At 43.8% G+C, this 288358-nt stretch overlaps 2 protein-coding genes across 2 annotated transcripts; one reads left to right on the plus strand and one right to left on the minus strand.

Annotated features, from left to right (window-relative positions):
• Positions 1 to 8341: 8341 nt before the first annotated feature.
• On the minus strand, positions 8342 to 11276 carry med8 (mediator complex subunit 8). Its single transcript, XM_038998771.1, has 7 exons — positions 10942 to 11276; positions 10608 to 10729; positions 10129 to 10273; positions 9811 to 9951; positions 9206 to 9293; positions 8803 to 9039; positions 8342 to 8536 (listed from the first exon to the last, which is right to left on the minus strand). Exons 1-7 carry the CDS (start codon positions 10945 to 10947, stop codon positions 8469 to 8471), a joined length of 807 nt encoding a protein of 268 aa, XP_038854699.1. The 5' UTR covers positions 10948 to 11276; the 3' UTR covers positions 8342 to 8468.
• Positions 11277 to 11455: 179 nt separating this feature from the next.
• On the plus strand, positions 11456 to 122069 carry LOC120052100 (KICSTOR complex protein SZT2-like). The gene is made up of 73 exons (XM_038998952.1): positions 11456 to 11479; positions 12297 to 12422; positions 12716 to 12889; positions 15709 to 15879; positions 16116 to 16274; positions 17462 to 17576; positions 17830 to 17936; positions 22248 to 22458; positions 28701 to 28871; positions 29457 to 29688; positions 30255 to 30384; positions 30667 to 30812; positions 31076 to 31228; positions 31456 to 31570; positions 31907 to 32112; positions 32298 to 32534; positions 32719 to 32797; positions 33067 to 33155; positions 33394 to 33562; positions 40562 to 40784; positions 41005 to 41205; positions 41449 to 41546; positions 41820 to 41958; positions 42437 to 42730; positions 42908 to 43115; positions 45175 to 45302; positions 47783 to 48041; positions 48454 to 48628; positions 48746 to 48844; positions 48985 to 49057; positions 49250 to 49570; positions 50241 to 50379; positions 50711 to 50827; positions 51327 to 51396; positions 55858 to 56043; positions 56257 to 56550; positions 56762 to 57194; positions 67763 to 67837; positions 68082 to 68220; positions 69087 to 69219; positions 69597 to 69717; positions 70656 to 70808; positions 71126 to 71228; positions 71438 to 71555; positions 71962 to 72070; positions 79731 to 79849; positions 80135 to 80299; positions 80928 to 81012; positions 85613 to 85786; positions 86815 to 87012; positions 87483 to 87721; positions 88020 to 88183; positions 89458 to 89555; positions 89895 to 90027; positions 90236 to 90363; positions 91360 to 91407; positions 92961 to 93082; positions 93230 to 93412; positions 96062 to 96326; positions 96936 to 97015; positions 99873 to 99947; positions 100218 to 100480; positions 101064 to 101157; positions 101385 to 101465; positions 101751 to 101825; positions 107749 to 107962; positions 108250 to 108436; positions 108525 to 108647; positions 109362 to 109698; positions 109978 to 110187; positions 116964 to 117074; positions 120001 to 120069; positions 120221 to 122069. Exons 1-73 carry the CDS (start codon positions 11456 to 11458, stop codon positions 120362 to 120364), a joined length of 11406 nt encoding a protein of 3801 aa, XP_038854880.1. The 3' UTR covers positions 120365 to 122069.
• The last annotated feature ends 166289 nt before the right edge of the window (positions 122070 to 288358 follow it).

The following is a 288358-nucleotide window of genomic DNA, read 5'->3' on the forward strand; positions in this document are numbered from 1 at the left end:
CCTCCTACCTCCCACACATAGCAGAGGGGAGGAGGGGGGGGGATAAGGAACTAGGAAGGGTTTCCAAAACGATCAGAGAGCAGCCAAATCACAGAGCGTGACAGAGACTGTGGGAGTGACATATGCAAACATGATCAAATATAATTACATGGGGATGTCTCCTTGTTTCTATCAAAGGGTTTCTTCTAGGCTCTGTTAGGAGGATGAAAGAGAGGAACTGTTGGATGTGTACTGTATGCTTTAATATATTCACCATGGCTTTACAAACCAAAAAGGTATTGTGAGTTTAATTACTGTACGCTGCTCTCTTGAAAAGGCATAAATCCCATACTGAGTAGAAAATCAGTTGCACTTACTATTCAAGTGCTTTAATCATCAGCAAAACAACCTGGTTAATGAGTTTCGCCTGTTCCTTGCTGCCCATTCAAACACTTGTTGTGAATTCACTGTACTGTAAGCTATCCTACTGAATGCACAGAGCAATTGGGGATGCACAGCACTCTACACAGTGTATGTAACAATATTATATATTCTGTGGTAATGGGTTATATTTTTCTTATAAATATGCAATAAGCATAATCCCTTTAACATGCTTTGGTTTTTAGGTGGTATTTAGTATGTCAATATTGATCTACAAGGGGAAGCCGCTTGTTCTATGTCTTGTAGTTGGGCAAATTAAAGGGACATATATTTTAAAAAGCTCTGGCATTTCTCTAGTTCTATCAATACATACTCCCTTTTCCAGCTGCACTTCATGAATAAATGACTTCTCAAACATAAATTGTTTTTGTCATATTGGCTGTTTTAGAAGTGTCTTTTTGAAAGGTCAGCAGCCAGGGACCGGTGTCTGAGAAACAAATTAAGTTAGGAAGAAGAACGATGCCAACCAAAGTGGTGGTGTTTATTGCTGGCCACTATTTGTAGTCCCTCACAATCCATATTTTTCATTTGTGCTTGATTTTGTGTTTGTTTTCTGCTATAGTATCCAATAACAGACATGTGTTGAGCATAAACTGTCTCAGTACTAATACATAGCTTATGTCATATCTATACTTTCAACCTAATGCATGTTGCACACAAATCCCTTGCCAATGCCCACACCGTATCAATGGCAACACAATGCACAATGTACACCCCCCATATCAAGTTTAGTGTTATTCAGTGTTCATAAAGAAAACCAATACCTGCCAGCACAATACACATACACTGTAGGAATACAATAACCATCATACACCATATAAAGGGCTGCAATGCAAGCCTGAGGGAATGGCTATGGAAGCAGAGACATGGCAGGGTCTGAGGGGCTGTGGTCTGATTGCAGGGGCTGAAGGGTTGTGGTCCTGGGGGGCAGGAGATTATGGAGGTCCCTCATTCCCTCATTCCCTCATTCGAAGAGATCGCTAAGGGAAGGACCTCTCTCTGGGTCCTACTGGGCAGGGAATGATGATAGGCAGTTGGAGATGGAGGATCGACACCTCATGGTGAGGGAGATACCGCAGTCTCGACTGAGGGAGGGTTGGGGTCAATGCCACTTCAATTCAGGAAGTAAAGTGAAATTCAAATGTTTACCTCTTGAATAGACTGGACTGAAATGGATGGAACTCTGGTCTAAGTGTGTGTCTATTTGTATTGGTTTTCAGTGTGGCAAAGTCACTTGAGCAAAATGTTGTTGGAAGGAATGCTTGCGTTTCTTCTTACCTTTGCATTGCCACCCACAGATCTGTAATGAATTCTTCTGATCCTCTGGTGCTGGAAGTTTCATAAAGGAGACATGTTCGAAACGATTTTACAAATCAGTGTGTCATCATGGTCTTTCATGTCTTAAACCGTGTAATAATTTTACATTTGGGAGATATGGTCCATTTTCTAGTGTGGGAGTTTGATGTTGTAGGCTAAAATGTTGCTTTATAATGTTAGCCTAAAGCTTTCTTAATGAGCCAGATATGGACCTTATCATCTTCTTCCAAAAAATGTAGCCTATATTTCCCTCGAAAACTGTGCCCAAAGACATTCTTTCAAGAGAATTCAAAGCCAAAGACAACCCATCTTGGAATATAAATCCAAAACAAACTGAGAAATGCTAAACATTATCCTCTCTAGATGATCAGGGACATACACTGCTCAAAAAAATAAAGGGAACACTAAAATAACACATCCTAGATCTGAATGAATGAAATATTCTTATTAAATACTTTTTTCTTTACATAGTTGAATGTGCTGACAACAAAATCACACAAAAATGATCAATGGAAATCAAATTTATCAACCCATGGAGGTCTGGATTTGGAGTCACACTCAAAATTAAAGTGGAAAACCACACTACAGGCTGATCCAACTTTGATGTAATGTCCTTAAAACAAGTCAAAATGAGGCTCAGTAGTGTGTGTGGCCTCCACGTGCCTGTATGACCTCCCTACAACGCCTGGGCATGCTCCTGATGAGGTGGCGGATGGTCTCCTGAGTCATCTCCTCCCAGGCCTGGACTAAAGCATCCGGCAACTCCTGGACAGTCTGTGGTGCAACGAGGCGTTGGTGAATGGAGCGAGACATGATGTCCCAGATGTGTTCAATTGGATTCAGGTCTGGGGAACGGTCTGGCCAGTCCATAGCATCAATGCCTTCCTCTTGCAGGAACTGCTGACACACTCCAGCCACATGAGGTCTAGCATTGTCTTGCATTAGGAGGAACCCAGGGCCAACCGCACCAGCATATGGTCTCACAAGGGGTCTGAGGATCTCATCTCGGTACCTAATGGCAGTCAGGCTACCTCTGGCGAGCACATGGAGGGCTGTGCGGCCCCCCAAAGAAATGCCACCCCACACCATGACTGACCCACCGCCAAACCGGTCATGCTGGAGGATGTTGCAGGCAGCAGAAGGTTCTCCACGGCGTCTCCAGACTCTGTCACGTCTGTCACGTGCTCAGTGTGAACCTGCTTTCATCTGTGAAGAGCACAGGGCACCAGTGGCGAATTTGCCAATCTTGGTGTTCTCTGGCAAATGCCAAACGTCCTGCACGGTGTTGGGCTGTAAGCACAACCCCCAACTGTGGACGTCGGGCCCTCATACCACCCTCATGGAGTCTGTTTCTGACCGTTTGAGCAGACACATGCACATTTGTGGCCTGCTGGAGGTCATTTTGCAGGGCTCTGGCAGTGCTCCTCCTGCTCAAAGGCGGAGGTAGCGGTTCTGCTGCTGGGTTGTTGCCCTCCTACGGCCTCCTCCACGTCTCCTGATGTACTGGCCTGTCTCCTGGTAGCGCCTCCATGCTCTGGACACTACGCTGACAGACACAGCAAACCTTCTTGCCACAGCTCGCATTGATGTGCCATCCTGGATGAGTTGCACTACCTGAGCCACTTGTGTGGGTTGTAGACTCCGTCTCATGCTACCACTAGAGTGAAAGCACCGCCAGCATTCAAAAGTGACCAAAACATCAGCCAGGAAGCATAGGAACTGAGAAGTGGTCTGTGGTCACCACCTGCAGAACCACTCCTGTATTGGGGGTGATTTGCTAATTGCCTATAATTTCCACCTGTTGTCTATTCCATTTGCACAACAGCATGTGAAATTTATTGTCAATCAGTGTTGCTTCCTAAGTGGACAGTTTGATTTCACAGAAGTGTGATTGACTTGGAGTTACATTGTGTTGTTTAAGTGTTCCCTTTATTTTTTTGAGCAGTGTATATATACTGGTATTACAATCACTTTGATTGGCAAAGATTGGCAAAGCCAGAACCAAGACTATCGTGCTGGGCTACACACAGTGCCTTGCAAAAGTATTCACCCCCTGGGCATTTTTCCTATTTTGTTGCATTACAACCTGTAATTTAAATTGATTTTATTTGGATTTCATGCAATGGACACAAAATAGTCCAAATTGGTGAAGTGAAATGAAAAAAATTACTTGTTTAAAAAAATTCTAAAAAATAAAAAACGGAAAAGAGGTGCGTGCATATGTATTCACCCCCTTTGCTATGAATCCCCTAAATAAGACCTGGTGCAACCAATTACCTTCAGAAGTCACATCATTAGTTGAATAAAGTCCACCTGTGTGCAATCTAAGTGTCACATGAACTCAGTATATATACTCCTGTTCTGAAAGGCCCCAGAGTCTGCAACACCACTAAGCAAGGGGCATCACCAAGAATGCGGCACCTTGAACACCAAGGAGCTCTCCGAACAGGTCAGGGACAAAGTTGTGGAGAAGTACTGATCAGGGTTGGGTTATAAAAATATCTGAAACTTTGAACATCCCACGGAGCACCATTAAATCCATTATTAAAAAATGGAAAGAATATGGCACCACAACAAACCTGTCAATAGAGGGCCGCACACCAAAACTCATGGACCAGGCAAGGAGGGCATTAATCAGAGACGCAACAAAGAGACCAAAGATAACCCTGAAGGATCTTCATAGTCCACAGCGGAGATTGGAGTAACTGTCTATGGAACCACTTTAAGCCGTACACTCCACAGAGCTTGGCTTTACGGAAAAGTGGCCAGAAAAAAGCCACTGCTTAAAGAAAAAAATAAGCAAACACGTTTGGTGTTTGCCAAAAGGCATGTGGGAGACTCCCCAAATATATGGAAGATGGTACTCTGGTCAGATGAGACTAAAATTGAGCTTTTTGGCCATGAAGGAAAATGCTATGTCTGGCGTAAACCCAACACCTCTCATCACCCCGAGAACACCATCCCGACAGTGAAGCACGGTGGTGGCAGCATCATGCTGTGGGTATGTTTTTCAACGGCAGGGACTGGGAAACTGGTCAGAATTGAAGGACTGATGGATGGCGCTAAATACAGGGAAATTCTTGAGGGAAACCTGTTTCAGTCTTCCAGAGATTTGAGAATAGGACGGAGGTTCACCTTCCAGCAGGACAATGACCCTAAGTATACTGCTAAAGCAACCCTTGAGTGGTTTAAGGGAAACATTTAAATGTCTTGGAATGGCCTAGTCAAAGCCCAGACCTCAATCCAATTGAGAATCTGTGGTATTACTTAAAGATTGCTGTACACCAGCGGAACCCATCCAACTTGAAGGAGCTGGAGCAGTTTTGCCTTGAAGAATGGGCAAAAATCCCAGTGGCTGGATGTGCCAATCTTATAGAGACATACCCCAAGAGACTTGCAGCTGTAATTGCTGCAAAAGGTGGCACTAAAAAGTATTGACTTTGGGGGGGATGAAAAGTTATGCACTCTCAAGTTTTTTTTTTTTTTTTGGTCTTATTTCTTGTTTGTTTCACAATAAAAAATAGGTAGGCATGTTGTGTAAATCAAATGATACAAACCCCCCAAAATCTATTTTAATTCCAGGTTGTAAGGCAACAAAAATGCCTTCGTATCTACAAAGGTGTTTTCGGGGGAAACTGATTTTTAGAGAGGAACTTGGATGGGTAGGAAGCTGTCACATTGAGTTTCCCTGCCGTCCCAAGTATCATACCACAGAATGTCTCCTACCCCTCATTGAATCTGTAGGAGAGATGCTCTATTTGTGTCTGTATGTATTTATGCACAAAACTCAGTGAGAAAAAATATGTAATTATCACCTAAGTAAAATATGTAAGTGTCATGATAATTGTCAGAGAAAAGGCAACACGAACTCTAAAATATCTCTAACAGAGAGTGTACATCTGGACCATGAACTTGCACCCTAAAGACTGAAGGAGCTACTGTAGGTTGTAGAACTTTGCCCGATTCTGTTGTGAAACACCGCTGACCCCTTATGGTCAGTTAGGGCAGACTAATCCAAAGGGATACGGCCTGACTGATTTACATAAGCTCTACAGTACTAGAGAGAACAGGCTACTGTTAAGTGGCATTCAGTGATGTCCTGAAGCTCATTGTATCCTAGAAAAGGTAAAACACTTAAACAGAAATTCCAGATCTCACCTTATCATTTTAGATAAGCTGTAAAACGTGTTCTGATGATGAACCTGAATCACATGGAGTATGTGAATGAGAGGAAACATAATGGATCCCCAAACAATTAATAGGAGAATGATAAGAACAATGCAGCCTCTCTCTAAATTCACCACAAGACCAGTTCACTGCTTATTTATCAAATGAAGGCACTTCTGGTACACCTTGCAATTCGTCTCGTGACAAATTTTCTGTACACATTATTAATTAAATATTTAGTAGGACAATTAATCTATTCACATAATATTATCTTCCAGTAAGTGCTAATTTAATGTGCATAGAGGTCAGCCCAACCCCCAACCTGCTTCATTATCACCACCCTTCCCAAGGATTAAAAAAGGGGGGGGGAGGGATAAAGAAAATAAGAGAAAGTGCAACATACAGTGCCTTCAGAAAGTATTCATACCTTTGTCAAGTTGGTTGTTGTACAATGCTATAAAGCCATTTTTAAGTCATGCCATAGATTTACAAGCTGATTTAACTCAAAACGGTAACTAGTCCAATCAGGAACATTCAACGTCGCCTTGGTAAGCAACTTTAGTGTATATTTGGCCTTGTGTTTTGGGTTATTGTCCTGTTGAAAAGTGAATTTGTCTCCCAGTGTCTGTTGGAAAGCAGACTGAACCATGTTTTCCTCTAGGATTTTGCCTGTGCTTAGCTTTATTCAGTTACTTTTTTACCCTAAAAAACTCCCTAGTCCTTGCCAATGACAGGCATACCCATAGTCATCATTAGCCTCATGGTGAAATCTCTGAGTGGTTTCCTTCCTCTCCAGCAACTGAGTTAGGAAGGATGCCTGCATATTTGTAGTGACTGGGTGTATTGATACACCACCCAGTGTAATTAATAACTTCACCATGCTCAAAGGGATATTCAATGTCTGTTATTATTAAAATGTTACCCATCTTCCAATAGGTGCCCTTCTTTCCGAGGCTTTGCAAAACCTCACTGTTCTTTGTGGTTGAATCTGTGTTTGAAATTCACTGCTTGACTGAGGGAGCTTAAATATAATTGTATGTGTAGGGCAGAGATGAGGTAGTTATTCAAAAATCATGTTAAACAACTATTGCACACAGAGAGTCCATGCAACATATGTGACTTGTTAATCACATTTTTTTACTCATGAACTTATGTAAGCTTGCCATAACAAAGGTGTTGAATATTTATTGACTCAAGAAATTTCAGCTTTTCATTTTTATTAATTTGTAAACATTTCTAAAAACATAATTCCACTTTGACATTTTGGGATATTGTGTGTAGGCCAGTGACACATTTCAATTTTAAACTCAAGCTGTAACACAAATTCTGGGAAAAAGTCAAGGGGTGTGAATACTTTCTGAAGGCACTGTATGTCATTTTACAAGGGCCTCACGTCAACCGAAAACATTTTCTTTATTGAATCAAGAGTTGCAGCCCTAATTTTTCTTAATATAAAAAGGAAGCTGCAGTAGCAAAATAAGCCTGTTCAGAGGTCTTTCTCAGAGGTAGGTCAATAGGACATAGGCAGATGGACATTCTACTGGCTATGAAGTCTATTGTTTTTTAAGACATCTATAGACAGTCTGAACCTGTGCATCTTCTAGCTGTCTCAGCAGACTCTCCTCTCATAACAGGGCATGAAGGCTGACACAGCGAGACGTCGGCCCGGCAGAGGACAGAAGGCGTGTGTGTGTGTGTGTAGGACAGAGGGTGTATGTGTGTGTATGTCACTGTGTGTTTGTATGTAGGTCACCCAGCGACCTGTGTCGTATCTGGTGACAGCCACAGCGGTCATTGTGCCTGTGCCGTGGTGTCGCCCGCCCAGCGGGAGGTGGGATAGGGATTAGAGTGGACAGACCACGGTGGGGCAGAGGCCTCCCCCACACGTCAGCGTCAACTTTCTCATCTCCTCCCTTAACGACTTTGACGTTATCAGGCCAGGCAGTGCAATGTCCAGCTGCATTACTCTCACCGGTCCTACATTATTCATAGCGTCCACAATGTAGGCAGAGTGTAGGGAGGGATAGGAAGCGGTGTGAGGGTTCAAAAGACTGGACAGACAACATGGTGAAGCAGTTCAAATATAAGGTCTGAAATATAATGCCTGTTCTCTGACTGACTCACTGACACTAAACTCCACACTTGTGTTATATATTTTGAAAGACATAGCTCAACATGTCTGTGATAACACATTTTCTTTGTGTGATAAATTAACATATTGTGGGTTATCTGGATAAAGGTACATCGAAAAATAAAGTGCTAATATTCCCTTTATTCAATATTAATATCAAATCTCATTTAGATTCTCCTGCAGCAATTACCAAGTTCTCAAAATGTCTTGTCCCTCGAATATAAATGGGAAGACCGTGCCATCTAGTGTTCACAAATTGAAGCACATATATCCGTTTCACTACATTCAACGACACTGTATGACACCTCCTTTTCAAATGGATTTATTTAATCAAAAGATAAAAGATAACACAGCATATATGAATATTTTCATTGCTTTACATCACTCTCTCAGCATCCTGAACACTTTCTCAGTATGGGATAGAGAGAGAATCTTATCGGTTGTAAGGATGCATTGAGGAGGCAGCCTTGATGTTTGTCTTGATGTTGCTTGGCATTTTCCCTGAAAATCAAAAAAATGTAATAATAATAAAAAGTTCAGTTACAGAGCAGTCCTTTGATCAATACCTTTAGGGCCGGGTCCCCAGATACACATTAAGCCAAGTTCTCTATTTAGTTATTTTTAGTCCAGAACTAGGTATAATCTGTGTCTGAGCAACCAACTGCCATTATTATACAAGTCTATAGAACCTTGATTTAGGGCCTTCAAATGAATACAAGACTTCAAAGTATAGCAAAGCCAGATGATGATATTCAGGTGCATCATACCTGGCTGTCCTTGTTGCTGAGGAGCACCAGGCCCCATGCCTTGCTGCTGGCCTGAACCCCCACCAATGGTAACTTGCTGTAAGGTGGGACCTCCACTCATCATGGGTCCTTGTCCTGGGTGACCAGGGGCAACTGGCCCAGGGGGCCTGCACTTCGAAAGCCCCTTGCCAAAGCCCACCGCTGCCACCAGTGCATTGGTGTCCGCGGTGTTGAATGATGGTTTGTTCTGCCGTATAGCTGAAACAGAGTAGAGTGCATAAGTATCAACTCCATAACATGGATCTTAGGTTAGACAGTGTGTACATTGAGTAAATAAGCATCAATAGCAAATCCATAACGCAGTTCTTAGGTTAGCTTGTTTAAATGTTCAGGTAAAAAACATTATTGGTTCAAATCAGTGTACCTGCACTTTCTGCATCCCTATCGTCACGAGGATTGTTCAGTTTCTCCAGTAGATTTGAGCAAAGCTTATTCAGTGTCTGGATTTGTTTCTGTTGTGGGAAAAACAAGGGATTATTTTGTTACTCATTGCTTCCAAATATAGTTGTGGGATAAAAAGACTTCAATGTGCGTTACATGACAAGTACCATTTTACTTAGAATTGTGTCTTCCCACCACACACCATGGTCATGTTCATTATGTAATAAAGGTACTAACAGCTTGAAATGTATCCACTCGCTTCGCCAAATTGGTACCTTTTCAGTGGCACAACTGGCTAACGGCGTTGTCAAGCGGGCAGATGACTCTGGTAGGAGCTGTTGTACAGCACTGTACCGAGACCGGGAGGAAGTGAAGCTGCTAAGCAAGCATATTGAGGTCCGTCACACTTGCTTGAAGTGGCCTCAATATTTTCTTGTCGTATTGTCCTTTCCAACAAATGGTGGATGTACAACTTCACTCAGTAGTATGAAAAGGATACAGGTTGCCTTATGTGAACCAGGGACCTACTCTCCTCATACACCTACCATAAAGAACTTGTATGTTGAGATAAAGACCATGTCTGTTTACCTGCGCCACCTCAGGTCCTATCCGGGCAGCTTCTGCACTCAGCTGTTTCTCCTGCTCCTCCACCTCAGGATCAGGCTTGGTGCGCAGGTGATCTGGCACAATCTCATGGCTGAACACAGGCACACGCTGCTCTGTCAGTTTCTGGAGAGTGGGCACAGTATGTATGGATGTAAGCAAAGACTAGGGTAATGGTATCTGTAAATCCATCCTCCTCTAGCCTGGTTAAATCGGAATCAAAGCTATTCTCACCATTGCTTCACTTAGTGAGCACAGTCTGGTTTAACCAGGCTAATCCATATCCACAGAAAATATACTTACAGCTAGTTCCTCATCCCTGTCTGGAGACAGCAGAAGGGGGATGATGACCTGCTGACGGAAAGATGGTGTCTTCTCATTCCTCAACAGTTTATTGATGGTATTCAACTGGCCGGACAGGAGGGCAAAGTTGTCCAACACTGAGGGCCTGTTGTCCAAGTTGTTCAATTACAGAGACACAACAACTTCATTAGCTAGTAGAGTATATTCATTTTCAGACAATCATATGCATTTATCCAAATAGCTCGTTAGCTAGCCAAGTCTTACATATTGGTTTACGTGATGTTTTTCTAAAAGCAACACTAGGACCTTAGTTCGCTTTCTCCAAACTCAGCATTATACACGCCACGCTGTGGTAATTTATTTGAATGAGAACCCAATGGCTGTACGGGCTTGGGTTCTCGAGAGTTGGCTAACTAACCCATCATTTCAAAGTGTTGCATGCGCAATGCTGTCTAAAGTTAGCTCGTCACTTAAGTTACCATGTCAGTCGTTCATACTCGTTTTCCAACTTGTAGATGAAACTGTGAAGAGCGTTTTTGAGATGAGCCACGCGGGAAATAAGGGATTCCACGGAGGCTTCCAGTAGTTTTTCTTCCCGTTGCTTGATATAAACAATTAAAGAGACATTTGATTAGCTAACTAACGTTAGTTTTTTAGCTATCGTTGGTTAGTTAAAGTAGCAGAGTGACATGGGGTAATGTGAGCTGAATCAAACGAAATATTTAACCTGCGATGGTGATTTTTTATTCAATGGATTGAATTTCAAACAACTGACTGCTTAGGAATTTAACATTTGTAGAAAACGCACATTACCTGCATTTTTATCAGCCTCTCTTTATGGTAACTGGCTAGCTAGATAAAAAAAAAAAATTCTTAACCGGAAGTAAACAATGAGCGCAACAGTGCGCATGCCCCGTTGAGAATCATTTTGCTGTATGTTCCACATCTTTATACTGAAGTCGCCACATAATCGTGTCTTTGAGTCATCATGCCGTGAAATATTTAATAATATATGCTATATCGCTTATCTGCACGCATTATTTTTCAGAAAGCTGGTCATATCGGAATCAAAATAAATTAGAACTACAAAACCGTCTAAGCCTAGCTTTTTTTTGTTGTTGTTGCGTTGTCTAAGCCTAGCTGTGTTGTTCCGGCGGAAAGACTAGGACGCGAGCATCCAGATCACGTGCTTCTTAACTAAATAAACAATACAACGATAGCCAGCAATCGTGCATGAAAACGAACTAAACAAATCGTTATATGTCAGCCAGGTCCTGAAAATATCCTCGGAGCTTTCACAGAACCTGCTAGTTATGCCATACAAGGCATGGCAGAGAGACAGGACAACGAGGTAATTTACTGAGGTTCATGTTTTTGTAGCCCAGACCTGTCACTAGCGCTAGCTATAGCTTGTTATGCTAGCTATAGCTAACTTCTCCAAGTAAAACAGCTAGCAGAGCAACGCTAACTTTAGCTGGCGTGTTGCAAAGCGCTCGCGCCTGAACTGAGCATACCAAAGATACTGTAACGTTACACATGCTGTAAAATACAGGGACAATTACAGTAGCTTGACAGGCCATATTTAGCTATAGCCAAGTTGTTTGGCCAGTGTCATGCCGTGCATCCCATGAGTCAAATTGGGATCAGATTGCTGCTCATTAAGCTTTGCAATGATGTCACACAGCGTAATGGCATATGATACTATTTGGAAAACCTTACACCCAGAATATGCTAAATGTTTAATGTTGTCAATGTATTGTGGTAAAGCCTTCATACTGACATAAATAAAGTGTATCTTCTTCCTAAGACAATATTGAACAAAAGGTACAGGTACGTCCCGTGTGGCTCAGTTGGTAGAGCATGGCGCTTGCAACGCCAGGGTTGTGGGTTCGATTCCCACGGGGGGCCAGTACAAAAAAGTATGATTGTATGTACTTGTAAGTCGCTCTGGATAAGAGCGTCTGCTAAATGACTTAAATGTAAATGTAAATGTACAGTGTCAGGATAGTCCTTCCTTTGCAGATGCAGTCTGCGACCTCAGTACCCATTAGAAAAGTTCATCAAGGTGTCAAACTTCACCAAGATATTTGCAGAAACATGCATGGGTGATCAGGCTCTGTCATTCTTTTCAGGAGAATACTATATGTTTAGATATTCTCTTTCTTCAGGTGGAGGAGGCAGACCAGGTGTACCTGCTGATGAAGGAGGAGTACCGTATCTCACGGAATGTACGTCTGGCCTGGTTCCTGGGCAAGCTCAACCAGGTCATCTGGCCGGTCCCAAAGTCTGAACTGGTGGGTTACTTAGCTCTACTGGAGGAGATGTAGCATGCTCCTAGATCTGTTGTGCTGTCTCGTCGATGACAATGACCATAGGGGTTGGAAAAACAGCATAAATAGATCTGGTACCAGCCCAGAGGAGATGGTTCAATCACTATTTTTATGATTATGATGTACTGATGTTCCCGCATGGTCCATATATACTGAATTGATGTGTTGCTTTGAATGAAACTTAGCGTCTGCTAAATGATCATATTTACGTTGGGTTGTTGTTGATGATGATTGTTGTGGTTCCACCTACTGTGCAGCTGAACTCTGAGAATGAGCTGGATCTGCTCAGCATCTTGCCGAAGGGATGGCAGCCAGACTTTTCCCCCTCCACCATACCCTACCTGCTGGTACCTTCCACTCGGGTCACCTTCCTGGCCCGCAGGTACCGCTTCATCATCGAGCTGGACCTCAGCCCCTCCACTGGGATCGTGGTGAGTAAAGAGGCTTCTTCAACAAGTTACAAACTAGGCTACTAAACACAATCTAGGCTACTTGGGTTAAAACAGATACCTAATGGAGCAGGTTTTCCATTAGCCCGCAATTGCCGGCTTTTGCACCCCCCCCCCAAAAAATGAAAAGCAGATTTATAAAACTGTGGTTGGCCAAAATGACCAGGAGAAAAAGCATCCCATTGTAAAATAATACTTTTTATTCATAGATGGAAATACCAGTTGACGGAAATACATCAATACCGTGATGACGGAAATACCGTCATGATTATCTGTCTGGGTTAATTTGCATAATATAGTGGAATTAAATAGCTGTGTGTGTATTTTCGTTAATCATCATGTAGCCTATCTTAATTATCCAACACAACTATCACAAACATACAACATACAGAGCGGGATTTCTCCTGCAGCTCCTCAGCTGGCTTTTGTAAGCCCATTCATTGCACAACAATTCTACATGCAATCGTGTGTTAAAATCTGTTTGTGCACGATTAAAAAAAGTTAGGCCTACTATTTTTAGCCTAATTGAAGGGGGCCTCACATTCAAGTGCAGGCAACAGACTATCAGCGCGTCACCACCACTTTACAATATGAGCTGGAGGCAGTATGCATTTTGAAAACATAGACCTACTTAATTGTTTGAAACCTGAATGTTTTACATCATATTATGAGGCGTGTCTTACCTTGCTTCAAAGTAGCCTATAGACAAATCCAACCATGGAAACGTGGAGGCAATTATTTTATAAAGACTTCATAGGTGCGTGAGTTTCAAGTTTGTGGTAGCTTACAATTTATCCAACCATTTGTACCCATCTGTGTGCCAGTTATGATTTTCAAATGTGCATTTCCATGGAAGAGTTTTTAATTTTAATAAAAACATTTTTGTTTCTTAAAATCGTCACGTGGTTAATCATAAAAATAAAAATTGTATAGATCTAAAAGTTCAAATTCAACTATTGCGAGAGCACCAGCCTCTGCCATATGGACACATTGACACACCGTGATCCATTGGCGGCTAAAGAAATTAGCGCATGGAACTCATAGCCTATAGGCTAATGCAGCCGTAGGCATGTAACTTAATTGTCAATTAAGTCCAAATACATAAAGCTGACAAAAACAGAAAATATGATACATTCAGGTTCTTTCAATTGCATTCCTCTCTACTCAGCCTGTCTGCCTCCCTTTCTGTAGGTGTTGAGCTACTCTATTTATCAATTCCCAATTACATATGTTTACTGCTGGTGACATACAGTACCAGTCAAAAGTTTGGACACAGCTGCTCATTCCAGGGTTTGTCTTTATTTGTTTGTAATATTTTCTACATTTGTAGAATAATAGTTAATACAGTAAAACTATGAAATAACACATATGGAATTATGTAGTACACAAAAAAGTGTTAAACAAATCAAAATATATTTTATATTTTATATTTTTCAAAGTAGCCACTCTTTGCCTTGATGACAGCTTTGCACACTCTTGGCATTCTCTCAACCAGCTTCATCTGGAATGCTTTTCCAATTAACAGGTGTGCCTTGTTAAAAGTTAATATGTGGAATTTCTTTCCTTCTTAATGAGTTTGAGCCAATCAGTCTTGTTGTGACAAGGTAGTGGTGGTATACAGACGAAAGCCCTATTTGGTAAAAGACCGAGTCCATATTATGGCAAGAACAGCTCAAATAAGCAAAGAGAAATGACAGTCCATCATTACTTTAAGACATGAAGGTCAGTCAATCTGAAAAATTTCAAGAACTTTGAAGGTTTCTTCAAGTGCAGTCTCAAAAACCATCAAGCGCTATGATGAAACTGGCTCTCATGAGGACAGCCACAGGAAAGGAAGACCCAGGGTTACCTCTGCTACAGAGGATAAGTTCATTAGAGTTACCTGCACCTCAGATTTCAGACCAAATAAATGCCTCACTGAGTTCAAGTAACAAACACATCTCAACATCAACTTTTCAGAGGAGACTGTGTGAATCAGGCCTACATGGTTAAATTGCTGCAAATAAACCACCCACTACTAAAGGACACCAATAACAAGAAGAGACTTGCTTGGGCCAAGAAATCGGAGCGATGGACATTAGACCGGTGGAAATCTGTCCTTTGGTCTGATGAGTCCAAATTTGAGATTTTTGGTTCCAACCGCTTTGTCTTTGTGAGACGCAGAGTAGGTGAACGGATGATCGCTGCATGTGTGGTTCCCACCGTGAAGCATGGAGGAGGAGGTGTGATACACAATGTGTCACACACATTTGAATTACTTTTCACTGACAGCCGGTGGCCACGCATTCTGCCCAAATTGCGAATTTGAATTACCGGTACCATAATCTAAATGTGATTTCTGAGCGTTGTAGGTGGATGCCCTAATGGGTTATGCAGCCAATGCATATGGTTCCGGTAAATTTCTCAAATGGCCAGTAAATTAAAATATTCCTGGTCATGTTGTCCGGCGCTACAATTTCCTAACGGAAAACCTATAATGGAGTTGGTTCTCTGAACCGCTGAGCTCCATTAGAAAACAAGCACGCCGTTATAAGCAATGGCATGCAGGAGACCTGGATTTGAACCCTGCTGGTCGGACAATGTGTGCAATATGACTATTTTACAAGCATCTATGGGAATCTATGAAGGGATGCTTTTCTTTTTGACGGCAGGAGGAAGTTTACAATCCTTTATGAAAATCGTGCTACATATCACACTTTCATGCTATAGCTATTTTGGTCTACTGCCAAGAGCAGATCCTCCTCATGATGTGTTGTTTGGTGTGTTAGGTACATCATGTTAGTTTTGCCTTCTGTTCACAGGATGACAGCACGGGGGAGATGATATTTGATGAGGTATTCCATGCCTTGTCACGATGCTTAGCTGGACTGGTCCGACCCTTCAATGTTCCAGGCACAGATCTTGTTTTCCAGCCGGAAATCTTTGTCACTATCCTGGCTTATTCCTCCATTATTGGGCTCAATACACACCAGGTGATCATATTATTCATATCAAAATGATATACTACTTGGTGATTGAACGAGAGACAGATGAAATCATTATTTTGCTGGTGCAGGTAGATGTGCTACCCAAGGGGACGGGAACTATAGTAATACATTCTATTCATGTGAGCCAATGTAGCTGATTGTTAAGTGTATCCCTACTGAAAACTAGAAGCACTCTCCATCACACCTATAAGGAAACTGTGTTGTGTCTGCTTTGACTGTAGGTGTTGGTGCAGGGTTGTCAGCTGAATCGTACAGACCTGGTTCAGTTCCTACACCAGGTTTACCAGCAGCTGCGATCAGTGGAGAACAACATTGCAGAGGTCCTACAACAGCAGCACAGCCATCTTCAACAGCAGCACGACCAGGCAAGAGGACACATGGTTATTACAGTACTATATGGTTATTACAATACCTTTTAGGTCATCCGTCAATCTTTTTACTCTAGAACAGAACCATATAATTACATATGTATAATACAGTCAGGTCCAAAATTATTGGCACCCTTGATAAAGATGAGCAAAAAAGATAAATTATTCAAATACAGAGCTATATTGTATGCTCAAAAAGAGGGGGAAATTATATTATTTTATATTATATATATGCTAAGAGAAAGAGATTTGGTTTAAAAAAATAAAAATCTCAAAAAGATAGTGGTCAAAATGATTGCCAACCCTAAAGATTCTTATAAATATAAACAAACAAAATTACATCTACATTAAGATTCTACTTTTTATTTTTATTAGTCGTATTTTAAGGAATTGTATTATGGCCTTCCATGGCTTTCTGTTTCACTGGGGTATAAAAATTAGGTAATACACATGTAAAATCACTTTGATAATCATCACCATGGGAAAAGGCAAAGAACTCACAATTGAAAGAGAAAAATGGTTGTTGACCTTCAGAAAATGACGTCATGCCTACTGTAAAACATAGCACATATCAAAATTCACAAATAAATGGTTTAATTGACCACTAAATCAACATTTTGCAATGGCCATCTCAGTCTCCGGACTAGAACCCCATTGAAAACCTGTGGTTTGAATTTGAAGAGGGCAGTCCTTAAGTGCAGACGAAGGATATCAAGCATCTGGAAAGATTCTGTATGGTGTAAGGTCATTGGCTACAAAACATTTTAGAAAAAGGCTCAGTGTCATTATCATCACAAGGGTTGTTTTGCGGAGTATTGAAAACGGGTCCAATCATTTTTACCTTAGATTTTATATTTTTTAAATTATTACTTGTTAAACAAAATATATTTCTCGGAGGAATTGTATTAGTACAAAATAATATAATTTCAAAATTTTTGGGAGCAAAAATTTACATTAGTTCAGTATTTGCATTATTTATTTTATACAGTTCTTTTGCTAATCTTTATCATGGGTGCCAATAATTTTGTACCTGACTGTACAGTATATGGCTCTGGAGTAGAGTATGACTATGAAAATGTTGTTAGAAGATGTTTGATATAATTTCCAGGTTGATCTCAGTTGATTATTATTCAATTTGTTTCTGATAGTCTGATGGGCCAATCCCGTGCTCTGGGCTTGGCAGTGACATCACCATGGAGGAGGTGCCTGTGAGGAAACATGGCGTTTCCATGGTGACTGCAGACGTCGGGCTGGTCAGCATGGTGCGACAGGGCATCCTAGCTCTACAGCTGCTGCCCCCCAACTCCTCCGCAGGTTGGTTAAGTCTGTCAATACCTTCACTGTTAAAGTTGAGCTTCTCAAGGCTGGTTCCATAGGGAGAAATGACACTTGTTTGAGTCAGACTTATAAGGTCCTCCTTTATTACAGCCTATTGAGTGATCTAGCCAGGTCTGAAACGGCACTATCGGAGTAATTGTCTAAAGGCACCATTCGAAGGGAGATCTGATTTATTTATATATGATTGATTATTTTAGACCTATGACACAGTTCCTGTCACCTCTCCCAGGTATAATCATCATCACAGATGGGGTGACCAGTGTGCCTGATGTGGCTGTGTGTGAGACCCTTCTGAACCAGCTCAGGAGTGGAACCATCGCTTGCTCCTTCGTCCAGGTACTGAAACATGCCACAACATATCCCAGTGGGTCAAACTGCTATTTGTATTCAGTCTACATTACAACATGACACACCATGAGAACTGCTGTCTGTCATCTACTGCATAGATTGTTGTATCTGCTCAACAGAGGCAGGCAACTAGCCCGGAATCCAAACTTAATCCATGCTCTGTTTAACTAAGTGAATCAAAGTGAAACGCAGCATGGATTCAGTTTGGATTCCAGACTAGCAGGCAACTGCCCTTTACAAAAGTCCATTTACTAATTACTGTCTAATATCTATCATTCAATGAAAGTACTTTTGTAATCAAAGTTCGTTCTGAATATATTTTTATGTACAGTGGGTATCGTAAGTATTCACCCCCATTTTGTGTTATAAAGTGGGAATAAAATTGATTTCATTGAATTTTTGGTGTACACAAAATATTCTAATGTCAAAGGGGTTTTCCTTTCTAACATTTCTTAAAAAGTAATAAAAGTGTATGAAAACACGAATATACCTTGATTAGATAAGTATTACCTCAGTCAATACATGTCAGAAAGAACTTTGGCAGTGATTATAGCTGTGAGTCTTCTTGGGTTAGTCTCTAAGAGCTTTGCACACCTGGATTGTGCAATGTTTGCCCATTATTCTTAAAACAAAATGTATGCTCTGTCAAGGAGTTGAGGGTCATGGCTACACAGCAATTTTCAAATCTTGCCATAGATAATCAAGCAGATTTAAGTCAAAACGGTAACTTGAAAATGCTCATCCAGAAGCGGCACACCTAGTGGCTGGGGACTTTAATGCAGGCAAACTGAAATCCGTTTTACCTCATTTTTACCAGCATGTCACGTGCAACCAGAGGAAAAAAACATTTGACCACATTTACTCCACACACAGAGACGCATACAAAGCTTTACCTCGCCTTACATTTGGCAAATCTGGCCATAATTCTATCCTCCTGATTCCTGTTTACAAGCAACAACTAAAGCAGGAAGTACCAGTGACTCGCTCAATACGGAAGTGGTCAGATGACGTGGATGCTATGCTACAGAACTGTTTTACTAGCACAGACTGGAATATGTTCCGGGATTCTTCCGATGGCATTGAGGAGTACACCACATCAGTCATCGGCTTCATCAATAAGTGCATTGACGACGTCGTACCCACAATAACCGCATGTACATTTCCCAACCAGAAGCCGTGGATTACAGGCAACATCCGCACCGAGCTAAAGGCTAAAACTGCCGCTTTCAAGGAGCGGGACACTAAAGCGTACGCTTATAAGAAATCCCGCTATGCCCTCAGACGAACCATCAAACAGCTAAAGCGTCAATACAGGACTACGATTGAATCCTACTACTCCGGCTCTGATGCTCGTCAGATGTGACAGGGCTTGAAAAATATTATAGACTACAAAGGGAAACTGGATCCTGCAACTGGATCCTGGACTTCCTGACGGGCTGGCCCCAGGTGGTAAGGGTAGGCAACAACACATCTGCCTTGCTGATCCTCAACACTGGGGATCCTCAGGAGTGTGTGCTTAGTTCCCTCCTGTACTCACTGTTCACCCACGACTGCGTGGCCAAGCACGACTCCAACACCATCATTAAGTTGGCTGACGACACGGTGGTAGGCCTGATCACTGACAACAATGAGGCAGCCTATAGGGAGGAAGTCAGAGACAAGGCAACAACTTCAACCTCAATGTGAGCAAGACAAAGGATCTGATCATGGACTATAGGAAAAGGAGAGCTGAACTGGCCCCCATTTACATCGACGATGCTGAAGTGGAGCGGGTCGAGAGTTTCAAGTTCCTTGATGTCCACATCACCAACGAACTATCATGATCCAATCACACCAAGACAGTTGTGAAGAGGGCACGACAACATCTTTTTCCCCTCAGGAGACTGAAAATACAATTTGATTTGATTTTGCCACTCACTGTCTTCTTGGAAGCAACGCCAGTGTAGATTTGGCCTTGTGTTGTAAACTCAGCAAAAAAAGAAACGTCCCTTTTTCAGGACCCTGTCTTTCAAAGATAATTTGTAAAAATCCAAATAACTTCACAGATTTTCATTGTAAAGGGTTTAAACACTGTTTCCCATGCTTGTTCAATGAACCATAAACAATTAATGAACACGCACCTGTGGAACGGTCGTTAAGACTAACAGCTTACAGACGGTAGGCAATTACGGTCACAGATATGAAAACTTAGGACACTGAAGAGGCCTTTCTACTGACTCTGAAAATCACCAAAAGAAAGATGCCCAGTGTCCCTGCTCATCTGCGTGAACGTGCCTTAGGCATGCTGCAAGGATTCATGAGGACTACAAATGTGGCCAGGGCAATAAATTGCAATGTCCGTACTGTGAGACAGGATGGACAGCTGATCGTCCTCGCAGTGGCAGACCACGTGTAACAACACCTGCACAGGATCGGTACATCTGAATATCACACCTGCGGGACAGGTACAGGATGGCAACAACAACTGCCCAAGTTACACCAGGAATGCACAATCCCTCCATCAGTGCTCAGACTGTCTGCAATAGGCTGAGAGAGGCTGGACTGCGGGCTTGTAGGCCTGTTGAAAGGCAAATCCTCACCAGACATCACCGGAAACAACGTCGCCTATGGGCACAAACCCACCGTCGTACACAAACCCACCGTCATAATCTGGAGCGGGATCGATTTGGAGGTGGAGTGTCTGTCATGGTCTGTGGCGGTGTGTCACAGCATCATCGGACTGAGCTTGTTGTCCTTGCAGACAATCTCAACGCTGTGCGTTACAGGGAAGACATCCTCATCCCTCATGTGGTACCTTTCCTGCAGGCTCATCCTGACATGACCCTCCAGCATGATAATGCCACCAGCCATACTGCTCGTTCTGTGCGTTATTTCCTGCAAAACAGGAATGTCAGTGTTATGCCATGGCCAGCTATGAGCCCAGATCTCAATCCCATTGAGCACGTCTGGGACCTGTTGGATCGGAGGGCTAGGGCCATTCCCCCCAAAAAATGTCCGGGAACTTGCAGGTGCCTTGGTGGAAGAGTGGGGTAACATCTCACAGCAAGAACTGGCAAATCTGGTGCAGTCCATGAGGAGGAGATGCACTGCAGTATTTAATGCAGCTGGTGGCCACACCAGAGACTGACTGTTACTTTTGATTTTGACCCCCCCCCCCTTTGTTCAGAGACATATTATTCAATTTCTGTTAGTCACATGTCTTTGGAACTTGTTCAGTTTATGTCTCAGTTGTTGAATCTTGTTATGTTCATACAAATATTTACACACGTTAAGTTTGCTGAAAATAAATGCAGTTGACAGTGAGAGGACGTTTCTTTTTTTGACGAGTTTAGTTTAATGTCCTGCTAAAAGGTGAATTCCTCTCCCAGTGTCTGGTTGAAAGCAGACTGAAGCAGGTTTTCCTCTAGGATTTTGCCTGTGCTTATCTCCATCCCGTTTCTTGATGCAGCTACCACTACGCTTGAAAATAAGCAAGCACTTACTCAGTGATGTGTTTTGTTGGACGTATGTGATTTGGTAGCCCTTAACACTCGTAACCTAGCGTGGCTGACACGCGACCCACATGACTACACAGCAGGGATGTAGAGAGGCTAGTGTTAGCAAGACTATAACTCATACCTGTCCTACCCCACATTTTTCAGGAATATTCTTATGTTACTGAATGTATCCAGAGTATTTTCAGATTTCGTTATGAACAAGTACGGGAAATGTAACGTAAAATCAAAAGTGTAATGTTTGGATTCAGTTCTGTCAGGTGAACTGTTGTGTCCTCAACTTTGGTCTAATAATTTTCCCATATTCTCCAAACGGTTCCCTTTCAATTGCTACCATGCGTATGCTTTTCATATTTATTCTGTCACAAATATTTCAATTTAGCCCTATCCATATTGACCAATTCCCATGTGTAAACCCAAGTTTTAGTTTCAAGTTCCTTGATGTCCACATCACCAACGAACTTTCATGGTCCATACACACTCAAGCCTAAATGACTCCTGAACTTGTTCAGGCTTGCGTCAACAAAGGGGGTGAATACTTATGCAACGACTATATTTGAGTTATTTAATTTGTATTCATTTATAAATGTTTGTAGAATTTTCTTTTCGCTTTGACATTATGGAATATCTTCTGTAGATCAATGACAAATGTACAATTAAATGCATTTCAATCCCACTTTGTAACGCAACAACATGAGAAAAAATATCCAAGTGGTGTGAATACACTGTAATTTACATATTGTGGAGAGTCTGTAGTTGTGATTTGTTTCATATTTTGTTGCTATTCTCTGTGTCTGTCTGTTAGGTGGGTGGGGCCTACTCCTACAATTGTAGTTTTGGGTACATCCCTAATGTTGAGTTGATGAAGTTTATCTCCCTGGCGACCTTTGGCTCCTACCTGTCCAGCTGCCCTGAGCCTGATCTGGCCAGTCAGGATATGAACACCTACCACAAGGCCTTTCTCACATACTCCTTCCTCAAGACCAGCGAATCCATGAACCCTGAGTACTACTGTGGTAAGAAAGAGCATGGCATTCGTTAAGGGTTGGGCCGATTTATATGATTAAGTTGAATATTGTGATATTTGACATTGACGATGTTTCAAGTTTGAATGTGTATTCGCCACGAGCCTAGGATACAACAGGTGTAAAACAGTACAGTGAAATTCTTAACTTGAGAGCTCTTTCCAACAGTTCAGTGATGATGATGATAATAATAGAAAATAGAACAGTTTCTATCCCCAAGCCATAAGACTGCTAAATAGCTAACAAAATGGCTACACCCTTGTATTTTATTTATAGTTTCTAAGCACACTCACAGGACTTTACACACTCACGCACACTGACACTCCAACACGCACTCACTCACTCACTCACTCACTCACTCACTCACTCACTCACTCACTCACTCACTCACTCACTCACTCACTCACTCACTCACTCACTCACTCACTCACTCACTCACTCACCGACTCACTTTATTTGCTTACGCACACACAACATGCACACACATTTACACTGACTCCACACGCACGGACACACACTCACATACCATCATCATATACACTGCTGCTAAACGGTTTATAATATATCCTGATGTCTAGTCACCTTACCCCAAAATATACAGTACCAGTCAAAAGTTTGAACACACCTACTCATTCCAGGGTTTTTCTTTATTTGTACTATTTTCTACATTGTAGAATAATAGTGAACACATCAAAACTATGAAATAACACATATGGAATCATGTAGTAACCAAAAAAGTGTTAAACAAATCAAAATATATTTTATATTTGAGTTTCTTCAAATTAGCCACCCTTTGCCTTGATGACAGCTTTGCACACTCTTGGCATTCTCTCAACCAGCTTCATCTGGAATGCTTTTCCAACAGTCTTGAAGGAGTTTGCACATATGCTGGGCATTTGCTGTTTTTCCTCCACTCTGCGGTCCAACTCGTCCCAAACTCAACTCATTGGGTTGAGGTCGGGTGATTGTGGAGGCCAGGTCATCTGATGCAGCACTCCATCACTCTCCTTGGTCAAATAGCCCTTACACAGCCTGGAGGTGTTTTGGGGGTCATTGTCCTGTTGAAAAACAAATGATAGTCCCACTAAGCACAAACGAGAGGGGATTGCGTATTGCTGCAGAATGCTGTGGTAGCCATGCTGATTAAGTGCTCCTTAAATTCTAAATAAATCACACAGTGTCACCAGCAAAGCACCCCCACACCATCACACCTCCTCCATGCTTTACGGTGGGAACCACACATGCGGAGATTATCCGTTCACCTACCGGTACTCTGCGTCTCACAAAGACAGCGGTTGGAACAAAAAATCTCAAATTTGGACTCATCAGACCAAAGGACAGATTTCCACTGGTCTAATGTCCATCGCTCGGGTTTCTTGGCCCAAGCAAGTCTCTTCTTGTTATTGGTGTCCTTTAGTAGTGGGTGGTTTCTTTGCAGCAATTCGACCATGAAGGCTTGATTCACGCAGTCTCCTCTGAACAGTTGATGTTGAGATGTGTCTGTTACTTGAACTCTGTGAAGCATTTATTTGGGCTGCAATCTGAGGTGCTGTTAACTCTAATGAACTTATCCTCTGCAGCAGAGGTAACTCGGGGTCTTCCTTTCCTGTGGCGGTCCTCATGAGAGACAGTTTCATCATAGCGCTTGATGGTTTTTGAGACTGCACCTGAAGAAACCTTCAAAGTTCTTGAAATTTTCCAGATTGACTGACCTTCATGTCTTAAAGTATTGATGGACTGTCGTTTCTCTTTGCTTATTTGAGCTGTTGTTGCCATAATATGGACTTTGTCATTTACCAAATAGGACTTTCTACTGTATTTCACCCCTTCCTTGTCACAACACAACTGATTGACTCAAACTCATTAAGAAGGAAAGAAATTCCACAAATTAACTTTTAGCAAGGCACACCTGTTAATTGAAATACATTCATGAAGCTGGTTGAGAGAATGCCAAGAGTGTGCAAAGCTGTCAAAGGCAAAGGGTGGCTACTTTGTAGAATCTCAAATCTATTTTGATTTGTTTAATAAGTCCTCAACTGGCAGCTTCATTAAATAGTACCCGCAAACACCAGTCTCAATGCCAACAGTGAAGAGGCGACTCCAGTATGCTGTTTAATGAAGCTGCCATTTGAGGACTTGTGAGGCGTCTGTTTCTCAAGTAGACACTCTAATGTACTTGTCCTCTTGCTCAGTTGTGCATCGGGGCCTCCCACTCCTCTTTCTTTTCTGGTTAGAGACAGTTTGTGTTGTTCTGTGAAGGGAGTAGTACACAGCGTTGTATGAGATCTTCAGTTTCTTGGCAATTTCTCGCATGTAATACCCTTCATTTCTCAGAACAAGAATAGACTGACAAGTTTCAGAAAAAGGTTATTTGTTTCTGGCCATTTTGAGCCTGTAATTGAACCCACAAATGCTGATGCTCCAGATACTCAACTAGTCTAAAGAAGGACAGTTTTATTGCTTCTTTAATCAGAACAGCAGTTTTCAGCTGTACTAACAGCGAGTAGCAGCAGTGTACAAAACAAATGGGGGGGGGGGGGGGGGGTCAATGTAATAGTCCAGTGTCCATTTGATTAATTGTTCAGCAGTCTTATGGCTTGGGGGGTAGAAGCTGTTAAGGAGACTTCTTGTCCTAGACTTGGCGCTCTGGTACCGCTTGCCGTGCGGTAGCAGAGAAAACAGTCTATGTCTTGGGTGACTGGAGTCTCTGACAGTTTTATGGGCTTTCCTCTGACACAGCCTATTATATAGGTCCTGGATGGCAGGAAGCTTGGCCCCAGTGATGTACTGGGCCGTACGCACTACCCTCTGTATAGCCTTACGGTCAGATGCCGAGCAGTTGCCATACCAGGCAGTGATGCAACCAGTCAGGATGCTTTCGATGGTGCAGCTGTAGAACTTTTTGAGAATCTGGGGACCCATGCCAATTGTTTTCAGTCTGCTGAGGGGGAAAAGGTGTGGTCGTGCTCTCTTCACGACTGTCTTGGTGTGTTTGGACCATGATAGTTTGTTGGTGAACTTGAAACTTGAAACTCTCCACCCGCTCCACTACAGCCCCGTTTATGTTAATGGGGGCCTATTCGGCTCGCTTTTTCCTGTAGTCCACGATCAGCTCCTTTGTCTTGCTCACATTGAGGGAGAGGTTGTTGTCCTGGCACCACAATGCCAGTTCTCTGACCTTCTCCCTATTCAGACCCTTTACTCAGTACTTTGTTGAACCACCTTTGGCTGCGACTTCAACCTCGAGTCTTCTTGGGTATGACGCTGCAAGCTTTGCACACCTGTATTTGGGAAGTTTCTCCCATTCTTCTCTGCACATCCTCTCAACCTCTGTCGGGTTGGATGGGGAGCGTCAATGCAAAGCTATTTTCAGGTCTCTCCAGAGATGTTTTATCAGGATCCCTGTCGCTGAAAATCATCCTCACAGCATGATGCTGCCACCACCATGCTTCGCCGTAGGGATGTTGCCAGGTTTCCCCCAGACGCGATACTTGGCATTCAGGCCAAAGAGTTCAATCTTGGTTTCATCAGACCATAGAATCTTGTTTCTCATGGTCTGAGAGTCCTTTAGGTGCCTTTTGGCAAACTCCAACAACACTGTCATATGCCTTTTACTGAAGAGTGGCTTCTGTCAGGCCACTCTACCATAAAGGCCTGATTTGGTGGAGTGCTGCAGAGATGGCAATCAATAATCAATCGACAGCATATTAATGGAATAATACATCTAATCTATAATGATTTTAGCAGTAGCACATGTTGTGTCTGAGTGGGTGGATAGTCTGTGGGAGAGGTTGTGAGCCTTTCACAGTCTTATGGCCAGGGGATAGAAGCTGTTTAGGATTCTGTTTGTCAGTGATGCACTGGGCCGTCCTCACCACCCTCTGTAGGGCCTTCCCGTCGCGGGCAGTGCAGTTGCCATACCAGACGGTGATGCATCCAGTCCGGATGCTCTCAATGATGCAGCAGTAAAAGTAGCTTAGGATCTGAGGGGCCATGCCAAATCATTTCATCCTCCTGAGGGAGAAGAGGCATTGCCGTGCCTTCTTCACAACAGCTCTGGTGTGAGAGGACCATGCTAAGTCCTCGGTGATGTGGACACTGAGGAACTTGATCATCTCTACCGCGCTCGTTGATGTGAATGGGGGTTTGGACCCCCCTGTTTCCTGTAGCCCACAATCAGCTCATTGGTCTTGTGGAGGGATAGGTTTTTGTCCTGGTACCACACTGCCAGTTATCTGACCTGCAGGCTGTCTTATCACCGTTGGTGATCAGGCCTTCCACCGTCGTGTCATTAGCAAACTTGATGATGGTGTCGTGCGTGTTGGTAAACAGGGAGTACATGATGGAGCTGAGCACACACCCCTGGGTGTCCCCGTGTTGAGTGTCATTGTGGCAGAGGTGTTGTTGCCTACTCTCACCACCTGGGGTCGGCCCGTCAGGAAGTCCAGGATCCAGTTGTAGAGGGAGGTGTTCAGTTCCAGGATCCCAAGCTTGGTGACGAGTTTGGAGGGCACTATGGTTTTGTATGCTGAGCTGTAGTCGATGAACAGCTTCCTCACATAGGTATTCCTTTTCTCCAGGTGGGAGAAGGCAGTGTGGAGTGCATCGCCTGAGGATCTGTTGGGGTGGTATGCAAATTGGAGTGGGTCTGGGATGATGGAGGTGATGTGTGCCATGACCAGCCTTTCAGAGTACTTCATGATTACAGATGTTAGTGCTGCGGGGCGGCATCCATTGTAGCAGGTAGCCTCCTAAAGCATGAAAGACACAGAGAATCTAACTGCCGATAGTCTTCCTATCGGTGCTTATCACAGTGGGAGGCTGTTCCTTCTCTTGTTAGAACAAAAGCGATACCTGCTGCTTGCTGACCTGGTAGCGACAAACCTACCGTTTCTACTTGTAGAATTGCACTGCTCGTCATTGGCCAACAACTTGGAGCCAATCAGAGAGCACGTTCGTGGGGGAGCCAACAGGAGTGACAACAAAATGCAATGTAGGCAATGGGATGGTAGCTAGCTAAGTGCACAGACACAATGCACACAACACTAAATACTTCTTCCAAGCTAGCTAACCACTGTAGCTAGTATTGACATTATAATTAAAGGTGCAATATGCAGACTTTGTCTACCTTTTGTAATCCGTAATGGACTGTGTCCCCTTCCACATGCGTTGACCATCGGAGTCAGTGCAATAGCATTCCACCTGGTTTCTATATTGTCCTTTTGCCTGTTTGACGGCTCTGCGGCGGTCGTAGCGGGACGTCCTGTACATGTTAGTGTCCCCATCCATAGCCTCGGGGTTGGCTGCGATAGCCCTGTGTGCAGTATTCTCTACTTTAGTGTATAGTGTTAGTGTTAATCTAGGGCTTTTGTTGGGGAAGCAGCGAAACATCACTGTGGGGACAACGTCAGCGATGCATTTCCTGATGAAGCGCCATACAGGTGCAAGATGCCCGAGATGTGAAGTGCAAGACGATATATCATGATGTGAAAGACTATACTCTATTTGAACTTTACAAATCAAAACTGTACAGTTTTAGCACTTAGGCTGTATCAATATGTTGAAAATGAAGTTGTCTTTCTGCTGCTGTGTCCCCGATCCCATCAGAGTGCAATTTTGGCTGAAACAAGTTTGTTTTAAATATAGTGTTCTTGATTGTACTCGTTAGTGCTCTCTGTGACAGCCCAAACACAGTGGCTTTTAAGCAAGGCTCTTGTCATTTCCAAACACCCTGCCATTATCTCTGAATCGTGTTGGAGACACCCACAGTGATGGCTGCTCACTGAATAGAAGTCTGTTTTCATAGTGAGAGGTTTAGCATAAAGAGATGCAGATGAAAGTACAATGTTTAATGGGTGGGTCTGACTTAGACATAATGAAATGGGTTGTCTTTTTTCCCCTGCTGCTTTTTAGAGTACTTCCTTCCCAATATATCTCTTTACGTTAGCTAGTATACCTACCGGTAAATTATTTTACTGGGCGAGAGCTTGTCACAGTGGAGATATCAACAGAGGAAGTGAAAATGCATGATGTTGATAATCGTACTTTCATTTCATATATGCTTTTTTTCTCTCACATCCCTTCACTGCTTCTGAAATAAAGCATTGAGGTAGAGAAATGATCCAGTGCTGCCAGGCAGTTCAGCAGACATTATTTTGGTTAAAAGGCAGACTAATTGCCTAATTATACGCTGTTGAACATCTTGTTGGCATGTTCCAAATTCTGTTTTCCAGTGTCTCAGCACAAGCTGTTCAACGAGCACCTGGTGTCGGCCAGTGGGAACCCTGCGCTAGTGATGAGGAGGAAGAAGCACACAGAGAAGGAAGTGCACGCCCACCTGGTCAGTGTGGTGTCGGTCAGACTGAGAGAGGGATACACCATCAGGGAGATCAACCTCACTAAAGGTACCGGCTCACACCAGCCTCAAGCCTAACCTCGTCCCAGGCTAAATTGCTAACACAGATAGAGCCTGGAAACACTTTGCAACAAAGTGGCAGTGAAAGGGGTGCGGGTTAAAATTGAGATGGGAGAGAAAGAGAGCCTATTACAGCTCTGTTAAATGGGACTTGCAGAAAATCACAACAAAAAAATAAATGTTCCTTCACGACGACCATATTATTCGTTCCGATCCAGTTGAACTGCTCACACTTTGAAAGTCCACAATGTAGAGAGGAGGTTCTAAGGGTTGTGCTAGGTGGTGATTGGCTGAGAGATCAGCCAATTCGTCCGCTCCTGCCATAGACTTCCAGTCAAGTCCGCTCGGAAACCAAACGTCTCGACAGAGAGAGAGCAGGATGGTGGGATTAGCCTCAAGCCTAACATTTTAAAGTGACTTTCTACTGTCCACAGAAGACCCACGATATAGAACATCTGTTTTACTGCAAGTGCATCCACAAGGCCAACTTTCTTCCTCTTTTCCAGACTCTATACAGTGTTAAATAAATCAAACTACAAAAATGTTTCAATTTGTGTTTTGGTCCCTCCCGTAGGTGGCACCCAGCTGGAGGTGAAGCTGGTGTTGCTGTGGAAACACAACATGCGTATAGAGTACCTGGCAGTGGCCCAGTGGCCCCTGGATCCTGCCAAGAGGACCACCTGGGTAGAGGTCACCATGGAGGGAAGCTACGACATCCTCCATGATATCAGCTGTACCATGAGGAAACCCATCACCTCAACCTACCGCACCTCCGTCATCAGGCGATTCTGGAACACACTGCAGAGGTGACCTTTGACTCACCTGTATTTACCTGGCTAGGGAAACTGCTAGGGAAACACCGATACAGCTCATTGTCAAGGATACTATTCTATTTAAAAATATATATACTCCTATAATGGATAATCATAGAACCTACTTTAAAATTGTTTTAAAGCAATTCTACACATTTTGCCATGTCTTATGCCGTGTTCTTATGCTATCTGAGTGACTCAAACATATCAAAATCAATGGGGTCCACATACCATTTTTTTATGTTAGATTCTCTCTGTCTAGTTTTTATTTTGGTGATTGTTAGTTCTCAAAGATGATCTTATTTAAACATATATACTGTAGCTACATTATCGATTGTATATACTTTGTCTCTGGTTTTATTCATTTAAGTTTACACTGAAAACATTTTATTATACCGGAAATTATTAAAACAAATAATTATAATAATAATAATAATTTGGAGTGGCGTCAGTAAATATAGGGGAAACACTGAATTTAATTCGAAGTGCAAGATTTTGAACGTGTATACTGTGAATTTGTCCTGATAAGACACATGTTATTATGCTCTTTGTCTTCACAGTATAAACCAGACAGATCAGATGCTGGTCCACCTGCAATCCTTTAACTCTCTCCCAGAGAACTACACAATCCCTGAGAGTACCAAGAACGGAGTTCCTCTCTTCTACATCCCGCCTGGATCCACCACGCCTGTATGTACTTTGTCTGCTCTGGTGTCTCCTTTACACTTACTAACACTGATTTTTCAAATTCATTATTACATTGACCTATATTCATAAAGCTGATCTAGGATCAGGTCCCCACTTTATGTAGTTTGTATTCATGATGCTCTAGACAAAACTCATCTTATAATCACAAAGGCAAAACTGATCCTATATATCCTACTGTTCTGAGAGACACTTTATGAATATGGGCCATTGGTCCTAGTGACCTAAGGACAGGTAGTCACAGTGTTCCTCTGCTGTTTCCTTCAGGTTCTCTCCCTCCAGCACAGCGGCTCTAAGGACTCCTCCCAGTCCCAGTTTGCCTTCTACTGGAAGCCCATCCTGTCCATGGACGCCAACTTCTGGCAGAGATGGCTTCACATGCACCGCATTGCTATCATCCTGGAGCACGACATGTGAGAGATGGTTTATATATACGACACCAACTTCTGGTGTCAATTTCTTAAATTACAATGTTGTGTCAATTCATATTGATTTCATTTCTCCTTTTAGATGTAATGTAAAGTGATGCATCACTGAGAGCAGTGTTGATAGCCCTCTCCCAGTCATTTAGTATAATTAGTCAAATCTAAGTAGAATCTACAAGTGTGCAGGTTTCATTTTAAAAGTATTTTCCCAGTCATTGTAATGGGGATCTCCTGTCTTCTCTTCTCTGCAGGCCTGTGCCCAAGCACCTCCACACTGCTGGTAGTAACGGGCGTTTCAGCACCATCCAGTGTCGTATCTCCCACTCAGCCCTCACCTCTTTACTGAGGGACTGGAGCAGCTTTGTACTGGTGGAGGGATACTCATATGTCAAGCTCATATACAGGTAGAGGCAGAGAGACTCATGGGAAATGTTGTTCACATTGTGGAGTGAGATAGAACTGTGTTAAAATAATATTTGTTTTTTCTTTCAAATGCTTAAGCTGTTATTCAATGAACCAATGGAATAGTCTCAAAATATACTAAAACACATACTATTTTAACCCAGGTCTGGATTGAGCTACAGTAAATGACTAGAGTAAGGTTTTAATGAATGTCCTGTTCTCTCCCCAGTGCCTCTGACCAGCCCCCCAACTCATTCTACTTGGTGCGTCTGATCTCCAAGGCTCCCTGCATGGTGCTGAGGCTGGGCTTCCCTATCGGCACCCTGGCCCACACCAGGAACAAGGTATTGGACATGGTCCACACCGAAAACACTTAACAATTTTTGAAAAAACTATATATTTTGAATCTCAAGAGCTGTGCCTATTTCTCCTCACTAAATGGATCTAACAAGCAGAAAGATGTCAGTCGCTAGGTGAAACATCACTTTTTTTTTGCAACCCTCTGTTGGTGTGACCTTTTGTTTGCCGTTTATGTAAATGTTGATTCTTAACTCATTGCTGAAGATGCAAAAAAAAAAAAATCCTGAACAAGGCCGAAAAAGGCAAGTGAACTGAACTGTTTGTGAGGGAACCAACACATCCTATTCTTCAGCTTAACCTTTTCTCTGGCCCACTTCCAGATAGTGGATGAGCTGCGGGAGCAGATCCTGAGGCTTCGCTTCCCTCACCGCGTCCAGAACAAGGAGGCTACGCCCAAGACCAAGAGGAAGATTCTGGGGCACGCATCCCCCTCCAAGTCTCCTCCTCTCCCTGCTCCCAAACCTGCGCTGTCTGACCGGCCATGTGTGGTGGTCCTCAACAAACCTCTGGAGAAACTACTCATCAGGTCAGTGGAATGTTGTCAGATTTGTGCCCTGGGCATGGCCGTTTTTTTCAGCTACGTGGCTTATTACTGTAGATTACAATTATTGAGGTCATAACACAAAGTATCAGACCTAAGTTTGGATTATGAAGACATTTTACCCAATTATAAACATGAACACTCTAATGGTGTCCAATATCCTCCTGTAGGTACGAGAAGCTCCCGTCAGACTTCCGGACCCCGTTTATTCTGAACATGGAGAACTTCACCCAGCCCACCAACATGACCGTGCCCCTTAGCATGGCAGCCAATCGGACGGCCTCGTCCACGCTGGCGTCTCTGTCACGCTACTTCCTCCACCAGCGCTGGGTGTGGACGGTGCAGAGCGGCCTGGGTGTTACCGTACCGCTGCAGGCTGTGGTTCATATACTGTCCATGCTGTCTGAGTGAGTCCCACTGGCATGTCTAATGTTACCTGACTCGTGCACTATGTATGTCATGTTTGTGAAGACTCTCCTTACGAATATAAATAAAGTCGTCATTATCATATCAGAGAGTTGTTAGGGAGGTCTTAGGAGTACTAACATCTTCTGACTTGTTGCCTGAAAATATTTTTAAATGTTTCCCAAGGATTCGCCTCTCTGAGGGCTTTCATTTTGCTGCCAGTGGAGAGGGCATAGTCAACATGGTGACTGAACTGCCAATGAAGGTGAGAGTAGCATGCTGGGGCACTTAGGGACAGCAAATATTTACTAAACCCATATGAACTCAATAGAAAAACCCTGTCACTAAACCTTTGAGTACTAATGTAGCATTGTCTACATTAACACTGAAAGGAAGATTAGGCTACACAATACACACATACATATGTTCTAATCTGGACATATTGAGGCCAGACAGTTTATTGCTGTATAGTGTTTGCATTGAATTCCTATAAAAATCCCATTGTAATGATGCCTTGTGATGGTGTGCTCGTAGGGGATGCCAGAGGCGGTGGACAGAGAAAGTCACACCTGTATCGTCCAGTATATCCTGTTTCCACCTCACTCCACCTCTACCAAGGACAGGTGAGACTGAATTCCATTGAATATTTGGCCATTGTTTCTATTGCTTTAGTCCACCAGTTCCACACATTCTCCAACCGTATCTTCAAATATGATCAAACTATTTTATTTAGAGGAACAGTTACATTTCTAAGAACTTTTTATTTTTATTTTTTATTTTTAAACCTTTTGAACACTTTGGTATATGCATCTGCTTGTCTCCTCCTGTCCTGACCCCTTGTCTTCCATCATGGGTCTCCAGTTTCTCCACAGACGATGACAACGACACAGAGGTGGAGGCCATTGATGTGGACACAGAGCTCAACCTGGTGACAGAGTGTTGGGTAGAGCCTCAGAGTGGGACAGTATGGAGCCCTAGAGACCAACACAGACACTTCCAGGAGCTCACCTACCAGGAGATACCACAGGCGGTCAGTATCAATCGCTTCATCGCTTAATCAAATTGATCTTCTTACATTCTCAGCTGTTGTCAAAGGTACTGTCGCTATTCAGTAGTACAATCACCGATAAATGATAAACAATTTGTATAGTATTACAATACTGATAGAGATGAAGTTGAAGCGTGTGTACATATGCAGCCAGAGGATGGACTAAGTCTGGATGGACTAAGTCTGGTTTCTTTAAGTCTGGTTCCTCTCTCTTCATTTGATTGATTGTAATAGTGAGTTTACTTGAATAACTGCTTATGGAAGCACTTCTCTTAGTGAGAAGTGTATTACATGTTTACGTGAGCTACATACGCTACCTTTAGATTCTTGATCCTAATGATATAGGCCTAAGTGTAAAACGGACGAGGTGATAGAGCAACAGCCCTGGAGTAAAAACCAAATGTGTGTGGTTGGAGAGAGGTTTACTCATTCTAGATTGTCAGTACTGCATGTCTTCTTTGCTGTCGTGCCATGGCTGTGTCAGAGTCGATTGTAAGTTAAACTTATGTATCCCTTCATGGGTAGTGTGATGCGTGAGACACATTTTTACAGACAATCATTAGCGGCTGTTAAAATGCAAGTTCCTTTCTCTTTCTTTCTTCTTGTTGGAATATAACAGGATATAATAAGGAGTACATGAAATATGTCTCTCTGCCGATAGGCTCCGTTCATGTACTGGGCATAAAGAACTGGTCTTGTGATATTTCTAGATATTTTTCTTTCTTTTTTCTAACAATTGGATCCAATGAACTGAGCAGGCTGGGCTGACATGCTTATAGCCTTTTCTAGGACTTTCCTAATATGAGCATGAATCTATATTATTGTGCTCTTATTCATTTGGAAAAAGTCAAGGGGTCTGAATACTTTCCGAAGGCACTGTATATGGACCAAATAATGACGATCCACACTTCTTAGAAAATATATATAATAATCTATTGAGCTCACAAGTAACGAATGAATCTGTTATTATGGTGGGAGATTACAATATGATTATAAGTACCTCAATGGATCGTGAAGGAAATCACACTACAAACTATCACCTTCATGCACTTAAAGAGATCACAAATATCATGGATACATTAGAACTAGTTGATATATGGAGGCTGAAAATCTCTGACCTAGTGAGATATACATGGAGGAGGCTTAATCAAGCTAGCCGACTTGACTACTTCCTGGTCTCATTCTCATCAAACGATTAAAACGTATTAATAGGAGACAGAATGCAATTGAACCTTCATCTAATTGGCCTCCACATAACTCTTACAGAATTTCCACGTGGATATTGGAAATGTGATCAAAGCCTACTGGATGACAATTTGTTCTTAACTAAGAGAAGATAATTCATCATTAACTTTTTTTTTGCACAACATAGGTACAGCAGATCCCCTTATTGTATGAGACACCTTTTAAATGTACTTTTAGAGGCCATTCAATACAATACTTGTCATTAAAACTAAAGCAGTTTCGGTCAAAAGAGATTAGACTAATAAAGGAAGTAACAGCGCAGGTAGATAGTAATGGAATCTGTATTATATATGCACAAAATAAGTTAGTGGAAAAACAAAAAGAATTGGAAGAACTTATTCAAGAACAATCAAGTGTAATTTATTACAAAAATAAAGCGAATTGGATGGAAAACTGTGAAAAATGCGCTACGTTTTTCTTGAATCCAAAAATAATTTACAGAAACTTGTTAGAAATGACAGTATTCCATGATTCAGCAAATTATATTTTGAAAGAGGAAGAAAAATATTTGAAGCATGTTTTCTTTTCAGTCTCCTCCATCTCCACTGAATGATTTCAACTGTAAAGATTTATCTCCTAATAATAATACTTTTTTATAAAATGACAAAGGTACAGAAATACCTGTGTAAAGGCCATATTACAGAGGAGGAACTTCTTGAGGCAATTCAATATTTTCAGTCTGGAAAACATCCAAGACTTGATGCTGTATCATACATTTTTTATGTACTCAAAGATCCCTTATGAGTATGTTTTAATTACTCCTTTAAAAATGGTAGACTTTCAGGTACTCAATAAGAAGATATGATTTTCATTACTACTGAAACAGGACCCAGGTGGTAAGTATAAAGATCCAGTCCATTTAAAAAAACTGGAGGCCTCTTACACTTCAATGTTGTGATGCAAAAATCCTGGCGAAATGCATAGCACATAGAATAAAAAAAGGTTTTACCAGATATTGTTCATCCTGATCAGACAGGTTTTTTACATGGACGATATATTGGAGATAATATACAACAATTACTTGAAACAGTGGAACATTATGAAACGTCAAAGATACCAGGCCTGGTCTTCATAGCAGATTTTGAAAATGTCACGTTCCTGACCGGTTTTCTGTTATTTTGTATGTGTTTGACGGTCAGGGCGTGAGTTTGGGTGGGTAGTCTATGTTATGTGTTTCTATGTTTGTATAAGGGTGACCTGATATGGCTCTCAATTAGAGGCAGGTGGTTTTCATTTCCTCTGATTGAGAGTCATATTAAGGTAGGTGTTTTCACACTGTTTGTTTGTGGGTGGTTGTCTCCTGTGTCAGTGTTTGTCGCGCCACACGGGACTGTCTCGGTTTATGTAGTCTGTTCCTGTTCGTGAGTTCTTCGTGTATTTATGTAAGTTCCATGTCCAGGTCTGTCTACTCCGTTTTGTTATTTTGTTAATTATTCAAGTGTATTTCGTTTCGTGTTTTTTCGTCTTGTTCATTAAAATCATGTCATTTCAAAACGCTGCGTTTTGGTCGAATCCCTGCTCCTCTTCTTCGGATGAAGAGGAGGAGTAAAGCCGTTACAGAACCACCCACCTTAATACGACCAAGCGGCGTGGGAGAGCGCAACAAAAGAACCAGGACTCGTGGACATGGGAGGAAATATTGGACGGAAAGGGACCCTGGGCGCAAACTGGAGAATATCGCCGCTCTCGTGAGTGGAAGGAGGCAGCCACAGCCCAGGAGTGGTGGTATGAGGAGGCAGCAATGAGACGTGGCTGGAAGCCGGAGAATCAAGCTCAAGACCGGAGATATGAAGGTACGCGGCTAGCACGGAAGCCCGTGAAGAAACCCCAAAAATTTCTTGGGGGGGGCTAAGAGGTAGTGGGCCAAGGGCAGGTAGGAGACCTGCGCCCACTTCCCAGGCTAACCGTGGAGAGCGGGAGTACGGGCAGACACCGTGTTACGCAGTAGAGCGCACGGTGTCTCCTGTACGTGTGCATAGCCCGGTGCGGGTTATTCCACCTCCCCGCACTGGTAGGGCTAGATTGAGCATTGAGCCGGATGTCATGAAGCCGGCCCTACATATCTGGCCACCAGTAAGTCTCCTCGGGCCGGCATACATGGCACCAGCCTTACGCATGGTGTCCCCGGTTCGCCTACATAGCCCGGTGCGGGTTATTCCACCTCCCCGCACTGGTCGGGCGACGGGGAGCATTCAGCCAGGTAAGGTTGGGCAGGCTCAGTGCTCAAGGGAGCCAATACGCCTGCACGGTCCGGTATTTCCGGCGCCACCTCCCCGCCCCAGCCCAGTACCACCAGTGCCTACACCACGCACCAGGCTTCCAGTGCGTTTCCAGAGCCCTGTTCCTCCTCCACGCACTCTCCCTATGGTGCGTGTCTCCAGCCCAGTGCCTCCAGTTCCGGCACCACGCACTAAGCCACATGTGCGTCTCCAGAGCCCTGTACGCACTGTTCCTTCTCCCCGCACTCGCCATGATGTGCGTGCCCTCAGCCCGGTACCTCCAGTTCCGGTACCACGCACCAGGCCTATAGTGCGCATTGAGAGTCCAGTGTGCCCTGTTGTTGTTCCCCGCACTAGCCTGAAGGTGCGTGTCCTTAGCCCGGTACCTCCAGTTCCGGTACCACGCACCAGGCCTACAGTGCGTCTCATCCGGCCAGAGCCATCCGTCTCACCAGCGCCATGAGCGTCCAGAGCCGTCAGCCAGCCATGAGCGTCCAGAGCCGTCAGCCAGCCATGATCGTCCAGAGCCGTCAGCCAGCCATGAGCGTCCAGAGCCGTCAGCCAGCCATGAGCGTCCAGAGCCGTCAGCCAGCCATGAGCGTCCAGAGCCGTCAGCCAGCCATGAGCGTCCAGAGCCGTCAGCCAGCCATGAGCGTCCAGAGCCGTCAGCCAGCCATGAGCGTCCAGAGCCGTCAGCCAGTCATGAGCTGCCCCTCAGCCCAGAGCGGCTATTTATCCAGAACTGCCCCTCAGTCCAGAGCTGTCTCTCTGTCCGGAGCAGCCCTTCAGTCCGGAGTTGCCCCTCTATCCTGAGCTACCTCTCTATCCTGAGCTACCTCTCTATCCTGAGCTATCCCTCTGTCCTGAGCTATCCCTCTGTCCTGAGCTATTCCTCTATCCTGAGCTACCTCTCTGTCCTGAGCTACCTTGTCCCGGAGCTGTCCTTTATCTTGGTGTTGCTCCTTAAACTAAGTGGGTGTAAAATGAGGGTGGTCATTCTAAGGGGGAGACGTAAGCTGGGATTGACTATGGTGGGGTGGGGACCTCGCCCAGAGCCTGAGCCACCACCGTGGTCAGATGCCCACCCAGACCCTCCCCTAGACTTTTGGTGGTGCGTTCGGAGTACGCACCTTGAGGGGGGGGGTTATGTCACGTTCCTGACCGGTTTTCTGTTATTTTGTATGTGTTTGACGGTCAGGGCGTGAGTTTGGGTGGGTAGTCTATGTTATGTGTTTCTATGTTTGTATAAGGGTGACCTGATATGGTTCTCAATTAGAGGCAGGTGGTTTTCATTTCCTCTGATTGAGAGTCATATTAAGGTAGGTGTTTTCACACTGTTTGTTTGTGGGTGGTTGTCTCCTGTGTCAGTGTTTGTCGCCACACGGGACTGTCTCGGTTTATGTAGTCTGTTCCTGTTCGTGAGTTCTTCGTGTATTTATGTAAGTTCCATGTCCAGGTCTGTCTACTCCGTTTTGTTATTTTGTTAATTATTCAAGTGTATTTCGTTTCGTGTTTTTTCGTCTTGTTCATTAAAATCATGTCATTTCAAAACGCTGCGTTTTGGTCGAATCCCTGCTCCTCCTCTTCGGATGAAGAGGAGGAGGAAAGCCGTTACAGAAAAGGCGTTTGATAAAGTACGAATACAATTTATATATAAATGCCTGGGCTACTTTAATTTTGGTGAATCTTTTATACAATGGGTTATTGTTATGTAAGCAACCCCAGGTGCAAAATAGTAAATAATGGTTACTTCTCAGAAAGTATTGAGCTTTTAAGAGGAGTAAAACAAGACTGTCCGTTGTCTCCGTATCTATTTATTTTGGCCATTGAAATGCTAGCTATTAAAATTATATCCAACAAGAACATCAATGGGTTAGAAATCCAGGGGTTAAAAACAAAAGTGTCAATGTATACCGATGACTCTAGTTTTTTCTTAAGTCCGCAATCTGCATCCTTGCACTGTCACATTGAAGATCTTGATCCCTTTTCTAGCCTACCTGGACTAAAACCTAATTATGACAAGTGTACCATATTACGTATTGGATCGTTAAAAGACACAATGTTAACACTACCTAGTAGTTTACTAATGAAATGGGTGGATGGTGAAGTAGACATACTTGGTATTCACATCTCAAAAAATATAAATGAACTTACCACAAACAATTTCAGTAGGTTTGCAAAAATAGATTAGATTCTGCAACCATTGAGAGGTAAATACTTGTCTTTTATGGAAAAATCACATTGATTTAACTCTGGTCCTATCAAAGTTTACTTACTAATGGTGCTGCCTACTCTAGATGACTAGTTTTTTAAAATCATATGGCAAAAAATGACACTATTTGTAATGCTAAGACAGGCACATTTAATTTTGTCTATCTATATAATGAATATGAGTTTGGTGGGGCTAAATGATTAAATATTAAAGCTTTAAACCTCTTACTAAAAGCTTCACTAATACATAGATTATACTTCAACCCAAAATGGTTCTCCAGTAGATTATTAAGAAAGTTTCATCCTTTGTTCAAAATGGCCTTTTTGCCTTTATACAGATTACAACTTCTCATTTCCGACTAATTGAAAGTATCGCCCTTTCTTAAACAAGCCACACAAAGCTGGTTACAAGTAACATTTTATCCTCCAGAAAAGGAATATTACAACAAATATTATGGTTAAAATCAAAACCATTCTTTATGGATTTTTTGGGTTGAAAAGGATTGGAATAAAAAAAAAAATATATACCAGTTTCATTTGAGGACAAAAATGTTGACAGCTGCGCCATACAGGTTGCAAAATAAATGGGAAGATATTTTCAATGTACCGATTCCATGGCACATGGTACAGTATATGAATGGATACAAAAAACAACACTTGAGTCAACACATTTCAATTTACATTTTTATCCAAAATTATTGCCACCAACAGAATGTTATATTTATGGGGCATACAACAATCTTAGCTCTGTAGATTTTGCCTGCGAAGAGACAGAATCACTAGATCATTTATTCTGGTATTGCCCCTATCTAGCTTGTTTCTGGTCACAGGTTGAGGAATTGTAAAAAAAAAAAATCTCAACATTGACTTAAAATGAACCTTACAAATAGCAGTGTTGGGTGATTTGGAAAGCCATAGTCAATTAATCAGCAATATAATAATACTTGTAGGAAAGATTTTCATCTTTTGCTCACAATCTGTGGATGAAATGCGATTAGAATGGTAAAACATTAATGTAAACATCACAACACATTTGAAAAATATATGGCACATGGAAACCAAATGAGGTTGGTCTATGGTGATAAGTGGGATGGGCTGAGTGGTGGGATTAAAGAGCTTATGTTCAGTAATGTATTACTGTTATGCGATTGCTGTATATAAAAGTACCACCTATCTAAAATGTATATGTAAAATGCAGAAAATATGTAGCAGAAAAGCTGTAAAAACAGTGTGTCCTCCGAAGAGTGGTGCTGGTAGATGGGCTAATATTTTTTTTTTTACGAATGTGAATTTACGTTATCCACAGATCTTCCCCCGGGATCTGACCTGTATGTCCACCATTATGACGTTTGAGTACCTTAGCCAGCTGTGCCAGAACAAGGAGCAGGTGTACCCTCCAATTGGGACCGCTGCAGGAGAACCCCCTGCCTCTGAGGACTGCATCCACACTGTTCCCTTCCAGTTTGACCTCATCGAGCTGCTGCCCAAGTGCCAACAGATAGAAATCTTCTTCCTCACTCTCAGCAGAGGTGAATTTTATCATGTTATTATGTCCTCAAGTATCTTATTGTTATCAAACATGAATTTATACATTTTTGCTAAATCAAGGATTCCCTGCGACTGTTAGTCCAACACCTTAGCCATTACACCAAAAAGTCCAAACCTCTTGACATGGTCACTAGGTGTTGTCGCTGCAATATTATGAAGGTGGTGGATGAATTAATGAATACTTATTTGTGTGTATTGCAGTGGAGAACGAGGAGGTGTCCCAGAGCACCCCCTATATTCCCAACGAGCTCCTGCTGAGCCTGTTCCACAGCAGCTTGCAACAGGAGCTCAGTGACCGGGAGATCCCATTGGCTGACCAGGACAACGTCACCTTCATGCATCACATCCTAGACAGGGAACGAGACGGACATGTTGCACCCTTCTCTCTACCGGTCATCAGAGGTAGGCTTTGTGAATGTGTGCCTCTGCTATGCATCTGCTTGCTCTTTGGGGTCTAGGCTGGGTGAATGTAAAGCACTTTGTGACAACTGTTGATGTAGAAATGGCTTTATGAATACATGTTGACTGACGAAAAGAACAGAATCCTGCTAATGATTGTATTCATTATGTAACAACATCCTATACTCCTGCACACATTCTTTTACATTTTATTTGCCTTGCCATGTGGTTACTCTCCCTTCACAGAAGAGTGCCTGAAACCCCCAGAGAGACAGGACACAGTGATGTCCTTCCACACTACAGGGAGCAGTAAGGAGGTGACAGGATCAACCAGTACCCTTCAGGTAAACCTTTAACCAGTCTGCATTCTCTCTTCAGGAAAATAAATCCAGAATGTTCCTCCTTGGCATTGATATCGGTTTTATGCAGTGTAAAAACAATGTAAAACCACTAGTGGGCCCGAGGTTCTGTTTTGGATGTCCAGACATGGTTTACACGACCCTCTTCTTCGTCTCATTGAAACTCTGTCCACCTTGGGGAAAACATTATGTTTAGTCTATTTTGTCGCACTTGTCCTCTCAGTTATGCCCGGTGAGTTTGTCCCCTCTTTCTCTCAGAGTTTCAGCAATGCAGACCTGGTGGATGAGGAGCCAGTCCCAGTGGAGAGGGATGGGTCTACCCCTCAGTGGAAGTGTTACGCCAAGTACATCAGCCCCCAACAGATCCTACTGACCTTCCTCCCTGCCACCTTCACAGGTAGGTACCCCGCTACTGCTCCCTGTGCTCTGCTGTAGTTGTGTCATGTGCGTGTACGAATAGGACAGAGCTACAGATCTTTTCTACTCATTATTCAAGTGGGGGCTCCACTCTAGTTATAGGAATCCTATGTATTCAGGCTAGCCACCAGCCTGGCATCGTGCTAGTTTTAACTGATTGTAATCGACATGCTTATCATCATAAAGTGGTACAGCAACAGTGCTGTGTGTTCGTAGATGTTGGTAACCCCCCCCCACCCCAAAAAATATCTAATAAATAACCAGCAATTGCACTTGACCTATCCCCCCCCCCCCCACCTTCTTGCTCGGACTCCACTGATAGCTACGTTTATTGAGGAAAAATGTACGTTCTATGCCTGTGACGTGGTTGTAGCACCGAGCTATCTTAAGACGATTGTACTGACTGTAAGTCGCTCTGGAAAATGTTTGAGTTCAACATTGTTGTGTTTTCTCTGCAGATGTCCAGATGTTGATGTTGTCTGGGCTGGAGACCGAGCCCCAGGACAACGGAGATGATGACGACACCCTGACTTCTGGCAACAAATCACAGGTTGATTCTCACTCTGGCTCCACCAATGTGCTGAATGGTGGGTTGAGTAGCGGGTTGAGGTCCCCCATGCTCTCCCCTGGTGGTGGTGGTTCTGTGGGACCCAGGTCACCCCTGCTCTCCCCTGGATCTGGGAGCTCCACGGTGGAGCAGGACAACTGGGAGAGCCGTCTCTCTGAGCCTGAAAATGGCACCAAAGGTGCAGGTAAGTACTGTAGGATTATTGCATCATTAGTCCTTTGCTACTAACATACTGTACCTTCTCGTAACCCAACCCTCTCTCTTTCTATCCCCCTCTCTCTGCAATAACATAATGTTACTGTTGTGAAAGGGAAGGGATGGGGCTCCCTGAGCAAATTGGAAATTACTCTCTCTCTCTCAGGTGTGGAGGAGAGGGACGGGGTGCAGTTCGCTGAGCCCCAGAAGAGAGACTTCCACATCACGTTCAGTCGCCAGGCGTCCCAGCAGAGCTCAGGGGACCTGTCTCGTCCGCGCTGCCCTGTATATGTCTATAACTGTTCCCTGGACTCTCTGAAGGATCAGCTACTCAATCCCCACTCTAACAGGCAGCCAAGGGACATCTTCTTCAGGTACCCAGTAACACACACACACACACACACACACACACACACACACACACACACACACACACACACACACACACACACACACACACACACACACACACACACACACACACACACACACACACACACTGATGGGGAGCACATCTGGGTTCAAATAGGATTTGTTTTCTTTCAAATACTTTAGCTGCACTTGATTGAGGATGGATCGTTCCCCATGCAATGTTATCACTTGAATATTCTCAGAAGTGGAAAATCCAGCCGTCTGGGACTGAGGAGTATTGAGGAGGAAACAATATCAATTTGAACCCAGGTCTTGGGAGGGGAATACAGCAGTTCCAAGGCTCCATGTATTCAGCACTTTACTTTTCATCAGTTTAATCACCTTACCATCCATCATATGTGACTGACTCTTGAAACGCTCTCAGTCAGAAGTCCTACCATGCCATACCCGATTATACCCTTCATAAGTCTACCCTTCACTCAACATTGGCTGCCAGCAAGCTCATTGTTGTTGGTTGAGTACCATGCTAACGTTGTGCACCTCTGATTGTTTTCCTATACTACGGTGATAAATAGACCTCAAGACGCTGACTCCTGGGAGATGCATCAGCAGATGAAGTTCAGGTAGCACAGCACAGCTAGCTTACTGCTGCTTCCATCATCCTGCCGCGCACCTCGCCCCCCCGATCCTCCTCTTCCACCTCCCCCCATCCTCCTCCCCTCCGTCCCTTCCTGGTGTAGAGCTGTGGTGAGATCAATCTCAATGAATCTCTCCTCAATTCCTTGCATCTTATCTCCTTGCGTCCTTCTCAAAAGACATAGGAGAAGGTCTGAAGGGGGGGGACCTTGGACCTTCTCCTCCAATACAGTTGAGCAGGAGGTGAGGAGAAAGGATGCAAGGGCTCATGGAAAGATGAATTGATGGGGTTTGGAGGGTCTTAGGCCTGGCCATATGCTCCTAGCTCCTCCTTTTCCAGGGAGAGGTTTCTCCTCCTCTAAGTGGGTGAGGCTGAGGCCATCACTCTCTCACTCAATCCAGGCCTGTGTTGCTATTGGGAGGTTGGTATCTGCCTCCAGATAAGACTGTTGCCTCTAGATATTTTGACTTTATATTCATTTACATAACTGAAGGCTTGACTTCACAACGCAAGGCACTTATGTTTGCTGGAGCTCAAACTTCTTGTAGGAGGCTGTCTCTCTCTCTGCAGTCAGATACCAATGGGTGGAACTGTCCAAAATCAACATGTCTGCTGTGTAAACTGACAATATCTAACTTATTGCATGTTCCCAGAAAATCTAATTTGGTTCATGCAGTTGCAGTATTTTTTTTTTTCAAGCGTCTCTGGGGGGGTGTGGTGACTTTTTACAGACCCTACTTGATGCCATGGGCGTGGTGCTTTGGAAATCTCTCCTCTAAGCCTGTGATTAAACAATTCATGTTTTTTTTATGAATAAACAAGTTCCTTTGTACTCTTTTTCTTTTTCACCTGCAAGTTCCAAGTCAAATATGGGAATTATACACTTGTGTATCATGGTACAGGACTGGCCATGTGTTGATCTCCAGATTAACGTTAGACACATAGTATTGACATATTGGATACATTTTCGGAGGGGTTTATTTCCCCCCATTAAAAAGCACGCTTCGGAGCTCTGTTGTTCAGTGACCGCTCAAGCTAATAGACTTTTAACAGCATCCTCAATGCATAATGCAACATTACATGGAACTGGAGAGTGTGTTTCTTTTCTAATGGAGATTAAATGTCATCAGAGATTTGTGTTTTTTTTGTGGCGTGAGATTAGAGACTGTGCGTTTGCGAAGGAGACATGCGGCATGTTAATTGGGGGGTGAGATGAGATTTTGTGTTTTCAAAGGGGTGTGTAAAATAACTGTGTTATATCTGATGATGAGGCTATGCTCCCTCCTTTTCTGTGGCTTGTATGTTTCTCCCACAGATCTACTATTGGGCTTCCTGATTCTGAGCTTGCTCCTCTTCTTCTCTAATGGTGTTTGGGGTGTTTGTGTGTGTGTCCCCGGTGTGTGTCTGTCCTCTTCCTCCTGCAGGTCTCTATCTCAGGAACGCAGCAGCACTTCCTCCTGGACAGACCTGATGTCGCAGCCTCATAAACACAAGGAGCTGGCCAACTACTGCAGCCTGCTACAGGAGCACTACCACCAGTGTTACGTCACAGGTAATACACTGCTGACAGACGTGAACATTTACGGGTAACGGCCTGTCATGAGAGACCAGGTCAAAGGTGACTAGTCCAGTCTGACTGCTTAAGCTGTCTGTGTAGCTTGCATTTGACCACTGCGACAGCCAGACGTCATAAAACACCCCTTAAATAAACTGCTCAGGAAATGGGATAGTGCACCTCTACCTGACTCGCAAATGACTGACGCAGAGAGGAGCCCAATGGTAATGTACCCTGCTTTATGGCACTAAAGGGACAAGAGATGGGCTACTGGTGCTGGGGAAAGCAGATGGGAGGAGAAGTTTATTATTGACCACAGTATCGGCTTGTAGCTGATTCTCTTCCTATTCCCTATATAGTACACTACTTTTGATCAGGGCATTGCACCCTATTCCCTATTTAGTGCACTACTGTTGAACAGAATCCTTTAGGCCTGTGACTCGCCACATACACACACACATACCCGAAGATAGCGCCTCCAATACTACAGAAGCAAGCACAGGGTAAAGCCGTCACCTGCGTCATCCTAGTGACGGAGAAATCTATTAGAGGAGTGTTTTAAGCTGTCATCTCAGGATTTGTTTTTATGCTCCTTTGCAGCAGGATCTGTAAACCTCAATCAGGAGGAGAGCGACTAGACAACGCACGCACACTCACACACACTAGACACAACTCTGCTTCGGCGAAATATCCGCTTCTCTCTGAAAAGCCTGATGGAATTAAATTAGTCTGGCATGCCAATTTAAATATAAATATATTCACACCACGGCAGCATCTTTTCTCTCACTGCTCATTGAGTCAAGAGGTTAACACAAAATGTATACCTTGTGGTACTGAAAAAAAAACCCTGTGGTACTAATTTAAAACCTGTTTTCTTAAGATGAATTTGATATTAACAACATCCAGATAAAAGTATTGACTAATTTGTTAGGGTATATTACAGTGCTATAGAAAGTATTACTTTTGTTGATTACAGCGTGAAAATAGATTTTTTTTAAACAAAAACATTTTCACCCATCTACACACAATACCCATAATGACAAAGTGAAAAAAATGCTTTTAGAGTTGTTTGCAAATTTATTGAAAATTAAACGCAGAAATATCTCATTTGCATAAGTATTCACACCCCTGAGTCACTACATGTTAAAATCAGCTTTGGCAGCGATTACAGCTGGGTCTTTCTGGGTGAGTCTCTAAGAGCTTTGCACACCTGGATTGTACAATATTTGCACATTATTATTTTGAACATTTTCAAGCTCGCTCAAGTTGGTTGTTGATCGTTACTAGACAGACATTTTTAAGTCTTGCCATATATTTTCAAGCAAATGTAAGTCCAAACTGTAACTTGGCCACTCAGGAACAATCAAAACTTCCTAGTCCTTGCCGATGACAAGCATACCCATAACATATGAAGAGTGGTACTCAGTGATGTGTTGGATTTTCCTCAAACATAATGTTTTGTATTCAGGACATAAAGTTAATTTCTTTGCCAATTTTTTGCAGTTTTACTTTAGTGCTTTATTGCAAACAGGATGTATGTTTTGGAATATTTTTATTCTGTACAGGCTTCCTTCTTTTCACTTTGTCATTTAGGTTAGTATTGTGGAGTAACTACAATGTTGATCCATCCTATCACAGCAATTAAACTCTTAACTGTTTTAAGTCCCCATTGGCCTCATGGTGAAATCCCTGAGTGGTTTTCTTTCTCTCCGGCAGCTGAGTTAGGAAGGACTGGGTGTATTAATACACCACCCAAAGTGTAATTAATAACTTCACCATGCTCAAAGGGATATTCAATGTCTGCTTCTTTGAGGCATTGTGGTTGAAACTGTTTTTGAAATTCACTGCTCGACTGAGGGAAATTCACTGCTCGACTATGGTGTACAGAGATGAGGTAGTCATTAAACAATCATGTACATTTTTATGTGACTTGTTAAGCTAATTTTTACTCCTGAACTTATTTAGGCTTGCCATAACAAAGGGGTTTTATACTTATTGACTCAAGACATTTCAGCATTGTTTGTAAACATTCCTAAAACCATAATTCCACTTTGACATTATCGGGTATTGTAGGCCAGTGACACAAAATCTCAATGTAATCAATTTTAAATTCAGGCTGTAACACAACACAATTTGGAAAATGCTCATGGGGTGTGAGTGCTTTCTGAAGGCACTGTTTTTTATGTGGATTTATGTGATGATCTTGACTGAACTTAACATGGAATAGTTGGCCAGATTTGTATTTGAGAGTATAGTGTAAGGTTTTTGACGATGTAGCTTAGATATTCCTTGCATCCTCTCTCCTCCCCTCATTTTCAGATTACATTGGAGAAGGTCCACTTTTACGTTCTCCTTTAATGCAGTTGAGAAGGAGGCGAGGAGATAAAGACTTGAGGAATCGTGGAAAGATGAATTAAGACAGAGCAGGCATGGATCTGAAATGTGTGCATGTGCATGATCGTGTTCTCTCCCCCTAGGTGTGTACCGCAGCCTGCAGCAGTCCCACAGCATCAGTTCCCAGGACTTGCTGACAGCCATGGACTACTGTGAGGAGTCTCTCCAGGAGATAGACATCACTTCCTTCCTCCAGACGCTCTGTGGACACATCCGGGTGTTCCGAGAGCGCCATGGAGACGCTGTGACCCCTGATCCCTCCATCACCCCCGCCACCTTCACCATTGGAGAGGCAGAGGAAGACGGGCCGGTCAAGAGAGGACCCATGGCCTCCTCATCCAGGTACTACTGAGACCTAGAGAGCAGTTACCCATTTCTTTTAAATATTTGAAGTACTCAGGGTGTGTTTGACTGGTGTGTTGTCTCTGGCTGGAGCAGCCTTCTACTTTTAATGATCAAATAAATCAAATCTAGCAATCTGGAGTTTGCACTTTAGCGACTATCCCACGTCCCTGACAAACTAAATCAAGGGCACCTGAAGTATATTACATATTTTATATACATATTTGACCCAGGTCGGCTACAGAATGATCCTCAGAATGTTATCTGACCTTGGTTCAGAACTTCATTTGCAAAGAGTGGATACATACAGTACATTTGTTTGGTTTGTTTTGGTACTTGTTTGGTTCAGACTATTGATTGACGGTGCTGAATGGTGCTCTATGAGTAAACATGACGACCTTGTGTCTGCAAGTATTGAGATGGAGGACGTGAGTGAGGCAGAGAACAGGGGGAAGGCCTCGGCCCCTAACTCCCCCCTCGGCCTGGACGAACCCCCCGGGACCATCAGGATACCAGAGTTCCCTCTGTCCCTCCTCCGCCTTCAGCAGAAGTGTGAGGTCTACCCTGACCTGCACAAAATCATACAGGTAAACAACTGAAGGATAGATAATGGTAGAATGGAAAGAAATTAGATGGATTATGTTACAATTTGATGCTCTTGTTAAAGAACAGTTTTATAGCTAGCTAATGCCTGTATTCAACAGGACAAATTCATGGACATTGGTGCTCAGTTCTTCAAGACCGTGCCTTCCAATCCCCACTACTTCTACTACTGCCCACCATCATCTAAGAAAGAGATATGTGTATGTTATTTCCTATCCATTGTTCTCGGTTGGTATCCACCCCAGGACACTGAAGAAGGCACTGGGGGCCGGAACATTGTTTCAGTTTTAACTAATACAGCGTTCTTCTTCTGATTTTAATTTTTTGTTCTCCTCCTAAGGACTCTGATAGGGAAGAGGAGAGACGACTTAGTGAAGAGGTTGTCTCAGAGGCTGAGCCTGCTACAGAGGACGGTGGGGATCCTTGTATTTTAGTTGCTTGGATTGCTTGGTGTAACACCCGCCTAAGATCTTCTAGATAACAGTACATCAGATACTCTATTCTGATCCTGTGCACCACAGAGAACATGTAGTTAAGGATACGTCATAAATCCTGTGTACTATGTCATAATGCTGTGTACTATGTCATCCTAATGTGCACCTCAGAGAACATGTCGGGCTGTTGCATCATGATGGAGAGCGACACAGACCTGGAGGTGGAGTACCAGGAGAGGGCTGGGGTCCGGAGATCCCTAGGGGCAGACGGAGAGGGGGAAGCAGGGGGAGAGGGGGAGGATGAGTCCCTGTCTGACTCCAACACCGTGAACCAGGATGAGGACTCCTTCAGCATCCTAGAGGGAGACAGCCTGTTGGAGCCAGAGGGGCCTCAGCCTGAGATGCCTCCGCTGTTCGTCCACCTCACCTGCTCTGTTAACATAAAGAGCTGCCACGGATCCATGCCCATAACCACGCTACCCACCTGCCTGGGTGAGTACACACTGTACCTGACAACCGTCACAGAAGAGACACAAGCCAATAGACAGTATGTGACTCAGACCTGGTGTTTATCTCAAGGCCATCAGACTGTTAGATAGCCATCACTAACCGGCTACCACCCGGTTACTCAACCTTGCACCTTAGAGGCTGCTGCCCTATGTACATAGACATGGAATCACTGGTCACTTTAATCATGTTTACATACTGCTTTACTCATTTCATATGTGTGTTTACTGTATTCTACAGTATTTTAGTCAATGCCATTCTGACATAGCTCATCCTAATATTTATAAGTTTCTTAATTTCATTATTTTACTTTTAGATTTGTGTGTTATTGTGAATTGTCAGACACTACTGCACTGTTGGCGCTAGGAACACAAGCATTTCGCTACACCTGCAATAACATCTGCTAAATATGTGTTTGTGACCAATAAAATGTTATTTGATAGCTTCACTTTATTGAGTTTGTCCGGCACAATGGAACCAGTGGACTAGTTCCAAAAGTGCTAAACTTTCCCATCTGGCACTCCAAGCAGGCTCACTCCGACAGTCAAAGTATTTGAAACACAACAAATACTATTTGACCCCAGTTCTGCTGTGAATTTTCATAATGCTATTAAATGCCCTGCTGTTTGTGTTGACGTGTACTGTTTTGTTACAGGTGAGGTGATCACATGTCTGGAGAATGCAGAGGCCCTGCAGGCTCTTGATCTGAATGATCTGTCTGTCACACTGGACATCTTTGTCCTCACCTTACCCCTAGAGATCGAGGGTATGCAGTCTGACTTGAGGCACAACAGGTGAGAATTTTAGATCCTACTTGAGAAATATGTGGAACAAAATGAAATAACAAAACAAAAATGCATCTGTTTGTTCTTGGATTCATTAGTGTTCATATGGTAAGGTGCCCTTTGTTACACCAGGTTTGTAAAAACGTTGAAAAAACTTGGAGCTTAAACTAGGATATCAGTCATTAGGATAGCCACTCTTACCAGATACGTTGTCATTGGAATGATAATGTGCAATGTGTAAGAGCATAACCCTGTGCTGTATACTTTCGTCATTTCCACATACAGTAGGATCTTTCACTAAAAGATGATCACGTTAACTAACGGGCTGCACTCTCTCCAGGTACACGTCAGAGAGCAGTGTGTCTCTGAACCGTTCTCCAGGTCAGCCCTCCTCCTACCGCTCTGATGAGGAGCTGATGGGCAACTTGGACAGCCTGAGAGGGGTAGGGGTCGACGGGTGAGTCATTAGGAAGAATGGTGAAAAGAGTAGCCTGGTTCTATATCTGTTTGTGCTGTATAGCTGTTGTCATTTGGCTATACAGCACACACAAGTCTGTTACCAGGCTAGAGGAGTAGTGGTTGACGGGTGAGTGGTCTGAAGGGTAGGGATACATTGGGTTAAGAAAGCATGTTGAGCAGTCCTTGGCTGCCTGCATGATCATTTCACAGAGGCTAAACAGAGATTCTCTTTGGCAGCATAACCTCTTATCCATCCATTCTTCGTAGTGCCGTTATTTGTTTCCCAGATAAATTGTCCTGATACGACCCATACCAGCTCACTGTCTGTCAACTGATTTAACTTGTAATATATGCTGGCTCCTTTCCTGTTCCAAATTTGTTACGTGGAACGTATATATTTCCCAAATTGACCTTCTCCTGTAACATACAGTATATATATGTAACACATGTAAGCCCTTTACTATTGCCTTTGTTACATTACGTCTTTATTTCAACAGGGTTGGAGGAGACCCCTTGGCCAAACTCCCAATTCCCCACAAACTAGCAGTGTTAGCCACCATGGATGAGGTAAGTTCAGTCTTTTTTATTTTATTTTTATTTAACCTTTATTTAACTAGGGAAGTCAGTTAAGAACACATTCTTATTTACAAAGACAGCCTACCAAAAGGCAAAAGGTCTCCTGCGGGAACGGGGGCCTGGGATTAAAAATTAAAAATAAATATAGGACAAACGCTCATCACAACAAGAGAGACAACACTACATAAAGAGAGACTTAAGACAACAACATAGCAAAGCAACAACACATGACAACACAGCATGGTAGCAACGCAACATAACAACAACATGGTAGCAACACAACATGGTAGCAGCACAAAACATGGTACAAACATTATTGGGCACAGACAACAGCACAAAGGGCAAGAAGGTAGAGGCAACAATACATCCACAATTGTCAGTAAGAGTGTTCAAGAGTCTTTGAATGAAGAGATTGCGATAAAACTGTCCAGTTTTAGTGGTTGTTGCAGCTCGTTCCAGTCGCTATCTACAGCGAACTGAAAAGAGGAGCAACCCTGATATGTGTGTGCTTTGGGGACCTTTAACAGAATGTGACTGGCAGAGCGGGTGTTGTATGTGGAGGATGAGGGCTGCAGTAGATATCTCAGACAGGGTGGAGTGAGGCCTAAGAGGGTTTTATAAATACGCACCAACCAGTGGGTCTTGTGACGGGTATACAGAGATGACCAGTTTACAGAGGAGTATAGAGTGCAGTGATGTCCTATAAGGAGCATTGGTGGCAAATCTGATGGCCGAATGGTGAAGAACATCTAGCCCCTCGAGTGCACCCTTACCTGCCGATCTATAAATTATGTCTCCGTAATGTAGCATGGGTAGGATGGTCATCTGAATCAGGGTAAATTTGGCAGCTGGGGTGAAAAAGGAAACCAAGTCTAGATGTAACTTTAGCCTGCAGCTTTGATATGTGCTGAGAGAAGGACAGTGCACCGTCTAGCCATACTCCCAAGTACTTGTATGAGGTGACTACCTCAAGCTCTAAACCCTCAGAGGTAGTAATAACACCTGTGGGAAGAGGGGCATTCTTTTTACCAGACTACATGACCTTTGCTTTGGAGGTGTTCAGAACAAGGTTAAGGGCAGAGAAAGCTTGTTGGACACTAAGAAAGCTTTGTTGTAGAGCGTTTAACACTAAATCCAGGGAGGGGCCAGCTGAGTATAAGACTGTATCATCTGCATATAAATGGATGAGAAAGCTTCCTACTGCCTGAGCTATGTTGTTGATGTAAATTGAGAAGAGTGTAGGGCCTAGGATCAAGCCTTGTGGTATTCCCATGGTGACAGGCAGTGGCTGAGATAGCAGATGTTCTGACTTTATACACTGCACTCTTTGAGAGAGGTAGTTAGCAAACCAGGCCAAAGACCCCTTATAGACACTGTTACTCCTTAGCCGGCCCACAAGAATGGAATGGTCTACCATATCAAAAGCTTTGGCCAAGGCAATAAAAATAGCAGTACAATATTGCTTCGAATCAAGGGCAATGGTGACATCATTGAGGACCTTTTAGGTTGCAGTGACATATCCATAACCTGAGCGGAAACCAGATTGCATGCCAGAGAGAATACTATAGACATCAAGAAAGCCAGTCAGTTTATTATTGACAAGTTTTTCCAACACTTTTGATAAACAGGGCAAAATAGAAATAGGCCTATAACAGTTAGGATCAGCTTGATAAAGGACGAACTGTGGCTGCCTTCCAAGCAATGGGAACCTCCCCAGAAAGGAGAGACAGGCTTGGCGATGATAGGGGCAGCAACCTTAAAGAAGAAAGGGTCTAAACCATCTGACACAGATGTTTTTTTGGGGGGTCAAGTTTAAGGAGCTCCTTTAGCACCTCGGACTCAGTGACTGCCTGCAGGGAGAAACTTTGTAGCGGGGCAGGGGAAAAAGAGGGAGAAGTATCGGGGATAGTCTCATTAGAAGGGGTGGGAGATGAGGACATGTTGGACGGGCAAGCAGGCATGGCTGAGTCATATAGGAATCCTGACGTGGTGATTAAAGAGCTCAGCCATGTGCTTCTTGTCAGTAACAACCACATCATCAACATTAACGGACATGGGCAGCTGTGAGGAGGAGGGTTTATTCTCCAGGTCTTTAACCGTTTTCCAGAACATCTTGGGGTTAGACCCACAGAGAGAGAACTGCTCCTTAAAGTAACTCACTTTGGCCTTCCGGATAGCCTGAGTGCACTTATTTCTCATTTGCCTGAACGATAGCCGTTCAGCCTGAGTATGCGTGTGCCGAGCCTTTTGCCAAATGCAATTCTTGAGGTGGATTAACTCTGCAAGATCACGGTCGAACCAAGGGCTGAACCTGTTTTTAATTCTCATTTTCTTTATGGGGGCGTGTTTGTTAACAATACCACTGAAATATCAAAAAATAAGGTCCAAGCGTCTTTGACAGAGGGGATCAAGCTGATTCTATACCATTTTACAGAGGCCAGTTCATGAAGGAAGGCTTGCTCATTAAAGTTTTTTAGCAAGCGTCTATGACAAGTCAGGACAGGTCTTTTCACTGAGCAGCTGTACAACAGTGATCACTAAGGTCATTACAGAAAACACCAGACTGATACCTATCAGGATTATTTGTGAGGATAACATCAAGGAGAGTAGCCTTTTCTGGGTGTTTGGAGTCATACCTTGTGGGATTGGTAATAATCTGAGAAAGATTTAGGGAGTCCCATTGCGTTTGGACTTGGTCAAGTGGTTTAAGCATGTCCCAGTTTAGGTCACCTATTAGGACAAATTCAGACTTAGTGTAAGGGGCCAGGAGAGAGCTTAGGGCAGGTAGGGTACAGGGCGGTGCTGATGGAGGACGATAGCACCCAACAACAGTCAACAAAGAGCTATTTGAAAGTTTAATGCTTAAAACCAGCAAATCAAATTGTTTGGGGACAGACTTGGCGGAGAGAACCGACCACTGAAGGTGATTCTTGGTAAAGATTGCCACTCCCCCACCTTTGGAAGATCTGTCTTGCCGAAAAAGCTTATAACCAGAAAGGTTAACATCAGTATTCAAAACACTCTTCCTTAACCACGTCTCAGTAATGACCAACACATCTGGATTGTAGCTGTGAACCCACACTTACAATTGATCCATTTTAGGTAATAAGCTTCTAATCTTAACGTGCAGAAAAGCCAGGATTTTACGAGAGCAGAAATCAGTGAAGAAGATATCAGAGCACAAGTCAGAATTGGGGCTAGCAACAGTAGATGGGCCAGGGTGATCAGGCACATTTTCAGATATCATCAACAGTAATACAGTCAAGGCACGGCAAAGGACAGGGAGAGCTCTGCAGTGCTGATTTATATCATCTGAATGTGCATCAGATGGCAACAAGATCATATTGTACAGCAATTTCATCAGGTAACATGAAAATAAAGCCGGCGAGAGGTGGTTAGAATAGGATGGGAGGCCAAAAGTCTGTGTAACCAATAGAGAGTCAGAGTCCCGAGTGTGGGAACAAACAATCTGTCCCATGCTTGGGTAAAGAAAGTTTGTAGTCAACAAAGTATGCAGGAGTCATGAGGCAAATAGCAAAATGCACAATCATTTTTTTAAATATATAACGACTTGGGGCTAGCCATTGTAAGTTCAGAGTCACTCGCCCCAACAGTGTGTGTGTGCTGGAGGCGAGCGAAAGCTCGGGAGAGAGGGTTGAGTGTGGTGGCGGTACTTGTACCAGACGGGGAGACAAGCCAGGGCAGACGGTGAACAGATTTCCAGGTGGAATCCAAGTTGCAGTGCAGCAGGCAATGGGAGTAGGTGTCACACGCTTTTATTTATTTCTGGAGGCAGATTTCTTGTAGAAAATGCCAGTGAATGGTCTTTGAACAGCAGGAGGGGTCTTCAGAGGACGCTTCAAAGACTCCTGCCACTTGTTGGGCCAAAAGGCCTCGACACCTTTTACTTCACACCGTGGTGCTAATTGAATTTGTATCTGGTCTGTCCTTGCAAGCTTGGGAGCCTTAACTCAGCATTCAGTCCCCATAATGTAAAATATATCCTTGTAATGTGCTTTATTTTTCTTTTTTTTAACTTCTTGGCTTTCAAAATAGCATCATACCAAACACTACTCACTCAGTTCCAGGTTGGAATGGTGTCCTCAGGTCTCTGCTGTTTGTTTGCTAGAGCACCCTTCGTATAGCTTTAATTTGTCAAAATTAGGTTGTAGGTTTGAAGTTTTGATCTGGAGCGAAGGCCATGCTGTGGAGGGTAGCATCCTGCATATTTACCTGCCGAAAAATCCAAATGTATCTATCCTTTTGTAAAAAACATGTTGAAAAATGTGAGAGCTCACATGTGTGAATTACTTTTGAATTTCATCTCGATCTTGGAACTTCATATTGATTTGACTTTGAGCTAGTCGACCACTAAATAGCAGGAATTCACCCTGTCACTGAGCTACAGATTTCAGGCCCATTCACTCACCTCTCCCTCTCCTCTCGCTGTAGATCCGTTGGCTCTTGGAGGACGAGATTGTGTCAGCGCTGCGTCTCTCCCGGGTTATCCGCTCGTCCATGCTACAGAAGGTGGCGGATCACGTGTTTCGCTCAGGCGGGCGACCACGGTGCCACTGTGAGGTCGTTCCTCTGCAGTTTGTCTTCGGCCCTGAGCAGTCCCTGGAGAAGTTCAAAGAGGTATGGTGGGAGGGTGACCAGAAGCGGTGACAGGGAGAACTGTTTTTCTTTCATAGCAAAGATGAGTTTTGGCCCTTTTTTCTAGAGGGGTCAATTCGGTTTTTACATTTTCAGGAACCTTACATGTTGCATACCCAAGTGCTACTCTGACGATTTGCTTTTCAATGAGGAAAATTGGTACTGACCCTCACCCTTGAATCTTCCCATCCACAGGAGTTCCGTAGGATGTCATTCTCAGGTTATCTTCTGAATGGAGAGCAAGACAACTTCTACTACATGTCTCTGAGTAGACTCCACCCCCAGAGGATCCAGGCTGCTAAGAGGCTGTCTGAGAGCACTGTCAACCCTGGGGAGGCGGGATGGAACTCCATGATTGGACGGAACTCACAGCCAACCAATCACTGTCCTGATGTGGACGACAGCGCCAGGGCTCCGTCCATTCATGGCACACCAGGAAGAAGACCTGACCACGAAGCAGAGGTGGCGAGGGTGGAGCCAGACAGTGAGGTTTGTCAAACTTTTGGGGGGAGGGGGAGTTTCAACCTGACCAACTAGTTTATTTCCAAGCATCCTCTTTCATGGTCCTTCCAGCCGGATTAAGGTCTCTTATATTTCAATTTATTTTTATGAATAAATGAAATATTTATGAATGTATGAATAAATAAATGGAGGAATGTGTATGAATTTAAACTGAATTAATTATTTTATGTACCTTAAGGTTCAGGGAGAAGAGAAGAAGTCTACTGTCGGGGCTGTTAGTGAATCTGCGAGTTACTCAGCCCAGGAGCGCAGCGACACCCCAATCAAACCATCCCGAGCTGACTCAGAGGAGGGCCCTAGACCCCGCTTGAGTTCAGTTGGTGCTACCTCCACTGCCGCGGGTGACAGCCCCCGGTTGAGTTCTGTTGGTGCCTCCACCAGTCGACCTCGACTGAGCTCTGTGGGCAGAGGAGGAGAGGAGATAAGACCTCGGCTGAGCTCCGTGGGCTCCACCTCCACCTCTACCTCTACCACTACAGGGGACGGCGGCCAGGCCAGCAACCCTCAGCTCCAGCCCAGCACTAGCACCGACCGTTCCTCAGAATACACCTCGCCCCCCAAGACCCCCTCCACAGTCAGCCTGGCCGAGTCGGTGCAGTCCACCACCCACAGTGAGTGTCCCTTTCTCTAGACCCAGACTATATCAAGTACCTTTAGTTCCAGCTGCATTGTTGGGTGGTGTTCAGTAGGGATACATTTTTTTTAACAAAGTGCAACAGGGGAGGTGTTTATAGACAAAACAAAGGCCTTAAAATGTCCAAAGTCTTCTCGGCCACATGTCAATAGTACCACCCCACATCAATACAGTTCAAATAGCAATTCACAATAAGTGAAACACAGGAAGATGCTGATCCCACATTGTGTGCTGATCCTCCACAAATGAAGCAATCATCCCCTTCAGGTTTCGGTTTACCCTCTCGGTCAGATTGGTCTGAGGATGGTAGGCCGTGGTCAGCTTGGCAACTACACCCCAGTAGGTACAGAGCTCTTTGTAGATTCCTGATATGAACTGCAGACCTCGGGTCAGAGAGAATTTGGTCTGGAGTCCCGAATCTGGTAAAGAATTCCCTTCGCAGAATTAGAGCAATGGCAGATGCAGTGGCTCTGCGGAGTGGAAACAACTCCACCCAGTGTGTGTAGTAGTCCACTACCACCAGTAAAAATTCATTCTGGGTCCCCCGGCTGGGAGGAAAATATCCCATGAGGTCAATTCCCAGCATTTCATTGGGATGGTTCACCGCGGTCTGCTGCAGTTTCTCAGCAGGTCTGCCAAAGTCTGGTTTGTATTTCTGTCAGACTTCACACAGTTGTACAAACTTCTTGGTATCAACCCACATGCCTGGCCAGTAAGCCACCTCCTGTAATCTTCGGTAAGTCTTAAAAACTCCAAGATGGCCACTCATGGGGTTGGCATGATAAGCTTGGATCATCTGGTCACTCAATGTAGAGGGGATAAAGATGCGGTAATGGGTGTTGTGTGTTCCATCTCCTCTTGGAGTTTTGATACACTTTATCCTGAATTAGGCTGAACTTCTCATTGAAGCGACTCTTCAAGTCGTCTTCAGACAGGTTCTTGTGAATCGCCATTATGGCGGCATCATTCTGCTGTGCTCTCCACACATACTCATCATCCAGAGGGAAGGAATCAATCATCCAGACACTTAGCGGTTGACAACGGTGGGTGTAGTTGGTGCATGGAAGTCAGGCGCAGGAGAGCAGAGATGAATGGACAATGCACTTTACTTAGGCAATCATAATACAGAACGCAACCGCGTCACAAAACAAATACCCACAGAACAAGTGAGGCAGCTAAAGTACAAAACCCAAGAACAAAGTACCGGCTGCCACAGCACTGGTAAAACAAAACCCGGCACAAACCAGCAGGAAGCGTGCCAACTTTGACAATAAACAATACCCCACACAGACATGGAGGGAACAGAGGGTTAAATACACATGTTAATTAGTAGGAGATGTAAACCAGGTGTGCAGGAAGACAAGACAAAACAAATGGAAAATGAAAGGTGGATCGGCGATGGCTAGAAGACCGGCGACGTCGACCGCCGAACGCCGCCCGAACAAGGAGAGAAACCGACTTCGGCGAAGTGGTGACAGCGGTAGTGTAAGTGCTGCACAATGGAGAACAAACATTGGCAGTCTCTATAATCTGAGAAAGGGCATCTGGTACAACATTCTATTTTCCTTTGCGATACTCAATGATGAAGTCAAACCTCTGAAGTCTGCTCGACCAGCAAATAAGACAGCTGTTGGTCTTGCCAGATGCTAGAACCCACTGCAGAGCAGAGTGGTCTGTGACAATGGTGAAGACCTTCGACTCCAAGTAGTAGCTCCATTTCTCCAAATCCCAGACCACCGCAAGGCACTCTCTTTCAGTCGTTGAATAATTCCTCTCGGCTGAATTAAGGGTGAGACTTGCATAGGCAAGAACTTCTTCTGTTCCAGGACCTGTTTGTTGAGCCAAGACTGCTCCAAATCCTGTTTGACTTGCATCCATGTACACGATGAAATCAGCATTCAGATTAGGATGTCCAAGCACTGGAGGAGTGATGAGACTGTTTTTGAGTGCTTCAAATGTGCTTTGGCATGCAGGGGTCCATTGGAATTTCACAGCCTTCTTCTTAAGGTGGTTGAGTGGTTCGGCGACCTTTTGAAAAGTCAGTCACAAACCTGTGGTACCATCCAGCCATACCCAGGAAGCGCTGAACAGCCTTGAGGGATGTGGGAATTAGGAATTCCTGCACTGATGCAACTTTGGCTGGATCTGCATGGATACCTTCAGCATTAACCACATGACCAAGGAACTTGAGTTCTGGCAAACAGAAATGACACTTCTTCAAGGTCAAACCTGCAGCCTTTAGTCTGTCGAAGATGGACTGTATGTCTTGCAGATGATCCGCGACAGAGTAGGAGTAGAGTATGATGTCATCCAGATACACAAGACAATTTCTTCCCTCAGATCTCCCAGGACAGTCTCCATCAACCTTTGGAAGGTTGCTGGAGCATTCTTCGAACCAAAATGCATGACTTTGAAGGAGTACAAACCAGCAAGGGTGACAAAGGCAGTCATGTCCTGACTTGCGGGATCCATTGCCACCTGCCAATATACGCTGTTCAGATCCAGATTACTGAAAATAGATGCTCCTGCCAGAGAATGTTTGGTAGAGGGTAGGCATCGCTTTCTGTTATGGCATTCGGCTTCCTGTAGTCTACACAGAATCGATATCCACCATCTGTCTTTGGAATCAGGACAACCGGAGAAACCCATCTGGAAAAAGAAGGTTCCACAATTCCATTCTCCAACATGCTTTTGAGCTGTTCATTGAGAATTGGCAGTTTGGCAGGGGACAGCCTGTAGGGATGCTGCTTAATGGGGACTTCATGCCGGGTATAGATTTTGTGTTTGAAGACGGTTGTAAGAGTACAGAGCTCACTGTTCATCTCCAACATCTGGGAGAGCTGCCATCTCTCGTCCTGACAGACATGCCTGTTCCACAGCTTGTTTGATGTAGAAATCAGCGTCAAGTTTGCTTTTACTCTCGAATAGAAGGGGGGGTACGGCTGTACTAGTGGAACTTGTTTTTGTCTTTGTCTCTTCTTTGTATTTTCTCTGTTTTTGTCATTGTCTTCAACTTGATCTAGCCAGCACTCTGAATAAGGTAGCAGGCTCCAGTCTGAAATCAGTGCATTTCCAAGTTGAAATGGATGAGGCTGGGAATGTTCAGAGCGCAGCCGATAGGATGGTTCGGACATCGAGATGGTCAGTCCACTGAAGGACAGGAAGTCCAGGCCAAGGACTAGAGCAAATGCAAGGCTCGGATCTGAAAGAATAGCCACAGGAAGGTTAATAGTCTCATCATGCAGCTTTATTGTCATATCAATCCAGCCCAAGGGAGTGGTAGGTTCTCCATTGGCCAAGTACAATGGCCCTTCCTCCCAGGTTCAAAGCTCCTCATGAGGTAATGCTATGTTTCGAACAGGGCTTTTTGCATCAGGGTGTAAGTTGCTCCTGTGTCGATTATGGCCTTCCTTCTCCAGTTCCTAACAGTCAGAGGAACCAATAGTTGTTGCGGAATAGGAATAAGACAGCCAGTTGTGCTGTCTAAAGGCTTCACGGTGGGCATTAAGGCCGACCAGATTGTATGCAAGCCACCACTCCTGTCTAGACTGTCGGTCTTCTGTCATTTTCCTGAATCCTGACGCTGGCCATAGAGGGGTCAACCTCCAGCACATCACTGAACTTTTGTCTTGGATCTTGGGCACAAATAGCTGAGACGGTTAAGCCCCAGGAGAGTTATGGGTATACTGGGATAAGGGAACAGAGTTTTGAGTTTGGAGGTGGTGCTTCCAGTCCTTCTCAAACTGAGTCCCAAGACGCACCAGATCATCCACATTCTGCACATGTTCCCGAAAGTTGACTGGCAAAACGGGGAACCATGTTCTTAAGAATGAGTTTGAACATCTCTTGCTCAGTAATGTCAGTCTTCCATCTCTTACATAGAACTCGATAGAAGGCAAAGTCCCGTATTGGCTCTGCTTCACCCTGGACTCTGTTACGAACCCGTTCTGCCAGTTCATCCTCATAGTCCTCTGAGAGGAAGGCTGAGAGGAATAATTTTTTGAAACTCCTCCCAGGATGACACATGTTCACGGGCTATATCCCACCAGGCTCTTGCTGTACCATGGAGAACACTGAGGAGGGTGTCAAGAACCTCCAAGTCAGTAAGGGGCCGGATAGAAAGGAAATCATTACACTTAGATAAGAAAAACAGTGGATCTGTGCTGCCAAAAGTGGGGAAAAGTAGTTTGATAGGGAGGGAGCTCTCTAGAGGAGGCATGATAGTGGCAAGGGGTCTTGGGGAAACCGGAGTTCTGTTTAACAGTTTCTTAAGAGGGGTTTTTGTAGTGCTACCTGTTCCTATTCTCTTAATGGCAGAGCCTGAGGGAAGTGCAGAGGATTTGTCCAGAAGGGAAAAACACTGCATTACCTCCTGGTGTAGCTCTTCCAGTTGAAGATCTGTGACCTTCTGTGCTTTTTCCATCTCATTAAATGTATCCTTTTTGAGTCTGTTCAATCAAAAATCGTAGTTCCCCTGTGAGAGAATTGTCCGCCATAACCTCTTTCAGATAAGAACACACTCCCTTCACATCAGAGGCTGACTCCTCTGCTTTCTGTTTTTGTTCCTCCTCAAGATAGCTAATGACTAGATGATGGTTAGTTTCTATTTGTGTTTTGAAACTTTGCATTTTTCCTTGAATATCCTGTTTCAGAGAATCTTGTAAATATTTCTGTATCTGAATAGTTTGTTGTTGGTTTTCCTCCATTTGACGGGGGAGGTGAGCCATCCACTGCACATCTTTCTGATGAGCCTCCACACTTTCACTTAGTTTGCGAATGGCATTTTCCTGCATTGTCAAACTATGATTGGTGTGTGTCCATTGTTGTTCCATTTGTCCAGTGAGCACAGAGACACCTCTCCCAGTCTGTCTGGGCAGGGTAACAGGAAGAGGTTGAGGGGAGGGTAATGGTGGAGAAGTTATAGGTGAGCCAGAAGCCTGAGGATAAGGGCCAGTGCTTTCCAACTCCATTACACCATTGACTCCTTTCCCGGTCATGATTACCATTAGGTGTGTCCACATTGGCACAGTATGGGGTGCCAACAAAAGACATGATACAACTTTGTGTGGGTGGTGTCATGGGTGCTTCTCTTCAAGTCCCTGTTTGGGCGCCAATTCTGTATCGGTATTGTTAGAGAGGGGTGAAGATAAAGATTTTGTTCGGGCACAAGGCAGGTATTAATCCTGACGAAAGAAAAATGGTAGGATAGCGAGAGTACTACTACCAGACGCACACATCAGCAGAAAAGACTGCCTAGAGTGTAGCCTGTTTGCCAGATAGCCAGTGGAGAGAAAAGACAAGACACACCATATAAAACACACATCACAGCACAGGGGTAACCCAACCAAGAATACCTCATATAATAATAATAATAATAATGGCAGAGCAATTTAACGGCAACTTCGTAGAAGCAATTTACAAGAAAGAACCCAGTCATCAACATTAGAGGATTTGCAATAATCTGTATTACCTCCCAGTGGAGGAGTGCAGAGGGTATGGAAGGGGGGAGTGGGGGGGGGGGGGGGGGGGGGGTTCATAGACAAAACAAAGGCCTTAATGTCCAAAATATTCTCGGCCACATGTCAATAGTACCACCCTACATCAATACAGTTCAAATAGCAATACACAATAAACTTACACTGTCTTTCGCCAAAAAGTATTCAACCCCTTTGTTATGACAAGTCTAAATAAGTTCAAGAGGAAAAATGTGCTTAACAAGTCATGTAATAAGTTGGATTGACTCACTTTGTGTTTAACATGATTTTTGAATGACTACCTACACATTTAAAAATATATATTTCACCTTTATTTAACCAGGTAGGCCAGTTGAGAACAAGTTATCATTTACAACTGCGACCTGGCCAAGATAAAGCAAAGCAGTGCGACACAAACAACTACGCAGAGTTACACATGGCATAAACAAACGTACAGACAATAACAGAATAAAAAAATCTATATACAGTGTGTGAAAATGTAGTAAGATTAGAGTGGTAAAACAATAAATTGGCCATAGTGGCAAAATAATTACAATTTAGCATCAACACTGGAGTGATAGATGTGCAGATGATGATGTGCAAGTAGAGATACTGGGGTGCAAAAAAGCAATATGGGGATGAGGTAGTTGGGTGGGTTATTTACAGATGGGCTGTGTACAGGTGCAGTGATTGGTAAGCTGCTCTGACAGCTGATGCTTAAAGTTATAGAGGGAGATCTAAGTCTCCAGCCTCAGTGATTTTTGCAATTCGTTCCAGTTATTGGCAGCAGAGAACTGGAAGGAAAGGCGGCCAAAGCAGGTGTTGGCTTTGGGGATGACCAGTGAAATATGCCTGCTGGAGCGTGTGCTACGGGTGGGTGTTGCTATGGTGACCAGTGAGCTGAGATAAGGTGGGGCTTTACCTAGCAAAGACTTATAGATGACCTGGAGCCAGTTGGTTTGGCGACGAATATGTAGCGGGTACTTGCCAACGAGAGCATACCGGTCGCAGTGGTGGCTAGTATATGGGGCTTTGGTGACAAAACAGATGGCACTGTGATAGACTGCATCCAATTTGCTGAATAGAGTGTTGGAAGCTATTTTGTAAATGACATTGCCGAAGTCAAGGATCGGTAGGATAGTCAGTTTTACGAGGGTTTGCTTGGCAGCATGAGTGAAGGAGGCTTTGTTGCGAAATAGGAAGCCGTTTCCAGATTTATTTATTTATTTATAATATTTTTTAAAGGGGTGGATCAGCTTAATATTGCGGAAAGAATGTTGCTTCCAATGTAATTGTCTGCATCATTTCCAATCCCCCATATTTTTGGGGTAAATATATATATCCATACACGTATGCATACATATACACATATATACATATACATACACATACCTATATAGACATACATACTTTTTAAAAGAATATACCTTTATTATTATTCCCCGCAAACCCTACCACCGATCCCCCAATTGGAGTAAACTAATAAACACTTCTGCTTTTACCTTCAATTTATACATCTTATACACATTTTACAGACACAGTCTACTTTACAATAGTTCTCTCTTGTTTGTTCTTAGTCCTTCCTCTATTTCTGATGTCCATCCAGGTTGATTTCTATTTGTAACTGTGCTATTTCACAAAAGTTCCGAACCTATATACATTTTACAGATCCCGTATGCTTTACATTGTTTATCTTGTTATTAGTCCCACCCTTCAGCTCCATTCAACCCTTCCCATCTATCTTCCAACATCATCCATTTCGGATTTTTATTTGCCATATATTTTTCAACTGTGCTGTGATGCTTCACAAAAGATGTGAACCTTCCTATTCTCATAGCTTCTACAGATTGTACATTTAAAAATAAACATTTTTGCTAAAATAATTATTATATTATTGATTGATTGACTATGGCTTTTCAAATCCCCCAGTATTGCTATCTGTAGCGTTAGTTCTAGGCAAATGTTACAATTCTTCAGCCATTCCTGGACCAGAAACGAGCTACATATGGACAATACCAAAATAAATGATCTAATGACTCTGCCTCCTCACAGCAGAATCTGCAGAGCTGGGAAGATTGTATCCCCCATATATATAACATTCTATTAGTTGCAAGAATTTTGTATAGTAATTTAAATAGAAAAATTAGAAGTTTTGAATCCGGCGTTGTTTTGCGTATCAATTCATAAACCATGTGCCATGGAATGGGTACATCGAAAATCTCTTCCCAACTAGGTCGCAGTGGTGGGTAGTATATGGGGCTTTGGAGACAAAACAGATGGCACTGTGATAGACTGCATCCAATTTGCTGAATAGAGTGTTGGAAGCTATTTTGTAAATGACATTGCCGAAGTCAAGGATCGGTAGAATAGTCAGTTTTACGAGGGTTTGCTTGGCAGCATGAGTGAAGGAGGCTTGTTGCGAAATAGGAAGCTGTTTCTAGATTTAATTTTGGATTGGAGATGCTTAAGGACATCAGGGTTGGCGTAGTGTGCTACAGCAGTGAAAAAAACAAACTTGGGGAGGAGGCTTCTGATGTTAACATGCATGAAACTAAGGCTTTTACGGTTATAGAAGTCAACAAATGAGAGCGCCTGGGGAATAGGTGTAGTACTGGTGGCTACAGGGCCTGGGTTAACCTCTACATCACCAGAGGAGGAGTAGGAGAAGGGCACGGCTAAAGGCTATAAGAACTGGTCGTCTAGTGCATACCTACACATACCGTACACACATCTGTAAGGTCCCTCTGTCGAGTGGTTTATTTCAAACACAGATTCAACCACAACGACCAGGGATGTTTTCCAATGTCTCCCAAAGCAGGGCACGTATTGGTAGATGAGTAAAAATAAAAAAGCAGACATTGAATATCACCTCCTCCAAGGTGAAGTTGTATCACTACACCCAGCTACTACAAAGATGCAGGCATCCTTCCCAACTCAGTTGCCGGAAAGGAAAGAAACCGCTCAGGGATTTCACCATAAGGCTAATGATGACTGTCAAACAGTTAGAGTTTAATGGCTGTGATAGGAGAAAACTGAGGATGGATCAACAACATTGTAGTCCTCCACAACACATATGTATAATGCTGTGTTTTGCTCAAACACAATAACAACATGAATGATGCTAATTTCATTGTTGTAATTTTCTATTCTGTTTAGCTTTTATTTTGGTGATTTGTTAGTTCTGAAAGATTATATTATAAAAAATATATATAGGTTCATTATCTTTTTGACATACTTTAGTGCCTTATTCAGACCCCTTGACCTTTTCCACATTTTGTTAGGTTACAGACTTTTTCTAAAATTGATTCGTTTTTTCCCCCTCATCAATCTAATTATTTTTATGAAATATCACATTTACATAAGTATTCAGACCTTTTACTCAATACTTTGTTGAAACACCTTTAACAGCGATTACAGCCTAGAGTCTTCTTGGGTATGACGCTACAAGCTTGACACACCTGTATTTTGGGAGTTTCTCCCATTCTTCTCTGCAGATCCTCTGAAGCGCTGTCAGGTTGGATATCAGGTTGGATGGGGAGTGTTGCTGCACAGCTATTTTTAGGTCTCTCCAGAGATGTTAGATCGGGTTCAAGTCTGGGCTCTGGCTGGGCCACAACTGCGTTGTTTTGGCCTTGTGCTTAGGGTCCTTGTCCTGTTGGAAGGTGAACCTTCACCCCAGTCTGAGGTTCTGAGCGCTCTGGAGCAGGTTTTCATCAAGGATCTCTCGGTACTTTGCTCCGTTCATCTTTCCCTCGATCCTGACTAGTCTCCCTGTCCCTGAAAAACATCCCCACAGCATGATGCTGTCACCACCATGCTTCACCGTAGGGATGGTGCCAGGTTTCCTCCAGGCGCGACGCTTGGCATTAAGGCCAAAGAGTTCAGTCTTGGTTTCATTAGACCAAAGAATCTTGTTTCTCATGGTCTGAGAGTCTTTAGGTGCCTTTTGGCAAACTCCAAGCGGGCTTTCATGTGCCTTTTACTGGCTTCCGTCCGGCCACTCTACCATAAAGGCCTGATTGGTGGAGTGCTGCAGGGATGGTTTTCCTTCTGGAAGGGTTTCCCATCTCCACATAGCAACTCTAGAGCTCTGTCAGAGTGACCATCGAGTTCTTGCTCACTTCCCAGACCAAGGCCCTTCTCCCCCGATTGCTTAGTTTGGCCAGGCAGACAGCTCTAGGAAGTGAATGGGGTTTCCTGTAGTCCACGATCAGCTCCTTTGTCTTGCTGATGTTGAGGAGAGCTTGTTGTCCTCACACCACACTACCAGGTCTCTGACCTCCTACCTATAGGCTGTCTCATCATCGTCGGTGATCAGGCCTACCACCGTCGTGTCGTCTGCAAAATGAATGATGGTGTTAGTCGTGCGCGGCCACTCAGTTGTGGGTGAACAGGAAGTACAGGAGGGGACTTAGGTGCCAGTGTGGCGGATGTGTTGTCGTCTACCCTCTGTGTGGAGTGTCTCTTGCAAGGTTAGCTGTGTGTAGCAGATACTGACAAACCAATGATAAACCATTGAGAAGTGAGCGAGTGCTGTGTGAGTGAGTGAATCATCAGCAGCACTAACATCACAAGTCTCTTGGCTTAGCTTGCAGCTTTACTGAGTGTCTACCTCCAGGCTGTTTTCTCCCTCTCCTCACCAAATCAACAGGGAGCAGCACACAGCTCAGCTCAGAGCTGACAGACAGACAGAATAATACATGTGATGACCCCCCCTCCCCGTACTCTCTTCTCTCTGGGGTACTTGTTCCAACACTGATTTGGGGAGACTCATAGGCCCTGCCAGGATAGGGGAGAAGGGAGGAGGAGAAAGCCCTGAGGGTCTCAGTCATGTCTCGGAGAGTCTAGGATAGTGGAGCTCTTCAGAGTGGTCAGTGCTAGGGAGGGTTGTTTAGATTGGGCCTGGGTTGTGTTCAGTAGGCACAAACCTGAAGAATGCTCCGTGAAACAGTTGGGTACATTTTTGGTTTTCATTTTATATGTGCCCTAGCGAACATGCCCTTGGGCTGTGCTGACTCAGGTGAATGTGTTGTGGCGTGAGACTATAGAACCCATCTCCTTCTTTCCTCAGGCAGCGGGAAGCTGAGGCCCAGTCGAGTCCAGAGTGTGGTCTCCAGTCAAGGCAGCCTGGACTCTGACATGCTGGGTAAGAGTGACATGCTGGGTGATGATGACAAAGATTATGATTATAGTGTTGATTATCACAATGACAATCATAATGATGATGACGATGATAAGGATTGTGATCTTCATCACAATGATGATAATGATGATGACGATGATAATGCTGCTGGTAACGCCCATGATGATAATAATGATTATGATACCAATTCTAATGATTACTGATCTCTGGGACATAAAAAAAAACACATCTACCTGTATATTTTCAGGTTATGACGGTGGCAGCAGTGACTCTGAGTGTGAGAGCCCCACTGTGGATGAGCAGGAGTCCCAGGCCCCTCTGATGCCTGACTTCTGGCTCATCGTTAAGATCCACCAGGACAGAGTGGAGGTGTACTCTCAGTCTAGGTGAGGGAGGGGCTTAGGCAGGACACTTATCCAGCTCATAACTGGTTCTCATCTTCATCTATTTGAACTTTTCAGAATGCCATCTGACATGACATATTTGTTCCATAATGTTTCCATTATTTAGCTCCTGAGAACCCTTTTGGAAATACATTTCATAAATACAATATTATTCTTACTAACCACGTTTCCATGCGAGTAAAGTCATACGGTGTATTAAAAACAAAATCACAACAGCTTTGACTGACAGGAAGTGTCGTTTAAATTTCAGAAATGTCAACAGATAATGTGTTCGTTCGACATGGTGGGATCTTTTTATGTCGGTTTAATGAATTATGCAACAGATTGCGGCTCAAACGATTTCTTGCGCAATTGTTGATAGAATAACCATGTCTGTCAAAGTAGATTTGCAGTCACCCTCTGCTGCTATGTTGTGTTTTCCTCCAACTATGACTTGAAAAAGCTGTCAATTAACATATAAGAATGATCTTGCTCTTATCCATCTCATCATATAACCTAACCTGTCCACTTTATGAACAAACTGTTGTCTAGAGAGGATGCGCGAAAACCAGATTGGGCAAGTTTGCCATTTTTCACAACCGTTTCTGTGACAAAATCATCGAGAGAGTGGAAAATGCCATGGAAACACAGTGAACTTATCTTTTTTTTATTCGGTACATTAGAACTTTAGCGCATTTAAAAAAAAAAAAAATGCGCAACCTCTTCACCCATCTTGCAAATTTTTTTATGCGGATAATATTTGCATGGAAATCTGTCGCAAATTGGATGGAAAGCTAGCTACTGAGATAAAATATATTTAGCAAGACAGACCTGTAAGATACAAATCCATCATGGCATATTGTGTACAGGAGCTTCAATGAAGCTAAGGAGGGCAGAGTAGAGGAGAAGGAGGAGGAGGAAGAAGAGGAGGTTCCAGAGTACTTACGGCTGCATCAGATGGTGGTGAGGAAGATTGGGGAGATCTGCCGTATAGTCAATCAGGTAGGTTACACCCCTTTATATGACTGATCCTCTGACCTTAATTAACACTTTTCCATTAAGAAATAGTTTGTAAAAGGTAGGTTACGCTCTCGCCCTTCAAGACACATCTGCCACTTTATTGCTTGTATAGCAAGTAGCAACATTAAAGTGCAGTCCTAGCCTTTAACCCTCCCTCCCTCTGTCGGTCTGGTTGGTGCTGTTCAACCTCTAAGGCTACATTCAAATGTCCACAGTAGCATACCTCTTATAACTAAGCAGCGTATTACGCTTGCATTCTAAGTAGTGTGCTAGTGTGGATATTGGAACAGGCACTAACTCTCCTCTCTCGCCTCTCTTCTGTCTCGCCCCTCTCTTCTGTCTCTTCTGTCTCTCCACAGCGTCTACTACTCCAGGACCTCCACGACAGCCATGTGTGTAACTCGCTCCTGGTGGCAGAGAGCGAAGAGGACATCTGGAAGAATGAGTCCCTGTACAGACAGAGACTGGCCAACTCTGATGGTCAGTCAGTCAGCGACGCTCACAACCACACACTAATACAAACAGCCATGATGCATGCTTTTATGTAGACTCAACGACTTTCTAAACCTGCTTTACATAAATATCCAACAACTGTTTTGGGGTATCGACTACAGCCAAGGTAAAAGGATGTACAGTCGTAGTTTGTGTGGAACATCCCTATTCTAGTACCTAAGGCTATTTTAAGACATTTTTGCAAGTATCATACACTTCATGTGCATCATATGCACGCCTTTGGTGGCACCAGGTTTGTTGTTGTACAGTGCACAAGTTAGTAATGGATTGCACTTTCTTGGCCCCACAAGCTCCCAACTGTCATAGTGATAGTAGAGCTCAATCCAATACAGGTCCATGGAGAAGGAAACACACACAAACACACCCACTCTCTCTAATGTATTCAAGGTTACAGGTAGGAGCATTAGTGACAGGCCAGTGAAGTATGCTCGGAGACGGGAGCAGTGTGAAACGCTCATTAGATTCATTTTCTATTTTATGGCAGCCGTTAAGCCAGAATTACCAACTGTTATTTTCTAATATCGCAGATTTTCTTCCGCTCCGGTGTGTGTAAATGAATTGGATCCTGTAGAGGGGATAGGCATCAGAGAGAAGGCTTGTTGTTTGCGACTGCAGTGCAGTAACATAATGTTAGTGTGGAAGGGAAGTGGCTCCCAGAGCAAATTGTGTGTCTTTTCTCGGCTGGCGTCATGCTGAAATGCGCCCCCCCCCCCCCCCCCCCCCCTTTCCTCTCAGCAACTGTTGGTACATTTATTTGTAAATTATTTTATTTTCCTTTTTTAATCTTCTCGTGTCTCTTTCTTTCTTGTCTCTTTCTCTCGCTCTCTGTCTCCCTCACTCACTCACTCACTCACTCACTCACTCACTCACTCACTCACTCTCACACACACACGTACACACAACAGATTACAATGCAGAGGAGAGCTACCAGCCACGGGACTACCTAGCGGCCACAATGCAGTTCATCCCGGGTCACTTTGCCTGTGAGGTGGTGTGGAGCACCGTCATCCACATCCACCCTCGCCTCAAGATGGGGCCTAACATGGGGGTGTCCAGGGGTGAGTCCGTGACACTCGCAAAATACAGGACAAGAATGTGTTTGGGCATGCAGAAAAATAAAGACCACCCACAGAGCAGGACTTCATATCTTCATGACCATTAACAATAACCCCTTGATCCTGAAAAATACTTTTGAATATGCCAATATGAATATACATATGAAAATGATGTGGAAATGATCATGAATAGGTCTTCCTTTACTTAAAATACATTTTAATATGATGGATTCAGTACAATCAGTGTGAGTATAATTGAGATCATTTTCTCAGTATCTTTATTTGTGTTGAAAGACTCTCTTCTCATCTCCATATCCCAGCTATCCAGGCTCTGCGGTCAGTGCTCAACGCCATGTGTGTGGTCAACAGGAAGAGCATGTTTGTCTATCAGGAGCGCTCCACTAAATCAGTCTTCTACCTCAGGTTAGCACCTGGTGCCCCCCTCGTTCTAACTCCGCTGCCTCCCCTCTCATTGTACAACAGTCAATTGTACAACAGTCAACAGTCCACCTCTTCATAGGCTCCCCTCTCTCCTGCATCCAACCCTGCACCCAAATACTTTCATTGAAGGAATTGAATTGAGCAGGCCAATTCTTGCTTATGAATATTCCCATGATCTGTGTTCTTCCCAGACTTTCTGAGACGTCCCAAACAGGAAAATACTCTGACCTGGATGGCAACCTGCACCCCATGTCTCGCTGCGTCGGCCTCGCCCGGAGCCAGGAGCCGCTCTACTCTGAGGACCTCACGGTACATTAGCACACTTTCTCATATGAACAGCAAGCATCTTTGGTCCTGAAGAACCATTAGGGCTCTACTCTGAGGACCTCACGGTACAGTAGCACACTTTCTCATATGAACAGCAAGCAACTTGAAGAACCATTAGGGCTCTACTCTTGTCGTCTCATAGTAAACTCATACCACACTCATAGTGGATTTCTCTATAAAGAGCAGGCAGCTTTGACACTGAGAAACCATTAGGACTCTGAGATGGTGTCACCGCTAGATGATTGATCTGCTGTTCCCAGAACTGTGGTATCCTGCTCTTGGGTTAGAGAGGATTGTGCGATGTCACTGTCAAATATCTACAGTGGTCTGACGTGGGTTCGTGTGTCTGCATGTTGTGTGTGTGTCTGTGTTTTACTCCTATCCCCAGGGCTCCCGGTCATCTCTGGAAGGTGCTCGGCCGTCTCTGGAAGGTGCTCGGCCAGTGGGACAGGTGGACAAACACATCTTGTTGCTGGTGCATGGAGTGGGAAGTGCTGGTAAGACAGGGGTTTGAAGAGCAAGGGGAAGAAAGGGGCTCACATGGCTAGGGGACGATTCTAGGAAAGAGTGTAATTGACAGTGATTATGACTGCATACGTTTGGTACTGATAGCAGAGAATCCTACGTTGTATGGATTGTGAGAAGAGTTCTCCTAATGAGGGATTAACTGCATATGTAAAGGTCTGATGCAGGAGTTAGGTGTAAAACACGACCTGTTTGTCTCCTCTCGGTGCATTTCCTCTCCGAGTTAAATGTATCCCTGTTTACTGTCCTCTTGGCAAACAGATGAAACATGAAACTGCTGATTCATTCTGTAGTCTGTGCTGCAGTACCTTCTAATGGCCTGCTAGATGGCACTGTTGCTCCTGCTCCATCTAGCTCTTCCCAGGCTTCATCCATGACGTCAGCTCTTTTCCTCTGAAAATGTTTCTTTAACAAGAGGGACATATTAAATTCGTACATGTTTTTTTCTCTCCCCCACAACTGTTCAACTTATTTATTGATGAATTCCTTTGTTTACAGAGAGGTGACATTTTCTTGAAGTGTGTGCATTTGTTTCAATGCAGCTTTTGTTTCTAAGGCTCCAGACCATGGGCCTCATTTATAAACCTTGTGTATGCACAAAATATGTATGCTCCAGTTTTCACACAGAAGTTGGCATTCATAAAAACTGCCCCTTGACCTGTGAATGTGCTTATCCTCCTGCAAACTTTAGACCATGCGTACGCATTGTTTCTAGTGGTTGAAGTATTGCATTCCCACAAGGCAAAAGTAGCCTAGTAACATTGTGCAAATAGGGAATGTAAGGGTGGATGGTAGGCCACTTCCTTGCCCTGGTTGGTGTTGGTGAGCAAGGAAAGGGAGGATGCAGAAGATCTAGTGCATGGTTTTTATTTTAAGGCTCTTGGAGCAGGTATTTATAAAATATACAAATCATCCAACAAGATGCTGGACCAGGCTCGGTGTATAATAAACCCTTTTTATTCTTTTTTCAAAACTAGTCAAATGAATAGAAAGACTGAAGAGCAGTCTGACTAGCCCCTCGGGCTCAGAACAGATGGCCCTGCCAAGCCAGGCGGCCATCTTCAACTACCATAAAGCTCTACACCTGAGCATATATACCCTGGCAGAGACCAGGTGACAGGAAGCACTTGTATTTGAATACACTTTGTCAAACTAAGCCTATAAACACTTAGCAAAATAAACAACTCTACAATAACAGTTTAGATACTGTAACCTGTACGATACAGAAATATACAGAATACTTTTAAAGAGCTGGACTAGAGCAGAAACTCTTTCCCCCCAATTAGTAACATAGTGTCCCTTAATTATTTGTCACCTGCATGCATGGTGGCCATGCCCCTCCACATGCCACAAGACCAATCTCACACAAACATTTGTTAGTACTGCTTTAGACTGGCAAATAGTACAGATTTAGACTAGCAACATAACTAACAAACTTTCTGATTTACTTCTCATCTCTTCTGTAATTTATATTTAATGTTTAGAAATGATTTAGAATTGATCAAACACAGGTAACGTGACCAAGCAGTTATATCGCTATGTATACTGTGAAATGGGTCTAGTGAGGAGGCACAGAGTTAGCTTTCTCACAAGGAATGTATGATGATTTATTCATGAAAAAAACAGGTAGCTAAATATGAAGATGCAATCATTGGCTGTTAGTGAGAAGAGCGAAAATCTATTAATTTCATAGTTACATTGTAAAATAATTAGAAATCTATTTCTGATTATTTATTTCATTTCCATGATCATTGCAAAATAAATTCCTGACTGATGGTTTCATTCTTGTAAATTAGCCTACAACAAGTTAGGATACAGTGGCTTGCGAAAGTATTCACTCCCTTGGCATTTTTCCTATTTTGTTGCCTTACAACCTGGAATAAAAATGTATTTTGGGGGGATTTGTATCATTTGATTTACACAACATGCCTACCCATTTGAAAAAAACAAGAAATAAGACAAAAAAACTGAACTTGAGCGTGTATAACTATTCACCCTCCCAAGTCAATACTTTGTAGAGCCCCCTTTTGCAGCAATTACAGCTGCAAGTCTCTTGGGGTATGTCTCTATAAACTTGGCACATCTAGCCACTGCGATTTGACTAAAAACTGCTCCAGCTCCTTCAAGTTGAATGGGTTCCGCTGGTGGCCAGCAATCTTTAAATCATACCACATATTCAAATTGGATGGAGGTCTGGGCTTTGACTAGGCCATTCCAAGACATTTAAATGTTTCCTCTTAAACCACTCGAGTGTGGCTTTAGCAGTATGCTTAGGGTCATTGTTCTACTGGAAGGTGAACCTCCGTCACAGTCTCAAATCTCTGGAAGACTGAAACAGGTTTCCCTCAAGAATTTCCCTGTATTTAGCACCATCCATTATTCTTTCAATTTACGCCAGACATAGCGTTTTCCTTGATGGCCAAAAAGCTACATTTTAGTCTCATCTGACCAGAGTACCTTCTTCCATATGTTTGGGGAGTCTCCCACATGCCTTTTGGTGAGCACCAAACGTGTTTAGTTATTTTTTTCTTAAAGCAATGACTTTATTTCTGTCCACTCTTCCATAAAGCCCAGCTCTGTGGAGTGTATGGCTTAAAGTATTCTTATGGACAGATACTCCAATCTCCGCTGTGAAGCTTTGCAGCTCCCTCAGGGTTATCTTTGGTCTCTTTATTGTCTCTGATTAATGCCCCCCTTGCATGATCTGTGAGTTTTGGTGGGCAGCCCTCTCTTGGCAGTCTAAGTGTCAGGTTTGTTGTGGTACCATATTCTTTCCATTTTGTTTTATAATGGATTTAATGGTGCTCCATGGGATGTTCAAAGTTTCAGATATGTTTTTATACCCCAACCCTGATCTGTACTTCTCCACAACTTTGTCCCTGTTTGGGGAGCTCCTTGGTCTTCATGGTGCCGCTTGCTTGGTGGTGCCCCTTGCTTAGTGGTGTTGCAGACTCTGGGGCCTTTTAAGAACAGGGCTGTATAAATACTGAGATCATGTGACAGATCATGTGACACTTAGATTGCACACAGATGACTAATTATGTGACTTCTGAAGGTAATTGGTTGCACCAGATCTTATTTAGGAGCTTCATAGTAAAGGGGGTGAATACATATGCACGCACCTCTTTTCGGTTTAGAATTTTTTAATTAAATATTATTTATTTTTTTATATATTTTTTTCACTTCACCAATTTGGACTATTTTGTGTATGTCCATTGCATGAAATCCAAATAAAATCAATTTAAATTACAGGTTGTAAGGCAACAAAATAGGAAAAACGCCAAGGGGAATGAATACTTTTGCAAGGCACTGTAGGCTTCCATTTGTCCCATCTCTCATTTAATTGGACCCACTTCACAGTAGTAAATACTGTTGATAAGCTACCGGTATTTTGCTCTATGCGATCTGATCACAGTTTAACGGTAGAACAGACAGTTCACCTTTTCCATTGATGTTTGTAGGCTACGTCTGAATACTGTAATGTCAAATTTCTTGAGTAGCCTAGACAATATTTCATTTATAAACATAATATATACACTATATATACAAAAGTGTGTGAACACCCCTTTAAATTTGTGGATTCAGCTATTTCAGCCACACCCGTTGCTGACAGGTGTATAAAGCACACCGCCATGCAATCTACATAGACAAACACTGGCAGTAGAATGGCCTTACTGAAAAGCTCAGTGAATTTCAACGTGGCACTGTCATAGGGTGCCACCTTTCCAACAAGTCAGTTCGTCAAATTTCTGCCCTGCTAGAACTCCCCCGGTCAACTGTAAGTGTTGTTATTGTTAAGTGGAAACATCTAGGAGCAACAAAGGGAAAGGGGTTGTACAAGTTGTACAACTGAATGCATTCAACTGAAATGTGTCTTCCGCATTTAACCCAACCCCTCTGAATCGGAGAAGTGCGGGAGGCTGCCTTAATCGACATCCATGTCATTGGCGCCCGGGGAACAGTGGGTTAACTGCCTTGCACATGGGCAGGATTTTTACCTTGTCAGCTCAGGGATTCGATCGCACAGACGCGAAATGGTAGGCCACACAAGCTCACAGAACGGGACCGCCAAGTGCTGAAGCGCGTAGCGTATATAAATGGTCTGTCCACGGTTGCAACACGACGACGAGCACCACCTTGTTAAAAAGTCCTGGGGAGAACCTTGGAAGTTATAAAGATAATTAAGTTGCTAATGGCAGCATGCAGTACCCTGGTCGGCCTTCAACTTTAGCTACTCAATGAGAGAGGGCGGCATGAGCTAGCCTGAAATGTCATTATCTGGAGTAGCTCAAACTGTGCATGTTATGGCATGCCATCTTAACCGACTTCGTTTGGCTTCAATGCGCTGTTGAGTCTTCACATAGGAATTGATGGCTTTGTCCATTCATAAATACAGTCATTGCTCCAGACTCCTTACTGAGCATTGATTTGCATAAATATGTCAGAGAGAAACACCTCTAAGGTATCCTCTCAACAGTAAAGGAAGTCAGCAATACACAATTTGAAGTAGAGAAGCAGCTGTTATACACTGAACAAAAATATAAACGCATCATTTAAAGTGTTGGCCATATATTTCACGAGCTGAAATGAAAGATCCCAGAAATGTTCCATACGCACAAAAAGCTTACTTCTCTTAAAATTTGTGGGTACATTTGTTTACATCCCTGTTAGTGAGCATTTCTCCTTTGCCAAGATAATCCGTCCACCTGACAGGTGTGGCATATGAAGAAGCTGATTAAACAGCATGATCATTACTCAGCTGCACCTTGTGCTGGGGACAATAAAAGGCTACTCTAAAATGGGCAGTTTTGTCACACAACACAATGTCACATATGTGAAGTTTTGAGGGTGCGTGCAATTGGCATGCAGACTGCAGGAATGTCCACCAGAGCTGTTGGCAGAGAATGTAATGTCAATTTCTTTACCATAGGCCGCCTCCAATGTCGTTTTAGAGATGTTGGCAGTACGTCCAACTGGCCTCACATCCACAGACCACGTGTAACCACCCCAGCCACCCGGACAGTTGATGAAACTGTGGGTTTACACAACTGAAGAATTTCTGCACAAACTGTCAAACAGTCTCAGCTCATCTGCGAGCTCGTTGTCCTCATCAGGGTCTTGACCTGACTGCAGTTCGGCGTCGTAACTGACTTCAGTTGGCAAATGCTCACCTTTGATGCCCACTGACATGCTGAAGAAGTGTGCTTTTCACTGATATTTCAGCGTTCAGCTTTACCAGTTTCAGCTTTACCAAGGCAGATGGCAGACAGCGTGTAAGGTGTTCAGTGGGTGAGCGGTTTGCTGATGTCAACATTGTGAACTGAGTGCCCGACGGTGGCTGTGGGGTTATGATATGGGCAGGCATAAGCTACGGACAACGAACAGAATTGTATTTTATCAATGACAATTTGAATGCACAGAGATACCGTGACGAGATCCTGAGGCCCATTGTCATGCCATTCATCTGCCGCCATCACCTCATGTTTCAACATGATAATGCACGGCCCCATGTCGCAAGGATCTGTACACAATTCCTGGAAGCTGAAAATGTCCCAGTTCTTTCATGGACTGCGTACTCACCAGACATGTCACCCATCGAGCACGTTTGGGATGCTCTGCATTAGGGCGGACCCCAATTAGTCGACTGGCCAATTCTTTGGTCGATAGGCTGTTGGTCGACCAAGATTTTTTTTAGTTGAGCAGTTGCGAAGATATATATATATTTTTTTATGGCACAAGAGACTTCTTATTCCTGCCCATCTCAGTGAACTAATCCAGTGCAGAGGCAGCAGGGATGACACTGTCCAAGAAGAAGGGGAGTGTGGCTAAAATGCACAATGCATGTCTCTCTCCAGGATACAATCTCTCCCGCCAATTTATGTACATTCATTGTTTCATAACTTAATTGTGTGAATTGTTTGCATTTGATAGTTAGTGTATATGAATTCCCGATTACATATATCACCAGTAGTACATTCCTATAATTTTGAATCTACAATGTTTGTTTGGTTACGGTCATTTCTGTTAATGGATTCAATATATTATTATTCCAGTCTTTTACCATTCTCATTGTCGGAGAGGACATGTTATTTGCAGAAAAGCACAACCTATGTTTATTTCATTCCGTTTATGAGTTTGGTCAATTTAGTAATTGTATTTTGTTTAGAGCGCTCCAGTCAATGTTGAGTAAGGACGGGCACCTGATTACGCATAGAAGTAGGCCTATAGGCCACCTGGCCTACGCACAAATGTACACTACCGTGTACAACTGGCAGCTTCATTAAATAGTACCCGCAAAACACCAGTCTCAACGTCAACAGTGAAGCGCCAACTCCGGGATGCTGGCCTTCCTAAGCAGAAAAAAAAGCAATATCTGACTGGCCAACAAAAATAAAAGATTAAGATGGGCAAAAGAACACGGACACTGGACAGAGGAACTCTGCCTAGAAGGCCAGAATCCCGGAGTCGCCTCTTCACTGTTGACGTTGAGACTGGTGTTTTGTGGGTACTATTTAATAAAGCTGCCAGTTGAGGACTTATGAGGCGTCTGTTTCTCAAACTAGACACACTAATGTACTTGTCCTCTTCCTCAGTTGTGCACTGGGGCCTCCCACTCCTCTTTCTATTCTGGTTAGAGCCAGTTTGCGCTGTTCTGTGAAGGGAGTAGTACACAGTGTTGTACGAGAACTTCAGTTTCTTGGCAATTTCTCGCAAGGAATAGCCTTCATTTCTCAGAACAAGAATAGACTGACGAGTTTCAGAAGAAAGTTCTTTGTTTCTGGCCATTTTGAGCCTGTAATCGAACCCACAAATGCTGATGCTCCAGATACTCAACTAGTCTAAAGAAGGCCAGTTTTATTGCTTCTTTAATCAGAATAACAGTTTTCAGCTGTGCTAACATAATTGCAAAAATGTTTTCTAATGATCAATTAGCCTTTTAAAATGATCAACTTGGATTAGCTAACACAACGTGCCATTGGAATACAGGAGTGATGGTTGCTGATTATGGGCCTCTGTATACCTATGTAGATATTCCATAAAAAATCTGCCTTTTCCAGCTACAATGGTCATTTACAACATTAACAATGTCTACACTGTATTTCTGATCAATTTGATGTTATTTTAATGGACAAAAAATTTGCTTTTCTTTCAAAAACAAGGACATTTCTAAGTGACCCCAAACTTTTGAAAGGTAGTGTAGGTATATAAATGTGCACATTTGGGGATCTGATAAGATTCCTGATTTGGCTGAACGCACCACCACTAATGAGCTGTGGAGCTTCTCAAAGTAATTTTTTCTTATGTCTTTGTTCATTGAAGAACTGGAAAGACAAAGCCAAGTCAGGTCTGAGGCAAGGGTCATTTTGACATGGTCTCTATTTTAATTGCTTAATCTGTCATCTCCCCTTCATATGCACTGATGGGAAAAATACTTACCCGATTAAAACAATATGGTGGACACTCATCATTAGCCTGGCTTTCACCTGGTCAGTTCTTTCTGGTCAAAGCGATGGAGAGGAGGCGAGGAGATGACAGATTCTTTTTTGTAATTGTTGTATTTATTTACAATAAAAAAAGCTATGGTTTGAGGTCTTCTCCTGACCCTTGTCCTCTGCCTGGTCTCCAACACAGGTCCAGAGATCACAGATGAGCTGGTGAAGGTTTTGAGGAAGCGTCTGGATGAGACCACGCTGGACATCATCACCATCATGCTGGGCAGGAACTGCAAACTCACCCCTGCTGACGTGGAGGTAAATGATTAGGTGCATTAGTGTCACATATTCTTTTGATGAATCGTGATTTAATGGAGGCAGAGATTTTAACCGAACCGTTCGGTTTGTTCTGTGGTGGAAGGGGCTAAATATGCTATTTTTTTATGCTACTTTCACCCCCAGAAGTAGTGTTGAGATTTGCTTCTGAATCTCTTGTGGAAAAGACAATATTCAGTCATGGGTTTCAGAGATAACTTATAATTTAGTAGGAATGGGAGAGACATTGATGTGTTGCTTGATTACGTGTTGATGTTCTCCCCTCAGTTTATCCAGCCGTCAGGCTCTCCAGCCACTGAGGTGATGGAGTTTACTCTGCCGCAGTGCTTCATGCCCTGGACCCCTGCTGTGGCCCACTACCTCAGGCAGAACCTGCTCATCTTCCTCCACATCCCCAAGTACACAGACAGCTACGTAGAACACCACTTCAAGGTATGCAACACCACTAGTACACAACACTGGTACCACTACACGAGTACACAGACGGTTACAGTACATCGAGCACCACTTCGAGGTAGACTACAGCCCAGCCTCATCCTGCATACAGACATTAGGGGCAAAATCTGCTTCTGCAAGTAAAAGCATGTATATAATGTCCCACCTCTCCCCCTCTCAAATTTGGAAGAATTTAAACCAATATAAACTGACCTCTGTCCCACCAACATTTTCCGGTGTGATGCCGCTTTAATAAGCGATTTTTGTCGCAAGTGTCTGAATGCCGGGTAACATTACTCCCAGCACTCGGGCTGCCCAATTCAGATCTCTTTTCCACTCTCTCTTGACCCATCTCATCAGATCTTTGTCAGAGCTCTAATTGGTCAAAGCGTTTTTCAGCGACGTATTTGTCAGTTTTATAGGATGATAGAAGGGGACCATTCAATTGATGCAAGTGTGGTGTATACAGTTCCCTATGAAGGGGTGTAGGCTCGATGTATAAAAAAAATAGGACCAATCCGCTGATGGATAGAGTAGTGACTACATTTATTTTGACAAGTTTCATTTTTGTGTGGGAAATCACAAATCTCTTCTCTCTCTCTCTCTCTCTCTCTCTCTATCTCAGCACTACTTCCATCAGAGCAGTGAACTACCTGACTCTGATGTCTACCTCTACAATAAGCCTGGGGGCCAGGGGACTGGAGGGAAAGGTAATGAAGTTCTTTCTCTCTTCTCTCAGCTGTCCCTGCACACACACCGTCCTCTCACTCCGTCCCTGCAAAATGTCTATCTCTCTGTCTTGCTCTCTCGCGGTCTTGCACTGTCCCTCTTTCTCTCGCGCGTGCTCGCACGCACGCACACGTGCACATACACACACGTATCCCATTGCAGTTGGCATAGCGCACCCTACACCTAATTCACCACCGATATTGTGTTTCTTTATAATTAGGTAGCCTTCGCTTGTTTTCTCAAATTATTTAGCGGAGGCTGTATTTTCTCTCCTCTTCTTGACGGTTTTTGCTCAGCGGAGTCAGTTGTGTGTGTGTGTGTGTGTGTGTGTGTGTGTGTGTGTGTGTGTGTGTGTGTGTGTGTGTGTGTGTGTTTATAAGCTGCTGACTTCGAGGGCGTGATATCACAGGTTGTGCTGACAGCCTCTTTCCCTATTTATACCTCTCACCACATTAAATAATCGCACGGCAAATTATCACAGCACTGCCTTGCATAGCTAATACGCACTAAGCTGACTTTTGTTCCGCTAAGGCACTTCTGGTATAGAATGTCCGTTTCTCTGATTAGTGTTACACTCGTTCTCCCAAGGTGACTGGCCCATCAGACTCTCCAACTTCCATATGTGAAGTGTGCTTTGGTGGATAACTTGCCAAAAAATGAAACGAGACTGAATAATGGCCTGTTTTGTTGTGTATTCCCCTGTTTGAGGATCAGCTTTCTCTGGGGACAGCACATGCTATTGCCGTGCGCCCGGGTGTGAGCGTGCACGTGTGTGATATGGCCTCCTGTCAGTTGGGATTAGCCTATAGTAAGACATTTCTCCACCTATCCTGTTCATTATATAGTGTGTTGACAGCTATAATGATTAACACACGGCTCCTATATTATCCCCACTGCCTGTCGTCATAAATATTGTTTCAAAACAGGCTGATATCTCACTTAAACTGACTTCTCTCCAGTGTCCTACTCAAAGTACCAAGGGTGATGCTTATTCGGGGGGGGGGGGGGGGGGGGGGGGGGTGTTCCCTCCAGGTTGCTTCCCAAATGGCACCCTATTCCTCATATAGTACACTAGTTTTAACCAAAGCCCTATTGGCCCGGGTGCACTATAAAGGGAATAGGGTGCCATTTTAGATGCACACACAGCCCAGGCTTTTGCATTCATTTCCCATGCAGTCTCACTACTTTTTATTTGCTGTGTGTGCATCTAAAGGGAAGGGAAGCTCTGACAGCATCTTATTAATTTTAAGTATTACACAACAAGGTGCTTAAGTGATTTGATTTGACTTGATCCCTGCCTGGCGTGAGAATATGTCAGGTTCAGACTGCCACTCTGGCAGAGATGGAAGGTTTAGCCTTGCACTGTTGTATTCCACGGACAGCTTATTAAGAAACTGTTTTCCAATGGTTACCACATTAATCTTGTAGAAAAGTCACAACCTAAACCACACGCCTACTGTGCTTGAATACCATGGAAGGCATTTTAGCATGGGCTGCTGCTTCAGTGATTCCATCTCAGAGAGCTAATAGACCGCGTTTCATTGCAGAATTCAGACAGAGATATTTTCCTCTTACTAATAACTGTGTACGAAGGCCCTGCAACAAATAACTCCTATAATAACTCATGTATGTTATTGTATGTGTGATAGAATAGTAGCAATGTGCATAAAGGAAGTGAAAGAGTGTAGTGCCAGGCTAGTGGAGGCCTAGCTCTGGTCCAGGGCATTAGTGTAGCTTGTTAACACTGAGCCTTCTTTAAAGCTGCACTAACGCCCTGGACCAGAGCTAGTAGAGACCCAGGCCCAGGTCTCCTGGACATTTGCATTCAATTGGTAGATCAATCAGAGATGGGGTTGCAAAATCTCGGAAACTATCCACAAATATACAGGTTTTCTAGAACTCCCGGTTGGAAGTTCGCAGAACCAGGAGGGAATAAGCAGGAAATCCTTAACACTCCGACCAGGAGTTCTGGAAAACCTGTGGATTTTGGGAAAGGTAGCGGAACCATTGGCGACCCCAATTAGAGATGATCTGAAGATGCTGTTCCACTGACTCTGCCGATTCCTCATCAGTTTATCAGTTTGCACTACTTAGTAGACAGTTCGCAACATACCATCCGTTACATTAGTAACTGATGCACCATCTGGCCTTCAGAAAGGAGCTGATGAGAGACACCTCTCATATCATATCTGATGATACTAGAAGGTAATGTATTGAGGGTATGTCTGTCTGTCTGTCTGTTGACTCAGGTACCATGTCGGACCTCGTTCAACACCTCTTCCCACCCTCTCAGTTCCAAGGTATCATGTTTTATGAACCCCTAGCTACCTTGGCTCTACTGGCCTAGCTGGCTGGGGGTGCTTCTGCTCTTGCCTCATTTTCCATATGGCTTTATTTGGCTGTGTTTTACTCTTAAGGGAGATTGGCTCTTTGGAAGTAAATTGGCTGCACTTCAACAGAGGTAGTCTTTAATGTGGACTGGATTGCTTATTTGAGTTGCCCATTGCTCTCTGCATTACTTTTTAAGTGGCATGCAGAGTGACCTGACTGTTCTTTCTTTCTTTTAATGTAGTCTGGTGGTACTTTTGCCGCCTTTTAAAGCTTCAATGTGTTCTTGACTGGCTTTGGTCTCGGTTATAATGGCTTCTGCAGTCTATCAAGAGATGCTTCTCAATGAGAAATTGAATGGAAAATAATCAGGCATAGGAATATGTTTGCGTTTTAAGTTTAATAGTATCCAGCTTTTAAACGAAATTGAATGTTTTTTTTCCAATTACGCAATGATATTTACGGCTATTGAGATATATAGGCTGGTTAAACACAGGGCTACTGCAATGTACTCATTGATACTGAAATAATTATTTTGAGCAGAATGAAACAATGTTTTACTACAATTGTAGTATTTTATTCACCATCTTTCCTATAGAAATGTTATCTTTGGATCTGTGGCGCTCTTTTCATTCCAAGAAAGGCTATGCTATGTAGCCTAACATGTGCATTTTCGGTGTTCTTTAAAAAAAAAATGAATTAAGGCTGAGACAGTTTGAAAATGTCATCGCGGTCCTGTCTTGTTTGTCTAGTGGATGTCAGTGTGACTTCTTCAAAGGCTGTGGAAAGGATCCGCAGTCCAGACTAACTGTAGTGTAATTGACTGAATGACTGTCTGGCTCAGGGCCTTACAGGATAACGGCGTGGCCTTGTCTTGCAGATAGATAGAGCCCCATCAGCTCTAAATCCTGTTTTCTGGCTGCCACCATTACTGATGTGCTGTAGCAATCCGTTGGCTCATTGCCCTGGCTGACACGGGCAGCCGTCACAGAACCTGGACAGCCTGTCAGAGGCTGCATCCCAAATTCTGTAGCACCTTATTCCCTGTATAGTGCACTACTTTTGACCAGAGCCATAAGGGCCCTGGTCAAAAGTAGTGCACTAAATAGGGAATAGGGTACCAATTGTTTGGGATACACCCTCTCACGTTAAAGCCACTATGGAGGGAGTGCTGAACACAAAACGACACCTGCTGCATTGTGTTTCTGTGTGCCGTTTGCGTTTGCGACTCGCAGGTGACGGCCCGGTCAGTCCGTCAGACCTCATAAACCACCCTGCTAAAGTAGCCAAAGAGAAATGGACCGGAGTCCCCGCAAAACTCAAAGTACAAAAACATCAAGTCACTTGCTCCGGCTGACCTGTGCAGTCATCAGAATGCGCAAGTATGTAGTAGTAGTAGTAGTAGTAGCAGCAGCAGTAGTAGTAGTAGTAGTAGTAGTAGTAGTAGCAGCAGCAGTAGTAGTAGTAGTAGTAGTGTTGACATGTGACTGCTTTGCTGACTAGCTGGCTGCAATAGGCAGATACGCACGCACACACAACATGCACGCGGTGTAGCATGACCGTCCGCAGTCGAGTGTAAAGCCCATGTGTGTGTTGCTGTTTTATTCCAGGTGATGAATGTAATGCATCTATGTCTCCCGCCAGCCTGCCAGGTACATCAGCCCATCAATCACTACTCCACGCCTGCCTCTACCCACTAACGGTGCAAGCTAATAGCCATAGTCGTATCAAACCAAACATGGCCCGGGCAGATCGGCAGTAATATTATTTAGCGCAGGTGTCATGCATGGGTGAGGAATCCCTGTATGATGCAGGGTTTTATGAGGTGAATAGAAGATGCAGGGCGACGGGGTTAGAATCCGAAGACGACGCTGTCTGGGTTTGTGTTGGGATGGAACATCAACTGTGTTGTAGTAGAAAGGTCATGGTTTATACATTGATGCTGTAGTTCCTCTGATGTTAAGGCAGGAGAATATCAGACCGAATCAATGGTGAATCTCTGTAGTTTATAATGGCCCACAAAGTCGTTGTTTATTGCATTCAAACTGCACTTCATTTCACTTGAAAAATATGTTTGAGCGTTTAGATATGAACAACATGCACAATAGTCAAGGTTATTGTTAATAATGTACAAAAAACACTATCCGGCTCAAAGGACCATTAAAAAGAGCACCACCTTTATTCATCCTCTAATTAGTCTATCACTGTAACTCTGGGTCACCCTGTCCTCCACATTTCACCTGTTCCCTTCAGGTATCGCCTGTATCGCCCTGTCGTTCGTTGACGTTCAAGGCCGCCCCCTGCAGGTTCCAGCCCAGTACTGCACCACACCACCCAGAGGGGATGCATCTACCATCCTCCTACAGCCAGACCAGTTTGACACCCTGACAACTGTCATCAAGGTGGACTCCAACAACCTCAGCTCAGGTAAAGCCTGGCAGGGTTTCTTTTAGAGATCAGTGTCCTGTTTATTAGGGCACATGGTAGCCCTTTTTGGCATCGGAAAACAAAAACGAATCATTCTTATTGGACAGGTTCAGATAGTACCCCTTCATTTAGTGCGTGATGTAGCGAGTAGCCAGGACAACCATTGGCGGAGTTGTTGCCCTGTCTTTTTCTTCTCAACGAGTGTCATGAAATATGTTTTCTATTATGTGCTGCGTTGTCTATTTGTATTAAGTGATTGGATTATATATATATAATTTTTGCACTGGGGAAGTATTTGAGAATCGTAAAATTCTAGCTTCTTACAGTACCATTTCACAAGATAGATTAATTTATAAACAGAGCAATAAGTCATACATAGTGGTCTCACTCTGGAATTAAATGGCAAGTCACCTTGAATAGGACTGGTAAAGCTGCTTGCATAATGATGTTCATTGCATCATTTTACAAGGAGTTTTTATTCCCTCTTTCTTAGATACAGGGATTGTATTTGTCAATGTGACCTTGAGTTAAATTGAATAAAATTATGATGAACTTTTATGTTTTTGTTGTTTAAAAAAAATCCAAAACCTCATCCAAACAATGACATGCATAAATGTATTATTCGCATATAGCTAAGATCTTTAATTGGCAAATATGATTTATGCTTCCTAGTTTGTTTGAGAAAATGCAATTAGTTTCGAAGAGTAAAAATAACCTCCTCTCATGTGGTAATCTACTGCGTTGCCATGTGTTTGTGTAAGATTATTAATTAGAAGCCTACTACCTGAGCTGCTTAAACTCTGCTGGGCTCTGCTCTACTGGGCCGTCTATAACACCATCATTAATCAGGTGTGCTCTGCACTAGCCTGATCACAGATGTGTGTGTATGTGTGCGCTGTATAGCCAACTCCTATGCTCATAGTCACAGTGTGATCATTGCCAAGACCTGGGACCAGGCTACAGTAGTTCTGCTCATGCTCAGTACAATTCTCATTAGTCATGAATCTGCCCTTCCTTCTTCCTGACAGGGTCAGAGATGAGGGTGCGTTTTGACATCTGGGAGCAGGGTAACGTCTCCCCCCTCCAGCTGACTGACAAGCTGCGAGGGGCCCTGCGCCACGCCCTCTGTGACGTCATCATGGAACTCCGGGTCCTGCCGAATCCCCTGTGTCTGGAGACGTTCTGCACTACACCGGGGCGAGGGCAGAGAGAGGACTCCACTAATGGTGAGGAACTACAACTACCTTTACAGTACCTGCTTGGTAAAGCTGGGACAATCAACAGAAAAAAGATCGACACCGACCATACCTATCACTTATCACAGGCATTTTGCTGATATCATTCGTTTGCAATAACTAGCCTCTAGAGAAATGTTTGAAATGAAAGTTTAGCTGATATGGTGGTTGTTAAAGGGACAATTGATGGCTACAACCATCAAACTATTAGTTTAAAGGGTAAGAAAAAAAATGATGCAGATTGTTATGAACGTGTCATTCTATTTATCGTTATCGCATCAATTCAGGCAATTTATCGCGATACGGATTTTTGTCCATATCGCCCAGCTCTACTGCTTAGTACATATTGTTTCCTTTGGCCCGCACAACGAATACAAATGCTTTATTGGTCTTCTTGGAAAGTTAATTCAGTCTAATGTTATCAGGTTCATCCCTTGTCTATCTCCACATCTTTTCCATAGGTCTTTTAAGTCCTCCTCCATTAGAAACAAAGGAGGGGAATGAACTGGAGGTTAGAGAAGTGAAGGAATTTAAGGACAGCTTCCAGCCTCGTAGTGGCTCTAGGAGGGTTAAGAACAGCCCCTCCCCTATCACCCTGATTCCTGCCCCCCTTGTGACCACCCCCAACACCGGACCAAGCACCCCTGAGTCCACTACACCCACCGGCAAGACCACTCGCCGAAGCTTCTGGGAAATACTGGTGAGTGAAGTTCTCTTTCATTGGGTTTGTGATGTGTTGTAAGAGAGGATTTTGTCCAAAATGGCACCCTATTCCCTAATGCAATACTTGTCTATTTCTGCTATAGTGGCCAAAACTAGTTTACTTGATAGGGAATAGTGCCATTTCAGAATCTTTCATAAAACATTTCTGTGTGTCTCATCTGAGTTTAGTTCTGTCAGTGCTACATCCATCCGAGATCAACATTATATCTATATTTGGATTATGAACCACCATGTTGCTGTTTTATTCAGTGAGGAAATTATTATCCTCCCTACAGAGCAAGCCAGACTCATCTGAGCTGGGGAGCCCTAAGACGACAGACGACATCGTGCAGGAGAAGGGAGAGGAGGGTCGGACACGCAGGAGACACAAGACGGAGAATGTGAAGCAGCAGTGGAGCCAGGAGAAGGCCATGGCTGTAGAACTGGAGCAGGCCCAGAGGTTAGAAGATACACAGAACACAGGCTGGATTTAGATCTGGGTTCAAATAGTATCGGTTTTCTTCCAAATGCTTTTTTTCCCCCTGTCTGGATTTACAGATGGGCAGAGTTAGAACTATTTCATTGATTTCATTGTGACAGGCAAACTCAATCAGGTACTTTTCTGTCAAGTAGACAGAGAAAATACTACTTGAACCTAGGTCTGGTCTCCGTTGTTTAATGTGTCTGGGTTCAATATCTCATTAAGCCAAGGAGAAGGCATTGAGCTACACTCACTGGACCGTTTATTAAGTACACCCATCTAGTACCGGGTCGGACTCCGCTGTGCCTCCATAACAGCCTGAATTATTCGGGGCATTCTACAAAGTGTCGGAAACGTTCCACAGGGATGTTGGTCCATGCTGACGTGATGGCATCACGCCGTTACTGCAGATTGGACGGCGGTACATTCATGCTGCGAACAGCCCGTTCCATCTCATCCCAAATATGCTCTATTGGGTTGGGGTCTGGGGCCACTCAAGTAAACTTAATGTGTCTGGGTTCAATATCTCATTAAGCCAAGGAGAAGGCATTGAGCTACACTCACTGGACCGTTTATTAAGTACACCCATCTAGTACCGGGTCGGACTCCGCTGTGCCTCCAGAACAGCCTGAATTATTCGGGGCATTCTACAAAGTGTCGGAAACGTTCCACAGGGATGTTGGTCCATGCTGACGTGATGGCATCACGCCGTTACTGCAGATTGGACGGCGGTACATTCATGCTGCGAACAGCCCGTTCCATCTCATCCCAAATATGCTCTATTGGGTTGGGGTCTGGGGCCACTCAAGTAAACTGAACTCGCCGTACCTAATAAACTGGTCGGTGAGTGTATGGAGAAAGGCAGGATCCATGATTGGCTGAGATAATGGAGGGGGATAAAAATAGACTACAATGCCATGCCATGCTGACTCGTGTGTTTAGGTGTTCATTCTTAAAGAGATGGGTGGGGCTAAGGCTTAAGAGGGTGTGACTGATGCTGAATGGATGTAAACGAAGAAGAGCTCTTTAGAAAGTGTGGAAATCATTCAAGGGCATTTTTTTTTATCCTACTTGTCTCCAAATGATACATTTATACAATATAAAAACATCACTTTCCCATGTTTCCCCCAACTGCAGTGTATGATATAGAAGTTTTTGGGGGACATAAGCTCTCCTTCCTGAATTCAGTCACAAATGTGGAGTTTCCGTCAGTAGTTTTGCACTGTTTAATGGGTGTGTGTATTTTCCAACAGGAGACATGTGTCCCAGCTAGAGGAGGGTGACATTGGGACCCTGCACCCTCTATACCAGGTCACCTGTCAGCCCTGGATCACCTTCATGGCTAAACTTGGTGAGTGGCTCCTCTGCCCTCTCCTCTGCCCTCTCCTTTGCCCTCCTCTTTGCACTTCCCTTACCCCTGTCCTTATTTCTGCTGGAGTGGAGTGGAGAGGAGAGAGAAGATGGGAGGGAGGGTTATAGAAAATATTGGTTGCATCCCAAATTGCACTCTATTCCCTCTGTATAACCTCTCTGGTCAAAGTAGTGCACTATACAGAGACTAGGGTGCTATTTGGGACGATACCATTGTCTCCTATCTATTTTCTGCGAGAGGCTTTCAATTTGAAGGTTAACTCTCATTTTCTCTATTTCTTCTCCTTTTCTCTCTCATTCTTTCCTCTGGTGTAAACAGGATGCCCGTCGATTCAGCAGTGCACAGCTGAGATTGCCTCCCAGTTTCTGCTCCCGCCCATCCTGACAGAGATTGTCAATCTGGTCAGCTCCCTGGCCAGTGACACTGCAGTTAAGGTGTTTGAGAGGACAAGGTGGGTCATTTGAAATGATCACGTATACAAATATGTGTACATTATTTGAATCTCTTCCAGCTAGTTTGGAAAGAGGTGTAAATCAGGAAAGCATCTATATACACTTTTCTAGGACCATTAACACATTTTTCAAGCGAGTGTTGTATGGATATTGTTTTGATATGAACTTACTTCATCATGGTTTTGTGTTTTTTGTTTGGTCCCCTAGTTGTCCCCAAGGAGACATGTTTGTTCCCCTGCCTTTGATCCACCACCTCAGCCAACCGCCTACCACCTCTAGAACCTTCATCCTCATTGGACGGAACTTCCACCAATGGCATTGCAGCACAGAGCAAGGTACCTGCACAAGCCAGAGTTCTATTATCCCTGTGCTTTTGAAAGTAGTCACTGTTCACTGTTTGCTTAACCTAATGTAGCAGGTGGAAAAAGACGCCTGAGCAGAGGTCCCGCATCCGGTTTCCAGCGGAAAAGGAAGCTAGGTTGAATGAACTGTATCCCTGAAAACCGGATGCATCCGGCTCTTAGCAATTCTGCTAAGGGTGCTGTTTGCTTGACCTTTGATTTTATTGACTTATTAGATTCCTGGAGTTAAACATAATCATTGCCCTTTGCTAGTATCTGATGATCATTTTATACCTCAAATGATGCCTCATTTCCTTATTTCGTTTTGGGAAAGGAAAAAAATGACGAGGTACCTTTTTCTCCTCTGTAACTTTGGGATTCTGTGGTCAACCATGCTTTACTAACTGACTTTATGGAAGCACCAAATTGAGAAATGAAAACGTGGGAAATACTACATCAGCATATATTGAGAGATATTATTACGCTGCTCAGCCACCCAGCTAGCAGGCACACCGTAGCAGAACTGGGCCCAAACCCAAATACTCCATCCTAACCCAACCTGGAACATTTTGCAGCTAATTTACTTCTAAATTACTCATTGCATCAAATCTGTTAGATAGATTCTCTCGCTTCAAAAACAACACTGCAATGCCATGTTACTATTAGCTATTACTAATGATCAACTGTAGATGGGTGTAGAAGACTAAGTGCATGATGTGCACGGAGGCGTTATTTCTAAGCTTACCCTGTCATGACATGCTCTGTCTGCTACTGCGCTTTGGGTTCTCTTCTCTCTCCTCTGTCCCGCTCTGACAATCACCGCTGTTGCTGTTGCTGTTATTTCTTCTTTCTTTCTTTCTTTTGCAAGCACGTCTGTCTGTAGTGTTAGCGGAGTATCTCTGTGTAGCTACTGTAGAACTGTCTGTTGTCAGTGCCTGCACTCTGCCAATATCATGCTGTTTGTTTGTGCTCATCTCCGTTTGCCCACAGAAGACAGTTCAGATGATGAGAACATCCCTGAGATTAGTAGGTTCACACGTAAGTCTCACTCTGCCCCCTCCTCATAGTAGGTTCACACGTAAGTCTCACTCTGCCCCCTCCTCATAGTAGGTTCACACGTAAGTCTCACTCTGCTCCCTCCTCATAGTAGGTTCACACATAAGTCTCACTCTGCCCCCTCCTCATAGTAGGTTCACACATAAGTCTCACTCTGCCCCCTCCTCATAGTAGGTTCACACATAAGTCTCACTCTGCCCCCTCCTCATAGTAGGTTCACACGTAAGTCTCACTCTGCCCCCTCCTCATAGTAGGTTCACACGTAAGTCTCACTCTGCTCCCTCCTCATAGTAGGTTCACACATAAGTCTCACTCTGCCCCCTCCTCATAGTAGGTTCACACATAAGTCTCACTCTGCCCCCTCCTCATAGTAGGTTCACACGTAAGTCTCACTCTGCCCCCTCCTCATAGTAGGTTCACACGTAAGTCTCACTCTGCCCTCTCCTCATAGTAGGTTCACACATAAGTTTACCCCCAGCCAGCCCCAACCAAGCAACGCTGGCTCTGGGCTATTCTGGTTTTATGTATATGTTTTAAATTCATATAGAATTTTCTAAGACATTATTAGTGGTTCTATTTACCCATTTAAGCCTCAAAGAATGTGTTCAAAAAAAGAACGGTAAAAAAAAAAAGTATTTGTACCGAATGCTTCACTGAATGCATGTGGTGAGCTGTGCATCATGTTGCTTACGTAGCTTCATACAGATGACCTTATACCTGTGGAATAGGAAGAGTTCACACAGTTTCTTCTGTCTCGTCTCCCTCCAAACTTTTATATTTCAATTCCAAATGTCAACTCAAATCTCACAATTTCTACTCTCATAAAGGGCTACAATTTCTCTTCAAGCTTAACTCTCTGGCCGTCTGGCAAAATAATAGTCAATTTCTTAGAAAGGAAAGTTTTTTTTTCTTCCCTTCTTCTCTGCCTGCTCTAAAGGCAGCAGTGGAGTAGCCCCTTGCATGCCTCTCAAAGAATGGATCTGTGAATAATTGTACGCAACTGGCCCTGGGGGCTTAGAAAACCCTGCTGAGATGTTCTCTGTCTGATAGGACGTAATGAGAACCGTTTATTATTTCATCTTAATAGCACCGTGTCCAGAAATCACTTTCCCACCATAGGGTGACTTACTGTCCATTTAGTCATATACTTGATGGTAATCATATACTTGATGATCATAAGATATGCAAGATTCTCAGCCTGGGACATTATTAAGGTCCCCTTGTTAAATTGATTGTCGGCGTCCATTCTACCGTACCATCCTTATCTTAGAGACTGCGCTAGAGTCTGGTTCAGCTCCGCTTCTCTCCTGTCTGTCCTCTGTCTGCTGTGTCAGGTTGGGGTCAATTCCATTACATTTCAGTCAATCCAGGAACTAAAATTCCAATTCCAATGCGCCTCATTGCTTGTCAATAAAGACAAAATGAAATTGGAATTTCAGTTTACTTTCGGTATTGACTGAAATAAATGGTATTGACCCCAAACCTGGTCTGCATCCGTCCCACTCTCACTGTCTTCTCTCTCCCTGTTGGTCCAGCTCATAAGGGCTTCCAGCGCTTCGAGGCCTTGGAGCAGTCTGATTGTTTCAGCCCAGGGCAGGCCTCGAGGGGCGTGGCCCCAAGACAGAGGTTCCTCCTCATACACATCCTGGAAAAGAAGGTGAGGAGAGGAGGAGGTGGGGGAGTGAGTTGTATGTATGCACAATTTGGCCCATTTATTTCCACCCGTAGGCTATGTGAGGGGGGTTGATCTCAATCTCAATGTTGATCTATGTCTCTCTCCATCTCCCGTCCTCTCCCTCTTCAGGTGACCCTGTACACCTATAACTGGTCGCTGGACCTTGGTGTGTCTCTGAACCGGGGACTGGTCAGGCTGGTCCAGTGGCAGAATGCCAGGTCCCACGTTATCCACTGTCTCCTCAACCAGAAGATGGGCCTGTTCCACCACTACTGCTTCTCAGACACACCTGCCCACGAAGACCTCAAACAGGTAAACCGTTTCTCAGAATCACCTTCACTCGCCGAGTACATTTACATGTACCAGGAATTTGACCTGGTGAAGTGGTGCTGACGTCGCCTTACGACACTGTCAATCTCACACGGAGCCATCATACTTCCAGTAACCACAGTCGAACACTCATACACACACCAACGCTATCACTGAGGTACCGTATCTAAATCAGACACACCTGCCCACCAAGACCTGATCAGGTAAACGCTCAATCTCACGCACGGCACAGCCATCTGCTTGAATTCGTCGCGGTCTACCACTCTTTCGTGCACCATAACTGTGGCCTATAAGTATTAAACATATGCCCACACACAATTCACAGATGGTGCGATGTTAGGATTGGGGACAATGTCCTGGTGGTTTAAATGGGGGTTCAGTCAGGTGGAATCAGTCTGTTGGTTAGTGTAACGGCAGTGTCTGGTGGTACAGCAGGGTACACACAGCTGTCAACTCCTGAGGGTGGGACTGAGATTCCTTTCACACTAGCAGGTACTGCATACACACACACACAGACACACTGCCTTCTTTCACTCTAGTGGGTAGGCTACCTGCTCATTGCCTTTCTTTGATGTCCCCCTCCCACTCTCTCCTCTGCTTTCTTGCTTCTCTTCTTAGCAAAAGCTGGGAGGGGGTCTTGTCACTAAATCCACTCCCACGTCTCTTTTCCCATCGGAGTTTTAAATGGCAGCAGTTTTAATATTCCTATTGCGCTTGTTTTGATCGGAGCTCTATTGGGACCTGGTCAAGAGTAGAGCACTACATGGGGGGGATAGGGCGCCATTTGGTGTACTTAGTAGATTCTCCTTGGTCTTTAATACGGAACATCAACATGACCTAGTTTTCTCCCCCTCTCTGATCATCCCTCCCTCTTCCTCCCTACCTACCTTGGTATGACATGTCAGCACCGAGGCCTCCCTTCCTCATTCCTTCTGTTCCTCTTTTTTCCCTCCTTTTCAGTCAACATCACCGTCAGCGTCCTTGTATCTCACTCCTTTTGATATGCGCGAGGAGAGGAGCAGAGAGAATGGCTGTGTGCTAATTCTCACCCTATTCCCCTTGTAGTGCACTGCTTTTGACCAGGGCCCACAGTGCTCTGTAGGGAATGGGATGCCATTTGGGACCACAGCGAAGAGAATCGCTCAGTTCTCTGACTTCACAGCCCCGTGTTTTTAGTTCCGTAGCTCTGGGGGTCAAAAACAAAGAATGCCTATCATTTCTGAGCAGTCTGCACGAGTGCCGATACACGGGAGATGGAAGAAAGGCGAGACTTATTTTTAGGGCTTTGAGATGATTTTGCAAAAATAACATTCTGTATTTAATCTGTCATAGAAACGTTTTTTCTCTGCCGCTTTTCTTTTTACTGAGAACATAAGAGGAAACACGTATTGCATTTTGTTTTACAACACTTTTTTTGGAGGGGGGGGGATCACATAATTTAAACATCCTTCTAACATTTTGCCACCGCCGTGCAACAACCAATTGGAGTGCAAAAATGTCAAATTAAAAGAAAAGAAAATCTCCCAAAGTTTCCCCTGTTTCTCCCTCGATGCCCTCACTCTTAATCGCCTCTCCACTAACGAATGCTGACAGAAGGCGGAATCAGAGCGACGGAAAATTTGCCCCCGCAGACTGTCATCTGTCACTGTCCTGATGAGGAGCACAGTGGGCACCAGTGCCCAGTTCAACCCCCCCCCCCCCCCCCCCCCCCCTTGCCCAGCGGGCACAAGACAGACACTGGACAGAGGGTTCTGCCACCCTGGGGCATCTGGGCCCTCCTCTTCCTCGTCCGTTGCCTTGGTCCTGCCCAGCAGCCGTTAAGCTGCTCCGTTGAGCTAACTTGCTCATAAGTTCCCCTGAGCAGAGGGGAGGGGGGGGGGGGGGGGGGGGGTGCGGACATATTAGATGTGCAGTGTCAGTCAGGACATGCTGTCCATGAGTCTCTGTGCCATCTCTAGAGCTTCACCAATCCCTGCCACAGTTTGAGTCAAGGGCTCTGTCCTAGTTCTGTTAGGCATTTCAACTAGATCATGGTTTCGGCCCTACCAGAGTTGCTCTGTACATTTTGATGTTTATGAACAGATACTGTACTCTATAAAGGGATAGGTTTCTACCTTTTTTAGGTTGATCTAAAATGTGTGTGTACAACTTGTAGGTAGTTTGTTTATTACACAGTGGCATTTGGAGTTGGAATTCAGATTGTTTCATGTGTATTTAATAACATAATCATTGTCATGGCATGTTCATATACCAGAAAGTTACTTGTTCAATAACTTGGAGAACGCCTCACAGCTTCTATGCCCACCTCGCACTCACTCCATCGTTCTCATTCTGACTCTCATCTTCTTCTTTCTCTCTCTCCATCTCTCTCGCTCCCCCTCTATTCTCCTCCTTATTTTGCTCTATTTCTCTGTCCCTCCCTCGATTCATCTCTCTCGCTCCCTCTTACCTTCTACTTTCTGTCTCTTCCTCGCCGTCTCTGTCCATCTACCTCACTCTCCCTCCTATCATCTACTTTCTCTCTCCCCTTTATCTCTCTTGCTCCCCCTCTCATCATCTCCTGCTTCCTCTCTCTCCCTCTCTTCCTCTCTCAATCTCTCTCGCTCTGACTCATCTTCTTCTCTCAAGGAGCCCAACCCGTTCCTGAACCCAACCTTGGAGGCTGATGCCCTGCTGAGGAGCCCAGTGCCCCCCGTACCCAGCAAGGACCAGGGCAGGCTGGCTAGCTCCGTCCGCTCCCTGGCCCCCCTCCACTTCCCCTCAGAGCTGGTGCCCTTTGACGAAGCCCTCCGGGACATCGGGATGGGCCGCCCCCTGGCCAGCGCTCAGGACGGGGCCGACGTGGTGGCTCGGCACGGGGCCCAGCTACTAGAGGTCAAGGCTGCAGAGAGGAGAGGTCAGATATGGGCCCAATGATGTGTATAAACACTGTATATGTTCTAAGATAATGTGAGGTTTATATTTCAGATTTAATGGGCAGAGGTCAGATATGGTCACTCCGCTCCTCACCCACCTTCGCCATATAACTAATACATACTGTGCTATGTACTTTCCTACAGTTTAACTAATGCAATATTACTTAGGTTGAGAATGACGTGGATATTTAAAATAACACAACCAATGTTAATGTGTTGTAAAAGGTTTAATGGGGGGGGCTTAGAGTACAGGATTCTCTAGTTATGTTTGTTTGATACAATGTGAGCCACACCAGGCCATCCAGCAGCCAGGCAGACAGGAGCAAAGATGAAGTAGACAGCTAGGCTGATTGAGGAGATGGCGATAGTTAGTTCTTGGCCCTAACAGAGACAGGCAGAAGGCTTTTAGCTCTGAGGGATGGCTACATGACCCTGGGAACTGTAAGGCACCCTATTCCCCTTTATAGTGCACTACGTTTGACCAGAGCCCTATGGGTAGTGCACTAAATGGAATAGGGTGCCATTCTGGACCCGCCGCGGGGCTGTGTGACCAACGAGTGTTTTGTGTGGATTTATCTCCACGTTGACAGAGATGGAGAAGCAGATGAAGATTGAGAACCTGTTTGTGACTTGGCAGCAGAGGTCAGCGCAGTCCAACATGCCCATCTCTGTAAGTACCGATCTACCGCAACCATTTTACGTCACATTTGACACTTGAGTCGTTTAGCAGACGCTCTTATCCAGAGTTACTTGTGAGGGTGTACATTTTCGTTCATTTTTCTTACTCATGTCTCGTGGGAGTCGGAACACACAACCCTGGCGTCGCAAGCGCCATGCTTTACCAACTGAGCCACGCGGGACCCTCCATTTTAGCCGTTTCCCTCCCCATGAAACGCCAATGGACACAAACACGCAAACGCAGCACTGTAAACGACTCTGCTGAGGAGAAATATCCGCTCCTTCTGTCTGACAATCAGCGCTATCTACACTATATATACCAAAGTATGTGGACACCCCTTCAAATGAGTGGATTCTGCTACTTCAGCAACACCCGTTGCTGACTGGTCTATACAATCGAGCACACAGCCATGCAATCTCCATAGACAAACATTGGCAGTAGAATGGTCTTACTGAAGAGCTCAGTGACTTTCAGCGTGGCACCGTCATACGATACCACCTTTCCAACAAGTCAGTTTGTTAAATGTCTGCCCTGCTAGAGCTGCCCCGGGTCAGCTGTAAGTGTTGTTATTGTGAAGTGGAAATGTCCTCATACTCTCGGTCATGTAGTGTATCTTGCGAATGCATTGAGTTCACGCGGGCTGGCAGATTACGCACACAGCGACTCTCATCCAAATCTCAGCAAATGGCCTCTCTCCATCTCAAATACATTTACACACATTTGCATGTGGGCGCAAATGGTTGTCTGAACTTTTTTTATGCACTGTAGCTAATTGATGTGTATTTAACTATTGCCATGTTTTAGTATTCTGGGACTTTGGCACGGAGAAATAAATACGAGATTATTTTTAAGTAGTCCCCATTTTCAATAGTGCAACTAATTTACAAAGTTTGCACGCTGGAGCATTTGAGCAGCTCTTAACGAGAGACGGTAACTCTTAAGTTGATATTCTAGCAAGCATTGTGGGACAGTAGACTTCATATTATTGTAGGTATCCTGGGACTCACCAGCACAAGCTCACCAGTGCTTTCATCAGAGGCACTGCAAGATCTTGACAGGCAGCTAGGGCTGGCACAATAATCATATAATCACGACAATTATGGACAATAACCTGTAACAAAAAGAACATGTGATAATTGTCTTAATACATTCATTTTAGGTGAAGGGGTGATTTAGCTTTATATTCAATTAGATAGACTTACGTTTTTGACATGAATAGGGTCAAGTTTTAAGAGCAGAACAGCACGGTTAGGAAGAGAGGCTTAGTTGAGACGGGTGTCACCTAAGCTGTGTTGTATTCATTAGGTAAATCGCAGCGAATTTTTGAAGACGCATTACAATTATGACAATGCCGTGATCATTTGCGTGACAATTAATCGTTACCCCTAAAATGACGTCATCGTCACAGACGGCGCATCTCTGGAACACACCGGCGCAGCGTACTTTATCAATGGGAAAAAAATCAAGTGTGTTTTGACATTCGTTCATGTTTCTGAAACACTCATTTCACAAAAATGCAATGTGGTGCGGGTGTTTCCCCCAGCTACCTTCATCATTAAAGGAAGGTGGATGAAAACAACAGTCTGAATAACTGTTGGTTACAGTATAAACAGTAACACAACAAACGCCACCAGTAGTCAGTCCCAATTAGACTCTTGTCTATTGAGCCTGGTGATGACATTGTCTGTGTTCCCTGTGTCTGCTCCTACTCCCTCCCTCAGTATGTTACCCCTCACCAGAGCAGGCTCATCCATTACCGCCCAGTCAGATGGCTGGCTGGCTGCCTGACTTGGTCCATCCACAGTGGGGGACCCATCTCCCTTCACTGGCCCCTTAGGTCACCTCAGATCTGCCTGCCGGCCCGCCCGTGGATTCCCGACTCTATCACTGACGTGAAGGATTAGATATGAGAGGAGATCACATCAGCTCAACAGACGGAGTTGTCTTCTGTCTGTCTCCCCTTCCCTGCTATATCACACACACGTGTGTGTGTGTGTGTGTGACTGTCTTCCTGTCTCCTTCCTGATACCTGCTCAGGCCAGACTACAATGGAGCTCCCAGAATGCCTTGGGGCAGGGTTAATGGCCCTGTTTATTTGGCCCGTTGCTGACGTCATCAGGACACACGCAGGACAGAAGGAACTTTTACTAAAGACAATGGAGGAGCTTGCGCGCACACACACACACACACACACACACACACACACACACAGTCCTATCTTCATCTCCATCTTCAGGCTGCACTGGGAAGATAGATGATAGACGTGTCAATGAGAGTGATTTATAAGAAGGCAACAAATGAATTACTGGATAAGATGAGCCGTAACGTTTAACCAGTCAGATTCCTCTGTACTACGCCCATTAGCTGCATTGTCGGCGTAACGTTTAGTAGACTGTTTTGATTGTGTCATTAGAAAAACCGGACGTTGATCTCAGTGGTTGTGACGGTGGGTAGGTGGCTGTGTGTGTATTGTAAAAAAAAATATGTTTTTTAAAATAAATAAATAATGTATTTAACTAGGCAAGTCAGTTAAGAACACATTCTTTACAATGACGGTCTACCCCCCGGGCCAAACCCTCCCCTGACCCGGACGACGCTGAGCCAATTGTGCGCCGCCCTATGGGACTCCCGATCACGGCCGGTTGTGATAACGGCCTGGGATCGAACCCGGATCTGTAGTGACGCCTCTAGCACTGCGAAGCAGTGCCTTAGACCGCTGTGCCACTTAGGATCTGTCGTGTGTGTGCGTGCGCGTGTATTAACATTCTGGGGCTTTTTGTATATATACTAGGAAGAATTCACATCTGACTCGAAGGACCACAAAGAGATGTTTCCTTACTTTCCACAGGTGGTGGACTTGGACACTCTGAAGCAGTCGTCCAGGCTAGTGCACTACTGCGCCACCCCTCTGCTCTTTGACCCCGTGTTCAGGAAGCAGATCCAAGAAGAGCAGATTGTCCAACCTCAACAGGTCAAGGTACAGCAATCATGGCTGCTTTCCCTTGGGGCCTAACTCCAACACACAATCTCCTCATATGGTTTTTCACTTCTTTCTTACTTTTGAAAGATGCCCTTTTAGTTATAAAATCTTGGAAACCATCCCAAACTTGGAGAATTTCTGACAACAGGAGGGGAACAAGCAGCAATCATCCAACAATCTTTCAACCAGAAACCTCTGAAATCTTTCAACCAGAAACCTCTATTTTCACCCCTCCGCTCCCCCTCTTCCCTCTCTTCTCCTCCCCCTCTTCAGAAGCGCCACTGCTCCAGTGACTCCACGGCGTCTGGCAGGGACCGTAGCTACAGTACGGACTCAGCTGATATGCTGCCTAGCCGGCTGAGAGAGGAGCCCTGGCTGCAGGACATCTCTAACACCTTCCTCCAGCAGTATGTCCAGTACCTCCAGAGCATGGGCTTCATCCTGGTCCAGGTCCGGCCACAGTCCCCCGCACGCAGGTACGTCTTGTCTCAGTGGGAGCCCAGTGGTCCTCAAATCGCTACACACTAATATATATATATATAATCAAACACTCTTTCTGCACCATACTAGCTCAAGTTTCAAGTTTATTTACCATGTGTAATGAATACATTGGAAATCTAACTCACCTGATCTCTCACAATAAAAACACAAACGCAATAAACGCAATAAAACTCAGGGCAAATGTCCTCTTTCTCTGAGTTTCCCTCCCACGATCCTCTCTGTGACAGTGAGCCGAACTGTGAGCAGTGTTCATTCATCCATTAGTCATCAGATGTGTTGTGATCACATCCTAGCCTCCAATAGCCACATCCCTCTGGCCACAGATGTGATATAACTGTAGCAGCCACTGGGCAGATGCTGTTTCTGATTCTCTCGGTCTCTGTCATCCTCTGGCCCAGGACTGGGTGATTCACTCTTTTGTGTTGCCAGTCTCTGGGACCCCTGCTTAAAGGAGCATGCACACACACACACACACACACACACACTCTCTCTCGTTGGTCTCTCCAGCTCTGCCTCACCCCTAACCCTGCTTGTCTCTCCCTCCGCTCCTCCCTGCAGCATCGCCAGGGCCCGGGCAGCCATGCTCAGCTCACTCTCGTCAGAGAGGCAGTCCTTCTCCTATAACAAGGCCAGGAGTGAGGACAGCCCAAAGGTAAGTAGTGTTGATGCAAGAGATGAGACTATTCACACACTCACACACACTTTTTGTGACTGAAAGGCATACCGGGATATATTGACACCTCACTCACTCACTCACTCACTCACTCACTCACTCACTCACTCACTCACTCACTCACTCACTCACTCATTCACTCACACATAAATTCCCTCCATCATCACCCTCATCAACTCTTGAGATACTGTTGTATTTCTCTGCAGAGCACAGGGTCAGGCACCACCGCGTACCACCTCCAGAGGGCGCTCCCAGGGGGCATCGTACTGATGGAGCTGGCCTTCCAGGTGAGACGGCTGCCTACAGACCACCTCCACCCCTCTCTATATATTAAACATCCACCTCTCTCTCTCTCTCCCTCTAGCCCTTTCTCTGTCACTCCATATTACACCCCCCCTTCTCACAGTGTCAGGAGATGAGTTTAGAACCGTTGTCGTCATTGTAAACACACCACACAATATGCATTTCAAAATCTCTCTCTCTTTCTTCTCCCCTTGTGTTTCGCTCTCTCCCTCTATAATTGTCTTGTCTTTCTCGGTCTCTCTTTCCCTCTCCCTCTCTCTTTCTCTCAGGGTTGTTACTTCTGTGTGAAGCAGTATGCTCTGGAGTGTTCCCGCATCCCCATGGGACAGACCGTCAACTCTCAGGTAACATCATGACGGCGTCTCTTATCGCTGGTGCTGTGAGTTAGACCACAGAGCCAGGGCCAAATTAACCAGACCATAGTCTCTTCTAGGTATGCCTGAGGCTGGCTAAAGAGAGGGATGAATAGAGAGGGAGGGAGTGCGAGATGAGATCTTGTAAACAGCTTGATTTCACATCTCTGGAATCATCGTCATGACTTTATACCCCTCCCCCCTGGCTATTAGGGGTCTAATGGTACACATATTAGGAGGCCTATAGTCTATGCCTGCACTGTGTTGTACGCCTGCCTCTAAAAAAATAAATGGCGCATTTCAAACTGTCTTTTTGTGAGGGGCAACCGGGAACTAGTTCTGTACGATGGCGAGTGGTGGGGGGGATCCAGAATTGGAGGATCCTCCATCACTGTTTCAATCTTCAGTTTGGCAACATTTTGGCTTCCCAGTAGATCACGACGGCGATGGACAGAGAGTTGTGGATAAAACGTTAACAGTATGTCGCCACGCTCAACGAGAACAGGCTACGCATCTGCAAACGCCTCAAATATGTTGACACGTTTATGCCGACATCACACCGGTATACCAGAGCAAGACGGAAACGCAAAGAAACAACAGCACAACATCGTCTCCCCTCTGCATTCAAGCAGCCCTCGGCAGCTGATTCTGACTAGGCCAAATAAATGATAAGAGCGATATTCTTTACGTTTTTTGTTTATAGCCGTGGATATGCACCCATTCTCGGTGGTTGAGAATAGGGGGTTTCAGCACCTTGTGAGAATGCCCGAGACACGTTACTAACGTTCTTTTTGCACCCATTTCAGCAAACAAGTATTATACACTCTATATAAGCAAGCCAAAGTTTTTAATGAATTTCACAGTGAGAGCCCATCAGATTACCCCGGAGTGGGAGCTGTACCTTGCTACCACCCCCCCCCCCCCCCCCCCCCCCCCCCCCCCCCCCCCTTAGTACTCATCTGGCACTGAAGGAAGCTGTGTTGGGGTGCGTTCGCATCCAAATGGGAACTGGGGATTTACAGCATACGACTGGGAAAAACCCACTTGAACGGCCCTCAAACTGCAAACTGGTGATTACAAGTGGGAAACTCATTTATCATCCTGAGCACCCACTTCTATATAACAGCATTTTCATCAGTTAAATGCAACTACAAAACATTATTTATAAAAATCAATGTATTAATGGGTTTTATAAAGTAGTTTTTTACAAGCATGATAGCTGTACTTTTAATTTATTGTTGGCAGCTTGTTGGCCATCAGCCAATCGCCATTTCTCAATGAGTTCAAATCACATGAATGAATCCAACTGGTATTTACGACTTCAGAACTGGTAAATTCCACCTCCCACATGGTTACAAACGCAGCATCCGAGTGGAAACTTGAGAGGCCCAGCATAACAATCCGGTCACAACAGACAATGCTGAATGAACATTGTGAATGGGATTACATTTTTCCAGTGTACCAAAACTGAACCGAACCATGACGCAAAACCGCAACACTTACCGAACCATAGGTTTGGTGAACAGTTACACCCCTACAGGCTATGGTGTGATTCATGTGAGTACCTCTTCCCCCCCTCCCTCCCTCCCTCTTTCTTTCTCCCTCTTTCTCCACCCTCCCTCCTTCCCTCTCTCAACCCTCCCCCCTCTGTTCCTCCCTCCTTTTATCTATCTCCTAGGACTCACAGTTGACTCTGGTTCACTCTCTTCCTTCCTCCCTCTCTCTCTCTCTATCCCTCTCTCTCTCTCTCTCTCTCTCCCTCTCTCTCTCTCTCCCTCCCTCTGTATATAAAGCTGGAGTGTATCCAGGTTTTGCTCTAAACTCGGTGTAATTCAATGTAAAGGTGTGTAAATGACTGCTGTGTGTTTGCTGAGCGTCTCCAGATGTCGCTCTGCTGGTAGTGAGGGAAAGCCCCGACAGGTGTTTCTCTCCACCAGCTGGTCATCTACAACTATTAAGACATCTGAAGTTTTTTTCTTTTTTTTTTACTTTTTTGTTTGTTTGTTTCTAAATGTGTGTGCTCAAAGCCCGGAAGCTATGAAATAATGAAGGACTGGTGTAGTACTAAAACCACAGTGGGAAACTCGGTGAAGCATTTATGTTTGTTGAAATGACCTACAACTATATTAACAAGAGAGGTGATTTGAAACATTCTGTCCTCCATTTCCTTTTTAAGTCAAACTGAAAAAAATGAGTGAACTCACTTCGCAAAATATCATTTTCTGCTCTTTTATTAAATTCTTCATAATGATTGCCTGCCGTGTATGGTATTCTGATCTCAGAAATATTCCGGTGCTCAAATATAACCAGTATATTTTAGACTGGTAATTGCTTTGCCGTGTAAACTAATGGGCAGAGTGGAGTGTGTGTCTAGCTACTGCAGCAGCCCACCTACTCTAAACAGAGCTAATGGACTGTCGTGTCTGTGGACTAGGGAGATATGGAGATGGACTTAGCAGCGGTAGGTCTGTTCTGGACTTTATGTACTAGACTACTGGCTGTGATCAGCTCGGCACGGCATGCTGAGTACAGACTGACTGGATCTCCTGTGTTGTTAGGCTTTTTGTGAAAAGCTCTTTTTCTCTCTCTTCTCTCTCTCTATATCTATCTATCCTTCTTGTGACTAATCAGTTTTCAGGTCGTGAGTTGACCGTTGTTTAATGTGATACAGACAGAGGACCGTGTGTCAATGTCCTCCACGCCGTTCTTTCTCCAGACTAGTGTTACTAAATGGCTCAAAGTGATGCATGTTAGTCTGAGTAAACAAAGAGAGAAGGGCTTTCTCTTTTAGTCGCGGTAAATAGTTTGTGAAGAGCCATCGTGGTTCCAGAGTCTCGGTGCACAGCAGGGTGGCCGACATGTTAGTTAAGCACTGGAGTGGATGAGTGAGAGATTCATGGGCAGCTGTGTTTGCCTTTGTGTGTGTCTGTGTGGTTTATAATTGGACGCTGTCACCAGTCACCCTCAGTTCCCATCAGTGTTGACTGTTGTATTTGTGGCCTGTCTGACCTGCTCGTTCTTGGTGCTCACACACACCCACTAATTTGTCACCTCTTGTCACGTCACCTCTCTCTTCCATGTCACTGTAATCTTATTAATGTGAGTGTGTAGCAACACATTTGTCTTTGCATGTGTAATACATCTCAGTATTGTGACGGTTGTCTTTTGTATGTGTATTTTGCTCTGTTTGTGTTTCTGTCTGTCTTGTTCTGTGTTTGTCCATTTCTTTTCCTTTTGTGCGTGTATGTTTCTGTGTTTGTCTAGTCCCATCTCATATCCTCTCTCCATCAGGGCTCCCTCCTCACCAAACCTCTCCGTCTCAAGCCGTTCCCTGACGCCACACCGGTCTCTGACTCTGCGGTATGTCCCAGAACCCTTAGGGGCGGGGTGTCTTCCACCAATCAGGCTCCACCCCCTCCTCTTCCCTCTGCTTGCTGCCATGGCCCCTGATCTCTCTCTCTCAATCTACAGTATCCCTCTTTCTTTCTCTCTCTTCCTCTCTCTTTCCCTTTCCCTATTGTGCTATTTCTCTCCCTCTCCCTCTCCCTCTCTCTCTCTCTCTGTCTCTGTCTGTCTCTGTCTCTGTGTGTGTGGAATTATGATGGCTTCATCTGTCTGATAGAATAGATTCAATCATCAGTGCAGCCTGGTGGAGCTTTTGACTTCCCTACGTGTCTGTTCTGTTGTGACTCTTGGGTTTATCTCAGTCCTCTAGACTCTGTTGTCTTTGGGGTTGCCTGACTCCTGTCTCAATCTACATCTCCATTTTACTGCTGGGGCAAACAGTCCTGGGCGATGCTGCGCTGTGATTCACTGTCTGTCTGTGCGTCATTTTGCCCCTCCCTCCGAGCTACTTCTGTATCAGTCTGTGTTTGTCTTGCGGCTGGTGAATAAACTAGCCTAAATGCTGCTTGTTCTGCAGAATGCCTACTGTTACTGTTGTCCTTGTGTCTTTTTTTTGTGCAGCTGAAATCTGGACTGAGCAATCTTCTGACTTCCATGAAGTCTTCAAGCATCTGTTTGTGATTTCTTTTAGCACATTTAGTAGTTGGAACTTCATGTCACCTGGTGTGGGGTCTTGCGGGTTGGTGACCCATCGGTCCACGGATCTGGGATCTTCTTCTTCAAGCCTTCTGATGGGCTCGAATCATGTCCCTGTCTGGCCCTGCCTTCCATTTCGCTCTTTCTCTGCTCCAATAAACTCTTATGTGATTTCTCTGCTTCCTGGATGGCCCCGATAATTAAGAATCCTCTCGGTATCTGTTTTTTTGCATCACTAATCCACTGTCATCCTCTGTCGTTGTAATGTAAAGTTTCTCTTTGTATTAGAAAAGAGCTTTGATATATACCGAAAATTGACTTTTCAACTGAGTTATATACTTTCACCTCAACTAAGTTATGTACTTTCACCTCTTTGCTAGCACATATGACAGGTGTGTTTGACAGGTGTGTAGCATTAACACTAAGTTAAAGATACAAGCAAGTTTCAAAAGTATACCCAAAATACTTTTTATATATGATTGGCTGAGCAATTAATGCATGAAATGCCTGAGAATTTAATCCACGGTGTTGATGTTAAAAGGTCCCTAATAAACGTGTTGTTCCACTCACAGAATTAAACAGTGTTATATTGTGTCCCTGTGGTTTCACTGCTAAAGGGAAGTTTGCACTCCTAATAGCTTCCGCTGCCCTGTGGACACAGGGGTCAGAGGTTCCAGGTAATTAGACTCCAGATCTCTCCAGCTACAATTGGGGAACACTGACCAACAGAACCATTTAACTACTAAACTGCTCTGTACCGTCCCGTTCCGAACTTCTGACATTACTCTACTACTTCTAGCCTTCAATCTCTTCCACCGTCTGTACAGAAATGTTTTTTTATTTTTTATTATTGAAGGCGTCTGCCCGAACACAAAATAACAAGGCAAAGCCAGGTTCAAAGTGTTCACTTTATCAGAGAGATTGTGAAAGGTTCAACTGTTACGTTGACTTAAAAAGGAGAGAAAAATAACTTTATCTTGATGTGTAATGTACTATATGCATCTAGACTAGTGCTGGCATTAAATGAAAACGGAGTGTTATTATTTTTCCCCTGACTCTTGGATTTGACAAGACCTGTTCCAGGCATTGGGTCAAGATGAAAGCAGCAGCAGTAATAGCATTTACCCCCCCTTCCCCTTCCCCAACACCCCTCCCGGAACCCTAGCTCCTGTTATTGTGTAGTAATTACTGCATGCTCCAGCCTCTCACCACAATCATTTGCATTTTGCCATTAATGCTTTTGTAAGCCTCCGCTTTGATGTTGGATTTAATTAAATAAGATATACAATTGTGAAGTTGATTGATATCACAGTTGCTTACAAAAGGCTCTCACAAAGGAGGGTTGGGAGGAGCGTTGCAGTATAAGCACTTTAAGTGCATGCTGCCACAGATTGGATGGATACAACACAGACAGACAATGGCTGTAGACAACAGTTTAATGGGGCTGCTATAACTATTAGACACTAGACAGATAGCAATGCAGAGAGAGAGAGAGGCGCTGGGCCTAACTTTAGAGACGCTATTATAAAACATTGAATTGTGCATATGATAATGCCAATGCTGGCTTGATTTTAATCCAGGAGAATTCAGATGATTTTGTGAATGTATCGACCTGAAAAAAGGGGTTTGGGGTTTAAGGTCATGATCTGAGGATGCTAAGGATGCTGGGTAGGGTAGGTCATGGGGATCTTCTTCCTCTAGACTAGGTGATTGTTAGGTTCCATTGTTTGTGTGTGTGTGTGTGTGTGCGTGCGTGTTTGTGTGGTGTATCCCATTCATTCATCCAGTGTATCCCATTCAATCCCATCCCCGCAGCCCTTAAAGAACTCGGTAGTGAGTGTCTACACTGTGTCGCCCCCTCTCTCACCTCCAGCTCTCCATGCTGTTCACAGAGGAGTGTGATAAGGTGCGTGACCTGATGCACGTGCACTCGTTCAGCTATGACTTCCACCTGCGGGTGGTGCACCAGTACCTGGTGGGCTGTCACATGACCCTGCGGCAGGGATACCAGCTGACCGGCTTCCTGGAGGACTTCATAGCTCATCACCCTGACATCCCCAAGTTCGGACGCAATCACGTCTTCCAGGGTGAGTCTGACCCAGCCCACCTAAACAAGTAGACCCTGATGTTGCTGCGACAATGAGTCCCAGCAGTAGGAACATGGTTAAGACTGTGCTTTAACATAAACCACCTGTGCTTTGCGCTTTCACATGTGATCTCTGCTTGAGCCTAACAGTGAACATGATCTCCGTGAACATCTGGGAAATTGCCTTTGAAAGTATGTCGCTGTGCGCGGGTTACTAATCTGTGTTGGGTTGAATCTAGGCCGATGTCCTGTCAGTGAGCGCATGCTTTCTACCTGTCTGTCTGTCAGGGAGTTTCTCTATCTCTACGGGGATGATCACAGCCCACCAGCTGTATAACTACATCACTGACCACGCTGGCACCTACGGCATGAAGCCCCTTCGCATGTCCAAGGTTGCAATGACCAGCGAAGGCAAGAAGGGAGCGCCACCCAGCTCCGACCTGCATGAGTACGCTCTGGTGGCTCTTTGGAACAGGTAGGTTTATGGACACACACACACACACACACACACACACCTCCGTGACTTTAAAATACATTATTCATGTCCTATTCTTCTCCTCCAGCTCGGGCTCTTACAAGGACCTGGAAGGCCTGCGTCACCATGACGATTTTGACGTGTCCCTGCTGGTGTGTCACAATGCCGCTCCATTTGAGGAGCAGTCGGAGGGAGAGAGACATCTGCTGAGGTCCAGTGTAGATCTAGTTTATAAATTGCCTGGCTGAGCTGATGAGACAGTGGATTGCGCAGTCAGATGGAACAGAGTGAATGGGCATTTTAACGTCGTAGATTTAGCCAGTGCTAGCTTGTGGAATAGACACCGGCTGTAATGCGGTTTTAACCAATCAGCATCCGTGATTAGACCCACCCGTTGTATAAATATCACACAATGGATGGGGGAAGTAATTACTCCTAGTCAGACGGGTTAGACCAGGGTATGCATGTGGTGAAAACCATGTTGCTCTCTTTTGTCCTTGAGCAAGGCAGTTAACCCCCAACAACGGGCGCCGATGAGGTGGTCGTCGATTTAAGGCAGCCACCCGCACCTCTCTGGTTCAGAGGGTATGGGTTAAATGAGGAAGACATGTGTTGGTTGAATATCATTCAGTTGTGCAACTGACTAGGTATCCCATTTCCCCTTCTTCAATCCTCTGAAATCCTGTGGGGAAATGGTTTCTTTTGAAAATTGGGGAAAGTTTACAATTTTGTAGGTTACAATTTCATACAGTAGGTTGCTATTGAAAACAGTAGGTTAGTATTCTGTACAGTAGGTTACACAACATGAAGCAGTGTATTGTACCAATATCTCTGTGTATGTAAGAGGTTTATTGCACTGCATTGACAGTGACTTGTCTGTCTTTTCAATCTGTGTGTGTGTCCATGCGTGTGTTTAATGGTTCAGGCTGCGTTACTACGTGATCATGACCAGTCAGCGAGAGCTGTTCCCCCGGCTGACTGCTGACATGCGGCGCTTCAAAAAGCTTCCCCAGATACACCGAGAGGCCCGCGACCTGGGAGGAAAGGTTCCCCCTGAGAGAGGGACAGAACCGGGCGGGGCACGGGACCCTGAACCAGACCTCTGGGAGGAGACCCCACCTGCAGCCTCAGCCCCAGACACCGCCATCTCTACCCCCAGCGATGGGAACGAGTTTTACCCCCTGACTGGCCGCCGGAGGTCTGGGTCTGGGGCCCAGGGACTCCTCTACCCCTCTCCTCTGTTCCCTCTACTCAATCAGGAGGTAGGGTTCTCCATGACTGCTAGAACTTAATTGTGTTTTTAATCTTGAACTATTTAATATGTGTAACATTGTACTCGCATGGATGAAGAAACTGTAGGTTACTATTTCATACTAGGTTTATTTCCAAAAATAAAGGAATAGGTTACTATGTTAGTATAACTAAATAAATCAGTGTACCAATATATTTACGTATTAGTTATTACCAATGTGGCATGTACATGAAATTATAAGCAATGTATTTTAAATGAGTCAAATAAATTGACTCCATCATCCATCCAGGTGGGCTGTGCACGGAGGCAGATCCAGGCGAGCGTGGAGCAGGCCATGGGCCACTGTCGCAGGGATAATCTGTGGAGGAGGCTGTTCCATGGTGAACACCATCACCTGGCCATGGACAAGCTCAAGCTGAGCAAACTGTCCTTCAGCGAACTGGAGGAGCTCCTCAACGCCGTGCAGAGTCGATCTGTAGAGGAGATCGACCCACAGCTGGTAAAGAACACACCGTACCTCACTCCACTACAGACCACGCCACCTCACCTCACCTCACCGCCATACTTCATATTGTTCATGTCTTTCCTGCGGGGTCGGGGTCCATTCCATTTCTATTCAGTCAATTTAGGAAATCAGCTGAAATTCCAGTACTCAATTTTCCTCATTTACTTTTCAATGATTGACCCTGACCTTGTTTTCCTGTTTACACACAAACCCTCCTCCCTCGCTGACTCACTCAGATGTGCAGTGCTGTATGATGAAACGTGTCTTTCTCAGGTCTTGTTTGTATCGCCTCTATTCGCTTATTGCTTTAGCAGTAGCTGCTGTGTTGATTTGACAGCATCTGTTTGCTGCTCTTCCTGTTTATGAAACATCTCAGACGCCCATCAGCACCCTACTGCACACATACAGCAAGAGGCATAATTATTATAGAGCCATCTACACCCATCATTAAAACGCATCCGGTCACTGATTGGATTGTGCAGCCGTTCAGAGTGATTGGTTGGTTCCAGTCAGCTGTACATATGTATTCTTTTCAATAGCCTAATTTCCAGTATCACGTCATGTCCATATTAGGCTATTGAGTTCCAGTGGTGATTTGGATTTGGCTAAGTACCTCTGGAGGTAGATAAGCATGTGTTGTGTCAGTGTTGTAGAGTTTTCTGTTAGCTTCTTGTGCTTGTTAGATGGACACATTTTAATTTAGTTGCCTGTAAATTACTGCGAACAGATTATCTTCTGCAATAACAAAACAAAAAAAAACACTTTAACCCAGAAGTTTGTTATTGATGTTAACGATATAGCCTTCCTTCACCTGTTGGCTTTGTAAAATAAAGGCCTTTCTTCAGAGCTCCAATAATTAAAATTATTCATCCATTATACTTAGTTTCAAGTACCCAGTTTCAAGTACCCTGCTCCAATTACACAATGGTTTTGAGCAACTACAGACACAGGTAGACAAATGTGTCTTTCAGCGGGACAATGACCTAAAACACTAAACCAAATATACACTTGAGTTGCTTACCAAGACGACATGAAGTAATCCTGAGTGGCCTAGTTACAGTTTTGATTTAAATCGGCTTGAAAATCTAAGTCTTGAAAATGGCTGTCTAGCAATGATCAACGAACTTGACACAGCTTGAATAATTTTTTTAACAATAATGGGCAAATATTGTGCAATCCAGGTGTGCAAAGCTCTTAGAGACTTACCCAGAAAGACTCACAGCTGTAATCACTGCCAAAGGTGATTCTAACATGTATTGACTCAGGGGGTTGAATAGTTATCTAATCAAAATACACTGCTCAAAAAAATAAAGGGAACACTTAAACAACACAATGTAACTCCAAGTCAATCACACTTCTGTGAAATCAAACTGTCCACTTAGGAAGCAACACTGATTGACAATACATTTCACATGCTGTTGTGCAAATGGAATAGACAAAAGGTGGAAATTATAGGCAATTAGCTAGACACCCCCAATAAAGGAGTGGTTCTGCAGGTGGTGACCACAGACCACTTCTCAGTTCCTATGCTTCCTGGCTGATGTTTTGGTCACTTTTGAATGCTGGTGGTGCTTTCACTCTAGTGGTAGCATGAGACGGAGTCTACAACCCACACAAGTGGCTCAGGTAGTGCAGCTCATCCAGGATGGCACATCAATGCGAGCTGTGGCAAGAAGGTTTGCTGTGTCTGTCAGCGTAGTGTCCAGAGCATGGAGGCGCTACCTGGAGGCAGGCCAGTACATCAGGAGATGTGGAGGAGGCCGTAGGAGGGCAACAACCCAGCAGCAGGACCGCTACCTCCGCCTTTGTGCAAGGAGGAGCAGGTGGAGCACTGCCAGAGCCCTGCAAAATGACCTCCAGCAGGCCACAAATGTGCATGTGTCTGCTCAAACGGTCAGAAACAGACTCCATGAGGGTGGTATGAGGGCCCGACGTCCACAGGATCTGGGTTGTGCTTACAGCCCAACACCGTGCAGGACGTTTGGCATTTGCCAGAGAACACCAAGATTGGAAAATTCGCCACTGGCGCCCTGTGCTCTTCACAGATGAAAGCAGGTTCACACGCACATGTGACAGAGTCTGGAGACACCGTGGAGAACGTTCTGCTGCCTGCAACATCCTCCAGCATGACCGGTTTGGCGGTGGGTCAGTCATGGTGTGGGGTGGCATTTCTTTGGGGGGCCGCACAGCCCTTCATGTGCTCGCCAGAGGTAGCCTGACTGCCATTAGGTACCGAGATGAGATCCTCAGAACCCTTGTGAGACCATATGCTGGTGCGGTTGGCCCTGAGTTCCTCCTAATGCAAGACAATGCTAGACCTCATGTGGCTGGAGTGTGTCAGCAGTTCCTGCAAGAGGAAGGCATTGATGCTATGGACTGGCCCGCCCGTTCCCCAGACCTGAATCCAATTGAGCACATCTGGGACATCATGTCTCGCTCCATCCACCAACGCCACGTTGCACCACAGACTGTCCAGGAGTTGGCGGATGCTTTAGTCCAGGTCTGGGAGGAGATCCCTCAGGAGACCATCCGCCACCTCATCAGGAGCATGCCCAGACGTTGTAGGGAGGTCATACAGGCACATGGAGGCCACACACACTACTGAGCCTCATTTTGACTTGTTTTAAGGACATTACATCAAAGTTGGATCAGCCTGTAGTGTGGTTTTCCACTTTAATTTTGAGTGTGACTCCAAATCCAGACCTCCATGGGTTGATAAATTTGATTTCCATTGATCATTTTTGTGTGATTTTGTTGTCAGCACATTCAACTATGTAAAGAAAAAAGTATTTAATAAGAATAGTTCATTCATTCAGATCTAGGATGTGTTATTTTAGTGTTCCTTTTATTTTTTTGAGCAGTGTATATTAGTGTGATTTTTTAAATATATTTTTTTATGATATAATTTTTCTTCCACTGACATTACAGAGTATTTCATGTAGATTGTTGACAAAAAAATGACAAATCCATTTTAATCCCACTTTGTAACACAACTAAATGTGGAAAAAGTCAAGGGGTGTGAATTCTTTCTGGAAGGACTGCATGTATTGTGATTAGTGGAATTTTACCATTAAACCCATGCAACCCAATAACCATTACAATAGCAAAACACTATCATCTTTTTTTGATCTCCTTCCTATTGTTATTTTTACAATTATTATGATCATCGTTAGAATAATAAGTAATGTCGATACCATTAGTGCTCTTTGTATAGTAGCCTTGTATAACCACCATCGAGCTGTAGGCCTTAGAGTCCTGTTTCGTCTTAATACAGTAACTTACTTAGCCTATATTTCCATATATAGGCTACTGTGTCATTCATTCGTTCATGCCATCACAAAGCACACGAGACATTCATGCTTTGAAATTCAATCAAGCATTTTAAGTTTTAAAGTGAAATAACAAAGGGAGCTTTGAATAATTTGCCTAAACAATAAATAAACCGCAATTCACAAATGCATGCAACTGTTTTTAGTCTGCTGCAATAAAGGATTTACAGACTCCCTGGTACACTTATTTATTTAGTGTTTACACTGTTCCAAAGGGTCTGAAAAAATAATAATATTGTAATCTAACAGCAACTGTTTGGCACATAATACTCATGCAACGCTTGTTCCTATACCCTCCCTTTTCTTGATCTCCAGTAGTTTCCACAACTAACTCAATGTCTTCCCCAGATCTGACTTCCCCTTTCCCTCCTGAGCAACCAGTAAACATTCACCCGTTTCGAGTTTATTTTTCCACATCCATTGTGCTGTCATGTGTTACTGTGTTTGGAGTTTGTTATAACCCATTTATTGATGTGATTATGATAGGCTATAGGTCAGGCCCTATTGGCATGGCATGCCATGCGTATATGTTTCACGTAAAGAGAGCAAGGGTTGAGGGAATAGGGAATGTTTTTCCTAAACAAATTTGGGTTTTCGGAAACAGAACTTTTCAGTCAGAAACAAGTAAGAAACTAAATGGCTGAAATAATGTTGTAGCTTCAGCACGGACAGCGCAATAAACACTTGCTGTGGTGTGGTGCCTTTCCGCTGCAGTAGGGAGGAGAGCGAGACAACGTGCGCCAGTCACACAGGAACTCGCTGTCATTCTTTAACACAGTGTGACCATCGGACTCTTTCTTGAGTCATTTTTGTGTCTTAATTATGTCATCAAACAGTATGGTTAAAGCATCAGACAAGCTCGCTGCATATGTCGTTTATTTTATTCAAACACATAGGGGTGTGTCTGCCTATATATGGGCCAATCGATTGGTCGAAAGAACAGGATGACTCTCGGTCGACATCTATTTGTTGTCATTTGTTGACATGTTGTCATCTATTTAATAAAGACAAGAGACCAGCACAATGGATGAATGTGGCGGTATAACAGGAACAGAAGCGTCCTGGTACTTTCGCACTACTTTATGGTAAATAATGCAAGCGACTTCAATTACAAATTTCTCTGAAAAGAGGAAAAACACATCACCAGATTCAGGGTGAGGGAAGGGAATACAATTCATAGTATGGAGAAGCAATACTCCTCGCCACAGCTTCATACTACTTGTCAAACATAAAGAATTGATACGGGTTGTTAGGGTGGGATTGGCATGGGGTGTGGGGGGCTTTTTGACATTTTTGGGGGGATTCCTCATATCTTACTTATTGGTAGGAAAAAGTTTGGTACAAATCGGATGTTGGGTACTATATTTATTGGATATTATCTGAATCCTAGAAATAAAAGTGGCCAATTTGAGTGCAGTCAATTCGCTTAATGTCAATGAGATGAAATAAAAATGTTTAAAAGAAAATGCAGAAATGCCAATCTTAGCTGTTTCTAACTACAGAAAGAATTTCAGAACAATCTGAGATGGTAGGTGTCATGGCTTACTGAAATGTCAAGGAACGACTCCACAGCATCCTTGGATGAATAGTCATAATCACAGAGAGAGGTGTGTGTGTGTGTGTGTGTGTGTGTGTGTGTGTGTGTGTGTGTGTGTGTGTGTGTGTGTGTGTGTGTGTGTGTGTGTGTGTGTGTGTGTGTGTGTGTGTGTGTGTGTGTGTGTGTGTGTGTGCGCGTGTGCACATGCGTGCACGCATGTTTCTTGTGCGTGTCGAACAGGAGAGAAACACGGTACGTAATCCATGGAGAAAGGAATCCTGATAATCACAGGCTCCCTCTAAAAGCCCCCATACTTTTCCTGATTCAGTGGTTGTGGGCTACTGGGCTCCTCACTGTGTGACTGACAGTTCCTTCGAGTCTTAGAGCCTTCCCACAGTGCACCGCAGTAGCTCATCCCATCAGAGCTGAGACGGGGAGGCAGGTGGAGAATGGAGCCAAGACCAGGCCGTATCCTCCATATATTAACCACACAAGCTTTACAGTGACTGCAACATGAGGATAGTGCTGCCGTCGTATCCCCATGTGCAGTTGGAGAACATGTCAATCTGCTGAATGCAGATATGTGCATTGTGATTACATGTAGCTACTCCACTGTGCCAATGTCATATTTGATCTATTCTGTAGTTACATCCCGATTCCATATATAGTTACCTACTTTTGACCATGGACCGTGGGCTCTGGTCAACAGTAGTGCACCGTTTTAGGGAATAGGGTACCATTTGGGATGCAACCTGTGAGTTTGTTTTATACCCCCTGACCCTCTGGGCATGTCAGAAGTCTACATGCTGCTCACAACTAGGGGGTAGCGCTCAGCTACCAGAGGTCTACTCTGGCTACATGTGATCCCCAGCTACAAAATAGATTTTAAACCAAATTGAACTACATATAGAATGTGTTTGATGATACTCTTTGCTAGTAACAAATTAAATTTCATTTAAATGATGTCTCGTTAAAGATGAACTAAAACTATTATCAAATCCATCATGAGGTTGAAGCTTCTGGATGCTCAGAAGCCCAACGTGCAGAAGGTATTAATTATGACTAGGATGTTAGCATGGGATGCTTCCCAAACCCTATTTCCTAGTATATAGGCAATTGGGGCCATTTGGGACAGTAGAGAGCAGCCTTTAAAACATTTATTTTTATATATAACTATATCATTATGTAGGAAAAGATGTACACTTCAATTTAGTGTGGAGGTATAGCTACAGTAAAGAGCTGCCCTCTTCTTTCCTACAGGGATCTCAGCAATTATCAACAGGAAAGTCCTAATTTAAAAACCCAAACGTACTATTTATATAAAGAAAAAAGAAGTGGAATGGAAACTTCACTGCCAGCGAGCTGAGAGAACAGATTAAGAGTGTGTAGTAAAGTATGCACATTGTGAACTGAGTAGGCTCTACAGCATTGCAGGGGTCGCCGTTGAAAAGCTGCCTACAGCTCACCCCCCCCCCCCGCTTTGCCTTCCCTCCCGATCCTCTACTCTGCCTGCATCAATTGCTGCTATTTATAATGTATGCCAGGGAATCACAGATTCTCAGCCAAGAAATGTTTTATACATTTTAGATTCAAAGCCAGCTTAGTAATTGGATGTGTACTATTTCTGCATTTTTAATTTGGAAGGTAATATCGAGAAGACTTTGAAAGATCTTTACTTTTATCTTAATTCCTAATGTATCCTTTGTCAGTGTGTGTAGGCTAATTGTTCCTCCAGTTTCAGCAATAGTTCTTGTGTAGCTGAAGCGGGTTTGTATGTGGGTGGTAACTGGTAGGGTCAAGCCATTTCTTTATCTGTAGTTCAGAAGCCTGATGAATATTTTCGGGTCGAAATGTTGAACAATAACACTTTTTTAAAAGCTTTGTGTCCTCTCTCTCGGTTCCAGGACTGTTTCCTAACCATGAGTCCCAGCTGGTACCAGAGTCTGATCAAAGTGCTGCTGACTCGATTCCCTCAGAGCTGCCGACACTTTGATGACAGTGGCATTCAGTATCTGGTAAGAACAAAACAACTAATATAACGTATAAAATATAAACACTACAAGAACATGTAAAAGCTACAACTCCACAATCACAGTAGAATTCAAATTGTTTGTCAAAATAGGTTCCAGAGTGCGGCCTTCAGAGCTCAACCACCACTAAATCAACGTCATGTTCAGTAGGACACACGTAGCAAAATCTGCAATGGAAAACCTATCAAAACTTTTCTCCCTACTGAACACAGCCCATCACAGTATATTATGAGGTGCCCCCCCCCCCCCCTATTTCTGACAATATATAAATAGCTCTCTAAGTTCTGCAATGACTGACATGACAAGAGGAAACCTACTGATGCACTACCCAATTTCGAAATTGCACCTTGTGCATTCAACTATTACAACTGTCAAGAGTAAGTTGAAAGCCTGACTTTCAAAAAGAACAAACAATTGCATTTGTTCATCTCCCCCTACCTCTCCGCACCCAAAAGTTTGGGAACCACTGGACTATAGCACCACCAGCTACTGCACCTCCAGCTGATTCAATGTGACCCAGAATATAATGCAGATTAACAGGGGAAAGCACCCCACTAAGCAAATGAATTATCCCCTCTTCTCTACTCCACATTCAATGATTCCATCCGCCTCAAGCCAAACTGTATCGTGACACTGCATGCAACAACATCAAAACTACCGGGTGCCTCTATCAAAGTTCCCATCGCTCAGTCATTGGACTCAACTGTTTATTATATGCATTCAAGACAAATATTATATCAATCTATATGTGTAATATTCAATAATGAATTCCCTCCCTCCATCCCCTATTTGATTTCAATGGATTTTGAAGGTCAACTTTTTATACTGAATAAAAATATAATCACAGCATGTAAAGTGTTGGTCCCATGTTTCATAAGCTGAAATAAAAGATCCCAGAAATCTTCCATACGCACAAAAAGCTTACTTAAAATTTGTGGGCTCATTTGCTTACATCCCTGTTAGTGAGCATTTCTCCTTTGCCAAGATAATCTGTCCACCTGACAGGTGTGGCATATCAAAAAGCTGATTAAACAGCATGGTCACTACACAGGTGCAACTTGTCCTGGGGACAATAAAAGGCCACTCTAAAATGGGCAGTTTTGTCACACAACACAATGCCACAGATGTCTGAAGTTTTGAGGAAGCGTGCATTTGGCATGCTGACTGCAGGAATGTCCACCAGAGCTGTTCCCAGATAATTTTATGTTCATTTCTCTACCATAAGCTGCCTCCAATGTTGTTTTGTAGAATTTGGCAGTATGTCCAACCGGGCCTCACAACCGCAGACCACGTGTAACCACGCCAGCCTACATTCGGCATCTTCACCTGCGGTATCGTCTAAGACCAGCCACCCGGACAGCTGATAAAACTGTGGGTTTGCACAGTGAAGAATTTCTGCACAGCCTGCCAGAAACCGTCTCAGGGAAGCTCATCTGCGTGCTTGTCATCCTCACTGGGGTCTTGACCTGACTGCAGTTCGGCATTATAACCGACTTCAGTGGGCAAATGCTCACCTTCGATAGCCACTGTCATGCTGGAGAAGTGTGCTCTTCACTGATGAATCCCGGTTTCAACTGTACCGATGGCAGACAGCATGTATGGCGTCGTGTGGGCGAGTGGTTTGCTGATGTCAATGTTGTGAACAGAATGCCTCATGGTGGCGGTGGGGTTATGGTATGGGCTACGGACAACCAACACAATGGCATTTTATCGATGGCAAGATCCTGAGGCCCATGGCTGTGCCTTTCATCTGCTTCCATCACATGTTTCAGCATGATACTGCACGGCTCCATGTTGCAAGGATCTGTACACAATTCCTGGAAGCTGAAAATGTCCCAGTTCTTCCGTGGCCTACATACTCACCAGACATGTCACCCATTGAGCATGTTTGGGATGCTCTGGATTGAGGTGTACAACAGCGTGTTCCAGTTCCTGCCAATTTCCAGCAACTTCGCACAGCCATCGAAGAGGAGTGGGACAACATTCCACAGGCCAAAATCAACAGCCTGAACAACTCTATGTGAAGGAGATGTGTCGCGCTACATGAGGGAAATGGTGGTCACACCAGAAACTGACCGGTTTTCTGATCCATGCCCCTACCTTTTTATTTTTGGGGGTATTTGTGACCAACCGATGCATATCTGTATTCACAGTCATGTGAAATCCATAGATTAGGGCCTAATGAATTTATTTCAATGGACTGATATCCTTATATGAACTGTAACTCAGTAAAATTGTTGAAATTGTTGCGTTTTATATTTTTGTTCAGTTCTACTGGACTAATCCGTTATAAGGAACTGCCTCAAGTCACCTTGAACTTTTCTAAATGAAACTCAGCTGTTTCTCTCAGGCTTCTAACTTTCATTGGTAACAGGGGAGAAAAATAACTATTGAGTGTGAAGAAGGCAGAAAGAAAGAAAATGGTCTGTTCAAACATGTAAAATTGTGAGACCTCTGCAGTTTGGAAGAAGGGTTTTGACATTGTGTAAAAATGTGAAGCGTGGCTCTCAAGGGGGATTATGGGAGTCTTGTGGGGAATTTTCATCTCCTCTTCTGTGTCAAGAGGTTATTCTCTACTTAATATGGTAATTGAGAGAGTTGAGATCAAAAGAACATCCCCCTGACTTTTTCTCTTCTGGAGATGTTCCGCCCTAGTACTGTAGTTGGTGACATAAACTCAACCTCTCCCTCCCTCCCTAGCAAACGACACACACACAATAACTTTTTGGTTCCAGAGGGAAAAAGACTAAAACAGCTCAAACACAAGATCCCATCCATCTATTAACTGTAGGCAGCCACCTATTTTTGTTCCAAGTTATATGGTGTGGAATAAGGGGGGATGGAATTTTAAGTAAGTCATTATAGCTTGAAATAAACAGTTGCCCTGCAATTCTCTTATTTTCTCTTTCAGGCTGTCCTAAACCAGAAATTCACTGACTGCTTTGTTCTGGTCTTCCTTGACACTAAGGCAGGAAAAACGGTGAGTAATTGTGATGTCTGCCCCTTGTTATGCTCTCACTCTTAAAATCCCATTTATATTATTATATAGCTTCTCCAATACTGTGTATGAATTCCTTATAAGCTATAACATGAGATGACATTTTCAATTTATCTTTGTTGCCTCCCACCAGAGCCTCAAGGTTGTGTTTAGGGAGCCGTTGCCATCCCAACCGCAGCCTAGCAGCAGCCCCCCACCCCAGCTGGTGTCCATGTACCATCATCTGGAGTCTGTGATCAACACAGCCTGCTACAACCTTTGGACCGGTTTGCTCTAGGGCTGGAGGGCCAATCAGGACCAGGCATGCCTCAGAGAAACGGAGCTGCTGGGAGGTGTAGTTCCAGACAGGCGGCTTCCTTTATAGGCCGCCTTGACTTGTGGGACACCAAAAAAGGATGTTATCGTTGAAAAGTGCTGAACCAGCGAATCAGAGAGAGAGTTCGCAAAAGATATTCGGAGGAACTATACACACTATTGCACACAAAGGTTCTTCTTTATCAGACAGTGTATGTGCCCTATAGTGACTGAAAATACATTTTTACTTTACTCTCAACACAGAATGTAAGTTGAGTTGAACCAGAGACAGGCTTTGGCTGAACTCTTTCCTGCCAGTTGTGGGTGTTGACATGCCCTCTGCAGTGGACGTTGGGCCTCACAGACAGAGGTCACTTTACAAACGCTTTGCTTTGAGGCTCAGGTGAACACTACCTCACAATGACAGAATCCGATTGAAGAAGATTTAGCTTTTTGCACTGAACAGTGCACCAGATCAAAACAGGGAAGTTATGCAATTTGCCCCCATTTCAATGCCAACTTTCTGGGCCCATTCCTCATTGACTTGGAGGTCAGTGGTGGTAGGGTAGAATGAAAGGGGGATGAGACTTTCAGTCTAGTTTGATCTAAAGCCAAACTTCTGTATGTAATCTCAGCCATGTTCCCATTCAGCTTCTACTTCTAATGAGAGATCATCTACAATACATGTACAGCTAACCTGAAGTGGATCTCACTCCCCAACCAACTGAATTGGACTGTAAACAAGTCACTATTGTGCAACCAAGTGTTGGGAAATTAGATTCTATTCTCCAACTCGTAACCCATTTATCATTGTAGGTGTTCAAATCCTATGAACACGAATATGTGAAGTTATTTCTCTCGGATACTGTGCCTTGCGAAGGTACAGGACGAGATGCTTAAGATCGCCACTGCACACAATCCAGTGAATCCGCAGTCTTGAGTCTTCTGCGGAGGTGAAAGATTGCTGCCATTTCAGTCTGAAATATTGGGTAATAGATTTTTTCCCCTCTTCCCATTGTATCCTAACTGTCAAACCTGCTACCCAATTTGCCCTACTGCCATTTCTTCATCCTAGAAGTGCCTTAGTTTTTTATGTTTTATTTCTTAACAATGCTACCAGAGCAGTTTTATTGTTATTGCATCAATCGTGCAAGTGGAATTTCTGGAAAATGCAATTGGACTGCTAACTAGCTACATTCGGACAGGCTTGAGGGTATCGCTGGTCTCTGTTTACAAAGATATGGAGTGTTGGGTGGACATACTGTAGGAGCCAGCTTGTGTACAACATTGTAATATCACACACACACACATCAGTTCAGAGATGTCATTGCAATACATTATGACTTCAGATGGCCTTAACGTTTGTACACATTTCGATGGAAGGAAACCAAATGTTTCAAGATTGTTTAAAGTTCCTTATTAAAAAGGAATGAAGGAAATTGGAATGTTAATAATAATAATAATGGATTTCTGAGTAAGGTGAATTGTGTCTGTAGAGATGTTTCTTTGTTTTGAAGGTAAGAACACTGGATTTGGAATAATTCAAGATAATGTTAACAGTTAGGCCAGCTATAGCAACAGTATAAGCATTCTGAAACTGTAATATAATCTGAAACTTGTATATGTACATTATGTATATACAGATGGATTTGTATGATATGCTACAATAAACCTTATGGTATATTCAAGTGTGTTTTAACAGTAACTTGACAGATGTAAGTATGGTACTACTGTATACATGTGTGCGTTGTGCAATGTTAGGGACTGAGAGTGGAGTGAAGAGAGAGTGTGGTACAAACACAGGACTTTATTGTACAAAAGTAAATTAAAAAGACAATGAAAAAATACATATTGGCTTACAAAGGATCTGATCATACTGCTTGCTGCTCAGCACACATTCAAAACATCAATGAGGACCTCCCGAGTGGCGCAGTGGTCTAAGGCACTGCATTGTAGTAGCTGTGCCACTAGAGATTCTGGGTTCGAGTCCAGGCTCTGTCACAGCCAGCCGCGACCGGAGACCCATGGGGCGGTGCACAATTGGCCCAGCATCGTCCGGGTTAGGGGAGAGTTTGGCCGGCAGGGATGTCCTTGGCCCATCGCGCTCTAGCGACTCCTGTGGCAGCCCGACTGGCTGGTCGCCAGGTGTACAGTGTTTCCTCCGACACGTTGGTGCGGCTGGCTTCCGGGTTAAGCGGGCATTGTGGCAAGAAGTCTTGGTCAGGTCAAGTTTTGGAGGACGACCTTCGCCTCTCCCGAGTCCGTACGGGAGTTGCAGCGATGGGACAAGACTGTAACTACCAATTGTATACCACAATAATAAATTATTATTAACCATAATAATAAACTAAGAAAAAAACTATTTAAAAAAACATCAATAGGAGCTACACTACATGTCCAAAAATATGTGGACACCTGCTCGTCAAACATTTAATTCCAAAATCATGGGTATTAATATGGAGTTGGAGCCTTCTGGGAAGGCTTTCCACTAGATGTTGGAATATTGCTGCGGGGACTTTCTTTCATTCAGCCACAAGAGCGTTAGTGAGGTCGGGCACTGATGTTGGGCACTGATGTTGGGCGATTAGGCCTGGCTTACAGTCGGCGTTCCAATTCATCCCGAAGGTGTTTGGGTTGAGGTCAGGGCTCTGTGCAGGCCAGTCAAGTTCTTCCACACCGATCTTGACAAGACACCGATCTTGACAACCCATTTCTCTATGGATCTCGCTTTGTGCACGGGGACATTGTCTTGCTGAAACAAGCTGTTGCCACAAAGTTGGATGTATAGAATCGTCTAGTATGCTGTAGCGTTAGGATTTCCCTTCACTGGAACTAGGGGGGCCTAGCCTGAACCATGAAAAACAGCCCCAGACCATTATTCCTCCTCCACCAAACTTTACAGTTGGCACTATGCATTCAGGCAGGTAGAGTTCTCCTCCTGACATTTGTCAAACCCACATTTCACATTGTTAGTTCATGATTTTGCCTATTCTACCAAATATAATATTCCGGTCTCTTGGTCCATCACTTGTAGTTCCTCTTCCAGTAATCTTTCTCCCAACCCAGACCTTCATTTGTAGAACCTTGATTCAAAGTTGACAGTTTTACTTTATACAGTATACACACTAACATTATCATAACTTTACTACTACACTCTACATTAGAAATATGATGATTGAAGTGAGGAAACAGTTTAAATCCACAATGTCATAAGTGAGTTGAACTGTAGTCCAGTGCAATGAAAGGTTGTTTAGTTAAGACATCAATTAGTTCACCATTAAACCCATTAAATGTGAGGCCTCTGGCTAAAAGTAATGCGCTATATGAGGAATAGTCTGACATTTGGAATGCAGCTCAGTTCTCACCTAGTAGTTTGTATTCATAGCCAATTTATCCCTGGTAACCCAGCTACTCCAGTAGACTGAAGAGGTACATGTATGGGAATTTCAGCTCTTCTGCACTGTCTGGGGTCACGTCTACACTTGACACTTACATGCGACTTCTGCTATCTGAATACAAATATCGCATTGAAAAGACTGGTCCAGAGGTGGTCACAGATTTTTCCTCAGTCTGGACGCAATCAGGCTACCGAAAGAGCATACAGTGGGCGACGTCATCAGCACTCCGCCCACAAGTCTCCACAGCCCAAAAAATATTAGAATAGTGAAACATTAAAAAAGTTACCCTTTTTAGATAAAACTATACTAAATATATTCACGTCACCAAATAACTGATTAAAACACACTGTTTAGCAATGATCTACAGTACCCTCTAGAGTAGCACCATGGTGTAGCCGGAGGACAGAGAAAAAGAGAGCTAGCTATTTTGTTGTATATTTTTTACTTTTGACGTACTTAGCAACAACGTGACTCAAACCGAGAGGAATTATATTTATGTTAGCGACCTGGCTAAAGGCATCCGAAAACATGGGTTCGGTTTGCTCCTAGCAGAACTCGGCTAGGGGAAATTAATATTTGTGTTCGCATACTCCCTTAAAATACCTTCCCTTAAAAAAGGCAAGGCAGGGTGGGAGGCATGGTTTCCGGTTAGGGAGAAAGATGATGGCTGTGGGTGGATGGGGACAAAGAAACCCTTAATAACGTTCAAATAATGTTTTATGTTCTCAGACTCCACAAAACTCTATCCTCTATCTTGTTAAGTGTGTTCAGGTGTGTTGGCCGCTCCTACTAATTGGCCACACCTGATGTTGAGTGCTTGTTTCCTTTGAAATGGCGTATGTTTGAATAGACTAAAATTAACAGCTTTGTATGATAAAAAAAAACATGGCATGCTAGCTCCATCCTGGTGGTGGACTAATTCCATGGATAACAAACAGAACATCATAGGCTCAAATCTAACTGATCACCTTTTGCAGGATTCATGCATAAGCAAATGCATTTCCATGTGTCCTATCTGTGCTTGGAGTTCAAAACAGTTAACTCAAACTAAGGTAGGAGTGTTATTAAAAAACGTTCAGGGAACCACAGTAAAACCTTCTCAGAACCTCCCTGCAACCTAAACATTTACTTTACAAGAACAGGCGAAATTTCCACTTCCGTTCTCAGAACGTAAATGTAAAAAAATATATACATGTTTTATCGATCAGGAAATGTATGGCTTCTTTCCCAGAACCAATGGAAAACCAACATTTTACGTTCATACAACTTCTAAGGAACCAAATGTGCTTACTAGGCATGCTCAATAGTTTTTTCCTCCCTAATCTTGAACGGGCCAGGCCGCCACTCAGGGCCAGCGGCAGAACAAATCAGTTGGATGGGCAATTGATTTCTATAGGCAGGCCAGTTTTTTTCATGGGAACTCCTGTGTGCATGTGCTTGTGTGTGCACAAATTTTGGTCATGCGTGTTATAATAAAGACCATAGGCAGCTCCTTGGGTGAAGCTTACAATTTATCTTACCACATATGATTATTTTATATGCACATTTCCATGGAACAGTTTAATTTTAATAATAACGTTTTCATTTCTCAAAATTATTGTCACAAGGTTAATCCTAAAAATTAAAATGATAATAATCTAAAAGTAAAAATGTAATTAATGCAAGAGCACTAACGTTTGCTATAATGGACACATTGATACAATGTGATCCATTTGCAGGTAAATAAATTAGTGTATGGAACTGTGAGATAGCCTATAGGCCAATGCGACAGTAACCTATAACTTCCATCGCCGACTAAGTAAAATACATAAGCCTAAGGATGACAAATAAAAATCACATTACATTAATCTCTCTCCTCCTGTTTCGTGATATCCAATTGCGATCCAATTACAATCTTGTCTCCTCTGCAACTCCCCAATGGGCTCGGGGGAGGCGAAGGTCGAGTCATGCGTCCCCCGAAACATGACCTGCCAAACCGCTCTTCTTAACACCCACCCGCTTAACCCAGAAGCCAGCTGCATGAATGTGTTGGAGGAAAAACTGTTCAACTGACAACCGAAGTCAGCCTGCATGCGCCCAGCCCGCCACAAGGAGTTGCTTGAGCACGATGAGCCAAGTAAAACCCTCTCGGCCAAACCCTCCCCTAACCCGGACGATGCTGGGCCAATTGTGCGCCGCCCAATGGGACTCCCGGTCACAGCCGGTTGTGACACAGCCTGGGATCGATCCCGGGTCTGTAGGGACGCGTCAAGCATGGCGATGCAGTACCCTAGACCGCTGCGCCACTCGGGAGGCCCGTATGCCCCCCCTTTCTATCTGTCTTGACTTGAGCTATTCCTAATGAAGTGCAACATTGTATCAACTCAGCAGATTGGCGTGCTCAGGTGTGCACGCTCCCTAAACATTATCAGGACAGAGAAATTAAAGTTATTCGCATAACCACGGTTCTATGAGCTAGGGACTATGCTAGTCACTCAATGTGGTATCTTTCTGCCTGGCGGCAGGATGAGTCCAGATATTAATATCAGAGTAATTCCGTGCCAGAGGTGTGATGCACGTGCACCCACCCCCTATAAATACATGGGTGCGTAGCTTCACTTCCCCAAGACTCTTCCTACAAGGGATCCAACATCTGGAATAGCATAGTCCCTAGCTCATAGAACCGTGTTTACGTGTGTAACCTTCAGTCTATTTTGCTTGAGGGACTATGCTAGTCACTCAATGGAATGACAATACCAGAATAAGTCAGTTTCCATAGGCCACAGCCTAGAGCAACACATCACCATAGGCGTTCGAGGCAGTACACGTCCCAACCACAGGTTACTGTTGGGAGTCAAGGGTAGCACCAAGCACAGCTGAGCTCACACCGTGAGGGTCAGCCACATTCACCGGATAAAACCTTGCAAAGGTACTTTTGGATGCCCAGCTGGTAGCCACGCATATGTTAGAGAGCGGGACTCCCTTAAGCAGTGCCCAGGAGGTGGCAACTCCCCTGGTGGAGTGTACTACCACAAAGGATGGCGCTGGGTGGCCAGCTAGGCTATACGCTTGCATAGTGTCTACAATCCAATGTGACAACTTATTTTTAGAGAGACTTACCCTGTAGTCTTCAAAGCACACAAACTGCTGATCAAAGCAACAGATCGCCCTAGTCCGCTCCAAGTATGCATTTAGGGATCTCACAGGACACAGAACGCGTACATCAACATAATGAGCCCCAGGAGGCATAGAGGTGGACAAGGCTGTTAGCACCATTTCCCTGTTCACGTGACCTGGGGGCAGGACCTTTGGTAGGAAGGCAGGATTAGGCCAGAGAGTAACACTCACCTTACCCGGGCCTAGACTATCTCTAACAGATATAGCATGTAGCTCGCTAACCCTCTTGGTAGAGGTGATGGCCACCAGAAACGCAGTCTTAAGAGATAGATGTTTATAGAGAAGTCTATAGCGTCTAACGTTTCGAAGGGAGGTCTGGATAGTACTCCAAGAACCATGTCCAAATCCCATTTGGGAACTGAGGGGGCTCTTGAGGGGCGTAATTGACAGATTCCCTGAAGAAACATTGCCATGAGTGAATGGCTGCCAAGAAGACCATTCTGCTCTTCATCATGACATGCTGAAATGGATGCTGCGTATACCTTAAGTGTGGATGCAGCCCTGCATCGAATGAAGACATCAAGAACTGGAGCACAGTTTTTATGTCACAAGATTCTGGAGTACCTCCTGCTCTCCACACCACTAGCAAAACATGTGCCACCTCGTGTCATAGGTTGACGTGTTGAACGGCGCCCTGACACTCTGAACATGTTAACAACAGAGGGCTCAAGATCTAAACCAGACCGTTTTCGCTGTTCAACAGCCTGGCGCACAGCTGCAGGTAGGAGGGAGTCGGATGCCGCAATGTGCCCTCCGCCTTTGATAATAGGGCCAGCCTCCAAGGTAGTTCCCATGCTGTCGCCGCTAGGAGTGACAGTATTGTGCTGAACCAGTGGCATCTCGGCCATCTTGGGGCAATCCGAAGGACCTGCTGGCCCGCTTCCCTGATTCTAACCAGAGTCACTGGAATCAGCAGATCGGAGGGAATTCCCTGGACAGCTTGTCCATTGCAGTGTTCAGGATCCCTGGGAGGTGTACAGGTCTTAGTGAGGCCAGATTATTCTGTGAGGTGAGCCCTCATTAGAGACGAGTTGATCCGCATGCCGACAAATATCACAGTTTGTGTGGAGACCAGGGGGATTTTTTCATGTTCAACCTGAGGCCTAGCTCTGATATGTGCTTCAGGAGAGATGTCGTATCTTCTGCTGCCTGTGATGCTGACAGACCACAGATTAGCCAATTGTCTAGGCAATTTAGTACTATTATCCCTTGTGATGTTAGTGGTGCTAGAGCGGCTCCAATTAATCTTGTGAATGCGCTTGGTTCCAGCGAGAGGCTGAAAGGTAACACTTGGTACTCGTATGCTATGCCGTTGAATGCAAAGTGTGGGAACTTCCTGTGATCCAGGTGGATCGGTAAATGGAAGTAGAATAATTTAGATCGACAGTGGTGAATCACTGGCTTGGGCTGATAGCCTATAGGATGCTTAACTGAGAACATCTTGAAGGGGAGGGTTTTCAAGAACCAGTTGAGAGGCCTCAAGTGCAGGATGGGGCAAAAGCTACCATCTCTCTTGGGGACTAGGAAATATACTGCATAGAACCCACTGTTCTGTTCTGATGGTTTGAGTTGTCTGATTGCATTCTTCCATGCCGTCCCTAGGAGGGGTGCGTCACTTGAGTGGGTTGCGTCACTGATGTGATCTTCCTGTCTGGGTTGGCGCCCCCCCTTGGGTTGTGCCGTGGCGGAGATCTTTGTGGGCTATATTCGGCCTTGTCTCAGGATGGTAAGTTGGTGGTTGAAGATATCCCTCTAGTGGTGTGGGGGCTGTGCTTTGGCAAAGTGGGTGGGGTTATATCCTTCCTGTTTGGCCCTGTCCGGGGGTATCATCGGATGGGGCCACAGTGTCTACTGACCCCTCCTGTCTCAGCCTCCAGTATTTATGCTGCAGTAGTTTATGTGTCAGGGGGCTAGGGTCAGTTTGTGATATCTGGCGTACTTCTCCTGTCTTATCCGGTGTCCTGTGTGAATTTACGTATGCTCTCTAATTCTCTCCTTCTCTCTTTCTTTCTCTCTCTCGGAGGACCTGAGCCCTAGGACCATGCCTGATGACTCCTTGCTATCCCCAGTCCACCTGGCCGTGCTGCTGCTCCAGTTTCAACTGTTCTGCCTGCGGCTATGGAACCCTGACCTGTTCACCGGATGTACTACCTGTCCCAGACCTGCTGTTTTCAACTCTCTAGAGACTGCAGGAGCGGTAGAGATACTCTTAATGATCGGCTATGAAAAGCCAACTGACATTTACTCCTGAGGTGCTGACTTGCTGCACCCTCGACAACTACTGTGATTTTTATTATTTGATCATGCTGGTAATTTATGAACATTTGAACATCTTGGCCATGTTCTGTTATAATCTCCACCCGGCACAGCCAGAAGAGGACTGGCCACCCCTCATAGCCTGGTTCCTCTCTAGGTTTCTTCCTAGGTTTTGGCCTTTCTAGGGAGTTTTTTCTAGCCACCGTGCTTCTACACCTGCATTGCTTGCTGTTTGGGGTTTTAGGCTGGGTTTCTGTACAGCACTTTGAGATATCAGCTGATGTAAGAAGGGCTATATAAATACATTTGATTTGATTCTCCAGCAGAGAGGCAATCTCCAGTTAGAGAGCTTCTCTTTTCAGGGGGTCGGCTGTTGAAGTTGACCAAACCCTTCTGAAAGGTGGTGGCCGGCGTCGGAACTGGAGTTTGTACCCCTGTAGTATTGTATCCAGCACCCAGAGGGACTCCACAAGCTCCTCCCACTTTACCCGATGGGTGTGAGAGAAGAGAGCTGATCCCTGGGGCAACACCCATCAGGATGACTGAGGGGGCCCGTCCTCCTTCGGAGCAGAGGGACGGTGCTTGTTATGCCGCTGCCTGTTCTGGTGGTGGCACTGCTGACCTGGAGCCTGTTGATGTGGCTGGTTCAGGGGGGGGAGGGCCCAGTGGCCTTTCAAGACAGGGGAGAGCTGAAGTCTAGACTGCAATGGTCTCTGGGTAGGGTAATACAGGGCAGGGGGACCCATGAATGACTGCAGGGTCTATCTGTCCTTCTGCAGCTTTGCTGTTTGGTCCAAAATGGCATCCACACCAGGACCAAGAATTTGGCCTGGGGAAATGGGGAGCTCCATAAAGGGTCTCTTCACGGTGTGCGACATTTACATTTACATTTACATTTTAGTCATTTAGCAGACGCTCTTATCCAGAGCGACTTACAGTAGAGTGCATACATTTTATTACATTACATTTTTACATACTGAGACAAGGATATCCCTACCGGCCAAACCCTCCCTAACCCGGACGACGCTATGCCAATTGTGCGTCGCCCCACGGACCTCCCGGTTGCGGCCGGCTGCAACAGAGCCTGGGCGCGAACCCAGCCCAGCCTGGGCGCGAACCCAGAGACTCTGGTGGCGCAGCTAGCACTGCGATGCAGTGCCCTAGACCACTGCGCCACCCGTATTGTATTTTGTCTGTGAGAGCCAAAGCTGTCTGCGTGACTAGATGACCGTAGACAAGAGCTTTTCCATTAGCACATGACATATTAGAGGGAGAGGGAGACCATGGCCGCAACAATGGGGTCCATGATGGGGTACTGGTCCAGTCCCAACTCCTCGGGGTAAGCCATGAAGGTCCAAGGCTTGCACTGGCTTGAGACATGGAACCTTGAGTTCAGCCCAAGTTTGACACAGGTCATTGGAGAACTTGGGACACTGAGGAATGTACACACTGCTCTGGCTGCTGTTAAGGTCTGGCTCAATATCTAGAGTTTTCAGAACCCTAGAGAGGAGCTCCTGCATATCACCTGATGAACAGAGCACTTCCCTCTCAGCCCTCTCTGAGCCATCTTTCGCTGACCCAGAAATGTCTCAGAGGTCTCTTCATCTAGGTCATTACCAGCAAAGATGGAGATGGCATTATGATCTTGTCTTCAATGGAGCCTGTCAGGCTGAGAGAGCAGAGCTGTGAAGAGTAGGTCCCCTGTTCTTCCTGGACTGCTTGGTGGGCAGGCACACTGCTGAGAAGGGCTGTTTATGCTTGAGGCCACCCGCGGAGCCTCTAGCATTTGTCTCCATCATAGCTAATCATGCTTCACATAGGCGTGGGCCGAGAGTAGCACAATAAATGCAGCTAAAGGGGGAATTCACAGCCTGAATGGCATGCTCTAAGCCTAGGCACATCATACAGGTGGGAATGGGCAACAGCCAAAGCCAGCATTGCATTTATCTCAGTTGTATGGCACGGATAATCTTCTGTCTAGACTGAAGCAGAAATACAGATATGTCTTATTTAAGCAATAAAACATGAGGCCATGTGTTATGACATTTCTATCATGTATGTGATGTGGTCATAGCTACGGGCGAAGCCAAGTGGCGTTGACCACCAAAGTCATGATAAAAATGTCATAACACATGGACTGGAGTGTATTATTGCTTTTATACAACTGGTTACCCTCATTAAAAATCAAGATTATTTCCCAAAACATAAACATTTTCAACAAAATGTGATGCTACATGCAGTAACACTGGTTGTTAAGTGACATTTTTGGCATTCCCTGGTCGTTCTATTTGTATTGGCTGCCATGTAAACTACCCAAGCGCTTGATAGTTCCAGAACCTTGGTTTCTAGGGTCGCTGTCCATGGTGCTGAAAATAGAGCACGTCTGGTCTATGCTTAGGAAAATTGAATGCCAGATTGAAACATTGTATAAGGGCGCTGTCCATGGATCTAAAAACAGCGCTGCAACATTGAAGCAAAGACATTGATACAGCAGATAAGAATAGAAACCACAATGACATTTTTTTCCGGATGGTCACAGCATTGACAGTTATTTATTTATGATACTGCAGAGCTCGTTCCCTAGGTTGTCATACATGCAGCCGCGACGATTCTCTCTGTCTCTTTCCATATCTGTGGTTCTTGGTTTCTTCATCGAATCTCAGTGTTGCGAATCTCAAACCATTTTTGAGTCTGGCGATTTCCTTCATTGCCTCTTCGGCCAAAGTGCAACTTTAAATCAAACGACACCTTCTTCAGTAGGTGGCGTATAAACTCCGGAGAATGTTATCCATTTCCGGTTTTGAAACAGTTGCCCGATTGATGTTATCCCATTTTCTGACATCCAATCCAGAAAGCACTTCACTGCCCAGTTTGTTTGTCTTGATGTAGCTAGCCTCTTAGTTTCTCTCATTTTCTATGTCATCAATAGCAGCACTAACGTTACTGATTTCTCCATGTCTAACGTTAACGTTAGGCTCAGGTTGCTGGTTCACATGTTCTTCTTCTTGTTTCATTTCTTAATTTCTTTCTCCTCCTCCTTTTTGTTGGCACCATTGTCAATCGTTAGTGGATAAAACAAATCAAAAGTAACTTTAAAATGATGACGAGTTACAGGTGCTGAGACTATTAGTTGTAAAAGTAGCAGTGGTAGTGCGTTCTTAGGTAATTACATAAACGACGCCACTTTACATGAACTTGGCCATGTGTATGTTGTCTCGTACTTATTAGTGTATTTCACAGCCTTTTACCAAACTATGCAACCTATTACCAAACTTTTTAGGCCTTTAAATAATTTTGAAGCCTTTTACCAAACTTCGCAGCCTATTATTTTGAAAGCTGGTTTGCCCCTTAGGGCAACAGTACTACCTAGGGCTCCTAGTACCCCTGGTTGGGAACCTCTGTCTTAAATGACTTGGTTTTCATGAATTTGATGATATAAGCATGAAACCCATTCAAAAACAGTATGTGTCTTGCAACAAGAAGTAGGCAGGACTTACATAGTGTATAATGATAAATACTGTGACAGAAATTTACTTGAGTCTTGATCGATTTTGCATTAGCATCCCTTTTCGTCATCAAATAGTGGGATCCACTGTGGTTCATGAAGTGGCTAGGGATGCTGTAGTAGGCTATGCTTATAGATTTATGCTTGATCAGGCAATGCTGTCCGGAGGCTCCGTATGGAGGTTGTGATGCAATTGCGGAGCCTCCAGAAGCTTGCGGAGGCCAAATCGAGCTCTGCACCGCAACACGATGCACCTTCCAAATTGTGTAACAATGCAGAGGACTCTGTATAGTTCCGTAAAACTCACTTCCTTGACAACTTCCTTCACAACAGCTCTGCTCCAACAGCTCTACTCTGCTCCGCAAAGCAAAGCACAAAAAGTATGAATGCCTTGATTTCTGCAGAGGCCGTATCACCGTAAATGCTGTACGGCCAATGCAGACGTCGGATTGAAAATGCAGCGCCTTTTAGAAGGATGCTGTGAAGTAGAGAGATCCTTGAGAAAATCTCTATTTTCTATTTATGTTGTGTGATGTGCTTTGTGTTAATTACCATGTCTAAGGAACTGCATCTCAGTGCTAGAGGAGTCACTACAGACCCTGGTTCGATCCTTGGCTGTATCACAACTGGCCGTGATTGGGTGTCCCATAGGGCGGCGCACAATTGTCCCTGCATCGTCCGGGTTAGGGTTTGGCCATCATTGTAAATGAGAATTTGTTCTTAACTGACTTGCCTAGTTAAATAAGGTTAAATAAATAAAAAATAAAGATGCATATGGCCTCAAACACACATTGCATTGACCTATTATTTTTCTTAATTATACTGTACACAGTGACGGCAAAACATTTGATCAGCTTTTCCCAGTCATGTAACAAATTCTCCTCTTAGCCAGTGGCGTGTCCAGGGGATGGGTTAGGGTTAATCTGATTGGTCCCCAAATAAATTCTGACATCTGATAGGTAATCTCTGAATATATTGATAATTTTTGACAAAGACGCACACTGCCAGCAAGACTCAATCTCACTGGAGAAAATATCAGAGATAGTGAAACAGCGCCCCTCTGTCTTAGTATATGTAGTGCATGTATCTGATGCTGTTTGGCCAAAAATAGTATGACATTTCATATTATTTTTGGTCAGACAGCATCAGATACATAGGCTACAGATACTAAGAAAAAGGTTGAATGTTTGCTCGCTTGGATGCTTTCTCTGATGGTGAAATAGACTCAGCCTCTTGCGAATTGAAGGAAAATTATGAAACGGATAGACACGAATGATAAATATTTTATTTTAATTTGTTTTAATTCTTGGGGAAGCCTGGCTTCCCTTGGCATCCATGAATACGCAACACCTCGTAGGCTGAATGTCATTATACGTACGGTGTTCGTAATAGATTTCAAATGGCGGGTGCACAGTGCACTGTTTGGGTGCTGGACTTATTTTGGAGTAGGCAAAAGTGAGTAACACGTCGTCCTTATGTTAGGCCCATATGGCTGTGGGCTACACTAGTTAATTTAGCGGGCAAGATTTGCATATAATTCCTGTGGCATTATTTTATAGTAAGAACAATACAATTAAACATAGCTGAATGAAATAGACAGGATATTTTCCCCAACGATTTCTGAGCGAGTGTGCACATGCGGCTATTCTGTGTTGAGTGGTTAACAAAGAAACAGGTCCTCCTATATGCTTAACTTAATTTTTTATGCAACTTTAGATGTGATACAAAAGTTAGGCTATATGTTTTGATTTCTAATCCATTATAAGGCTGCGTGAGGCTACTCTAATGATGATTTGTGCAGGCTGCGCACACACACACTTCATCAGTCTCTCATTCACAATTTGACAAGCCCTTGATAATATTCTCACCCATCAGACTATGCTCAATTTAATCTGGTCTTTACATATAGCCTACTAACATATGTGGAATAAGTTTTTATTTAGAATGGTCCACGAAAACCATAATCTGTAGCCTGCGCTCGAATAGCGAATGGAAGTTACTTTTTAATATACCATGTAGGCTACACTGTTTGTGAAGCGGATTAATGTGTCATCAAAACAATGTTTTCTCACACAATTGCATAGCCTATTGAAATGTTCCGCAACATGGGCTTATAGGAACATTTATTTAATTCCATGCATCAACCAGCAATGAGGAGCTGGCTCTTGCTGAGCAACAGCGGATCCTATTCCGCTCACACTCTGAATGCCAGGGCTCTCATGAAGTGTTTGATTTGATTTTCTATTACACTTGCACTGATGTCAGAGTGATTTAGAGGGACAATAAAGGGCTGAGTACCGGCCATTAGAGACGGCCATTAGCAAGTTTGGTAAGCTGCTAATGACCATCAGAGGCGTGAGAGTGCATTTTTGGAGTAGCCTGGTTACCGTAACTCAACTGTCACATATAATTTGACTGCGGTCATGACTTGTGAGACAGTGAGGCGGTAATACGGTCACCGTAACAGCCCTATTCATGACACATTAGAAGGTAATACATTTTTGCAGTTAAATTACGTCTTTACTATAAAGCCCATTAAAAAAAATCCACATTGGATGTTCCATTAAAAACATAGCAACCTTCGAATGTCATGGTATAATTTGCACTATGGATGACACTTTCAAGTGAATTTACTGCTGTATGCTAATACCCTTACATAAAATCCTGATCTTGAATGCAAACACAGTAACAAGAATGTTGGAATTGATTTATGATTTATTTGAACAGGAAAATGTACCAAGCTTTAGCAATTAATGCATTGAACCATCATAATTACAGTACCAGTCAAACGTTTGCACACACACCTACTCATTCAAGTTTTTTTTTTTTTTTTTACTATTTTCTACATTGTAGAATAATAGTGAAGACCTCAAAGCTATGAAATAACACATATGGAATCATGTAGTAACTAAAAAAGTGTTCAATAAATCTAAATACATTTGAGATTCTTCAAAGTAGCCACCCTTTGCCTACATGACAGCTTTGCACACTCTTGGCATTCTCGCAACTAGCTTCACCTGAAATGTTTTTCCAACAGTCTTGAAGGAGTTCCCATACATGCGGAGCACTTATTGACTGCTTTTCCTACACTCTGTGGTCCAATTAATCACAAACCATCTCAATTGGGTTGAGGTCGGGTGATTGTGGAGGCCAGTTTATCTGATGCAGCACTCCATCACTCTCCTTCTTGGTCAAATAGCCCTTACACAGCCTGGAAGTGTGTTTTTGGGTCATTCTGTTGAAAAACAAATGATAGTCCCACTAAGCGCAAACCAGATGGGATGGCGTATCGCTGCAGAATTCTATGGTAGACATGCTGGTTAAGTGTGCCTTGAATTATAAATAAATCACAGACAGTGTCACCAGCAAAGTACACCCCCACACCATCACACATCCTCCTCCATGCTTCATGGTGGGAACCACACATGCTGCAATTTCTGAGGCTGGTAACTCTAATGAACTTATCCTCTGCAGCAGAGGTCATACTGGGTCTTCCTTTCCTGTGGCGGTCCTCATGAGAGCCAGTTTCATCATAGCGCTTAATGGTTTTTGCACTTGAAGAAAGTTCTTGACATTTTCCGGATTGACTGACCTTCCTGTCTTAAAGTAATAATGGACTGTCATTTATCTTTACTTATTTGAGCTGTTCTTGCCATAATATGGACTTGGTCTTTTACCAAGTAGGGCTATCTTCTATATACCACCCCTACCTTGTCACAACACACAACTGATTGGCTCAAACGCTTTAAGAAGGAAAGAATTTCCACAAATAAATGTTTAACAAGGCACACATGTTAATTGAAATGCATTCCAGGTGACTGCCTCATAAAGCTGTTTGAGAGAATGCCAAGAGTGTACAAAGCTGTCATAAAGGCAAAGGGTGGCTACTTTGAAGAATCTCAAATATAAATATATTTTGATTTGTTTAACACTTTTGTGGTTACTACATGATTCCATATCTGTTATTAGTTTTGATGTCTTCACTATTATTCTACAATGTAGAAAATAGTAAAAAATAAAGAAAAACCCTGGGATGAGTACATGTGTCTAAACTTTTGACTGGTACTGTGTACCATATATATATACACTGCTCAAAAAACACATTTGCACATTTGTGGCCTGCTGGAGGTCATTTTGCAGGGCTCTGGCAGTGCACCTCCTTGCACAAAGGCGGAGGTAGCGGTCCTGCTGCTGGGTTGTTGCCCTCCTACGGCCTCCTCCACGTCTCCTGATGTACTGGCCTGTCTCCTGGTAGCGCCTCCATGCTCTGGACACTACGCTGACAGACACAGCAAACCTTTTTGCCACAGCTCGTATTGATGTGCCATCCTGGATGAACTGCACTACCTGAGCCACTTGTGTGGGTTGTAGACTCCGTCTCATGCTACCACTAGAGTGAGAGCACCGCCAGCATTCAAAAGTGACCAAAACATCAGCCAGGAAGCATAGGAACTGAGAAGTGGTCTGTGGTCACCACCTGCAGAATCACTCCTTTTTGGGGGGTGTCTTGCTAATTGCCTATAATTTCCACCTTTTGTCTATTCCATTTGCACAACAGCATGTGGAATTTATTGTCAATCAGTGTTGCTTCCTAAGTGGACAGTTTGATTTCACAGAAGTGTGATTGACTTGGAGTTACATTGTGTTGTTTAAGTGTTCCCTTTATTTTTTTGAGCAGTGTATATATTAAAAAAACTTGCATCGATTAAGTTTCAAAATGTTATGGCCCCACTAAACTTGGTTTGTGCCCCACCTTTGCAACCCCATTTAAAATGTTCTGGACACGCCACTGTTCTCAGGGTACCTGTGGTTCCATCAGTCAGTCCCTATCTGAGTGTTCTTGATTCTCTCTGTCATCCTATTTAGCTCTCTAGTGGCAGCAAGGCTTGTTGCTAGGCAATATAATATTTTACCTAAACGCAGTTGTGGTTGTGCTCCATAAACTGAGCCTTTGTTTGTTTCTCCTCTCTAAAGGGTACACTAGTGGAATTGACAGAGGTGTTGACTTCTTCTGACATTGAAAATAATCATTTAAATTAAATATTGAATATCCCTTTGAGCATGGTGAAGTTATTAATTATACTTTGGATGGCGTATCAATACATCCAGTCATTACAAAGATACAGGCATCCTTCCTAACTCAGTTGCCCGAGAGGAAGGAAACTGCTCAGAGATTTCACCAGGAGGCCAATGGTGACTTAAACAGTTACAGTTTAATCCTTAAGAGTTCATTGGCACCAGTGCGTCAATCTAAGTAACATAATTTTAAAAAATCCCCATCCAAATCCCCTCAGTTTAAAACTTATTCGGGATCAGTGTCCCTTCCACGGGACGGTTGAGCTAACGTAGGCTAATGCGATTAGTATGAGGTTGTAAGTAACAAGAACATTTCCCAGGAATTAGACATATCTGATATTGCCAGAAAGCTTAAATTCTTGTTAATCTAACTGCACTGTTCAATTTATAGTAGCCATGCTATTGTAGCCATGCTATTGCTAAGACTACCATGCTATTGTTTGAGGAGAGTGCACAATTTTGAACATGAAAAGTTATTAATAAAGAAATTATGCACATTTGGGCAGTCTTGATACAACATTTTGAACAGAAATACAATGGTTCATTGGATCAGTCTAAAACGTTGCACATACACTGCTGTCATCTAGTGGCCAAAATCTAAATTGCACCTGGGCTGGAATAATATCTTAGGGCGTATCTCTTGCATTTCAAAGATGACGGTACAAAAAAAAGTATGTTTTTTTTCTTTCTTTGTATTATCTTTTACCAGATCTATTGTGTTATATTCTCCTACATTCCTTTCACATTTCCACAAACCATTGTGTTTCTGTTCAAATGGTACCAAGAATATGCATATCCTTGGTTCAGGGCCTGAGCTACAGGCAGTTAGATTTGGGTATGTCATTTTAGGTGAATTCATTTTAAAAAAGGGGTTGATCTTTAAGAGGTTTTTAAGCTAGAGATGTCTGCATGTTTTTTTTTGCGTGTGCTGCATCTCAATCCGCCGCATCCGCCTATCTGCGGTGGAAGGTTGCCGAGCCACAGTTGTGTTTCATCCCCAAAATCGGTCTTTTCACAAAAACATCTGTAGCGTCTGAACGGTTTAGCCTACAAACTAAAGTGTAAAGATGAGACTCTCTCAAACACGGTGGTGTTCTCTGTTTTGCTGTACAACTCCCACAAGCCCAACGGGACTTGTATGATGGTAACACATGCAAATTATTGGAAGTATGGAGGTAATTTTGTGGCAACAAAAATAAAGGGTAAAATACGTTTCCAAAAAAAATACAATATTTCCTCATCTTTCTTACATCTCCTAGATATAGGACAGACACTTCAAAACCTCATTCTTATGATTTATTTTTTGAATGCCTTTTTTGTAATTTCAATGTGTTATTCAATGCATTTCTATGATCTATACAGTGTCTTCATCAAGTATTCACACTTTTTCCCAAATAAATTGTGTTACAGCCTGAATTTAAAATTTTTGGTCACTGGCCTACATACACTACCCCATAACGTCAAAGTGGAATTATGTTTTTCTAAATGTTTACAAATTCATAAACAAAATGAAGAGCTGAAATGTCTTTAGTTAATAAGTATTAAACCCGTTTGTTATGGCAAGCTTAAATAAGTTCAGGAGTAAATATGTGCTTAACAAGTCACAAAATAAATTGCATGGACTGTACCCCACACATACAGTTCCATTTTCCTGTAAGGTCCCTCAGTCGAGCAGTGAATTTAAAACACAGATTCGATCACAAAGACTAGGGAGGTTTTCCAATGCCTCGCAAAAAACGGCACCTATTGGTAGACGGATATAACAAAAAAGCAGACATTGAAAATCCCTTCGAGCATTGTGAAGTTGTTAATTACACTTTGGATGGTGTGATACACCCTGTCACAACAAAGATACAGCCATCCTTCCTAACTCAGTTGCCAGAGAGGAAGGAAACTGCTCAGGGATTTCACCATGAGGCCAATGGTGACTTTAAAGCAGTTGCAGAGTGATTGGAGAGAACTGAAGTTGGCTCAACAACATTGTAGTTACTCTATAATACTATCTAATTGACAGAATGAAAAGGAAGCCTGTACAGAATACACATATTCCAAAACATGCATCCTTTTTGCAACAAGGCATTAAAGTAATACTGCAAAAAATGTGGCAAAGCAATTCACTTTTTTTCCTGAATACAAAGTGTTATGTTTGGGGCAAATCCAATAATATTTTTATGAATTTGTAAACATTTTGAAAAACATAATTCCACTTTGACGTTATGGGGTAGTGTGTGTAAGCCAGTGACAAAAATATAAGGTATTAGTGAGTAGCACTCTCCCTATTTTCAAGCATAGTGGTGGCTGCATCATGTTATGGGAATGCTTATATTTGTGAAGGACTGGGGAGTTTTTCAGGATAAAAAATAAACAGAATGGAGTTAAGCATAGGCAAAATCCGGAGGAAAGCCTGGTTCCGTCTGCTTTCCACCAGACACTGAGAGATGAATTCAACTTTCAGCACAACAATAACCTAAAACACAAGGACAAAAATACACTGGAGTTGCTTACCAAGAAGACAGTGAATCTTCCTGAGAGGCCGAATTACAGTTTTGATTTAAATCTACTTGAAAATCTATGGCAAGACCTGGAAATGCTTGTCTAGCAATGATAAACAATCAATCAGATCTTGAAGAATTTAGAAAAGTATAATGGGTAAATGTTGCACAATCCAGGTTTGGAAAGCTCTTAGAGACTTACCCAGAAAGACTCACAGCTGTAATCTCTGCCAAAGGTGCATCTACAAAGTATTGACTCAGGGGTGTGAATACTTATGGAAATTATATATTTCTGTATTTAATTTTATAAATTAGTATACATTTCTAAAAACCATGTTTTCACTTTGTCATTATGGGCTATTGTGTGTACGTGGGTGAGAAAAACATATATTTAATACATTTTGAATTAAGGCTGTAACACAACAAAATGTGGAATAAATCAAGGGGTATGAATACTTTCATATTTATGTATGAATACTCCCCCCCCAGATTGTCTGTCAGGCCTAACCGACAGACAATCTGGGCAGTATTCTACTGCCTGATTGCTCTGAAAGTCTAACTTGTAGGGTAGACTAATTTCCTATTGTGATGGCTGGCCCATATTACTACCCACTGGGCACAGATGTCTATTCAACTTAATTTAATTGAAATTACTTGGAAACAATGTTGATTCAACCAGTGTGTGCTCATTTGGATGACAGGTCAAATCTGGTAGATAGAACATTTGCAACGTTCTCCTCTTGCATGTACAATGAAGACTTCATACATTTGAGGCCATCGAACCCATTGATGTTGTTGACTTGCAGATACCATGGCCTTAAAGAATTTGATTCATTTCTCACAGACCAGCTGAAGCAGTATTTTTTTTTTTTTACCAATACGCCGCAGTGACAGTGTCATTCTATGGCCACCGCCAACATAAGTTGTAGGTAGTCTAACTAACAGGCCTCCTCCAAAGACGGTGTAAACGAAACCACCTCCATCTACGTACAAATGGCACCCTATTCCCTATGTAGTGCACTACGGGTCAAAAGTAAAGCAGTATATATTTGGGATGCAGCCCCAGAGAAGAGGGCTAGCGCTGCCCCGGGCCCAGGGGAGGGCACTGGTGCAGGAAATTGAAAAGCGGACAACACAGACCTCATACGTCCTAGCACTAACAAGTCTACTTTGGGGTGACAAAAAGAAACCTAGGGCTTTTATTGATTTCATTGTTCAGGCTGATGTGTTAACTGACGGGCCATCTAACGGTGATAGATGTAACATTACTGCTGCAGGGAGGGAAGAGAGGAAAGTGTGGGAGGTTTTAGGGTTCAGATAAAGAGGAATGTACAGTTGTATTATGTTGATTAGTTCCAATATGTAGCTCACAATATCTTCTCTTGTCCCTTGCGTTTATAAGTTGGCCCTATGTTAAGCATAGGCTATTGTTCACATGTAAGACAAAATGCACTTGCGTTATTATTTGGAGTGTTCATAACAATCTCGGCTTGGATGACAATCTCACAGAGCTTTTTTTGCACATCTGTGGCTCTTTTGTGTCTACATCAATGTCAAGTCAAGGTCATATACCTACCCACCACATGCTTAAGGAGTTTACAGTTGTACTTCTACTAGCCATAAGATCTTACGATACGATCCAGATTTCATCAATTCATGGATGTGTGGTTTTATAGATATAAAACCTTAGTAACATTTTGAGGGAATTGTAGGACTTTTTCATCCAAAATAATACTGCTATTACACCTGTGGTCTGCTGTTCGCAATAGCACACCTGTTATGGGTTCATGTTTCACATTCATTGTTGTTCCATGGACGCCTTCTGTTGTTTGTAGTACAACAGTGCATTGTTGTTTGTAGTACAACAGTGCATTGTGGTTTGTAGTACAACAGTGCATTGTGGTTTGTAGTACAACAGTGCATTGTGGTTTGTAGTACAACAGTGCATTGTGGTTTGTAGTACAACAGTGCATTGTGCTCCTAGTGAGCAGCTGATATTTCATATTGAGGCAACCCACATGCAGCAGCTACTCTTCCTGGGGTCCACATAAAACACACAACAAAGTACAGAACCGTTGTAGACTGTGGCGCAGCGGTCTAAGGCACTGCATCTCAGTGCTAGAGGCATCACTACAGACCCTGGTTTGAGTCCAGGCTGTTTCACAACCGGTCGTGATTGCGAGTCCCATAGGACGGTGCACAATTGGCCCAGCATCATCCCTACCCCGGTTTTGTAACGATCTGGGTGTTGTGGGTGTGAAGTCAGGCGCAGGAAACAGAGAGTTCAAGATAGTGCTCTTTAATGCACACACGGCGGACATAGGCCACCTCACGAAACACTGGGTGCCGAAAAACAAATGCCCCAAACACGGGGACTAAAACAGTCCAGCAAAATCCACGAACAGGAACAAACACGTTCGTCTCCAACATACACAAATGTTACCACAATCAATCCCGCACAAAGAAACAGGCGGGCCGGCTGACTAATAAAGCCTTATTAAATCACCACAAACTCATAACAGGTGTAACCAATAAACATACAAGGAGGGGGAGGAAAGAATCAGTGGCAGCTAGTAGGCCGGCAACGACGACCGCCGAGCGCCACCCGAACGGGAAGGGGAGCCACCTTCGGTCAGAGTCGTGACAGGTTTGGCCGGGGTAGGCCGTCATTGGAAATTTGTTCTCAACTGACTTGCCTAGTTAAATAAATGAATAAAAATAAGATATTACATTAAGTTAAAAATTACAATAAAATAAGAGTTATATATTGGAAAGACACTGAGAGACAACACATATACTATTTACACACCATTGATATACAGTACCAGTCAAAAGTTTGGACACACCTACTCATTCAAGGGCTTTTCTTTATTTGTACTATTTTCTACATTATCTACTTATTATACATACAGTTAAATTAAACTATGAAATAACACATATGGAATCATGTAGTAACCAAAAAAAGAGTGTTAAACAAATAAAAATGTATTTTAGATTCTTCAAAGTAGCCACCCTTTGCCTTGATGACAGCTTTGCACCCTCTTGGCATTCTCTCGACCAGCTTCAATTGGAATGCTTTTCCAACAGCCTTGAAGGAGTTCCTTTTTCTTTACTCTGTGTTCCAACTCATCCCAAACCATCTCAATTGGGTTGAGGTTGGGTGATTGTGGAGGCCAGGTCATCTGATGCAGCACTCCATCACTCTCCTTGGTCTAATAACCGTTACACAGCCTGTAGGTGTGTTGTGCGTCATTGTCCTGTTGAAAAACAAATGTCACAACACAACTGATTCGCTCAAATGCATTAAGAAGGAAATAAATTCCACAAAGTAACTTTTAACAAGGCACACCTGTTAATTGAAATGCATTCCAGGTGACTACCTCATGAAGCTGATTGAGAGAAAGCCAAGAGCTGTCATCAAGGCAAAGGGTGGCAACTTTGAAGAATTTCAAATATAAAATATATTTTGATTTGTTTAACACTTTTCTGGTTACTACATGATTCCATTTGTGTTATTTATTAGTTTTGATGTCTTCACTATTATTCTACAATGTAGAAAATAGTACAAAGAAAGTAGGTAGGTAGGTGTCCAAACTTATTATGCATACAGTTAAATTAGATCTTTCGAAAGAGTAGAAGCGCTGTGATACAAGACGTTTTTTAAATATTTTTTATGCTCAACTTGCTTTTTGCCTGAGTCACCTCTGGTGGCAGTACATTCCATGATGACATGGCTACATATAGTACATAACTGAGCAATTCATTAAATCTGTTTTTGGTTTGGGTACAGTGAAGAAACCCATAGTGGCGTGTCTGGTGGGGTATGTACATTGCCTTCAGAAAGTATTCATACCCCTTGACTTATTCCACATTTTTGGTGTTATAGCCTGATTTTTTTTTTATGCTCACACATCTAGACACAATACACCATAATGACAAATTGAAAACATGTTTTTAGATTTTTTTCAAATGTATTAAAAATGAAATACAGAAATACCTAATTTACATTCACACCCCTCAGTAAATACTTTGTAGAAGCACCTTTGGCAGCGTTCACAGCTTTTGAGTCGTCTTGTATGTCTGTATCAGCTTTGCACATCTAGATTTGGGGATTTTTTCCCATTCTTCCCTGCACATTTTCACAAACTCAGTGAAGTTAGATGGGGAGAGGCGGTGAACAACAATCCTCAAGTCTTTCCACAGATTTGTATTTAAAATTGTACCCCCTTTTTCTCCCCAATTTCGTGGTATCCAATTGTTAGTAATTACTGTCTTGTCTCATTGCTACAACTCCCGTACGGGCTCAGGAGAGACAAAGGTCGAAAGCCATGCGTCCTCCGAAACACAACCCAACCAAGCGCACTGCTTCTTAACACAGCGCGCATCCAACCCGGAAGCCAGCCGCACCAATGTGTCGGAGGAAACACCGTGCACCTTGGCCCGGCCACAGGAGTCGCTGGTGCGCAATGGGACAAGGATATCCCTACCGGCCAAACCCTCCCTAACCCGGACGACGCTAGGCCAATTGTGCGTCGCCCCAAGGACCTCACGGTCGCGGCCGGCTGCGACAGAGCCTGGGCGCGAACCCAGAATCTCTGGTGGCACAGCTAGCGCTGCGATGCAGTGCCCTAGACCACTGCGCCACCCGGGAGGCCACAGATTTTCAATGGGATTCAAACCTGGGCTTTGGCTGGGCCACTCAAGGACTTTCACATTCTTGTTCCGAAGCCATTCTAGCATTGCTTTGGCTGTATGCTTAGGGTCATTGTCCTGTTGGAATTTAAATCTTCACGCTAGTCAGTAGTTAACTTGTTCTTTGAAAAATAGCATTGTATTTGTTCAAACACAATTTTCTCCATCAGTATACTAAGAACAGGCAGCTGTTCTTAATGTATAGGTCAGCTGTTAGAGCCAGCATATGGTGCTTTACTATTTTTAGGTAGTGGTATAGGTCGCTATCAATAAAACATCACGATAAGGTGCAGAGCTTTCGATTTGACTGCTGGGGGGCAAGGAGACCCCAGCTCTGCTAAAACCATTGACAACTTTTTATTTAACCAGGTAAGTTGACTGAGAACACATTCACATTTACAGCAATGACTTGTGGAATAGTTACAGGGGAGAGGAAGGGGGATGAATGTGCCAATTGGAAGCTGGGAAGGAGTAGGTGGCCATGAAGGCCAGATTTGGAATTTAGCCAGAACACCCAAGTTAACACCCCTACTCTTGCAATAAGTGCCATGGGATATTTAGTGACCACAGAGAGCCAGGTCACCCATTTAACATCCCATCTGAAAGACAGCATGCTACACAGGGAAATGTTCCCCAATCACTGCCCTGGGATAATTTTTTAGACCAGAGGGAGAAGAGCCTCCTACTAGCCCCACAACACCACTTCCAGCAGCATCTGGTCTCCCATTCAGGACCAACCCTGCTTAGCTTCAGAGGCAAGCCAGCAGTGGGCTGCAGGGTGGTATGCTGCGTGCCATTGTTAAATAAATGTAAACTATTTGGTTGTAATATCATGACCTCTTAAAGAGCATAGATAACTATTCCACAAGTCATTTCCAATTATTCCATGCAAAACAATTGCACAGATTTAGCTCTATCATCAGAGTTATACAGCATGTAACTGTATGCTTTTCATGATCAGTAAACATCAATTGATCATGTCATTTTAGATTTGTGAGGGTAGACTTACGCTATCTCTCAATATTGGTCACCATTAATTAAATATTTGAGTGAGCTAAAAATGAAATAGAACTATACATGACAAGAATGAGTGGTTTAGGTTCATTTCCCATCCTTTATGAGCTTTGCCTGTCAACGATCAGAAGGGGTATTTGCCGATGTACTGTACTGTTAGCTGGTTATGTTTACATTGCAAGCTACCGGTAGAAATGTTGTTCAGTTGGTAAGTAGACCTAATGTACATTTTTCTCCATCCACTGTAGGCCTACCTAGCGAAGTTAGCCAACATCCCCTTTTAAACATTGTTTTTAAGAGTGTTTAATCACAACTGCTGCCGACAGACATGTCGTGGAAATTCTAACCAGAAAGGAAGAAACTAGATTCTTCAAACAACAACTTTTTATTGTAAGATTTGCAAATCTGGAGCTGGTTAACAATCACTCAAAAGGTGCAAAGTTAAATACCCAATGAACAAGAGTTGGGTCTCAGCTTTTATAACCTTTGTCTACGTGGCAGTTTAGCTGGTGTGTGAGATCATGATGGGAACACAGCGTACAAACAAGTGATAACGCCAGTTTTGTCACTCCTTTCTGTTGACAGAACTGTTGCTGCTGCTCAAGCTAGCCTTTTCTCTTCATATCTCCACACAGCTGTGTCCTCTAAAGGTATGAAAAGAACAAGATGGACCAAAAACTGGTCACTCTCAGATGGCCCTTTGTCTTTTGCTGCATAACTAAGTTAGTCAGAAACAAGAGAGGAAAAACACTGGCTACTTCTTACTTACATCAGAGAAACAGACAGTGGAAATGTACAGGTTTAAGGCTCAAACAGCGCATGTGCATAACAAAGTTTGTAATTTGAACCCAAAGATAAGATAGGCTACATTGATTGAGGGACCAAATTGGCTAGCTAGCTAATAACAGATCACATCCATATGGCTAGTGGCTAGTTAACAAGCTAACTTACAGTTGATAAACTAGATGACTATATATATATATTGATAACGACCTATTACATTAGCTTCCTTTCACGCCTGTGGACACACTCCTTTAGGCTTTGGTTAAAGACATGGAAAATAGGGGTGGCAATCCAGTCTGCTACCATTCTAAATAGTTTTCCATCTAGGTTGTCTACCTGGTGGCATATTATTCTTGATGGATGACAATAGTTTTTTTACCTCTTCCACACAAACTTGACCAAATTCAAAACAGCAATCCTTTTCTTTTCTTATTAGATCTTCAATACACAAATATGATTGTTCACTGTTCAATGTTGTCATTTCACTTCTCAGTTTGTCCACTTTACCAGTAAAATAGTAATTGAAATGATTGGCCATATCAAAAAGCTTTGTTATAAATTACACATCAACTTCAATGAACGATGGAGATGAATTGGGTTTTCTGTCCATAATATCATGTCATTTTTTTAATGTCATTTATCTTGTTTTTGGTAATATATTTACTTATTTTTTTGTTAGGTTTAGTCACAACATTTTTCAATTGACAGTATGTGAACCAATCAGCTGAGCAGCCTGACTTGTTTGCCACCTTTTTTTGCATAATTTCTTTGAACCATCAATTCAATTCATCATCGATCCAGGGGGCTCTAACAGTTCTCACAGTTAGTTTCTTTAACAGGTGCATCTTTGGCAAAAATTGGCAAGACTAATTTTACAAATTCTCAAAGTGCTGCATCTGGATTCTCCTCCTTATACACATCAGGCCAACATACATTTTTTACATCTTCAAAAAAAAGTGTCTTGAGAAAACATTTTGAATGATTTCTTATAAATAACTTTAGGCCCTGCCGTTGGTACTTTAGCATTTTGTGTTATTGCCCCATTATGGTTACTACAGCCAATGGGAATTGATATTGCTTTGCAGCATTAGCGAAGATATTATCAATAAAAGTGGATGTCACAGATCCAATGCTATCGGTATACACTTTAGTTGGCTGACTGATAACCTTGGTCATGTTACAGGCATTAGCAGCCTGATCTCATAGACTAGACGTAACATAGTAAATGTAAATCCGGGACACTCAAATTAGTATGATATTAGAATAGTATCTTTTGAGGCTCTTGTGATCTGGCCTTAATTAAAATGATATGTCAAGATGGCCTCCTCTTCTCGCCTGCTCCTCACCCCCCTCGCCAGTCACAGTTACTAGACACCATCATGTTGTGTCAAGACAGGGTGGACAGACAGAAGGGTTGTTGATGCCCACCCTGAGAGGAATGGCCACAGTGTAAGTAAAGTATTGACTTGAACCCGATTGAACATCTCTGGAGAAACCTGAAAATAGCTGTGCAGCGACGCTACCCATCCAACCTGACAGAGCTTGAGAGGATCTGCAGAGAAGAATGGGAGAAAATCTCCCATTACAGGTGTGCTAAGCTTGTAGCGTCATACCCAAGAAGACTCAAGGTTGTACTCACTGCCAAAGGTGCTTCAACAAAGTAATGGGTCTGAAAACGTAAGTACATGTGATATTTCAGTTTTTTTTATATACATTTGCAAACATTTCAAAACACCTGTTTTTGCTTTTCCATTATGGTGTATTGTGTGTAGATTGATGAGGATTCTTTATTTATTTAAAACATTTTAGAATAAGGCTGTAGTCTACCACTATTTGGAAAAAGTAAAGGGGTCTGAATACTTTCCGAAGGCACTGTATTTTATATTCAGTAAAAGTGAGGATCTGTTCTTCTAAAGTGTGGCAGTGTTAACATGTTTCCCTCCTTGTATGCTATCCTCTGTCTGTCTGCACATCTGATGTGATTCAGTTAGAAATGGGATCAGCTACAAGGTGACATCTTGTTTTGCACTTATAATCGATACCAAGAGAGTAATGTTGTCTCCTCAAATCAGAATCACATTGGACATTTTGTCTGACAGTCTGCTTTTTGTTGTTGAAAACACAACACATATTACCCTTCACTTTGGACTAGAGAGGTCTGGGCAGCCAGGGTGTGTGTCTGTGTGTGTGTGTCGCCCGGCCAGATGTGCACTGTTTCTTAAATTAAGTGGCTAATGAGAATACAGCAGCTGCTTCCCTTTAACACTAGACCTACAGTATTGATCTGCAGTCTGCAACGCACACGCAACACACACACATCTGAAAGATCAAGTCGAATTCAAAGCAACCCATGAAAACATCACTCTGTTCTTCTCAGACACAGAAGACACCATTTTTTCCACCTACAGTGCACTCGGAAAGTATTCAGACCCCTTGACTTGTTCCACATTTTGTTAAGTTACAGTCTTATTCTAAAATGGATTAAATAGTTTTCCTCCTCCCATCAATCTACACACAATACCCCATAATGACAAATCATTATTTTTTTCTTCTTCAAATGTATATAAAAACATATCGCATTTACATAAGTATTCAGACTTGTTACTCAATACTTTGTTGAAGCACCTTTGGCAGCAATTACAGCCTCGAGTCTTCTTGGGTATGACGCTACAAGCTTAGCACACCTGTATTGGGGCAATTTCTCCCATTCTTCTTTCCAGATCCTTTCAAGCTCTGTCAGGTTGGATGGGTAGTGTCGCCGAACAGCTATTTTTAGATCTCTCCAGAGATGTTCAATCGGGTTCAAGTCCGGGCTCTGGTGGGGCCACTCAAGGACATTCAGAGACTTGTCTTGAAGCCATTCCTGTGTTGTCTTGGCTGTGTGCTTAGGGTCGTTATCCTGTTGGAAGGTGAACTTTCGCCCCAGTCTGAGGTATTGAGTGCTCTGGAGCAGGTTTTCCTCAAGGATCTCTCTGTACTATGCTCCGTTCATCTTTTCTCGATCCTGACTAGTCTCTCAGTCCCTGCCGCTGAAAAACATCACCACAGCATGATGCTGCCACCACCATGCTTCAACGTAGGGATGGTGCCAGGTTTCCTCCACACGTGGCGCTTGGCATTCAGGGCAAAAAGTTCAATCTTGGTTTCCTCAGATCAGAGAATCTTGTTTCTAATGGTCTGAGAGTCCGTTATGTGCCTTTTGCTAAACTCCAAGCGGGCTGTCATGTGCATTTTACTAAGGAGAGGCTTCCGTTTGGCAACTCTACCATGAAGGCTTGATTGGTGGAGTGCTGCAGAGATATTTGTCCTTCTGGAAGGTTCTCCCGTCTCCACAGAGGAACTCTGGAGCTCTGTCAGAGAGACCGTCGGGTTCTTGGTCACCTCCCTGATCAAGGCCCTTCTCCCCCAATTGCTCAGTTTGGCCGGGCAGCCAGCTCTAGGAAGAGTCTTGGTGGTTCCAAACTTCTTCCATTTAAGAATGATGGAGGTCACTGTGTTCTTGGGGACCTTCCGGACCTTCCATGCTGAAGAAATATTTTGGTACCCTTCCCCAGGTCTGTGCCTCATCACAATCCTGTCTCTGAGCTCTATGGACAGTTCCTTAAATCTCATGGCTTGGTTTTGCTCTGACATGCACTGTCAACTCTGGGACCTTATATAGACAGGTGTGTGCCTTTCCAAATCATGTCCAATCAATTGAATTTACCAGAGGTGGACTTCAATCAACTTCTAGAAACATCTCAACGATGATCAATGGAAACAGGATGCACCTGAGCTCAATTTTGAGTCTCTGTTTTTTAATTTCTACAAATTCTAAAATCTTGTTTTCACTATTTCATTATGGGGTATTGTGTGTATATTGATGAGGAAAATGTTTAATTGAATCAATTTTAGAATAAGGCTCTAACGTAACAAAATGTGAAAAAAGTCAAGAGGTCTGAATACTTTCCAAATGCACTGTATGCTCAAAAAGTAATACAAACATTCCGAAGCAAATCGTTTGATGAATGATGAATTTGGGTGTTGAATAGGAGACAATAAATAAAGACATTCTTGACTGCTCAGGACAAATAAACCTGCAATTAGACAGAAGTGTAGGAATTAGGTCAGGATGGTTTCTAACATGCTTTTGTGTCGCCCCTTGATATAGGCTAACGACACAGCTATAATGATTTTGAACAACAGCAACATAAAATAGAGCCCAGTAATGCTCAATTCATTTATTCCGATCTTTTTTGCAATACAATACACCACATGATAGTTACAAAACCAGAATGGGCATTGGAACAGAGAAACAACATCTCTAATCAGATATTAAGATAAGGCATGTTTCTCAGATCATGTTTGCTGTGAGAATCACATATGATTGCTCTCCCTTGTAAAAGCCAGTGGGTGACAGAGTGAGATGTAGGGGTTGTTTGGGGGCCACAACGACAACTTGGTGTGTCGCCAGAATACTTATCTCCCGAGCCAGTCTGGGTCTGGGTGGGATGGTTCCTCTGATCCAAATGTGTGTGTGTGTGTGTGTGTGTGTGTGTGTGTGTGTGTGTGTGTGTGTGTGTGTGTGTGTGTGTGTGTGTGTGTGTGTGTGTGTGTGTGTGTGTGTGTGTGTGTGTGTGTGTGTGTGTGTGTGTCAGTCTAGGTGGGATGGTTCCTCTCTTATCCTAGGATGGATATTTTTTCCCTGTGATTTTGTCAGTTGGAAAAACAGGCCCTGTCAAAGAAAAGGTTAAAGGGTCTATCTGCCATTTGACACATTCATTAATCTACCACACATTACATACACTGTTCAGAAATGAGAACATAATTAACTTAGGTAGGGGATATGCAAGATTTATTTTGTTCTATTGATATATAGGCCAAGTCCAGAATATAACCACTTTTTTAGCACACAAATGCACAGGGATAGCCTACTAAGAATGAAAAAAAAATGAATATTAACATGGCAAAACATAAAATATAGATGTCTTCAATTATATGTCTGTCTGCAGAGAGAGGCATACCTAAAGTAGTTCAGGGGATTTCTACCTCAGCTGCAGGTTCAGGTTGCCATGTAAATGCCACCACCCAGTGACAAGGCTATTGTCAGCTGTTGTCAGAGAGTTAGCCATGTTAGTATTAGCATATATTAGAATAACTCAGCACAGCTGTCCATCTCCTCAGAGATAATGAAGGCAGAAGGACCACGAGATCGGACTGAATGGGCACCTGTATAGATGGGGGGAAGAACTGAGTGTGTGTGTGACTATCAACTGTGTGTGTGACTGTCGCCCCATTGCACTCACTTCTGTCATCATGAAGTGCTTTGAGAGACTAGTCAAGGATCATATCGCCTCCACCCTACCCGATACCCTAGACCCACTCCAATTTGCTTACCGCCCCAATAGGTCCATATACGATGCAATCGCCATCACACTGCACACTTCCCTAGCCCATCTGGACAAGAGGAATACCTATGTAAGAAGGCTATTCATTGACTACAGCTCAGCATTTAACACCATAGTACCCTCCAAACTTGTCATTAAGCTCGAGACCCTGGGTCTCAACCCCGCCCTGTGCAACTGGGTCCTGGACTTTCTGACGGGTCACTCCCAGGTGGTGAAGGTAGGAAACAACATCTCCACCCCGCTGGTCCTCAACACTGGGGCCCCACAAGGGTGTGCGTTGTCATCACTGGAGGCAAACTACCTGCCCTCCAGGACACCTACAGCACCCGATGTCACAGGAAGGCCAAAAAGATCAGCAAGGACAACAACCACCCAAGCCACTGCCTGTTCACCCCGCTATCATCCAGAATGCGAGGCAAGTACAGGTGCATCAAAGCTGGGACCAAGAGACTGAAAAACAGCTTCTATCTCAAGGCCATCAGACTGTTAAACAGCCATCACTAACATAAAGAGGCTGCTGCCAACATACAGACTCAAATATCTGGCCACTTAAATAAATGAACTTAATAAAGGTATCACTAGTCACTTTAAATAACGGCACTTTAATAATGTTTACATATCCTACATTACTTATCTCATATGTATATACTGTACTCTACACCATCTACTGCAACTTGCCTATGCTGCACGCCATCGCTCATCCATATATTTATATGTACATATTCTTATTCATCCCTTTACATTTGGGTGTATAAGGTAGTTGTTGTGAATTTGTCAGATCACTTACTAGATATTACTGCATAGTCGGAACTAGAAGCACAAGCATTTAGCTACGCTCGCATTAACATCTGCTAACCATGTGTGTGATCAATACAATTGTATTTTATTTGTGTGTGTGTGTGTTTGTGAGTGTGCGTGGCATCAATATACTTGTTTGTGTTTTGTGTGTGTGTGTGTGTGTGTGTGTGTGTGTGTGTGTGTGTGTGTGTGTGTGTGTGTGTGTGTGTGTGTGTGTGTGTGTGTGTGTGTGTGTGTGTGTGTGTGTGTGTGTGTGTGTGTGTGTGTGTATAAAGGTGGGGCAGGAATTCTAAGAAACTTGAAAGTAGTCACCTTGCTGACATCAGTCTAACTCTTTAAACTCACATTTCCTTCAATCAACTTATTCAACAGTGTCAGCCTGAATCAATCATTTACCCTCCCTGACAGTTCCTGGAATTTAAACAACAGGTCACCTAGAAAGACCCAAGCCACAGCAGACAGACATGCTATTGTCAACTCACATTTGTTAACATTGTGAATTAACATTGTGAAAGCATAAAATTACTTCAACAGAATGCTTTGGCAGGAATAACAAATGATGTTTACACTTTGCTTTATGCTAGGCTTTTATGCGTGTTTTAATTCAATAGTAAAGAAACAAACAAGTAATGTTATTACAGTCTAATCATTGTTGTACCATTCACTTTCTAAATTGTAATAAACACTCCTGGATAATGTGAAATCATCCAGTCATTCTCTTCAGGGATTTCTATGTTAGTCTCACTAATGAAAACACACTATGCTAAGACAGCCTTACCGTATCCGGGTGTTCAGAGACACCAACAAGACCAGGAGGACCTGTGGTGGTTCAACCACAGCTCTACTCATTCTGAATCAAGTCATTGTGACTAATGAATCACAGATGAGACTGCATCCCAAATGGTACGCTATTCTGCATAGAGCACACTTATTTTGAACAGAGCCCTATGGCATAGAACAGTGGTTCTCAATCCTGTACCTGGAGAAACAAACAAAACAGAAATGTGCACCGCTTTGGGTCCCCAGGACCAGGATTGAGAACCACTGCAATATAACGGAAAAACTGTAAATTATACAGTACATTTTTGTATTATCAACAGTAAAATACTCAAACATTTTGCTTCAGCATACTGTAAATGATGGTGCATTGTGGGAAGATGTTGTGGGAGGGGAAACAATTGCTGTATTTCAAATGGTACTTTAATTCCAACCCACAGAACACAGTACGGTACCGTATCATTGGAGCGCCAAAAACCCTTTGACCTCTAGTGAGTGCATGGCATTGTTGTTTTGAGGAGTGCCTTGTAAAGAGGCCATATTTGTTGCACCCAGGAGTGAGAATGCTGTACCAATTTAACTGATATGTGGTTATAGTGCCCTGTTAATCTCAAATGTTTAGGGGATATGAGGCTGCAAGTCTTAAACCTTAAATGATTTAGCATTTTGCCATATCCTTTTGGTCTGTTTTGCCTTGTAGTCACTGCCAGTTTGGAAGGCTTTGATAATTAAGGCCACTAGAAATGCAAATAATGTAAAACACCAAATATTCATTAATATGTTGTAATGTTTGTAAACACGTTACCTTGCAGCCAACCTGGAGGTATCCTACTAAGCAGGTTTGAGCCAGGTAACTTTGGTCAACTCAGGATAACCAGTCATGCGAAAGTGTCTCACTTTTAAGCCAGGTACATTTCTATGGCAACGAATCCTTCAGAACTAACCTGCTCCGTGGCAGGCTAACACACAACTCCACTAACCCTGAATGAAATGACTGAGCCACAAGTTGAGGACCAATGAAATCAGATTTCCTCCCTCTTGAAAATATTGTGTTATCATCCCCTTCATTTGAGGAAGAGACGGATTAAAAAATATATATTATTCAAATGTTTTATTTGTGTACATTTTTTAAAATCTTAAAATATATTACATTACACATTTAGTAATGACAGAATGCATTTTAAACTTCACACACAGTAACACTTTAGCATGACTTATTACAATCATTGTGGGGAAAAAGGTGATTGTGGTTGTGCACCAAAGCACAGCAAAGTTGACGTTCACGATAAGTAACAAAATAAAGACGGCACTTCTAAAAGCCTTGACCTCTAGAAGCCTGAGTTGGAATGTAAAGCCAACTGAAGCTGGTTAGCTTTAGAAAACACTGAGTAGATCTACCTTGCTTTGTAGGATACCTCTCTGCTTGCACCAATCCCTTGTAATTACAGTAAAATACTGTGAAATACAAACCCCTCACCTCAATGAATTTAATTCATTCATCCATTCGTTCATTTATTCCGATTATGGTAGCATTTACTTTTTTACAATATAATACAGTTCATTTACGGTATTGCACTATGTGGCATTAGATAGTTCTTGCTTTGATACCGTATTTATATTACAGTAGGTGTAAAGAATTTTACTTGCCACCGAGCTGCTTGTAAGCTACTGTCAAATTCACGGTAACCCCTTTGGGGCCTGTGATGAGAGCCAAAATGGTTAAACTTCAAACGAGCTACTCACTGATTAATGCAATTTTGTCTAGTGTCTCACCTGCTATTACCACCTTCTGTCACCTCATCACTCTATCAATTACATCTGAGGGTTTTACAGTGTGGAGCATCAATAATTTAGGCTACTTCTTCTGGTAAGTGCAGTGTTAAGAAAGTTTTAATTGGTAGAGATGGTGAAAAGATGGTAACGTGTAACAGGAGGAAAAAAAGATGCCTGTGTTGTACAAAATTAATCCTGATTGTACAAAATGTATTATAGTGCTGTATAAAATGTATTTTTTTTATATATGTAATCTTACATACAGTTTCTTCAGAAAGTAAATGACTTTTTCAACATTTTGTTGTGTTACAGCTTGAAATGAAAATTTATTAAATTGAGATTATTTTGTCACTGGCCTACACACACAATACTCCATAATGTCAAAATGGAATTATGTTTTTTGACATTTTTACACATTAATATAAAATGAAAAGATGAAATGTCATGAGTCAGTAATTACTCATCCGCTTTGCTATGGCAAGCTTAAATAAGTTTATGGGTAAATATTTGCTTAACATGTCACATAATAAGTTGCATGGACTAACTGTGCAGTAATAGTGTTTAACATGGTTTTTGAATGACTACCTCATCTCTGTACCCCACACATACAATTATCTTTAAGGTCAGTGAATTATCTTCAAGGTCATCAATCAGTGAATTTCAAACACACAAAGACCAGGGAGGTTTTACAATTCCTCGCAAAGAAGGGCACCTATTGGTAGATCATAAAATATCCCTTCGAGCATGGTGAAGTTAATAATTACACTTTGTATGTGTCACGATCGTCTTGCTGTGAGAGATTGGACCAAGGCGCAGCGTGTGCAAAATACATCTTCTTTATTATAAGAAGAGAGAAAACAAACAAGAAACGAACAACTATACACAAACTAACAAAATAACAAAACTGACGACCGTGAAGCTATAAATACAGATAGTGCTGACACAAACACTACACATAGACAATTACCCACAAACAGCTAAAGCCTATGGCTGCCTTAAATATGGCTCCCAATCAGAGACAACAATAACCAGCTGTCTCTAATTGAGAACCAATTCAGGCAACCATAGACTTTCCTAGACACCTACACTGAACACTAAACCATCTACTCTACTAACCCCCCTAAACCAAACAACACCCTAGACAATACAAAAACACATACTTCACCATGTCACACCCTGACCTAACTAAAATAATAATGAAAACAAAGATAACTAAGGCCAGGGTGTGACAGTATGGTGTATCAATACACCCAGTCATTACAAAGATACAGGCATGCCCCCTAAATCATTTGCCAGAGAGGAAGGAAACTGCTCAGGGATTTCACCATGAGGCCAATCGTAACTTTAATACAGTTACAAAGTTTAATGGATGTGATAGGAGAAAACTGAGGATGGATCAACAACATTGTAGTTACTCCACAATACTACGCTAATTGACAGAATGAAAAGAATGAAGACTGTACAGAATACAAATATTCCAAAACATGCATCCTGTTTGCAACAAGTCACTAAAGTAATACTGCAAAAAAATGTCATGAATGTCATGAATACAAAGTGTTAAGTTTGGGACAAATCCAATACAACACATTACTGAGTACCACTCTCCATATGTTCAACCATATTGGTGGCTGCATCATGTTATGTGTATGCTTGTAATCATTAAGGACTGGGGAGAAGACAGTGAATGTTCCCGAGTGTCCGAATTACAGTTTTGACTTAAATTTGCTTGAAAATATATGGCAAGACCTGAAAATGGTTATCTAGCAATGATCAACAAATCAATTTGACAGAGCTTGAAGAATTCTGAAAATAATAATGGAAAATGTTGCACTATCCAGGTTTGGAAAGCCCTTAAAGACTTACCAAGAAAGACTTACAGGTGTAATTGCTGTCAAAGGTGCTATTACAAAGTATTGACTCAGGGGTGTGAATATATATGTAAATGAGATATTTTTCTATTTCATTTTCAAACAAATTGCTAACATTTCTAAAAACATGTTTTCACCTTGTGGTATTGTGTGTAGATGGGTGAGAGAAAAATCTATTTTGAATTCAGGCTGTAACACAATAAAACGTGCAATATGTCTAGGGGTATGAATACTTTCTGAAGGCACTACACTTTGCAGAACAAGTGACCTAGGAAAATAGGGTATTTGCAGACACTTACATTGCAACAATCTGCACCTTGAATGACCTTGGGCAATAATAATCATCATTAGTAACCAAAATGAATATTAACACAGTGTTTTACATAACTGGCAAGGCACAGATTGTTCCCCTACCGAATGCAATAAGGAACAATTCTGTTGCTTCTCCTGTTCTCTCGCTTCTGGTGACATTTGCCATGTATAAAATATGGCCCAGGATTAGCATCCCCACTCTCTCCCTCCCCTACAGGCCAAAGCCATTTCCTACCATGATTAATTTCATTGTTGCTTGGGATATTATTATTCAGTTATTTGGTTCGGCTGGTGGCTGAGTTCCATAGCAATTTTATAATTCAGGTTAGGTTGCAGCAGGGAGGATTGTTAGGTCTGTGTCATAATCCTATTCCCTACATAGTGTACTTTCTTTCACCATGCAGAGCCCTTATGTGCCCTGGTCAAAAGTAGTGGTGCCCAGCCTAGGAAGGGATGCCATATATATATATATTCTCTCTCTCTCTCTCTCTCTCTCTCTCCTCTCCTCTCCTCTCCTCTCCTCTCCTCTCCTCTCCTCTCCTCTCCCCCCCCCCCCCCCCCCCCCCCAACTGCCTCTCATGCAGACAGGACAGCACCCCCCCATCCCATCCCATTACCTCCTAGCAAGACAGCTATGCAGAAGCCCACAAAGAATGATTCACCCTGCTTCAGCCGACCTGCTGAACATAATCTGTTTAAAAATGTTATTAGTAGAAATATAATTATTAGAAATACACCTATTATCATTATGAGTTCCGTTTTAGAGAATTCTGAGAATTCCATTTCTGAGAATACAAGGATATAACATCCATAGAAAATAAAGGAATGTCAACGGTTGCTGGTTGCTGTATATAATGTGAGCCATATTCCTGTAAATCTCCGAGAGGATCTCATGACAAATGATGTAACGGTCGTCGTAATCCTCCTCTTCGGACGAGGAGGAGAGGCGAGAAGGATCAGACCAATATGCGGAGTGGGTTGTGTCCATGATTATTTATTAAATCGAAACTGAACACGAAACAAAAGAACACCATGAAACAACCGACAAACAGTCCCGTGTGGCACGAATGCAGACACGAGATACAACCACCCACAAAACACACGTGAAACCCCGGCTGCCTTAGTATGATTCTCAATCAGGGACAAACGATCTACAGCTGCCTCTGATTGAGAATCATACCAGGCCGAACACAAAACCCCAACATAGAAAAACACACATAGACAACCCACCCCAACTCACGCCCTGACCAACTAAATAAATAAAAGAAAAAGGAACAATAGGTCAGGAACGTGACATAACCCCCCCCCCTTAAGGTGCGAACTCCGGGCGCACCAGCATAAAGTCTAGGGGAGGGTCTGGGTGGGCGTCTGTCGACGGTGGCGGCTCTGGCGCTGGTCGTGGTCCCCACCCCACCATAGTCACTACCCGCTTTCGTAGCCTCCTCAAAATGGCCACCCTCCATATAACCCCCATTAGATTAAGGGGCAGCACCGGAATGAGGGGCAACACCGGACTGAGGGGCAACACCGGACTGAGGGGCAACACCGGACTGAGGGGCAACACCGGACTGAGGGGCAACACCGGAATGAGGGGCAACACCGGAATGAGGGGCAACACCGGAATGAGGGGCGGATCCTGGCTGGCTGGCGGATCCTGGTTGGCTGGCTCTGGCGGATCCTGGCTGGCTGGCTCTGGCGGATCCTGGCTGGCTGGCTCTGGCGGATCCTGGCTGGCTGGCTCTGGTGGATCCTGGCTGGCTGGCTCTGGCGGCTCCTGGCTGGCTGGCTCTGGCAGCTCCTGACTGGCTGGCTCTGGCAGCTCCTGACTGGCTGGCTCGGGCAGCTCCTGACTGGCTGGCTCTGGCAGCTCCTGACTGGCTGGCTCTGGCAGCTCCTGACTGGCTGGCTCTGGCAGCTCCTGGCTGGACGGCTCTGGCAGCTCCTGGCTGGACGGCTCTGGCTGGTCCTGGCTGGACGGCTCTGGCTGGTCCTGGCTGGACGGCTCTGGCTGGTCCTGGCTGGACGGCTCTGGCTGGTCCTGGCTGGACGGCTCTGAAAGCTCAGTACAGACGGACAGCGCTGGGCAGGCAGGCAGTTCAAACAGCGCTGGGCAGGCAGGCAGCTCAGACAGCGCTCGGCAGACGGGCAGTTCAGGCGCCGCTGGGCAGACGGCAGACTCTGGCCGGCTGAGACGCACTGTAGACCTGGTGCGTGGTGTAGGCACTGGCTGCACTGGAGAGGAGGAAGGCTCTGACAGCGCTGGACAGGTGGGAGTAGCTGGAGAGAGAACCCGGAGAGACAGCCTGGTGCGGGGGGCTGCCACCGGTGGACTGGTACGTGGAGGTGGCACCGGTATACCGGACCGTGAAGGAGGACACGCGCTCTTGAGCACCGAGCCTGCCCAACCTTACCAGGTTGAATGGTCCCCGTAGCCCTGCCAGTGCGGCGAGGTGGAATAGCCCGCACTGGGCTATGCTGGCGAACCGGGGACACCATTCGTAAGGCTGGTGCCATGTATGCCGGCCCGAGGAGACGCACTGGAGGCCAGATGCGTTGGGCCGGCTTCATGACATCCGGCTCGATGACCAACTTAGCCCTACCAGTGCGGCGAGGTGGAATAGCCCGCACTGGGCTAAGCACGCGTACTGGGGACACCGTGCGCTTTACCGCATAACACGGTGTCTGACCAGTACGACGCCCTCTCACTCCACGGTAAGCACGGGGAGTTGGCTCAGGTATCCTACCCGGCTTTGCCACACTCCCCGTGTGCCCCCCCCCAATAAATGTTTGGGTCTGACTCTCGGGCTCCCAACCGCGTCGCCGCGCTGCCTCCTCATACCAGCGCCTCTCTGCCTTCGCTGCCTCCAGCTCTGCCTTGGGACGGCGATATTCCCCTGGCTGAGCCCAGGGTTCTTTGCCCTCCAGGATCTCCTCCCAAGTCCAGGAGTCCTGGGTTTTTTCCCACTGCTGTCGCCTCCCTTCTCCACTCCGCTTGGTCCTAGATTGGTGGGTGGTTCTGTAACGGTCGTCGTAATCCTCCTCTTCGGACGAGGAGGAGAGGCGAGAAGGATCAGACCAATATGCGGAGTGGGTTGTGTCCATGATTATTTATTAAATCGAAACTGAACACGAAACAAAAGAACACCATGAAACAACCGACAAACAGTCCCGTGTGGCACGAATGCAGACACGAGATACAACCACCCACAAAACACACGTGAAACCCCGGCTGCCTTAGTATGATTCTCAATCAGGGACAAACGATCTACAGCTGCCTCTGATTGAGAATCATACCAGGCCGAACACAAAACCCCAACATAGAAAAACACACATAGACAACCCACCCCAACTCACGCCCTGACCAACTAAATAAATAAAAGAAAAAGGAACAATAGGTCAGGAACGTGACAAATGAAGTAGAAGTGCTGTGGTTACAGGTTCCCCTGCCTCATCTGAAGCCTCTTCTTTTAGGGTGCTGCTTTAGGCCACCAAGTGCAAACTGTCAGTATCTGGAGAATATGTGTGTGATGCGAACAGAGAAATATGTTTTCTCGGTGACCTGAACATTGACTGGTTATCATCTAAGTGTCCTCTCAAGATGAAGCTTCTTATTGTTACTAATGCCAACCTGGTCTCAGAGCATTTTGTATTATTCTATACGTAAATCCTAGACACCATATTTATTATGAATGGTTCTATAGATAAAGTCTGTCATCATTATCATTCCTGACATTATTGTATGTCCACTTGTTTTATGAACACAACAATTAATACTCAGTATTAATGGGTATGAGCACAATAGATTAAAATGTCATCATCGTCTCCTGCATGGATGCATCCCAAATGGCACCCTATTCCCTACATAGTGCACTACTCTTGACCAGCGCCCTAGGGAATAGGGTGACATTTTGGGATGCAACTATGTTATGGAGCTAGAGTGCCCGTGCAACATTAGGCAGGTATTGTGTTATTTCACAGGCTCTCCTCTCTTTTAATAGAAGGCACTGCACTGCCATGAGAATGGCAGGAAGAGTTTGAGAAAACATTAATTGGGAGCCTGTCACTGCAACCTGGAGAAAAAGTCAGGCTCCTATTCTATCACTGCCTTATCAGCCAGAAGGAAGGAAGATCTGTCCGATGCCTGTCATTAAAATAGGCTCAGCTTTTTATTAAAGATTGTTGTGTGCTAAATTTCAAGGTCTAGTCAATGGCAGCAGACAAATTAAATGAAAATATCCTCCTGGCCCATCTTCAGTCAGTGGAGACTGGAGAGATAGTGTTCCTGTCGCTGCAGTACAGAAGGAGACTGTTTATAATGGGGACATCATGCATCATCTGTAGGCTTTACCTACTGAGTCCCAAGTTGCACCCTATTCCCTACATAGTGCATTACATTTGACCAGAGGCCACCTGGAGATAGAGTTCATGTCATCAGGAGAGCTGAGCTAGAATAATCTGGGTTTCACATCATTGGGTTTTTATTAGGGCTGTCAAACAACAAATATCTTGTTTAATTTAGTTAATTGCAGGATTTGCTGTGATTAATCACAATTAAACGCACATTCAGAAATTGCTCAAATTTAGACATATTTTAAGATTTTGTTTTACACAAAAAGCATTACAAGAATGTTGACTTCTTGATTTGGTCCAAAATAATGGTCAGCAAAGTCAGGTCAATTCATAAAGCACACTTTCTTTAGCCTCAATGTCAACTTGTTTTGACATTGTGTTGTTGTTTTTAGCTGTACAGATTATGTATTTTGTATGTTTTAAGTGTATTTTGAACGCATTCAGACAAATGCGATTGATCACGATATAAAATTACAAAAAGTCAACTTGAGTTAACGGATTAACTCTGACAGCCTTTGTTTTAAATTTTTTCCCCCATGAAATCTCACACACAGTCCAGATGTTCTTATTCACCTTATGAAGCTTGGCAACAAGGACGAGTCCAATTTGTTGCGATTGTTTTCCTCATTGAAACTTATTGAGACTCACCTGATGATGTCATTAAATTTAAATTACATTTGTCAGGGCCTCCCGAGTGGCGCGGCGGTCTAAGGCACTGCATCGCAGTGTTAGCTGCGTCACTACAGATCCTGGTATGATACCGGTCTGTGTTGCAGCCAGCCACGACCATGAGACCCATGAGGCGGCGCACAACTGGCCCAGCGTCGTCTGGGTTAGGGGAGGGTTTGGCCGCCCGGGATGTCCTTGTCCTATCGCGCTCTAGCGAATCCTGTGATGTGCCGAGCGCATGCACGCTGACATGGTCACAAGGTGTAAGGTGTTTCCTCCGACATATTGGTGCGGCTGGCTTCTGGGTTAAGCGAGCAATCCGGAATTTCGATTAAGACATTAATGAGCGAGTTAGGACGAACTTAGTCAATATAACTATTTGTTTAGCACTTTTGAAATGTACACCGACATAATTCAGAACATGAGACGTTCTTACAGTGTTCTCCCTGTACACCAAGTCAGAACCATAGGATAAATAAAAGGGGCATATAAGCAGACAATGAAAGCTCTTACAAAATGTTATGATAAAATTTCTCTAGAACAGGTTATAGGCTACATGTGCACCACCAAGTCAGAACAGTAAGCAAAATTAAGAGGGGTAAATAGACCAAATGATTAAGGTAATGCACATGGGCTACTAACATCTTACTACACAGCATTCACTTAGTATTACTTTCTTAGCTACGGTATACATATCTCCCTGGCATATTACATCGTTTATGCAGCAGCATACAATACATTTTTGGACATCTTGTGCTTTGCTCACTTGAACAGGAAGGTGGCACGGCGGTCCTTCGTGAGCAAATTTTGTCATCAAAGTCTGGAATTCTCTGGATTTATTGTGCTTTCAAAACAAGTAGGAACTCGGGGAAAAAACAAGGTGGAATCATGATGACGTCATTGATCTTCAGGTCGTAGCTCAGAAAGCGTTCGGATTTACAATTCCGAGTTGGATGACCGTTCAAACCGTATTTTCCCAGTCTGAGTTTTTTGTTCCCGACTTCCCAGTTGTCTTGAACTCACTGAAGTCAAGTTTTCACAGTTCCGAATTAACAGTTGTTTTGAGCGCGGGACAAATCATGCTTCATTGACAGCATGGCCAATGTTGAATGTTTATAGTTTTAAACTTGGAAAAGAGCCCCATAATCCAAGATTTGGGACCAAACAGACACTCCACTGAATAGCAGGCTTGTGATTGTCACTGATGCAACTGTCACTGATTCCTTCCAAACCACTCATTGTTGAATTTGCGATTTCCAACTTGTTGTGTAATGTTTATGTCCAATGGCCGAAGAGCACCGATACATTTTATCTTTAATTTCTCTTCATTATTTATCTTCAATTGACAAGGATTAAAATGTATTTTCCAGTAGGTTGTCAACTTGATTCATGATGATGACTGCTATAAGATTTTGATGATGTATGATGTTGACATGATCAGTCCATTCAAAGCTACTGTACAATATATCGTGATTTGGCGTTCTTTTATCTGTGGCCAATGACCTTGTGCCTTCTTGGATGGGCACTTCTAATGTAACTCTATGGCAGCACCCAAGGGGCTAGAATCTTCTAGCTCTACCCTTAGACATGGTGGTGATGTAGTGTCCCCATGAGTTACAGAACACTGAGCCAATCACGGTGCACCGCTCCGTATATTCTGCTGCTTGCCCCACCACCACAGAAAGCACTCGGCTAGGCTGAAACACTGCCTTTCTTGAGCTGCCTTAATCAAGAAAATAAAAAAGAGACCATGTTTGTATGTGGCTTTATGAACTAAATGTTTTACATTGTTTGCAAACTAATATGTGACACTTATTAATGCCAAAATAAGGCTGTTTTTTTGTTGCTAAAAATGTGGGGCTCAAAACAGGTGCACCTGCCCTGAATGACGGATCGCCACTGGGTGGAACATAAGATATTACAGTTTTTAATGTCTCGTTGGTAGGATAGTCTCGAACGGAGCTCATCCAGTTTATTCTCTGGTGATTGCAATTTGGCCAATTGAACAGACTAATTCTCACAAGTCACCCCGATCTCCGCCCCCTGTACCTCTGTCTTTTCTTCACACAAATGATAGGGATTTGGGCCTGGTCTCGGAGAAACAGTAAATTCTTTGCGTCGGACTCATTAAAGAAAAAATCTTCATCCAGTTCGAGGTGAGTAATCAATGTTCTGATATCCTGAAGCTCTTTTCGGTCATAAGAGATGGTAGCAGCAACATTATGTACAAAATAAGTCACAAACAATGCAAAAAAACACACAAAATAGCACAGTTGGTTAGTAGCCCGTAAAACGGCAGCCATCCCCTCCAGAGCCATTGTGGACCATTGACATTCGATGTCAATACAGCTTTCTGTTCCCAAAACTAAAATCTGTTACGTACAGAGTGCACTACGTTTTGTAGACTTGACCCTTTGCCAAAGTTCCCAGAATGTTATTGTTTAGATGTCAGATATAGGTATTCTTTAGAAAAGTTGACAGGTTTAGCATTTCTTAGTCTTCCTTTGAAACAATCTGAATCTACATTCCCGTACACACTGTACATACAGTACACATCCAGTACCTTGCTAGTCCTATCACCCTGCCTTGAAGATTATGGTTAGCAGTGGTCAGAGGACTGATTTAAACTGGGGAGGGTCACTCAGGGAGCATCCGTGTTTGATGCAGGCGAGACTGCTGACCTATGTGGTAAATTGGTTAAAACTTTTCCTAAGAGATACTTTGAAGTTGTCTGCAGAGGAAGTTGGTTTTATCAGTTTTTAACGATCATTCAGAGCCAGGGCTGAGAAACAAGTTGTCACGCCCTGACCATAGTTTGCTTTGTAGGTTTTATGTTTTGTTTGGTCAGGGTGTGATCTGAGTGGGCATTCTATGTTGTATGTCTGGTTTGTCTATTTCTATGTGTTTGGCCTGATATGGTTCTCAATCAGAGACAGGTGTTTTGCGTTGTCTCTGATTGGGAACCATATTTAGGTAGCCTGTTTTGTATTGTGGGTGGTGGGTGTTTGTCTTCCGTGTCAGTGTTTGTCGCCACACGGTACTGTTTCGTTTGTTCACATCGTTTATTGTTTTGTTTAGTGTTCTGAGTTTAATTAAAAATCATCATCATGAACACTTACGACGCTGCGCTTTGGTCCTCCTCTCTTTCTCCCGAAGACGATCGTTACACAAGTGAAGATCAGACGCGGCTCTTATGGCACAGGCTTTGAAATGTTAGTATCCTTGTAGCTGGAGAATACTTCTCAACATTGTTTTGGATGGGTTCTTATGTTATTACTTATGTTGTTACTTGAAGATTAGGTTTTATTCAGAATGATATTCTAGAACATGTATACATTCTGTATTTAATTAAGGGCCGTGTTCTGTTAAACAAATCTCTCATCACTGTGCAATTTTTAAGCCCCCAGAATCTTTGGGTGTGTCCCAAATTACACCATATTCTATCTCTCTAAAAGTTTGTCTTGTTTGTGCCGGTGACCATTGCAGATTATTATTATTTTTTTCTCATCTAGTTGTTTTGGGTCATTTTTTTTACACATCTAGCATTTGTTTGGTGTTTTGTCTCAAGCCAAAGGGTGTAGTTAACAAGTTAACTCCTCTATTAACCTATTACTGTCATCTATAGATATTCAATGGGGAGGTAAAACAAAGTTTTGTTTGGTCATTGAATGTTTGGTCATTCACATAGATCTCAAAGGATTCAATAGTTAGCTCTGTTCAGCACCTTTGTTTGAAGTTGGCAACTTGACATCAGCAACAAAGGAGGGAGAGATACATTGAGCAGCTGTGTTTAAAGGTTGCAACTGCTCACTATCTGAATGTAGATATTTTTCTGTCATAATTTGGTGTTCCTACCATGCACCTCTCAATCCTATACCTCAATACAAAACATTTTTGCCTGTCTTCTGGTAAAAGATGGCTTGATGTCTAAGCTGTTACTCACTGGTAAGGCATTCAGCTATTGGTTGACTGATGGATGGATTTGGATTTGTTTTTGTTTTTATAATGCATTCACAACAGATTTCACAACATATTAAGTGTGTGCCTTCAGGCCTCTACTCTACTACCACATACAGTATCAACAACACAAAATACATGTGCACGTGTGTGTAGTGCCTATGTTTTGTGTTGCTTCACAGTCCCGCTCTATTTTTTATCTGTTTTTAAAAAAATCAAATTTGACTGCTTGCATGAGTTACTTGATGTGGAATAGAGTTCCATGTAGTCATGGTTCTATGTAGTACTGTGCGGCTCCCATTGTCTGTTCAGGACACGGGGAATTTGAAGAGACCTTTGGTGGCATGCTTTGTGGGGTATGCATGGGTGTTCAACATGTCAATACCTCTCACAAATACAAGTAGTGATGAAGTCAATCTCTCCTCCACTTTGAGCCAGGAGAGATTGACATGCATATTATTAATGTTAGCTCTCTGTGCACATCCAAGGGCCAGCTGTGCTGCCCTGTTCTGAGCCAATTGCAATTGTCCTAAGTGACACCTTGTTCCCTTTGTATTGCACTACTTTTGACCAGGGACAATAGGGCTCAGGTCAGAATAGTGCATTATGGAATAGAGTGCCATTTGGGATGGAGACAGACTGTATTAGAAACTTAGCATGACTCCACATGCAGAGTGAATGTGACTCTCAATAAAATGGTAGTAGAAGTCACTGTCACTATGCTCATCGGAAGAGGGTGGTCAGTGTGGCAGTGGCTCTATATTTCTTCCAGCCAGTTCACTGATGAAACAAGTCAGTATTCAACATCCATCTACTGTATGTCTGAGGTTGTTGGGAGATTATGTGGAAACCAACCACTAGGGGCAACAATGAGCGCTTTTAGCTTCAAGTAGGTTTTAGTTTTGCTAAGGTGTTATGGCCGGGATAGTGGATGGGCATCAGCATCCACCTCTGATTCCAAAGGTTGCAAGTTCAAATCCAGCAATAGAAAGTTAAAAAAAAAAATTTTTAAGCATCTGCCTCTGTACGTATGATGGCGCTGGAGAGGATGGCTGCCGTTTTATTGGCTCCTAACCAACCATGCTTTTTTAATTTTTTTTTGCATTGTTTGTATCTTATTTTATATAAACTCAGCAAAAAAGAAACCTCTCTTTTTCAGGACCATGTTTTTGAAAGGTAAAGGGTTTAAACACTGTTTCCTATGCTTGTTCAATGAACCATTAACACTTAATGAACATGCACCTGTGGAACTGTCGTTAAGACACTAACAGCCTACAGACGGTAGGCAATTACGGTCACAGTTATGAAAACTTAGGACACGAAAGAGGCCTTTCTACTGACTCTGAAAAACACCAAAAGAAAGATGCCCAGGGTCCCTGCTCATCTGCGTGAACGTGCCTTAGGAATGCTGCAAGGAGGCATGAGGACTGCAGATGTGGACAGGGTAATAAATTGCAATGTCTGTACTGTGAGACGCCTAAGACAGCGCTACAGGGAGACAGGACGGACAGCTGATCATCCTTGCAGTGGCAGACCACGTGTAACAACACCTGCACAGGATAGGTACATCCGAACAGAGGCTGGACTGAGGGTTTGTAGGCCTGTTGTAAGGTAGGTCCTCACCAGACATCACCGGCAACAACGTCGCCTATGGGCACAAATCCACCGTTGCTGGACCAGACAAGACTGGCAAAAAGTGTTCTTCAAAAAAATAATCTTTAATGAGTCGGACGGGAAGGATATACTCCAAACACCAGAACAGGCCCTCACCCTCATCCTTCGCAGGAGAAAGAAACTGAGAGGATCAGGCGACGAGTGACTAATCTGCCTTTGCCATCCGTACTCTTAGCCAACGTTCAATCGCTGGAAAATAAATGGGACGAACTAAAAGCGCGTATATCCTACCAACGGGATATTAAAAACTGTAATATCTTATGTTTCACCGAGTCATGGCTGAACAACGACATTAATAACATACAGCTGGAGGGTTATACACTCTATTGGCAGGATAGAACAGCAGCCTCTGGTAAGACACGGGGTGGCGGCCTATGTATATTTATAAACAACAGCTGGTGCATGATATCTAAGGAAGTCTCAAGGTTTTGCTCGCCTGAGGTTGAGTATCTCATGCTAAGCTGTAGACCAGACTATCTACCTAGAGAGTTTTCATCTGTATTTTTTGTAGCTGTCTACATACAGTACCACCACGGACCGATGCTGGCACTAAGACCGCACTCAATGAGCTGTATACCGCCACAAGCAAACAGGAAAACACTCGTCCAGAGGCGGCGCTCCTAGTGGCCGGGGACTTTAATGCAGGGAAACTTAAATCAGTTTAACCTAATTTCTATCAGCATGTTAAATTTGCAACCAGAGGGAAAACAACTCTAGACCACCTTTACTCCACACACAGAGACGCGTACAAAGCTCTCCCTCGCCCTCCATTTGGCAAATATGACCATAATTATATCCTCCTTGTTCCTGCTTACAAGCAAAAATTAAAGCACGAAGCACCAGTGACTCGGTCTATAAAAAAGTGGTGATATGAAGCAGATGCTAAACTACAGGACTGTTTTGCTAGCACAGACTGGAATATGTTCCGGGATTCTTCCGATGGCATTGAGGAGTAAACCACATCAGTCACTGGCTTCATTAATGTGACTGAACATACCTACCCCAACCAGAAGCCATGGATTACAGGCAACATTCGCACTGAGCTAAAGGGTAGAGCTGCCGCTTTCAAGGAGCGGGACTCTAACCCGGAAGCTTAAAAGAAATCCCACTATGCCCTCGAACGAACCATCAAACAGGCAAAGCATCAAGAAAGGACGAAGATCGAATCGTACTACACCGGCTCTGACGCTTGTCGGATGTGGCAGGGCTTGCAAACCATTACAGACAAAGGGAAAGGGAAGCACAGCCGAAAGGTTACAGTTACACAAGCCTACCAGAAGAGCTAAACTACTTCTATGCTCGCTTCGAGGCAAATATCACTAAACATGCATGAGAACACCAGCTGTTCTGGAAGACTGTGTGATCACGCTCTCCCACAGCCGATTTTAGTAAGACCTTTAAACAGGTCAACATTCACAAGGTCGCTGGGCCAGATGGATTACCAGGACGTGTACTGTAAGCATGCGCTGACCAACTGGCAAGTGTCTTCACTGACATTTTCAACCTCTCCCTGTCCGAGTCTGTAATACCAACATGTTTCAAGCAGACCGCCATAGTCCCTGTGCCCAAGAACACTAAGGTAACCTGAAAAAATGACCACCGACCTGTAGCACTCACGTCTGTAGCCATGAGGTGCTTCGAATGGCTGGTCATGGCTCACATCACACCATTATCCTAGAAACCCTATACCCACTCCAATTTGCATACCGCCCAAACAGATCCACAGATGATGCAATCTCTATTGCACTCTACACTGCCCTTTCCCAGTTGGACAAAAGGGACACCTATATGAGAATGTTATTCATTGACTACAGCTCAACACCAAAGTGCCCTCAAAGCTCATCACTTAGCTATGGACCCTGGGACTAAACACCTCCCTCTGCAACTGGATCCTGAGCTTCCTGACGTGCCGCCACCAGGTGGTAAGGGTAGGTAACAACACATCCAACAGGCTGATCCTCAACACAGGGGCCCCTCAGGGGTGCGTGCTCAGTCCCCTCCTGTACTCCCTGTTCACTCATGACTGCACGGCCAGGCATGACTCCAACACCATCATTAAGTTTGCCGATGACACAACAGTGGTAGGCCTGATCACCGACAACGATGAGACTGCCTATAGGGTGGAGGTCAGAGACCTGACTGTGTGGTGCAGGGACAACAACATCTCCCTCAACATGATCAAGACAAAGGAGATGACTGTGGACTACAGGAAAAGGAGGACCGAGGACGCCCCCATTTTCATCAACGGGGCTGTAGTGGAGCAGGTTGAGAGCTTCAAGTTCTTTGGCGTCCACATGACCAACAAACTAACATGGTCCAAGCACACCAAGACAGTCGTGAAGAGGGCACGACAAAACATTTTCCCCCTCAGGAGACTGAAAATATTTGGCATGGGTCCTCAGATCCTCAAAAGGTTTTACAGCTGCACCATCGAGAGCATCTGACAGGTTGCATCACTGCCTGGTATTGCAACTGCTCGGCCTCCGACCGCAAGGCACTACAGAGGGTAGTGCATATGGCCCAGTACGTCACAAGCTTCCTGCCATCCAGGACCTCTATACCAGGTGGTGTCAGAGGAAGACCCTAAAAGGCCCCCCCACATTGACTCTGTACCAGTACCCCCTGTATATAGCCTCGCTATTGTTAATTTACTGCTGTTCTTTAATTATTTGTTACTTTTACTTTTATACATTTTGATTTGATTTGATTCCAAAGGTTGCAAGTTTCAATCCAGCTATAGATAGATTATTTTTAATAGTTATGTTTTAAGCCTTTCCCAAACCTTAACCTTTACCTGAACCATTCAGAGCTAAGGTCTAACCTTAAAAATTCAGAGTTAATGCCTAAACTTAACCTTAAACACTGGAGCTGGGAGATTTCTTCTCATGTGACAGTACACTTTATACAAAGTCAAATGATAAACGGATGCTCTCTCTCTGTCATGTTACAGTACAGCAAAGGATAAGACAGGCAGCTGAATGAGAAACCTGGGTATTGTTTGGCCATTCTTAGAACAAACACTGTGCTTGATGGATTTGACCTTGGTTGACCTTACAGAGTTATGTTGTGTTTTCCAACGAGTAGCAGAAAAGAAGAAAGTGTATTTGAACTCTGAAGCGGTCCTCTCTTCATCCCTTGTCATCCTGTGTGTGCAGACCCTAGTGTATATTCCTACCTAGTTGCTCTTTTACATGCATTTTACTGACAAAAGACATCATTCAAAAGTGGTTACAGTACATGGCTCCTGGCAAGACTTATTTTCAATCAGCCTCCATTTGTCCCAACACCTAAGAACATTTAATCACGAACCACTTTGATTTGTGTGTGTATGTAAGGGGAGGGTAGCAGTTCTACATAATTTGCCTGGAGGGTAGACCAATGCACTTGAGTACTATTTTCACTAATAATAAAACAGCTTGTTACACTAAGACTACTTACAAAATGCTGATGAGATACATCCCCAGAGCTCATGCTCCTTCAGTTTAGTATGGATTGCTTGTGTTTGGAACCAGACTTGTGAAAGGTTTCGCTCCCAAGTGGTGCAGTGGTCTAAGGCACTGAATCTCAGCTAGAGGCGTCACTACAGACAACCTGGTTCGATTTCAGACTGTATCACAACCGGCCGTGATTGGGAGTCCCATAGGGCGGCGCACAATTGGCCCAGCGTCGTCTGAGTTTGGTCGGTGTAGGCCGTCATTGTAAATAAGAATTTGTTCTTAACTAGCTTGCCTAGTTCAATAAAGGTGAACAATGACACACTGTATGTCTCTCTCATACAGTATTGCATGTTATGTGCCAGCCAGTATCACAGGATAGCATTGAGGTGTTTAAAAAAATTATATTATCCACAATAAATGAAATTGACAACATTAAATCAATTGCATTTGTGACCAGATGCATTCTATGGAATGGAATTTCCACAATGTGCTTCCATGTTTTATTGAATATACCTTTTCCCTTTGTCAGCGAGCCAGCAAGATAAGTGACATATTTGTCATTGTTAAGTAGCCTGGCTCAGTCACTTATAAAGGAATACATCATGTTCTCTGTGCAAGCCCTGAGAGAGCAAAAAGTCACGAGGACGAGGAGCTCCACATCTGGGCTTGTCATGTGCTCACAATACATTACACCTATGTAATTAAAACTGTCATATGTGAAGCTGGGACAAACATATATACGTGTTACAACTTTCTAGGTCCCTGTGAATGCGTGGCCCCTTGACATAGGATCTCCTGAGATCACGTGATTTTATGTGAAGTTAGTGTGAGACAAAAGTTCAACATGTGATACCATGAAACTACACGTGACATTTGAAAACCCATTTGTTGTTGAGAACATTTTCAGAACGTTGTGTCATGGTCCCCTGGATTACTTGGGACCCAACCTCTCTTCAGATTAGAACTCACAGGTACCTGAAATTCCTGCTGCGCCACCAGATCTGTGGACATATTGGAGGTTGGCTATACATACAGTACACTGAGTGTACTAAACATTAGGAACACCTACTCTTTCCATGACATAGACTGACCAGTTGAATCTAGGTGAAAGCTATGCTCCCCTATTGATGTCACCTGTTAAATCCACTTCAATCAGTAGAAACCTTGAGACAATTGAGACATGGATTGTGTAAGTGTGCCATTCAGAGAGTGAATGGGCAAGACTAAATATTTAAGTGCCTTTGAACAGGGTATGGTAATAGGTGCCAGGTGCACCGGTTTGAGTGTTAAGAACTGCAACGCTGCTGGGTTTTTCACACTCAACAGTTTTCCGTGTGTATCAAGAATGTTTCACCACCCAAAGGACATCCAGCCAATGGCAGGCCAGTAGTCAAAAACAGGTAATTGATGAAAGAGGACAAAGGAGGCTGACACGAATTGTGCAGAGCAACAGATGGGCTACAGTTACTCAATGTACCTTGACATGAATGGGGTATGGCAGCTGACGACCTTACAGAGTTCCACTTCTTTCAGCAAAAACCCCAAAACTGTGATTGCAGTGAGATACAGAATGAAACCACTGGACACTGGAGAATTGGAAATTACATTGCCTGGTGAATCCCGGTTCCTGCTGTTTCACACTGATGGGAGAACTTGGGTATGGGTAAAACCACAGGAGTACATGCATCCATCATGACCCATGTCAGCATTTCAAGCTGCTGGTGGTGGTGTGGGCTGTGTTTTCATGGCACACACTGGGCCCCTTGATAAATGTGGAGCAACGTTTGAATGCCACAAGATATCTGAACATATAATATAATAAAACTTTATTGTCCATCCAGGATGGACACTTTTCTTTGGTATCACCTTCCGTTAAAGGGATCACATACAGATACATTCTCACATCATACACATTTAAACCAGTCAGTCCATCATGTTGCATATACTAAGAACATAGAGGACATTAATACATTCACTCACAACCGACTGCTGTCCCAACTGCACTGGATAGATAAGTACCTACAGTGGCAAGAAAAAGTATGTGAACCCTTGGATTTAATAACTGGCTGACCCTCCTTTGGCAGTAATAACCTCAGCCAAACGTTTTCTGCAGTTGCGGATCAGACCTGCACAACGGTCAGGAGGAATTTTGGACCATTTCTCTTTGTAAAACTGTTTCAGTTCAGCAATATTCATGGGATGTCTGGTGTGAACTGCTCTCTTGAGGTCATGCCACAGCATCTCAATTGGGTTGAGATCAGGACTTTGACTGGGTCACTCCAGAAGGCGTATTTTCTTCTGTTGAAGCCACTCTGTTGTTGATTTACTTCTGTGTTTTGGGTCGTTGTCCTGTTGCATCACCCAACTTCTGTTGAGCTTCAATTGGTGGACAGATATCTAACATTCTCCTCCAAAATGTCTTGGTAAACTTGGGAATTCATTTTTCTGTCGATGATAGCAAGCAGTCCAGGCCCTGAGGCAGCAAAGCAACCCCAAACCATGATGTTCCCTCCACCATACTTTACAGTTTGGATGAGGTTTTGATGTTGGTGTGCTGTGCCTTTTTGGCTCGGGTGGTTGTTGTCCTTGATGATCTCTTTGGCCTACCTGTGACATCGGGTGCTGTAGGTGTCTTGGAGGGCAGGTAGTTTGCCCCCGGTGATGCGTTGTGCAGACCGCACTACCCTCTGGAGAGCCCTGCGGTTGAGGGCGGAGCTGATGCCGTAGCAGGCGGTGATACTGCCCGACAGGATGCTCTCGATTGTGCATCTGTAAAGGTTTGTGAGTGTTTTACTGTAGGTGACATGCCAAATTTCTTCAGCCTCCTGAGGTTTAAGAGATGCTGTTGCGCCTGCTTTACCATGCTGTCTGTGTGGGTAGACCATTTCAGCTTGTCTGTGTACGCCGAGGAACTGAAAACTTTCCGCCTTCTCCACTACTGTTCCGTCAATGTCGATGGGGGGATACTCCCTCTGCTGTTTCCTGAAGTCCACGATCATATCCTTTGTTTTGTTGATTTTGAGTGAGAGGTTATTTTCCTGACACCACACTCCGAGTGCCCTCACCTCCTCCCTGTAGGCCGTCTCGTCGTTGTTGGTAATCAAACCTACCCCTGTAGTGTCGTCTGCAAACTTGATGATTGAGTTGGAGGCGTGCATGGCCACGCAGTCATGGGTGAACAGGGAGTACAGAAGAGCGCTGAGAACACACCCTTGTGGGGCCCCAGTGTTGAGGATCAGCGGGGTGGAGATGTTGTTTCCTACCCGCACAACCTGGGGGCAGCCCGTCAGAAAGTCCAAAAGCCAGTTGCACAGGACGGGGTCGAGACCCAGGGTCTCAAGCTTAATGACGAGTTTGGAGGGTACTATGGTATTAAATGATGAGTTGTAGTCAAAGAACAGCAATCTTACATAGGTATTCCAGATGGGATAGGGCAATGTACATTGTGATGGCGATTGCATCGTCTATGGACCTATTGGGGCGGTAAGCAAATTGGAGTGGGTCTAGGGTATCGGGTAGGGTGGAGGTGATATGATCCTTGACTAGTCTCTCAAAGCACTTCATGATGACAGAAGTGAGTGCAACGGGGCGATAGTCATTTAGTTCAGTTACCTTAGCTTTCTTGTGAACAGGAACAATGGTGGCCATCTTGAAGCATGTGGGCACAGCAGACTTGGATAGGGATTGATTGAATACGTCCGTTAACACACCAGCCAGCTGGTCTGCACATGGTCTGTGGACGCGGCTAGGGATGCCGTCTGGGCCGGCAGCCTTGCGAGGGTTAACACGTTTAAATGTTTTACTCACGTTGGCCACGGTAAAGGAGAGGCCACAGGCTTTGGCAGCGGGCCGTGTCAGTGGCACTGTATTGTCCTCAAAGCGAGCAAAGAAGTTGTTTAATTTGTCTGAGAGCAAGACGTCGATGTCCGCGATGGGGCTGGTTTTCTTTTTGTAATCCTTGATTGACTGTAGACCCTGCCACATATGTCTCGTGTTGGAGCCGTTTAATTGCGACTCTACTTTGTCTCTATACTGACGCTTTTCTTGTTGGATTTCCTTGCGGAGGGAATAGCTACACTGTTTGTATTCGGTCATGTTTCCAGTCGCCTTGCCATGATTAAAAGTGGTAGTTCACACTTTCAGTTTTGTGCTAATGCTGCCATCAATCTACGGTTTCTGGTTAACATGTCACATAATAAGTTGCATGGACTCACTCTGTGTGCTAAAATAGTGTTTAACATGATTTTTGAATGATTACCTCATCGCTGTACTCCACACATACAATTACAGTATCTGTAAGGTCCCTCAGTCGAGCAGTGAATTTCAAAAAACAGATTCAACCACAAAGACCAGGGATGTTTTCCAATGTCTCACAAAGGAGGGCACCTATTGGTAGATGGGTAAAATAAATATTAAAGCAGACATTGAATATCCTTTTGAGCACGGTGAAGTTATTAATCACACTTTGGATGGTGTGTCAATACACCCAGTCATTACAAAGATATAGACATCCCTCCTAACCCAGTTGCCGGAGAGGAAGGAAACCGCTCAGGGACTTCACTGTGAGACCAATGGTGACTTTAACATAGTTACAGAGTTTAATGGCTGTGATAGGAGAAGCTGAGTATGGATCAACAACATTGTTGTTACTCCACAATACTAACCTAATTGACAGAGTGAAAAGAAGGAAGCTTGTACAGAATAAAGTATTACTTTAGTGTAACAAGGCACTAAAGTAATACTGGAAAAAAAATGTGGCAAGCAATTAACTTTTTGTCCCGAATAAAACGTTTTATGTTTGGGGCAAATCTAATACAACACATTACTGAGTACCACTCTCCATATTTTTAAGCATAGTGGTGGCTGCATCATGTTATGGGTATGCTTGTAATCGTTAAGGACTGAGGAGTTTTTTAAAAGAGAAATGGAATGGAGCTAAATGTAGGCAAAATCCTAGACGAAAACCAGGTTCAGTCTGCTTTCCACCAGACAATGGGAGATAAATTCAACCATCAGCAGGACAATAACCTAAAACACAATGCCAAATCTACACTGGATTTGCTTACCAAGAAGACAGTGAATGTTCCTGAGTGACCAAGTTACAGTTATGACTTAAATCTACTTGAAAATCAATGGCAAGACCTGGAAATTTGTCACGTTCCTGACCTGTTTTCTGTTGTTTGGTATGTGTTTATTGGTCAGGGCGTGAGTTTGGGTGGGTAGTCTATGTTTTCTGTTTCTATGTTGGTTTTGGGTACCTGATATGGTTCTCAATTAGAGGCAGGTGGTTTTCATCTCCTCTGATTGAGAATCATATTAAGGTAGGTGTTTTCACACTGTTGGTTTGTGGGTGGTTGTCTCCTGTGTCTGTGTTTGTCGCGCCACACGGGACTGTCTCGGTTTGTTTGTACGTTCGTTCTTTTGTGTAGTCATTTTCCTGTTCGTGAGTTCTTCGTTTTATGTAAGTACGCATGTCCAGGTCTGTCTACTCCGTTTTGTTATTTTGTTAGTTATTCAAGTTAGTTCGATTTTTGTCTTGTCTAATAAATCATTATGAATTCACACCCCGCTGCACTTTGGTCGAATCACTACTCCTCCTTTTCGGATGAAGAGGAGGAGGAACGCCGTTACAGAACCACCCACCAAACCCGGATCAAGCAGCGGGTTAACGGACAGCGCACGAAGCAGGATTTCTGGTCTTGGGAGGAAATCATGGAAGGAAAAGGACCATGGGCTAAGGTTGGAGTGAATCGCCGCCCATGGGAACAGCTGGAGGAAACCGGAGAGAGGAACCGGCGTTATGAGGGGACGCGTCTAGCACGGAAGCCTGAAAAGCCCGCAAGTACAACCCAAAAATTTCTTGGGGGGGGGCTAAGAGGTAGTGGGTCTAGGGCAGGTAGGAGACCTGCGCCCACTTCCCAGGCTAACCGTGGAGAGCGGGAGTACGGGCAGACACCGTGTTACGCAGTAGAGCGCACGGTGTCTCCTGTACGTGTGCATAGCCCGGTGCGGGTTATTCCACCTCCCCGCACTGGTAGGGCTAGATTGAGCATTGAGCCAAGTGCCATGAAGCCGGCTCTACATATCTGGCCACCAGTACGTCTCCTTGGGCCGGCTTACATGGCACCAGCCTTACGCATGGTGTCCCCGGTTCGCCTACATAGCCCGGTGCGGGTTATTCCACCTCCCCGCACTGGTCAGGCGACGGGGAGCATACAACCAGGTAAGGTTGGGCAGGTTCAGTGCTCAAGGGAGCCAGTACGCCTACACGGTCCGGTATATCCGGCGCCACCTTCCCGCCCCAGCTCAGTACCACCAGTGCCTACACCACGCACCAGGCTTCCAGTGCGTCTCCAGAGCCCTGTTCCTCCTCCACGCACTCTCCCTGTGGTGCGTGTCTCAAGCTCAGTGCCTCCAGTTCCGGCACCACGCATCAAGCCTCCTGTGCGTCTCCAGAGCCCTGTACGCACTGTTCCTTCTCCCCGCACTCACCCTGAGGTGCGTGCCGTCAGCCCGGTACCTCCAGTTCCGGCACCACGCACCAGGCCTACGGTGCGCCTCAGCAGGGCAGAGTCGGCTGTCTGCCCAACGCCGCCTGCACTGCTCGTCTGCCCAGCACCGTCTGAGCCATCTGTCTGCCCAGCACCGTCTGAGCCATCTGTCTGCCCAGCGCCGTCTGAGCCATCTGTCTGCCCAGCGCCGTCTGAGCCATCCGTCTGCCCAGCGCCGTCTGAGCCATCCGTCTGCCCAGCGCCGTCTGAGCCATCCGTCTGCCCAGCGCCTTCTGAGCCATCCGTCTGCCCAGCGCCTTCTGAGCCATCCGTCTGCCACGAGCCATTAGAGCCGCCCGTCTGTCCCGAGCCATTAGAGCCGTCCGTCAGTCAGGAGCCGCTAGAGCCGTCTGTCAGTCAGGAGCTGCCAGAGCCGCCAGCCAGTCAGGAGCTGCCAGAGCCGCCAGCCAGTCAGGAGCTGCCAGAGCCGCCAGCCAGTCAGGAGCTGCCAGAGCCGCCAGCCAGTCAGGAGCTGCCAGAGCCGCCAGCCAGTCAGGAGCTGCCAGAACCGCCAGCCAGTCAGGAGCTGCCAGAGCTGCCCTACAGTCATGAGCTGCCCTACAGTCATGAGCTGCCCTACAGTCATGAGCTGCCCTACAGTCATGAGCTGCCCTACAGTCATGAGCTGCCCTTCAGTCATGAGCTGCCCTACAGTCATGAGCTGCCCTACAGTCATGAGCTGCCCTACAGTCATGAGCTGCCCTACAGTCATGAGCTGCCCTCCAGTCATGAGCTGCCCTCCAGTCATGAGCTGCCCTCCAGTCATGAGCTGCCCTACAGTCATGAGCTGCCCTACAGTCATGAGCTGCCCTCCAGTCATGAGCTGCCCTCCAGTCATGAGCTGCCCTCCAGTCATGAGCTGCCCTCCAGTCCGGAGCTGCCACTCAGTCCGGAGCTGCCACTCAGTCCGGAGCTGCCACTCAGTCCGGAGCTGCCATTAGTACAGAGTTGTCCCTCTGTCCTAAGCTACCTCTCTGTCCGGAGCTACCTCTCTGTCCGGAGCTACCTCTCTGTCCTGAGCTACCTCTCTGTCCTGAGCTACCTCTTTGTCCTGAGCTACCTCTTTGTCCTGAGTTGTCTCCTCTATGTAGGAGGGGCCTTAGTGAAGGTTCCTGGACCATGGTCGGGGGCGAGGGTCGCCACTCAAAGGACGCTAAGGAGGGGGACAAAGACAGTGGTGGAGTGGTGTCCTCGTCCACCGCCGGAGCCTCCACCGCGGACAGATGCCCACCCAGACCCTCCCCTTGAGTTTTAGGGGTGCGCCCGGAGTTCGCACCTTGAGGGGGGGGTTCTGTCACGTTCCTGACCTATTTTCTGTTGTTTGGTATGTGTTTATTGGTCAGGGCGTGAGTTTGGGTGGGTAGTCTATGTTTTCTGTTTCTATGTTGGTTTTGGGTACCTGATATGGTTCTCAATTAGAGGCAGGTGGTTTTCATCTCCTCTGATTGAGAATCATATTAAGGTAGGTGTTTTCACACTGTTGGTTTGTGGGTGGTTGTCTCCTGTGTCTGTGTTTGTCGCGCCACACGGGACTGTCTCGGTTTGTTTGTACGTTCGTTCTTTTGTGTAGTCATTTTCCTGTTCGTGAGTTCTTCGTTTTATGTAAGTACGCATGTCCAGGTCTGTCTACTCCGTTTTGTTATTTTGTTAGTTATTCAAGTTAGTTCGTTTTTTGTCTTGTCTAATAAATCATTATGAATTCACACCCCGCTGCACTTTGGTCGAATCACTACTCCTCCTTTTCGGATGAAGAGGAGGAGGAACGCCGTTACAAAATTGTTGTGTAGCAATTATCAACAACCAATTTGACAGAGCTTGAAGAATTTTGGGCTGCGGACTCCTACCTTGCAGGGGTCCAGAGAAACTGTGTTACGCCAGTGGTGAAAAATGTGGTTTTAGAACATTTCACATGTAAAAATTTAGTTTTGGAACACTTCACATGTGATCACATGAAATTCCTGTGTTTTTTCTTTAGGCTGAGGACAATTCTTGAATGTTTGTAAGAGTTTCTCAAGACATTTGTTTTACCACTCGTCAGGACGTCACGTGATGGACCCAGATGGTCTCAAACCATCCCAAACCATTATAAGTAAAGTAATGAAATGGTGGTTTTAAAGTCAGTGGGATGCTGTTCAGCTAAAGTTTGACCCAACCTGGGATTTGAACTCATAAGCTTGGGATTTGATGTGCAGTGATCTGCATTCCCATACATATTCATTACCTATAATACATCTCGGCACTTAGTAAAACTTGGCACTTAGCCTTCTGCACTGTTATTTTAGTAATCTAATAATCTGACTATCCTATCATCATTGATTTCATTTACCTATTTCAGTAATTTGAGGTTTTTCTGTATATTTGTCTAATGTTGGTAGGGCATATTATTCAGTGTTAATGTTGCTCCTGAATCACGATGATAAATGTAAGAGTTGATTTTTAACAAAGCTGAGATTAACTTTGAAGTTCAAAGTGTAGGAATACAGGCAGTGTCAGTTAACAGCAGAGGCATGGTGGCATAGCAGAACAATCAGAATGCCATGAACTAAGAGGTTGTGAGTTCAAATCCCAAGTGAGGACTTGTTGAATAATAATTACTGTATAAATTTACATACATTATGTAGTCAAATATGTAATTTAAAAATTCACTATGTGTATTATAGCTACTCTTTTCACATGTGAAGTGTTCCAAAACCACATTTTCACGTGTAATGTGAAGTGTTACAAAAACATGATTTCACATTACTTCTTCAAAGCAAATGTTCGTATTACAATATATCAAATCAAATTGTACTGGTCACATGCACCGAATACAACAGGTGTAGACTTTACAGTGAAATGCTTAGTTATGAGCCCATTCCCAACAATGCAGCATAAGAAAAATATTTGCTAAAGAAAAAATTAAATAGTTCACAATAAAAACAATAAAGAGGCTATGTACAAGGAGTTCCAGTACAGAGTCAATGTGCAGGGGTACGAGGTAGTTAAGAGGCTATATACAGGAAGTACCAGTACCGAGTCAATGTGCAGGGGTACGAGGTAGTTATGAGGGTATATACAAGGAGTACCAGTACAGAGTCAATGTGCAGGGGTACGAGGTAGTTATGAGGGTATATACAAGGAGCACCAGTACAGAGTCAATGTGCAGGGGTACGAGGTAGTTAAGAGGCTATATACAGGAAGTACCAGTACCGAGTCAATGTGCAGGGGTACGAGGTAGTTATGAGGGTATATACAAGGAGTACCAGTACAGAGTCAAAGTGCAGGGGTACGAGGTAGTTAAGAGGCTATATACAGGAAGTACCAGTACCGAGTCAATGTGCAGGGGTACGAGGTAGTTATGAGGGTATATACAAGGAGTACCAGTACAGAGTCAACGTGCAGGGGTACGAGGTAGTTATGAGGCTATATACAAGGAGTACCAGTACAGAGTCAATGTGCAGGGGTACGAGGTAGTTATGAGGCTATATACAAGGAGTACCAGTACAGAGTCAATGTGCAGGGGTACGAGGTAGTTATGAGGGTATATACAAGGAGTACCAGTACAGAGTCAATGTGCAGGGGTACGAGGTAGTTATGAGGGTATATACAAGGAGCACCAGTACAGAGTCAATGTGCAGGGGTACGAGGTAGTTAAGAGGCTATATACAGGAAGTACCAGTACCGAGTCAATGTGCAGGGGTACGAGGTAGTTATGAGGGTATATACAAGGAGTACCAGTACAGAGTCAACGTGCAGGGGTACGAGGTAGTTATGAGGCTATATACAAGGAGTACCAGTACAGAGTCAATGTGCAGGGGTACGAGGTAGTTATGAGGGTATATACAAGGAGTACCAGTATAGAGTCAATGTGCAGGGGTACGAGGTAGTTATGAGGCTATATACAAGGAGTACCTGTACAGAGTCAATGTGCAGGGGTACGAGGTAGTTATGAGGCTATATACAAGGAGTACCTGTACAGAGTCAATGTGCAGGGGTACGAGGTAGTTATGAGGCTATATACAAGGAGTACCTGTACAGAGTCAATGTGCAGGGGTACGAGGTAGTTGAGGTAATTTAAGTAATACAGTATGTACATGTGGGTAGAGGTAAAAGTGACTAGGCAATCAGGATATATAATAAACAGAGTAGCAGCAGTATGTACATGTACAGTATGTGCATGTTGGTTTAAACAGTACATGTGGGTAGGAGTAAAGTGACTAGGCAATCAGGATATATAATAAACAGAGTAGCAGCAGTATGTACATGTACAGTATGTGCATGTTGGTTTAAACAGTACATGTGGGTAGGAGTAAAGTGACTAGGCAATCAGGATATATAATAAACAGAGTAGCAGCAGTGTGTGTGAAAGTGTGTCTATGTGTGAGTGTGTGAGGCGTCAATATACATGTGTGTGTATTTGTCTGTCTGTCTGTCTGTCTGTCTGTCTGTCTGTCTGTCTGTCTGTCTGTCTGTCTGTCTGTCTGTCTGTCTGTCTGTCTGTCTGTCTGTCTGTCTGTCTGTCTGTCTGTCTGTCTGTCTGTCTGTCTGTCTGTCTGTCTGTCTGTCTGTCTGTCTGTCTGTCTGTCTGTCTGTCTGTCTGTCGGAGTGTCAGTGTAGTATGTGTGAGTGTGTGGGTAGAGTCTAGTGAGTGTGCATAGAGCCAGTGCAAGTGAGTCATTTCAAAACAATTGCAGAAAAGGAAAGAAATAATATACATTACTTTTGAATCGCTCCCACTCCAGAGCTGAAGGTAGAACTAATTCTATGTTTTTGGCTCCAAAATTCACCAATATCTTCCCTGAAGCTCATCCAAACCCCATAGAAACAATAGTTCCCTGTTGGAGAAGGTTGGATGGATCTGCAGCTAGGAAGCAATTACCAGACATGACTGGCTCCCCTCACAGCTTATCATGGGATAAAATGAATTGGATTTAACTGCTAGAGTCTTCAAAAACGATTATGTTCATCGTGGGTTCAAGCACCACATTGTATTCCAGTCATAGCAGCCATCGTTGCACCCCCTCACCCTTAATCTCCTGCTCGCAGTGCAGAGCAGAGACGGCAAAGGGACAGTGATGGATTGCAGATAGACAATGTTGCTGTACCGTTCCTCCAAGAACATTGCCTTGATATTGGTGATATTGGACCTGTCCAGATCCCGCCTGACCCAAGGCCTCGTCTTAAAGCCTTGTTATACAGGAGCACTGAGAGTCAGGACTCCAGTAATTACAGGAGAAAAGCAAGTGGCAGTATCAGAGGACAAGGCTGTGCTCACAGGTCCACAGAGAGGTCCACAGGTCCAGTAACCGTGTCACGATGCCATCATGTCAGGTCCTTTCTGGCTTGCAGGGCTCTCTATGTGGCTTTGTTTGTCAGGTCCTTACACCTGTTGCCCCCCGACCCCCACCCCGCTGCTGTCTGTTCTCAGACTGTCTCTGAGAGTCTAAGGTCAGGGCCCAGATTCAGAGACTAAGAGAGACTAGCCCTAATGGGATTGGTGACTTCTTCTTCCTCCTCATCCTCTGTCGGGCGGCTCAATCTCCTCTCATCTCTCCTCACAATAAACACTAACTAGCCCTACTGCTGCTGGTGGCTTTTAAATGCGGGGCCGATGTGACCATGGGGCTGACCACACGACACACACCAAGTTGTCTGGACCCGATTGACGCTGACAGAGAATGGAGGAAGTGGCTATTGGAGCTTTAGACTCTCTCTGTCTCTCTTTCTGTCTCCCCCCCACCCTCTCTGTCTCTCTGTCTATCTTTCTGTCTCCCCCCACCCTCTCTGTCTCTCTGTCTATCTTTCTGTCTCCCCCCCACCCTCTCTGTCTCTCTGTCTATCTTTCTGTCTCCCCCCCACCCTCTCTGTCTTTCTGTCTATCTTTCTGTCTCCCCCCCACCCTCTCTGTCTCTTTGTCTATCTTTCTGTCTCCCCCCCACCCTCTCTGTCTCTCCATTTCACTCCCCCGCTCTCTCTCCCCACTATGAAAACAACATCTGTATGAGTCAAAATTAAATTTCAGTAATGAGAGGGTGTAGCAGCAGAGCAAGTTACAGGCTAAGCAGGGGGTTTTCACATAGTTTCAACGCATTATAAGACCCAAAGGAGAGACTTCTATTTGTGGTTCTGCTGTAGCTGTCAATGCAGTCTTTGTAATGATATTGAGATGTTGCCAAAGGTTATTTTTTATTGATCCAACAGGCCGCTTTACAAATATGGATTAATTGTCAAGAGCAAATATCACATCCGTAGACAGTATGTGAATTGTGAAAGTTTCCCCCACGTTGCAGGTTGCTATGAAACTGCTATTCAGACATGGATGTGAAGCTTTTCAGTACGTGAAAAGTAAACCTTTTGCAACAACTGGTGACATTTGCATTCACCACAGTCTTTTCTACCTACTCCTTTCCTCATATCATTTTGGATCATCTATATATTCCACTTAGCACGTATTTTTTTAAATCCAAAATGACTTACAGTACAGTGAGTACATACGTTTGATGTCATCCCTGCAGGAATTGAACAACCTTGCTGTTGCTAGAGTCAAGCTCTTACAAAGGACCATCTGTAACCATCAGCTGCCAGCCGTGACTTCCAGACACCAGCATAGAACTTAATCACTAATGGGCAAACTTGTTGTCCTTTTCCTATAATAGGTACAAACAGCATCACAAAGAAGTATGTGTTACCCTTTAATATCAATACTCCAAATGGCAGAATTAGCACTTTGTAAAAACACAGAATTGAATATCATAGGTGGCATAAAAACATACAGTACAGTAGTCAATAGAATCCATTAAGCAAATCAGTCCAGATTATCTCTAAAGAGCATGCGTGGTTACTGGTTCCATTTCAAGACCTTGTGGCATTCAAATGGTAACCTGCACTCTCCTACTTTCCTCCCCTCCCCTCCCCTAACAAAACTCTGCATTCTCATAGGATACGTCCCAAATGGCACCCTATTCCCTTTATAGTGCACAACTTTTTATGCTGCATAGGGAATAGGATGCCATTTTGGACATAACGATACGTTCCCTGACACAGCACATGGAGATAATTCAAGCATATACCTGCTAATTCCATACGATAGCTTTTCTTTTATGTTGATCTTCAATAGGGTTTAGGCTGATTTAACTCTATCTAGTGCTGTCTTCCTCTGTTTCACCAATGGCACACTATTCCCTGTATAGTCCTCTACTTTTGACAAGAGCCCTATGGGCCCGGATCAAAAATAGTGCAGTATACAGGGAATAGGGGTGCCATTTGGGAAGCAACCTTCCTCCATACACAAATTTGTGATAATGAGCTTCTTTCTGTGCGAAAGCGTTGACATTCTGCACAGAGGTACAGCACTAGCAAGAGCCTTAAGACATCAAACACAGAAACAACCAGGCTTATTCCCACAATGGATTAGCTGCTCTGAGTGAATGTGCATCTGGCTGAATGGACAGGAGGAAGCCAGGAACGTACATTCTCTGTGTCCAAAATGGCACCCTATTCCCTATATAGTGCACTACTTTTGACCAGGGCCCATAGGGGAATATGGTGCCATTTGGGACACATTCTCTATTTCCCTTATCCACGTGTTCCGTACTCTTGGTAGGTATAGGAAAAATACAACTAGCTGTTAATTATCTTTTTCATTAGGCTGCTCTGAAAGGTCTGACAAGTCTTAATCACGACCGTTCTCATTTTCCAGAGACTCTGAAAAGACTGTTTGCAGAAGAGAGAGGGCATGAGGAGTTGAGAGGAAATGAGAAAGGAAAGGAGGAAAAGGCATATGCATTATTATTAGGCACCTAGGCATTTTTTCTTCTAGGACACAGTTCCCTGATTTATCCAGTATTGCACAGGATCCATGGAAACTACAGATACTCTCACAGAGGAATGCTGAAATGTAGACACTGAGATACATGTAGCCTACATACTTTCCTTGTCATTTCCCCCATATTTTATTTAACATTCTTCTCTCAAAAACATTCTGAAGGTGAGAGAATAACAAAGGCAGAAGGCTTCGCTGTGTAGGCCTAATCTATTCACCCCTGATATGTCAGATAATTATACAATCATAGAAATATAGTAATTATATTAATATACAGCACAATGTGACTACCCAGCAAACCAAAATTGGTTCTGTGAAAGTTCCCAGAACATTTGTTAGGTTGCGGCAAATGTTCTCATAACACATAAACGGTTCAGTTGTGCTGAGGATTATACAATGTTTGTATAAAACATTCGACTGACAATGCAAGAACGTTCCAAGATCACATTTTGTTTGTTTTTTAAAGGTTTCTACCATGTTTTATTAGGTTGTGGGAACAGTCTTTTGGGAACATTATGGGGACATCAAAAAATATATGTTCCCAAAACACATGTTGTACATACAATGTTTATTTTAGGGTGCAAAAAACGTTCCCAGAATACATTGTTTAGATTGTGGTATTATTGTGGGGGCATAAGAGATACAGTATGCTGCCAAAACACAAAAACTGACCAGTTGATTACAATGTTTCTATTAGGTAAAATAAAATTACCTGATGTTGCAAGAACATTCCCAGAATAAATGTTTTTCATGTTCTTTAAAAACCCATAAGGTCGATGTCCGCACCCCAGTTTTTTGCATTGGATTCGTCTCATTCCACCGCATCCGCCTATGTCACACTTTTGCATCTGTGGTGAAAGGTGACAGAGCTAGAAAGGTATTTGTCAGACCATGAAATGCCTGAACGGTTTGGCCTAAAAACTATTATGAGACTGTCACGAACACAATGATTTTTTCCGTTTGGCTCTTACGAACCCACAATAGTCTTGGGACTTGTCTGAAGTCGGTACAGCCGATCTGACAACTTTTGTCTGCAGTGTCTGAACAGTTTGGGCCACACACTAGTATGACCCCTCTGTGGAAAGGTGAGACTCTCACAAACCCGTACATGTCAGTGTTTTGCTCTAGGACGCCCACAGAAGACTCGTCTGAAGGTACCAGTTGAAAAAATGAATGGAACTATATACAGTGCCGTGAAAAAGTATTTGCCCTTTTCTCTATTTTTGCATATTTCTGATACTGAATGTTAATCAGATCTTAAAAAAAACTAATATTAGATAAAGGGAACCTGAGTTGACGAATATCAAAACAATTATACTTATTTTTTATTTAATTAACAAAGTCATTGCCCCCTTACACTCAGTAACTGGTTGTGCCACCTTTAGCTGCAATGACTGCAACCAAATGTTTCCTGTAGTTGTTGATCAGTCTCTCACATCACTTTGGAGGAATTTTGTCTCTCGCTTGCATGCAGAACTACTTTAACTCAATGACATTTGGGGGTTTTCAAGCATGAACTGCTCGTTTAAGTCCTGCCACAACATCTCAATTGGGATTAGGTCTGGACTTTGACTAGGCCATTACAACATTTCAAATGTGTTGCTTATAACCATTTTCATGTAGACTTGATTGTGTGTTTTAGATCATTGTCTTGCTGCTTAACCCAGTGAGCTTCAGCTTCAGCTCACAGATGGATGGCCTGACATTCTCCTGTAGAATTCTCTGATACAGAGCAGAATTCATGGTTCCTTCTATTGAGGCAGTTATATACAGTATAAAATAGTACATCACATTACATTTCATAACACTTTTCACAACACATTCAGTGTGTTCCCTCAGGCCCCTACTCTACTATCACATATCTACAATACAAAATGCAGTGTGTGTATAGTGTGTCTTCTGATGTGTATGCGTGTCTGTGAATGTGTGTGTGTCTCTTCATAGTCCCCGCTGTTCCATAAGGTGTATTTTTATCTGTTTTTTTTTATCTGATTCTACTGCTTGCATCAGTTACCTGATGTGGAAAATAGTTCCATTTAGCCATGGCTCTATGTCGTACTGTAGAAGGTGCAGTTAGATCTGGCACCAGTGTGACGATGTATGATTTGCAGGTAGAAATGTATAAAATGGAACTCCCCATTTCCAACACGTAATTGAATCACCCAGTTTACCAAATTACGCAAGATTTTAGCTTAGGGTTAACCAAGATTATAAACTGGGTGGTTCAGCCCTGAATGCTTATTGGCTGACAGACGTGCTATATCAGACCGTATACCACAGTTATGACAAAACATTTATTTTTACAGCTCTAATTACATTGGTAACCAGTTTATAATAGCAATAAGCGGAGGGTTATGGTATATGGCCAATATACCATGGCTAAGGGCTGTGTCCAGGCTATCCTGGGGCGGCAGGTAGCCTAATGGTTAGAGCGTTGGACCAGTAACCGAAAAGTTGCTAGATCAAATCCCCAAGCTGACAAGGTAAAACATCTGTCATTCTGAACAAGGCAGTTAACCCACTGTTCCCAGGCTGTCATTGAAAATAAGATTTTGTTCTTAAGTGACTTGCCTAGTTAAATAAAAAAACAGCCCTTAGAAGTGGTACATTGGCAATATACTACACCCCCTTGTGCCTCATTGCTTTTATAAACTGGTTACAACCATAAACATGTTTTTTGAGTCATACCCGTGGTATATGGTCTGATATACCAATTCTGGGGGGGAGAAATGTAAACTTGAGTAAATGTAAACTTGTTAGCCCAGGCTCACCCATGACTGCACCCCTGCCCAGTCATGTGAAATCCATAGATCGTATAAGGAAATCAGTCAATATAAATAAATAAATGAGGCCCTAATTGAAATGGTTGCGTTTATATTTTTGTTCAGTATATATTGTAGAGGCAGCCGATCAGAAGATTGGAGGTGTGGCTTGTGGGAGGCATGGTTTTCAGAAAGTTATTTTTGGCCACCCGTTAGAGTAAAAATGTCCTTCCTGTAAGTCATTTGCAGTTCACGAACAAGAAACATTAATTTTACTGACCTGATAGTTATGATTTGTTTTTCTGAACTAATTATTTGTTTGAACTGCTGGCTGCAATGAGTTCTACAGCAGAATTAGTACACACTGCTCTGGCTCAGCTAATCAGGTGACTTGCACTGACCGGGAACTGTCTATCATGTTTTTTTCTGTGAGGGAAAATAGATCATGAATCATAGAGGAGAAAAAGACATGTATAAAATGGATAATTGATTGCATGGTGCAAGATTGAATGCTAATAATTTACTATTGAATGTTACTCAATGGGCTAATGGAGAAATGTTGCTTCCCTAGAAAGACTCACAGCTGTAATCGCTGCCGAAAGGTGTTTCTAAAAAGTATTGACTCAGGGGTGTGAATACTTATGTCAATTAGATATTTCTGTATTTTATTTTCAATAAATTTGCTACAATTTCTAAAAACATGGTTTCACTTTGTCATTATGGGGTATCGTGTGTAGATGGGTGAGAAAAAAATATATTTAATCCATTTTGAATTCAGGCTGTAACACAACAAAATGTGGAATAAGTCAAGGGTTATGAATGCTTTCTGAAGGCACTGTAGATATTCTGACATAATATTGTATATCAGTGCATAAAGACAGCCGTAGACGCTCCATCTACCTGCTGGGTTGCTAGACGAGCTGCTCTGCCTCAGAGCCTCCAAGCGAACCGGCCACAACAGCAGGTGAACCATGAAGCCACGCATGGCAGCATCACTCTACCATTGCGGACTAATCGGCAGATGTATTTTACAGCTGTTCCCATGACAGAACCACCAGAACGACCACCCGTTCAGTTTGCTTCATCAACCATGGACTCCCTCACCCTGAAAACGCCCCGAGCAACGCTCCAGCAAGGCAGGCAACAGACTGTCTGGCTGCAGTCATCTGGACACACAATCAAACATCACATGCAAAGGGGTTGACGGTTGACCTAGGGCTGACATTAGGAGGGGAGAGTAAGGCACTGTGTGGGTGGGTGGGGACTGGGGAGGGACTCTTGTGGTTTACAGTTTTTTACAATCGCTTACACACTAGAAGTGGTGCTTGAGGCACACTCAGTGAAACCATTAACTCATGTACCTAATCTTCAGACCAAGTCTGCAAGACTGCAAGCACATTATCAGCTTTACAGTCAGTTTGTAATTGTAAAACACACTTTTTGCAAAACACTAAACACAGATCTCTACATTAGACACATCGTTCAAAACGAACAGGTCTCGTGTTTTCTTTTGGAAAACACTGCCAATCCAAATGCCACAATCATTTACCGATTACCTAAACCCAGTGCTGACATGTGAAAACACTTATAGCTAATTTCTTCACTTAGAAATCAGAGCTTGAGCACTATAAATAGGCTTCAGGTTGGCTTTCTTGGTTTGGACAACAATGGAGGCCAATTTTGGAGAAAGAGTTAGAGAAAGAAGAGTGAGAGTTTTGAGGGGGACGAGGACGAGGAGGAGGACAAGCCTATTTGTTTATCTTCTACTGTATTTGTTTTGTCTGTTACTGTTCATCCTGAAATCTGGATGAAAATACAATGTTTTGTGAAAGAAATAGATTTCATTTCCCCCCCTTGCATTTCTGTTTACAGTGTAAATATATACTGAATATGGATACATACTGTATATATTTGTGCACATACATGTATGTGTGAGTGCTATGACAAACTGCCGTGGACTCCACTGCACACTGAACATGCAAAAGACACAAGATAGTAGTGTTTTACATTCGTCACATCCGTGTGTAGTTGGCGTGTATAGAGCTAATCATTTGATGGTTTGTGTGTAGAGTTTTGATGCAAAAACAGAATTTTGAGAAGAGTTAAAATAGTTTTGAATGAAGTGTTTGGTTTTGCAAGAGATGTGGGACGTTTTGAATGTTGTGTGTGTGTTTTGGGGTTTTGTGTGTGGAGTTTAGAGAAAAGGAGCCATAGTTTCAGAAATCATGTGTAAGCAATTGTCAAAAACTGTAAACGTGAATTATCTTCTTGGTCATTAGTAGGCTCGTTATGTGAGCAATCACTGAATATTTAAAGGACCAGTGCAGTCAAAAACGTGAATGATTTTCCTATGTTTTATATATATTTCTACACTTTGATGTTGGAATAAATACTGTGAAATTGTGAAAATTATGTTAATGCCCTTTTAGAGTAAGATCTGTTTGAAAAGACTGCCTGAAATATCATTTTTTTTTGCTGGGATGGAGTTTTGGCCTGCCTGGTGACCCTTCTGAAAAAAAATGCATAGACCAGCAGAGGCTGGTGACCAACCTTCGTTGTGCTTTCACTGATGACCAGCCTTCATTGGTGACCAGACGTCGATGTGTTTTCGCTGGTGACCAGCCTAAGCTGTGTTTTGAACACTGGTGACGAGCATATAATGGTCACCTGCAAAACTAGCAACACATCACATTATACTGGCTTGCAAATGTATTCCTATTGGAATCCAGCCTGAGTGGGGATATCCAACAATTGTAACTTTCATTCACACATAATCTGCATTCAGAATGCCTGCCAGGTTTAGAAAATGTATTAATGAGACTGCCTAAACCATCAAAATGGAACAACCATTTCAGGGTGCAATAAATCCAAGTAACAAATTTGATTCGTTTAGAAAAATGTATGTTATTCATCTTTGTGTTGCATAACAGAAATTAATTGATTAATTAATCAAACATAGATATTGACACAAACAATTCCAAAAGATCTAACTGCAATAGAACATGCTGAGAAATATGAAAATGATGGGTATGGTTTTGCAGACCAGCTTGACCATGCTGGACCAGCATAAACCCCAAAAAGTTATGGAGGGGTTTGTCTGGGGCATATCAGGAAGGGATATTTACTGTTGTGAAAGAACAGTTGACTACGTAACGTAACGTAGTCAACACTGCTAGCTAGCCAGCTAGCCACCGAATAGCAGCACTGTAGAAACGATTACATTACAACGGAACGACTTGATTAGTGTAGTGTTAGCTAGCTACATAGTTGTCTTTGCTATCTTTGTATCTAAGATAATTGTGTAGTTTTGAGTAATTATCGGTTAGCTAGCCAGCTATTTTCGTCCGCCGCGCTACCGTTCTCCTACCTAGTCAACACTGCTAGCTAACACTGCTAGCTAGCCAACTTCTACCGAATAGCAGCACTGTAGAAACTTACATTACAACGGAACGACTTGATTAGCGTAGTGTTAGCTAGCTACATAGTTGTCTTTGCTGTCCTTGTATCCAAGATAATTGTGTAGTTTAGAGAAATTTAGAGAAATTGTCGAGGTTACCTAGCCAGTTAGAGGTTACCTAGCCAGCTACACTTTCAAACAAAGTCAACAACGCAGCCACTGCTAGCCAGCCTACTTCACCAGCCAGCAGTACTATATCATTTTAGTCAATAAGATTTTTTTTTTTTTTGCAACATAAGCTTAACTTTCTGAACATTCGAGACGTGTAGTCCACTTGTCATTCTAATCTCCTTTGCATTAGCGTAGCCTCTTCTGTAGCCTGTCAACTATGTGTCTGTCTATCCCTCTTCTCTCCTCTCTGCACAGACCATACAAACGCTTCACACCGCGTGGCCGCCGCTACTCTAACCTGGTGGTCCCAGCGCGCACGACCCACGTGGAGTTCCAGGTCTCCGGCAGCCTCTGGAACTGCCGATCTGCGGCCAACAAGGCAGAGTTCATCTCAGCCTATGCGTCCCTCCAGTCCCTCGACTTCTTGGCACTGACGGAAACATGGATTACCACTGATAACACTGCTACTCCTACTGCTCTCTCCTCGTCTGCCCACGTGTTCTCGCACACCCCGAGAGCTTCTGGTCAGCGGGGTGGTGGCACTGGGATCCTCATCTCTCCCAAGTGGACATTCTCTCTTTCTCCCCTGACCCATCTGTCTATCGCCTCCTTTGAATTCCATGCTGTCACAGTTACCAGCCCTTTCAAGCTTAACATCCTTATCATTTATCGCCCTCCAGGTTCCCTTGGAGAGTTCATCGATGAGCTTGACGCCCTGATAAGTTCCTTTCCTGAGGATGGCTCACCTCTCACAGTTCTGGGTGACTTTAACCTCCCCACGTCTACCTTTGACTCATTCCTCTCTGCCTCCTTCTTTCCACTCCTCTCCTCTTTTGACCTCACCCTCTCACCTTCCCCCCCTACTCACAAGGCAGGCAATACGCTTGACCTCATCTTTACTAGATGCTGTTCTTCCACTAATCTCACTGCAACTCCCCTCCAAGTCTCCGACCACTACCTTGTATCCTTTTCCCTCTCGCTCTCATCCAACACTTCCCACACTGCCCCTACTCGGATGGTATCGCGCCGTCCCAACCTTCGCTCTCTCTCCCCCGCTACTCTCTCCTCTTCCATCCTATCATCTCTTCCCTCTGCTCAAACCTTCTCCAACCTATCTCCTGATTCTGCCTCCTCAACCCTCCTCTCCTCCCTTTCTGCATCCTTTGACTCTCTATGTCCCCTATCCTCCAGGCCGGCTCGGTCCTCCCCTCCTGCTCCGTGGCTCGACGACTCACTGCGAGCTCACAGAACAGGGCTCCGGGCAGCCGAGCGGAAATGGAGGAAAACTCGCCTCCCTGCGGACCTGGCATCCTTTCACTCCCTCCTCTCTACATTCTCCTCTTCTGTCTCTGCTGCTAAAGCCACTTTCTACCACTCTAAATTCCAAGCATCTGCCTCTAACCCTAGGAAGCTCTTTGCCACCTTCTCCTCCCTCCTGAATCCTCCTCCCCCTCCTCCCCCCTCCTCCCTCTCTGCAGATGACTTCGTCAACCATTTTGAAAAAAAGGTCGACGACATCCGATCCTCGTTTGCTAAGTCAAACGACACCGCTGGTTCTGCTCACACTGCCCTACCCTGTGCTTTGACCTCTTTCTCCCCTCTCTCTCCAGATGAAATCTCGCGTCTTGTGACGGCCGGCCGCCCAACAACCTGCCCGCTTGACCCTATCCCCTCCTCTCTTCTCCAGACCATTTCCGGAGACCTTCTCCCTTACCTCACCTCGCTCATCAACTCATCCTTGACCGCTGGCTACGTCCCTTCCGTCTTCAAGAGAGCGAGAGTTGCACCCCTTCTGAAAAAACCTACACTCGATCCCTCCGATGTCAACAACTACAGACCAGTATCCCTTCTTTCTTTTCTCTCCAAAACTCTTGAACGTGCCGTCCTTGGCCAGCTCTCCTGCTATCTCTCTCAGAATGACCTTCTTGATCCAAATCAGTCAGGTTTCAAGACTAGTCATTCAACTGAGACTGCTCTTCTCTGTGTCACGGAGGCGCTCCGCACTGCTAAAGCTAACTCTCTCTCCTCTGCTCTCATCTTTCTAGACCTATCGGCTGCCTTTGATACTGTGAACCATCAGATCCTCCTCTCCACCCTCTCCGAGCTGGGCATCTCCGGCGCGGCCCACGCTTGGATTGCGTCCTACCTGACAGGTCGCTCCTACCAGGTGGCGTGGCGAGAATCTGTCTCCGCACCACGTGCTCTCACCACTGGTGTCCCCCAGGGCTCTGTTCTAGGCCCTCTCCTATTCTCGCTATACACCAAGTCACTTGGCTCTGTCATATCCTCACATGGTCTCTCCTATCATTGCTATGCAGACGACACACAATTAATCTTCTCCTTTCCCCCCTCTGATAACCAGGTGGCGAATCGCATCTCTGCATGTCTGGCAGACATATCAGTGTGGATGACGGATCACCACCTCAAGCTGAACCTCGGCAAGACGGAGCTGCTCTTCCTCCCGGGGAAGGACTGCCCGTTCCATGATCTCGCCATCACGGTTGACAACTCCATTGTGTCCTCCTCCCAGAGTGCTAAGAACCTTGGCGTGATCCTGGACAACACCCTGTCGTTCTCAACTCACATCAAGGCGGTGACCCGTTCCTGTAGGTTCATGCTCTACAACATTCGCAGAGTACGACCCTGCCTCACACAGGAAGCGGCGCAGGTCCTAATCCAGGCACTTGTCATCTCCCGTCTGGATTACTGCAACTCGCTGTTGGCTGGGCTCCCTGCCTGTGCTATTAAACCCCTACAACTCATCCAGAACGCCGCAGCCCGTCTGGTGTTCAACCTTCCCAAGTTCTCTCACGTCACCCCGCTCCTCCGCTCTCTCCACTGGCTTCCAGTTGAAGCTCGCATCCGCTACAAGACCATGGTGCTTGCCTACGGAGCTGTGAGGGGAACGGCACCTCCGTACCTTCAGGCTCTGATCAGGCCCTACACCCAAACAAGGGCACTGCGTTCATCCACCTCTGGCCTGCTCGCCTCCCTACCTCTGAGGAAGTACAGTTCCCGCTCAGCCCAGTCAAAACTGTTCGCTGCTCTGGCACCCCAATGGTGGAACAAACTCCCTCACGACGCCAGGTCAGCGGAGTCAATCACCACCTTCCGGAGACACCTGAAACCCCACCTCTTTAAGGAATACCTAGGATAGGATAAAGTAATCCTTCTAACCCCCCCCTCCCCCTTAAAAGAGTTAGATGCACTATTGTAAAGTGGTTGTTCCACTGGATATCATAAGGTGAATGCACCAATTTGTAAGTCGCTCTGGATAAGAGCGTCTGCTAAATGACTTAAATGTAAATGTAAACTATCTTGTTATTTTCCTGTCCACCATGTTTTTCTTTTATGCCATGAAATGCAATGTTAAAAAGTTCCTATAATCTTACCGTACACTACAGGCTACTGGTTTCAGTGAAAGTAAGGTAAACAACAACAAGATACACAATTTGAACAGCTAAATGAAGGTGATATTGCTCTAAAAGGACAGTACGCTGCTGAATGTTTGAGACTAGTTCTCACTTGGGATTTCAACTCACAACCTCTTGGTTGCTAATGACTTGAATTTCCTGCTACACCACCAGGTCGGTGGGCATGACAGAGATTGGCCTCATATTTAAATGGCAAGAATACATTTCTGCGCTTTGCTAAAAGTTGCACAGAATCAAGTCAATAATTGATTATCTGACAACACCAATGCGCAGGGGCACTTGATGTAAAGTGTGCATAAATACTTTGGGGATTTTAACTTGGAAACTTTTGGGCGGAAGTGCATTAATGTATCAGCAGTGGCATTATGTACATCTTATTACCAAGAACATATATCTGCACACTCTTAAAATTAGGGTACAGTTAGGTTACAGGGTTGTTCCCTGGAGTACAAAAAGGTCAAAGGTACACATAAGGTACCTTTAGAGGTACGCATAGGAACTCTCATCATACTGGTCGGTTCCTTTCGGTACATGCACGGATAATCTAGTATAATGGTACATTTTTCTACCCAATATATACTGAATAAAAATATAACATAACATGCAACAATTTCAAAAATTTTACTAATTTACAATTCATATAAGGTAATCAATTAATTAAAAAAACTTCATTAGGCTCTAATCTACGGATTTCATAGACTGTTCAGGGGCACAGCCATAGGTTGGCCTGGGAGGGCTTGGGCCTACCCACTTGGGTGCCAGGTCCACCCACTGGGGAGCCAGGCCCAGCCAATAAGAATGAGTTTTTTCCCAACAAAAGGGCTTTATTACAGACAGAAATACCTCTCAGTTTCATCAGACGATCCACCAGGTGAAGAAGCCGGATGTGGAGATCCTGTGCTGGCGTGGTTACACATGGTTTGCGGTTGTGAGGCTGGTTGGACATACTGTCACATTCTCTAAAATGACGTTGGTGGTGTCTTATGGTAGAGAAATTAACATTAAATTCTCTGGCAACAGCTCTGGTGGACATTCCTGTAGTCAGCATGCCAATTGCAAGCTTCCTCAAAACGTGAAACATTTGTGGCATTGTGTTGTGTGACAAAACTGCCCATTTTAGAGTTACCTTTTATTGTCCCCACCACAAGGTGCACCTGTGTAATGATCATGCTGTTTAATCAGCTTCTTGATATGCCACACCTGTCAGGTGGATGGATTATCTTGGCAAAGGACCAACGCTTACTAACAGGGATGTAAACACATTTTAGCACAACATTAGGGAGAAATAAGCTTTTTGTGCATATGAAACATTTCTGGGATCTTTTACTTTAGGTCATGAAACATGAGACTAACACTTTACATGTTGCATTTATATTTTGGTTCAGTAATATTATTAAAGCAGTTAAAAATTGAACGCCTCCCATCACAAAATAGTTCTGGTTTGATCCTTTACACAGGGGTTCCTCAAAGATCCTTTTCAAAGGAGTTTCTCAAGGAACCTTTTTGAACTGGAATGGTTCCACATGTGTGGCAATTTTTAGAACCACAATAGGTTCTTCCAGGCTCTGTTAGTTCTAAGAGTGTACATAACAAGCATGCAACAATTATGGCCTGTCTCCACCATCATGCCTGGTTCTGGTTTTCCGTGGTTCTCTTTAGTTCTAGTTCCTCCTTGTTCTTCTATTGAGGAAACAGCAAATGTGCGTGAACCACCTGTTGCATGAACATGAACTTGAACTTGCCACATGTATATCTGGAAACTAGTCACAAACCTTGAGTTGTCTTTATTTCCAGCACTAAACTAATCTCCCTCCCTCCCTCTCCTTCTCTCTCCCACTCCTCCCACCTTTTCCTCTCTCTCGCTGTTCCTAAAAGCATGTTCAGTCCCTGTCGTGTATGCCATTGTGATGTGTGCTGTTGTCTTTTGACTAGACATATAACCAGCCTCAAACGACTGTCATGCTATTTTTCAGGTTTACCGTTGACAGCTTAGTGTCCCACTCACGTTCTCTGTGCGTCTCAAATGGCAGTCTATTCCCTCTGGTCAAAAGTTTTACACTAAATAAGGACTAGGGTGCCATTTCGGATCCCTGTGACAGTGTTCCTGCTGTGACCTCAAGGACAGATCAGGGGACTTTAAATTCTGTTTTTGCAGAGAGCGAGTGAGAGAGTGAGAGAAAGAGAGAGAAGAGAGTGAGCCCACCCAGGTACAGGCCTACTCTGCTGCTGTGTGTCCCATAGTTTCCTGTCAGAAATAAGTTAGACCTTTTCACTGTTCGGTGGATGGAGGAAGAAGGACTTTAATGTTACCCTCATGGATGTGGTATATATACTGTATGAAATGTAATAACATTCTCCTGGCAGAGGCACAATAATTGACTTCACCAAAGTATTGTAAAAAGTAGGTTCAACACAAATTATGATGTTGAATTGTACTTTATTTTTTACTGTTCATCGGGGTATCATCAGTAAAAAAAATTACCTATATTTAATACCTTTCTTTCCATTCATAATATTGGATTTCTGGAATTATATGACAGGATGCAACATACAGTGCATTCAGAAGGTATTCAAGACCACTTGACTTTTTCCACATTTTGTTACGTTACAGCCTTATTCTATAAATGATAAAATATTTTTTCCCCTCATCAATCTACACACAATACCCTATAATGACAACGCAAAAACATGTTTTTAGACATTTTTGCTAATTTATATAAAAAAAAACTAAAATATCTTATTTTCATAAGTATTCAGACCCTTTGCTATGAGAATCGAAAATGTAGCTCAGGTGCATCTTGTTTCCATTGATCATCCTTGAGATGTTTATACAACTTGATTTGAGTCCACCTGTGGTAAATTCAATTGATTTGCGATGATTTGGAAAGGTACACACCTGTCTATATAAGTGCACGTGCATGTATAAACGTGCATGTATATACGTGCATGTATATAAGTGCAAGTTAAAAGCTATTTGTTCCATGGTATTGCTTTTATACCATTTCCTTCCTTTTCGAATTCACTATTGAAAGTTTTGTACTGTCACATGAGGACATTTTATTACATTGCATGTAATCGTTATTTTGTACTGTATATACAATACAATTTGCTTCTCAAAATGAATACATCATTAGTAACTTATATTTATCAAATTTGTGTCCTCAGGGCACCATTGTAAAGGAGACACTGGTCTCAATTGGGCTCCCCTGATTAAATAGCTGTAAATAAAATTAAGATTGAAAAGATAAACTGAAGAATAATTGCTTTTATCTAAATTGCTATTTTCAGCGGAAAGTGGAATGAATGAAGTTGCTTTAACCCATGCAATGTTTCTCAGAATATGTCACTATATTGTGCTGTCACACAGTGGTGATTTTAGCATGTAAATCTTGGAGGGGCCAACAAAAAAAGAATGTGGGATGCATGCCAGCAAAGCCACTACACAACACTAAACAATATGTTAATTGCACTATAACGGTGACAAACAGTGCCCACAAACTGTTAGGGCCCACAAAAGTTGTCCCAACAGCAGACTTCCAACACCTTACAACTGCTACACCTGCCTATCAGCGGAGCCTTGTCTGGCAGCAAAACAGTTCCTTCAGCCTCATTTTCTGCTTTAAAAAAAACACATGATATGGCTGACTTGCTTAAACAAATATGGTTTGTACTGACAATTGAGATGTACAAACTATGGCATAAGGGGATGATAAGCGGAAAAGAGGCAATCCATAATTTCGAGTAAGACATTAATGAGCGAGCTAGGACGGACGTAGTAAATATAACTATTTATTTAGCACTTTTGAAATGTACAGCGACAGAATTCAGAACATGGGCTGTTCTTACAGTATTCTCCCTGTACACCAAGTCAGAACTGTAGGCTAAATAAAGGGGGCATATAAGCAGACAATGAAAGCTTTTACAATATTCGATGATTACGTTTCTCAAAAACAGGTGATAGGATACATGTGCACCACCAAGTGGGCTACTAACAGCTTACTACAAAACATACACTTATTATTACTTTCTTAGCTACGGTATACATATCTCCCTGGCATATTACATAATTTATGCAGCAGCATACAATACATTTTTGGACTCACCTTGTTGTGCTGTGCTCACTTGAACAGGAACTTGGAGCGGCCGTCCTTCGTGGGCAAATTTTTCCATCAAACTTTGTCATCAAAGTATGGCATTCTCTGGATTTATGGAGTTTAAGACAACTGGGTACTCGAAGAAAAAAAAAGGTTGAATCATGATGACGTCAGTGATCTACAGGTCGTAGCTCTAGAAAGAGGCCCGAGATCCGAATTTACAATTTCGAGTTGGATGGAAGTTCAAAACATATTTTCCCAGTCGTAGCTTTGGTGAGTTCCCAGTTGTCTTGAACTCACTAAAGTCAGATGTTGCAGTCCCAAGTTAACAGTTGTTTTGAGCGAGGCATAAATCATGCTTAATTGTCAGCATGGACAATGTTGAATGGTTATAATTTTAAACTAGGAAAAGAGACCCTTAATCTTAGACTTGGGACCACACAGCCACTCCAGTGAATAGTAGGTTATGCTTGCAGTTAGTCACTGATTCCTTCCAAACCACTCATTGTTGAATTTGATTTCCAACTTGTTGTGTTATGTTTATATCCAATGGCCGATGTGCACCGTTACGTTTTATCTATAATTTCTCTTCATTATTTCTCTTCATATGACAAGGATTAAAAAGGATTTTCCAGTAGATTGTCGACTTGATTCATGGTGATGAATGCTAGCTAAGATTTTGAAAGTATGAAGTTGACAGTCCAATCAAAGCTACTGTAGATATAATGTGATTTGATGTCATTTTATCTGTGGCCAATGACCTTGAGCCCCCTTGGATGGGCACTTCTAATGTAACTCTATGGCAGCTCCCAAGGGGCTTGAATTTTCTAGCTCTACCCTTAAACTTGTCGGTGACGTAGTGTCACCATGAGTGACAGAATACTGAGCCAATCACGGTGCAATGCTCTGTATTTTCTGCTGGCTTGCCCCACCACCACAGAAAGCACTGAGCTAGGCTGAAACGCCTGCGTTTTGGAGCTGCCTCACTCAAGAAAACAAAAAAGAGACCATGTTTGAATGCGGCTTTATTAACTCAATGATATATTTTTTTTTTTACATTGTTTGCAAACTGATATGTGACATGTATTAATGCCAAATTAACATGCAAAACAGGAAAGTAAACATCTTTTTTTTTTAAAGGTGGGGCTCTGCCTGTTTTGAGGCTATTCAGAAATTATTTGGAAAATCTGGAATGACTGCCATCACACTCAAGAAAGAGGGTACTGCAGACTGAGGGCAAAGTTCAACTGGAAAAAAAGCCCCTAGCAGGCAGCAGCCCTTCTGTCCTCAACCAGGGAAGGTTTGTTGATGACCATCTGAAAGTGTATCATTACAGATCAATGTTGTACACAGAGGTTTGCATCTCAGTTGGCACTCTATTCCCTTTATAGTGCACTACTTTTGACCAGGGCCAATACCCAGAATTCCTTAACAAGATCAGAAGAAGGTTAACGACCATTACCTCATTACCTTGGTTGCAGTAGAGTTAACACCATCTGGCATGAAACCTAGTGGTATGACAACCATTCTCTATTAAGGCAGTTTTGGGATGTAGCTATTTACAGGGAGGTTTTAAACGTCTTGGTAGAGTTGATACTCTGGCAGGGAGAGATTTTGTTTGTGTCTCTAATCAATACGACTTAGGATGCATCCCAAATGGCACCCTATTCCCTAAATAGTGCACAACTTTTGATATAAAGTGAATGTGGTGCCATTTGTGAAGCAGACTTAAACAGTACCTGTCAAGTCTTCAAACCAGTCTATCTAATTTTATTCAAAACGCACATATATGGTTCGATGTCAAATAAAATAAAATATAATTTTAATGGTCACGTACACATGGTTAGCAGACGTTATTGCGAGTGTCGCAAAATGCTTGTGTTTCTAGTTCCGACAGTGCAGCAATATCTAACATGTAATCCAACAATTCCACAACTACCTAATACACACAAAAAGTAAAGGAATGGAATAAGAATATATACATAATATATATGGATGAGCAATGACAGAGCGGCATAGGCAAGATGTAATAGATAATAGAGTATAACTTTAAACCGTCCCCTCGCCCCGACCCGGGCGCGAACCAGGGACCCTCTGCACACATCAACAACTGACACCCACGAAGCATCGTTACCCATCGCTCCACAAAAGCCGCGGCCCTTGCAGAGCAAGGGGCAACACTACATCTAGGTTTCAGAGCAAGTGACGTAACTGATTGAAACGCTACTAGCGCGTACCCGCTAACTAGCTAGCCATTTCACATCCGTTACATGTACACATTATTAAAGTGCCATTATTAAAGTGACTAGTGATCCATTTGTCTGTAGGATTCAGTGCAGACAGGTTGCTCCCCACCGACTGCATAATTCAATGTTCAGAGAGTCTGGAGAAAAGTGACCTCCATCTCCATCTACCTTTCTCTGATATGCACTGTAAAACATTTCATGTCAAATTTGCAGTAACTTACTGGCAGCAATTGGCCAGTTACTTACTGTAATTAGTTTTACAGTATAGCTACTGTAGTCCATTTTATGGTAATCTATTTTACGGTACTCCCATTTTTAGTGTAATGTAAATTAAAGAGAAAAAATAAATATACTTTGATTACACCTTGAGTGTATTTTTATGTATATTTTTCTAATTATTAATTTAGTAAAACAGTGCTCAAATTGGGATTATTTTATTTTTCAAGCAGACTTCTACTCAATAACTTTTTTTAATTAGCTATGTAAAGCTTATCTTAATTGACCAAGGCATTATCTCAGCCAATGATAAAATGCTTTTTCCAAACAGTTATGGCTGGAGCAAAAAGTTTAAGGAGCTGTGCACCAGTGGCATTTCACACTTTAGTTGTTCCCATTACAGTGATAAATTAACATTTCAATAACATGTGTAATATTTAATGTGTAATTAAAAGTACAACGTTATTCAGTTTGAAAATGAACATCAAAACATTTGAATAAGCTAAATATGAGGAACAATATCATAGTATAAATCAAAACTTCAACTGCAGAAAAAGATGCTGGGTAATATACAAAAGTTTTGAACATGTTTTTTAAAGTATACTTTAAATATATTTTGTGGACATTTTGGTTAAATATACTTTTTGAAAGTACACTTAAGTATATTTTCTTGCGATATGAAAAAGTATACTCCCAGGAAGCATGTTGCTCAGCTGTGCATGCTTTCTCATGTGGAATAAACAATCGTTATCATTGTCAACTTTCTCTGCAATCTTCTGAACAGGAATTCAGAAAGTACTTTAGTTCTAGTTTAAAGATTTATATAAATTAAATAACTCAAATATATTCCTTGCAAAAGTCTTCAACTCCCTGAGACAATACATGCTAGAAACACCGTTGGCAGCGATTACAACGGTGAGTCTTCTTGGGGTAATTCTCTAAGAGCTTTACACACCTGGATTGTGCAATATTAGTATTTTATTATTTTTATAATTCTTCAAGCCCTGTCAAGATGTTGGGGATCATGGCTAGAGAGCAATGTTCAGGTCTTGCCATAGATTTTAAAGCAGATTTAATTCAGAACTGTAACTTGGCCACTCTGGAACATTCACTGTGTTCCTGGTTAGCCACTCCAGTGTAGATTTTGCCTTGTGTTATAGGTTAGTGTCCTGCTGAAAGGTGAATTCCTCTCCCAGTGTCTGTTGTAAAGCCAACTGAAGCAGGTTTTACTCTAGTACTTTGCCTGTGCTTAGCTCCATCCCATTTATTTTTATCCTGAAAAACTCCCCAGTATTTACAGATGTCAAGCATACTCATACCATGATGCAGCCAGTGATGTTTGTGTTGAATTTGCCCTAAATATAAGGCTTTGCATTCAGGCCAAAATGTTTTTTTTTTTGTGCTGTATTACTTTAGTGTCTTGTTGCATACAAGATGTATGTTTTGCATATATATTCTGTATATTTGTATTATTCTTTTCACTCTGTCATTTAAATCATTATTGTGGAGTCACTACAATGTTGTTGATCCTTCCTCAGTTTTCTCCGAACACAGCCATCACCAATGGCCGTATGTTAACATCCCTGAGCAGTTTCATTCCTGTCCTGCAGATCAGTTCAGAAGGACGACTGTATCTTTGATGTGTCTGGGTGGTCTAATACATAATCCACAGCATAATTATTAACTTGACCATGCATAAAGAGATATTCGATGTCTGATTTGATATTGTTACTGATCTACCAATCACTGAAAGGCTCCCTGGTCTTTGTTGTTGAATCTGTGCTTGAAATTCAATACTTGACTGAGGGACCTTACAGATGTTGTATGTATGAGTGACAGATGAAGGGTTAGTCATAAAAAAATCAGGTCAACCCCTATTATTTCACACCATGTAAGATATTCTGTGATTTGTTTAACCACATTTTAATCCTACACTAATTTAGGCTTGCCTAAACAAAGGGGCTGAATACGTATGCAATGACTATATTTAATTTATTTTTCATTTTTTTAAATGATTTATCTTACATAAAATGTGAAGAAATACAAGGGGTATGAAGACTTTTGCAAGGCACTGTATACTTATCGTGTACTTGATCACGCACAAGCAGAGTTTCATTAAAAAAATCTATGCTTCAACTTAAAAACAACTCTAAGTGTATTTTGAATGAATATACTAAATTACAATTAAAGCGTTGGAAATTGAAGTACAGTTTTAATGAGTGTGTTTAAGTTTAATGATAGTGAATATATAGTATACTTAAGACATACTAGAAAATAACATCTCATATTTGAAGTATATTATTCAAATTCTATCCATCGTTAAATTAAGTATACTTTAGTATACTTGCAATATATTTATATAGGAATTTTTTCACTTGGGTTAGCAAGTTTTGTAGTAATTAAATAATTAGTAGACAATTAGTAGGCAATGCCTACTCAGAATTGGTTAAAATCACACAATGCACACCAATGATTTGTCACGTTCTGACCTTAGTTCCTTTTTTATGTCTTTATTTTAGTTTGGTCAGGGCGTGAGTTGGGGTGGGCATTCTATGTTGTTTTTTCTATGTTTTGTTCTGTTGTTCTATTTCTATGTGTTTGGCCTAGTATGGTTCTCAATCAGAGGCAGGTGTCAGCCGTCTCTGATTGGGAGCCATATTTAGGTAGCCTGTGTCTGTACCATACGGGACTGTTTCGATTTTCGTTTGTTCTTTCACTTTGTTATTTTGTAGTGTTCAGTTTTACATATTAAAATGGACACTTACCACGCTGCAAATTGGTCCGATATCTCTTACTCCTCGTCAGAAGAAGAGGAAAGTCGTTACAGAACTACCCACCAAAAAAGGACCAAGCAGCGTGGTATCGGGCAGCAGCGAGTTCTGGACTCATGGACATGGGAGGAGATTCTGGAAGGAAAGGGACCCTGGGCACAGGCTGGGGAATATCGCCGCCCCAAGGCAGAGCTGGAGGCAGCGAAAGCTGAGCGGCGTTGGTATGAGGAGGCAGCACGGCAGCGCGGCTGGGACGAGAGCCAGCCCCAAAAATGTATTGGGGGGGACACACGGGGAGTGTGGCTAAGTCAGGTAGGAGACCTGAGCCAACTTCCCGTGCTTTCCGTGGAGAAAGGTGGTCCGGGCAGGCACCGTGGTATGCGGAGAAGCGCACGATGTCCCCAGTGCGCACGCATAGCCCGGTGCGCTACATTGCCGCTCCTCGTATCGGCCGGGCTAGAGTGGGCATCGAGCCAGGTGCGATGAAGCCTGCTCAGTGCATCTGGTCTCCAGTTCGTCTCCTCGGTCCGTGTTATATGGCACCAGCCCTACGCACTGTGTCTCCCGTGGGTCTGCACAGCCCAGTGCGTCCTGTGCCTGCGCCCCGCAAGTACCGGGCTAAAATCAACATCCAGCCAGGACGGGTTGTTCAGGCCCTTCGAGACCTCCAGTGCGCCTCCACGGACCGGTCTATCCTGTGCCTCCAAGGACCAGGCCTCCAGTAGATTTCTCCAGCCTGGTGAGTACTGTGCCTGTTCTAAGAACCAAGTCTCCTGTGTGTCCCTCCAGTCCAGACCCTCCAGAGCCGCCCGTCCGTCCTGAGCCGCCCGTCTGTCCTGAGCCACCAGAGTCTGTCCTGAGCCGCCTGAGCCGCTCGTCTGTCCTGAGCCGCCTGAGCCGCCCGTCTGTCCTGAGCCACCTGAGCCGCCCGTCCGTCCTGAGCCGCCCGTCTGTCCTGAGCCGCCAGAGCCTGTCCTGAGCCGCCAGAGCCTGTCCTGAGCCGCCAGAGTCTGTCCTGAGCCGCCTGAGCCGCCCGTCTGTCCTGAGCCGCCTGAGCCGCCCGTCTGTCCTGAGCCGCCTGAGCCGCACGTCTGTCCTGAGCCGCCTGAGCCGCCCGTCTGTCCTGAGCCGCCTGAGCCGCCGTCTGTCCTGAGCCGCCTGAGCCGCCGTCTGTCCTGAGCCGCCTGAGCCGCCCGTCTGTCCTGAGCCGCCCGACTGTCCTGAGCCGCCCGTCTGTCCTGAGCCGCCTGAGCCGCCCGTCTGTCCTGAGCCGCCCGTCTGTCCTGAGCCGCCCGTCTGTCCTGAGCCGCCATCTGTCCTGAGCCGCCTGAGCCGCCCGTCTGTCCTGAGCCGCCTGAGCCGCCCTCCAGTCCGGATCTGCCGGAGTCGCCCTCCTGTCCGGAGCGGTGCCCTTTACTAGGGTCTCAAATCCAGGGTCGGTGATGAGGGTCGCCGGTCCTAAGGTATCACAGAAGTGGGCCGAGATTATGGTGGAGTGGGGTCCTCGTCCCACTCCAGAGCCGCCACCGTGGTAAATGCCCACCCAGACCCTCCCCTATAGGTTCAGGTTTTGCGGCCGGAGTCCGCACCTTTGGGGGGGGGGGGGGGTACTGTCATGTTCTGACCTTAGTTCCTTTTTTATGTCTTTATTTTAGTTTGGTCAGGGCGTGAGTTGGGGTGGGCATTCTATGTTGCTTTTTCTATGTTTTGTTCTGTTGTTCTATTTCTATGTGTTTGGCCTAGTATGGTTCTCAATCAGAGGCAGGTGTCAGTCGTTGTCTCTGATTGGGAGCCATATTTAGGTAGCCTGTTGTCTATTGTGTTTTGTGGGTGGTTGTTTCTTGTGTCTGTGTTTGCACCATACGGGACTGTTTCGATTTTCGTTTGTTCTTTCACTTTGTTATTTTGTAATTTTATAGTGTTCACTTTTACATATTAAAATGGACACTTACGACGCTGCAAATTGGTCCGATATCACTTACTCCTCGTCAGAAGAAGAGTAAAGTCGTTACATGATGTCATTGAAAATACTAATCTTCCTCTTTTTTTTTTTACTACAAAACATTGAAATGCGCAATTTTCACATATGTTGATATGCTTCTAAACTGACAGCGACTACAGGGAAAAACAGATCAAAAGGCCATGGCTAAACCGTTTGTGTAACGGTTTCTCTCCTCCTCTTCGTCTGAAGAGGAGGAGTAGGGATCAGACCAAAATGCAGCGGGTTTTGAAAACATAATGATTTATTAAACGAAGAAGACGAACACGAAACACTTGGAAAGATTACAAAATAACAAAACGAACGTAGACAGTCCTGAACTAGAGAACTTACATAATAACACGAAGAACGCACGAACAGGTACAGACTACAAACAAAACGCTACAGTCCCGTGTGGTACGAACAGACATACAGACACGGAAGACAACCACCCACAAACAAACAGTGTGAACAGCCTCCCTTTATATGGTTCTCAATCAGAGGAAACGTCAAACACCTGTCCCTGATTGAGAACCATATAAGGCTAATTACCAACGACCTAAACATAGAAACACAAAACGTAGAATGCCCACCCCAACTCACGCCCTGACCAACTAAACACATACAAAAATAACAGACAACAGGTCAGGAACGTGACAGAACCCCCCCCTCAAGGTGCGAACTCCGGGCGCACCCCTAAAACTCAAGGGGAGGGTCTGGGTGGGCATCTGTCCGCGGTGGCGGCTCCGGTGCAGGACGAGGACACCACTCCACCATTGTCTTTGTCCCCCTCCTTAGCGTCCTCCGAGTGGCGATCCTCGCCCCCAACCCTGGTCTAGGAACCTTCACACCGGTCCCCCCTAGATAACTCAGGACATAGAGGTAGCTCAGGACAGAGAGGTAGCTCAAGACAGAGAGGTAGCTCATGACAAAGAGGTAGCTCAGGACAGAGAGGCAGCTCCGGACTACTGGCAGCTCCGGACTGGGTGGCAGCTCCGGACTGGGTGGCAGCTCCGGACTGGGTGGCAGCTCCGGACTGGGTGGCAGCTCATGACTGGGTGGCAGCTCATGACTGGGTGGCAGCTCATGACTGGAGGGCAGCTCATGACTGGAGGGCAGCTCATGACTGGAGGGCAGCTCATGACTGGAGGGCAGCTCATGACTGGAGGGCAGCTCATGACTGGAGGGCAGCTCATGACTGTAGGGCAGCTCATGACTGTAGGGCAGCTCATGACTATAGGGCAGCTCATGACTGTAGGGCAGCTCATGACTATAGGGCAGCTCATGACTGTAGGGCAGCTCATGACTATAGGGCAGCTCATGACTGTAGGGCAGCTCTGGCAGCTCCTGACTGGCTGGCGGCTCTGGCAGCTCCTGACTGGCTGGCGGCTCTGGCAGCTCCTGACTGGCTGGCGGCTCTGGCAGCTCCTGACTGTCTGGCGGCTCTGGCAGCTCCTGACTGTCTGGCGGCTCTGGCAGCTCCTGACTGTCTGGCGGCTCTGGCAGCTCCTGACTGGCTGGCGGCTCTGGCAGCTCCTGACTGGCTGGCGGCTCTGGCAGCTCCTGACTGGCTGGCGCCTCTGGCAGCTCCTGACTGGCTGGCTGCTCTGGCAGCTCCTGACTGGCTGGCGGCTCTGGCAGCTCCTGACTGGCTGGCGGCTCTGGCAGCTCCTGACTGGCTGGCGGCTCTGGCAGCTCCTGACTGGCTGGCGGCTCTGGCAGCTCCTGACTGGCTGGCGGCTCTGGCAGCTCCTGACTGGCTGGCAGGCTCTGGCGGATCCTGGCTGGCGGGCTCTGGCGGATCCTGGCCGGCGGGCTCTGGCGGATCCTGGCTGGCGGGCTCTGGCGGATCCTGGCCGGCGGGCTCTGGCGGATCCTGACCGGCGGGCTCTGGCGGATCCTGGCCGGCGGGCTCTGGCGGATCCTGGCCGGCGGGCTCTGGCGGATCCTGGCCGGCGGGCTCTGGCGGATCCTGGCCGGCGGGCTCTGGCGGATCCTGGCCGGCGGGCTCTTGCTGCTCATGGCTGGCTGACGGATCTGGCTGCTCATGGCTGGCTGACGGATCTGGCTGCTCATGGCTGGCTGACGGATCTGGCTGCTCATGACTGGCTGACGGATCTGGCTGCTCATGGCTGGCTGACGGATCTGGCTGCTCATGGCTGGCTGGCGGATCTGGCTGCTCATGGCTGGCTGACGGATCTGGCTGCTCATGGCTGGCTGAAGGCTCTGGCTGATCCTGTCTGGCGGAAGGCTCTGGCTGATCCTGTCTGGCGGAAGGCTCTGGCTGATCTTGTCTGGCGGAAGGCTCTGGCTGATCCTGTCTGGCGGAAGGCTCTGGCTGATCCTGTCTGGCGGAAGGCTCTGGCAGATCCTGTCTGGCGGAAGGCTCTGGCTGCTCCTGTCTGGCGGAAGGCTTTGGCTGCTCCTGTCTGGCGGAAGGCTCTAGCGGCTCCTGTCTGGCGGAAGGCTCTAACGGCTCCTGTCTGGCGGACGGCTCTGAAGGCTCATGGCAGACGGGCGGCTTTACAGGCTCAGTACAGACGGGCGGCTTTGAAGGCTCAGTACAGACGGGCAGTTCATGCGGCGCTTTGCAGACGGACAGGTCAGACGGCGTTGGGCAGACGGGCAGTTCAGGCGCCGTTGGGCAGACGGGCAGTTCAGGCGCCGTTGGGCAGACGGGCAGTTCAGGCGCCGTTGGGCAGACGGGCAGTTCAGGCGCCGTTGGGCAGACGGGCAGTTCAGGAGCCGTTGGGCAGATGGGCAGTTCAGGCGCCACTGGGCAGACGGCAGACTCTGGCCGGCTGAGACGCACTGTAGGCCTGGTGCGTGGTGCCAGCACTGGTGGTACTGGGCTGGAGACAAGCACCACAGGGAGAGTGCATGGAGGAACCAGAACAGGGCACACTGAGTTCTCGAGGCGCACTATAGAACTGGTGCGTGGTACCGGGACTGGTGGTACCGGGCTGAGGGCACGCACCTCAGGGCGAGTGCGGGGAGAATGATCAGTGCGTACAGGGCTCTGGAGACGTACAGGAGGCTTGATGCGTGGTGCCAGCACTGGTGGTACTGGGCTGGAGACACGCACCACAGGGAGAGTGCATTGAGGAGGAACAGGGCTCTGAAGATGCACAGGAGGCTTGGTGCGTGGTGCCAGCACTGGTGGTACTGGGCTGGGGACACGTATCTCAGGGCTAGTGCGGGGAGCAGTAACAGGACGCACAGGACTCTGGAGACGCACAAGAGGCTTGGTGCGTGGTGTAGGCACTGTCTTAACCAGACGGCTAGCACGCACCTCAGGACGAGTATGGAGAGCTGTTCCCGGTGACATTAACTCACCAACACGTTCAGTCGGACGGATGCCGTGCCTCATGCACCAAACCAGTACATCCCTCATAACTCTCTCCTCCAATTTCTCCATTAACTCCTTTACTGTCTCTGCGTCACTCACCTCCAAATCCGCCCTCACCGGCTCCTTATGGTAAGCAGGAGGAGTTGGCTCACGTCTCCTGACTGACCCAACTACACTCCCCGAGAACCCCCCCCCCCAATAAATTTTGGGGTTTTGACTCACGGGCTTCCAGCCTTGTTTCCATGCTGCCTCCTCATATCGCCGCCTCTCCGCTTTCGCTGCCTCCAGCTCCGCTTTGGGGCGGCGACACTCCTCTGGTTCTGCCCAGGGTCCTTCTCCGTCTAGGATTTCCTCCCATGTCCATTCCTCCTTGTACACCTGCTGCTGTCGCTGCTGCCCGTTAACCCGCTGCTTGATCCTTCGTTGGTGGGTGGTTCTGTAACGGTTTCTCTCCTCCTCTTCGTCTGAAGAGGAGGAGTAGGGATCAGACCAAAATGCAGCGGGTTTTGAAAACATAATGATTTATTAAACGAAGAAGACGAACACGAAACACTTGGAAAGATTACAAAATAACAAAACGAACGTAGACAGACCTGAACTAGAGAACTTACATAATAACACGAAGAACGCACGAACAGGTACAGACTACAAACAAAACGCTACAGTCCCGTGTGGTACGAACAGACATACAGACACGGAAGACAACCACCCACAAACAAACAGTGTGAACAGCCTCCCTTTATATGGTTCTCAATCAGAGGAAACGTCAAACACCTGTCCCTGATTGAGAACCATATAAGGCTAATTACCAACGACCTAAACATAGAAACACAAAACGTAGAATGCCCACCCCAACTCACGCCCTGACCAACTAAACACATACAAAAATAACAGACAACAGGTCAGGAACGTGACAGAACCCCCCCCTCAAGGTGCGAACTCCGGGCGCACCCCTAAAACTCAAGGGGAGGGTCTGGGTGGGCATCTGTCCGCGGTGGCGGCTCCGGCGCAGGACGAGGACACCACTCCACCATTGTCTTTGTCCCCCTCCTTAGCGTCCTCCGAGTGGCGATCCTCGCCCCCAACCCTGGTCTAGGAACCTTCACACCGGTCCCCCCTAGATAACTCAGGACATAGAGGTAGCTCAGGACAGAGAGGTAGCTCAGGACAGAGAGGTAGCTCATGACAAAGAGGTAGCTCAGGACAGAGAGGCAACTCCGGACTACTGGCAGCTCCGGACTGAGTGGCCGCTCCGGACTGAGTGGCAGCTCCGGACTGAGTGGCAGCTCCGGACTGAGTGGCAGCTCCCGACTGGGTGGCAGCTCCGGACTGGGTGGCAGCTCCGGACTGGGTGGCAGCTCCGGACTGGGTGGCAGCTCATGACTGGGTGGCAGCTCATGACTGGGTGGCAGCTCATGACTGGAGGGCAGCTCATGACTGGAGGGCAGCTCATGACTGGAGGGCAGCTCATGACTGGAGGGCAGCTCATGACTGGAGGGCAGCTCATGACTGTAGGGCAGCTCATGACTGTAGGGCAGCTCATGACTGTAGGGCAGCTCTGGCAGCTCCTGACTGGCTGGCGGCTCTGGCAGCTCCTGACTGGCTGGCGGCTCTGGCAGCTCCTGACTGTCTGGCGCCTCTGGCAGCTCCTGACTGGCTGGCGCCTCTGGCAGCTCCTGACTGGCTGGCGCCTCTGGCAGCTCCTGACTGGCTGGCTGCTCTGGCAGCTCCTGACTGGCTGGCGGCTCTGGCAGCTCCTGACTGGCTGGCGGCTCTGGCAGCTCCTGACTGGCTGGCGGCTCTGGCAGCTCCTGACTGGCTGGCGGCTCTGGCAGCTCCTGACTGGCTGCCGGCTCTGGCAGCTCCTGACTGGCTGGCGGCTCTGGCAGCTCCTGACTGTCTGGCGCCTCTGGCAGCTCCTGACTGTCTGGCGCCTCTGGCAGCTCCTGACTGGCTGGCGCCTCTGGCAGCTCCTGACTGGCTGGCTGCTCTGGCAGCTCTTGACTGGCTGGCGGCTCTGGCAGCTCCTGACTGGCTGGCGGCTCTGGCAGCTCCTGACTGGCTGGCGGCTCTGGCAGCTCCTGACTGGCTGGCGGCTCTGGCAGCTCCTGACTGGCTGGCGGCTCTGGCAGCTCCTGACTGGCTGGCGGCTCTGGCAGCTCCTGACTGGCTGGCGGCTCTGGCAGCTCCTGACTGGCTTGCGGCTCTGGCAGCTCCTGACTGGCTGGCGGCTCTGGCAGCTCCTGACTGGCTGGCGGGCTCTGGCGGATCCTGGCTGGCGGGCTCTGGCGGATCCTGGCTGGCGGGCTCTGGCGGATCCTGGCTGGCGGGCTCTGGCGGATCCTGGCCGGCGGGCTCTGGCGGATCCTGGCCGGCGGGCTCTGGCGGATCCTGGCTGGCGGGCTCTTGCTGCTCATGGCTGGCTGACGGATCTGGCTGCTCATGGCTGGCTGACGGATCTGGCTGCTCATGGCTGGCTGACGGATCTGGCTGCTCATGGCTGGCTGACGGATCTGGCTGCTCATGACTGGCTGACGGATCTGGCTGCTCATGGCTGGCTGACAGATCTGGCTGCTCATGGCTGGCTGGCGGATCTGGCTGCTCATGGCTGGCTGACGGATCTGGCTGCTCATGGCTGGCTGAAGGCTCTGGCTGCTCATGGCTGGCGGAAGGCTCTGGCTGATCCTGTCTGGCGGAAGGCTCTGGCTGATCTTGTCTGGCGGAAGGCTCTGGCTGATCCTGTCTGGCGGAAGGCTCTGGCTGATCCTGTCTGGCGGAAGGCTCTGGCAGATCCTGTCTGGCGGAAGGCTCTGGCTGCTCCTGTCTGGCGGAAGGCTTTGGCTGCTCCTGTCTGGCGGAAGGCTCTAGCGGCTCCTGTCTGGCGGAAGGCTCTAACGGCTCCTGTCTGGCGGACGGCTCTGAAGGCTCATGGCAGACGGGCGGCTTTACAGGCTCAGTACAGACGGGCAGTTCATGCGGCGCTTTGCAGACGGACAGGTCAGACGGCGTTGGGCAGACGGGCAGTTCAGGCGCCGTTGGTCAGACGGGCAGTTCAGGCGCCGTTGGGCAGACGGGCAGTTCAGGCGCCGTTGGGCAGACGGGCAGTTCAGGCGCCGTTGGGCAGACGGGCAGTTCAGGCGCCGTTGGGCAGACGGGCAGTTCAGGCGCCGTTGGGCAGACGGGCAGTTCAGGAGCCGTTGGGCAGACGGGCAGTTCAGGCGCCACTGGGCAGACGGCAGACTCTGGCCGGCTGAGACGCACTGTAGGCCTGGTGCGTGGTGCCAGCACTGGTGGTACTGGGCTGGAGACAAGCACCACAGGGAGAGTGCATGGAGGAACCAGAACAGGGCACACTGAGTTCTCGAGGCGCACTATAGAACTGGTGCGTGGTACCGGGACTGGTGGTACCGGGCTGAGGGCACGCACCTCAGGGCGAGTGCGGGGAGAATGATCAGTGCGTACAGGGCTCTGGAGACGTACAGGAGGCTTGATGCGTGGTGCCAGCACTGGTGGTACTGGGCTGGAGACACGCACCACAGGGAGAGTGCATTGAGGAGGAACAGGGCTCTGAAGACGCACAGGAGGCTTGGTGCGTGGTGCCAGCACTGGTGGTACTGGGCTGGGGACACGTATCTCAGGGCTAGTGCGGGGAGCAGTAACAGGACGCACAGGACTCTGGAGACGCACAGGAGGCTTGGTGCGTGGTGTAGGCACTGTCTTAACCAGACGGCTAGCACGCACCTCAGGACGAGTATGGAGAGCTGTTCCCGGTGACATTAACTCACCAACACGTTCAGTCGGACGGATGCCGTGCCTCATGCACCAAACCAGTACATCCCTCATAACTTTCTCCTCCAATTTCTCCATTAACTCCTTTACTGTCTCTGCGTCACTCACCTCCAAATCCGCCCTCACCGGCTCCTTATGGTAAGCAGGAGGAGTTGGCTCACGTCTCCTGACTGACCCAACTACACTCCCCGAGAACCACCCCCCAATAAATTTTTGGGTTTTGACTCACGGGCTTCCAGCCTTGTTTCCGTGCTGCCTTCTCATATCGCCGCCTCTCCGCTTTCGCTGCCTCCAGCTCCGCTTTGGGGCGGCGACACTCCTCTGGTTCTGCCCAGGGTCCTTCTCCGTCTAGGATTTCCTCCCATGTCCATTCCTCCTTGTACACCTGCTGCTGTCGCTGCTGCCCGTTAACCCGCTGCTTGATCCTTCGTTGGTGGGTGGTTCTGTAACGGTTTCTCTCCTCCTCTTCGTCTGAAGAGGAGGAGTAGGGATCAGACCAAAATGCAGCGGGTTTTGAAAACATAATGATTTATTAAACGAAGAAGACGAACACGAAACACTTGGAAAGATTACAAAATAACAAAACGAACGTAGACAGACCTGAACTAGAGAACTTACATAATAACACGAAGAACGCACGAACAGGTACAGACTACAAACAAAACGCTACAGTCCCGTGTGGTACGAACAGACATACAGACACGGAAGACAACCACCCACAAACAAACAGTGTGAACAGCCTCCCTTTATATGGTTCTCAATCAGAGGAAACGTCAAACACCTGTCCCTGATTGAGAACCATATAAGGCTAATTACCAACGACCTAAACATAGAAACACAAAACATAGAATGCCCACCCCAACTCACGCCCTGACCAACTAAACACATACAAAAATAACAGACAACAGGTCAGGAACGTGACAGTTTGAGGTCATTTTATTCGGTTTTTCTAAATTCTTTACAGGTAAAATGTCAAATTTAATCATCATTAATTTAAAATGCAAAATGCAAAATATTCAAATAATAAATAATTAATTCAAATTAGGTAAACCAAATGGCCATCTAATCAAAGAAAATCAAAAACAAAAGAATTGGGAGAATCAGTCCGTCAAGCCGTTCAATATTCGATTTCCAAAAGCCAAACATTTCTGAGCCTCTCATATTAAGCAACCATCTTTCCTGTCGTTTAAAAAAAATCTTGCCAACGTAGTGTTGCTCACACTAAACGATGTGTCACTGATGGGGGTCACACTCTACAAGATTCTTCACTTGGTCGTGAGGATTCTCGATACCACAGTGTCTCGCGAAAACAATGATGTGATGATGTGACTATATTTAACGTAGCTACAATGAGCTGTGGCTCAAAGAACCCTCATGAACTTTTTCAGTCAGACATTCACGCTTGCCAGACAGAGTTGAAATATCTCGTCAACATTTTGAATTGAATACCATTGCTTGTTAACTTGTTAACAATTTGACACTTTGGCTTTGGCAAGTACAAACGCATACTAATACTAGTCATGGCTCCTGCTCAAGAGACTACACATTCTGGGTGATACGAAACAATGTCATCTCACTAGCTTCTTATCTGGCGAGCTCTCATTGACTATTGCTGATCACCATTCTCAAAACTTGTCGCTGCACATCTCACACTACAAGAGTATTGAAGATTTTCCGCTGATGAAATCAAACATGCTCAAAAACAAGATCAGTAGCCCTCAGATTGCGTCTCTGACCTGCTCACATTAAACAAACGTCGGTGACGGCCGTCCGCCCCGAGTAGGCAACGACATGGGGATTTTGTCTCCAATCTCAAAAAACTTGTCTGGGACAGCTAAATCGGGGCCAAAATCTTGTAGTGTACACCTGGATTCAGTCAATCAGTCCGTCAGTCAGTCCACAACGTGTATGTGTTTTTGTTTCAGGGGAGGGGTAGGGGTGTGGTCTGGTCTGGTCTGGCAATTGCTGGATGGAGTTGGCAGTTGTGGTTGTTCGGTGGAGTGTCCAGGGTTGGTGCTGGTGTTGGGGCCGGGACTGGAAGTTATGCTGGTGCTGGGACCAGGGCTGAAAACTGGGGACCGGGGCAAAAACTGGATCCGGGAACCAGGAACTGGGGCAGGTGCTGGGTTGGGAACTAGGTCTGCAGAGGGGAGGAAGGACAACCTGAGGAGCGAGCAGACACACAAGGCAACCCTAGACCCAGAGGTTAATGGTGGTACTTCCCTGTGACCTGCTCTCTCCAGGTGGTGGTGGTGTGGAGGAGAAGCAATGCGGCGGCAAGGCTGGATGCTGAAGGATGGGTCTGGTCTTGGTCTGGGCAACACGGAGGATGGTTAAGATGTTGATGTCCTTCCATCTTGCCACCCCCCAGTATAACTTTAGGTTTGGTCTGGGTATTTGTGGAAGTTTGTGATGGCGTCATCCTTGAGAAGGAGGTTCTCAAGGTTGTTTGGTCCACGGTTTGTTGTTGGTAGACCCTGATGTTCCTTGTCTCCCACAGCACCTGCTTGACATTGCCAATGATCCTCCAAGTTGACGGAGCTGGATGGTGGTGCATCCACCAGGACCTTTCAGGATGTTCTCTGCCGTCATGCGAGGTAGAGTCAGCAACACTGGTGGGGGGTCCCAGCAGTAGGGCATTGTAAATAAGAATTTATTCTTAACTGACTTGCCTAGTTAAATAACATTTAAAAATACAATATGGTGCTGAGTCTGAGGGTTCTGAGGATGGGGGTGGCAAAGTACTGTTCGAAGTAGCTATTTTTCCTGTTTGTCTTGTAGATGTTGGTGACCAAGTTGGATAGTCCCTGTGCCCTTATGATGTTAAGGATGTCTGGGCCCCCCTTCTCCCCATTCTCAACTGCTTTGTACAGGGTGCTGTGCTTGAGTCTCTCCATCTGGCTCCTTCAGACAAAGGTGAACATCATGCGTTCAATCTTCTTGCTGGTCACTATGTCTGGGGGAAACACTCTGCCTAGGTACAGGACAATGGGGAGAACGATTGGACCTTATCCGTCATTGTGAGGGATCGTGCACTCCCTTCACACACTCCCTTTCAAGTGGCGGATGGTCTCCTCCCAGCTGATGGAGCCATCTTGATCCATCTGGAAGGTGACCCACAGCAGCTTGATGGTCTCTATTTTGACAGGGAAAGAGGTGGTGAGAGTCTCATGCCAGTCCTTGGCAGAAACAGTTCATCTTATTCCTCTTGTCAAGGGTGCCAGTGGCAGCACAGTAGTCAACCAACACCTTTGTTGCCATCGCGTTGGAGCGACTATCTGTGCTGACAATGGTGATGTCGTCCATGTACTCCACCACTTTGAGCCTCTCCCCTTGGGCCTTTGGCATCTGGTGCCAGGTATTCCTGGTGTTGACCTGATCTTCTGGTGGAAAGGCTCTAGGTAGATTACGTACAGCAGAGGGGCTAAGGGGCAGCCTTGGCGTACGCCGGATCTGATGGGGACTGGGTCTGTGAGGGTGTTGTTTACCAGAATTCCTCATGACATTTAGGTTGCAGAGTTCAGTCCAGTTGATGAGATGTTGGAGGAAGTTCATTTTGGTTAGCACACTCGGCAGGGAGCCACGGCTAACCATGTCAAAACCCTTCTCCATTAAAGGTTTAAAACTTGTTACCACTCTGATCTGCCTCCTATATAAAAGTAATTGTTAAGGAACCACTAACACTTAAATTGGTACAGCATTCTCACTAATGGTTGCAACAAATACAGCCTCTTACAAAAAACACCACAACATACGTTGATGAGTGAAAAACATCAACACCACACATGTTTGAAAGGTTTTTGGCACTCCAAAAACATGGTATTGTATGCTGAATTACAGTAAATTACTGGCATCAATTGGCCAATAAGTCTCTGTAGAGGTTCCTAGAATTCCTAAACTATAATATATTACCATATTCTGTGGAGGTACAGCATTCTCACTCAATGGTGCAACAAATATAGCCTGTTTCAAGGCACGCCTTAAAATATGTTAATGAGCCAGAGACTCGTTCCCCGCCCATAACATTTTCCCACAATGCACTATGATTAATACTGTAAAACAACTCTATGATATTTTTCAGGTCATACAGTATTATATTGTTGATTAATACAGCAAGTTATTGATAAACTTACAAACATCGGCTAACAGTGTGGTTACTACAGGAGGGGAAGGTCCTGCAGTGAGCAGTGTTGTGAGCATTGGTCAGTAATGAGAGTCTATATCGGTGCTGAAGTAGAACTAGCTGGTGCATTGGGCTGTGATGAGTTGTAGAGAGCAGTGATCACTACCTCAGTGTGTGTGTGTGTGTGTGTGTGAGTGCGTGTGCGTGTGTGTGTGTGGCCTGTGGGGAGAGGTTCACTGCAGTGATTCACTCAGTGAGATAACTGGGTCTGACGGGAGAATGAATGTTCTTGTCGAGAAGATGAGTGCTGAGAAAGGTAGCAGCCACCAGAGAGGCAGCAGGCAGCTGGAAGGTGAGAGAGACAGAGTGAGATGATTGGAGCAGAGCTGGGCAATGTCCCAAATGGCACCCAGTTATACCCTATATAGTGTTCTTTTGACCAGGGCCCATAGAGGACTGATAAAAAGTAATGTACTATAAAGGGAACAGGGTGCCATTTGGGAGGCACATCTATTCCTGAAACTTTCCTTCACTAAGGTTATTTTTCACAGCCTGTGGAAAACACCTAATGCTTTCCTGCATTTGATCCCACTGGCTGTGAGGATATTTTGGTTAGACTGTTTATTAGTTATGAATGATATCAAACTGCTATTTTATGCTTAGTTTTGGATGCAAATGTAAATAGGACTCATTTGGAACAGTAGCCTAATTGTTAGGCCATGTGTTTTGCACAACCATGTGACATGCTTGTATTTAACCTTTAATTAAAGCTTTTTCATAAAACTGTTACTTTTTATGTCAGATGTTCCAGCACCATCCTCAGACAATAGAGTACCACAGTAACCACAGTTTTGTCATCATAATACCCATAAAACTTTGCGGTCAAACACGGAAATGCTTCCAATTGTTTCCCCCCCTCCATTTTTGGGGATTTAAAAAATACTTAAAATAAGATCAGTGTTTCGTTTAGGCTTTCCCTGGCGTGACATTTTGATAACTGTACAAATCTCTCAGACAAGTTGACATTTATCAATATATTCAGCTCTACTCTTCAGATTCGAAAATACTCATTACCATTAAAGTAGACATCATGCAAGGCTGCAAATCCCTACAAGCTCCTGCACGTCATCTCAAGGCAAAACCTTTGCTATCAGCTAGCTAGCTACCTTGATCCAAAACGAAATATATACTTTAATTTACTGTTCCATATTTTAACTAATATGTGTTAGTTTATTTATGCATTTGGTCTTGTGTCTTCTACAGAATACTATCCTAGTAGCAGTCAGATACAGTGCCTTCAGAAAGTATTCACACCCCTTTACTTTTTCCACATTTTGTATTACAGCCTGAATTTAAAATGGATTAAATATATATTTTTTGTCACTGACCTACACACAATACCCGATAAAGTCAAAGTGGAATCATGTTTTTCAAAATTTTAACAAATGAATAAAAAATGAAAAGCAGAAAGTTAATAAGTTTTCAAATCCTTTGTTATGGCAATTCTAAATAGGTTCAGGAGCAAAATGTGCTTAACAAATCACATATAAGTTGCATGGACTCACTTTCTGTGCAATAATAGTGTTTAACATGATTTTTGACAGACTACTGTACCTCATCTCTGTACCCCACACATACATCTGTAAAGTGCCTCAGTCAAGCAGTGAATTTCAAAACAGAGATTGAACAACAAAGGAGGTTTTCCAATGCGTCGCAGACATTAAATATCCCTTTGAAGTTATTAATTACACTTTGGATAATATATCAATACACCCAGTCACTACAAAGATACAGGCCTCCTTCCTAACTCATTTGCTGGATAGGAAGGAAACCGATTTCACATTGAGGCCAATGGTGATTTTAAAACAGTTCCAGAGTTTAATGGCTGTGGTAGAAGAAAACTGAGGATGGATCAATAACATTGTAGTTACTCCCCAATACTAACCCAATTGACAGAGAGATTAGAATGAAGACTGGACAGAAAACACATTTTCCAAAACATGCATCCTGTTTACAGCAAGACACTAAATACTGCAAAACAAATGTGGCAAAGCTTCTGATAGGCTAATTGACATAATTTGAGTCAATTGGAGGTGTACCTGTGGATGTATTTCAAGGCCTACCTTTAAACTCAGTGCCTCTTTGCTTGACATCATGGTAAAATCAAAAGAAATCAGCCAAGACATCACAAAAAAAATTGTATACCTCCACAAGTCTGGTTCATCCTTGGGAGCAATTTCCAAACGCCTGAAGATACCACGTTCATCTGTACAAACAATAGTACGCAAGTATAAACACCATGGGACGACGCAACCGTCATACCGCTCAGGAAGGAGACGCGTTCTGTTCCTAGAGATGAACATACTTTGGTGCGAAAGGTGAAAATCAATCCCAGCACAACAGCAAAGGACCTTGTGAAGATGCTGGAGGAAACAGGTACTGAAGTTTCTATATCCACAGTAAAACGATTCCTATATCGACATAACCTGAAAGGCTACTCAGCAAGGAAGAAGCCACTGCTCCAAAACTGCCATAAAAAAAAGCCTCACTATGGTTTATAACTGCACATGGGGACAAAGATCGTACTTTTTGGAGAAATGTCATCTGGTCTGGTGAAACAAAAATAGAACTGTTTGGCCATAATGACCATCGTTATGTTTGGAGTAAAAAAGGGGATGCTTGCAAGCCGAAGAACACCATCTCAACCTTGAAGCACGGGGGTGGCAGCGTCATGTTGTGGGGGTGCTTTGCTGCAGGAGGGACTGGTGCACTTCACAAAATAGATGGCATCATGAGGCTGGAAAATGATGTGGATATATTGAAGCAATATCTCAAGACATCAGTCAGGAAGTTAAAGTTTGGTCGCAAATGGGTCTTCCAAATGGACAATGACCCCAAGCATACTTCCAAAGTTGTGGCAAAATGGCTTAAGGACAACAAAGTCAAGATATTGGAGTGGCCATCACAAAGCCCTGACCTCAATCCTTTTCAAAATTTGTTGGCAGAACTGAAAAAGTGTTTGCGAGCAAGGAGGCCTACAATTCTGACCCAGTTACACCAGCTCTGTCAGGAGGAATGGTCCAAAATTCACCCAACTTATTGTGGGAAGCTTTTGTCAGGCTACCCGAAACATTTGACCCAAGTTAATCAATTTAAAGGCAATGCTACCAAATACTAATTGAGTGTATGTAAACTTCTGACCCACTGGGAATGTGATGAAAGAAATACAAGCTGAAATAAATAATTCTCTCTACTATTATTCTGACATTTCACATTCTTAAAGTTAAGTGGTGATCCTAACTGACCTAAGACAGGGAATTTTTACTAGGATTAAATGTCAGGAATTGTGAAAAACTGAGTTTAAATGTATTTGGCTAAGGTATATGTAAACTTCCGACTTCAACTGTAGCTTCCTTATTCTTAAAGTTATCAGTCTGAAACTTTGCACATACACTGTTGCCATATTGTGGACACCATCTAAATTATCTCCAGCTTCCTAGCTAAATGTGTAGCTTTTCTCTTGCATTTCAGAGTTCATGGTACAAAAAAATACAGAAAAAGTAGTTTTTGTCTTTGTATTTTATTTTACCAGATCTAATGTGTTATATTCTCCTACATTAATTTCACATTTCCACAAATGTCATTGTAGGCAAACATTTAAAAAAAAGGGTCTGATCCTTATTAAAATGTTCTGTTGCAGATTCAAAGTCAGAATAACGTTCAGATAACACAACATGTAAAACAGCATACTGTGATTGTTGGTAGGCGAGTTAAATGGAGAAACAACTGGGTGCTTAAATCAAATCAAATTGTATTTGTCACATGCGCCAAATACAACAGGTGTAGTAGACCTTACAGTGAAATGCATACTTACAAGCCCTTAACCAACAATGCAGTTTTAAGAAAAATGCCCCTCCCCCCCACACCCACAAAAAAAGAAATAAAAGTAAGAAATAATTAAAGAGCAGCAGTAAAATAACAACAGAGAGGCTATATGCAGGGGGTACCGGTACAGAGTCAATGTGCGTGGGCACCGGTTTGTCGAGGTAATTGAGGATAGAGTTATTAAAGTGACTATATATAGATAATAACAGAGAGTAGCAGCAGCGTAAAGGAGGGGGAGGGGGCAATGCAAATAGTCTGGGTAGAAGCTGTTTAGAAGCCTCTTAGAAGCCTCTTGGACCTAGACTTGGCGCTCCTGTACTGCTTGCCGTAATGTAGCAGAGAGAACAGTCTATGACTAGGGTGGCTGGAGTCGTTGACAATTTTTAGGGCCTTCCTCTGACACCTCCTGGTATAGAGGTACTGGATGGCAGGAAGCTTGGTCCCAGTGATGTACTGGGCCATATGCACTACCCTCTGTAGTGCCTGGTGGTCGGAGGCCGAGCAGTTGCCATACCAGGCAGGGATGCAACCCATCAGGATGCTCTCGATGGTGCAGCTGTAGAACCTTTTGAGGATCTGAGGACCCATGCCAAATCTTTTCAGTCTCCTGAGAGGGAATAGGTTTTGTCGTGCCCGCTTCATGACTGTCTTGGTGTGCTTGGACCATGTTAGTTTGTTGGTGATGTGGACGCTAAGGAACTTGAATCTCTCAACCTGCTCCACTGCAGGCCCGTTGATGGGAATGGGGGCGTGCTCGTTCCTCCTTTTCCTGTAGTCCACAATCATCTCCTTTGTCTTGATCACACTGAGGGAGAGGTTGTTGTCCTTGCACCACACGGTCAGGTCTCTGTTCTCCTCCCTATAGGCTGTCTCGTCGTTGTCGGTGATCAGGCCTAACACTGTTGTGTTATCGGAAAACTTAACGAAGGTGTTGGAGTCGTGCCTGGCCATACAGTCATGAGTGAACGGGAGTACAGGAGGGGACTGAGCACGCACCCCTGAGGTGCCCCAGTGTTGAGGATCAGCATGGTGGATGTGTTGTTACCTACCCTTACCACCTGGGGGCAGCCCGTCAGAAAGTACAAGCTCCAGTTGCAGAGGGAGGTGTTTAGTCCCAGGGTCCTTATGAGCTTATGAGCTTCGTGGGCACTATGGTGTTGAACGCTAAGTTATAGTCAATGAATAGCATTCTCACATAGGTGATCCTTTTGTCCAGATGTGAAAGGGCAGGCTCCTAGAGTTTAACCAGATTACCAAAACCCTTTTTTCTCCAGGACACAAGGTTCTTTAGATCCCCAAAACATTCAGAGACAGAAGGCAGTTTGGAAAAATAGACTTGCAAGCTATATTACAATTAATTTAAGAATGTATTTTACCCTTATTTTACCAGGAAGTGGCAGTACACTGAACTTGACCCTTACTAACATTTGGCTGTCAACTTCCCTCCCCACACTGCAACCATAAATCCACTAGCATAGTATGCAAAAAGTAATAATCAAATTCAAAATGATCCACACAGTAGCCTAAAGAAGTATCACACTCTAGACATGCATGAATGACCCACACTGAGAAATAAGCATCACACCCTAGACATGCTCTAATAATCCTTCTGCAAGCATATAGTGAGGTGCAAAATTCTACAGCAATCTTTCCACGTGATAACTGATAGTTACCTACCAAAGAGCAATTCATGAGTTATGAAAATGACAAAGCACAATTAACTATTTGGACCACTGAATAGCCACTGCTAACATACCAACTTCTAAGAAATACACACAATATAAAAATTCAAGAGTTAAAGGATTTATAGATTAAAACTTCAGTCCGTTCACACTCACAGCCCAGAGCCCCACGATTCCTACCACCGGGTGGCGAATGGGCCGAGGCAAGCCCTGACAGCACAGTTTGTGGCTTCCTCCAGAGAACGGATAGTTTGAGCTGGGGATTCCTCTTCGCTATATGGTAGAAGCGAGTGTGTGGCTGAGCTGAAAGAGGCAGAGAACTGGGATAAGTGGAGTGTCTGTCGCAATAGTACCAAACTCTTAATAACTTTTACTGGGCCTAGTGAGCGTGGTTTGCCGATCTCGGTTTCTCGGCTCAGCACGAGCGGCAAGGTAGCCTGTCGATGTCAGTGGTCTGCAGCTCCACTGTTGTCGGCTAGGTAGCTCTCCAGTGTGGGCTGGGAATTAGCGAGGACAGTGGTTGTAGCTCTGGCGGCGGCCGGGTACACAGAAGAGCTACGCAAACAGCACACCCAGTGGCATACAATACAATGGCACAAAATCTTGTTCATAGTCCAAGTTCATAGTTCAATCTGTAATCAGTGTTCAGCAACCAGTACTTGTCAATGTTCAAATGTTCATAACTCAATATACAGTCAGTGTCCCATAACAAGACATCAAGCAATGTTCAAGTAGTTGGTTCGCACCCGCAACATTCTCCCCCTTTCTCGGTGGTAGTCCCTGGCCACAGTCATTACCTGTAACGTAGTGGCTTTATGCCAAAGTTGCTCTGGCGTGGATGGGTTTTGCCCTCTGCATTCAAGTCTTGGTTGTATTCAGGCTCTGGTTCACATGACAACTCTGACCCTGAACTGGGTCCCACATCTGACCCTGGCTCAAACCACCTTTCTACACCTTCTGACCTATCAGGACTATCGGTATTGGCATTGCCATTTGTGTGGGTGGACCTAGAAGAGATCAGGACAGAGTCAGAGGCGGCACCAGCGGCAAATGCAGGGACAGTGCCAGTGGCCAGGGCAGTGTCAGCTACAGGGAGAATATACTGGAGATATTGAGAAAAGTGGAGCTAATGGGGTGCCGAACCAGACTGGGTGTTATGGCTCAATGACTGCCAGGTGTTGGGGCAGTTCATTTATTGACAGAGGAAGGGGTCTAGTTTGGGCAGGGCATGGGCGAAGGTTGTTGCAGTGGAGGGTGCAAAGTTGGACCCTCTTTCCCTTCTGGGAGGATAGTGTACACTGGCTGTTCTGAACTGGGTTGAGCAACAACAACAAAAAGGCACAGGAACCCAAGCTTCCCTGCACTTGTCTCTCCGAATTATCAGCACCAGGACCCGTTCGCCAGGTAAAAGGGGCATGTGCCTTTGTTGTACCGGTTTTGGTCCCAAGTCTGGCGACGAGATGTAGGATCCTGCACTCGGCGTTAGCATCCATCCGGATGAGATGATGTCCCAAATGGAAAATGAATTCACTCCCAAAAAAAAATTGTAAAGAAATTTGGGGATACATGTGAAATATTTTAAATTGGCCAAATAATGTATTTTTCTACAATGTATTTAGACATGCTCCGGGACTATGGCAACTACTAAGTATTTTTTAAACCTCCAGCTTTTGGGTGGATGTGTCAATGTGTACTTTCATACGCAAAATCTACAGTGCATTCGGAAAGTATTCAGACCCTTTGACTTTTTCTACATTTTGTTATGTTACAGCCTTATTCTAGAATTAATCAATCAATCAATCTACACAAAAGTAGGTTTTTATAAATTGTATCAAATGTATTATAAAAAAAACTGCAAATCTCACATTTACATAAGTATTCAGAACATTTACTCAGTACTTTGTTGAAGCACCTTTGGCAGCGATGACAGCCTCGAGTCTTTGTGTGTATGTCGCTACAAGCTTGTCCCACCTGTATTTGGGGAGTTTCTCCCATTCTCTTCTGCAGATCCTCTCAAGATATGCCAGGTTGGATTGGGAGCATCGCTACACAGCTATTTTCAGGTCTCTCCAGAGATGTTTGATCGGGTTCATGTCCGGGCTCTGGCTGGGCCACTTAAGGACATTTGGAGACTTGTTCCGAAGCCACTTCTACATTGTTTTGGCTGTGTGCTTAGGGTCGTTGTCTTGTTGGAAGGCGAACCGTTGCCCCAGTCTAAGTTTTTGAGTGCTCTTCATCAAGGATCTCTCTGTACTTTGCTCCGTTCATTTTTCCTTCGATCCTGATTAGTCTTCGAGTCTTTGCTGCTGAAAAACATCCCCACAGCATGATGCTGCCACCACCATGCTTCACCGTAGGGATGGCACAGGTTTCTTCTAGATGTGACGCTTGGCATTCAGGCCAAAGAGTTCAATGTTGGTTTCATCAGACCAGAGAATCCTGTTTCTCATTGTCTGAGAGTCCTTTAGGTGCCTTTTGGCAAACTCCAAGTGGGCTGTCATGCGCCTTTTACTGAGGAGTGGCTTACGTCTGGCCACTCTACTATAAAGTTCTGATTGGTGGAGTGCTGCAGATATGGTTGTCCTTCTGGAAGGTTCTCCCATCTCCACAGAGGTACTATGGAGCTTTGTCAAAGTGACAATCATGTTCTTGGTCACCTCCCTGACCAAGGCCCTTCTCCCCCGATTGCTCAGATTGATTGGGTGGTCAGTTCTAGGAAGAGTCTTGGGGGTTCCAAACTTCTTCCATTTAAGAATGATTTAGATCACTGAGTTCTTGGGGACCTTCAATGATGCAGAATTGTTTTGTACCCTTCCCTAGATCCGTGGCTCGACACAATCCTGTCTCGGAGTTCTACAGACAATTCATTCGACCTCAAGGCTTGCTCTGACATGCACTGCCAAATGTAACCTTATATAGACAGGTGTGTCTCTCTCCAAATCATGTCCAATCAAATGAATTTACCACAGGTGGATTCCAATCAAGTTATAGAAACATCTCAAGGATGATCAATGGGAACAGGATGCAAAGGGTCTGAATACTTATGTAAATATGGTATTTCTGTTTTTTATTTGTTTTCATAAATTTGCTAACATTTCTAAAAACCTGTTTTCGCTTTATGATTATGGGGTGTGTTGATTGATGAAGAAAATAATAATTTAATTCATTTTAGAATAAGGCTTTAATGTAACAAAATGTGGAAAAGTTAAGGGGTCTGAATACCTGTAGACTTGAAATGTATTACATTTTTAGTTTGCATCCAATATGACATTTTATATACATTACAGAAGACTGAAATATAACAAAAGTGTTTGACATAGAAACACTGGAATTTCAGCAGCTTTTACTGAAATTATGTTTATTAATTATTAAATTATGAAAAATATGAATTGCATTCCACCCATGAGGTGGAATGCAAAACTGACAATGTACAAGCTCAACCCTAAACCCAATTTGCGTCAATATAACTAACATAACAAAGCTAGATATATGATATGATTTTTTGCATGGGCTGTTTCAATCCACTGCATCTGCCTATGTTGCCCTTCCAGATCTGCGGTGGAAAGTGGGAGAGCTACAGTGCTTTTTGTCAGACCAGGAGACATCCCGAAAATCTGTCTTCTCACGAAACCATCTGTAGCGTCTGAATGGTTTGGCATGTAACAACTAACCACTCTATAGAAAGGGGAGACTATAGAAAAGTGAAACTCGCACAACCACAATGGTGTTCTCAGTTGTACTCTACAACCCCCACAAGTGTCACAGGACTCGTCTAAAGGTAACCCTTTTAAGGTAACCCTTAAAAAGAAAAAACATATCTCCTGAGTTTTCATATATCTCCGACCTAGATATAGGACAGACACTTCCAAACCTTATTCATTATGATTTATTGGTGTTTTTTTTGCCATTTCTATTGGCTATAGTAGTGAAGGCCAAATTCAGTATTTTATCAAATACATTTTTGGGGGATACCTTAAGTGGTCCTAAACTTCAAAATGAAATAGCTAAATGATCCATGTTATGACCTTCTTAACCCTCCTGCTGTGTTACGGTCGAATTGGACCGATTTACAAGTTTTCTCTCTGAAAAATGTAGTTCATTTAATCTGATTGTCATAAGTTTCCATGACTTTGTCCACGCAGGGTATCTGAACACACAAAATACATTTAGATGATTTTCATTACATTTTGGGTGTTTTATTGAACTTTTCTACACCTGTGGTGTTCCCAGTCAAAACTGACCGGTCATTAGAAATTAATGGGTGAGACTACAATTTGAGTTCAGGCACATGCCCATTCATCAGATGGGCAAACTTCCTCTCCCAGACCCCCACATGCATGTGTGTTTGAGCGTACACACACACCTCACTCCCCTTCTTGGCTTCCATGGCAACCCCCACAGGAACCTTTGCCCAATATAATCTTTCCCCCATGGGAACCACACCTGTTGGCATTCTCACAAACAATTGCAACATTGTTTCAATAATATATAGAACTTTTCTCGCAGCTCTGGTATATAAAGCCTTTTTGAAGCCTTGCTCACAATTCATTCTGTGGCAGCACAATGAGCAAACGATATACTGCATGTGAGGCTCTTGATCATATCTTTTAACATGACACTGGTGAGGAAGAGAGAGTCCTTGTTAAACTTTGACACAAAGTAGTCTGTGATAAATAGCACAATATGTTTCATCTGAGTATTTGTTATAGTAAAAATAATCCATACATTGTATTTTTTTACTCAAATGAGTTGTATGAGCTCAGCTCAATGCTACAGGCCATAAACAGCAAATAGAAGTTCAAAATCTGTCAGGTTCACAAGAACTTAAGTTGATATAAAGATATAACACAACATTAGGTGATAATATATGTATTATGGATTTATAATCGGCTATAATGGGGCGGTCATTTTGGACCGGGAACACAGAAGTAATTAAATTGAAACGAACACAAAAGGAGGGTTAAAACAGTTCCATATGTCAGCTTATAACCCCCAAAATGCAGCATTTTACATGTCCCTCTGTGCATCCTCTGTGACTTCCAGGAAGATTTGAACTTTAAACCCCCAAAAATACTACTAGTTTTCACCATTATTGTAAAGCCCTAGTTATTTCGTTGCTTTGACAGTTTTTTCTGAAGATTATTATTTATTTTGCAAGTTTAGTGATTTATTTATGTTTGTCCCTCATTTTAAGGTCAACCCCGTTACGCAAACTGAACTCTCATCTTAATACAGTTAAACTATTCCATGTTATATGTATTTGAAAATAAACATTGAACATCTAAATGTCAAATCATATTGTAAAAGCAGTTGAGTTGGTTCTACTATTTCGTACCATATTCTGGTGTTTTGTGGGTCAAGCATAACACATCAACCCTGTTACCCACAGATAGACAGGCTAGAAATGTTTTAACAATGTGACAATTTTTGTAAATCTTGCATTCTATTGCCCCTCCCTGTTGCACACAACAAGCTTCCATTCCCCCTGTCACAAAGGGATTCATGGCTGATTTAACTAGTAATTACCAGTTCGAGGGCAGTTCAAGTGGATTTTTCCCAGATGTGGTATATTTCCACTTCACACTTGGTTAGGAACGCACCATAAAAAAGTATTCACCCCCTTTGCAATTATCCTATTTTCTTGCCTTACAACCTGGAATTAAAACAGATTTTTTGGGGGGATTTGTATCATTTGATTTACACAACATGCCTACCACTTTAAAGATGCAAAATATATTTTATTGTAAAAAAAACAAACAAGAAATAAGACAAATAAACAGAAAACTTGAGCGTGCGTAACTATTCACCCTTCCAAAGTCAATACTTTGTACAGCCACCTTTTGCAGCAATTACAGCTGCAAGTCTCTTCGGGGTATGTCTCTATACGGTTGGTACATCTAGCCACTGGGACTTTTGCCCATTCTTCAAGGGAAAACTGCTCCAACTCTTTCAAGTTGGATGGGTCCTGCTGATGTACAGCAATCTTTAAGAAATACCACAGATTTTCAATTGGATTGAGGTTCTGGGCTTTTACTAGGCCATTCCAAAACATTTAAATGTTTCCCCTTAAAACACTCAAGTGTTGCTTTAGCAGTATGCTTAGGGTCATTGCTCTGCTGGAAGGTGAACCTCTGTCCCAGTCTCAAATCTCTGGAAGACTGAAACAGAATTTCCCTGTATTTAGCGCCATCCATCATTCCTTCAATTCTGACCAGTTTCCCAGTCCCTGCCGATGAAAAACATCTCCACAGCATGATGCTGCCACAACCACGCTTCACTGTGGGGATGATGTTCTTGGGGTGATGAGAGGTGTTGGGTTTGTGCCAGACATAGCGTTTTCCTTGATGGCCAAAAATGTCACAGATCCCTCCGGAACCTTCATTACGCACACCTGTCCCTTGTTCCCACTGATTAGCACTTGTATAAGTGTGCCCTTTGGTTTCCATTGGGCTGTTGATTATTGTTCTATGTCTGTTCGTGCGTGTGAGTATCTGTGCTGTGTGTTTTGTCTTTCGTGCCATTGTTGATTTTGCAGATGATTACGGGTCTCGTCCAGTGTGTTAATCATGGTTTCGCGTGTGTTATTTATTTGAGGTCCTCCTCGCTCTTTTGTTTGGGTTTCAACCCTGTGTTTTTGTTACGTTTTTGTTTGATCTTCGTCCCCGTGCCTTTACACGGCACGCCGTAATTTGGGCTTAATAAAAAACTCCATTACGCATTCCTGCGTCTGTCTCCCGACTCTCTTCATACCAACGTGACAGAATAATCAACCTTTAAGGGAGACAGCGGAAATGGCCCATCCGACGACGATGTGACTGGGCCGTCCGATGACGCCACTTCAGCAGCCACAACTGGCCCCTCCGACGCACTTTCGGCAGCGGCAACTGGCCCGTCCGACGACGATGCAATTTCGGCAGTTGCATCGGGTCCTGATCGACCCGCATTGCGTTCCTGTGATTGTCCTCGAGGCCGGTGTCGTTCAGGGGGAGAGTACTGTCACGGATCCTCCGGAACTTTCATTACGCACACCTGTCCCCTGTTCCCACTGATTAGTACTTGTATAAGTGTGCCCTTTGCTTTCCATTGGGCTGTCGATTATTGTTACTATGTCCGTTGGTGCATGTGAGTACCTGTGATGTGTGTTTTGGGCTTTCGTGCCCTTGTGGATTGCGCAGATGATTACGGGTCTCGTCCAGTAAAAAAAATATATTACGCATTATTGTGCCTGTCTCCCGACTCATTTATACCAACGCGACAAAAAAGCTCAGTTTTAGTCTCATCTGACCAGAGTACCTTCTTCTATATGTTTGGGGAGTCTCCCACATGCTTTTTGTCAAACACCAAACGTGTTTGCTTATTTTTTTTCTTTAAAACTTCTTAAGGGCCGGGGGCAGTGTGTAACGGCTTTCCTCCTCTTCAGACGAGGAGTAAGAAGGATCGGACCAATGTGCAGCGTGGTTTTAATTTATTAAAACTGAACACTAAAAAATACAAAATAACAAAGTGAATGATACAAACGAAAATCGAAACAGTCCCGAAAGTTGCAAACACATAACAGGAAACAATCACCCACAAAACACAATAGAAAACAGGCTACCTAAATATGGCTCCCAATCAGAGACAACGACTGACACCTGCCTCTGATTGAGAACCATACTAGGCCAAACACATAGAAAATTACCTACAGAACAAAACATAGAAAAACAACATAGAATGCCCACCCCAACTCACGCCCTGACCAAACTAAAATAAAGACATAAAAAAGGAACTAAGGTCAGAACGTGACACAGTGTTCTGAAATTCAGATGACTGACGTGCCCAATGTAAACTGCCTGTTACTCAGGCCCAGAAGCTAGGATATGCATTTAATTGGTAGTATTGGATAGAAAACACTCTGAAGTTTCTAAAACTGTTAAAATAATCAGGCAAAACCCAGAGGAGAATCCATCCGGAAATAATTGTTTTTTAGGTCACCACCGTTTAAAATGCCTTTCTATGGGAAAATCAAAGGAATACCTCCCAGATTGCAGCTCCTATGGCTTCCACTAGATGACAACAGTCTTTAGAAAGAGTTTCAGGCTTGTTTTTCTGAAAAATTTGCTAGAATTTGTAGTTTTTCTTGTTGGCTCTCATTTTGACTGTAGTGTTGTGGCGCGCGTCGGTGAGGGCGTGCACTTCGTTATTTATCTCCGGTAATGAACATACTATTCTCCGTCTTAAATTTGATCATTTATTTACATATTAGGGTACCTGAGGATTGATTTGAAACGTTGTTTGACTTGTTTGGATGAAGTTTATTGGTAACTTTTGGGATTCCTTTGTATGCATGTTGAACTAGTGGAACGGGTGGATTACTGAATCAAACGCGCCAACTAAACTGACTTTTTTGGGATATAAAGAAGAACTTTATCGAACAAAACCACCATTTGATGTATAACTGGGACCCTTGGAATTGTAAACAATTTAAAAAAATACTTAACACTCCCGATTTAAATATAAAAAGCATGACCCTCCTCCATTTTCCTCTTCAAAGGTAAGTGATTTATTTTATCGCTATTTCTGACTTTTGTGACGCCTGTGCTGGTTTGGAAAATGTTTAATGCTTTTGTGTGTGGGGCGCTGTCCTCTGATAATCGCATGGTATGCTTTTGCCGTAAAGCCTTTTTGAAATCTGACAAAGCGGTTGGATTAACAAGAAGTGAAGCTTTTAAATGACGTAGGACAGTTGTATGTTCATGAATGTTTAATATTACGATTTTGTCATTTCAATTTGGCGTGCTCCAGCTTCACCAGATGTTGTCGATTTTGATCTGTGCGCTAAGAGGTTTTATGAAATGGCTTTTTTCTGGACACTCTTCCATAAAGCCCAGCTCTGTGGAGTGTACGGCTTAAAGTGGTCCTATGGACAGATACTCCAATCTCCGCTGTGGAGCTTTGCAGCTCCTTCAGGGTTATCTTTGGTCTCTTTGTTGCCTCTCCGATTAATGCCCTCCTTGCCTGGTCCGTGAGTTTTGGTCGGAGGCCCTCTCTTGGCAGGTTCGATGTGGTGCCATATTCTTTCCATTTTTAATTAACCTGTTGAGGACAGAGGGCGCTGTTTTCACTTTGGGGGAAAATCGTGCCCAATTTAAACGGCCTCGTACTCAATTCTTGCTTGTACAATATGCATATTATTATTACTATTGGATAGAAAACACTCTCTAGTTTCTAAAACCGTTTGAATTATATCTGTGAGTAAAACAGAACTCATTTTGCAGCAAACTTCCTGACAGGAAGTGGAAAATCTGAAATCGATGCTCTGTTCTAGGCCCTGCCTATAAATGTCCTTGATATTTATTAGAATACATGCACTTCATACGTCTTCCACTAGATGTCGACAGGCAGTGAGAGAAGAAATGGAGTGAATAACTTGATCTGGGGTCGAATAAAAGCTCTCGGCATGACGTGTCACCAGTTTCCTGTTTTCTGGAGAGCGCGTGAAGGGACCTGGTTTTGCCTTCTGATAAGCTGTCGTTATAGACGACTAATATCGCCGGCTTTGATTTTATTTGATACATGTGACAATATCATCGTAAAGTATGTTTTTTCAATATAGTTTTATTAGATTATTGAAATTTATTCGGGACGTTAGGCGTGTTGCGTTGTGTGCCTTTGTTCAGGAAGGAGAGCTTTGCGCTACTTTGCTAGCTTTCCGTGCTAATTGACTGGAGAAGAGGACATTCTGAAACCAAACAATGATTGTTCTGGACAAAGGACCCCTTGTACAACATTCTGATGAAAGATCATCAAAAGTAGGACCCATTTTATGATGCTATTTCATATATCTGTCGAACATGTGAAATAGTCGTTTGCGCCCAGATTTTGGGCACGCTCTCGCTATAACTAAGCTGGATGTCGTAATGAAGTTATTTTTAGAATTCTAACACGGCGATTGCATTAAGAACTAGTGTATCTATCATTTCCTATACAACATGTATTTTCTAGTAACGTTTATGAATAGTTAGAGTGAACAGAATAGTTGAGTGTCATAAAAAAATCCGCACATTCTGGGAAAAAGATGCTACTTTAGCACAATGTATAACCACTGATTTCAGCTCTAAATATGCACATTTTCGAACAAAACATAGATTTATTGTATAACATGTTATAAGACTGTCATCTGATGAAGTTGTTTCTTGGTTAGTTTGGTTGGTTCTTGGTTAGTTAGGTTGGCTTTGTGCATGCTACCTGTGCTGTGAAAAATGTCTGTCCTTTTTTGTATTTGGTGGTGAGCTAACATAAATATATGTGGTGTTTTCGCTGTAAAACATTTTAAAAATCGGACATGTTGACTGGATTCACGAGATGTGTATCTTTCATTTGCTGTATTGGACTTGTTAATGTGTGAAAGTTAAATATTTCTAAAAAATATCTTTTGAATTTCGCGCTCTGCCTTTTCAGTGGAATGTGGGAGGAGTTCCGCTAGCGGAACGCCGGAGCCAGACAGGTTCATGGATTTAATGGTGCTCCGTGGGATGTTCAAAGTTTCTGATATTTTTTTTTAACCCAACCCTGATCTGTACCTCTCCACAACTTTGTCCCTGACCTGTTTGGAGCGCTCCTTGGTCTTCATGGTGCCACTTGCTTGGTGGTGCCCCTTGCTTAGTAGTGTTGCACATTCTGGGGCCTTTCAGAACAGGTGTATATATACTGAGATCATGTGACAGATCATGTGATACTTAAATAAAGTCCACCTGTGTGCAATCTAACTAATTATGTGACTTCTGAAGGTAATTGGTTGCACCAGATCTTATTCAGGGGCTTCATAGCAAAGGGGGTGAATACATAAAGTATGCACGCACCACTTTCCATTACATTTTTGTTAGAATTTCTGTTAAAATTTCACTTCACCAATTTGGACTATTTTGTGTATGTCCATTACATGAAACCCAAATAAAAATCCATTTAAATTACAGTTTGTAATGCAACAAAATAGGAAAAATGCCAAGAGGGATGAAGACTTTTGCAATGCACTGTATATATATACTAAAGTATGTGGACAATTAGTGGATTCGGCTATTTCAGCCACACTCGTTACTGATAGGTGTATAAAATCGACCACAGCCATGCAATCTGTATAGACAAAGATTGGCAGTAGAATGGCCTTACTGAAGAGCAAAGTGACGGTCAACATGGCACAGTCATAGGATGCTGCCTTTCCAACTGTCAGTTCGTCAAATTTCTGCCCTGCTAAAGCTACCCCGGTCAACTGTAAGTGCTGTTATGGTGAAGTGGAAACGCTACACAAGCTCACCGAATGGGACCACTGTGTGCTGAGGTGCATAAAAATTGTCTGTCCTCGGTTGCAACACTCACTACCGAGTTCCAAACTGCCTCTGGAAGCAACTTCAGCACAATAACTGTTCGTCGGGAGCTTCATGAAATGGGTTTCCGTGGCCGAGCAGCCGCACGCAAGCCTAAGATCATCATGTTCAATGCCAAGTGTCGGCTGGAGTGGTGTAAAGCTCGCCGCCATTGGATTCAGTGGAAACTGTTCTCTGAAGTGATAACGCTTCACCATCTGGCAGTGCAACAGACAAATCTGGCTTTGGCGGATGCCAGGAGAACACTACCTTTTCCGAATGCATAGTGCCAACTGTACAGTTTGGTGGAGGAGGTCTGGGTCTGTTTTTCATGGTTCGGCCTAGGCCCCTTATTTACAGTGAAGGGAAATCTTAACGCTACAGCATGCCAATGACATTCTCAACGATTCTGTGCTTCCAGCCTTGTGGTAACAGTTTGGGGAAGGCCCTTTCCTGTTTCATCATGACAATGCCCCTGTGCACAAAGCAAGGTCCATACAGAAATGGAGTGAGTAGCAATTCTTTGAATCAATGTAATGTTTTCCTATTACAGTACTATTTATTGTCCATGAAATGTTAGAATTCTAAGAGGTATTACATTTACCTTACCTTGTCTTTCAGGCTGAGCCCTGCAGAAATGTCCTTCTTAAATGAGTACTCTTTGGTCTCAGCTTTGAACATTCTACAGTCTTGAGACCAACACGCATATGGGGTAGCTGCTGCCAGGAGGTCTTCTTACTAAAAGCAAAACTTCAAAGGCTGGAAGGATCTTGCCAAATGTGCCTACCACTTATCAGAGCCATTCAGAATGGTCTCCAAAAGCACTTTGGAGAAATGATGGAGGAGCCACAGCTTATTGCTGCCGCAATCCTTCTGCCAAAGTTCAAGACGTCTTGGGCTGACAAAGCTGATGTCATCACAGCCGGTATGATTTCTTTACTCCAAAAGGTTTTAACCTCATTGTCCATATGATGATATCTTTTGGTCTTTGAGTCAATTGTTTTTTGTTATGTTTTTCTTTTTTTCATTATTTAAGTTGCATTACAGGTGTTGGACAATCACCTTTGCATATAACTATTTTTGGGTACAGCCAGACATGGACTCACCTCAACATTAGAGAATTTGTTAGGTCTGAATGTATTTGAACAACTCAAGTCAATCTAAGTATCTGGGAATAACAAGTGGAAGACTGTGTTAGAGCTATTGCAATGACACTAATATGATTGTGTTGCCAGCCACATACAACAGAGTTTGCTGAAACACTGAATATGTGAATGTTGTTTTGTTTCCAATGTACAGGTTTGGCGTACCTGAAGAATCAACTTGACACATTCACACAGGACGTTTCTTTTTTATTGTTGTTGATTTTCCTATAATGTCAAGCAAAGAGGCACTGAGTTAGAAGTTAGGCCTTGAAATACACCTATAGGTACACTTCCAAATGACTCAAATGATGTCAATTAGCCTATCAGAAGCTTCTAAAGCCATGACATAATTTACTGGAATTTTCCAAGAGGCACAGTCAACTTAGTGTATGTAAACTTCTGACCCACTGGAATTGTGATAGTGAAATAATCTGTCTGTTAACAATTGTTGGAAAAATTACTTCTCATGCACAAAGTAGATGTTCTAACCGACTTGCCAAAACTATAGTTAATTAACAAGAAATTTGTGTAGTGGTTGAAAAACAAGTTTTAATGGCTCCAACCTAAGTGTATGTAAACTTCCGACTTCAACTGTATAAGGGAGAACTATCGTCTTATGGTGAGGATAGCCATGTTGCAAGCCCAGCTTCAGATGCAATCGTTAGGCAAGGGCAATTTAAGTGAAACAGCATCTGTGTCACCAGTAAGTACAGTTATTAGTATAAATGTACCCTCACAGTCCCTGCAGCCGGACAATTTTCTCAAGGCTTCTGGAAAGAAATGTCGGCATGCTCAACCGGTGTCGCTCATTCAGCAACGAGTTGGAGTTAGAGGGTGAGCCTGAGCCTTCTCAGGTTTCTCCTCCACCCGTTACGGGTCTGAGCCGCCCAAGCCTCCCACCATTAGCTATGACAAATTGAAAACCCTATTGACGACTAAATTAGCCCAAATATTTGACTTGAAAATAATCATCCGGCGATCATACACTGTTTATCAGGGGGCAGGGCTACTGACATAGAGGCTAATCTGAAGAGGGTGTTTGCTAAAGCTAAAACTGGCGAGCATAGAGTATAGGGACATTGTTATCCACGTCGGAACCAACGATGTTAGGATGAAACAGTCAGAGGTCACTAAGTGCAACATAGCTTCAGCGTGTAAATTAGCTAGAAAGATGTGTCGGCATCGAGTAATTGTCTATGGCCCCCTCCCAGTGAGGGGGAGTGATGAGCTCTACAGCAGACTCTTTCGCTGGTTGAAAACTGTTTTCTGCCCCTCCCAAAAGATAGAATTTGTAGATAATTGGCGCTCTTTCTGGGACTCACCCACAAACAGGACCAAGCTTGGACTGCTAAGGAGTGACGGACTCCATCCTAGCTGGAGGGGTGCTCTCATCTTATCTATCAACATAGACAGGGCTCTATCTCCTCTAGCTTCACAAGGAGATAGGGTGCAGGCCCGACAGCAGGCTGTTAGCCAGCCTGCCAGATTGGTGGAGTTTGCCACTAGCACAGTCAGTGTAGTCAGCTCAGCTATCCCCATTGAGACTGTGTCTGTGCCTCGATCTAGGTTGAGCAAAACTAAACATGGAGGTTTTCGCCTTGGCAATCTCACTGGAATAAAGACCTCCATTCCTCTCATTATTGAAAGAGATTGCGAAACCTCACAACTCAAAATATGGCTACTTAATGTTAGATCCCTCAATTCCAAGGCAGTCATAGTCAATTAACTAATCACTGACCATAAAGTTGATGTTATTGGCCTGACTGAAACATGGCTCAAGCCTGATAAATTGACTGTGTTAAATGAGGCATTTTCTCCTGGGTTCACTAGTGACCTTATCCCTTGCGCATCCCGCAAAGGCGGAGGTGTTCCTAACATTTACCACAGCAAATTTCAATTTACAACAAAAGCTTCTAATCATGAAATCTATGCAGCCCACTCAATCACCTTTTATAGCTACTGTTAACAGGCCTCTTGGGCTGTATACAGTGTTCCTCACTGAGTTCCCTGAATTCCTATCGGACCTTGTAGTCATGGCAGATAATATTCACATTTTTGGTGACTAATATTCACATGGAAAAGTCCACAGACCCACTACAAAAGGCTTTCGGAGCCATCATCGACTCAGTGGATTTTGTCCATGTCTCCGGACCTACTCATTGTACAGTCATACCCTGGATCTAGTTTTGTCCCGTGGAATATATATTGTGGATCTAAATGTAATCCTGGACTATTGGACCACCATCTTATTATGTTTGCAAATGCAACAAATAATCTGCTCAAACCCCAACTAAGGATCATCAAAAGCCGTGCTATAAATTATTGGACAACTCAAAGATTCCTAGATGCCCTTCCAGACTCCTTCCACCTATTCAAGGATGTCAGAGTACAAACATCGGTTAAACACTTAACTGAGGATCTAAACTTAACCTTGCGTAATAGCCTAGATGCAGTCACACCCCTAAAAACAAAAAACTTTTGTCACAAGAAATTGGCTCCCTGGTATACAGAAAATACCCGAGCCCTGAAACAAGCTTCCAAAAAATTGGAACGGAAATGGCGCTCCACCAAACTGAAAGTCTTCCGATTAGCTTGGAAAGACAGTAACGTGCAATATTGAAGAGCCCTCACTGCTGCTCGATCATCGTATTTTTCCAACCCAATTGAGGAGAATAAGAACAATCCAACATTTATTTTTGATACTGTTGCAAAGCTAACTGAAAAGCAATATTCCCCAAGAGACGATGGCTTTCACTTCAGCAGTGATGAATTCATGAACTTCTTCAATGAAAAGATTATGATCATTAGAAAGCAAATTAGACTCCTCTTTGAATCTGCGTATTTCTCCCAAGCTCAGTTGTCCTGAGTTTGCACAGAACTGCCAGGAACTAGGATCAATGGAGACACTCCAGTTTTTTAATCCTGTATCTCTTGACACATTCATGAAATTAGTATTGGCCTCTAAACCTTCAAGCTGAATACTGGACCATATTCCAAGTAAACTACTGAAAGAGATATTTCCTGTGCTTGGCCATCCTATGTTGAACATAATAAATGGCTCCCTACCCACAGGATGTGTACCAAACTCACTAAAAGTGTCAGTAATAAAGCCTCTCTTGAAAAAAACAAACCTTGACCCGGAAAATGTAAAAAACTAATCGGCCTATATCGAATCTCCCATTTCTCTACATTTTTGGGGAAACACTGTTGTGCAGCAACTCATTGCCTTCCGGAAGACAAATAATGTTTACGAAACGCTTTAGACCCCATCATAGCACTGAGACTGTACTCGTGAAGGTGGTAAATTACCTTTTAATGGCAAAGACCAAGGCTCTGCATCTGTCCTTGTGTTCCTAGACCTTGGTGCTGCTTTTGACACCGTCAATCACCATTCTTTTGGAGAGATTGGAAACCCTAATTGGTCTACACGGACAAGTTCTTGCCTTGTTGAGATCTTATCTGTCAAAGATATCAGTTAGTCTCTGTGGATGACACACAGCTGTACATTTCGATGAAACATGGTGAAGCCCTAAAATTGCCTACCCTGGAAGCCAAAACAGAGATGCTAGTTTTAGGTCCCAAAAAACAAAGGGATATGCTGTTGGATCTGACAATTAAGCTTGATGGTTGTACAGTCGTCTCAAATAAAACTGTGAAGAACCTTGTTGTTATTCTGGACCCCGATCTCTCTTTTTACGAACATATCAAGAATATTCCAAGGACAGCCTTTTTCCATCTTCGTAACATTGCCGAAATCTGAAACGTTTTGACCAAAAATGATGCAGAAAAGCTAATCCAAGCTTTTGACACTTCTATATTTGATTACTGCAATGCTTTACTCTCTGGCTACCCAGGTAAAGCACTAAATAAACTTCAGTTAGTGCTAAACACAGCTGCTAGAATCTTGACTAGAACCCCAACATTTGATCATATTACTCCAGTGCTTAAGGCTAGGTATTAGGGCTGGGCGATATGGCCAAAATCTCATACCCCGATATAGGTCATTTCATATCCCGATAACGATACATATCACGATATAGCACATTTTCTGTCAATTCAATGAATAAATAGTTTATATAAAATGACCACGTATAAAGGCCTATTTCTTATTACATTTTGAATTATACTCAACAAATAAAAAAGGTACTTACTCATATTTGATTATTTATTTTATTCAGAACCTGTGCAAATTTTCAATTAAGCATGTAACAAAATATATAATATGAATGTATAAATTCTAAAAAGGTAAATAGAAAACACTTCAATTATAGTTGCAAACAAAATAAATATAGGCCTAAAATATATACACTGCTCAAAAAAATAAAGGGAACACTAAAATAACACATCCTAGATCTGAATGAATGAACTATTCTTATTAAATACTTTTTTCTTTACATAGTTGAATGTGCTGACAACAAAATCACACAAAAATGATCAATGGAAATCAAAATTAAAAATTAAAGTGGAAAACCACACTACAGGCTGATCCAACTTTGATGTAATGTCCTTAAAACAAGTCAAAATGAGGCTCAGTAGTGTGTGTGGCCTCCACGTGCCTGTATGACCTCCCTACAACGCCTGGGCATGCTCCTGATGAGGTGGCGGATGGTCTCCTGAGGGATCTCCTCCCAGACCTGGACTAAAGCATCCGCCAACTCCTGGACAGTCTGTGGTGCAACGTGGCGTTGGTGGATGGAGCGAGACATGATGTCCCAGATGTGCTCAATTGGATTCAGGTCTGGGGAACGGGCGGGCCAGTCCATAGCATCAATGCCTTCCTCTTGCAGGAACTGCTGACACACTCCAGCCACATGAGGTCTAGCATTGTCTTGCATTAGGAGGAACCCAGGGCCAACCGCACCAGCATATGGTCTCACAAGGGGTCTGAGGATCTCATCTCGGTACCTAATGGCAGTCAAGCTACCTCTGGCGAGCCCATGGAGGGCTGTGCGGCCCCCCAAAGAAATGCCACCCCACACCATGACTGACCCACCGCCAAACCGGTCATGCTGGAGGATGTTGCAGGCAGCAGAACGTTCTCCACGGCGTCTCCAGACTGTCACGTCTGTCACATGTGCTCAGTGTGAACCTGCTTTCATCTGTGAAGAGCACAGGGCGCCAGTGGCGAATTTGCCAATCTTGGTGTTCTCTGGCAAATGCCAAACGTCCTGCACGGTGTTGGGCTGTAAGCACAACCCCCACCTGTGGACGTCGGGCCCTCATACCACCCTCATGGAGTCTGTTTCTGACCGTTTGAGCAGACACATGCACATTTGTGGCCTGCTGGAGGTCATTTTGCAGGGCTCTGGCAGTGCTCCTCCTGCTCCTTCTTGCACAGAGGCGAAGGTAGCGGTCCTGCTGCTGGGTTGTTGCCCTCCTACGGCCTTCTCCACATCTCCTGATGTACTGGCCTGTCTCCTGGTAGCGCCTCCATGCTCTGGACACTACGCTGACAGACACAGCAAACCTTCTTGCCACAGCTCGCATTGATGTGCCATCCTGGATGAGCTGCACTACCTGAGCCACTTGTGTGGGTTGTAGACTGCGTCTCATGCTACCACTAGAGTGAGAGCACCGCCAGCATTCAAAAGTGACCAAAACATCAGCCAGGAAGCATAGGAACTGAGAAGTGGTCTGTGGTCACCACCTGCAGAATCACTCCTTTATTGGGGGTGTCTTGCTAATTGCCTATAATTTCCACCTGTTGTCTATTCCATTTGCGCAACAGCATGTGAAATTTATTGTCAATCAGTGTTGCTTCCTAAGTGGACAGTTTGATTTCACAGAAGTGTGATTGACTTGGAGTTACATTGTGTTGTTTAAGTGTTCCCTTTATTTTTTTGAGCAGTGTATTTATATATATATATTATTTAGGCGTTTAATACGTGTCACACATCAATCTGCATCTGGTACCTTGGGTCGAGTGTTAGCACCAACTCACGAAACCCCTGTTTCTCTACCGTGTAAATGGGGCCATGCCTTTGCAGATGTAAGTTGTAACGGCAGCTGTTATCTCCTTCCATCTTTGATTCTTTGCCATGTGGTGTGCCGCGGGCAAAAGCCTCTTGCAACGTCTGAGTCGGGTTTGTTTTGAGCACTCGACTGTACGTTTTTGGGTCTCATCCGTAGACTCTCCGTACTGTTTCACATGATTCTAGCGTAGGTGGTAAAAGAGGTTAGTGGTGTTTGAACCTATTGTTGGGACCGGCCTGCGGCATATTTTGCAGTGGACTGTTTTCATACCCAAACCACATCCATGCGACTGAAGTTGCCCTTCTTTTAGATACGAGCTCAGTGTCTCCGTGCTCTGTGTCACGTTCACTCTCTTTCATGTTTGTTTGTGTTGCAAATTTCCTTCCGAACGCAAAGCGTTGTCCAATTGACGAAAAATATTGCCGTAAAGAGTGTGATTTGCGACACAACGAAATAAACAATAGAAAAACATCTATCGTTTCATATTATGCTCTTTCGTCACACGATATATATCGTCTTATCGCCCAGCCCTACTAGGTATGATTTCAAGGTTTTACTGTTAACCTACAAAGTATTACATGGGCTTGCTCCTACCTATCGCTCCGATTTGGTCTTTCCGTCCATACCTACGCATACGCTACGGTCACAAGTCGTAGGCCTCCTTATTGTACTTAGAATTTCTAAGCGAACAGCTGGATGCAGGGCATTCTCCTATAGAGCTCAATTTTTATGGAATGGTCTGCCTATCCATGTGAGAGACACAGACTCGGTTTTGACCTTTAAGTCTTTACTGAAAATTCATCTCTTCAGTAGGTCCTATGATTGAGTGTAGTCTGGCCTATGTTGTGCGAAGGTGAACGGCAAGGCACTGGAGCGACTAACCGCCCTTGCTGTCTCTGCCTGGCCGGCTCCCCTTTTCCCACTGAGATTCTCTAGCTCTGACCCTATTATGTGGGCTGAGTCACTGGCTTACTAGTGCTCTTTCATGCCTTCCCTAGGAGGGGTGCGTCACTTGAGTGTGTTGAGTCAGATGTGATCTTCCTGTCTAGTTTTGCGCCCCCTCAGGCTTGTACGGTGGAGGAGATATTTGTGTGCTATACTCAGCCTTGTCTCAGGGTGGTTTGTTGATATCCATCCAGTGGTGTGGGGGGTGTGATTTGGCAAAGTCGGTGGGGTTATATCCTGCCTGGTTGGCCCTGTCCGGGGGTATTGTCGGATGGGGCCACAGTGTTCCCCGAACCCCTCTGTCTCAGCCTCCATATCTATGCTGCAATAGTCTGTGCCAGGGGGGTAGGGTCAGTCTGTAATATCTTGTGTAAATCTCCTGTCTTCTCTGTTGTCTTGTGTGAGTTTAAGTATGCTCCCTCTAATTCTCTCCCTCCCTTCCCAGAGGACCTGAGCCCTCCTGGCTGTTCCCAGTCCACCTGGTCGTGCTGCTGCTACAGGATCAGCTGTTCGGCCTGCGGCTATGGAACCATGACATGTTCACCGGACATGCTACCTTTTCCCGGACCTGCTGTTTTCAACTCTCTCTCTCTACCTCACCTGCTGTCTTGACCTCTGGCAATGAAAAGCCAACTGACATTTACTCCTGAGGTACTGACCTGTTGCCCCCTCTACAACCCTGCTGGTCATCTATGAACAATTTGTCCTTAAAAGAACTGTGTGTATCATAATGACTAATTTCTGTTTTCACATGTGAAGTGTTCCAAAAACATATGTTTTCACGTGATTTCACATGTGAAATTGTTTTTTTCTCTCGAAAGGGCCACTTTCCATACTTAAGGAATAATACCCAAGAGAATGGATAGATATAAAATATGTGTGTCAAGGGCTCCACAATCAGTTGCAGCAAGCCGTAGAAGACACGGGTCAAGCATGTCTGCCCCAGTGGACTTTTTAACAACAACTAAGAGTAGAGAGAACAGTGGTTCACCATTTACAGTATAAGGCGATTGAACAGGGGTGCATCATCAAGAGATGAGCTTGTGTCACAAACAGGCTTTTCAGAGTTGTCCTTATTGCTGGTATTTCCCCTTTCAAATAATTGGGCTGCAGCAATAAAATGTTGGTTAACCGCCTCAGTTATTATAGTATTGACGTTAAAACCTCAGAGGTGTGGCTGATTCTTTTTAGTGCTTTAATAGCCTTCCAAACTTTGCTGGATCGACACGAGAGTCAGAAATGGAATTAATGAAATAGCCCTTTTTATGGAAGCAGTACATTTGTTTCTAAGTTGTCTGAAAGTGAGCCAGTCAGTAGAGCTTCCAGCGTGTCTGGCTTCAGACCAAGCTTTGTTCCTTAGCTGAAATAACTCAGCAAGTTCAGGTTTGAACCATGGGTTGGCTCTATCTTTTAAGTCTTAATCTCTTCATAGCAGCATGTTTGTCAAATACAGAGATAAACATAGTAGAGAGTTGTTCAAGGGCAAGTTCCGCTTCTGGAATGTCATTATCACTATGTAAGCCTGAATGGTAAAGGTCATATAAGAACCCATGCTCATGGAAGTGTTTAACGTTTCTTGTAGTGATAAGGCGTGGTTTAGTTTTAGGCAACTTGGTGTTTCTGACATAGACAATTGAAAAGTGATCACCGTGGTCCATACAGAAGACACCACTAGTTGAGTATTTATGAGGGTTATTTGTAAGTATCAGATCAATCAGAATTGATTTAGCAGGATTCTTTAAATTGTAAACGAGTGGGGTCAGAAATCAGTTGGACTAAGTTCAAATCAATGCATGCTGATTTAAGACAATCTGACGAGGGAGTAAGCCATCGAGATTCAGATCCTCCGATGTCACTATTTCAGAGGCCATGAATGGGCCTAGTAGCTCAGACACAGTCATGTTTGCTCCGGCTGTGGCAGAGGGAGGGCGACAGATCCCTGCCACGTAGAAAATAACATTTTGAGAAATAAAAACATTTATAACTAGTAGCTCAAATTGCTTTGTAAGCCAGACATTGAGCGATTGGGTAGCCTTAAAGTTATTTTTCAGAGAAATGGCTACACCGCCCCTTCTTTGCCCTATCAACTCTGTAAACATAATCATGAAGTGCAAGGGAATTATCATCAACTTAGCTTTTTAACCATAAGGCACTGGAATTATCTTGATTCTTTAAGTACTTGTTTTCTGGATAATTCAAATGTCATAGACCATAGATTCACCCTTTAAAAGTTGAAATGGTGCAGTAACCTTCAAGACAAATTGTAAAGCACGCTCAGATTCCAAACATGTCATTTGCTTGATATTGTAGCAGAACTACTGTAAAGGCCAAATAAATTCTACTGACTGAAATCTAAACATCTACCTTTTTAAGTCTGCGTCTTGTACAACAGATTAACTATTACTATTGTAATGATAAAATTAGCAACAGACTGTAGTATTACATCAACAACAATCCAATGAAATGTGTCTCTGATGGAGGGAACCAGGCTGTGGTGATTTGCTGCGTGTGTCTCTCTGGGGGAACTTCCGTCTCTGTAAGCGTCTCTGGTGATGCAGGACCAGGCCAGCAGAGGTATGAAAATCACTGTATCTTCACTTCATCCCAAATGGCACCCTGTTCCCTTTATAGTGTACTATACTTTTGACCAGGAACTGTAGGGCTCTGGTCAAAAGTAGTATATTACATAGAGAATAGGGTACCTTTTGGGACACAGCCAGACCAGGGTGTGTTGGCTCCTTGCCTCTGTCGGCTTCAAGGGCAGGTTAATCAAGAGCTTAGCAGTGTCAAGACACTCAGTAATAGAAAAAAATGCTGTCTTCTGGCTGTGGAGTCTATGATCTCAAGTCACTGCATCTCAGTGCTTAAGGCATCACTACAGACAACCTGGTTTGAATCCAGGCTGTATCACAAACGGCTGTGATTGGGAGTCCCATAGGGCGTTGCACAATTGGCCCAGCGTCGTCCGGGTTTGGCTGGTGTAGGCCATCATTGTAAATAAGAATTTGTTCTTAACTGACTTGCCTAGTTAAATAACGGTAAATAAAAACAATTAAAAAGTATATTTGGAAAAGCCTGCAGATGTTTTATCAAGCGCCGAGGAGCTGCAGAAGTGTACTCTGTGCCTCCGACCCAAAAGGCACCCTATTCCCTATATTTTATTTATTTAACCTTTATTTTTATCAGGGAGTCATACTGAGACCAAAGTCTCTTTTACAGACGAGCCCTGAATTAAATAAATGACAGAAAATGCACAGTTCAATATAAATACAAAAGGCAAGTAGAAAAAAATCATGGTCATAAAAACAAACACATTAATATAGTAATAAGGTCTTAATCAGCCTTCTGAATTGCAATAGAGGCACCAAAACATCACATTTGAGAAGATTCTTCCACAAATAAGGTGCAAGAAAACTAAAAGCTGGTTTACCTTACTCTGTAGAGACCATCTCTGAGACCGGGTGTGGTAACTCTTATGTCTGAAGTTTAGTAAAGATGTTAGTTACAGTGGGACTTTTGTTAGTTACAGTGGGACTCACGTGCGCCGAATACAACAGGTGTAGTAGACCTTACAGTGAAATGCTTACTTACCAATAGTGTAGTAGACCTTACAGTGAAATGCTTACTAACCAATAGTGCAAAAAAGGTATTAGGTGAACAATAGTTAGGTAAAGAAATAAAACAACAGTAAAAAGACAGGCTATATACAGTAGCGATGTGAGCCATTACCAACCTTTCAAAGCACTTCATGTCTACAGACGTGAGTGCTACGGGTCTGTAGTCATTTAGGCAGGCTGTCTTTGTGTTCTTGGGCACAGGGACTATGGTGGTCTGCTTGAAACATGTTGGTTTTACAGACTTAATCAGGGACATGTTGAAAATGTCAGTGAAGACATCTGCCAGTTGGTCAGCACATGCCCGGAGCACACGTCCTGGTAATCCGTCTGGCCCTGCGGCCTTTTGTATGTTGACCTGTTTAAAGGTCTAACTCACGTTGGCTATGGAGAGCGTGATCACACAGTCGCCTGGAACATCTGATGCTCTCATGCATGCCTCAGTGTTGCTTGCCTCGAAGCGAGCATAGAAGTGATTTAGCTCGTCTGGTAGGCTCGTGTCACTGGGCAGCTCGCGGCTGTGCTTCCCTTTGTAATCTGTAATAGTTTGCAAGCCCTGCCACATAAGACGAGCGTCGGAGCCGGTGTAGTATGATTCAATCTTAGCCCTGTATTGACACTTTGCCTGTTTGATGGTTCGTTGCAGGGCATAGCAGGATTTCTTGTAAGCTTCCGGGTTAGAGTCCCGCACCTTGAAAGCGGCAGCTCTACCCTTTAGCTCAGTGCAAATGTTGCCTGTAATCCATGGCTTCTGGTTGGGGTATGTACGTATGTATGGCTTTATAAATGAAAACATAGCAATGTATCAAACTATGTGACGTTAAAGAGGGCCAACCAACTTTCTGGTAGAGAATGCAGTGATGAGTACTAACATTGTCACCGGTAATAAAGAACAGTGCGCTATGATAAACTACATCTAACGGCTTTAATGAAGTGGCAGCTACATTCATATAGACGATGTCGCCATAATCTAGGACTGATAAGAACGTTGACTGAATAATCTGCTTTCTACTATTTAGCTAGAAGAATATAGAAGACAATTTTTTTTAGAAGAAGCCCATTTTTATTCTCAGCTTCTTTACAAACCTATCCCATTCATTCCTTATGTTGCCTGATGACTCAGCAGATGAGTCTTGTAAGAACCAAGTCGATCAATCTCTCAAAATCTCTCCAAACTATTTCCACAAAAGAAAAGTATCTTCAAATTCCTCTAGATGGGCAGAACACAGCAATGCACACAAAAAACCTAAACTGTTCACATATAATACATGTATTTTTTATTTTTTTATTGCAATTTAGGGAGGAGCTCTTAAATGCTGCTGCTCATGGAATTGGTTGCTAGGAGATTATATAGTTCACTACTGTTGGCCAAAGCCCATAGGGCTACTAAAGTGCACTGAATAGGCTGCCATTTTGGATGCACCTCGTCTATAACAAATGTAATTTATAGAAGTTCCAATGATGTCACCTTAGGAAGTCTGATTGTCCTGGTGCTTTCTCACAATATGGGCCATCATTTCTATAGTCTGGAAGTGACAGGGCTATTCCAGTCACCTCTCCCAATCGCTACTCAATTAACTTCCCCCCTGTTTCTCTTTGTACTGCACTGTGGTTGGGGAAAATGTAATGTAGCATACAAATTGTTCAGTTGCCTTGTATTCCCAGCCATGTCAGGAGAGTGTAATTTGTGTTTTGCTGTTAACTCACTGGCAAAATAAAAGCCCTGGCAAAATAAAGAGAGAACTCAATAAGAAAAAGGTGACACCCCCTAATCCTGCAATGAATGGTCACACTTTAGCCGCCCGTCTGGCTGGGAAGACAAGCAGCATGAAACACAAGCACCAGATGGAATTATATTTCCTTTGTTGTTACAGTTTTAAGCTGAAATACATGCTATTGTTTGTGATAATGTTTAATTTTCAGACATCTATGTTGCAGGAAAAGAAAGAAGAGGAAGAAAAAAGGAACAACAAAGAATAACGCAACAATTCTAAAATGTCCTCCTGTATGATCGAATAGAAAGTGGGATCAAACCACTTTGTGGAGAGAGAGAGAGAAAATGAGAGTTAGAGAGAGATAATGAGAGGGAAAGCATCAAACACTCTGTTCCCACAATAGTGCCACCATTCTCAGGGACCACGTGCACCCCTCACTCATGAATAGTCACTTTCATTGACTTTTATTCAGCTTGTTAAGATCCTGTGTTGTTCTTTTTTGTACCGTGTTTGTCTTAGAAATACTTATTCTACCTTCCATTGTCCCTTTCCCATAACCTGTTTATGTTTGTGCCTTTCGTTCATTCTCACAGTAGAACAATTACAGGATGTGGGTAATGATTTTGCTGTGGCTCTTTAGGAACTATCTGTGTCCCAAATGGCTGCCTATACATACAGTATTCCTTATAGGTCAAAAGTAGTGCACCATGTAGAGAATAGGGTGCCATTTGGAAGCAAACAATGTGTAAAGTGTATTATGAGTGATAGATGTGACGTGAGTTGTCCATCAGTGCCCACTACCCTCTTCTTTGCAACTACTTAGCATGTTAAATAACCCTTCCCCTAACCCTAAACCTCTTAGCTAAACCTTTCCCTAACCATAACCCTTTTAGCTAACCCTTCCCCTAACCTTAACCCTAACCGTAACTCTTTAACATAACTCCTCAACTTAACCCTAACCCCTAGCCTAACTAATGTTAGCTAGCTAACTAATGTTAGCCACCTAGCAAGAATTTGTAACATATTGAACATTTTACAAATTCGTAACATATATGAATTATAATTCGTAACATATCATATGAAATGGGTATGGACTTTAACATTAGGAGATATAAATGCAGGTTGTAACGCAACAACATTTGGAAAAAGTCAAGGGGTGTGAATAGTTTCTAAAGAAAGACTCACAGCTGTAGGCTAATTGCTGCCAAAAGGATCATTCTAACATGTGTTGACTCAGGGGGTTGAATACTTATCTAACCAAGATACAGTGCATTCAGAAAGTACTCAGACCCCTTGACTTTTTGACATTTTGTAACTTTACAGACAGATTCTACAATGGATTGAATTTTTAAAAAGCCTACACACAATACCCCATAATTACAAAGCTAAAACAGGGTTTTAGAATTTTTTGCAAATGTATTACAAAATAAAAAACAGAAATAGCCACTTTACATAAGTATTCAGACCCTTTGCTATGAGACTCGAAATTGAGCTCAGGTGCATCCTGTTTCCATTGATCATCCTTGAGATGTTTCTACAACTTGGAGTACACCTGTGGTAAATTCAATTAACAGTTGACAGTGCATGTCAGAAAAAAAACAAGCAATGAGGTCAAAAGAATTGTCCGTAGAGCTCAGAGACAGGATTGTGTCGAGACACAGATCAGGGGAAGGGTACCAAAACATTTCTGCAGAATTGAAAGTCACCAAGAACACAGTGGCCTCCATCATTCTTAAATGGAAGAAGTTTGGAACCACCAAGACTCTTCCTAGAGCTGACCGCCCTGCCAAACTGAGCAATCGGGGGAGAAGGGCCTTGGTCAGGGAGGTGACAAAGAACCCGATGGTCACTCTAACAGAGCACTGGAGTTCCTCTATGCCTTCCAGAAGGACAACCTTCACCGCAGCCCTCCACCAATCAGGCCTTCATGGTGGTGGCCAGATGGAAGCCACTCCTCAGTAAGAGGCACATGACAATCCGCTTGGAGTTTGCCTAAAGGCACCTAAAGACTCTCAGACCCTGAGAAACAAGATTCTCTGGTCTGATGAAACCAAGATTGAACTCTTTGGCCTGAATGCGAAGCATCACGTCTGGAGGAAACCTGGTACCATCCCTATGGTGAAGCATGGTGGTGGCAGCATCATGCTGTGGGAATGAGAGAAACTCCCCAAATACAGGTGTGCCAAGCATGTAGCGTCATACCCAAGAAGACCCGATGCTGTAATCCCTGCCAAAGGTGCTTCAAAAACTATTGAGTAAACGGTCTGAATACATATGTGTATGTGATATTTCAGTTTTTTTGTCATTTCTTTGCCATTATGGGCTATTGTGTGTAGACTGATGAGGAAGAAAAACACATTTAATAAATGTAATAATAAGGCTGTAACGTATCAAAAGGTGGAAAAAGTCAAGGGCTCTGAATACTTTGATGGTGCAGCTGTAGTGCCTTTTGAGGATCTGGGGAACCATGCCAAATCTTTTCAGTCTCCTGAGGGGGAATAGGCATTGTTGTGCCAACTTCACAACTGTCTTGGTGTGTTTGGACCATGATAGTTTGTTGGTGATGTGGACAGCAAGGAACTTGAAGCACTCGACCTGCTCCACGACGGCCCGTCGATGTGAATGGGAGAGTGTTCTGCCCTCATTTCCCTGTAGTCCATGATCAGCTCCTTTGTTTTGCTCACGCTGAGGGAGAGGTTGTTGTCCTGGCACCACACTGCCAGTTCGCTGACCACCTCCCTCTAGGCTCTCTCGTCGTTGTCAGTGATCAGGCCTGTGACGTCAGCAAACTTAATGATGGTGTTGGAGTCCTGCCTGGCCAAGCAGTTGTGGGTGAGCAGGGAGTGGAGTACAGGAGTGGACTAAGCAGGCACGCCTGAGAGGCCCCTGTGTTGAGGATCAGTGTGACAGATGTGTTGTTGCCTACCTTTACCATCTGGGGGCGGCCCATCAGGAAGGCCAGGATCCAGTTGCAGAGGGAGGTGTTTAGTCCCAGGGTCCTTAGCTTAGTGATGAGCTTCATGGGCTCTAGGGTGTTGAACGCTGAGCTGTAGTCAAATGAAAATCATTCTCACAAAGGTGTTCCTGTTGTCCAGGTGGGAAAGGGAAGTGTGGATTGCAATTGCGTCATTTAAAAAATATGTATTATTATACATTTTTTACTTAACCTTTATTTAACTAGGCAAGCCATATAAGAACAATTTCTTATTTACAATGATGGTCTACACCTGACGACACCGAGACAATTATGCGCCGCCCTATGGGACTCCCAATCACGGCCGGTTGTGATACCTCCTGGAATCGAACCAGGGTGCCTCTAGCACTGAGACATAGTGCCTTAGACTGCTGTGCCACTCGGGAGCCCCTGTTGGGGAGGTTTGTGAATTAGTGGGTCTAGGGTTTCCGGGATGATGTTGTAGATGTGAGCCATGACCAGCCTTTCAAACACTTCATGGCTACCGACGTGAGTGCTACAGGTCGGTAGTCATTTAGACAGATTACCTTTGCGTTCTTGGGCCCAGGGACTATGGTGGTATGCTTGAAACATTTAGGTATTACAGACTCGGGCAGAGAGAGGTTGAAAATGTCAGTGAAGACACTTGCCAGTTGGTACGTGGATGCTCTGAGTACATTTCCTGGTAGTCTGTCTGGCCCCGCGGCCTTGTGAATGTTGACTTGTTTAAAGGTCTTTCTTACATCGACTACGGAGGATGTGATCACACAGTTGTCTGGAACAGCTGGTTCTCGCATGCATGCTTCAGTGTTGCTTGCCTCGACGCGAGCATAAAAGGCATTTGGCCAATCTGGTAAGCTCTCGTCACTGGGCATCTTGTGGCTGGGTCTCCCTTTGTAGTCCGTAATAGTTTTCAAGCCCTGCCACATCCATAGATCAGGGTTTAATGAATTTATTTAATTTGACTGATTTCCTTATATGAACTATAAGTCAATAAAATCATTGAAATTGTTGCATGTTGTTTTTATATCTTTGTGCAGGATATTTAAACAGTATATATAAATATATATATATATTAAACCTGTCAATAAAAACCTATTGTGTGGACTCAAAGCTAATCAATAAAGTCATATGATTAAGGCATAATTCTAATAAAGTCATATACTTCTTGATATGTTGGTAACATTAACGGAATATTAACTAGACAAAGGCCTGTGCTTAACTGCTTTTTCTATTTTATTCCAGGTTATCATTTAACATTCTGTTACTTTCGTCTCACCCCTCTCTCCTGTAACTTCTCCCTAGCTAACACCCAAGACTAGCTAGCATGATACTTAAAGCCTACGCTGTCATTTAGTCACTAGATTGGTAAAGAAAATGACATACTGTATGTTTGTAACCTTAAACAGCTAAACACAACTCTACAACCAAAAAACACTCCCGGGTCTGTTTTCTTTACGTCGCCAAAAACAACTTTTTGTTGATAACACGGCGAAACAGGGTCGGACTGGGCTGCTCTTTTGCAGTAAGGTTGTCCTCCTCACTCGGAACGTGCTGACTTCACTACGCTATTCTAGTTTCTGTGCTATCTGAGAAAATGGGCATGTTACTTTCGTCCCGGTTCTCCCCTAGTTGCAAAGTAGAAAGTATTTGCGAAGTTGCTAATTAGCTCAAATTGTCAGTGATGTGATTTGAACACACAAGCTTTGGGTTACTAGACATTCACTTTATACGCCCACCTATCCTCTCAAACCAAAACCCCTCCTTTCATTTATGGCTTAAGTAACCTTCTGTCTTATGTAACCATACCGAACATATCTTATCTTACGAATTGAAGGGACATGAATTTACATTTACTATGGTAAGTCTAGTCTTTGAGGCCAGGCTTTATTTTGAACACTTGGAGAGAACGTTTATCGGGCTGTTTTGTGATGTGGGAGCAGGGATCAAAACTTTGTGCAAACACCATAAGTTTTACACAACAGTATGTGTTTCCCAGCGTTTGCATACCAAACTGAGATGAGAACGTCTACTATTTCCCTTTCTCTACAGTATTTCATTCTAAAAATCAATAATTCACATTGTAGCACAAATAATTGAAGTGTTGATTTCTTTTCTTTTCTTTTTTTTTTTTTAAAAATGTTATCCCCTTTTCTCCCCAATTTTCGTGCTATCCAATCGCTAGTAATTACTATCTTGTCTCATCGCTACAACTCCCGTACGGGCTCGGGAGAGACGAAGGTCGAAAGCCACGCGTCCTCCGAAGCACAACCCAACCAAGCCGCACTGCTTCTTAACACAGCGCGCCTCCAAACCTGAAGCCAGCCGCACCAATGTGTCGGAGGAAACACCATGCACCTGGCCCCCTTGGTTAGCGCGCACTGCGCCCGGCCCGCCACAGGAGTCGCTGGAGCGCGATGAGACAAGGATATCCCTACCGGCCAAACCCTCCCTAACCCGGACGACGCTAGGCCAGTCGCCCCACGGACCTCCCGGTCGCGGCCGGCTGCGGAAGTGTTGATTTCTTTATCACAGACACACATTAAAATGTATCATGGCAGCTAGATGCAGTATGTCACACTGCCTCTGTAAAAAGCAGGAGAAGAAGAAAGCACTATGTTTTAAGACCTCTAGTTGAGAGCACTCCACAATTCATTCCCATTACACACAGATAAGCTGGTCACTAATTTACTCTCCCATGGCAAATCCCAGACGCTAATGCTCTGCAATGAAGCTCAATACAGAGTCCACAAGAACAGCCGTATGTGCTGCAATGAAGCTAAACTAACACAAATGGACTGTCCGTCCGCGCACCATCCCGCAGCAGTGCCATCGCAATATTGTTTTCTTCATAATGTATCTGGATTTGTCTTTTTTTTTGTCAGCTCAAATATCTTATTAATGAAAACAGCTTGTACATTTCGGTTAGAGGGAGAGGGAGGCTATTAGGGCCTGGATGCGCTGTGAGGCCTTACAGCTCTCAATCAATCATATATGTCATCAACCATGAGTAGAAACTATGGATGCATCCCAAATGACACCCTATTCCCAAATAGTGCACTACTTTTGACCAAAGCAAGGCTCAGCCAACCTATAGACTATATTCTATTGAAATAGAACCAGGTTTCCAGGGTAGGTAGAAGAAAACAACACTGATTGTTCCCACTCTGCGAGGAAGCATGTTTGCATTACTATGTTTTATACCCACATAATTGCATCAGGTTACAACACATTACATCAGGAAAAGGCTGACTTTATACAGAACACTACAGTATATGAAAATCATCCACTCGTCAAAAATGGCGGTATCAATACAAATAAGTCTGTAAAAAATATTTGTCAGAAACAAATTGCATATTTCCTCATTTCCAAGTTTTCAGAGTATTGACATGCTTTCAATTCATTTCCATTTCCCTCACTCATACAGGATAATAGTGAACAGGAACACACAGTAGTTCAACTGGAATATTTATCATCCAAACCTATTTATAAAGACTTCTGGGCTCAGACCATGTCTTATTATTCAACATGGCAACAAATCATTTTCTTGAATGAACCTATTTGTCTGGCTCCTTAACTATCTGAAACAGAGCAGTCTTAATTTTCCTCTGTCACTGAAGAGAGGACAAAATTGAGAATGGGCTGTGCATATTTTCTGTTAAACTGAAAATGAGGTATCACTGTTATTAGATTCTCTAATTTGATATGCAGTCTTCCATGGTGATGCTGAATGAGGGAGAGCTGGGAACTAAGAACTCGAATACTGGCAGAAAATGTTATTTTCCATTCAGTGAGAACACCCCCTACAAAATACGAGATGTCAAGACGGTCGCTCACTAATTAGAAATAGGCCTTTTGAAGCTATAAAGGTATAAGTTGACACTAGCCTTCTCACCAGAGAATGTTTTTCTTACGTCTCCCTAAAGATGAAGATATCTGACAGGCAAATAAAAAATATATGCTGTAACAACATGCAGATTAATAACACTTAAAATGGTTGTCTGTTTTGTATTATATTTTATGTTTTTGTTATTTTTAAAATGTTGAACCACATGCAAATAACATTGTTGTGATAAAAAAAAACTCTCTAAACAGTCTAGTTAGGGCTGTGATGTTAAGAAGCTGCCTTTGTCTAAGACACTTTTCTCAAAACAACCTGTCTATCACTATCACTGCTGTTCCCGGAGTATGGTTACATGCACACAATTAAATGATCATTGTGGTTAGTCAGATTAATATAATAGTTTGTTTAAAATGTTTACATGCTTTGCAAGAAGAACAATGTCCTTAAAATCCTGTTTACACAGTCATATACCTAATGGGACGTAAATAAATGCAAAAATCGGCAATCAAAATAAATGTTTTACCACAGCTCAGACTTTGCGAAGTCTATTTGATTCTGAGTTCGGACATATAACATTTTTGTGTGAAATATTTCTAAGACGCATATTTTCAGTTTTCCCAAACTCACTTCAAATCGTTCATAAGAGGGAGGCTTGCTCTACCCATGCTGGCATGTGCAGATCAAATACACCGCGGGAACACAAGTTAAGCTATCTACAGGTCCTAATATTTTTAAAGATTGCTCAGAAAACCAGGTATTTTAATCGGCGTATGATTACTTTGATTTTGACTTTACGCCGATTAAAATACGCAGAGTAAAATGTTTACATGACTATTGCCAAACTCTGCCTTCTGCCATAATCAGTTTAAAATTGAATTATTAGTGTGCATGTAAAACCTACTCAATGACTGTAGCTTCAGGGCATCCTGAAAAGGATATGATGGACAACTGCTAGCTAGGAAAATGAAGGACAAACTTCAGTCTTCTTCTATGAAGCTGCCAGATACTGGAAAGGCTAACATCTGTATCAGAGAGATAGCATCCTAAATGGCATGCTATACTCATTATAGTGCACAACATTTGAACAGAGCCCTATGGGCCATGGTTAAAAGTAGTGCACTATAAAGCAAATAGGATGCCATTTGGGCTTATCCCAGCTCTGTGGTTCTCCTCTCTGATCTCTCATCAGCTGAACTTGTGCTGCCTGCAGTTCTCCCAGACTGGAGGATCCACTTATCCATCGGCTCCCTGTCACTGCTGATATGATGATGAAGGTGCCAAACGTTAATGGCAAAGCTGAGTCGATAACTGAGACTGTAGATATTTCCTGCAAACGGAATGGTTGTCAGAAAGCTCATTACAGAGATTTACCCAGTTGTATGTTATTATTATTGTGGGAGATGGGGAGCGGGTGTACATACTGTTAAACAACATCTCTGACATGACTCAATAAACAGAAATACAGACAAATAACCAATTCTGTGACCTTTGTATTCAGAGTTTTGCCCTTTGCATGTCTGGGTTGATATACAGTGCATTTGGAAAGTATTCAGACCCCTTCACTTTTTCCACATTGATGAGGAAAAGGCTGTAGCGTAACAATCTACACACAATACCCCACAATGACAAAGGATAAACTGTTTTTTAGAAACTGAAATTTCACATTTACATAAGTATTCAGACCCTTTACTCAGTACTTTGTTGAAGCACCTTTGGCATTGATTACAGCCTCAAGTCTTCTTGGGTATGACGCTGCAAGCTGAGCACACCTGTATTTGGGGAGTTTCTCCCATTCTTCTCTACAGATCCTCTCAAGCTCTGTCAGTTTGGATGAGGAGCATCGCTGCACTACTATTTTCAGGTCTCTCCAGAGATGTTCGATCGGATTCAAGTCCGGGCTCTGGCTGGGACACTCAAGGACATTCAGAGACTTGCCTCAAAGCCACTCCTGCGTTGTCTCGGCTGTCTACTTAGGGTTATTGTCCTGTTGGAAGGTGAACCTTGCCCCAGTCTGAGATCCTGGACGCTCTGAAGCAGGTTTGCATTAAGGATCTCTCTGTACTTTGCTCCGTTCATCTTTCCCTCGATCTTGATTAGTTTCCCTGGGTTTCCCCCAGACATGACACTTGGCCATCAAGGCCAAAGAGTTCAATCTTGGTTTCATCAGACGGGATAGTCGTGTTTCTCATGGTCTACGTGCCTTTAGGTGCCTTTTGGAAAAATCCAAGCGGGCTACCTTTTTACTGAGGAGTCGTTTCAGTCTGGCCACTCTACCATAAAGGCCTGATTGATGGAGTGCTGCAGTGATTGCTGTCCTGGAATGTTCTCCCATCTACACAGAGGAACTCTAGAACTCTGTCAGAGTGACCATTGGTTCACCTCCCTGACCAAAGCTCTTCTCCCCCGATTGCGCAAATTAAATCAAATCATATTTTATTGTTTACATACACATGGTTAGCAGATGTTATTGCGAGTGTTGAAAAATGCTTGTGCTTCTAGTTCCGACAGTGCAGCAATATCTAACAAGTAATCTATCAATTCCACAACAACTACCTAATACACACAAATCTAAGTGAAGGGATGGAATAAGAATATATACATATAAATATATGGATGCGCAATGACCGAGTGGCATAGGCAAGATGCAATAGATGGTATAAAATACAGTATATACATATGGGATGAGTAATGCAAGATATGTAAACTTCATTATTAAAGTGGCATTAATAAAGTGACGAGTGATCTATTTGTTAGAGTAGCCAAAGATTTCAAGTCTGTATGTAGGCAGCAGCCTCTCTGTGTTAGTGATGGCTGTTTAACAGTCTATTGGTCTTGAGATAGAAGCTGTTTTTCAGTCTCTCGGTCCTAGCTTTGATGCACTTGTACTGACCAACTGCAGGACAGGTAGTTTGCCCCCGGTGATGCTTTCTGATGACCGCACCACCCTCTAGAGAGCCCTGCAGTTGTGGGCGGTGCAGTTGCCATACCAGGCGATGATACAGCCCGATAGGATGCTCTCAATTGTGCATCTGTGCATCAAGTTTTTGAGGGTTTTAGGTGCCAAGCCAACTTTCTTCAGCATCCTGAGGTTGAAGAGGTGCTCAGTTTAGCCAGGCGGCCAGCTCTAGGAAGAGTCTTGGTTGTTCCAAACTTCTTCCATTTAAGAATGATGGAGGCCACTGTGTTCTTGGGGACCTTCAATGATGCAGACATTTGTGCCTCGACACAATCCTGTCTCGGAGCTTTACGGACAATTCCTTTGACCTCATGGCTTGGTTTTTGCTCTGACATGCACTGTCGACTGTGGGACCTTATATAGACAGACGTGTGCCTTTTCAAATCATTCCAACCAATTGAATTTACCACAGGTGGACTCCAATGAAGTTGTAGAAACATCTCAAGGTTAATAAATGGAAACAGGATGCACCTGAGCTCAATTAGAAATCTAATATTAAAGGGTCTGAATACTTATGTAAATAAGTTTTTTTGCAAAAAAATCTAATTGCTTTGTCATGTGTAGAAATGGGGATGTTTCAATTTATTTCATCCATTTTAGAATAATGCTGTAATGTAACAAAAGGTGGAAAAGGTGAAGGGGTCTGAATACTTTCTGAATGCACTGTAGCAATGAATCAGACTAGGGAATAATGGTTGGAATATTGTGTGTATCGGCATTTATTCCCTCCATGTTACATTTGGTGTATTCTGCAGGATTAAATATTTACTATTTACCAATTTATCACTATATCCCGATGTGTACAGTAGACACTGTTTTTTTTTTATTTTTAAACGACTGGTAACTTTGGTAATGAGGCCCATATTAAGAGATGTCTACAAGTGAGGAGTTAATTTCCAAAAAGTGTGTTTTATCATCATAAATGAATGCTTACCTTTAAGTGTTTGTAAAATATTAATGTTCTCAGATTTCCAATTAATATATTTTAGATGTGTAATAAATGGGTTTTGTTGCAAAACGCTATATATAGTGCCTTCAGAAAGTAGCTATACCCCCCTTATTTACATTTTGATGTGTTACAGCCTGAACTCAAAATAGATTAAACAAATCCTCACCCATCTACACACAATACCCCATAAAGACAAAGTTAAAACATGTTTTTATACATTTTGGCAAATTGATTGAAAATGAAATAACTTATGTACATTCTGTAAATCAATACATGTTAGAATCACCGTTGGCAGCGATTACAGCTGTGAGTTTTTCTGGGCAAATCTCTAAGAGCTTTGCACACCTAAATTGTACAATATTTGCACATTATTCTTTAAAGAAATCTTCAAGCTCTGTCAAGTTAGTTGTTGCTCTTTGCTAGACAGCCATTTTCAAGTCTTACTATAGATTTTCAGCACGATTTAAGTCAAAACTGTATCCAGGCCACAGGAAAATTCAATGTTTTCTTGGTAAGCAACTCCTGTGTCATTTTGGCCTTATGTTTAAGGTTATTGTCCTGCTAAAAGGTTCATTTGTCTCCCAGTGTCTGTTGGAAAGCAGACTGAATCAGGTTTTCCTCTAGGATTTAGCCTGTGCTTTACTCTATTCCGTTTATTTTTATCCTTGAAAACTCCCCAGTCCTTGCTGATGACAAGCATTCTTATAACATAATGCCGCCACCACCACGCTTGAAAATATGAAGAGTGGTACTCAGTGATGTATTGGATTTGCCCCAAACATTATGCCTATATGCCTTATACGCGGGACATAAAGTTAATTTCTTTGCCACATTTTTACCAATTGTACTTTAGTGTCTAATTCAAATAAAATTTTATTGGTCACATACACATATTTAGCAGATGTTATTGCGTCTGTAGCGAAATGCTTGTGTTCCTAGCTCCAACAGTGCTCCAACTGTTGCGTCTTCTTCACCACACTGTCTGTGTGGGTTGACCATTTCAGATCATCAGTGATGTGTGCGCCGAGGAAGTTGAAGCTTTCCTCCTTCTCCACTGCTGTCCCGTCAATGTGGATAGGGGTGTGCTCCCTCTGCTTTTTCCTGAAGTCCACGATCAGCTCCTTCGTTTTGTTGACGTTGAGGGAGAGGTTATTTTTCTGGTACCACTCCTCCAGGGTCGTCATCTCCTCCCTGTAGGCTGTCTCGTCATTGTTGGTAATCAGGCCTAGTATGGTTGTGTCGTCTGCATACTTGATGATTGAGTTGGAGGCGTGTGTGGCCACGCAGTCATGGGTGAACAGGGAGAACCAGAGGGGGCTGAGTACACACCCTTGTGGGGCCCCAGTGTTGAGGATCAGTGAAGTGTAGGTGTTGTTTTCTACCTTCACCACCTGGAAGTCCAGGACGCAGTTGCACAAGGCGGGGTTCAGACCCAGGGCCTCGAGGTTGATGATGAGCTGGGAGGGTACTCTGGTGTTGAATGCTGAGCTATAGTCAATGAACAGCATTCTTACATAGGTATTCCTCTTGTCCAGATGGGATGGGGCAGTATGTAGTGCAATGGCGATTGCATCGTCTGTGGATCTATTGGGGTGGTAAGCAAATTGAAGTGGGTCTAGGGTGTCAAGTAAGGTAGAGGTGATATGCTCCTTAACTAGCCTCTCAAAGCACTTCATGATGACAGAAGTGAGTGCATGGGTTGATAGTCATTTAGTTCAGTTACCTTTGCTTTCTTGGGCACAGGAACAATAGCGGACATCTTGAAGCAAGTCGGGACAGTAGACTGGGATAGGGAGAGATTGAATATTTCCGTAAACACTCCAGCCAGCTGGTTTGTGCATGCTCTAAGGAGGCAGCTAGGGATGCCGTCTGGGCCGGCAGCCTTGCGTGGGTTAACCCGCTTAAATGTCTTACTCACGGCTACGGAGAACGAGAGCCCATAGTCCTTGGGAGTGGGAGCCCATGGGAGTGGGAGCCCATGAGAGCCCATGGGCCACGTCGATGGCACTGTGTTATCCTCAAAGCGGGCAAAGGTGTTTCGCTTGTCTGGGAGCAAGACGTCTGTGTCTGCAACGTGGCTGGTTTTCCCTTTGTAATCCGTGATTGTCTGTAGACCCTGCGACATACCTCTCGTGTCTGAGCCGTTGAATTGTGAATCCACTTTGTCTCTGTACTGACGTTTTGCCTGTTTGATTGCCTTACGGATGGAATAACTACACTGTTTGTATTCAACCATATTCGCAGGTCACCTTATCATGGTTAAATGCGGTGGTTCGCAATTTCAGTTTAGCGAGAATGCTGCCATCTATCCACGGTTTCCGGTTTGGGTAGTTTTAATAGTCACCGTGTGAATAACATCACCTATACACTTCCTGATGAACTCAGCCACCATGTCCGTGTATATATCAATGTTATTTTCCGAGGCAACCTGGAACATATCCCAGTCCACGTGATCAAAATAATCATGAAGCAAGGATTCCGATTGGTCAGACCAGCGTTGAATAGACCTTAAAACGTGTCTATTCAACACGTGATCTGATTTGCCGAAGGTAGGGCAGGGGGAGGGCCTTGTAGGCATCACGGAAGAGAGAATAGCAGAGGTTGAGTGTTTTCCCGGGATGAGTACTACAGTCAATGTGTTGATAGAAATTCGATAGTGTTTTCCTCAAATTTCCTTTGTTAAAATTGCAAACAGGATGCATGTCTTGGAATATTTTTATTCTGTACAGGCTTCCTTCTTTTCACTCTGTCATTTAGGTTAGTATTGTGAAGTAACTGCAATGTTGTTGAATTTGATCCATCCTCAGTTTTCTCCTATCACAGCCATTAACCTTTACTGCTCCAGCGTTCCGCCAGCGGAACTCCTCCCACATTCCACTGAAAAGGCAGAGCGTGAAATTCAAAATATATTTTTTAGAAATATTTAACTTTCACACATTAACAAGTCCAATACAGCAAATGAAAGGTACACATCTTGTGAATCCAGCCAACATGTCCGATTTTTTAAATGTTTTACAGCGAAAACAGCACGTATATTTATGTTAGCTCACCACCAAATACAAAGAAGGACAGACATTTTTCACAGCACAGGTAGCATGCACAAAGCCAACCTAACTAACCAAGAACCAACCAAACTAACCAAGAAACAATTTCATCAGATGACAGTCTTATAACATGTTACACAATAAATCTATGTTTTGTTCGAAAAATGTGCATATTTGAGGTATAAATCAGTTTTACATTGCAGCTACCATCACAGCTACCGTCAAAAATAGCACCGAAGCAGCCAGAGTAATTATAGAGACCAACGTGGAATACCTAAATACTCATCATAAAACATTTCTGAAAAATGCATCGTGTACAGCAAATGAAAGACAAGCATCTTGTGAATCCAGCCAATATTTCAGATTTTTTAAGTGTTTTACAGCGAAAACACAATATAGCATTATATTAGCTTACTACAATAGCCTACCACACTACCGCATTCATTCATCAAGGCACGTTAGCGATAGCAATAGGCACGTTAGCGTTAGCGAATAAACCAGCAAAATATATTAATTTTCACTAACCTTCATAAACCTTCCTCAGATGACAGTCCTATAACATCAGGTTATACATACACTTATGTTTTGTTCGAAAATGTGCATATTTAGAGCTGAAATCAGTGGTTATCCATTATGCTAACGTAGCTTCTTTTTCCCAGAATGTGCGGATATTTCTATTAGACTCTCACCTATTCTGACCAAATAGCTATTCATAAACATTACAAAAAAATACATGTTGTATAGGAAATGATAGATACACTAGTTCTTAATGCAATCGCAGTGTTAGAATTCTAAAAATATCTTCATTACGACATAAGGCTTATGTTATAGCGAGAGAGTGGCCAAAACCTGGGCGCAAACTACTAGTACACAGTTCGACAGATATATGAAATAGCATCTCAAAATGGGTCCTACTTTTGGTGATCTTCCATCAGAATGTTGGACAAGGGGTCCTTTGTCCAGAACAGTCGTTGTTTGGATTTAGAACATCGTTTTTCCCTCTTGAATTAGCAAGCACACTGGCCAAGTGGCGCGAAGCTCTCCTTTCTGAACAAAGGCACACAACGAAACACGCCTAACGTCACGAATAAATTACAAAAATCTAATAAAACTATATTGAAAAAACATACTTTACGATGATATTGTCACATGTATCAAATAAAATCAAAGCCGGAGATAGTAGTCGCCTATAACGACAGCTATTCAGAAGGCAAATCCAGGTCCAACTTCGCGCCTTCCTGAAAACATGAAATGGGTGACACGTCATTCCAAGAGGACGTATTCCATCACAGACCAAGATAAACACTCCATTTCTTCTCTCACTGCATCTTGACATCCAGGGGAAGGTGTATGACGTGCATGTATACTAATAGGTATCATGCCCATTTATAGGCAGGACCCAGAAGAGAGCATCGATTTCAGATTTTCCACTTCCTGGTCAGGAAGTTTGTGCCAAATGAGTTCTGTTTCACTCACAGATATAATTCAAACGGTTTTAGAAACTAGAGAGTGTTTTCTATCCAATAGTAATAATAATATGCATATTGTACGAGCAAGAATTGAGTACGAGGCCGTTTAAATTGGGCACGTTTTTCCCCCAAAGTGACAACAGCGCCCTCTGTCCTCATCAGGTTAAACTCTGTTTTATAGTCACCAATGGCCTCATGGTGAAATCCCTGAGTGGTTTCCTTCTTCTCCGGCAACTGACTTAGGAATGACGCCTGTATCTTTGTAGTGACTGGGTGTATTCATGCACCATCCAAAGTGTAAATAATAACTTCACCATGCTCAAACTGATATTCAATGTCTGCTTTTTTTACCAATAGGTGCCCTTCTTTGTGAGGCATTGGAAAGCCTCACTGGTCTTTGTGGTTGAATCTGTGTTTGAAATTCACTGCTCGACTGAGGGACATTACAGATAATTGTGTGTAGGGTACAGAGAAGATGTAGTCATTCAAAAATCATGCTTAACACTATTATTGCACACAGAATGAATACATGCAACTTATTATGTGACTTGGTAAGCACATTTTTACTCATTAACTGATTTAGGCTTGCCATAACAAAGAGGTGGAATACTTATTGACTCAAGACATATCTGTTTTATTAATTGTAAAAAAATCTGACATTATGTAGTATTGTGTATAGGCCAGTGGCCATTTTCTCTATTTAATACATTTCAAATTCGGGCTGTAAGACAACAAAATGTAGAAAAAGTCAAGAGGTGTGAATACTTTCCGAAGGCACTTTTCCACCATTCATTTTTCCCATCGGGGATTTTAGAAACACATAAAATAAGGGCTGTGTTTCATGTAGGCTTACCATGGCGTGATGTTTTGATAACCGTGTAACTCTCTCTCGGACAAGGTGACTTTTCTCAATATATTTGCCTGTATTTACCACCAACAAATTAATTGTTAATTAGTTGCTAATGTGGTTATCATAAAGAACTACAAATGCCATGATGAGCTGGACGAGACTGACGAATCGAAGCAAAAGTCACCTTGTCCGAGAGAGATTTACATGGTTATCAAAACGTCACACCAGGATAAGCCTACACGAATCAAAGCACTTATTCTAAGTGTTTCTAAAATCCCTTATGGAAAAAAATGAATGGTGGAAAAACGATTGGAACCATTTCTCTGTTTAACCGTTAGGTTTTATGGGGATTATGACACCTCTGCTGTGGGGCTCTATGGCACGCTGTTTCCTATATAGTGCACTACTTTTGTCCAGAGCCCAGATTGCATACTACTGTATTGATTACTTTTAAATATATGTGTTTTACAATGTTGATGTCACAAACGTACCATTTGTACAGCTCTTCATAAAAAATTGAATTATTTGTCACATTTGACTGTCTAAAACCTTCCAGTGCTACTTTTTTCTGAGAATGAGATGGATAACTCATTTCACAACAAAATGTGATTGTCTCTCTAAAATAAAACCATCTAGTGATAGGATTCAAACAAATACATGTCTGTCATTTAACAACCCCATTTAACAACCCCCACAACCCCATAGATGTGGCAAAGCACACCAATCGATTTAATATGTTTTTAAACAAGAAAAGCAAATTGACCAACGTTTCTGAAAATTGATATACAGTATAATGTTTTGGAAAGAAATTTGTCAAGTGCTCCCTCTTATACTGACTTGAGACTGAAAAAATGTGACTGTATTATTTCTGTCCTGAGTTTATGTGAAGCAGAAACTGATTGTCAAAAATTATATTGTACTGTAGCATCAACAAGCACATTTTAGGGGGGGGAGGGGAGTGATCTGACACAGTGCCAGTTAAAGAGATAGCTGGAGTTCTTATAAGAGCTCGTTCCCCATATGTCGATGGCCCTCTAACTCGGCCATAAACCAGTCCTGTGGTGTTCCCCTGCGATCGTTACCAATTGGATTTAACTAATCTGTCATGCCTCTATCTGATGGCAGATCCTAGGATAGCATCCAACTTTGAATTCCTCTTGTCTGCTGCTTTATACTCCGCTTATGAACACTCTCTATCGAACACTCTCTAACATTCCATGTCAAAGTGAAAGAAAAAGTAAACCCTTTGTAAAAAATAAATACAAATAAAGCACTAATAATATCTTGATTAGTTAAGTATTCAACCCCATGAGTCAATACATGTTAGAATCACCTTTGGCAGCGATAACAGCTGTACGTTTTTCTGCGTAAGCTTCTAAGATCTTTCCACAACTGGATTGTGCAACATTTACCAATTTTTTTTTATTTATTCTTCAAGCTTTGTCAAATTGGTTGTTGATAATTGCTATACAACCATTTTCAGGTCTTGCCACAGATATTCAAGCAGATTTAATTAAGTCAAAACTGTAACTCGGCCACTCAGGAACATTCACTGTCTTCTTGGTAAGCAACTCCAGTATACAGTTGAAGTCGGAAGTTTACATACACCTTAGCCAAATAAATTGAAACTCAGTTTTTCACAATTCCTGACATTTAATCCTAGTAAAAATTCCCTGTCTTAGGTCAGTTAGGATCACCACTTTATTTTAAGAATGTGAAATGTCAGAATAATAGTAGAGAGAATGATTTATTTCAGCTTTTATTTCTTTCATCACATTCCCAGTGGGTCAGAAGTTTACATTCACTCAATTAGTATTTGGTAGCATTGCCTTTAAATTGTATAACTTGGGTCAAACGTCTCAGGTAGCCTTCCACAAGCTTCCCACAATTTTGGCCCATTCCTCCTGACAGAGCTGGTGTAACTGAGTCAGGTGTGTTGTAGGCCTCCTTGCTCGCACATGTTTTTTTAGTGCTGCCCACAAATTGTCTATAGGATTGAGGTCAGGGCCTTGTGATGGCCACTCCAATACCTTGACTTTGTTGTCCTTAAGCCATTTTGCCACAGCTTTGGAAGAATGCTTGGGGTCATTGTCCATTTGGAAGACCCATTTGCGACCAAGCTTTAACTTCCTGACTGATGTCTTGAGATGTTGCTTAAATATATCCACATCATTTTCCAGCCTCATGATGCCATCTATTTTGTGAAATGCACCAGTCCCTCCTGCAGCAAAGCACCCCCACAACATGATGCTGCCACCCCTGTGCTTCACAGTTGGGATGGTGTTCTTCGGCTTGCAAGCCTCCCCCTTTTTCCTCCAAACATAACAATGGTCATTATGGCCAAACAGTTCTATTTTTGTTTCATCAGACCAGAGGACATTTCTCCAAAAGTATGATCTTTGTCCCCATGTGCAGTTGCAAACCATAGTCTGGCTTTTTCATGGCGGTTTTAGAGCAGCGGCTTCTTCCTTGCTGAGCGGCCTTTCAGGTTATGTCGATATAGGACTTGTTTTACTGTGGATATAGATACTTTTTACCTGTTTCCTCCAGCATCTTCACAAAGTCCTTTGATATTGTTCTGGGATTGATTTGCACTTTTCGCACCAAAGTACGTTCAGACAGAACGAGTCTCCATCCTGAGCGGTATGACAGCTGCGTAGTCCCAAGGTGTTTATACTTGCGTACTATTGTTTGTACAGATGAACATGGTACCTTCAGGCATTTGGAAATTGCTCCCAAGGATAGACCAGACTTGTGGAGGTCTACAATTTTTTTCTGAGGTCTTGGCTGATTTCTTTTGATTTTACCATGATGTCAAGCAAAGAGGCACTGAGTTTGAAGGTAGGCCTTGAAATACATCCACAGGTACACCTCCAATTGACTCAAACAATGTAAATTAGCCTATAAGAAGCTTCTAAAGCCATGACATAACTTTCCAAACTCTTTAAAGGCACAGTCAATTTAGTGTATGTCAGATCCTATAATAGCATCCGACTTTGAATGCCTCGTCTGCTGCCTTATATTCCTCTTATGAACACTATCTCTCCAACATTCCACATCTTAGTTCTTCTCAGAATAAACGGTTTACATGGCGAAAGAAGAATAAGAATGCAAAGCTACAGTCGCTTCAAAGTATTCACACACTTTAGAAGAAAAATGTTTTGTAAAAAAAATCTAAATACAAGAAAACACTAGTATACCTTGTTTAGATACAATGCATTCAGAAAGTATTCAGACCCCTTGACTTTTTTGTTAATGATGAAGAACATGTTTTATTTAATCTACACACAATATCCCAAAATGACAAAGCAAGAACAGTTTTTTAGAAATTTTTGCAAATATATAATAATAAAAAAACAGAAAAACCTTATTTACATAATATTCATATCATTTGCTATGAGACTCGAAATTGAGCTAGGTGCATCCTGTTTCCATTGATCATCCTTGAGATGTTTTTTTTTATACCACAGATGTAATCCAGCTGTGTTAAATTCAGTTGATTGGACATGATTTAGAAAGGCACACACACCTGTCTATATAAGGTCTCACAGTTGACATTGCATGTCAGAGCAAAAACCAAGCTATGAGACAGGTGCCATGACTCTCCTGTGAGGATCACAATGGGTCAGATCAGCTTGGCAATGATTGACAATAACCAGACCTTCTCTCACCCACAGAAAAGGGGAGGAGGCAACTGGGCCGGTTTGGCAGTTCACACGCTGTTGTAAATTAAAGGAGAAGGGGGGCTCTTTCTCCCCCTTTAGTATCAACCAAAGGAATGCCTTTGTTTCACAGACTTTGAAACACGGTCAAAAGTGGATACTGGAACAATATTTCTAACATATGGTCAGTGGGGTCAGTGGGGAGCTATAGAAAACAAATGTCATATGGGTTTTCATTTTGTGATGTCATTAAAAATTGTAAAGATGAAATACTGTAACTTGGAAAGTATATCCCCTTTATCTGTCAAGTTTCCATCCAATACATTGTGCACAAAATATGAAAAAGGATGAAGGTATTTATGTTAAGATATGAATGTGATTTTAGGAAGGATAAGATAATCGATCTTCTATAAACTGTTCATAGTAAGTAGCCATGCCCCGAATGAGGGCAGAGAGCGTGTCAGACTGGCGGAACAATCTCCCTTTGATGAGAGTGCATAAAAAGCACTGCCAACTAAATTAACAGTAGACCAGGAAACGTGAGGCGATAGCTACATGTTTGAAATGGTTGGAACTTTGAACCTCAACACGAGGTGAAGAAATAAACTCACCATGCTTTAGACCAGAGAGACGGCGAGCTGCAGCTCATGTCCATTGTGGTCCAAATCCTGAATAATCAACATGAGGTGTAGGCGAGAAGCTCACCTCTCAGACAATCACTGAGACACCTGATTAGCTGTCATGAGTCAAATATCTCGAACTCTATAAAACCATCCTAATATTCTTGTTAAATCATCTAGTACTCTACTCGCATCACCCCACTGGAACCATCGGCACAGCTGGCTAGCCATCTTTCAGAGTGAACAACAGTAGAAGACGGGAAAGGAAAGACCCCTTTTAGACAATCAGAGCCATACAGCTTGGCGCGGAAAGGCTAATGACCTTCTTAACTTCTTTGATATAGGGGGCAGCATTTTCACTTTTGGATGAATTGCGTGCCCATAGTGAACTGCCTCCTACTCTGTCCCAGATGCTAATATATGCATATTATTATTACTATTGGATAGAAAACACTCTGAAGATTCTAAAACTGTTTGAATGATGTCTGTGAGTATAACAGAACTCATATGGCAGGGAAAAACCTGAGAAAAAATCCAAACAGGAAGTGAGAATTCTGAGAAGGGTCGATGTTAAAGTCATCGCCTATTCAATTCCCTGTAATATATGGATCCTTCCACTAGATGTCAACAGGCTGTAGAACGTTGAATGAAGCCTCTAGTGTGATGTGGGGCCGGATGGGAGGTGTTTCAGTCACTGGTCTGGCAGATTGCCAGTTCTTGCTCACGCGCTTTCCTCATGATATCGCCTTGCGTTCCATTACTTATACAGACATGAAGAAATGCTCCGGTTGGAACGTTATTGAATATATATGATAACAACATCTTGAAGATTGATTCTCTACAAAGTTTGACCAGATTATTCGACTTGTAATATAACTTTTTGAAGTTTTCGTCCGACGTTTGCCTGCATCTACGCGAGCGTTTGGACACGTATACTACACATGCTAGCAAAATTAGCTAATTGGACATAAGTAATGGACATTATCGAACAAAACAACGATTTATTGTGGAACTAGGATTCCTAGCAGTGCATTCTGATGAACATAATCAAAGGTAAGGGAATATTTATGATGTAATTTCGTATTTTTGTTGACTCCAACATGGCGGAGAAATGTTGTTAAATCTGAGCGCTGTCTCAGATTATTGCATGGTGTGCTTTTTACGTAAAGTTTTTTTTTAAATCTGACACAGCGGTTGCATTAAGAACAAGTGTATCTTTAATTCTGTGTAAAACATGTATCTTTCATCAAAGTTTATGATGAGTATTTTTGTTATTTGACGTGGCTCTCTGCAATTACTCCGGATATTTTAGAGGCATTTCTGAACATGGCGCCAATGTAAACCGAGATTTGTGGATATAAATATGCACATTATCGAACAAAACATAAATGTATTGTGTAACATGATGTCCTATGAGTGTCATCTGATGAAGATCATCAAAGGTTAGTGATTCATTTTATCTCTATTTCTGCTTTTTGATACTACTATCCTTTGCTGGGAAAATGGCTGTGTTTTTCTGTGGCTATGTACTGAGCTAACATAATTGTTTGGTGTGCTTTCCCCGTATATCCTTTTTGAAATCAGACATTTTGGCTGGATTCACAACATGTGTAGCTTTAATTTGGTGTCTTTCATGTGTGATTTCATGAAAGATTGATTTTTATAGTAATATATTTGAATTTGGCGCGCTACATTTTTTCTGGATTTTGGTCAAGTGGGACGCTACCGTCCCACCTATCCCAGAGAAGTTAACCTCTTGACGCTAGGGGTCATATTATTATTTTTTTAAAGAACGTTCCGAAGGTAAACGGACTATTTCTCAGGTCCAGATTGTAGAATATGCATATAATTTACAGATTAGGATAGAAAACACTCCAAAGTTTCCAAAACAGTCAAAATATTGTCTGTGAGTATAACAAAACTGAATCTGCAAGCGAAAACCTGAGAAAATATAACCCGGAAGTGATATTTGTTTTTTAAATTCTGTGTTTCCTGGCCAGTCTTTCTTCCACTTAAAGGGGTATCAACCAGATTCCTTTTCCAGTGGCTTCCTCGGGCTGTGACCAGGCTTTAGACATAGTTTCAGGCTTTTATTTTGAAAAATGAACGAGATCTTTCAAAAGTAGTCAGGTGTCCTCTGAATAGTGCCTGCGCGCCAGAGGGGAGCTCTGCATTTTGCTTTTCTCTCTTATTGAATAGGTTATGGTCCGGTTGAAATATTATCGATTATGTTTGTTAAAAACAACCTGAGGATTGATTATAAAAAACATTTGACATGTTTCTACAACCATTACGGATACTTTTTGGAATTTGTCGAACGGAACAAGGCTTTGGTTTTCTGAACATAACGCGCAACCCAAATGGCGTTTTTTTGTGATAAAAGTAATATTTATCGAACAAAAATAACATTTGTTGTGTAACTGGGAGTCTCGTGAGTGCAAACATCCGAAGATTATCTGAGGTAAGCTATTAATTTTATTGCTTTTCTGACTTTCGTGACCATGCTAATTTGGGGCTAGCTGTTGTAGCATTGATTGCTACACTCACAAAAGATTGGATTTATTTCGCTGTAAAGTATATTTTCAAAATCTGATACGATAGGTGCATTAACAACAAGCTAAGCTGTGTTTTGGTATATTTCACTTGTGATTGCATGATTATAAATATTTTTTGTAATATTTTTGCATTTGGCACCCTGCAATTCTAGCGGTTGTTTAGGAAAATGATCCCGTAAAAGGGATCCGTAGCGCAGAGAAGTGAATGTGAGAATAGTTCTGAAATGTATTGCCGATAAGTGTCTTTTTCTTTCTCTCTCTCTCTCTCTCCCTCTTCATGTCGTTGTGTAAAAGCCACCATATTGTAAAAGTCCGCTAGGTATGTATTAAGTGTATATGTTATCCAGTTATTATTTAGTTAGCGAGTAAATAGATAATTAAACCAATTGGTGTAGTACTGAATCATGAGTGAGGCTGGGGTTTTTGCAGATGCATGAGGTCACGAATGTTCAGAATAATGATATGATAAGAGGTAATGATTAATAAGATGACTGTTTATCGATGTAATAGATACAGTAACTTGCAAAAATATTCAACCCCTTGGTGTTTTTCCTAAGTTGCTGCGTTACATCCTGGAATTTAAATGGATTTTGGGGGGTTTGTATCATTTCATTAACACAACATGCCTACCACTTTGAAGATGCCATTTTTTATTGTGAAACAAACAGGAAATCAGACAAAAAAACAGAAAACTTGAGCATATTTATTCACCGCCCCAAAGTCAATACTTCATAGAGACACCTTTTGCAGGAATTACAGCTGCAATTCGCTTTTTGGCGATCGAAGAAAAAGCTATGTCTGGCGCAAACCCAACACCTCTTAACACCCCGAGAACACCATCCCCCCAGTGAAGCATGGTGGTGGCAGCATCATACTGTGGGGATATTTTTCACAGGCAGGGACTGGGTAACTGGTCAGAATTGAAGAAATTATAGATGGTGCTAAATACAGGGATATTCTTGAGGGAAACCTATTTCAGTCTTCCAGAGATTTAAGACTGGGACGGAGGTTCACCTTCCAGCAGGACAATGACCCTAAGCATACTGCTAAAGCAACCCTTGAGTGGTTTAAGGGGAAACATTTAAATGTCTTGGAATGGCCTAGTCAAAGCCCAGACCTCAATCAAATTGAGAATCTGTGGTATGACTTAAAGATTGCTGTACACCAGCGGGACCCATCCATCTTGAAGGAGCTGGAGTAGTTTTGCCTTGAAGAATGGGGAAAAAATCCCAGTGGCTAGATGTGCCAAGCTTATAGAGACATACCCCAAGTGACTTGCAGCTGTAATTGCTGCAAAAGGTGGCTCTACAAAGTATTGACTTCGGGGGGTGAATAGTTATGCACACTCAAGATATTTCTTGTTTGTTTCACAACAAAAAATATTTTGCATCTTCAAAGTGGTAGGCATGTTGTGTAAATCAAATAATACAAACCCCCCAAAAATCTATTTTAATTCCAGGATGTAAGGCAACAAAATAGAAAAAATGCCAAGGGGGTGAATACTTTCACAAGCCACTGTATAAGTTTAAAATATATGGATGAGCAATGACAGAGTGGCTAAGATGCAATAGATAGTGAAGAATGGATAGTGAAGGATACAGTATACATTATATACATATGAGATGAGTAACGCGAGATGTGTAAACATTCTTAAAGTGCCATTATTAAAGTGGCCAATGATATCAAGTCTGGAGGTAGGCAGCACACCTCTCTGTGCTAGTGGCGGCTGTTTAACAATCTGATGGCCTTCAGATAGGACCGAGAGTTTGAAAAACAGCTTCTAACTTCGATGCACCTGTACTGACCTCGCCTTCTGGAAGGAAGCGGGGTGAACAGGCAGTGGCTTGGGTGGTTATTGTCTTTTATGATCTTTTTTGCCTTCCTGCAACATCAGGTGTTGTAGGTGTCCCGGAGGGCAGGTAGTTTGCCCCAGGTGATGCGTTGTGCAGACCGCACCACCCTCTGGAGAGCCTTGCGGTTGTGGGCCGTGCAGTTGTCATACCAGGCGGTGATACAGCCCGACAGGATGCCCTCAATTGTGCACCTGTAAAAGTTAGTGATGGTTTTCGGTGACAAGCCACATTTTTTTCAACATTGGCCACTTTAATCCATGTTTCCGTGAAACAGCTTATGTTACAATCCTGGATATCTCTTTGGAAAGCAACTCTTGCCCTGGTTTCGTCGACTTTGTTAATTAGGGACTGGACATTAGCAAATAATATTATCGGAAGCGGCGGTGGGTTGTGTGCCTCTCCCTCTGGTAGCCTCTCCTCCGGCATTGTTGTTTTGGGTCGGCCTCTGTAATCAGTTCTAATGCCCTCGGAGGTGCAGACAAAGGATCCACATTGGGAAAGTCGTATTCCTGGTCGTAGTGCTGGTAGTTTCCTAAGGACTAGAAGCGAAGCTGCCTTTTCTATCGGCGCTATCTTGCTTCCTCCCCCTCCTACCTACATGTACATACATACCTCAATCACCTCAACTACCTCATACCCCAGCACATTGACTCGGTACCGGTGCTCCTTCTATATAGCCTCGTTGATGTTATTTTATTGTTTTACTTTATTTTTGCAAATGTTCATACTTTTTAGCTATTCATTGGTGGGAAAGGGATCGTAAGTAAGCATTTCACGGTAAAGTCTAAGCCTGGTGTATTCAGCATGTGACAAATAAAATTTGAGTTTACATCCAGCACCAGCACCATCAACAAAACACTAAATGATGGAATTTCTCATGGAATAATGGTGTCGCATCTCTCCAATAGAGTTCCATATACTTGTAGAATGTATGCCAAGGTACTTTGAAGCTGTTCTGGCTTGTTGTAGGCTAACGCCCTATTAAGACACTTAATGTTAGTGTTTCCTTTATTTTTGCCGTTAACAGTATGTTCTTTCATAAGCATTGGAATGATCACAATGTGCACTTTCCATTTAGCATACATCCATACAGTAAAAGTCTAACCTTTTGTATCTGAGCTTGCGAAAACGACATACTGCAAAAGCTACTGTAGGGTTTCAAATCACATACTATATCTCTCACTCTCTCTATTATCAGTGCAGTATTTTCACCTTTCCCAGTGCACTCTAGCCATTTTCCTGCTAATAGTACATCATTAAGATCCATGTGTCAGTTAGAGTGAGGGGCGGGTAACTTTTCAAGCAGCACATATGATCAAAAGCCTGGCTAGAACACTGGAGGCGGGTGACGTGACATTATCGTGGGTCAGTCACAGAGGCTGAAGAATGAAGATTCAACTCTGGTCAGATCAAAATAATCATGCGTTGTGTCCCAAATTGTTAATTTTGTGAGTTAGTTTAGTTTTGCAAAACTCAAACTGTTAAGGCTAGGGGGTGCTGTTGTCACTATTTATGGAAATCGTGTAATTTTTGAAACGGCTTCCTACAAACTTCTTGATCGTACAATATGCATATTATTATTATTATTGGATAGAAAACAGTCTATAGTTTCTATAGCCGTTGAAATTTTGTCTCTAAGTGGAACAGAACTCATTCTACAGCAATTTCCCTGACATGGAGTCAGATTTCACACATTTTGGCCCCTGTTCTGGAGTCAGTTTTAAGGCCACTGTTATTCCTATTAGTATACGGACACTGCTTACGTCTTCCCCTGGATGCCTTTACGTGATGACGCTTTGAATGGTATCGATTGCCCAATCACAGCCACTATAAATGAAAAAATCCTGTAGGTAGGACCTCTTTTCTAGGTGCGTCATGCGCGCGGAGGATACCGACCTACTGTTTTTCCAAGCATTAGTGTAGCCTGTTATATTTCTCCGGTCATATTTTTACTCGTTATAGGAGTTAAAAACATCATAAGGTAGTTAATTTAAAGCGTTTTATAGCAATTTATATCCGTTTAGTGCGATTTTGGGACATTTATTTCTGAGCCACTGTGAATCTCTGGGCACCGTTCCAGTTCATGCCGAACGCAATGTGCATTTCTGCATGGCAAGAGGACAGCTTTCGACCAAAAGACGATTAGACCCAAGAAAGGATTCTTTGCCCAAGATTCTGATGGAAGAACAGCTCAAAGTAGGAACAATTTATTATGATAAATCGTGTTTCTGTCGAAAAATGTTAGTGGCTTAGGACGCCATCTTTTTTGACGTAGCTTCGCTTGGCGCAAACTGTATTGAAAAGTAAGGATAATTTAAAAAATGTAATTCCGCGATTGTATTAAGAATTAAATTGTCTATCAATCGCTGTCCACCCTATATTTTTTAGTCACGTTTATGAGTATTTATGTATACGACTAGATCACTGTCTAATATGGCGCACGGCATTTTCTGACCAGCTCGGCTACTTTTCTCATTGTATAACCACGATTTTGGTGGCTAAATATCCACATTTTCGAACAAACTGTATATGTATGTTGTAATATGATGTTACAGGAGTGTCATCTGAAGAATTCTGAGAAGGTTAGTGAAAAAATTTATATCTTTTGGCGATGTTGACGTTATCGCGCTCTTTGGCTAGAATCAATGCTGGGGTAACGTTTGCATATGTGGTATGCTAATATAACGATTTATTGTGTTTTCGCTGTAAGACACTTAGAAAATCTGAAATATTGTCTGTATTCACAGGATCTGTGTCTTTCGATTAGTGTATGCTGTGTATTTTTACGAAATGTTTTATGATTAGTAATTAGGTAAGACACGTTGCTCTATCTATTTATTCTAGTCGATTTGTGACGGTGGGTGCAATTGTAAACTATGATATCTACCTGAAATATTCACATTTTTCTAACAAAACCTATCCTATACCATAAATATGTTATCAGACTGTCATCTGAGGAGGTTTTTTCTTGGTTAGTGGCTATCAATATCTTAGTTTAGCCGAATTGGTGATAGCTAGTGGTGTTGGTGGACAAAGAAAAAATGGTCTCTTTTGCTAAGGTGTTTACCTAATAGATTTACATATTGTGTCTTCCCTGTAAAACATTTTAAAAATCGGACATGTTGGCTGGATTCACACGATCTGTATCTTTCATTAGCTGTATTGGACTTGTTAATGTGTGAAAGTTAAATATTTAAAAAAAATATTTTTTTTGAATTTCGCGCCCTGGCTTTTCAGTGGGGGGGGGGGGGGTGCCGCTAGCGGCACCCCAGTCCTAGACAGGTTAAAGTGATAATCCTGCATAATTTTACATTTACATAAACCCACTTCAGTAAAAATAGAAAGTCATCATCTGTACTGACGTAAAATAATGAGCACAATCCACCACCTCTGTTTGTTTTAGTTTATGTCATCAACACAGCATGACTACATCACAACAGTCACACACAGACACAGTTCGAATCTCAGGCTCCTCTATGATTGCGTCCCAATGGCACCTTATTCCCTAAATAGTGCACCGTATTCCCTAAATAGTGCACCCTATTCAATACATAATGCAATACTTTTGACCTGCAATTGGACAAAGTAGTGCGGTATATCAACCTGGACTCCAGGGTAAACATAACATAGTAAACTGAAACCCGGGACACTCAAATTAGTATGACATGTTACGTTTGGTATAGTAAACTCATCAAAAAAAGAAACGTACTCTGCGTCTATTTTCAGCAAACTTAACATGTGTAAATATTTGTATGAACATAAAAAGATTCAACAACTGAGACATAAACTGAACAAGTTCCACAGACATGTGACTAACAGAATTGGAATAATGTGTCCCTGAACAAAGGGGGAGGGGGGTCAAAATCAAAAGCAACAGTCAGTATCTGGTGTGGCTACCAGCTGCATTAAGTACTGCAGTGCATCTCCTCCTCATGGACTGCACCAGATTTGCCCGTTCTTGCTGTGAGATGTTACCACACTCTTCCACCAAGGCACCAGGAAGTTCCCAGACATTTCTGGGGGGAATGGCCCTAGCGCTCACCCTCCGATCCAACCGGTCCCAGACACGCTCAATGGGATTGAGATCCGGGCACTTCGCTGGCCATGGCAGAACAATGACATTCCTGTCTTGCAGGAAATCACTCACAGAACGAGCAGTATGGCTGGTGGCATTGTCATGCTGGTGGATCATGTCAGAATGAGCCTGCAGGAAGAGTATCTACCACATGAGGGAGGAGGATGTCTTCCCTGTAACACACAGCGTTGAGATTGCCTGCAATGACAATAAGCTCAGTCCGATGATGCCGATGGTTAACAATTTAACTAACTATTTAGCAGTGTTATGGCTTGGGGGTAGAAGCTGTTCAGTTCCAGACGTGCAGCGGTACTGCTTGCTATGTGGTAGCAGAGAGAACAGTCTGACTTGGGTGCTGGAGTCTTTGACAATTTTTAGGGCCTTCCTTTGACACTGCTTGGTATAGAGGTCCTGGATGCTCCCGTGTACATTACCCTCTATAGCGCCTTGCGGTCGGATGCCAAGCAGTTGCCATACCAATCAGTAATGCAACCAGTCAAGATGCTGTCAAAGGTGCAGTTGTATAACTTTTTGAAGATCTGAGGGCCCATGCCAAATCTTTTCAGCGTCCTGAGGGGGAATAGATGGTGTCGTGCCCTCTTCGCGGCTGTGTTGGTGTGTTTGGAACATGATAGATCCTTCGAGATGTGGACACCGAGGAACTTGAAGATCTCGCACTGCTCCACCTCAGCCTCGTCAATGTGAATGGGGGCGTGCTTGGCCCTCTTTTCCTGTAGTCCAAGATCATCTCCTTTGTCTTGCTGACATTGAGGAAGAGGTTTGTTGTTCTGGCACCACACTGCCAGGTCTCTGGCTTCCTCCCTTTAGGCTTTCTCATCGTCGTCGGTGAGCAGGCCTACGAACGTCGTGTCGTCAGCAAACGTAATTATGGTGTTGGAGTCGTGCACAGTTGTGGGTGAACAGGGAGTACAGGAGGGGACTAAGCAGTCACCCCTGAAGGGGCCCTGTGTTGAGGGTCAGCGTGGCAGATGTGTTGTTGCTTACCCTTACCACATGGGGGCGTCCCGTCCCAAAGTTCAGGATCCAGTTGCAGAGGAAGATATTCAGTCCCAGGGTCCTTAGCTTAGTGATGAGCTTGGAGGGCACCATGGTGTGCTGAGCTGTAGTCAATGAACAGCTTACTCTCTAGGTCTTTTGTCCAAGTGGGAAAGGGCAGTGTTGAGTGCAATAGAGATTACATCTTATGTTTATCTTTTGGGGCAGTAAGCGAATTGGATAGGGTCCAGGGTGACTGACATGTTGATGTGAGCCATGGCCAGTCTTTCAAATCAGTTCATGGCTACAGATGTGAGTGCTGTGGAGCGATAGTCATCTAGACAGGTTACCTTGGTGTTCTTGGGCACAGGGACTATGGTGGTCTGCTTGAAAAGTGTACGTATTACAGATTGGGTCAGGGAGAGGTTGGTCAGTGAAGACACTTTTCAGCTGGTCAGCGCATGCTCTGAGTAGGTCTCCTGGTAGTTCGTCTGGCCCTGCGGCCTTGTGAATTTTAGCCTTTTTAAAGGTCTTACTCATATCCAGTAGCGGTGTGGGTAAAATCACTGGGGAAGCCAGAAAAAAAGCCATATTATACCCTTGTGTTGTGATAATTGCATTGCTTGCTCTATAACCTGTTACTTCATATGCCTTGTGACTGTGATATATACAGTTGAAGTCGGAAGTTTACATTCACCTTAGCCAAATACATTTAAACTCAGTTTTTCACAATTCCTGACATTTAATCCTAGTAAAAATTCCCTGTCTTAGGTCAGTTAGGATCACCACTTTATGTTAAGAATGTGAAATGTCAGAATAATAGTAGAGAGGATGATTTATTTCAGCTTTTATTTCTTTCATCACATTCCCAGTAGGTCAGAAGTTTACATACTCTAAATTAGTATTTGGTAGCATTGCCTTTAAATTGTTTAACTTGGGTAAAACATTTTGGGTAGCCTTCCACAAGCTTCCCACAATAAGTTGGGTGAATTTTGGCCCATTCCTCCTGACAGAGCTGGTGTAACTGAGTCAGGTTTGCAGGCCTCCTTGATCGCACACGCTTTTTCAGTTCTGCCCACACATTGTCTATAGGATTGAGGTCAGGGCCTTGTGATGGCCACTCCAATACCTTGACTTTGTTGTCCTTAAGCCATTTTGCCACAGCTTTGGAAGAATGCTTGGGGTCATTGTCCATTTGGAAGACCCATTTGCGACCAAGCTTTAACTTCCTGTTGCTTCAATATATTCAATATATCCACATCATTTTCCAGCCTCGTGATGTCATCTATTTTGTGAAGTGCACCAGTCCATCCTGCAACAAAGCACCCCCACAACATGATGCTGATACCCCTGTGCTTCACAGTTGGGATGGTGTTCTTCGGCTTGCAAGCTTCCCCCTTTTTCCTCCAAACATAACGATGGTCATTATGGCCAAACAGTTCTATTTTTGTTTCATCAGACCAGAGGACATTTCTCCAAAAGGTACGATCTTTGTCCCCATGTGTGGTTGCAAACCATAGTCTGGCTTTTTCATGGCGGTTTTAGAGCAGCGGCTTCTTCCTTGCTGAGCCGCCTTTCAGGTTATGTCGATATAGGACTTGTTTTACTGTGGATATAGATACTTTTTTACCTGTTTCCTCCAGCATCTTCACAAGGTGAAGTACATTCATCTCACGCACCAAAGTATATTCATCTCTAGGAGACAGAACGTGTCTCCTTCCTGAGCGGTATGCCAGCTGCGTGGTCCCATGGTGTATATACGTGCATACTATTGTTTGTACAGATGAACGTGGTACCTTCAGGCGTTTGGAAATTGCTCCCAAGGATGAACCAGACTTGTGGAGGTCTACAATTTCTGAGGTTTGGCTGATTTCTTTTGATTTTACATTTACATTACATTTAAGTCATTTAGCAGACGCTCTTATCCAGAGCGACTTACAAATTGGTGCATTCACCTTATGATATCCCATTATGTCAAGCAAAGAGGCAATGAGTTTGAAGGTAGGCCTTGAAATACATCCACAGGTACCCCTCCAATTGACTCAAATTATGTAAATTAGCCTATCAGAAGCTTCTACATCCATGACATCATTTTCTGGAATTTTCCAAGCTGTTTAAAGGAACATTCAATTTAGTGTATGTAAACTTATGACCCACTGGAATTGTGATACAGTGAATTATAAGTGAAATAATCAGTCTGTAAACAATTGTTGGAAATATTACTTGTGTCATGCACAAAGTAGATGTCCTCACCGACTTGCCAAAACTGTAGTTTGTTAACAAGAAATTTGTGGAGTGGTTGAAAAACGAGTTTTAATGACACCAACCTAAGTGTTTGCCAACTTCCGACTTCAACTGTAGGCCTGAGGCTGAGACAATAAGAAGACACAGTGGCAGAATAAATTCAAATTCTTTGTTTTATCACAAAACCGGATAACAGCATCTGTCCAGATTAGAGCACAAAGCATATAACAGACAGTTACATACCTACAACATGTTCAAGTAAGTTTCTGCCACTTTCGGACCACTAAACAACTAGTCACCACAAGTCGCAAAGATAACAGTAGCTGCCTTCCCTATTCCAGCAAATGTTCAACTTTAACATTTCAACATCATCAAATCACCTCTCCTCGAAAACAACTAGTATAGTAAGAATGGCTCACCCCGTGTTCATGAATGGCCTTTTTCCCTTTATTCAGATTACAGCCTCTCACTTCCGGTTATTTGAAAATGACAATCTCCAAATTATAGCTATTTATAAAACAAACCATAGAAAGCTTGTTGTAGATTCAGTTTAATCCACCAGAAAAGACAGAACAAATATTATTGTAAAAAAAAGAAATATATATATATATATAATCTTTGGAAAGAAGGTGGAGTTATGTCACACATGCAGTTAACAAAAATATACGGACATGTCTTCTCTTTTTGTCTATACAAAATTACAACCAACTGAGGAGAATGAGAATGTAAGGAATGTATCTGTTGGCCCTATATTAAAGACCAACATTGGTTAAAGAAAATTGTGATAAATAAAAAAGTATAACAGTTTCATCATTTAGTAGAAAAGTGATTAAGATGTAGCCAGGAAGGATCCTGTGTTTCTTCGTATATACAGTGCATTCGGAAACTATTCAGACCCTTTGGTTACATATTTCCCCTCATTAATTGACACACAATACCCCATAATGACAAATCCATAACAGGTTTTTAGATTGTTTTGCAAATTCTGAAATAAAACTGAAATATCACATTTATATAACTATTCAGACCCTTTACTCAGTACTTTGTTGAAGCATGGGGTGAGCCACATTAGTGAAACATCACAGCACAGTTGATAAATATAAAAACTGGATGGTGTTCAGAGATACTGTAGATGGGAAGAGTTGAGGGTTGCTGAAGGGTGGGACTAAAAACAAACAATCAAAAAAAGATAACTAGTGTAAAATATACTCTGTCCATGAAATGTATATAGTATTTATAAGAAAAAGCATAAGTATTGTTATCCATTAGTTTATTCCAATTAGGGGAGAGGTGGTAGGGTTGGGGGAAAATAATAAAGAAAAAAAAGAAAAAAAGATATATGTACACTACCTGTAACGGCAGTCTACGTCGTCCTCCTCCTCAGACGAGGAGAGGCGAGAAGGATCAGAGGACCAATGTGCAGCGTGGTAATTAGACATAATGAATTTAATCAAACAAAAACAAGACACTATACAAAATGACAAAACACACTAACCGTCACAGTCCCATGTAGCACCAACACTGACACAGGAACATTCACCCACAAACAAACAGTGAGAACAGCGTACCTTAATATGGTTCTCAATCAGAGGAAACGTCAAACACCTGCCTCTAATTGAGAACCATATCAGGCAACACATTTAACCCAACATAGAAACAGACAAACTAGACACACAACATAGAATTCCCACCCAGCTCACGTCCTGACCAACACTAAACAAGCAAAACACATACGAACTCTGGTCAGGACGTTACAGTACCCCCCCCCCCCCCTGAGGTGCGGACTCCGAACGCACCCCTAAAACTCAAGGGGAGGGTCTGGGTGGGCATCTGTCCGCGGTGGCGGCTCCGGCGGTGGACGAGGACACCACTCCACCACTGTCTTTGTCCCCCTCCTTAGCGTCCTTTGAGTGGCGACCCTCGCCCACGACCTTGGCCTAAGAATCCTCCCCAAGGCCCCCACATGATTTAGGAGGTAGATCAGGACAGAGAGGTAGCTCAGGACAGAGAGGCAACTCAGGACAGAGAGGCAACTCCGGACTGAATGGCAGCTCCGGACTGAATGGCAGCTCCGGACTGAATGGCAGCTCCTGACTGGCTGGCGGCTCTGGCAGCTCCTGACTGGCTGGCGGCTCTGGCAGCTCCTGACTGGCTGGCGGCTCTGGCAGCTCCTGACTGGCTGGCGGCTCTGGCAGCTCCTGACTGGCTGGCGGCTCTGGCAGCCCCTGACTGGCTGGCGGCTCTGGCAGCCCCTGACTGGCTGGCGGCTCTGGCAGCCCCTGACTGGCTGGCGGCTCTGGCGGCTCCTGACTGACGGACGGCTCTAGCGGCTCCTGACTGACGAACGGCTCTGACGGCTCGGGACAGACGGGCGGCTCTAATGGCTCGGGACAGACGGATGGCTCAGATGGCGCTGGGCAGACGGATGGCTCAGATGGCGCTGGGCAGACGGATGGCTCAGATGACGCTGGGCAGACGGATGGCTCAGATGGCGCTGGGCAGACGGATGGCTCAGATGGCGCTGGGCAGACAGATGGCTCAGACGGCGCTGGGCAGGCAGGCAGCTCAGACGGCGCTGGGCAGACGAGCAGTGCAGACGGCGTTGAGCAGACGAGCAGTGCAGGCGGGGTTGGGCAGACGGCCGACTCTGACCTGCTGAGGCGCACAGTAGGCCTGGTGCGTGGTGCCGGAACTGGTGGCACCGGACTGGAGACACGCACCTCAAGGCTAGTGCGGGGAGCAGGCACAGGGCACACTGGTTTCTCAAAGCGAACTATAGGCCTGGTGCGTGGTGCCGGAACTGGTGGTACCGGACTGAGGGCACGCACCTCAGGGCGAGTGCGGGGAGAAGGAACAGTGCGTACAGGGCTCTGGAGACGCACAGGAGGCTTGATGCGTGGTGCCGGAACTGGTGGTACCGGACTGGAGACACGCACCTCAAGGCTAGTGCGGGGAGCAGGAACAGGGCACACTGGACTCTCGATGCACACTATTGGCCTGGTGCGTGGTGCCGGAACTGGTGGTACCGGACTGAGGACACGCACCTCAGGGCGAATGCGGGGAGAAGGAACAGTGTGTACAGGGCTCTGGAGACGCACAGGAGGCTTGGTGCGTGGTGCCGGAACTGGTGGTACCGGGCTGGAGACACGCACCACAGGGAGAGTGCGTGGAGGAGGAACAGGGCTCTGGAGACGCACTGGAAGCCTGGTGCGTGGTGTTGGCACTGGTGGTACTGGGCTGGGGCGGGAAGGTGGCGCCGGATATACCGGACCGTGCAGGCGTACTGGCTCCCTTGAGCACTGAACCTGCCCAACCTTACCTGGTTGCATGCTCCCCGTAGCCCGTCCAGTGCGGGGAGGTGGAATAACCCGCACTGGGCTGTGTTGGCGAACCGGGGACACCATGCGTAAGGCTGGTGCCATGTACACCGGCCCGAGGAGACGTACTGGAGGCCAGATATGTAGAGCCGGCTTCATGGCACTTGGCTCAATGCTCAATCTAGCCCGCCCAGTGCGGGGAGGTGGAATAACCCGCACCGGGCTATGCACCCGTACAGGAGACACTGTGCGCTCTTCCGCATAACACGGTGTCTGCCCGTACTCCCGCTCTCCACGGTAAGCATGGGAAGTGGGCGCAGGTTTCCTACCTGCCCTCGCCACACTACCCTTTAGCCCCCCCCCCCCCCCCCCAATAAATTTTTGGGGTTTCTTCACGGGTTTCCAGCCACGCTTCCGTGCTGCCTCCTCATACCACCGATCCTGGGCTTTCGCTGCCTCCATCTCCTCCCGAGAGCGGCGATTCTCTCCAACCTTAGCCCAGGGTCCTTCTCCGTTCAATATTTGCTCCCATGACCATTCCTCCTGGTACCGCTGCTGCTGTCGCTGCTGCCCGTTGCCACGCTGCTTGATCCTTGTTTGGTGGGTGATTCTGTAACGGCAGTCTACGTCGTCCTCCTCCTCAGACGAGGAGAGGCGAGAAGGATCAGAGGACCAATGTGCAGCGTGGTAATTAGACATAATGAATTTAATCAAACAAAAACAAGACACTATACAAAATGACAAAACACACTAACCGTCACAGTCCCGTGTAGCACCAACACTGACACAGGAACATTCACCCACAAACAAACAGTGAGAACAGCCTACCTTAATATGGCTCTCAATCAGAGGAAACGTCAAACACCTGCCTCTAATTGAGAACCATATCAGGCAACACATTTAACCCAACATAGAAACAGACAAACTAGACACACAACATAGAATTCCCACCCAGCTCACGTCCTGACCAACACTAAACAAGCAAAACACATACGAACTCTGGTCAGGACGTTACACTACCGTTCAAAAGTTTGGGGTCACTTAGAAATGTCCTTGTTTTTGAAAGAAAAGCAACTTTTTTTGCCCGTTAAAATAACATAAATTGATCATAAATACAGTGTAGACATTGTTAATGTTGTAAATGACTATTGTAGCTGGAAACGGCAGATTTTTTTATGGAATATCTACATAGGCGTACAGAGGCCCATTATCAGCAACCATCACTCCTGTGTTCCAATGGGACGTCGTGTTAGTTAATTCAAGTTTATCATTTTAAAAGGATAATTGATCATCAGAAAATCCTTTTACAATTATGTTAGCACAGCTGAAAACTGTTGTTCTGATTAAAGAAGCAATTAAACTGGCCTTCTTTAGACTAGTTGAGTATCTGGAGAATCAGCATATGTGGGTTCAATTACAGGCTCAAAATGGCCAGAAACAAAGACTTCTGAAACTCGTCAGTCTATTCTTGTTCTGAGAAAAGAAAGCAATTCCATGCCTGAAATTGACAATAAACTAAAGATCTCGTTCAATGCTGAGTACTACTCACAGAACAGAACAGCAATAACTGGCACTAACCAGAATAGAAAGAAGAGTGGGAGGCCCGGGTGCACAACTGAGCAAGAGGACAAGTAGAGTGTCTAGTTTGAGAAACAGACGCCTCACAAGTCCTCCACTGGCAGCTTCATTAACAGTGAAGAGGTGACTCCGGGATGCTGGCCTTCTAGGCAGAGTTCCTCTGTTCAGTGTCTGTGTTCTTTTGCCCATCTTAATCTTTTCTTTTTATTGGCCAATCTGAGATATGGCCTTTTCTTTGCAACTCTGCCAAGAAGGCCATCATTCCCAATCAGCGTTGAGCTAAACTGAGCGAACTCAACTGTGAATGGTACTGCCGCACCACCAAAAAAAGGGAAGCCAGTTTGGATTTTGGCATCACTCTTATTCAAATCTCATTGAAAGCATATGTCATTGACAGAAAAAACTTTAATTGTTGCATCTCATTGTGTTGTTGTCCTCCAGTGGCTAGCTAGCTAGCTAAAATTGTCCCTTTCCTAAGTTAGCCATGTATGGAGATAGGGATTTGGACTTGTGGTTTTACTTAATTCTCCATACTGGCCAATGATTATAACAGGATTTCTGATCCAACCATTCATTCATACATTGTTGTACCCCTAGCCTGAGAGGATGGAAGTTCAATATGTAGCTAGATGTAGAAGGCTAATGTTAATTAGTTAACGTTTCCCATGAATGGAAGTTAGGCTAGCGAGCAAGCATTTTAGCCAGGTAGCCTAGGACAACAAAAAATAAAAGTGTGTACTGTATGACAGCGTGATAGACCGTTTCGTCAACATGAAAGAGAGGAGGATGGCATTTCTCTACATGTAGAGTGTGACGACCCTCCCACTCTGTCTGCCGTATTCTCTCTTTGTTCTTGTTCCTTATTAGGATGCCGGTGGGCGGAGCCGGGAGGGTCGTCAGCGACATGGGAAACACCTGGGCCCGGGTGTGTCCCAAGATAAATAGACCTCTTCCACATTCATTGGGAGACTCTCTCCACGCAGACATACTATTGTTTATTTGTATATAGGTTACCTTAGTTAATAAATATATTTTGTTATTCCTTATCTCCACGTTGTCTCCCTTTTTGTTACGGGCTTCGAGCCGGTTCGTGACAAGAGCGAGTCAACATATTTTTCTACTTTCACGAACGCGCACGCATACACACACACATGCACACATAAATCAGAACCATGGACAGCCACATCATATTTAGCTTACATTGATTGGAGTAAATCGGTTTTGGTATCTTTTAGTTGTGAAGACTTACAGAAAATGTTTGACCTCTGTCATTGCCAACAAAGGGTATATAACAAAGTATTGAGATAAACTTTTGTTATTGACCAAATACTTATTTTCCACCATAATTTGCAAATAAATTCATAAAAAATCCTACAATGTGATTTTCTGGATTTTTTTCTTCTCATTTTGTCTGTCATAGTTGAAGTGTATGATGAAAATTACAGGCCTCTCTCATCTTTTTAAGTGGGAGAACTTGCACAATTGGTGGCTGACTAAATACTTTTTTGCCCCACTGTATCTGGGGAAGGGTACCAAAAAATGTCTATATTATTGAAGGGCCCCAAGAACACAGTAGCCTCCATCCTTCTTAATGCACCCCACTGAATCACACTGCTTACACACTGCTATGGTAGCCTCACCCCATCACTATCACACTTTCACAAAAAGTGACAACAGTGACACATCAAAGGATGTGAGTGTGCTCATAATTCTGATAGGACAGTGATCCTAACACCAGCACAATCCATGAATGAGAGCATACTTCTTGAAAAAAAAACATACTGTAGGGCCGATAAACAGACAGCAGACACACACAGCATGATGTTAAAGTATAAGCATTCCATTCACTCGGACATAATAAACCAGTAGGTCCCAATCATAAAAATAAAAAAGCATTTAGAAATGTACAACTATTACTTCCCATTGCGAACATATTTTTCACGTACAGCACACAAAGTAACTGGTCATCTAAAGTTTGAATGCAACAATGTTTCACGCACATGAGTTATTTTCAAAGACACACTACCGTTCAAAAGTTTGGGGTCACTTAGAAATGTCCTTGTTTTTGAAAGAATAGCACTTTTTTTTTGTCCATTAAAATAACATCACATTGATCAGAAATACAGTGTAGACATTGTGAATGTTGTAAATGACTATTGTAGCTGGAAACGGATGATTTTTAAAAATGGAATATCTACATAGGCGTACAGAGGCCCATTATCAGCAACGTTCACTCCTGTGTTCCAATGGGACGTTGTGTTAGCTAATCCAAGTTTATAATTTTAAAAGGTTAATTGATCATTAGAAAACCCTTTAGCAAATATGTTAACACAGCTGAAAACTGTTGTTCTGATTAAAGAAGCAATTAAACTGGCTTTCGTTAGACTAGTTGAGTATCTGGAGTATCAGCATATGTGGGTTCGATTACAGGCTCAAAATGGCCAGAAACAAAGAGTTTCTTCTGAAACTTGTCAGTCTATTCTTGTTCTGAGAAAAAAAGTCTATTTCATGCGAGAAATTGCCAATAAACTGAAGATCTCGTACAACGCTGTGTACTACTCCCTTCACAGAACAGCGCAAACTGGCTCTAACCAGAATAGAAAGAGGAGTGGGAGGCCCCGGTGCACAACTAAGCAAGAGGACAAGTACATTAGA

This window comes from Salvelinus namaycush, chromosome 8 (assembly GCF_016432855.1).
Source record: "Salvelinus namaycush isolate Seneca chromosome 8, SaNama_1.0, whole genome shotgun sequence".
NCBI classification, from domain to species: domain Eukaryota; kingdom Metazoa; phylum Chordata; class Actinopteri; order Salmoniformes; family Salmonidae; genus Salvelinus; species Salvelinus namaycush.

Excerpts from the sequence above, each read along its gene's own strand:
- med8 (XM_038998771.1), bottom strand. Across the intron at positions 9,952-10,128 it reads ACAGGGATGAGGAACTAGCT|AAACTGACAGAGCAGCGTGT; the intron begins GTAAGTATATTT and ends CCCACTCTCCAG. Across the intron at positions 9,040-9,205 it reads TAGGGATGCAGAAAGTGCAG|CTATACGGCAGAACAAACCA; the intron begins GTACACTGATTT and ends ACTCTGTTTCAG.
- LOC120052100 (XM_038998952.1), top strand. The coding sequence starts at position 11,456 with ATGGCAGAGAGACAGGACAACGAG. Across the intron at positions 71,229-71,437 it reads AAATCAGTCTTCTACCTCAG|ACTTTCTGAGACGTCCCAAA; the intron begins GTTAGCACCTGG and ends TGTTCTTCCCAG. Across the intron at positions 108,648-109,361 it reads GGAGAGAGACATCTGCTGAG|GCTGCGTTACTACGTGATCA; the intron begins GTCCAGTGTAGA and ends TTAATGGTTCAG.